Source organism: Canis lupus, chromosome 37 (assembly GCF_003254725.2).
Source record: "Canis lupus dingo isolate Sandy chromosome 37, ASM325472v2, whole genome shotgun sequence".
Classification (NCBI taxonomy): domain Eukaryota; kingdom Metazoa; phylum Chordata; class Mammalia; order Carnivora; family Canidae; genus Canis; species Canis lupus.
Window position 1 is genome coordinate 22,475,032 of NC_064279.1, and position 270,038 is coordinate 22,745,069.

Here is a 270,038-nt window from a genome sequence, read left to right on the forward strand (position 1 = left end):
CTATCTCTTCTTTGGCCAGTTCTTTTAATAAAAAAGTGTCTTTCTGGGAATTTGATTAGTTGGCTGAAACGTGGACCACAAGGTGCCCCATACTGAATGAATTAGAAAAGCTGGACCTGCTTTGATTTAATGTAGAGGGGAAGAATTCAAAGGCTTAAGGAGATAAGAATGTTAAAGTGGATTTGTCACTTAAGACCTCCTCCCCCACACTAGGAGGGGCCAGAGGACATACCTTTCACCGTTACTGCGAGAGGTAAATTTGTAAGAAGAGCCCTGGCATTCTTGAAGAGCTCTGATCACTTTTCTCTGTGGGCCAGACCTTACACTGGGAGCTATAGTCACTGAATTGGGAAAAAAAATGTAACAGCAACAGTCAGATCCTGAGGTGACTTGGACTTCCCAGCCTCCAAACTTATGAGAAACAAATGTCTGCTATTTAAGTTACTCAGTCTATGATACTGTGTTACAGCAGCTGAAGCTGACAATGGCAAGGACTCTAGTGATTGAGATGGTAGCTAGAGCTATAGGAGAGGGCTGTCTGTTAGAAGCTGAGTCTTACATAAGACGAATGCAGGTTTTGCAGGGCTGGAGGTGAGAATTAAGATCCTGAAGTTACTTTTCCTCTACCCAAATCTAACTCGAGGCCAGAAAAGCCTAGTTAATGTAGTCCAGGGCTCAGCAAACTGTGGCTGGCTGGCCAAATCCAGTTCATGACCTGTTTTTTTTTTTTTTTTTTTTTAAGATTTTATTAATTTATTCACGAAAGACACAGAGAGAGGCAGAGACACTGGCAGAGGGAGAAGCAGGCTCCACACAGGGAGCCCGACGTGGGACTCGATCCCTGGACTCTGGGATTACACCCTGAGCCAAAGGCAGACGCTCAACCCCTGAGCCACCTGGGCGTCCCATGACCTGTTTTTGTAAATAAAGATTTATTGCAAACTTGTTCATTCATTTATATATTATTGGTGGATGCTTTAATGCAATAACAGAAGCTGCAACAGAGGCTATATGGCCTCAAAGCCTAAAATATGTATCATCTGCCTCTTTACAAAAAAAAATGTTTGCTGACCACTGGTATAATTCACAAAGTTTGGTCTGTACAGGGCACAGAATAGGGTGAGAAGGATGGAGAATAAATCTGGAGGGACAAACAAAGACTATTCAGCATAATAAATAATTTCATATTTCGTCAGAGTATAATTGAAATAGGTTCCTAGAAGTGGAACTGCTGAGGCAAAGAGTAAAAGCCTACATAATTTTTCTAGATATCACCAAGTTGTCCTTGATAGGGGTTATACTATTTTGCATTGTCTCTGGCAACATGTGAGAGAGCTGGTTTCCCAACAGCCTTATCAACAGACCATAATAAACTTCTGCATTTTTGCCTATCTGGAAGGAAGGAAGCAATCTTATGGCATATACCTTTATTTTGCATCTGTTATTAATAGTAAAATTGAGTATTTTTTTCAAAAATGTTCTAAGGACACTTTAATTTCTTCTTCTCTAAACTACTATTTGTTTATGAAAGGAATAAGATTTTTCTTCCCATTGAAGTGTAGCATATTGTAAAGTGCATCGAATCTATCTATATCTCAATTAAACTTTTAAGCAAAGTAAATATTTTCATGTAATCAACTAGATCAAGTTATAAACATTCTCAGTGTCTCAGAAGCCTTCCTCATCTCCTCTTGGCCACTACATCTCCATAGTCACTATTCTGTCATAGATTAATTTGATTTTTAGCTTTCCACAAACAAAATTATACAGCATATGCGCTTGGTCTGGATTCTTTCATTCATCATTATATCTGCGAGTTTTATTTATATTGTTGGTAAAGCAGTAGTTTGTTTTTATTGCAATATGATAATCTAGTTTAGAAATAGGATTCTGGGGCTTCTGGGTGGCTCAGTCTCTGGACATCTATCTGCCTTTAGCTCAGGCCATGATCTCAGGGTCCTAAGATTGAGCCCCATGTTGGGATCCCTGCTCAGAGGGGAGTCTACTTGTCTCTCTCTGTCTGTACTTCTCCCTACTTGTGCTTGCTCTCTCTCCTCTCTCTCAAAATAAAATAAAATAAAATATTTTTTATTTTATTTTTTTTTAAAGATTTTATTTATTCATGAGAGACACATAGATGGGGGCGGGGCAGAAACATAGGCAGAGGGAGTAGCAGGCTCCATGCAGGGAGCCCGACATGGGACTCGATCCCGGGACTCTAGGACCACGCCCCGGGCTGAAGGCAGGTGCTAAACCGCTGAGCCACCCAGGGATCCCCACAAATAAAATCTTTTAAAAAAGAAATATATGATTCATTTGTTCATTATAAGTACTGTCATTTTTTTTGCAATTAAGAACAATGCTACTATAAACATTCATGTCCATGTACTTTAGTGCAGCTATGTGTACATTTCTGGAAGATACATAACCTAGCAGTGAACTTTGTGGGTCATGAGTATGACTATGTTCAACTTCAGTAAATACTGATGAAAGTGTCTCCAAGATGATTGTATTAATTTCTGCCCCCATCAGTAGTATCTTAGAGTTTTAGTGGCTCCACATTTTTGTCAGAACTTGGTATTATCAGAATTTTAAATTTAGGCCTATAAATCAGATATCCATCTTTGAAAAAAAAATAACTATAGCTTCTAGCTTACATAATTCACCAAAAGTTATTACATATGGATTTTAGGCCTAAGCATGCTTTAACAACCTTTACTGAGAAGAAGCTTATGGTCCACACCAGAATAAGTTATGTGTTCCCTTGCCATTCAGTAAATTATCTATCTATCATCTATCTATCTACATTTACAACCATATCTATATGGTCACTACTTCTGTCTATGTCTGAACATGAACTAGTGTCATTTTATGCTTTTTATTTGCTCCAAATTCCTTGTGATTGCGGGACCGAGGCTTTCAGCGATTAGAGGACACCATCAGTTCTCTGCTATGTGGCCGTGTCTATGGGCAGTTCATATCACAGCAGCTTACTGGGCCAGCAGAAGAGTCCCTTTTTTTAGTCTGCTAAGATGGAATCATATAAGGTAACATAATCATGGGAGTTATATCCCATTACTTTTTCCATAAAGTAAAACCAAATCAAAGGAGTAACATCCACCACGTTTGTAATATTATCTTGATCAGAAGCAAGTCACTCAAGGGGAGGGGATTGCTCAAGGACATGATTTACTGGAGAATGTCTACCACACTGCAGATTTACAGTATGCTTATAGTTGGCCTGAAGGCAGTGGGGGATGAGCAGCCACGGGCATGGCTCAGACTATAAAATTAATATAAATCAAGGATGGATGACCAAGAGACTGAAGACAGCCAACTTAGTAAAAAGTTACAAATTTACATCTATTTTCTGCACCTGAGTCAGTTTCTGACCCTAAACTTATCAACTGAAGAAGGAGGGACCCTGGAGGGGAATGACAGATGATCCCTCAACAGAAATGATAGCCACTTACTCACATAACAAAATTCTGGGGTGAGGGAAATAACAGATACTTTGAGGAATGTTAGGTGTCAGGTCTGAGTTGGTACTGATAACTAGAGACACAGAGCATCATCATTAACCCTACATTAAACTGAAGGCATATGGAGGTCAGATAATTAATGGGATTCTAGCATAGGTCCAGTTCATAGTAGTTGGTTCACCGGGTTCACTGACTCACAAAATGATTGTTTTCTTGGTCCCAGGATATATAATTGGAATGGAGATACTTGGTTGAATCTAATGGTTCATTAGATTTCAGAATAAGAATTATTCTACTGGGAAGGTCAAGTGGAAATTTCCAAAAATCTCCGCACACACACTCACCTGTGAAATATATTAAGTAAAACAAAAACAAAAACAATCCTGGGGGAATAGTGGAAGCTCTAAAAGGTGCAGAGACCATGGTCCCATCATATCTCAATTTAATTCACTATTCTGGCTCCCTGAAAAACCCAGATAGATTCTGGAAGATGAGAGTAGACTTCTACAAACTCAACCAAACAGTAGCACTAACTTGCTTTTCCAAGAGAGGTATGTTTGTTAGAGCAGATTAACATAGCCACAGGTACGTGGCATGTAGTCATTACTTTGACTAATTTAACCTCTTTTTCCTTATCTCTGTCAGAAAGGATCAGAAATAGTTTACACTCATGTGGGTAAACACTTATGATCTTGACCCATTCCTAGGTTAATTTTCATAACCTCTGGAGGCGCCTGGATGTTCAGATATCTATATATCATCAGTTTGGTCCATTATATCGATGACATATTAATTGGACCGGATGAGCAAAAAAGTGGCAAGGCAAGTACGCTGGAAACCTAGGTGAGACACATGCTCCAGAGAGTAGGAGATAAGCACTACAAAGGTTCAAGAACCTGCTACATCAGTTAAATTTTCATATATTCATTGATTTGAGGTATCCTAAGACATCCCCTCCAAAGAAAGGATAAATTATTGTGTCTTCATATTTACCCTCAGTAGAAGAAACACAATGCCTGGTGGCTTTTTGGGGACTCCTAAGTCAGTTTGTTGCACACTTGGGAATATTGCTCTGCTGGCTTTGAGGGGAACCCACAGCAGATAGTCTGTGCAGTAGGTCCAGATGTAGCAGACTTGTGGTATAGGGGTACCCGTGGTAGGGTATCTGTGAAGTTAATGACAATAGGAGAATCACAAACCATAAACTTGGGGTTTCACAAGTCCACAGATATAAAAAAAAACTATACTCCTGGAGCTGCACTTAAGGAATTACATTCAAGAAGACTCACCTACACTTGAACATGAATTAGAGGAGGTGATACTAGAAGTTGATCTGGTGCTACAATAGGTTGAGTTGTATAGGGACCTGAGAAATTGTGAGTACACTTTTCATGTGGGAGGGATGAGAATCAACAGGGGCCCGAGGGAATAGTGGCATTAGCGGTAGGCTGCTTGTAAAATGGCTCCTTGTCCCCCCACCTTCTGGTATTCTATCCCTTGTGTAATCCCTTCCCCTTGAGTATGGATTGGATTTAATTACCCACTTCTATAGGATAGGATGTAGCAAAAATGATGGGATGTCACTTCTGAGTTGAGATTATAAAGATCATGACTTCCATCTTGCTTGCACTTTCTCTTTCTCTCAACCTTCACTTGCTTGCTCTGATAAAGCAAGTTGCCATGTCATGAGATGTCATATACAGAAGCTTATGTGAAAAGGGACCAAAAGCAGCCTTCAACCACTGGCCAGCAAGGATTGAAGCCCATGAAGACTTGAGTAGAGCCAACACTCATGTGAGTGAACTTGACGCAAAACTTTCCCCAGATGATCTTGAGATGACTGCAAAACAGATGATACCTTTATTGTAGCCTGTGAGACATCCTGGAACAGAGGACATCAGTAAGAAGTGCCTAGCTTCCTAATAGTAACTATGAAATAATAATTACTGTCTTAAGCCACTAAATTTTGGAGTATTTTGTTACAAAACAGTAGATAAGTAATACAATAGCATATCATTATATAGCTGGAGAGTCGTCTGTTCAATACCCTCCCTCATTTCACAGCAGAGAAAAATGATCACTGATCACATAAAATATGTTCTTTTAACATATCTTTTTATATTTGTTTGTTTGTTTGTTTTATCTATTCATGAGAGACACAGAGAGAGGCATAGATATAGACAGTGGGAGAAGCAGACTCCTTGCGGGAAGCCTGATGCAGAACTCAATCCCAGGACCCTGGGATCACAACCTCTGAGTGGAAGGCAGACGCTCAACCTCTGAGCTACCCAGGTGCCCCCATATCTTTTTAAAGAAAAAAACGCTTTTGATTACATTGATAATTTGTTTTATTTTTCTTTAAAATAGTGCCAAATCTTTCAAGGTGTTGAAATAAATGAATTATTGAATTTCAGGATCATAAAGCTGGAAGGGAATTTAGAAATCAGCTAGTGGTACCCACTCATTTCACAAAGGGGGAGACTAATAATCTACTTTAGAAAATTCCCTTTCATAATTGCCTTCTACAGTGGTTTATGAGCTATATGAGAAAACTAGGCTCATAACTTTAGCTCACCTTATTTCTGAAACCCCGAACAGTATAATCCAATTTAACCAACTCCTTTATTCACTAGTCTTGACTTTTGGTAATCTCTAAAAAATCAAATCCCTCATCAAAGGATGAAGATCTGCCACTATTGAAGATAGTCAAAGAAATTAGCTTCAGGCTCTGAAAGCAATTTCAAGAGGAGCTCTAAAACTGTTTTAAGTGATGATAGCACCACTGGAATAATTGTATACCCTATCAGGGCAGCCACTTTGAATCAGATATAGTAATTTGGATCTTAATTTCTGCTTTGTTTCTTGAAGAGTAGAAACATATATGAAGAGTGTGAAAAATAGTCACCATCCATCCTGTAACACCAACAACCAAGATTTGAATAAAAGATCTCAAACCGTGCTTCAATCTTTGCTCAACAACCTATACCTATGATCCTGAATGTGACCTCTTTGTGTTTTGCAGTTTTCAGCTATTTGGGTTTATGATAGCCTATCATGAGTTCTGACATTAGCTATTGATTTAACATGTTCCTTCTATATCATATGCAATAGTAGGACTAGATTTATGATGATGTGGATCATCTCTCCCTTCCAATGCTTTCATCCTTATGTTCACCTCATATTTTCTCCATATTCACACATCTTGACTGATACTTAAAATGTAAAATTAGGGGATCCCTGGGTGGCTCAGCGGTCTAGCGCCTGCCTTTGGCCCAGGGCGTGATCCTGGAGTCCCAGGATCGAGTCCCACGTGGGGCTCCCTGCATGGAGCCTGCTTCTCCCTCTGCCTGTGTCTCTGCCTCTCTCTCTGTCTCTCATGAATAAATAAATAAAATATTTTTAAAAAATAAAAATAAATAAAATGTAAAATTAGAGCTTCATGACATAGTTCCTGAATTATATAAATAAGTTTTTGTGTTGCTTGTTCACTTTATTGAGTTCTCTGTGCCTCAGTTACCAATTGGAACATGAGCGTTGAGAAAGATTCTGTGGCTTCCTCTGGTCTCAGTGGGAAAGAATCCCATATTTTATAAGTCTGCCATGATCAAAGGTACAAAGTAGCCCCGTATGTATCGATGACTCTTCTTTAGATTACTGCTTTGATTCTCACTTGCAAAAGAGAATATCTTTAGGGGAGAGAGTGCTTTAATAGATTGTTAGCCAATTATACCATAGAAGGAACAGAAAGTTTCCATTGTATAGAATTAGCGCATACAACCAGGAAGTCTCAGGAATACAGGATGTCACTCTGAGGGAAAATGAAACAGAATTGGTGCAAAGACTGCCAGACTTCACAATTTTACCCTGGTTCAGTTTTAATTGCTTTTAAGTGTTTCTTTAATTTGGTATAATTGCCTCCTTTCACCATTCAGGAATATTGCAGAAACCTGAAATATTCATATTATCACTTATATTTCCAGGACATTGATTTAATCTCAGCTCCATTGTTCTAAGACAGATTGATTTCCCAAGCTATCGTTTGCCTTCAGGGAGGGCAGAATTTATCATGGTCATAGCACATGCTGGAAAAAACCTCGGTGGAAGTATTTCAGGAAGCAATCGTATCATCTTCTATCTGACTTGGATCTGTGGCCAGCACCCACAGTGTTAGACGCCCAGGCAATGCCAGGTGTTGGGTGCCACTATCCTGTCACCTATGTCTGGGATTCAGATTTTGTGAATTTGACAAGTCAAACTCTTTTTTTTTTTTTGCCTGCAGTAATAACTAGGTACAAAAAGGTGAGGAATCCACAGAGTTTGAGATCAGCTCCCACGGGTACACACTGACCCTAAAAACCTGAATCGGTTCACGATCCACAAGTCATACCTGCTATACAACCCCTAGAGCCTCTCCCATCCCATGTTTCTCCTTCTAACCTCCTCTCACTGGTCTCTTTCCCTCCCCAAACCTCCTGTTGATGTTTGTTTTCTTTTTCCTATTTTCTACCTCACTTTGCTGTAGTCATTCAGAACTAAATAGAGTGCCAACCTCTGAACCAATCTATACTACATTGCTGTGACCTGAATCCCATTTTCTCAGTTACCAATAAATTGCAATTCATTCTTCACAGTTTCCTGACATAACCTCTGACTGGTTCACACTAAATCTTTACTATATCGCAGATATCTAACCTGATCTACACTCCAGTTCACTTCTACGGTAACTCAATGTCTTGCGAGGAGGAGAGTTATCCTAGTTAGCATTACCCAGTATTTTCTTAACGTTTGAGACAACATTCACAAATTTGGGAGAAAGTATATTAATTATGGACAGTGCCTTAGAACAAATCTTCAATTTCTAATGCCATTCCAGTTTGAAGAAACACAACACTTTGTTACCCAATAGCTGGACTTTACTTTTTCTTTCATTTTAGTAAGAAAAAAGTTGAAAAACACCGAAGTATGCATATTTTCTCAAGTCAAGACTTTGCTTTGGTAGGTTGGGAACTTTTCTGAACTCTTTCTATTAGACGTAATTGGATGTGTGCATAAGATGAATTACAATTCAAACCAGTCACCACAAGCATACCAATTGGCCTCCCTGAATACGGCAAATTCACTACTGGTAAGTTCTCAAAACTCAGTTTGGCAAAACGAGGTGGGAAGATACACCTGCTCATGCCACGGACTATTCAATATATAAATTAGTTTGTGTAATTGAGTGTTTGTCGGTGACACAACTCAATCATTTATGCCTTCTTGAACAGACTGAAGATCTCATGGAGCGTAAACACCACTCCTCTGCACCCCAGCGACTGCCCTGCCACCGCCCACTAGGCCCAGGCTACCGCCCTATTCCTCCAAAATCCTTTCCAAACAGAGGGCTCACTCTTCGGTTTATATAACAATCTTATCTCCAGGGTCAGATATGGATTCCAGATAGAAGATATGCTGTGAATTATCCGGGTGGAGAATGGGATGAAAAGCACATTGTGAACGGGTTTACTCCCATAGCACTGCAGGAGAATCCTCATCCCCTTATTAGAAGGATGATGCTCGGGTCCGAGAAGCATATTGGTAGCTTGCAAGCCTGGGCTGCCCCCCAGGAGCATCTTCATGAGCTTCCCTGAACTCTTCTTGTTCGCCAGCTATTTATTTCTCCCTTTTCTCAATTAATGTGCATTTTTAAATAATTGTGTGGTCAATTGTAGGAAAAACTTTCAAAAACCTCTCAAAGGGCTTTCTTGTTTGTCTCAAATGTGAATGTCATTGGCCAAAAGTATACTTTAAAGTGAATGACAGGGATCCCTGGGTGGCGCAGTGGTTTGGCACCTGCCTTTGGCCCAGGGAGCGATCCTGGAGACCCGGGATCGAATCCCACATCGGGCTCCCGGTGCATGGAGCCTGCTTCTCCCTCTGCCTGTGTCTCTGCCTCTCTCTCTCTCTCTCTCTCTCTCTCTCTCTGTGTGACTATCATAAATAAATAAAAATTAAAAAAAAATAAAGTGAATGACAACACCCTGATAAGGCACAGAAAACAAAGCCTCCCAGCAAGTGGGCCTGGGACCGCCTGAGAGACCACATTTCCTACAGGCCATGGGAGCATCTCTTCCCATAATATCAAGAATTAGAACTGTTGGAAGAAGAAAACACAAAGGTATAGCCTGAGGGCAGATGTCAGCGTAGAGGCCAAGGACAGCCTGCTCCAAAGCACGGCCACTTTAGTGTACTGATTATTTTAAATAAAAATCACTTAAGAGATAGCCTGTGCATGAAGGACACTCAGACCCTCCTCTGTCCCCCTGAAAACTGGAAATAAATCTCCCATTTGAAAGGTACGCTCCCTGTACCAGGAGGGAAAGAGACATCCAAAACCACCGGAGAGAGGGAATTCAGGCCTAGAGACTTTATAAACAACCCGTGTTACTTTTTTACTACTTTATTCCCCCCAGCCCAAATTATGCTTACGATTCCTTACTAATCGATGCTCCCAAAGTTATGTTTACAACATCCTGTTAATTCCTCACCAATTTATTGCCTCTTTGTCTAAAAAGTACAAACATTGGTGCCTTGGTCATTTGGGGGTGGGGGGGGTGTCTCAATTTTATTTTTTTAATTTTAAAAAAGATTTAATTCATTCATTTATTTGCGAGAGAAGGAGAACGTGCACGTATGTGCAAGAGTGTGGAGAGGGGCCGAGGAGGAGGGAGAGGGCCAAGTGGACTCCCTACTGAGCACAGAGTCTGAGGCAGGGCTCAAAGCCACGACCCTGAGGATCATGACAGGAGCTGAAACCAAGCTTAATCAGCTAAGCCACCCAGGTGCCCCTGGTGCACAATTTAATTATTGGTTCTCCATGTACACATAATAAAACTTTGGGCTTTTTTTCCCCTCCTGTTATTCTGTTCTCTTATCAGTTTAATTCCTAAACCAGCTAGAAGAACCCTGGGGGAAGGGGAGGAAGGAAATTTCTCCCTCTCCGGCCTAGTAATGGGAAGGAAAGTCTCCAGGGAGGATCAGAAACACATGGAGGGTACAGATTACAGGAAAAAATAAAATGAAAATAAGCTTGAGTCAGAGAAGTGAAAGCATGAAGGCAATAAACAGCCTAACAATTTAAAGCAAGGAAGAGCAACTATAAAAGTAAAGCGAACTTGTAAGGATTTTCATTAAAGGTAGCAAAGTTCTAATAAAAATGGTTGTATCCCGGGATGCCTGGGTGGCGCACTTAAGAGTCCAATTCTTGGTTTTGGCTCAGGTCATGATCTCAGGGTTGTGGGATCAAGCCCCACATCGGGCTCTGCGCTCAACTCTGAGTCTGCTTAGGTTTCTCTCTTTCCCTCCGTTGCTCTCCCTATGCCCCTCCCCCACTGCATACACACTCTCTAAAATAAATAAATCTTCAAAAAATGATTATATCTAGACTTTGAGATAGGTAATTCTGTCTTTTCTTTCTTTCTTTTTTTTTTTATGATAGTCACACAGAGAGAGAGAGAGAGAGAGAGGCAGAGACATAGGCAGAGGGAGAAGCAGGCTCCATGCACCAGGAGCCCGACATGGGATTTGATCCCGGGTCTCCAGGATCGCGCCTTGGGCCAAAGGCAGGCACCAAACCGCTGCACCACCCAGGGATCCCTGGTAATTCTGTCTTAATCGCAGTGAGAATACAAATACAGATAGAAATTCTCCTGGAGGGATCCCTGGGTGGCGCAGCGGTTTGGCGCCTGCCTTTGGCCCAGGGCGCGATCCTGGAGACCCGGGATCGAATCCCACGTCAGGCTCCTGGTGCATGGAGCCTGCTTCCCCCTCTGCCTGTGTCTCTGCCTCATTCTCTCTCTCTCTCTCTGTGACTATCACAAATAAATAAAATAAAGTAAAATAAAATAAAATAAAATAAAAAAAAAAAGAAATTCTCCTGGAGACAAAGGACAGCTCATATGGTGGAATAAATTAGGATTTTTGAGAGAAACAAAGAGAAAAGTTGATCTGGAAGACAGAAGAAAAAGACTGAACTGAGATCCTTGTGAAAATCTCCAACTGGAGTCTGAGAATCTTGTCACCAACATATGACACAATTTTTCTTTCTTAAGAGAATAGATAAAACAAACAGATATTCAACTCCTCTCACACTAGGAATCTCCTTTTGAAATACGTATGAATATTTGCCCCAAGGGAGCATGAGTAACACCTAGGACTCTCATTCCTAAAGTGCTTTTTTTAGGGATTCTCTTTGCTTATTATATGCAAGTCTTGCTAGTGAAGAAGAAATGTGTACTTATTTTCCCCAAATAAGACAATAGGGAGTTGCAACTGGATCTTATCAAATTCACTTATCTGTAGGGAGGAAAGTAGTAAAAATGGGCCTCAATCCTTTCTGTGCTGGAATCATCTCAGGAAATTTTATGTAGAGGAGTGGATGGAGCGACTAAGGAGAGGCAGATTCTCTGTGAGAACAACGATGTTCAAGCTTTCTAGATCGGATGTTTTTGCTGTTGTTTTTTTATGTCAATGACGTCAATTAATTTTATCATTGTTCATCCCTTTGTTTCCTAGTCCATAATTTTTAAATGAAATTCTTTTTGGTTCTTTAATATATAAAGTATATAAGTATGACCAAGGCAGTACCATTTATATTGTCCAAGGTAGTGTTAGTAATCATTTGATTCACTGAAAGAAAGGCAGAGACACAAGCCGAGGGAGAAGCAGGCTCCATGCAGGAGCCTTACATGGGACTCGATCCTGGGTCTCCGGGATCAGGCCCTGGGTTGAAGGCAGTGCTAAACCGCTGAGCCACCCGGGCTGCCCTCACTGAAACATTCTTAAAATGATTATAGAATGGGTCTCTGAACAACTGCCTCTCATAATTATTTTTATGTGTGGACTATATTAAGTCCTAATGCAACCAGTCATTACTTCTGGGGGCCCAGCCACCAACAATTCCCTGGCTCCTATTTTCTGCTTGTACCACTTGAGAGAGATTGAGGGATGGTCCTCTTACTTTTGACTTCAAAGAAAATCTCTGATGGGTGCAATGTCTGTTTTTTAAGAGCATTTTGGATATAAGTTTATTTTGGTAATTTTGTGTTCTTTTTTTAAAGCAGGGCTCAAATTGTATATAGGTTTGGGACCACAAAGCCTATTCAACTTCTGACTGGGTCAAAGCTGCCATTGACCACTCATGAAATGGTGCACAGCACTGGATTGGAGAATCAGAGCAGTTCAAATGATTCGAAGGCCTGACTGACATTGCAGTTGATAGGGAACATATTCATGCGTTGTTGTTGACCCACTCTTCCCATAGAGTTGTAATCAAAAGATTTGAAGTGGTGTCTAGACTTAGAATAGGAAATCTTCTCAAATATTGGCAGATCTTAGAACATTATGCCATCCCAGTGTTAGGAAGTGTTGCCAGGATAGTCTGGGGGAGGGAGGTGAGCACAGGGAAGAGATGGTAGAGATTCAATGCAGAATTTATTAATTTATTATAGAACAAAAGTATAGATTTTTATGCTTATTTTAATTCTTCAATTAAATAACATTTCCCAAAAGGATGCTCTGTTATTTTAAATAAGTTATTTTCTGTTCTTTTTAAATAAGTTTTTTGAAAGATTTATCTAAGTAATCTACACCCAACATGAGAGACACAGAGGGAGGGAGGGAGAGAGAGACAGAGAGAGAGGCAGAGACACAGGCCGAGGGAGAAGCAGTGCTAAACCGCTGAGCCACCCGGGCTGCCCTCACTGAAACATTCTTAAAATGATTATAGAATGGGTCTCTGAACAACTGCCTCTCATAATTATTTTTATGTGTGGACTATATTAAGTCCTAATGCAACCAGTCATTACTCACACAACCCTCAGATCAAGAGTTGGACGCTCTTCCAACTGAGCCAGCCAGGTGCCCCTATTTTCTGTTTAAAATCTCAACTTTAACAGCCTTAACCAGGTATTGTTTGTAGTGAAATACCTGGTATAGGGACCAAGGACAACCTGGTTAACATAATATAGCTTAAGAGAAAATGAAAGGAGGTATAGTTTCAGAATTAACCTATCAGTAGTGAAGATCTCCTATGTAGACCTGTAAAATTATTGCAGAGAAAAGAATCGGCAAACATTTCATTCCCTACAATGGAGAGAAATGGCTAAAGTTTAGGAATTAATCATACTTGAGAGTCACTCTGAGAAAAAAATGAGAGTCAATATTAAAGAGTAATGTATTCCTGGGGCACCTGGGTGGTGCAGTCAGTTGAGCTTCCGACTCTCAATTTTGGCTCAGGTCATGATCTCAGGGTCGTGAGTTTGAGCCTCACAGGCTCCATGCTCTTTGAGAGTCCGCTTGAGATTCTCTCTCTGCCTCTGCCCCTTCCCCTCTTTAAAAATAATAAAATCGTTTAAAAATTAGACATTTCACATGTAAATCCAGATCTCTGAAGACAGAAGAGAGGGATGACAACACTATATTCTGGCGGAACAGCAATTATTATGCCCTTTGCAAAGGCATGCAAGTTCATTCTAATTTGCTGTAATCTCCATTTTTTAAAAAAGATTTTATTTTTTAAAGTAATCTCTTCACTCAGTGTGGGGCTCAAAGTCACAACCCTGAGATGAAGAGTCCCACACTCCACCGATTGAGCCAGCCTGGCACTCCTATGTATCTCCATTTTGGCTCATTAATTGCATCAGGTCCACTCTGCTCATTCATATTAACCACTTGAACTCCGAATGTGTCAATCTGTGGTTCTTGGTTTAGAATGCAGCATGTACTGACACAAATATTGGGGGGAAAGGCAACAACAAGGAGGCTCCTGCTTCAGCATTACCAACAAATCAGAGCCATTTCTCCCTGGCCTGTCCTTGAGACTTGGGTACCACCTGCTTCACTGATTATTTTGTGGAACCCTGGGGCTGCTACTGCATTTCCAGCATCCGATGTAAGGTGTTTCTTTTAGGGGAGGAGGGGATGGATTCAGGGAGAGGTGAAGTGTTCTGCAGAGGTGGGTAGGAATTCAGGCAGGTGACTGGCAGCTAGAGTTGTTTGAAGGACAGGATGTTCCCTGGGGCCATGGGAGCTAAATGAGGTGTGGAGAAAGGCGTGAGGGGAACTCTTTTGTAGGATGCAATTCTTAGGTGTCTTCTCTTTGAGTACTGAGTATAATCTTTTGCCACCCATATTGTACTTCTCTTCTGAAATTGCTCTAGTCTTTTAGTGAAGAAATTTGCATTTGGCTAACCATCTGGCGAAGCAGTCTTTATGAGATTAAAGTGATGTGTTAATAAAAGGAAAGGAGGCTTTCTTATTCTATGAATCTCTGGTGCCAGGGAAGAGGGTAGTTCTGATTATCTAGGGCTGCACACAAAGCACCTTCAAAATTTAAGCCATGAAGTTACAACCACATTATTACACTCACAAATCTGCAAATTGGGGCAGGATCTCGGGATCCCTGGGTAGCTCATCAGTTTGGCCTGCCTTCGGCCCAGGGAGTGATCCTGGAGTCCCGGGATCGAGTCCCACGTCGGGCTCCCTGCATGGAGCCTGCTTCTCCCTCTGCCTGTGTCTCTGCCTCTCTCTCTCTCTCTCTTTCTCTCTCTCTGTCTCTCATGAATAAATGCATTTTTAAAAATTGGGGCAGGATCTCTGTGGGGCTGGGCATGGAGGCTGAGGGCTGGAGGAGCCGGCCACATAGGTCCCTCCCCATGGCCTTCACAGTAAGTTTCTCCAGCAAGGTGGCCTCAGGAAGGTCAGAGTTTTTATACACCAGCTGAGCACTCCAACAATGAATGCAACGCTTCTTATAGCCTCACCTTGGAAATTTTTAAATATCACTCCTGCAATATCCCTTGCACCGATAAATCTCTAAGACTAGCACAGATTTAAGAGTTGAGGCAGGAGACTGTTCCCTCAATGAGAGAAGCAGCAAAGAACCTACGAATGTAGCTAGTCTACCACTGTAGCTTAGTAAGCTTACTGGATACAGCCTGACACAGATTTCAGGCAGTCATTAGCATTATGGAAGGGAAACTTCTCTGAGGCAGAGCTGGACGCTAAGGGGGATGGTCCGCAAAAATGCAGGGGAATTCTTCAGGGGGACCAACCCAGGGGAGACAGCAAGATTAAACCCCTGGATTGCTCCCAAGCAAAGAAAGGATGTTGCCATTGCAAAGGGGCATGGAGCAAGGCGGAGTGGTTTCTCTGAGATTGTTGAATAGAAAGTGATCCCTCAGCTGAAATAATGCCAACATCTCATATATTTTGATGACACTTAACACATTATCTCAACATATGATATAATGCTGAAGAAGACAGGAAAGATTTCAGAGCAGCCAAAGTCTAGATGTTAAGGTGTATTTCCTTAGTCACAAGAGGCCAATTCCAGGCTTGACGCAGAGAGCTCACTCTCCGTTACTTCACATACAATTGGAATTGATGCAGTTCGTGCTATTTTAGCTGGTGATACATGCTAAGTGGCTTGGTGGATGGGTGGGGACGGCGACGGGAAATGTTACTAGAGGTAAATTCACTGCCAGCAACAATACCTTCCAAACCCTAACACCTTTCTCCCGTTTTCCGTGCTCTTCCTCCCACCATAGAAAACCCTAGGGCCAGCTGGTCTTTCCCTACAGACTCCTCTTCACTCCCAGTTCCCAAGGTCAGTAGAAACTTAAACTCTTAAAAAAAAAAAAAAAAAAAAAACTTAAACTCTTGAAGAACCACTTTCTGAGTCTCAGCATCGAGTTATCTTGTTGTGGAACTACGCTGAAGTTTTGTCTCTGTTCTCGTAAATGGGAACCCCCTCCTTCCTGAGCCCCACATTTCTCCTAATTCTTCTACCTGGACTTCAGCTAAGGTCCTGGTTTTCAGGGTGTTATGTTGATATGTGATCTCCAAATCCTTCCTGGATTGGGGACTCTGCCCTCCTAGAGCTCCATGCAGTCCATGAATCCCTGTTTAGTCGGTAGGGCTTTCGCCGTGTGAAGACCACTGCCCGTGCCAACTTCCTGTCTGCTGAACTACTAAGCATTCCTGGTGCAAGACCCCAAAGTCAAGTCCTCCTCATGTTAGGATGCCCCGATCCTTCACGGTGAAACTTTGTTGCTGCCTATACAGGCCACAGCTGAAGAATTGAGAGGATAACCAAATCTTGACCTTATTTTGGTCTCTCTCTTGTCAACACTGCCTATTGTCTGAGTGTGCTTATTATCCTCATCTAGGGGCGGGTCCAGTGCTAGATGACATAGATACTATTTTCTCCCTGCCTGCCCCATCATGCTCTAAATGGTTAGCCACTGGCCATGACCTCTTGATACTCTAGATATGACCTCAACATCTCCAACTGTAGGAGCAAAAATAAAATGTCTATAAGACAAATGCAAAATCAAAAGAAAGACTATGAAAAAAAGAAAACAAAACAAAACAAAAGAAAGACTATGGACTTACTTTGTTAACAAACACCTTAAGAATGAGAACACTAATTTACACTTATTGGGTCCTTCCTATGTGTCGGCTATTCTTCTAAGACCTTTATAGGTTCAAACTCATTTCTTCTTCATAACAACTTGGTGAAAGTAGTGTTATTATTATTATTATTATTCACCTTTAGTGGATGAGGACACTAAGGCATTAGTGTGTAAGTAACTACAGATGGTCTCTGACTTATGATGGTTTGACTTAGAATTTTATGACTATGGTACTGTAAAGGCTATATGCATTCAGTAGAACTTGTGCATCATATTTTAAATTTGGATCTTTTTTTGGACTCGCAATAAGCAGTATGATCCTCTCTTGTGATGCTGGGCAGTGGCCTTGAGCTGCAACTCAAGTAAACAACTGATATACTCACACACCTATATGTACCCATGCAGCTATTCTGGTTTTCACTCTCAGCACAGTATTCAATAAATTACATGAGATATTCAGCACTGTATTATCAAACAAGACTTGTGTTAAATAATTTTGCCCAGTTGTAGGCTAACAGTCTTCTGAGCACATTTAAGTTAGGCTAGGCTAAGCTATGATGTTCTGCAGGTTAAGTGTTTTAAATGCACTTTGAATTATAGTATTTTCAATTTACTATGGGTTTATCAAGATGTAACCCCAACAGAAGTCTGTCAAGATCTGTAGACCAGGTTGTATGACTGGGTAAGCAGGAAGGCTAAGTTTCAACCTGGTGATCTTTCTCCAGAATCCTCACTTTTATTCATTTTCATACGGTCTCAAAAGAGGCCAGTGTGTCCTAACCCAATATGATAACCCAAACCCATAAGGATTGTCCCTGAGTTGTCAAAAAGATTCACTTCTACTCTACAGAGTAGAAAACTCTGTAGGATACTTCAAAGAATTATCTCAAAATTGATTAAAAAATGATGGTACCCTATAAGGGGTAAGCGTCTTATCTCTGGAGAATTAACTTATGGAGCACTGTAACAATGAATTGTTACTGTCTTATAGCTATTCCTTATTTTATCAGATTTATTTAATACTTGAGTTATACCTCATCTTTAATTTAGACCTAAAGCTTTATAGGGCATAGGTACATATATAGTAACATATTTCTGGAGTTACACCAGAAATGACTTTTATTTATTGTGTAACATATTTTAATGCTAAGTAATTTCTGGATCATATAGCTCTTTTCAGAGTTAAGATCAACAATAATCAAAAGTGGTGCTTTAGAACCTCATTTGAAAGACAATAGACTCCAAAGTAAAAATCAGTCTTTTCCCCTTATGTAGTACCTGTCAATTCCATTTTTCTAAAACTTTGGCCAGGTGACTAATATTCTTTATTCCCCAGACTATATTTCTTTAAAAATAAATTCTAATTACCTCACAATTAAGGCACAGTTAGTCTGTTACAGGTCATGATTTCATTACATCAATCTAGGTTTACTGCCAAATTATCTTGTTAGCATCCAGAGCCTTGAGGCCACTGAGAGTCTAAACAAAACATGCTGTCATAAATCTTTCCTGAGAAAGGGCAGATAGGGGTATTAAAAACACATAAAAAGAAAAAAGAAAAGAAAAGAAAACCATCTAGACATTTAACTTTTTCTTCTTAAGAAATGCCCAACATTGGTAATGGTTGAAAGGCAAGGCATCATCTCCTGGTATCACATGAGAATTGTAGTGAGACCTTGTAACAAATACTTGGGTTCCACCTGACAATGAGAAAGTCAGGAGCTCAGGAAGTAGGTCCCAGATATTGATGTATTTAAAATACCCCCCCCTTTTTTTTTGAGAGAGAGAGAGAGAGAGAGCGCACCCACACATGTGAGGGAGTGATGGGCAGTGCTGGGCCAGCAGAGGAAGGGGGGGGAGAATCTTTAGCAAGCTCCATACCCAGCTCAGCACCCCACATGGGGCTCGATCTCATGACCCTGAGATCATGACCTGAGCTGTAATCCCAAAATCCAGAGTCAGACACTTAACTGACTGAGCCACCCAGGTGTCTCCTTCCCCAGTTAATTCTAATGTGCAGGAAGCTTGAAAACACAGATCTAGGCCAAGGGCTGGCAAAGCATGGCTGCTGGCCTGTCCAATTTGTAAATAAAGTTTTATTGGAACATAGCTACACCCATTCATATACATATTATCTATGACTGTTTTGGGCTACCAGGGCAGAGATGAGTAGTTGAGATAGACTATATACCCCTAACAGCCTAAAATACCTACTATTTGGCTCTTTCAGAAAAATTTTGCCAACTTGTGCTGTAACACTAATGAAATATCAGGGTATTTGTGGGACCCATTACAAAATGAAAATGTAAAATCCTGATTCAAAAAGCAGAGACACTAAAGGTAATGAAATATAAAAATTTTTCCTGGGATTCCTGGGTGGCGCAGCGGTTTGGCGCCTGCCTTTGGCCCAGGGCGCCATCCTGGAGACCCGGGATCGAATCCCACGTCGGGCTCCCGGTGCACGGAGCCTGCTTCTCCCTCTGCCTGTGTCTCTGCCTCTCTCTCTCTCTCTCTCTGTGTGACTATCATAAATAAATAAAAAAAAAATTAAAAAAAAATTTTTTTCCTTTATTCTGTGCTGTGTCTTTCAACTTGTCAACGTGTTTTTATTTGCTATTTAATGTGGGTTTTTTTTTTTAAGATTTTATTATTAAAAATTTTTTTAAAGATCTTGTTTATTTGACAGAGTAAGAGAACACAAACAGAGGGAGCAGCAGAGGGAGAGGGAGAAACAGACTCCCCACTGAGCAGGGAGCAGGAGCCAGACTCAGGGTTTGATCCTAGGAATCATGACCTGAGCCACCCAGGTGCCCCTAAGGTTTTATTTTTAATAATCTCTACACCCAACATGGGGGTCACAAACCCGAGATCAAGAGTCGCGTGCTGTACTGGCTGAGCTGACCAGGCGCCCCTGCTATTTAGTATTCTAAATAAAGAAAAGCTTAAATCATAAATTATTATAACAAATTTTACAGTTGATGTTTATATACTGTAACGACAGCTTTAAATGTGAAAATAAGAGTGCTGAACTTGAATGCAGAATTACCCAAATTATACAATTTGTAGTTTATTGCTCGTCCCTGTTTATGGAGAAATGCACAAAATCAGCTCAACTGTTTATTTCTTGACTACTTTAACTCTCTCACCTTTGGTCTTGGCAACACGTTCCTCCAACCTGCCACAGAGCACCTTCCCCATGGCACCTGTCACACAATGCTCTGTATGCCAACGTGCTTTGCGACTACACAGTGAGTTCTTTCAAGTCAATGAACCTGTTACTCACCTTGGTTTTACAAGAGCCTAGAAAACAGTAAATATTCAATTCCTGCTCCGTGAGCAAATATTTAAATGACTGAGATTAATGAATGGCAAACTGCATTTCTCAGTTGTAAATTCCCAACTTCGTCAGACAGAATTATCAGTTGTGTGTTTCAAAGATTCTCAAGGATAGAAACTCTACAGCTGTTTTCCATAAATCCATTTCTAGTGCTTTATCAACTTGGTAGTTTTCTCTTACTGTCAAACGGTAAGGTTTTTTAAAATTTATTTATGACTCTTTCATGGGCACTGAGCAAGACTTATTCGGTCGGTGGTGTGGGGCAAAGATTCAGACAGACTTGGGGTCAAGCATATCTCTAGCAGTTACTTTTTTAAGAATTTTCTGGTGAGGTACCTATTTTTGGATGAGCCGCCTTCCTCAGAGCTATGGCAAGGATTATGTCAAACACATAATAATTAGTACAGAGTAGACTTTCAAAAAAAATCGTAGTCCACTCCTCTACTCTCTCCCCATTTAAACATGTTCCACATATTCAGTATAGCAATTGTCTCGTCTCTGAGATAAATAACTTTGTCATTATATTCAACTCAAGAAAAGACCATTAATGGTCCAATTTTATTTGAACTCTAGTTGTTTTTTTCCCCCACTTTGTGTGTGGTGTTGGTTACATGGTTTAATACATTCCCCCACTACACCTAAATTATACACTTAAGTACATTGGATTTTATTGAACATAAATTCTACCCCAATGTTCCTGACAATATAAAATAATAAAGATATTCTAAAGCCAGGCCTTTTTCACTTCTGATATCTCTGTTTCTCTTCAGGGTGAAAGTCCGACACTCCTCCTACCTCCTGGATTGCTTCGCATCAATCTCTGAAATTCATATTCTCTGTATTAGTGTGTTAGGGCTGCCATCCCACAATTCCACAGTCTGGGAGTTTAAACACTAGAAATTTATTTGCTCACAGTTCTGGCAGCTGGAAGTGTAAGATAAAGGGTTGGTTTCCACCAAGGCCTCTCTCCTTGGTTTGCAGATGGCCTCCTTGCTGGTCCTCCGTGGGCTTTTCTCTGGGCATCACTGGTGGCTCTCCTCTCTCAAGAACATCAGTCATATTGGATGAGGGCTGCACCTTCTTGTCCTCCATCTAACTTAATCACTTCTTTGAGCATGCTATCTCCAAGTACAGCCATATGGATGAAGGTCTACCCACATGACCTCACTTAAGCTTATTACCTCTTTAAGGGCTGTATCTCCAAATACCTTCACATTCGGAGATACTGGGGATTGAGACTTCAACAGATGCATCTTGTGGGAAAACACCAGACAGCCCATAATACTCTCCTCCTAACCAACTCCCTTAGTTAAAACCTCCTTGTCTTAACTAGAACCCCACTTCAGCAAAATACTTAGCATATTCTTTTCTTGCAAATGGGAAATATTTTATTATTTTCATTTAGTGAATTCTTATTTATCCTTTAGTCTCAACCCAAATATCCTAAATGTGATTTCCTTAGGGAGGCTACTCCTTTTTTTTTTTTTTTTTTTTTAAATTTATTTATTCATGATAGTCACACGGGGAGAGAGAGAGAGAGAGGCAGAGACACAGGCAGAGGGAGAAGCAGGCTCCAAGCACCGGGAGCCCGATGTGGGACTCGATCCCGAGTCTCCAGGATCACGCCCTGGGCCAAAGGCAGGCGCCAAACCGCTGCGCCACCCAGGGATCCCTGAGGCTACTCCTTAAACTCAGGTTAGGTCCCCTGTTTCATGTTCACAATAGTATCCTGTAATTCATTTACTTATTTATAAAAGATTGTATTTAAGAGAGAGAACATGAGCAAAGGGAGGGGCAGAGGGAGAAGGAGAAGTACACTCCTCACTGAGCTGGGAGCCTGATGTAGGGGCTCCTGGTATCATGACCTGAGCCAAAGGCAGATGCTTAACTGGTTGAGCCACCCAGGTGCTCCCTATTATTCCCTTATTATGTGGGAGTTTTTATGGCAGCTTTACTGATATATAATTTATAAGCAATAAATATCACCAATTTTCAGTGTACAGTTCAACGAGTTTTGACAAACTATACAGTAATATAACCACAATATTAATGAAATAAAATATTTTTATTACCCAAAAAAGGATCCTTAGGGCCATTTGCAATCAACTTTCTCTATCCACAAGCAATGATCTATTTTCTATCGCTGTAAGTTTGCCTTTTCTAGAATTTCATATAAACTGAATCATATGGTAAGTAGTCTTTTATGACTGTTTTCTTTTCATAATGCTTTTGACATTAACATATAGTGTACATATCAGTTTATTTTTTTAAAAATAGATTTTATTTATTCATGAGAGACACAAAGAGAGAGGGGCAGAGACACAGGCAGAGGGAGAAGCAGGCTCCATGCAGGGAACCCGACATGGGACTCGATCCTGGCTCTCCAGGATAACACCCTGGGCTGAAGGCGGCACTAAACTGCTGAGCCACCTGGGCTGCCCCTAGTTCATTCCGTTTTATTGATGAGTAGAATTTTATCATATGGACCTACCACAATTGGTTTAATTCATTCAAGAGTTGATGAGCATTTGGGTTGTTTCCAGGTTTTAGCTGTTATAAACAGCTACTGTGAATGCTCACATAAGAGTCTTGATGTTGTTATGTCTTTATTTCCTTGGGTAATTATAACTGAGACCAAGCTCATTTTTCTTGCCACATAATGAGCTAGTAAGTCGAGAGGCAAGATGTTGGGGTAAAGAAAGGTATTTTATTTGGAAAGCTAGTAAACCAAGGACATGGAGGACTATTGTCCCAAAGAAACATCTCCTGTCAGCGCGAAATTCAAGCTTCTTTGATATTAGCGAAAGGAGGAAGCAGAGGGGTTGGAATCAGGTGACTGCTGTCTATAGACATCCAAAGAAGGTTGTGTAACTCCTTTGGTCAGTTGGCTTTTGTGTACAAGAATGTGGCCATGTCATTCCTGTAAATCTGAAACATAGCATAGTCATTTCTGCACACGCGTCCTTCTCTCCTTCAGTGAGGTAGGTTTCAGGTAAAGAGCAGTTTTTTGCTTTGTTTTGTTTTGTTTACAAATCTTGGCTATAATATGCTACGTGCAGGGCTAAGCAGAAGTTTCTAAGCTACGGGTCACAGCAGCAAGGGCAATAGGAGCAACATGGAGTCAGACATGCTAAGTTTCACTCCCTGTTGCAATTCCCCACTGTCAAAGGTTCATTCTACAATCTTGTGAGATCAGGGACAATGGGACATCATCTATCATCTGACTACTTCCTGCCAGATGGGCTCAACAGGGGCGACTGTGGAATGAAACCATCTGACTTGACTTATGATATATTCCTTAGTGCCTCTTTTTGGCATTGGGGTCTTAGAAGTAACCATAGGCATTTCTACGGAAACAAAAGAAATACAGAGATTAATGGTTGGAGCAAATTACAAACCCAGTGTCTGAGTGCTGAGTGCAGCCAATGAGAGGATTTTTAGATGTCAGGCTCAAAGCATCCACAGATGGAGTGGGGCCCACAGTGACAAGCTGATAGATTTCTCTGGTTTGTAGTTCAAATGTCTCTAGTGATCCTTTGGAGTGGCCCACAGTGCAACAGGCACAGAGGCTATTTCTTATAGGAACTCTCGTGGCAATTTCTCTGAGGTTTACCAAGTTGTCTAGCTTCAGTTTGCAGAGCTTTAAGTAAGAGGGCGGTTGTTCTCAATGATTTCAAGTCAAGAGAATGAGAGAAAATTGGAAACCTTAATTTACAGAGCTATAGCCAGACATTTGAGGAAACCACAAAAATTCAGGATCCAGCCAGTTTTACAGGGAAACAGCAAACACTCAAAGACAATCAGAACTAGAATCTAATACCCACAAGGGTATGTTTTTTTTTAAGGGTGTGTTTTTGAAACATAATTTTTCTCTCTAAAATCACTCTCATTTTTATGAAACATAGCCAAATTAAGACTAACTGTAAAATAAGTCCAGTTTTAACAAACTTGGCCTGATCATTTACATAAGCACAGCAAGAATGGCAATTGACAATACAGGTTCTTTAAATACAGGTTCTGCTGTGCTAGCACTTTTTAAAAATTTTTTTAAATTTTTATTATTTATTTATTTATTTATTTATTTATTTATTTATTTATTTATTTTGCTAGCACTTTTTATAAGGAATTTCAGATTGAACTTTCAATAGCCTCTCAAGGTCAAAAACCAATCAAATACTGGCTGTCAGATTTGTCTGCAATACTTGTGATTTGGGTGAATTCTTCCCTTCTCAAGGTCCCCAAAATATCCTGAGGTTCCTGCACCTGCTGGGAAGTGACATTCTTGACTCACCTGGTAAGACTGCTGGGAATTCTGTAATCAAGTTGTCAGACTAGCATTTCCAAGGGACTCTACTGGCTCCAGAAAGTCAGCTGGTCTGGTCATATCTGAGTCTATGTGCAGATAACTATAACTGTCATGATAGAAAGAATATTCACTGAGAGCATCTGAGTTCTGAAGGGTTCATGTAAACAGAAAAGATAAATGTTTCACATTGTTTACAAAGGAATATTTTATCGAATTTCTAAAAGTCACAGATATAATTTTTTTTAAATAAAATCTTTAAAAAGTGTCTCTGCCTCTCTCTCTCTCTCTGTGACTATCATAAATAAATAAAATAAAATAAAATAAAAAAAAAAAAAAGATTTTATTTATTCATGAGAGACACAGGCAGAGGGAGAAGCAGGCTCCATGCAGGGAGCCCGACGTGGGACTCAATCCCTAGTCTCCAGGATCACACCCTGGGCTGAAGGCGGCACTAAACCACTTAGCCACCCGGGCTGCCCACAGATATCATTTTTTACAAAGATTTTATCTACCTATTTATTAATCTATCTATCTATCTGAAAGAGCATGCACACAAGCAGAGAAAGTGGCAGAAAGCGAGAGACGGAGACGGAGACAGAGACAGAGAGAGAATCCCAAGCAGAGTCTGTGCTGAACCTGATGAGGGGCTCTATCTCACAACCCTGAGATCATGACCTGAGCCAAAAATCAAGAGAGTCCTAGATATCTTAAGGGAGAACATTTCCTTAAGTCTGGAAGAGTAAACATTAGAGAACCAGCCATGTTTCAAAAGAGTCATACAAACTATAATCATCTTTCTCAATTCATTTAGTCCCATGTTACTTATTTTTATCCTGTTCTAATGTAGTTTTTCCATTTGTTCCAGAAATTCCTAGTTTAGTATTATGAATTTAAGGATATCAGAAACCTATAATTATCAAAAGTCCTTTGTATGAACCTCCTTAAAGTGGAAACCGATTCTGACGCAAGAGCATCAGAATAAAACAAGAACTGTAAACAACAAAAGATTCAAAAGTGGCCCTGGTCAAAAATCTGATGAGAGCTCAGTATGAGGCAGTTGTCAAGGAAATTCGGTTATTTTTGCAACACCCCACATCTCAATGATTAGAACTGCATATGAAGACATTCTACTAGGACATATTAAAACTTTTCACAATGTCTGAAACAGTTATAGCATTTACTCATACAATATAACCTAAGAAGGTTTATCATCATTTGTTTGACAATGATTCTATGTAACTTAACATACCAAATATGCAAGCTGAATTCATCAAAGAGACTTCATTTAGAATTTGCATCTTGGAGAAGTTCCTAAAAACCTCAGAAGGTTCTAAAGCATGTACCTAAATAGGATTAATTATTATAAAACTGAATATGTAATTATCTCTTTAACCAAGGTGGCAATGAGAGATCCTACAGAAGGTTATATAGTTGTTAGCAAAGCTCAGCTCCTTTAATATTGAGAAGAGTTAACTGAAGTAATCAAAGACCTGACAAAGACAAAATAGAAACTTCATTTTTCTGGACAGATAAAGAAAAAAAAATCACTTTGTTTACAATTTCTATCAAGAGCAGAACAATAATACAAGATAACTGTCTTTTTAACAAAGAGAAAATCCAAATTCTAGACTTCTACCAGTAATCTTTTAAAACTCATTCATTTCAATCTTGGTCCTGAGCACACATAAAATTCCCCTTCACAAACCTTTTACAACTTTTTCATTCATATTTTGTTTGAGTTTTCCCTCTTTCAATCTAAGTTTTAGAAACCTTAGTCTCAGTGAAAACTAAGTGATCTGTTATACCAGAATTCTTTAGATTGACCAATTTATGAACTATTGCATAATTTTTAGAACCATGATATTTTCATAGTACAACTGTCAATAAAGCATGAACCATGTTTACTAGCAGACCCAAATTTATCTTTAGTTCCTCTGAAATTGGAAGCCAAAGGCAGATAAACCTGTTTAATAATTAATGTTTCAGTATTTTATCTTATTTGGAGAAGACTTAGATATCCAATGAATTCAACCTAATTTATCATTTAACCTAGTAAAACTTTAATTTTAGGTTACCAAAGATTTGCAAGCTATTTATTTATTTATTTTTAAAGATTTTATTTATTTATTCATCGGGGGGGAGGGTGGCAGAGACACAGGCAGAGGGAGAAGCACATTCCATGCAGGGAGCCCGACGCGGGACTCGATCGTGAGACTCAATCCCGGGTCTTCCGGATCTCTCCCTGGGCTGAAGGCGGCACTAAATGCTGAGCCATCCGGGCTCCCCAGATTTGCAAGCTATTTATTTATTTATTTATTTATTTTTTATTTTTTTTTGCAAGCTATCTAATAGTTTACCCAGGGATGCCTGGGTGGCTCACTGGTTGAGCGCCTGCCTTTGGCCCAGGGCGTGATCCTGGAGTCCCAGGATCGAGTCCCACATTGGGTTTCCTGCATAGAGCCTGCTTCTCTCTCTGCCTGTGTCTCTGCCTTTCTCTCTCTATGTCTCTCATGAATAAATAAATAAAATCTTAAAAAAAATAGTTTACCCATAAACCTTTTTATTAAACTACATGCTCTTATTGATTATCCACAATAACTTCATGAGACAAAACTAGCTACCATTTTAAGTCGTCCTTGTGGACAAACTGCAATAGAGATAACATGAGCTTATTGACTTTCAGTAAACCTTGGTAGAATAAAAGTTTTATATGTAATGCTGACAACTTTAAAGATAGGTTTACTTTAATTAAAACAACCTTGAGTTGGCTTTAATATTGAATATTTTTCAGATCATGTTAGTTTGAAAAACATCTAGGTTCGTTTTTCTTTTTCTGAATTTCAGAATGCCCAGTTTTTACAAGAGCTCACTTTTAAACTAATTAAGTAGATGCTCCTTTCCTTTGAGTGCTATTTACAGGCTCAAGGCTTGTTCCAATGGGACTCTACTGTCCAATTGTCCTGGTGAAGAAGTCACTTGAGGATTTAACTTACCAAGGAGATCTTGGCTTAAAAGACAGCTTTTTTTGTATGTGCCAGAATGCCTATCCTATGTTTTAGCATGAGGTCCCCCAAATGACATTCCAAAGGCTGTAGAATGGAATGATTAGTGCTTTTCCAGATACACTGGTAACTGAGATAGGCTGAGAAGTCTTATTTTTTAAACTTTTTTTTTTTTTTTTTTGAGAGAAAAAGAGAGAGAGAGAACACGTGAGCAACGGCAGAGAGAGAGGGAGAAAGAAAATCTTAAGCCGGCTCCATGCTCAGCATGGAGTCCAAAGTGGGGCTCAGTCTCACATCCCTGAGATCATGGCCTAAGTCGAAACAAGAAAGTTTGGTGGAGGCCCTGGGCCCCTTCGTGGTGATTTGGGAGGTGCTCCAGTTTGATCCTCAACAGGAGGTGGCCCAGCAGCTTGGGGTGCTTTTTATTCCTTGACAGTGAGGGTAGGAGCAGCAGAAGCCCATGGCCTTGGAGGTACAGCCAGGAGCAGCCCAGGGGGAGGTGGTGCAGGAGTGCTGCCAGCAAGGCTAGAGGCAGAGTCAAAAATTGGACTAACATTCCTTTCTCTCCTTCTCCAATCTCTCCCTCCTGCAAGACAGACTTTTTCTCTGGTTGCCTTTCATCCTTCCTCACCTTTTATTCAAAATATGTTCTAATGGACTTTCTTTGGGAACAGAAAGAGTATTCCCCATGTGCCTGGGCAACAATTCAGAAAGAACACAGAATAAACAACACTCTAACGAAACGAAGTCCAGAGTACCACCATTAGCGTTCATTCCTCCCCAAAACTCAGAGGTTCACCGACTAAACCAAACAGCTTCCTAGACGAACTCAGAGAACCAAGCCTCAACCCCCTATTTGGAGTCAACCGAGTGGCACGCAGAAAACTGAGTCACCAATATTTGTGGAGCCAACATTAAAGGCCTACTTTCCATATATCTCTTTTTGTTATAAAACAAGTCTAACATGACCGGTTTCATTCAAAGATTAGCTAAAAGCTGCAGCCACAAAGGAACCACTTCACAAACAAACCGGGTAAAAGTCTAACAGGCCTTCCCCTCTCCAACAGGGTGCCACCAACACAGGCAAGCCAGTGGCTTCATCTCTACCCCACGGAGAAGCCTAAATGGAGGGGTGTGGAAGGGAGTTTCCGACTACATGCCGGAGCACCTTACCCTACTTCGGAGTCCATAGGCTAGCAGAAGTTTGTCGACGACTTGTCCTAACAGCCATGGAAGCCTGTGGAACACCGGTCCAGGCAACTCTGGGACCCAGCCGCAGAACCTCAGGGAGGGGGCGAGGCAGCTGGCCATGAGCACTTTCTCCCAAGCTCCTTCTGCTCCTGGAACAACAGGCCAGTGATTCAAGAGGCAAGATGTGGGAGGAAAGAAGGTCACTTTATCTGGAAATCCAGCAAACCGAGGACACGGAGGACTACTGTCCCAAAGAAACATCTTCCCACAGCATGAAATTCAAGCTTCCTTGATGTTAGCAAAAGGGGGGAACCATGAGGGGTGTTGATGTCACAGGTGGCTGACATCTATAGACATCCAAGGGAAGTTGTTTAGCTTCTTCATCCTTAGTCAGTAGGCCTTTGTGTACAGGAAAGTGGTCATGTCATTCCTATAAATCTGAAACAGAGCACAGTCATTTCTGCACACACTTCCTTAACTCCTCAGGTGAGGTAGGCTTTGGGTAAAGAGCAGTTTTTGAAAATCTTAGCTGTAACATGCCCACAGGCAGAGCTAAGCAGAAATTTCTACACTACAGGTCACAGCAGTAAAGACAATAGAAGCAATATGGGGTCAGAAGTCTTAAGTTTTCTTCCTTGTTATGTAATTACCTAGGAATGGAATTCTGGGTCACAAGGTTGGTATGTATTTAACTTTTTAGTCAACTGCCGAATGATGGTTAAGCTGAGTTGGTTAAGTGTTAACATTTGTTCCCTGTTCTCACCAACACTTAGTATTTTCAGTTGTTAACTTTAACCATTCTCATGGGTGTTTGGTGGTATGCATTGTGATTTTAGTTTGTTTTTTTCTTCATGACTATTTGTATTGAGTTTAAGTCTTTCTTAATATATTTAAATACTTACAGAATGTCTATTATCCCTCTCTGCTAGACTGTCAACCCCACGACAACAGAAACAATATAGTTTTTCTTTTTGTATTTTTTTTTCTTTTTGTATTCTTTATTTTGGAAATTTTATGTTCTTTATTCTCTAAAAGGGTTTTCATGGAATATTTCCAAAAATACAGAAAAAATAACAAATTCTTATGGATTCACCACCCACGTATGAGAATCTTCAAGCCAGGCCCCTAGCTTTTTGTTTTTTTTAAATTCATAGAGACAGAGGGGCAGAGACACAGGCGGAGGGAGAAGCAGGCATCATACGGAGAGCCTGACGTGGGACTCGAGCCAGAGTCTCCAGGATCACGCCCTGGGCTGTAGGTGGTGCTAAACCACTGCACCACCAGGGCTGCCCAAGCCAGGCCCCTTGTGTGTCATCTTTTAACAGCTCTTGTATCCCCATGCCTCACAAATGTGGATGTATTTTAAAACGTATCTGAGACTGTACCTTTCTTGTTCACAGATGTATCACTAGTGTTTAGAACAATGCTCAGACATGGAAGGGGCTCACTATTTGAACGGCTAGCTATAATTTTTTATACATGGCTTATTTTATCTCACGATCTTATCTCAATGACCAATCATGACTTCAAGTCAGCTCATTACTGGAGTAGAGGTTTTTTGGTAAATTTAAACAGCAGCATCATAAGCCTCTTTCAAAAGCTACATCTAGGGATCCCTGGGTGGCACAGCGGTTTGGCGCCTGCCTTTGGCTCAGGGCGTGATCCTGGAGACCCAGGATCGAATCCCACATCGGGCTCCCGGTGCATGGAGCCTGCTTCTCCCTCCGCCTGTGTCTCTGCCTCTCTCTCTCTCTCTCTCTCTCTCTCTCTGTGACTATCATAAGTAAATAAAAAATTAAAAACAATTAAAAAAAAACAAAAACAAAAGCTACATCTAGGGCAGCCCAGGTGGCTCAGCGGTTTAGTGCTGTCTTCAGCCCAGGGTGTGATCCTGGAGACCCAGGATCGAGTCCCACGTCAGGCTCCCTGCATGGAGCCTACTTGTGTCTCTGCCCCTCTCTCTCTGTGTTTCTCATGAATAAATAAAATCTTAAAAGAAAACTGCATCTATTCTTTGACTATTGTGAGAGGGATGGTGGAAGCTCAGAAATATTAACATTCTCCTTAAGCTAATCAACATCACTTGCCAAGATTTTTTGGGGGGGGTATGAAGCAGTGTCTCTGGATAAATCAGCCATGAAAATGAGCTGCAACTATGGTAGATTTTGAGCTGTTTACTGAAGTGTGTATTAGGTTGAATACTGAATAGTTCATCATACCAATAACAGGGCCGGGACAGGATTGCTTGACTCTGGTTCAATGCTGCTTCAATACATACATCGTAAAGCTGGCTGTCAGGACGGAATAAACAATCAGAATAGCCTGTAGCAGAAAAACATTCATAGGCTGATGATTGGGCCAGAGTAAAACAGATGTAAGTCAAATTTCTGGAGCCCACTTCTTTCTAAGGCATAATTCACAACATAAAAGTCCTCCAGAAAACCTGGTTAAGAGATAAATAGCACTGCCCGAGAGATAAGACAGGTAAATACATTTCCCATATTCCTCATTGGGTCCTACAATTAATCCTGAACCTAGTAGGTTTTGAGAAAAGCAGATGCCTAAAAGGAAGGACGGACTTTTGAAACAATGAGTTATATGTGATCGCCACAGCTTTGTTTTCCCAGAGAATAGCAATTGGATGACTCAAAAAGCTTAATTAAGAGGTGATATTGCTTCGTGACTTCCAGTTTGTTTCTGTTTTTCCCTCTCTGTGGTGACTCAGCCAAGGTATGGTGTGCGCATTAGTTGAAACAATCCTTTTCCACAGTTGGCTTTTCATGCCGTGGGCTGTGGAATATGTGACACAAAAATATCACATTTTTAAAGCAGCAGTTTAACAATGTCTGTTAATCCTCATGTTGTGGTTAGATGCCAATAGCTCCATGAAGGCTACAGTTGAAAATAGCAATTATTTTAAAGTATGTCTCTTTTGTACACCACTAGTAAATTGGATTATGTTTTCTGAGCCTCCCGGGGGCATTAGCCAAAGCATATCTAAAGCTTTTCCAGTATTATAAATCATCTTTATAGGCTCGCAGATATTTTATAATAAAGGTTGGGATTTCCCTAATCTTTTTAATGTGAAATTCATGTTTCCTTCTCTCCATTAATCCTTATCCCATTTCTGTGACTCCACTCACACATTAAATTTATCTAGGCTATCAGCCAAAGTGGAGTGCTTGTTTACTTTCTTCCTAAAGCCAGTCTTCTCATCCAAATTACCCACGGTAGATTAGAACTCTATTCTGACCTTGCTGCAAGAAATCAGGTAACTCTGCAATTCTGAATTGTGAGTAGGTGATAGGCTTATAAATTACCCACTTGTTTTGTTGGTATTAACTCAAAAGAGGCAGTTTTTCTTTTTAGAAGCATGTTAAACTTTGTGAGAAAAATAGGAGAAGACTTCCTTTTGCGTACTCAGAAGGAAATAAGATGTAACATTATGGCACATTTAAAAAACTGCTTACTGTTGGCAATTTTTAGTTTGCATTTGGAATACGTGTCTACACAATTACAAAATACTTTAATTTTAAAAAATTCCCAGCTGTCTAATTCTGAGCGTTATTTGCCTTTGTCGAGACTCTCCTCCAACCCCATCCTGAAGTAAAAAACAAAACTAGAATCAAACAAACAAAAACCACTCGACAAAGAGCTCCAGCCAAGTTATCGAAAACATACTGAAGGGGTAAATGCCATTAGAATCTGAATCTATTTAAGTGTGATTTTTAGAATAAAACCAGAAAAGGAATCACAATTGGAGAAGTTTGCTTTAGCTTTAGCTTCAGTGAGAGGCTGTAGTAGATATCTCTCAAATCAATGTGATTCAGAATTTTAGGTAGATATTATTTCATAAAGATGTAGCTCTGCACTGCATAATAGAAATAAAATTTCCCATCAGTTAATGTGGTGGGTTTCTGTTTCTGTTTTTTTTTTTTTTAATTCCTTTGCCTTCAAGTAATAGAATTTACATCTTATAATGGCTTAACAAAAACAATTATTTCATCGAAAAAGAACTCCAAAGTCTGGATGCTTTCAGGATTGGTTCAACAGCTTAGTGATATTATGAAGTCAGGTCGTTCTGTATTTCATCTCTCTATTCTCAGAGTTTTGTTTTGGAGCTTACATGTACTTAAACCTCTTGGATTAAGAGTGTAGGTATAGTTTAGGTATCACATACAAAAATGACAACATCTGCCATAAAAAAAAAATGCAGTTTCTTTCCACATATTTTTTTTTGTAAAAGGAAGGAGAATCTTTTTCAGAAGTTCCTAAGCAGACTTTCCTTTGGATCCATCTGCTGGGACTGGGTCTCATGCCCATGACCTAGCTGCAAGGGAATTTAAGAAAACTATGTGTGACATTCGGAGACTGTAGTTGAATGTCATCTGGGCCACTGAAGAGGAAGTGGGGAGAGGGAGGACTCTGCCAATTGGGAAGATATCAGTTGTCCACCAATAATTTATATTACATTTTATCACTGTTTTTTTTAAATATAAAATAAAGTTACTAAGAATTAAGTGTAGTTTTATTTAAAATAAACTGTGTTTTAGCTAAGAAACTTGTATCAATATATTACAGATCTTTTTGGGGCAATTCACAGGTTAATTCTAATTAAACTTCTTGAATTTCTTTCAAATAAATTTTAGAAGTCCCTTTTACACATTCTTAGAAAAGGGAAAGAAATTTCATTATGATATTTCTGTTTCAAGTAATAAAAAACAATAGGATATGATGAGCTAATCCAAATCACGTTCTTTCAATGGAATGGGTAAAGACCAACCGACTAGTAAAATAATCAGGAAACAAAGCCCTCAACATGGACAAAGGCACGAGGAAAATCAATCAGATTAAATAGACATTGATGCTATAATTATATTCCACAGCTGATGTAGAACTGAAAACATCAGGGCTCTTGTTTTGCTCAAACCAAAGCTAGATTTTATAGACAGAGTGTGAGAGGCAGAGGGCAACATTAAATCATCTCTCTTCATTTGACTTGATTCACTGGGGAGACATCTAGATTTTCTAGGGGTGGGACAGTTCCATTGCAGGGGCAGGGGATTGGAAAGAGACAAAAAAAATCAAACAACAAAACAAAGCAACGAAACAAAGATGTTCCCTTCTGAATGCTCCAGAAGAGGAATACTTGGAAGGCATGTTTCTCTTTTCATAGTTTTCTACTTTAATCTAAAATGATTACAGGTCCTCTCCACAAAACAAAAAAAGCTTTAATGCAAAGTATTGCTCAACAATACTGTGTAAGCAGGGATTTATAAATCCTCACTATAACTTCTTTTATTGTTTCCTTCTTTTGGTAGAAAACACCTCTGAGAGTCGCAAAGGGGACTTAAGACGGCTTGTTTAGTAAGTCCCCAAAGAAAGGAGCAGAGCCTAAGGCCTGCTGTATTTCAACCAAAGACAAAGGTGACCTTCCAAGTTTCACTAAGCACCAAAATAAATGCAATTCTGGCTGAATTTAATCGAGGATTAATAGAGAATACAGACATTACAGCACATTATTAAGCAGCTATTCCACCCCCTGAAAGATAAGGTGCTTTCCTGACAAAAACAAACACAGTATATTGAAATTTTCTTAAAAATAAAAAAAAAAACAAAAAACACCCCAAAACTCATCCTAATGAAAATAGAAAAAATCCATTTTATTAATTAATTTTTCAAGAATAAAGGCTTTTTATGTTCTTCATTATCCTAAAAGTCAAAATCTCCATTTCAATAGAGTGTCTTTAAGGAAAGGTGGAGGAAAATTCTAATGAATATTTATGTCTAATTCTAGCTGGATGTGCTTAGTGACAGGACACAGAACCTTTTTACATGCTTTTAAAAATGTGTATGGAACCTAACATGAAAAACAAGATTGGCATCACATTCAAATGCCAGAGCTGGAGGTATTCCAACAGGCCATTTCAAAGGTCTTAAAACAATCATTATTTTTCATAGTAACAAATGGCTTTCCCTCCAAGACACAATACAGCAAAACCAGTAGTCATTTCCTTGAAGCCTAATTGAGCTAAGACATTAGGTTAAGCCTGTGGAGTATTTCAACCAGCAGCAGCCATTAACAACCCCACATCTGATTATTTCTATCAGTCCATTAAGTCAGTAAATACTGAACACTAGTACTCACTCTGATGGATTCTGGGGACATGGCAGTGAACAAATCATGGGTTCTGCCCTCAACTTCAGTCTTCTTTCTCTTTTTTTGTTTTCTTCTTCAGGCTCTAAGGAACAATTCTGAAGGCTGTTTTTCAGAGATTCTCCAGTAATGCTAATGGATCAGAAAAAGACACCCATGTAGATGATATACATACCCTTCAGATTTCAGTTTAAGCATAGCTTTATACAGAGAATTTTTTTCAACTCTCCTGACTCCAAATGACATGCATCTTAATCATTTAGATTGGATTTTTATGAACACTATTATGTCAAAAAAATTTCCTTCCATTTACTTTCATTTAAACCGGAGGAGAGACAATAACTGCAAAATTAATATAGTGGTCCATGGTAAAATCTCTGAATGATCTTAATCGGCATGCTAATTACCATTGGTTTAGTGCCCATTTTTTTACATGCATACCAACACACCCAAGACTCTGTTTGAATTTTTATTTCTTAAAATGACCTCCTTACCTCAGGGCCTTAAGAGAACGTCCATGGGTATTGAGAAATATTTATCTGCTCTATGAGAAACAGCAATGCAGGCATGATGATAAATTTGTTCACATATATGACAAATATTTATTGGTTGGCTACAATATATCAGTGAGTGTTCCAGGCTCCTTGAGGATACTGTGATCTCTGCTAGGTTAGAACTTCAATTCTAGAGTGAAGATGGAGTCACATGGGGCGCCTGGATGGCTCAGTTGCTTAAGCTTCTGTCTTCAGCTCAGGTCATGATCCCAGGACCCGCTTTGCATTCCCTGCTCAGCAGGGAGTCTGCTGCTTCTTCTCCTTCTGCCCCTCCCCCTGGTTTGTACTCTCTCACACTCTCTCAAGTGAATAAATAAAATCTTAAAAAAAAAAAGAGACACAGATAAGAAAATAAGCAAGTGGGCAAGATTACAGCTGACACATGAATGATAGGGGTTTTTTATCTGTGCAGGTCCACTTATATTTATATGAGGATTTTTTCCATAAATACAGTAATGCACTATAAATGTATTTTCTCTTCTCTATGACTTCCTTAGTAACATTTTCTTTAGCTTACTTTTATAAGAGTACAGTATATCTGTATATAACATGCAAAATATGTGTGAATTAGTTACTTATATTATTTAAGGCTTCAGGTCAATAGTTGACTATTATTAGTAGTTAAGTTTTTGGGAAGTCAAAAGTTATGCGCAGATTTTTGACTGCTTGGGGTCAGCACACCTAATCCTCACATTGTTCAGGGATCAACTATTTCTTAGAAAATGATAAGTGTAGTCAACTAAATAAAAGAGAACATGGAAGTAGAGAGTCACCAGGTTTAGTCCTTCATTTAGAATGGTCAGAAAAGGCTTCTAGGAGGTATGGAACACTAGCCTCAAGGTTAGGAGAGACTCCAAGGTGAAGGCAACTGTGACAAACCAGAGAGGTGCAAATCTCATCTGAAACAAACAAGCAGTGCTATTATATTTCTGTAGACTATTTATACTTGGCAATAGGGGCATAGGGCAGCTGGGGAGACCATGGTGCAAGATAAATTTAGATTAAAAAAAATGCTTTTTAAAATGTCGGCAAATAATCAGAATTTTAAATATCTTGCCTATCAATACTATACCATTGGGAACCAAGTATGTAGGAGGGCTGGATCAGAGTAGAGGGTGGCCAGTTCTCTGAATCTCTGCTTTAGGTCTTTCTTCTGTTCTAGATGATCAAGGGCTAATCTAATAAAGTAATCTGACCTAAAATGTTAATGGTAGATGTTGAATTAATGTGTATTTCTTCTAGAGATTATATTTACAGCTTAATGGGACTTGCCAGGAAATGTTCATTATAACACATATTGGAAGGAGGGACTACTTAACCAGAGTGATCTGGTCACTCTCCCTCAAGTCATAGCTATGTTTCCACCCAGTCTGCCCCTACTTATGGGTGTAAAGACAATGAGAAATAAACTGATGGAATTGGCATAATGATTAACATCATTCAGAGATTTTATTAAGGACTACTGTGGGTATATTTCCAACTGTATTAATTTTCCCCTGGTAAATAAAATAAATGGAAGGAAATAAAATGAAAATTGGACACATAGGTTCTTTCATTTAATAATGGAATAGCACGCAGATATTGTCAGTAATGCTTTATAAAATTAAATTAAAACATGCTTTATTGTAAGAAGTGAATGCTATTTCACCATAGCATTTTAAGTTTTGTTCATTTTCAGGTTTTACTTGGAATTATTTTCCATTGCCTCTTTATCTAACTCCTTCATCACATCTCAGCAAAAATGTCAAACCTTGGCTATGATTCTTGGAACAATCATGCCACATAGTGTTAATGCCTCACATTTCTAAGGAGAGCCTTTATTCTTCCCACCTCAAGGCACAGAAAGTATTGTAAGCAGTTCTTTATTAGTTTTTATTTCTGACTTCATCTTTTTAGAGCAGTTTTAGGCTTACAAGATCAAAAGGAACAGAGCTTTCTCATATACTCCTTACCCTGACACATGCAGAGCCTCCCTTTTTATCAACATCGCTCATTACAGTGGTATATTTTTTTTATCCAGGATGAATCTACATTGACAAATCATAATCACCCAACGTCCATACTTAGGGTTCACTGTTGATGTTGTACATTCTATGGGTTTAGACAAAAGTATAATGACATGTGTCCATCACTATAATATCCTACAGAGTATTTTTCCCTGCTCTAAAAATCCTCTGTGCTCTGCATGTTCATCTCTCCTCCTCCAACCTCTAACAACCACTGATCCTTGTACCATCTCCATACTTTTGCCTTTTCCAGAATAACATATAAACTGGAATTATATAGTATGTAACCCTTTCAAATTGGCTTCTTTAACCTAGTACTATGTATGTAAGTTTCCTTTGTGTCTTTTCATGGGTTGATAGCTCATTTCTTTTTAGTGCTAATATTCCATTGTCTGGATATACCGTAGTTTATCCTTTGACCTACAGAAGAACAACTTGATTGCCTACAGAATAAAGTTGATAGAAACATTCATTGGCAGGTTTTTGTGTGGACTTAAGTTTTCGACCCCTTTGGGTAAATACCAAGGAGTATGATCACTGGATCTTATGATAAGGGTAGGTTTAGTTTTATACCTATTAGTTCTATAAAGAAAAGAATATCACAGTCTTCCATCGGTTTATATAATTGAGTGCAGATTTTTTTCATCAGATCTGTTTTACAGTCAGATGATGATTTCTGAGACACTTGACCAAGGTGTTTTTTTTTTTTATTTTGAAACATTTCACATCTGCAAAGATTGATGAAAATTAGACTCTAAAATATATTAAATAATGAAATCTTTCTTTGAAAAGAATTATTAAAGTAATTAAAACCTATACAGAGTTATAGATTGAACTCTTCTGGAAAACAAATTATTTACAATAGAAATATATTTTATTTTATTTTTTAAAAATATTTTATTTATTTATTCAGGAGAGACACACAGAGAGAGGTAGAGACACAGGCAGAGGAAAAAGCAGGCTCCATGCAGGGAGCCCGACGTGGGACTCGATCCCGGGTCTCCAGGATCTCTCCGCGGGCTGGAGGCGGTGCTAAACCACTGCGCCACCGGGGCTGCCCCAGAAATATATTTTAAAATTGAAATAACTACCCTATTTAGATTTTATAGTGAAGAAGAAGATGAAGAAGAAAATTAAATAAAATAATATGATAAACCATCTTTTGAAGCAGTCTTTCTTTACTTTTCACCAAGGACATATGGTATCAAGAAGGGGCAGTGAGATCTTCCATCATACTAATGACAGCGACCATTTTGAGGATAAAGATAAGGATAAAAATCTCCCACATGGTGAGAAAGCTAACACTGAAACGAATTCATTTTGAATAAAAACTAGAACCATTTACTGTGAGACAAACACCATTATGAAAATCACACTTAACTCAAAGGCCCTGATTGTTTTCTAGTTCATTATTTTTTATTTTTCTGTATTTTCATAGTCATTCTTATAGTCCAGGGAGGAGCATGCTGTTTCAGTTAGCAAATTTACACCCTGCATTCAACCGCTTAGAAATTACCTGCAGTATATTTTTCTCTTTTTCTTTTGAAAGTCTTAGTGAATGTTATGTACTTTGAAGAGGATAAAACACATAATATCGATCCAGAGGGAAAATATCCTCTACATAGACTTTCCTTTCCAAGAAAATGAAGAAAACTGTTTGTTCTTAAAGAATGCCATTTGACCTCTCTGTTAGGTTGTCTATTTGGGGATATAATAAGCTACAAGCTGTTCTTTCTGCAAAATGAGCTTGTTTTGAAGTTAGATGGTGGTTCAAAAAAGGATATACATATATATTTTTGAGCCTACATTAATACAGTTTATTAGTGTAATTACACACTACAAATTATAACATACATATAAAGTTGGGTTTTGATACCAATTTCAAATTCTACTTTGCTAAGGAACTGGGGAAGGGGGTGGGGGAACCCTCAGTTAAGGGTAAATATGATAAAAGAACCCATTACACATTTTGCATAACAAGGATGCAATGTCTCAGAGCTCCTGTTGATTCATTTGTGGTTGTTATTCTAATATTAGAAGCAGCATGGAGTCTACCTTCCAATTTCATTCAAATTTCATCACTCATTTGCCATGTAAATTTTTTCTTTACTCATCTTAAAATTTTGCAATATAATAACAGTACTCATTGTTCCTTACAACTGAATAGTACTTGAGAATTTATACTTTTATGTAAAATATCTCACTATACATCATAAAAGGAGGGGTAGATATTTGTTGAAAATTTATCAATAATTACATATATTGAACTGTGAACCAGAAAATACGACCTTAAATGATACTCAAAACGGGATTTTTGTGCAGACTCTTTAGCAAAGCTGGAATCTGGATGGGGTGTTATGAGTGTGGTCTTGGCGTGGGATGGAGTAGCCAGGAAGGTTTGGATCTTATCTCTAGAAGCAGCCCTTTGAGAATCTATTCTCTTCAGTTTGGCTGCTTAGGATGTAGTTTATTAAGTCACTTAAAGAAAGTAAGCAAATAGCTGAGTGAATAGTCTTACTTAGCTCCCAATTCCTATAACTTCTCAGAACTCTCCCTTCAAAAAAAAAAAGAAAGAAAAAAAAGAACTCTCCCTTCAAATCCCCATCTTCAAGCTCCTAATCATCCCAGCAACAAAAAACTACTTATTCCATCTCCAGAATACATTCTTTAGCATAAAATAAAATCTACTCTATAACCACAACTGATGCGAGGCCTTCAATGATTAAAATACCCCATGGAAGGAAATCCTATTTCCTTCTTTACCTCTACATTCTAGTGTTAACAACCTTTTTTTCTAGCAACAAGCTCTCTATTTATTAACCTCAACCCTTCCGCATCATCACTATCAAAGGAAATAAACAATGATGTAATAATGACCACGAAACCAATAGTCATCAGCTACTGGGAAGTATGTAATTTCTTTTTTTTTCTTTTAAAGATTTGTTTATTTATTCATTCAGAGAGAGCAGGAGAGAGGCAGAGACACAGGCAGAGGGAGAAGCAGGCTCCATGCAGGAAGCCCGATGTGGGACTCGATCCTGGGTCTCCAGGATCACACCCCAGGCTGCAGGCCGTGCTAAACCGCTGCGCCACTAGGGCTGCCCAATATGTAATTTCTGAAAGTACTTTATTCCTTCAAAATTAGGATGCATTCAATTAATAGTATTTGACAGAATTAATATCTAAATTATATGATATTTTATTGCCCTCTAAATAGTGTAACCATTTTTTAAATGTTTGATATAATTTATTTAATATGCTATTCAGTCCTCCCAACAAATGGTTGATCATGTAATAACACCTTTGAGCAGGCAAGAGAGTATTAGGAGTATCTAAGCTTGGCCTACAGCTATAAACCAGGACTGCCCTCTGCAAACCAGGGCACATGTTCTCCCTACTTCTAAGCATGTTCTCAAGATAAAGGAGAGCTAAGGTTCCTCATTCAACAGGCAACTTTCTCCCATTTGTATTTAGAGTTCATATTCGCAAACAAACGAAACCACCAATTCTCTTTTCCTGTAAATAGAAAAACCATATCTGTTCAAATGTTCAACATCAATAACTTCTCCAATGCGCATGTAACTCTACACTACACCAGTCCTCCACCAAAACTAGGGGATCATCTAGCAAGAATTTCTTGTTCCACTCTCTCAGCCACTCTTTCCACTATCCGAAAATATATCATTACACATTTGTTTTCCGTCTCATGTCCCTCCCCAATCACCATGTAAGCTCCATAGAAGTAAATATTTTGTCTTGTGTATTGCTGTATCTCCGGTGCCCAGAACATAGTAGGTGTTTAACAAATAAATAAATGTTAAATAAATAAATGAGTGAAGGTTCATGTCCAATGAGCATTATTTGGTTAAAAACAAAAACGAAAACAAGCAGGGGAGGTAAACTTGGCGGGAAGCTCTGTAGGGCCTCTTACAGCAGGTAAGAGAGACTGAACACAGAGACTGAACAAGAGAATGGACTGAACACAGTGGGGGAGAATCCTTAAGTCTACATTGTGGGAGTGGTAGGCATCACGCTCACCAAAACCCGTATCTCTAGCTGATTGCTCTCATGCAAATGAGATGGATTCAAGCCTTTTAATGATCTTAATTTTTTGTTATAAAAAGGGAAAGATAACATATCTACACAGTGATCTGTTGCTAAATGAATAACAATAACATTATGGTTTCACATTTAAGCCTCACCTTCTGCAAATTTGTCAGTGACTCCAGTAAAATGCATTTTTGCATATTTACGTTCATTAACAAGTGTGGCGAGATTGTTTATCTTTGCTCATCATCTAACCAAGAATGATTTTTACTAATTTAAATTTTGAATAGTACTCTCAAACCAACAATTATACAAACAGGGTAAGTCTTAAAAATAAGGAAAAGCTTGTCAAATATTTATAAAAATCTCATTTCACAATAAATCCCAGTGATTCTCAACACTTAACCACATCTTTCTTTCTTAGGAATTGATTCTAGCAGCTTTCAAATGCCTGTGAAGGCAAAAATGCTTGAACATAAATAAAACTCAAAGTGGCTACATTAAAAAGCCCAATGCAAGTAACAAGTGCTGTTGCATCATTTTTACAATCACAGTACCATCATTGTTTATTTAAAACCTGTTGACATGCAGGGATACAAAGTTCAGAGGCCTTGCAGACAGAAATTACACCCACACAAGCTGGAAGGATTCTGAATTGTTTTGGGCTTGGAACCAGGAGTTCTCCAAATTTTCCTCCTATACAGAATCCATTGGTTATCAAAGGATAAATCAGTTTTTGAACTTCTAATTTGAAGCTTTCATATATTTATCATTAAAACTCTGTACTAACCACCTCAATTTTTAGCATTTATATCAACAAAAGATGTTTTCGGGTAGGAGTATTTTATTATAGAGCTTGTTTGGAATTGCTGGAGTTAGGTAAACAAAAAAACCCACAAACCCTTATAGTTGGTTCTATTATTCTTTTTAAATTCTCTACAGACTTCACACCTCAGTTTTGTCTGCACTGGTGTGGACAGGCCCCATGGCCACCCTTGAAAGGTTGTAGGAAAACAGTAGTAAGTAGAGGGAGGAAAAGATATTGATGAGGAAGTGTGTAATATACACGTGACCTTTCTCCACTTTCATGAAGATATTTGCAAATTGTCCTATGTTTAGCCTCTAGGTGTGATTTTCTACAGATGCTCAGGTAACTCATTGCTTCTACTTGAAGAAGAGGGATTCACTGAAGATGCTTAAGTAACTGAGCTATGGCACCCCTCATCTCGTGTGGGGTAACTTTAGCCCCTTTTGCTCCCTAGGGGATGAATGTGGGGCCACACTGCCTGATATTGGACCCAACGCATGGCTCTTATTTCAGCTATATCCAGCCTGTGTATCTTATTTTTTAGTCCAGTTATGGTTTTGTTTTACCTATTACACATTTTATCTACCATTATTTGGTTTTTATAGGAAAGGTGGGTTCAGCAGAGCTTGGACTTATAGAGCCAGCATCTCTATTTTCTATTGGTATGTACATAAGCATCCTCATTTGTAAGTTTATTTAAAATCCTAAAAAGTTCAGGAGTGAAACACACTGGTAGTTATCTCTAGGGAAATAAGGATAGAGCCTAAACTGGGAATGGTGTCAAAAAATCACTTCATCTAGTCTGTAATACTTTAAGTTTTGAGGGAAACTGTAGAAATATATTTATTAAGTAGTTTAAAATTCACATAAACATCTTAATGAAATAAAATAATGAAAACGAGGAATGAAAGTATTTTATAAATGCCAACTGCTTTATTCATTTTAGTTTTTAACTGAGAAGCATAATTCTACCTTTAGTAAATCTTAATCCATCTATCTATGTGATGTTACTTTAATGGAACTTTAAAAATATTAAAAATATATATTAAATTGTTGCACTTCTTGCTTTTATTAAAGGATGCTTACATTTTAAAAATTGAAAAATTATTCATAAGCTATAAAAATATAATTCCCTAAAGTACTGTAATGAATGCTTTACTTTTCCAGTCTAAAATCTGCAGACAGGGATCCCTGGGTGGCGCAGCGGTTTGGCGCCTGCCTTTGGCCCAGGGCGCGATCCTGGAGACCCGGGATCGAATCCCACGTCGGGCTCCCGGTGCATGGAGCCTGCTTCTCCCTCTGCCTGTGTCACTGCCCCCCTCTCTCTCTCTCTGTGACTATCATAAATAAACTTTAAAAAAAAAATTTTTAAAAATAATAAAATCTGCAGACATAGGAGTATACTTCTGTCACCATTTTTTGTGAAAGCAATCAATTTATTAAAAAACTTCAATTTTCTGTGGTAGTTCTTATTCACTGATACATAACATAAATGCCTTAATACCAAATGGATTGTTAGGTAAGATTTAAATGATTCACATATGATGCTGAGACAAAGCCTTCTCTTTAAGAACAGCTCAACATGATTCACATCCTGCATTATATTTTAAGAAAAGGAGAAAGAATAGAGCAACAATTATAAAAACAGATGGGACAAATACTTTAGAAGCTGTTTTGGTACCTATAAGGGTTGTAGAACCACCTGGCTAAAAAAGCAAAAGAATGCTCATCGTAATAATCTTATATAGGATAGTTGTTGGGAAGAGCTTTTTTGGAGGGGAATATAATGACCCCAAAGAGATTCAGTTGTGTCGTTCTTTTGGATATGGCAGTTGGTGCTTATCTATGTTTTAAAAAGCCACATGAGTTTTTAAATATAAGTTTAAGAGAACAAAAGCTGGGGCATAAATTAATCTTCACATTATTTATTTTATTTTTTTCAAGATTTTATTTATTTATGTAGATAAAGTGTACTGTGAGCAGGAGGTGGGCAGAGGGAGAGACAATCTAGTAGACTCCACGCTCAGCACGTGGGACTCTATGAGGGCCCCATCCCACAACCCTGAGATCATGACCTAAACCAAAATCAAGAGTAAGCTGGCTGCTCAATGGACCAAGCCACCCAGGTACCACTTATGACTTTTTTTTTTTTTAAGATTTTATTTATTTATTCATGAAAGACACAGAGAAAGAAAGGCAGAGACGTAGGCAGAGAGAGAAGCAGGCTCTAGGCAAGGAGCCTGATGTGGGACTCGATCCTGAGACTGCGGATCATGCTCTAAGCCAGGGGCAGGTGCTCAACCACTGAGCCACCCAGGCATCCCATAACTTTTGTTTTTAAGTAATCTCTACACGGGGCAGCTCAGGTGGCTCAGCGGTTTAGTGCCGCCTGCAGCCCAGGGCCTGATCTTGGAAACCTGGGATCGAGTCCCACGTTGGGCTTCCTGCATGGAGCCTGCTTCTCCCTCTGCCTGTGTCTCTGCCTCTCTCTTTCTGTCTCTCATAAATAAATAAAATCTTAAAAAAAAAAATGTGATCTCTATACATCAATGTGGGGCTCAAACTTACAACCCCAAGATCAAGAATATAATGTTCTTCTGACTGAGCCAGCCAGGCACCTCCACCTCATTTTAAACCATTATTTGATGTCTCAAAAGGCTCTTCTTTCCAATTCTAATTTTAGTGGCATGACTATAATACAAGTTTTCAAGGGACATTAGTACTTGGGATTTATACTGAGGCAATATAATTTATAATTCTATCTATGGAACCAAAGACTAATATACATTTGATAAGAGTGTAAGGAGTTATATATATTATTTTTGAACTTTTTCAGTGAGATATCAATTAACCATAGAAGATAGAACCATGACCATACGTTAGAAACACTTGGAGACTTTTAAGACTCCCAGTGGCCACACCACAGCCTGCTCAGTTATATCAGATTTTCAGGGAAGGGTGGAACTCTGAAATCAGTGTAACTTGCCCATGTAATTTTGATGGGCAGCTTAAATTGAGCATCACTGAGTTAGAAGTTACCATAATAAAGCATGCCAAAAATAATTTTCTTTTAAAATATTATATTGTGAAGCTGAATCTCAGATTTTGTTGAGAGGAAAGTTAAAATAAGATTTGTAGGACTTATCACATTTATTCTTTCATTTATCCATCCATGCATCCTTTTATTCAACAGGCACTCATTGAGTTCCAATATGTGTGAAATTGAACTCAGTTTATCATCTTAAATTAGGGAAATTATCTTTTTGAAGGCACAAAGATATACTTTTGATCCTTTCTTGAGAAAATTTAACCTGAAAAAATGAAGGAAAGAAATAGTTTTGTAACAACTGCAGTTCAGACGAAGATGGAAATGATTTGTCAACTAGAGTTCTTCTATTGTAACCCTTTTCTGCTTGAAAAGATACTTTAGGGGGAATGGACTTAATGAAATCCAGTTAAGGTGATTCTTGGAATCAACAAGAGGTTGTAATAAAACTGTTAAGTGTAAAGGGTCATCACATCATCCATAGAAAATTTTGCTTTAATGATTTTTTCCTTTATATTCTTTAAAAAATTTTTTTTTAATTTTTATTTATTTATGATAGTCACAAAGAGAGAGAGAGAGAGAGAGGCAGAGACACAGGCAGAGGGAGAAGCAGGCTCCATGCACCGGGAGCCCGACGTGGGATTCGATCCCAGGTCTCCAGGATCGCGCCCTGGGCCAAAGGCAGGCGCTAAACCGCTGCACCACCCAGGTTTCCCTGATTTTTTCCTTTAGAAGACACACTATAGACAAAAATAGCTTTAAATTTGCATTCATTACTGGCCTTCATAAATGGAACCGAGATATTTATGAGAGTTATCATTTATGCAGAACTTACCATAGGGCCTCTTCTAAGCATTTTTGACATCCATGCATTCCTTATAACAATCCTGTGAGGTAAATACTAGCATTATTTCCATTTTTAAAACAAGAAAAATGAGTTACAGAAGGACTAAATGTCCAAGGTCACCAGTTGGGGAAACTGGAAGTGAATCTCAAAACTGGGTGATGAACTGCAAACCAAAGTTTGAACCATAGACAATTGGTTCCAAGGTCAACCTCAAAGTGTGCCTGAGCAGCAGCACGAGTGGTATCCCTGTGATGGAGAATTCTGGGCTTCATACCTGACCTACTCATCAATATCTGCATTTTAATAAGATTCCTGGCCAAGGACATGTATATACTTACGTTTGGGAAGTAATTCTCTAAAACCTTGTTTTATGCTGTCTTTTAGGTCTGATATAGTTTATTTTATGAGCTGCTTGTAAAAGTGTAGATATATGTACATGTTGTCAGTATAGGCTGGCATATTGAGGAGCCCAGTCAAGAACACAGAAATAAGATGCATCAGACAATTTTCTAAAACAATGGTTCCCCAGTTTCTCTGTAGATAAAAATCACATGATTGCTTGTTAATAATACAAATTCTTCCCTAACTACTGACCTACTGATTCAAAATCTCCAGGCCTTCTCCAGGGGGAAGGCCTAAAAAGTCTGTATATAGATAGATAGCTAGAGCTAGAGCTAGACCTAGAGATATATATTTTTTTAAACAAAGGGCCCTAAGTGATTCTAATTATGAGGGAAGTTCGGGTACATTGCTCTGCAGTTAACTTCACGATCAATAAATAATAAAGACACAAAATCAGTACGTTGGAAAAACTATATTTTGATTGAAAGTGCTGTATTATCATATCTAAAGAAATAAGTATTCATCGAAAAGCAAGCTTGTTGGCCATAAAGGATTGAAAAGAGCTTCTCAGAGGCAAAAGATGGCAGGGCTTAGGGCTCACTCAGCTCTGAGGAGGAAAGACATTTTCGAGAACGAAGGATGGGTCTTTTGAAGGTATATCACACTATGGAGATGGATGCCTCAGGCTTGAGGCCTGATGACATTAAATGTTGGAATCACATAATTAACTCAACTCACCCTGAGTCTATTCTCAGCAAGCAAGCTTCTGATGAAAGCTTAACTTCCTATGCAGTGTGCTTGCCGGGAGAGAAAAATGCATCGGCTGGGGGATAGGAATGTTCAGCTCAAGTTCTCATTGTAAATCAATAATCTGGCACTCATGTTTTATCCATCGATGTTCTGGACTTTAATGTGAGTCCACCCATGGGAAATATGTCTCCTTTATGCTGTAAAGGTATGATTCTGAGCCTGCAGAGCTGAGGTGTGGTGAAAGGTAACACAAGCCAGTCTGAGGAAAGATCTGCCTGGATAGACCTGCTGTAGCCCTCCTTTTGGAGCTTTTTCTCATTTGTCTTTCTGATTATCATGCCATTTCCATGTAGCCCAAGGCCCTTATCTGTTGGGACAGTGGGAAGATTGTAGGGTAGGAAATTAGGGGATTGGAAAAGTTCTGGGGAAAAAAAGTGTGGAGGAAAAAGCCAAGGTACTCTTCAGTTTATGACAAACACTATAGACATATGCAGCATGACAGTGACTCTGAAGAACAGGACATTATCTTAAGAATGGATTTACTGGGGATCCCTGGGTGGCTCAGTGGTTTCCCGCCTGCCTTTGGCCCAGGGCGCGATCCTGGAGTCCCAGGATCGAGTCCCGCGTTGGGCTCTCGGCATGGAGACTGCTTCTCCCTCTGCCTGTGTCTCTGCCTCTCTCTCTCTCTCTATCATAAATAAATAAAAATGAATTAAAAAAAATAAAGCCACTAACTTAAAAAAAAAAAAAAAGAATGGATTTACTATATTTCTCTGACTTTCCTCCCTCTGACCCACTTAAATTAAAATCTAGCCTGGAAAACTAGGGAATGAGTTCAATATCACAGGGTTTTCTTATGATGAAAAGAAAATACGTTTTCTGTCTTATGATCTGCTATTTGTGGTAGAAGGAGGATCAGATGTAGAGAAAGCTTGCCTGCTTTCTGTTTTGGGGAATCAAGTGCAGGAAAAGGAAGAAAAAGACGGTAAGAGGAGCGAAGAGTGGACGTAATGATAATTTTATACTCTCTGGGCTTTGACATGGGAGCATGGGTGTCCTTGTGTGTTAAATGTTCACTAAACGAACTTAACGTGGAAGGCGAGCTGCTGTATCACTCTGGGACAGGGCATACCAAAGTGAACTAGACTGTGCAGGAGGGTACAGTAAAGGCGCACTGGGTCTCAGTGTCACCACCTTCAGTTGAACGTGGCATGGTCCTTACCTTGAGAGCAGTGTTCCTATCACGGTGTCCACCCTGCCAGGACCAGGTGACCTCTGAGCAAAGGGTGAACTGCTCCACCCAGTGGGGGGAAGGAGTCAGCCAGGAAGCACCACCAGACTCTGACCAAGCCAAGACCTTATGTCAGCCCAGGCTTTCCTCATCAGTCCTGTGGGGAAAATAGTACCCAAGAAACAAAGGGGCATTGCCCACCCCAAAGACTATCAGAGGTAGAGGGCGCTACCACTGCCAACCTTCCTTGACCCTTTCCTGCCCCAATAAGAACATGTGAAATCCCTCTTCTGGTATAACTGGTAATTTCCCTCCCAATACCACCTATTTCTCTGCTCCCCTCTCCTCTCTTGAAAAACTTACCCTTAGACTGCATGTTTGCTTTCCCTCTTATTTTTTAATGCCTTCATTCCTGAGGCTTTCTTACCTATCTTTCCACAGAAACTTCTCTTGTCAAGGTCACACACGAATAGGTCAAATCATGTAGCCAATTCTCAGTTCTTATTTTAATTTACTTAGCAGCTGCCTTGACAAGGTCAGTCACTCCCTACCTTTTTTTTTTTTTTTTTTTTAAGATTTTATTTATTTTATTTGAGAGAGAGAGAGAGAGAGAGAGCTCAGGGCAGGGGCAGAGAAAGAGATAGAGAGGCGAGGGGGTGAGAATCTCAAGCCAACTCCACACTGAGCCCTGAGCCCAAAGTGGGGCTTGATCTCCAGACTGTGAGATCATGACCTGAGCTGAAAACAAGAGTCAGACACTTAACCAAGGAGCCACCCAGGCGCCCCAGTCACTCCCTACTTTGAAGAAACACTTTCTTAACTTGCATGTTACAAATAATTTCTGGTTGTTCTTCTCTCCCTCAAAAATAGTGTAATGCCCCAGATGCTCTCTTTAGATTGTTTTGTTGCTTTAGGCACACTCACCTCCCTGAATAATCCCAACCAGACTTGCGGCTTGAATTTCCATCCATATACCAATGACTTAAGCCCTTTTGTCCAGTATGGACCTTTCCCTGAGCTGCAGGTATATAGATCTTCAGCTCACTCAACACTTCCTGTAGAATGTCTAATACATACATCAAACTTAATGTACCTTAACCCCAGTTCTTGATTTCCCCTCCTAAACCTGCCTTTGGCTCTCCAGCTTCCCCATTCTCCAACATATGACAATTCCATTTATACAGTTGCCTAGGTCAAAACTATTTATTTATTTGGTCAAAACCCTTGAATTCATCCTTGACCCCCTTCTTTCTAACTACACTCCTCACTAATTTGGCAGCAAGTTCTATATTATAGATTTGTCTCCAATATATGTTCAGAATCTGACCGTCTTACCATCTCTGCAACTACTGCCTTACTTTGCTGCACTAGTTTCCCAGGTTGATCTGACTTCTGCTTTGTCTCCCTAGAGTGTGTCCTCCATAGCTGCCAGAGTAGTCCTTCAGGCTTGGCTGGACTCTGTGGCTAAATAAATGTCAGCAGGACGACTTGGTCCATTATTCCGTTTGTCAGTTCTGCTTGTCTCTGCTTGACTTCATTAAGTATGCAAACTCTATGTTATGTATAAGATGGGAACCGGGAGCTCTAGACTCCTTTTCACCCAGTTGAGCAATCCCAGGAAAAGGAAATATCTCTCCCTCCAAAATTTAAATATTAGTTTTGAAAACGATTGACTCACTTCACTGGGGCCACATGTTAATCTCTAAATCAAAGTGGTCAAGAGAATTCAGGTGCTCTGGCCATCCTGGGTCAGGTGCTGACCCTAATTGCTGGGATGGTATGGATCCACTATCATTGGCAGCCTCATGGAGATCACCTTGAATAGGAACAAGAAAACCGCAGAAATCAGAAAAGAGAGACTGGGAAAGAATTTAAGGCAGACACAAAATATAACTAGCTACTATAATTTAATACATGTGTTTGTTGCTCTGAGTTAATCACTTTGATCCTAGTTCCTCATCTGGGGCAATAACACTTCATGGGGTTGCTGTGAAGTCAGGTGATTTTATACATATAAGGTTGCTTTATTAAAAAATGAAATTATATACCTTGTCATATAACTGTTAGCTATTGAGATTAGTCCATCACTGGTTGATAAAATATAGATAGATCCAAAGGATGACCTTCTATAACGTATAACAATGGCTTAGGTGTGGACAAAAGTCAATCGAAGAATTAATATCTTAAGCAAAGAGACAGGAAGAAAAATCATCCTGAAGACCAGGGCGAAGAGGATCGTTATAGCATGCTTAAGTGACTAATGAGTAATGAGTAACTTCAGGAAGGATTATTTGAAGGAAGAATGCTGTCAACAAGGCCGCAATCACAGTGTTAACCAGGGCTATTTTTCATCTGCGTGCTTAACTGGAGAAGAATCTGTCTCCCAACTCAGGTGATTGTTGCTAGCAGCCTTTGCATCCTCGCAGTCTGTGGGACTGAGGGTCTCAGTTTCTTGCTAGCTGTCAGCTGGATTCTGTCTTCAGTCCCCTGTCTTGTTGCCTGCAGTCCTTGCCAAGTGGGCCTCACTCTGGCCCCTTACTTCATCAAAGCCAGCGAGAGAGAGAGAGAGAGACAGGCTTCTCGCAAGGGAGATGTGATAGCCTGTGTGACATTATCACCTTTGCCATATTCTGTTGGTCAGAAGCAAGTCACAGGTCCTACCCACACCCAGGTAAGAACTGATCGCTCATGAACATGAGAACAGAGGTGAGGATAAATGGGGGCCATCTTAGGAGGCCCGGTATACTACAACAGCCTCTTTTCTCTCCTTAGATTTGCAAAAGACTACTATTGCTAATTAAAAAGTGTTTAATGAGGGCACCTGGGTGGCTCAGTGGCTAAACATCTGTGTTTGGCTCAGGTCAAGATCCCGAGGTCCTGGGATCGAGTCCCGCGTCGGGCACCCCGTAGGGAGCCTACTTCTCCCTCTGCCTGTGTCTCTGCCTCTCTCTCTCTCTGTCTCTCACGAATAAATAAATAAAATCTTTAAAAATATAAGTGTTTAACTCACTGTACTCAATACATAATACACTTTACATACGTAGGTCATATTATAGATTCCCTGTTCATAGAGGAATCTTGAAATGCTAGACAGGTCATAGTTGTTAAGATAGGTTTCAAGCTCTCTTTTTTTTTTTTCTCTTTTTAATAAAGATAAATTGTTTAATAGGATAAGCCATACTTTAGTTTCATTATCAAGGAAAGGTTTGGGGAAGACCTCTGTAAGGGGAGACTACATCTGAAGACTTACCTAAAAAGGGATCAGATAAGTTCTTTTTTTTTTTTAATTTTTATTTATTTACGATAGTCACAGAGAGAGAGAGAGAGAGAGGCAGAGACACAGGCAGAGGGAGAAGCAGGCTCCATGCACCGGAAGCCCGATGTGGGATTTGAGCCCGGGTCTCCAGGATCACGCCCTGGGCCAAAGGCAGGCGCCAAACTGCTGTGCCACCCAGAGATCCCAGATCAGATAAGTTCTTAAAGCTGGTTAGTGAAAAAGGAAAAATTTTAGCTTAGTTAATGTGTTTGTGCCTCTCACTAAAGAGTCTGACAGAATTTTATAGGATTTATATCTGGAGTTACACCTGAGGTTTTCCTTGGGTAGGACTTTCCATTTATTCCATTCTTGAACTACCATGTGCATTGGTTAGGGCATCTTGCTTCCAATTTTTTAGTCTAATAATATTTAATTAACAAACATCTTGATTTACTGGCTGAATTGTCTCAAAGGAGAGGAACACTTCTATGGTAGTACTAAATATTTCTTTTGGGCTGGTTATTGGAGATTTTGTCTTTGAGGATTCTGAGTTGCCAAGAGCAGTAGTTCAAGTGGGAGGCTTTCTTTTTTTTCCTAGAGACTTCTCAATGGGCCCCGGGTAACAAGCACTGAAAATCTGTTTTGCGGTGTCCAAAGAGCCACTTTGGACATAACTTGTTTAGGGCAAGTGCCATTTCATAATGCTGGCTTCCTTACACTGGGAGATCTGTTTCCTTTTGAATGGAATAGTAAAACATAAAAATGAAAAGCAGATATAAGATGGGTGAAATAAATAGCCAAATTATCTGCTATATTGAAAACAACAGCAAAATCCAAGTACCAACGAAAAATTTTATTATTTATTTATTTATTTATTTATTTAATTTATTTTTTAAAGGTATCTTCAATATTTATTTTTATTTATTTATGATAGGCACACAGTGAGAGAGAGAGAGAGAGAGAGAGAGAGGCAGAGACATAGGCAGAGGGAGAAGCAGGCTCCATGCACCAGGAGCCCGACATGGGATTCGATCCCGGGTCTCCAGGATCGCGCCCTGGGCCAAAGGCAGGCGCTAAACCGCTGCGCCACCCAGGGACCCCCCAAGGAAAAATTTTAAAGTTAAAATAAATGTAAATGATTAATAAATATCTGTATGTCTAGCTGACATGGTTGGATTTCTTTGTGAGAAATTTCAGAATAGGCAGAATTGAAGACTGGGGTTTTTCTGGAGGGTTCTTAGGGGAAAGAGGATCATCAGGGACGTCTTCTCATCCTCGCCAGAGATCTGTGTTGCAGTAGGCAAGGGGGCAGTGATTAGGGCCACCATGGCCAGTTCACTTACCAGGTCAACACAGACATAAATATAGCATACCCTTAAATTATTGGTGAACTTATGTATCTAAGCATATTCAATCTTTCTTTTCTTTTTTTTTTTCTTTTCTCTTTTTTCTTTCTATCTGTCTGTATATATGTATGTATTGGTCTGTGTCAGAATATAGTCCCTGGAGTCAAGCTTACTTTGTTGCTGTATGATTCTGAGATAGATAATGACCTTTTCCCAATCTCCGGTGTCCTTGTCAATAGAAAGGGGCTAGTAAGTTGAAAGTATGCCGTCAGAATTAAATAAGCATATAATAAATATGGCACACTTGACCTAGTGTTTCATACATAATAATTTTGATAGCTGCTTTTATTTTAACTATATTAACTTAGCTTTGTTTTTCCATTTTGCAATGTGGGTGATTAAGCATCACGTTATCTAGGTGAAAGGATTTGATTTATTTATTTTTATTTTAAAAAACATTTTATTTATTTATCCATGATAGACACAGAGAGAGAGAGAGAGAGGCAGAGGGAGAAGCAGGCTCCACGCAATGAGCCCGACGCGGGACTCGATCCCAGGTCTCCAAATTCACATCCTGGACTGAAGGCGGTGCCAAATTGCCGAGCCACCGGGGCTGCCCAAAGTATTTGATTTTAAACAGTGTTTTTATTTTAATATCGCCGGGCAAATACTGTATTAGGCAATACTGTTAGTAAAATAATAGTACGTCCAGCGCCTGGCATTTTAATGAGATATGCTGTATGCAGGATCAACATTTTGCTTTTAAAATGCTGGTCATCTGCATATTATCCCCAGGAGTTAACTTTAAATTTTCATGGCTACTCTTCTAAGATTTTTTCAATATATATATTTTAAAGATTTATTTATTTATGATAGAGAGAGAGAGAGGGAGAAGCAGGCTCCATGCCAGGAGCCCGACATGGGACTCGATCCCGGGGCTCCAGGATCACACCCTGGGCCAAAGGCAGGCATTAAACCTCTGAGCCACCCGGGGATCCCCCTACTCTTCTAAGATTAAGAACAAACATCAGTGCAAAAAAAAATTAGAATAAAAATTATGAAAATATTTCTGAGTTGACATGGACTTCTTTGGTATTTCAGAGATTTATTGAGCAACAGTATGTGAATATTGTGCTGGACGTGGGCCATACAAGGATGAAGGAAAGGAGTAGTTCTTAGAGTGTAGTGGGAAGAGGAAGGCAGCACAGGGATTGCTTCCTGCAGAGCCCTGCACAAAATGCTTTTGTAGCAGAGGATAGGACAATTAACTCTGCCTGTGGCTTTCCGGGCAGGTTACCTTAAAAAGAAAACACAAGAGAAGAGTGGTAACTAAGATGAAGAGAAGTTTCTAGATAAAAGCTAAGTGGGGACAGGGAAGAGGTCTTTCAAGAAGAAAGTAGTGTGAGCAAAGTGCCATAGAATTGAAAAAAGGTCTAACATATTAGAAAATAGCAAGAAATGCACTGACATTGGAGCAGATACTACATGGAGAAGAGAAGTGGAAGCACTGGGAGCTGGATGATGGAATACTTTGAGGACTGGTTAAAGCGTCTGCATTTCATTTTACAGATTATGGAAAATTAGTCTGGGTTTATAAGCAACAGGATTGATTTTGTATCAAATGATGTCAAAGGAAATCATTCACTTTTAGCTTGTTATTATATTTAAAAAGTTCATTGAGAAGCTTACAGTAATGAAGCAAGCAGGCTCCCAGGTCCCGAAGGGGTAGGAGAATGCAAACCTTGTCACCCCCACCCTCGCCCAGGAGGGCACCTGCTGTTCAAGTACCGGGATGATCTCCAAGGAGAATGGACCCATCATTCAGGCAGAGAGCATGGTTGGAGAAAGTAGTCGTACATATCATTTTTCTATTCTTCTGATTTTGCACCAAATGTTTTAATAAGAATCAGGTTTTATAGGTGAACTGAAGATTGCCACAATCCTCAGAAGTAATTCACATAACTCATAAAAAAAAAAAAAAAAGCAGATTCTGTTCGTGTCCTCCGAGACAGTCCTCCGAAAACTGGAAATTCTCAAAACATTTTCTCTATTGCAGAGAAATCTGAAGGGATGTGAGTCCTAACAGTTTTTTATGCATGTTCCTTACTTCTATGTAAAAATGTCATGAAACTCCTGTGCAGCACATCCTTTCAGACAAAAGGACAAAGAAGAAATAATAGACGAGATGTATAAAAGCAAAGCATTAGAATTCTGATTTCCAGGAAGATACCAAAATCCTCCCACACTAGTGGATTCACTGTAATATCTAATATGGAATAAAGCATCATATTTCCTTTTTCTTCTCCATGAATAAACTAGCCCTTGGGAAACTTCACTGCATTTCAGAGATTTATACTGAAAAAGGATGCTTGTTTTTCATATCAACCATGCCAGCTCTTTTGTTTCTCCTTCATTTATTTAACCAACAAATATTTGTTGAGTGCCACAAATACTCATTGTATGTGTGTAGGTGGGAAAATTAGGAAGATTAAAATAGATTTTCTGTCTTCACAGAGCTTCATGTCTAGTGAAGGAGAGAAATACTGAATGAACATTTAAATAAAAATGCAATGACTACAGTATAGAGGCCAGCTTGGGCTTCCCTGCCTATGGAAGGGTAGATGAGATTGGCTGGGACCCCCCCAGATCCACTCTGTGGGGTCAAAAGCTCCATTCTGCATATCCAGGCTTCTATTTCAGGGTCTTCTCTGCCTTTAGGCTTCTCTATGGTGAAGCAGTCACTGTTGCACTTTTCTTTTTTTTTTTTTTTTTTTAATTAATTACAATACAGTTAACATGCAGGATTATATTAGTTTCGGGTATACAATACAGCAATTCAACACTTCCATCATCACCGGTGCTCATCACAAGTGCTCTCCTTAATCCCCATCACCTAACCCTCCCCAAACCCTCCCCTCTGGTAACCAGCAGTTTGTTCTCTATAGTTAAGATTCTATTTTTTGGTTTGTTTTGCTCTTCTTTTCTTTGGTCGTTTGTTTCTTAAAATCTATGTATGATTGAAATCATATGGTATTTGTCTTTCTTTGACTTTTTTTTGCTTAGGTTCATACTCCCTAGATCTATCTGTGTTGTTGCAAAAGGCAAGATTTCATTCATTTTATGGCTGAATAATATTCCATTGCACATATATATCACAACTTCTTTATTCATCTATTGATGGTCCCTTGGGCTACTTCCATAATTTAGCTATTTTAAATAATGCTACTATAAACATAGGAGTGCATGTGTCCCTTTGATTTAGTATTTTTGTGGAGTTTTTTTTTTGGTAAATACCCAGTATGTTCATTGGGTTGTATGGTAGTTCTGTTTTTTTAACATTTTGAGGAGCCTCCATACTGTTTTCCACTGTGGCTCCACCAGTTTGCATTGCCACCAACAGTGCAAAAGGGTTCCTTTTTCTCTACATCTCTGTCAACTCTTGTTTCTTAAGCATTTGATTTTAAACATTCCAACCTGTGTGAGGTGTTAGCTCATTGTGGTTCTGATGTGCATTTCCCTGATGATCTGTGAGGTTGAGCATCTTTTCATGTGTCTGTAGGCCATCTGGATGTCTTCTTTGGAGAAATGTCTGTTCATCTCTTCTGTCCATTTTTATTTTTTATTTTTTATTTTTTTAAATTTTTATTTATTTATGATAGTCACACACACACAGAGACGAGAGAGAGAGGCAGAGACATAGGCAGAGGGAGAAGCAGGCTCCATGCACTGGGAGCCCGACGTGGGATTCGATCCCGGGTCTCCAGGATCGTGCCCTGGGCCAAAGGCAGGCGCCAAACCGCTGCGCCACCCAGGGATCCCTTCTGTCCATTTTTAAATTGGATTATTTGTTTTTGGGTGTTCAGTTGTAGAAGTTCTTTATATATTTTGAATACTGACCGTTTATTGGATACATCATTTGCAAATATCTTTGCTCATTTAGTAGGCTGTACTTAATTTTGTTGACTGTTTCCTTTGCTGTGTAGAAGCTTTTTATTTTGATATAGTCCCAATAGTTTACTTTTGCTTTTGTTTCATCTCAGGAGACATATTTAGAAAAATGTTGCTGTGTCCAATGCCAGAGACATTACTGCCTCTGCTCTCTTTTAGGTTTTTATGGTTTCAGGTCTCACATTTAGGTCTTTAATCCATTTTGAGTTTTTTTTTTTGTGTGTGTATGGTGTAACAAAGTGGTCCAGTTTCATTCTTTTGCATGTAGCTGACCAGTTTTTCCAATACCATTTATTTACCAATACTATCCTTTTTCCATTGGATATATCTTCTGTTGAAGATTAACTGATCATGTAACTGTGGGTTTATTTCTGGGTTTTCTATTCTGTTCTATTGATCTATTTTTGTGAAAGACCACATTTTTGTTTGTTTTTGTGACTGTTTTGATCACTACAGCTTTGTAATATAACTTGAAGTCTGAAGTTATGATATCTCCAGCTTCACTTTTCTTTTTCAAAATTGCTTTGGCAAAAAAAAAAAAACAAAAAACAAAAAAAAAAAAAAACAAAATTGCTTTGGCTATTCAGAGTCTTTAGTGGTTCCATTTAAATTTTAGGATTGTTTGTTCTAGTTTTATGAAAAGTGCTGATGGCATTTTGATAGGGATTGCACTGAATATGTAGATTGCTTTAGGTAGCACAGACATTTTAACAATATTTGTTCTAATCCATGAGCATGGAATGTCTTTTCATTTGTTTGTGTCATCTTCATTTTCTTTTATTAGTATTTTATAGTTTTCAGAGTACATGTCTTTAACTCTTTGGTTAGGTTTATTCCTAGGTATCTTACTATTTTTTGTGTAAGTGTAAACGGGATTGTCTTCTTTTTTTTTTTTTTTAATTTTTATTTATTTATGATAGTCACAGAGAGAGAGAGAGAGAGGCGCAGAGACACAGGCAGAGGGAGAAGCAGGCTCCATGCACCGGGAGCCCGACGTGGGATTCGATCCCGGGTCTCCAGGATCGCGCCCTGGGCCAAAGGCAGGCGCCAAACCGCTGTGCCACCCAGGGATCCCGGATTGTCTTCTTTTAATGCTGCTTCATTATTAGTGTATTGAAACGCAACAGATTTCTCTTTTTTAAAAAAAGATTTTATTTATTTATTTATGACAGACACACAGAGAGAGAGAGGCAGAGACACAGAGGGGGAAGCAGGCTCCATGCAGGGAACCTGACATGGGACTTGATCCTGGGTCTCCAGGATCACACCCTGGACTGAAGGTGGCACTAAATCGCTGGGCCACCGGGGCTGCCTGTTTTCTGCATTTTTATTTTGTATCCTATGACTTCACTGGATTCATTTATCAGTTCTGGCAGTTTTTTGGTGGAGTCTTTCAGGTTTTATATCTATAGTATCATGTTGTCTGCAAATAGTGAAAGTTGCCCTTCTTTCTTACCAATTTGGATGCCTTTTATTTCTTTTTGTTGTCTGATTGCTGTGGCAAGGACTTCCAGTATTACGTTGAATAAAAGTGGTGAGAGTGGACATCCTTGACTCGTTCCTGACCTTAGGGGGAACAGTTTTTCTCCACTGAGTATGATGCTCGCTGTTAGTTTTTCATATGTAGCTTTTATTATGTTGAAGTATACTGCCTCTAAACCTACCCTCTTGAGAACTTATATCATGAAGGGATGTTGTACTTTGTCAAATGCTTTTTCTTAGTCTATTGAAATGACATTTGGTTTTTATCCTTTCTCTTATTGATATGATGTATCATGTTGTTGATTTGTGAATATTAAACCAGTCTTGCATCTCAGGAATAAATCCCACTTGATTGTGGTGAATGATTTTTTTTTTTGATATATTGTTATATTCTGTTCTTCACCTCTTTTAAATAAGACATCAACTCACCCCTTCCTTAATTTTTACCACTCATTTGTAAGTGTGGTTGACTTTATTTTTTATTTTTATTTTTATTTTTATTTTTATTTTTTTTAAAGATTTTTATTTATTTATTCATGATAGTCACAGAGAGAGAGAGAGAGAGGCAGAGACACAGGCAGAGGGAGAAGCAGGCTCCATGCACCGGGGGCCCGATGTGGGATTCGATCCCGGGTCTCCAGGATCGCACTCTGGGCCAAAGGCAGGCGCCAAACCGCTGCGCCACCCAGAGATCCCGTGTGGTTGACTTTAATGCAGATTTCTAGAAGTCATGAGGACAGTCCATAGCATGGTTGCACAGTGAATGAATGTGAAAATGTATTTGGAAATCCATGGTTTTCAAAGTCCGCTCAACCACTCCGCCTTCTCCCTGGGCTTTCATCTCTTTAATACTCAGTCTTCCCTGCTTTCTCCTTCTCCACTTCTCTCCTTGCCTTTTGCTTTCATTCCTACCACTACTCAGAAATGAGAAGGCAACCAACCAACCAACCACCATCATCACAATAACAAACACAATGAATGATAAATCCTTTTATTCTTTCATGAAGCCTGACCACCTTTTTTTGTCTTTGGGCTCCCGAAGACATTCATGCTCTCAGAGTTACAACTTCTACTCTGAAAACCTTATCTACATATTATACTCAATACAGGCTTTTTCTATACTAAGAGTTGTTCTGTTGCCATCTGTTAAGATGTGTATTTTTAGTCTGGATAGATTACAAATTAGGATGCATGCTCTGACAGAAAAGTAGACGGTACAATAAAGTATGGTATTAAAACAGAGGGATTGGGCTTAAACTGAGGAGGTAAAAAAGGAAGGCTTCTGTGAGAAAGAGTAACATTTCTGAAGACTGTTAGCATAGTCTCCTGACAAAGAGGAAGGAAGAACATTTCAAGTAGTAGGTCTGGAGATGCGAGGGGTTTGGTGCACTGGGAAAACTGAAAAGAACCAGCATGACTATACCCTAAAGAGGAAGAAGAGAAAGAAAGGGATGAAGGTGGAGAGGTGAGCAGGGACCTGATCACTGGAACCTTGTAGGTCACATGACTCCAGTTTTTAGGTTCCTGAATCTTCTCTGACAAATGAAAAGACTTCATGAATTATTTTTTCTAAACTTTGAGTTTATTGGTTTTTGAAACCAATACAATTGTGCCAAAGCTGGCAAATATGTACACACACACACACACACACACACACAATTACATAAAAGCACCTTCCCCGAGGGCCATATCATTATGAAGTCTATCCTATAGTCATATGCATGATTCTGGGTCAGCAGGGTGATTAGCTGAAATTTATCTCCATATTCATTTTCTCTCCACAGGAATGTTTCCTGCAGAGAGGCCCACAATATGAGGGTTTCTGTAAGAGATTAAAAAAAAAAAAAAAAAAGTTGCCTGCCAGCAGCACATGATTTTTCCATCAGTTTTTAGGATTTCTATCTGTTCAGCTGATACACCCATTTCCTCTGAAGAACAAACAGCTTCTTACTCTGCTCAGTGCCTTACTACGTGTTAAGGCCTGGCAGGAATAAATCTAAATTCTGTTTACCACCAGGGTAAACTGCCCTCTTATTGCATTCTTGTGGAAAGGCACTTTTTTGGCATTCAGTATACCCCACATATTTATAGGTACTGAAAATGACACACCACATATATTGCAGACATCGAGCCCACTGCTTACTGCCATTGCTAATCTATATCCAATGATGATGCTCATTCTGTTGTTTTCTGGAAATAAATTATTTTGTTTTCCCAATTCTATCTACCCCAAACTATCTTACTTTTCTTCTCCACTCTTACTTTTCAGCTACTAATAACTATGCCTTTTAAGTTGTCTTTTTATTAAAAGTAATAAATTAAGACATTTATCTTTAAGTGCATTGTGACCAGCATATACGTTAGCACGCTCGGAGTATTCAGTTTACCAAAATTCATTTCAGTAGCAACAACATTCACCGAGTTTAGAAAAAAAAAACTTTCCACTTATAGTTAGTTAGTTACTTGTTAGTCTCACACAATTGTACCTTCCATACAGTATAATACTTTAAAATTAAGATAGCTTGAGGAAGTGATATCTTCTGTGGCTCTTCCTTAAAAGGAAGCCATTGACCATTTGCTGTGCTTGACTTTGATAGAGATAATACTAAGATTCCATCCGGTCATCCTGTGAATCAACGCTTATGGTGGAACCTTGGCTACTGGTATCAGCAGTTTCATAGGACTTTTGATCTTTGGCAAAGTTGATGAAAACCTATTTTTTAAGGGAAATAAAGCCATTAGTGCTTGGTAAGCCAAAGGAAGAAATAGGGTTAATTCACACACACACACAGTGAAAGAGAAAAAAGAGAAGTAAAGTAGATATTATAGGGACATGACCACACAGAAACATACATTTTCACTAGTATTCCTCTTATATATTCAAATTTAACTGGGGCAGGGGATGCCTGGATGGCTCAGTCAGTTAAGTGTCCCACTTATGATTTCAGCTCGGTTGTCAGGGCTGTAGGATGGAGCCCCATGCTAGGCTCTGCGCTTGGCATAGAGTCAGCTTGCCCCTCTCCTTCGGCCTCTCCCCCTACTCACACTCTTTCTCTCTCAAAATTAAATAAAGTTTTTAAGAAAATTAACAGGTTTGAAAATAAAATCTATATCTAGAACTATAATCATAATATCAATCTAAAGCTATAATTAAATATCTATAACCACATATTTGCATTTATAAGATTTACATTAATATTTCTATCAAGTATAATCCAGGAATCCAAGCCATTATCAAATGTTTATATAATGATGCTGAGACAAATTTCACTAGTTTCAAGAGTTAATGTACTAAAATAAAATTTGTATCAAGAGCCCACATTATGTTCAGTAAGCCAATTATTTAACAGGCAGACCTTTAGGACTTGGTCATAGATTCCTCCAGAAACTGAGATTCTACTTTTGTGTCAGACAGGGGTCCTGGTAGTTGATTTTAAGTCAAAGGCTAACATTTCTGGGTCAGTAAAGCCATAATTGGCTAAAACCCTCATAAAAAATTGTCCATAAAATGCAGCACTTAAGAGGCCCTTGAGGCCTAACATTTAGACTCGTCCTTACGATAGATGCTACTCAATGTTCTATACATCAGGGTTGGTTGAGCTCTACAAAATTAACATAGGGCAAAGAGGATGACAGATGACCTCTAAAGTCTCCAGTTATAGAAGATAAAATAATTAAGACAGATGATGTGAGTGAAACAAAAAAATTCTGCATTTACTAGTTTGGTTGCCTGAACCTAGCAGATCTACAGGTCTGGCACTGAATTCTCTCTAGAAACCCCCATCCTGTGCTAACCCTGGAAGCCAATCGATAATGTTATTTAAGAAATCTACCGGGGGGGGGGGGAAGAAAAATTTATCAAGGAGAAAGGAAAGTGTTAATAACTATTTGTTTTATGGGTGAAACTAACATTTTGTTTCTTTATATATTCCTACAACCTAATGAATATAAATGTCTTATAGAAAGGAAAAATCTTTTCTCCATTAAAAAATGTTTAATGCCTTTCACATTTTTTTTTTGAACATCCTAAAATGCTGTTAGAAATAAATTCAGCTAAATTTTTCAGGTGCGAGCTTAGATATTGTTTCAATTACAAACAAATTGAATGTCATTAAAAAGAAATAACCAGAATGTGTAATAATTAAATGTGGCATTATGCACATGGATCATGGTAACCAGCTTACCTCTTCCAGAGTAGTCTGACTCACTAAGAAATTTGTGATATTTAAAGCAGTCTTGTTGGTTTCCAGCAGATCAAAAATGTTTGCTACTCCTCCTGCCGTGACTGGCACATGATACTCTAGCATGCTGAGGTGCTGATCCTGTGGGAACCAAAGGAAAAAATTTATTCTGCAATGTCAGGTAATATTGAGTTGACTAGACATAACTTGACCAAGAGCTAAAGAAAATACTGAAATTCATTCCGTTGACAATGATGAGACAGTGTAAAGGATGGCTATGTTTTGCAGCTAACAACCTGTAAAGATGAGATGAAAAGTTTTACAAATGTCAAAGAGGAAATAAAATTAAAAATCTAATGAAAATTCCCAAGTATTCTATTTTCCTTATAGTCTTGCCTAGAAAAAAAATATTGTGAAATGGTATTTCAGATGTCAGATTATGCTCAGCTCACATAAGATTTTTTTTTTAATTTTTATTTATTTATGATAGACACACAGAAAGAGAGAGAGAGAGGCAGAGACATAGGCAGAGGGAGAAGCAGGCTCCATGCACCGGGAGCCCGACGTGGGATTCGATCCCGGGTCTCCAGGATCGCGCCCTGGGCCAAAGGCAGGCGCTAAAACGCTGCGCCACCCAGGGATCCCACATAAGATTTTTTTAAAAGAGATCACATTTAGAAAATTTTGTTGTTTTAATGCTAGAACTGTACTAAAAGGCTAAGGATTAACTGTTCAATTTATATTGGCTAAAGAGGCTAGATTTCAGAAGTGCTGTGTAGGAAAACTTTCATTAATATATGCCATATCTGGGGCATCTGGGCGGCTCAGTTGGTTAAGACTGCCTTCAGCTCAGGTCACGATCTCAGAGTCCTGGGATTGAGCCCCAGATGGGGCTCCCTGCTCAGTGGTAGTCTGCTTCTCCCTCTCCCTCTGCCCCTCACTTTCTCCCAATCCCCACTGGTGCCTACTGGTGCCTGCTTTCTCTCTCTCAAATAAATAAAATCTTAAAAAAATATATGCCACATTGTTTCTTAATTTACCCTAAAATGCTTTCCAATTTCTTTATTTAGTCTATGGTATCACCATCTACTTAGTAATCTATTTTTGCTTCCATGGAGCATCTTTAATACCTTAATTTTCTACATATTCAATTAGTTACTATATCCTATTTGTTTTTTCTTCTAAAATGAGTCTCGCATTTAAACCTTCCCTCTCTACTTGCACCATTAACTCCATTCTCACCACTCCATACCTGAGTGACTGCCTCGGCCTCTTCCGTGGCCTAGAACCTGTATATATTCACATATCCTGGCACAAAGCAGCTAGGATAATCTTTCCTGAGAACTATTTTATCAAGATATGTTCTTACTCCAGAATCTATCCCTGCAACCTAAATGGATCAGATGAAGACTGTGTATTTCACCTGGTTTTTATTTTTTTTTAATTTTAATTTTAATTTTTTTTCACCTGGTTTTTAAAACTTCTGTTACTGGATACCCCTCCTCTTATCACACTATCTTTGCTCACTGGCTAACCCCTCTTATCGACCTGGTTATGCATTGCACCTGTCACTACCATCAGGCTATCTTATTTTTATTCCCAAAATGTTGCTCTTGCTATTTCTCTTCTAGGGATCTAGAAACAACTACGTTCTTGTCAAGAATGTTATGTTTAGAAAGGAATGAAACTTTTATGATCACTCTATTTGCTTTGTATAGCCCTGGTCCTACAAGTAACAGACCAGGGTGAATGTAATCTCAACACCCAGTGAATAAACATACATTTCTTTTTTTTTTTTTTTTTTTTTTGCTAAACACAGATTTCACCTCAGAAACTCACCAAAAGAAAAAGCACTATTGTGATTTGTGCAAAACAGAGTCCTTTAATTTTTAAATTTGATTTTAATTTAGGTGGTAGAAAATGGACTTTGATAAGAATCATAAAAGCTATTATTTCCTGGAGAAGCCAAGGTTTGGGAGGTAGAGACAAAGGTATTTTATAGAGATAAAAGAATTGTTTTAAAAAATACATTCTATTTTGCTCTCTATAATCATGTCACATTAATATGGTGCCTTATAGTTTATGAAGTAGCTTTGTAGACATTTTATCATTTGTTTCTCACACCAATCTCATGAAGTAGATGTCATTATTCCTTTTCTACAAAGGAGAAAAATGAAGTTCAGAGACTTTAAATGTCTTGCTGGTAATCACACAGGCAGAGCCCAAGTCTTCCCATTTCCTTCCATCATTCCACACCTAATTTCTTTTATTTTACTTTTATTTTAATTTTTTAAAGAATTTATTTATTTGAGAGAGAAAACACGACTAGTGGGAGGGGCAGAGGGAGAAGCACATTCCCCTTTGAGCAAGAAGCCTGATGCAGGGCTCCATCCCAGGACCCTGAGATCATGACTTGAACAGAATCAGATGCTTCACTAACTGAGCTGTTCAAGTACCCCTACATCTGCTTTCCTTTAAAAACATTCATTTGCTATAATCATCTTGTACAAACTACCTGTACATCAAAGATGTTATGATGATAGCTTTTTCTGTCACATGCATTTATTTTAAGTATGTACTATGTGAGATATATAAATATATATGCCTGCCCATCCTGTGGATATGCATACATAAGATCAAATTAAGTGAACAATGTTTCAACTAGTGTGGGAATTAAGAACTTGATTTCCAAGCAGTTCTGTTTAAACTACTGTGGTCATATCTTTCAAATGAGAGAAGCAAGAAGATAATCTTCTCTAGCTCTGACATTCACAAACTCTATTTTTTTTTTTTTTTTTGTAAGATGAAATGTCTTTGGTCATATAATATTTGTCATCCTTTAATTCCTTAACATATGTAACTAGTAAACTAGTTGGGAATATAACTCAAAAACTAATAGCATGGTCATAAGGTCTTTGTGAGGAAGAAATAAATAAAGCTATATAAAAGGATCACATTTTATTTATGTATATATGTTATGTACGTATGTATTTATTTTAATGTAAGCCCTACCCCCAATGTGGGGCTCAAACTCATGACCCTGAGATGAGGAGTTGCAGGCTCTAAAGATTGAGCCAGCCAGGTGCCCTAGGACTACATTACTTTCAACTAGCTATAAAATGATATAATTAATTTGAAGATTCTATTTGTTCCTACTAAGTGTGTTTCAGAATATCATGTGTAGCTTGAACTAATATATTAATAATAAGGCTATGTTTGACTTGAAAATGGTAAACAACCATATTAGATTATGACTAGCAAAACTAATCAAGATCAAAAGGCAGGACAATTTCCTACTTACTTTTAAGTATGTTTTTGGGAAGTGCAGTTGCATAAACCTTGTGAGGGTATCCATGCTCACTTTGGTATTCTTCAAGTGAACCTTGACAGTAAATCCTCGTCCAAACCTAGAAAGAAAAAGTACAAAGTGTGATAGGAGTTCTATTTTGCTGAAATAGCTCCCCTGGAATTCTAGGTAATGAAACAGGACCCAAGCTGACCATTATTTCCCCTTTTTTAATATAAAGACTGCCATTTTCTCATAAAAGTTCAAGGTATGTTGCAACTGGAAATAGTGCCCTGCCATGATTTTTTATTTAGTTCTACCACTGTACAAAGTCACACTCCTTGGACAAAAGCTGCATTAGAAAGAAAACATAACTTGGCTTTCATTGATATCAATCAATTGGCAATTGATGTCAATATCTGGGGTTAAATACTTTCTAATTTAAAACAAACAAGGTCTTAAAAGGCAAGTCATTGGAGTTTTGGTGTCCAAAGTGAAGATTAAAGTCACTAGGATTTTAAAAATGAATAAGAAATCAATATGCTAGCTGTATGCCCAAGAATAGAGTTTGTAAGCAAGTCACAACAGACTCTCTGAGAACAATGTATAATGTCCCTTTCCTCCTTCTACCTTAATTATCTTGTTTAATACCATTTTACAAGAAAACCAGGTTGTACAGATTAAGGTATAAAGTAATGTCCTCAAGTTTGGAGATTAATATAGATATGTGTAAGTGCATATGCACTCTGGCAAATATAAATATTAATTTAATTTTAATTTGATAATATGATATTTATGTACATTTCCCCAAAGTATTCTTGATTAAAAGGCTTTGAACGCAGTAAAAATGTTAAATAGCTTGCTGAAAGCCTGTGCAAATGGCAAATGAACACGCTAGATAAAAATCTATGCTTTCATGTACTTGTCAAGGTCTAATTTGTTATCGAGTAAATTCTTGAAAACTACTTTCCGAGAGTATTTGTGTTGTAGATTTTCTTTTAAGATCTTTTAGTAAGAAAAAAAAAAAGATCTTTTAGTAAGATAATTTAAGGTAAATCGATTATCAACTTTTTCTTTCCAGTTTTACTTCTCATTATAGGACAATTTGTTGAGTAATCCTCTAAGGTAAGTACGGTACTTTTAGATTGACTTCCCAACATCATATGTTAAACAATACAATTGTTCACCTGTTTTATTTTTTTTAAAGATTTATCTATTTGAGAGAAAGAGAGAGAGAGAGCGAGCATGGTGGGGAGAGGCAGAGGGAGAGGAAGAGAGAATCTCAAGCAGACACCCCGCTGAGTGCAGAGCCCAATGTGGGGCTCATTCTCAACCTTAAGATCACAGCCTGAGCCAAAACCAAGACTCAACTGCTTAGCCAACTATGCGACCCGGGCACCCACCTTACCTGCTTTTTATATGCTGCAAAGATCCAATACATTGGAATCTTCCATTTACCATAATGGCCAACCTGGTACAGAGAGCCTCACATTCTTCCATGCTGAAAGACAGAATCACATCAGCATTCTGAGCACACAAAAGTGCTCATAAGCATAAGCTTAAATGTTTCATTATGGCACCTTAGAAATACTATTTTAGTTCCTTAAAATGTCTTTTCCCTTGAAGGACACAAAAAATATATTTTAAAATATAAATGAAATGTCTTCACATAGGGTTTATTACTCTTTATTCTCCAGCTTGAAGCCCTCTCTCTCACCTGGAATGCCCTCTCATCAAGCACAGTATTTCTTTCAACCTCTTTCAAGCTTAGGCTTAAGACCTACATTCCCTGAGAAATGTTTCCAAAATAATCTTGAGCTTTTTTCATGATGCTTCATACTCCATATTCAGTTGGCTTTTATGCTTTGTTATTTATAAGTAGTTAACCTGTACTTGATTATATAATCTCTCATTTCAAGAACTATGACAACTAGTAGAGATCCTCTCCACTTTGTACAAAAGTGAATGGAAATTAAAGATTGGCTTCAGAACATGTAGTGTGCCAGGCAAAGCTAGGATATGAACAAGTCTCTTAATTATAAATAAATCTAGAATTTTTTCTATTATATGGTAATTGCAGTGAAGGGATGACTTTAATACAGGCTTACCTTGTAAGGAAGGCACAGATAAGATGCTTCAGTAGCCTTTTTACTGAATTGATTGGAAGGGTCTATTCATAGAGGAGGCTTGGAGATTAAAACTTAGATTTTGTGAAAAGACCATTTCAGGTAGAAAGCACAGGCAGAGAGAGGGTGTGGTGATAGGGAAGGGCAGTGAATGTATGTGCAACCACTAGTCATTCAGATGGACTGGTAGGTGGGGTTGTCATGGTAAAAAAAAAAAAAAAGACTGGAAATTTAGATAAGGCCAGACAATAAAAGGCCTTTCATACTAAGGTGGAGGATAATGAATTTTATGCAATAGGCAACAGGGATTCTTAGTTAAATTGAGAAAGTCACAAGTCCCTTTTCATTTAAGAGAAATTTGTTTTTACTTTTTAAAAAAATTTCTTTTTAAAGATTTATTCATTTATTTTAGAGAGAGAGAGAGAGAGCACATGCACGTGCACACACACAAGTGGGAGAGGGGCAAGGGGAGAGAATCCAGTGGTGGACCTCTGCATGGAGCGCAAAGCCCCATGTGCGGCTTGATCTCAAGACCCATGAGATCGTGACCTGAGCCGAAATCAAGAGTTGGACGCTTAACAGGCTTAGCCACCCAGGGGCCCTAAGAGAAATTTGTTTTTAGAAAGATTGCTTAGGCCCTATCCTACCCACCACAGGAGCTGGATTCTCACACGAAACCTGCCTGACTTCCTCCTCTGATGCAAACATAAAATACTTTAATCCAATTGTGGATTCATTATCAATACATAATATGTAGGATTACCTCTTCCCCTCTCTCCTCCTAAAATCCTGTCAATGGCTTTAAAGTTGCCACACGCAGTTTACCTGTGAGATGTGAGGATGACTGAACATTTATTCTGCACTTCTTCTGAAATGATCTTCCAGAGGTGCCGTTTCGACTTAGGATCCATCCCAGAGCTCGGCTCATCCTTAATAGAAAGTTACAAGAAAAATTTATCAAATTAATTAAATTTTTGATGAGGTTCTTTACATGAATCACTGCGTCTCACTTGCCTAGAACAGAAATTACTTTGCAAAGTCCTGTGACGAACTTGTTTTATACTTAATAGGCTTCTTTCTGCTGCTGTCAAAAAGCTCAAAATTAATCATTTAAAATTGTCAATCTGTTTTAAAAAGTGTCTCAGTGAAGTTGACACCCTGTTACTTTACACTGGTCTCATATTTCTTTGGAAAAAAAATCTGCTTCAATTACTGACAAAGTGGAGTTTCTGCATTTAATACTACATTGTCACATATATATCTGAAGCTGCATCAGCAAGATTGCTACCTTGCTCCTGATAGTAGAATTGTGGCTATGAGTGATATGCACATGTGACACGCAGAGAACATAATTTGACTTTTCAGTTAGTATTTGAGGTGTATTTTAAATTCTATGGTATTAATTGAAATGTAATCTTCTTTGGAGAAATAAAAATAAGATTGCCATGTACAAAATATAAATTATATTTTAAAGTAAATGTTTTGAAAAATTATACAGACATAAATTCAAAATGCAAAAATAGATAATCTAAACAAGCAGTAATAGATTCTGAGAGATAATTAAATTAACAAATTAGAGGTCAAGATGAGGAAATAATTAAAGATAATGTATTTGCAGTTGTACATAGGATTATCTGAGGCTTATTATAGTAAGAGATTAAAGAAATGAGTGTTGATTTGGGGAAACAGGAAAAGATATCTTGTTACTGCTCCTATTTTTGAAGGCGATAGCATATATGGCAAATGCATATGGCAGAAAATATGATAGCTTTCTCTCATAGCTTGTATTTCAGTTCATCTCATTACTGCATAACATTTGCATAGCACTTTTAAACATTTTAAGTACTTTACATCGATTGTCTCCTGGGGGTGCCTCATGGTTGTTTTGTTCAAGTTAAGGGACACTTAGACAATAAAATTACACCATAAGCGTCAGTTGGTAGGGATGTAATGCATTATAAGCTTCTGGTATTATAGAAAGATAGGTTGGCATCCCTCTGCTGGGCAGTTTAAATGATTTGGTCCTCTGTATGACTTAATCCCTGGAATAATGTGCTGATTTATAGCTGAATTTGTATGGCATATGATTAAAACCCTTCTGAAGTTTGGAGTTCTTTGAATGAAGGGATCTTCCAAGATAAGGGCAAGTTCATTTCTCAGAAATAAGCCCTTTCACAGTGTTTAACCTGAAGAGCAGGATGCCCTGTCATCTCTATGGGTAATTTGTATTTCCAAATGATTAATTTTCCAGCTCTTAACCAAAATAAAATATGTAGAATGCATTTCTTGCCTCCAAAGAATTCAAATAAAATAGAAAGGCAACATTGTCAATCACACCCCAAACTAGGTAACTCATATTTTTAAGTAACAAGGAAATGAAATTTTAGAACAACACATTGCCCTAAAATATATCTTTCTGTTTTAGTAGAAGTTGGAAAATATGTTGGTTCACCTGATGAGTTACTAACTACAGATTTCTTCAGTAACAGACAATCAAATTCTTCCATATTTCATAATATTACTTATTTGAATACCTGAATTTGTTTTGGCTACTTCCTGTTCACATGACAAGTGTTTCTTCTGAAACGGACTAGCCATAGCTCTTTGCTAATATAAATTCCCTTAATGAGATAGTATATGTAAGATGTTTTGCAAAATAATCAGCATATAGTGAGACTTCAGTAAAGGTTTATGGCAACGATGAAAATAAAATGTTACACACACTATTGGGTATGTGGGTCTAATTATGTGGTCGCCTTTTCCGTAATGATCCTCTTACCAGCAGTAGAATGGAAGGTTTCCCTATCAAGGCCAGTGCTGTGGATAATTTTCTTTTTGTGCCATAACTGCACAGCGAGGTAGCTCTGTCCTTGTAGGGCATCAGGTGAAGTCTCCTAAGGAGTTTATGAACAGTCTGTGGGTGGAAAACAGGAGTTAGGTTGTGATCTTCCCCTGCCAAAATTCTAACAGCATTACATGGAAAAAAGAATTGTGAAAGTTCTATAGTGAAGAAACACATACCTGAAAACAAATCAAACACTATACCCAACATATTTTACTTTTACTTTTAAAGGTCCATCTAAAAATTAATAATCATTTAAAGGGAGAAGAAATTCTGTAGAGACTCATTTTCAGATGGGATTTTCCCCTAAATGTGAGTGTGTGTGTTTACAATTGTGGGCTGCACTTTCTGCAGGATTTCTTTATACAACTTAAAAGAGCTGAAAGAGAATTTGACCCTTCATAAGGCAGGTTTCTCATGGATCGTCCTGTTTCATCTTTCTTCTTATGGAGGGAGCAAATTGTCACAAAGGCTTTATATCTATTTAAAACTGACCCAGTATCAAAATTTCAGCACATTAACTTAGGAATCATGGGTTCTTGAGACTATTTCTGTAAACAGCTCTGGCAAATAGTGGAATCCTAGGAAGATTTCAACAGGTCCTCAGGATTGCACAAATAGAGGAACCTGCCAGAAGGGTTAGCCATTCCATTAAAAAGGCAAATTATTGCAGTGAAGTCCAAAACCACATTAAAAAAACCAAACTGGAAGCTATTTGATTTTATGTGGGCAGTTTGCAGGGAATTCCATGTTTCGAAACTTATCTAAACACTAGAGGATGTACAGACCTCACCAACCAATGCTTAGCCCAGAGCCTAAGGATCTTTTATTGGATAGTTCTTAAAAGGTAACTAAGCAAACACAGGTCCAGGAGCTTCTGCAGCTGAGTTCAGAGGTGTATAGCTGATCTTCACAATTAAGGTAAGACTGCCTCAGTGCTCACTGACAGGAAGGAAATGCCATAGTTTTCCAGATTTCAACTTAGTTGTGAGCATAGGGGGTGGGTGGGCGGTGGCGGTGACAGTAATGGTTTTCAAATGAACTAGTTTTCACACTTCTACTCACTTCTTTAATATCTTTTTCTGGAATTCCATGTATCCTGGCATAGAAATACAGGTGTTCTTCTACGGACACCAGGTCATCTAAGGCATCTTCCTGAGGGCAGTATCCAACCAATGAGCTGTGTGAGTCAACGTGACCCAGAGATCTGAATTGAAAAAAAGCAAAGACACAGATGCATTTCAAAAGGTATGTCCCTTCTAGTCCCCAAATGTTGGGAAAACAGCTCTATTTTGGTCATGGTGATTGGTGATTCTACTAAAAAGAGGTAAAATATCCCAGCATATCCCACATCACACTGAAAGGTTTAAAAATTCACACTTGATCTGGAATAGCTATTTTTTCTCTAAGGATTTAATAATATAACTACAAAATAAAAGAGGCTTCATTTTAATTTTTTTCATGTAATTATGTTGTGCTCGGTAAGTTGAAGCCATGGTTTTTCATACCCAGTTTTTTTTTTTTTCAATTTTTTTTAATTTATTTATGATAGTCACAGAGAGAGAGAGAGAGAGGCAGAGACACAGGCAGAGGGAGAAGCAGGCTCCATGCACCGGGAGCCCGACGTGGGATTCGATCCCGGGTCTCCAGGATCGCGCCCTGGGCCAAAGGCAGGCGCCAAACCGCTGCGCCACCCAGGGATCCCTTCATACCCAGTTTTATTTCTTATCAGAATATTTCCACTTGAAGGAATTATGTCTCCTGTCAGCATCTTGAAGATAGTTGTCTTTCCTGCTCCATTCACCCCAAGAAGGCCAAAGCACTGGTTTGGGAGAGCAAAAAAAAAAAAAAAAAAAAAAAAAAAAGATATAAATCTTAATCCAAACCAAAGACATGTTACTATTATGTCCTATTCCTTTTCTCTCTGGGTGAAATAAATTACAAAGAAAAATAAATCATTGGAATTATTCATAGATACTGTAGTATTCCGTTGATGTTTGATAAAACTTTCTCTTTTAAAACAAATGGTTACTTACATATCTTTTTTTCCTTTAACCATCTGAACATTTGTATGTATACATAGGACTTATTTTACATATTATCTTATATTATCTCTGTGACATGATAAAACATCCCACAAGATATGCTAACTTGACAAAGTAATTATATTTATAGATTTCACATTATTTACACAAAAATCACAACTTTACTGGATAAGCCGCTGAAGGAATAATTTCTTTATGCTGTTGAATAGATTTGATGCGTTTGGTTTGCAGCTCTGCTCCCAAAACTAAGGGAAATGCTGAGCAGCCCGGGTGGCTCAGCGGTTTAGCACCACCTTCAGTCCAGGGCGTGATCCTGGAGACCCAGGATGAAGTACCAGGTCGGGCTCCCTGCATGGAGCCTGCTTCTCCCTCTGCCTCTCTCTCTCTCTCTTTCTGTGTCTCTATGAATAAATAAATCTTAAAAAAAAAAAAAAAACCACAACTAAGGGAAATGCTCACATTCTCTTTCACCTTTCAACGCTGCCTTAATATTTCTTCTTTTTTTGTTTTAAAGATTTATTTATTAGACAGAGTGCTTGAGTGCACACATGAGTGGGGGAAGGGGGAAAGGAAGAGGGAGAAGCTAAAGCAGACTCCACACAGAGCACCGAGTCCAGCTCGGGGCTTGATCCCAAGACCCTGAGATTATGACCTGAGCTGAAATCAAGAGTCAGATGCTTAACTGAGTCACCCAGCTGCCCCAATATTTCTTCCAAAAAAACAACAAGAATAACTACAGGTAGTTCTAGGACCTCACTTCTGACCACTGGTCTCTTTATGCTGTCTTTCACAGATGGCTGAAAACTAAAAGTTGAAGAGAGCACCCTGCACAGGCATCTTGACCAGAAGTCCACCCCAGCGAGGACAACAGCTTGGCAAGGGGCTCAGGACTGGGGGTGTGGTAAGTCCTCTCTGTTGAGAGGGAAGATTTAGAGGGTATATAACACATGGATGTGTATAAATTTTAAATACAGCATACATCAAGATATTAAGGAGTTGACATCCATATTTCTAGAAAAAATATAGGAAAAGATAAAGATTTTTATCACTTAGCATGCCAATATAAAGGACTGTTGACAACGAAGCAGTGCTCCTCACCTCCCCAGCGGGTATCCCGATGCTGATGTTGTTTACAGCGATAATCTTTTTGTGGATCAGCTGATAGGTTTTTGTGAGCCGATGGAGCTGGACCAGGTCAAATTCACCTGCACCATTCTCCACTCTGAGTCTCTCAGCCCTCACATCTTCATCTTCATCTATTGTCTCCATTACAGGCGAAGAATTAAATTTTCTGAAGAAGAGTCTAAAATATGGGCCCAGTGATTTTGCATCAGTAATTATGAATTGGTACCACTCAATTTTCACATGTTTTAATGGGTTCTCAATTCACCAAAAGTGTGCAATCACACACTAGGTTTGTTTTAAATTTGTTATGTATGATGCTACTTAAATAAGTTAAAAATTAGTACGAATGCCCTTCACCATATTCAATATAGTATTTGGAAAACAGCTTCTGCTTTCCATGCCTTAAATGCTTTCAGATCTATTGTAATAATTCAGTTAGTTTGGTTTTGAAAGTTACTTCCTAAAAGAGAGACCAGAGTCATTAGGTTATTAGTAAGCAACACTTAGAAGTCCATGATCAATGAGCATCTTTTAAAAAAAAATCCTTTCCTTTTTATTTCTTCTTTAATCATCAATGACATGAATGTTCCTCTATGTTCTGTTTACTGTGAATGTCTTACCAAGGATCTAGCCAATATATTAAGGTTATCAGTCCTGAGAACTAAGTCTCAAAACTACCTCAGTATCTTGCCTAACATACACTAAAGCGAACCAAACCAAATTTAAAAACCCAACAAATCAATTCAGGTCTTCCTCCCAATGTCCCTGTTTCTTTTAATGATATCCCCAGAGATTCCAACTGTGATATATTCTTTGAATCTTCCCCATTCCAAACTCTGCTCATGTAGTCAGTCTCGTAGCACTGGAAATGCCTTGTAACACCCCAGTCATCAATCATGTTCTGTCTATTTCTATTATCATCAGAGGCTTTCACTCTTTCTCACCTAAATTCTTCAGGAATCTCAAATTGCTCCAGTATCTCTGACTCTTCCATTCTAATCTGTAGGACCTTCACAGAATCACATTCCCTAAAGCACCATTTGATCAGGTTGCTTTCTGGTCAAAACCCTTATTGGACTACTATTTGTTTGTTGAATAAAGTCCAAATCATCTCTTTAACTAAGTATAGAGCCCATAGTCTTCCAGCCATGTGCTGGAGCTCCTACTATTTTATTACATTTATTCTATGTTCTAATCACATTGTATTTATTACTCACTTATCAAATACAATCCAAGTTTTTTTTGCTAGATCTTTGCTTTTGTCATTCTTTTCATTATTTTTAATTTATATTTTATTTTTCCATAGGTGATGCCTGTGTCTTATGTATTAAAAAGGTACTAAAGAATATATAGTGAGAAGTAAGTTTCCTTCAATTCTATACAGTTCTCTTCAGTAGGGCACCCATAATTAGAGACAGTCTATGCATATGGATATATAAATTATAGTTCTTTTAACTCAAATGGTAATATACATTACACAAAGTTCTGAAACTTGCATTTTTAATTTAATAAAAATCAGTAGTAACCCCAAATATTACATATAAAACTGTATGGGTCTAATGACTGCATAGTGTTTCACTTATGAAAAAATCATATAATTTATTGAACCCATCTTTACATGCTAGACATTTTTTTTTTAATTTTTTTATTTATTTATGATAGTCACAGAGAGAGAGAGAGAGGCAGAGACACAGGCAGAGGGAGAAGCAGGCTCCATGCACCGGGAGCCCGATGTGGGAATCGATCCCGGGTCTCCAGGATCGCGCCCTGGGCCAAAGGCAGGTGCCAAACCGCTGCGCCACCCAGGGATCCCACATGCTAGACATTTATGTTGTTTCATTCTTTTGCTATTAAGAATGGTTGCTATGATGGATGACTTTACAGATACATAATTCTGCAAATATGTGAACATACTTATAGGAAAAACTCCTAGAAATGGAATAGCTGGGTAAATGGTATATATATTTCTTTTTATTTATGATTGTTTTCACTCAATCTCCTTCTCCCAAACTCACTGCTAATATTATACTTAGTCTTCTCCCCCATTTCTACTTTCTTTCCATCCTCTTAAACTCAACTCAAACACTACATCTTTTGTTTATGTATTTTCTCTGTACCACTCTGAATTTTAATTTCTTTAAGGCTAACAATTGAGCTTATTTAATTTTATTCTCTCATTCTACAATAATACTTACACTTGGTAAGGTTTGATAACTATTTTCTGAATGAAATGAATAAAAAAATACACTACAATTTTTAAAAGGTTTTTGAGTACAACATTTCCATTTTACTAAAGGAAAGATGACTAGGGACCCCTTCCTAAATATTTTGAATTGGGTTCTCTCATGGATGTCAAATGCTATGCTTTCATTTTATTTACCTGAGTTTCTTTATTAGCCATTCATTGATTAAGAGCCGCAAGAAAAAGAACATGGTGCCCTGAGAAACCAAAGCCACGAACATTGCACCTAGTTTATCCATCTCAAAGGTTTCACTCGGGTACTCCACTCCATATGCTTTTAAGAAGTCTAGGACCGACTGCTGTTGAGAAAGTTCAATCAAACCGTAGCCAAAGCAGAATTGTGGAAAAATCAGGAAAATGCGCTTGAGGGTTTCAGAAATAAGTTCTAAAGTCTGAAATGAGAGAGAAAAAAAACCAAAGTTGTTAGACTTCCAACAAATTGACAAAAAAGTAAAATTAGATGTGGACAAATATTAAAACTTGAGAAATTCATCTAGATTGGCAATTATTTCTCATGTATGTTGAATTTACACATATTTACTATAACCAAACAGTAGAGATTTATGACTAAAATACAAGCAGAAAAGGATTATCTTTTTCTTGAGATAATGTATGATTAGGCCAAATCCTGGCAGCAGAATCACTTCTAGTCCTGCCTGACATCCCAGGAATGCAGAAATAGCCAAGGTGTTGGGATCTGATGCAGGTTATTGGTCATGCCTGAGTAGAGGAGGTAGTTGGTAAGGTCAAGTTTTAGAACCTTAGATAACTCTACTTGAAGAGGGACTAAAATGGTGAAATGAGATGAAAAGAGAGACAACCTATCTCAATGAGGAGCAAATGGCTCATTTTCATGTTATTCACACTTGGGCCAACCACTTGCAACTCATGAATTGTCTTCTTCCTCCTGGAGTATGCTCATGTATTCCTCAGTTCACTTCATTTCCTCTCTATTCTTTCCCATTCAATTGCCTAGTACTGTTAGTGCTTCCCTTCCCACTAATTATAGTTGTTAGCTCTGAATGGAAAGTGATGCTTACAATGAAGTAGACTCCAATACATGATTGAAAGGGAATGAATTAGGTTTGTTCTCTGTGAACATTCAAAAAAGTCTTAACCCACAGTCATAGAACTAAGCCATTTGTCCTTGTTACTATCATACAATAACAATTGGTTAATGAGTAAAAAGTTTAGCCGACCAATTGGTTGCGTGATTTTTATAGTGTCATACTATATATTTGATTTAACCTCCACTACCCCACTTAAACCCTATCAAATGTTGGTAGTTTTGACACTGGGTAAATATAATCATAGGCATTAACCCAGATGGAGCCTAAAAAGAATTTCAAAAGACTGTAGCTTCTCCTCTACTACATTTAATAGAATTAAATGAAATTCCTTTTTTCTATTAGATAATGTGAAATACAGAAAAATCTTTTCACCTTGAACATGTTGAAATGTTTAATACATTTATTGAAGTTTAGCAGACTAATAATGGACCTTACCGGATCATTAGGCTTTTCCTTGGAAAGAAAGTACACCACTGACAAGGAAACAATGGAATTGATGCCAAAAAAAAGGTTGATGCAGACGTAAGTGATGAAAGCCATTCCGGTTTCATGGAAGAGCCCAGCCAGCAAGTACATCCAAGAAAATGTGGCATACCTGCATGTTAATAATACTGAGGATTAAATTTATGCCTTCATTATTATTCTTTCACAAACAAACAAATAAAACCTTTGATAGGGTTTTGAAAATAAACATTAGGGATAATTGCTAGAGCTCTTATAGTTAGATCTCTTTTTTACAACATTTTTTGACAAATCCTTTGGATTTTTTAAAGTGATAGTAAGAAGCCTCTCTTTTACGGAAATTTGAGTAATTCTATATCATCACAACTACAAAGTGATTCCTTCTAGAGATGGTTTCATCCTACCCAGGGAAGTTTTTGTTTGTTTTCTCAGAAATAAGATTTAATCAATATAAATCTTATAATTTAATGCTGAGGAAAAATAATGACATTATTGTAAGCTAGCTAAGCAGACAGGGATTGCTCAGAAGCTGGATGTCCTATGAGCAAACATTAGAGCAACCTTTCTGGTTATGAAGAAGAACTAGAGACAAAATCATCCTTCATCAGCTACATTGTGAAGCCAATGGATACTACCCAAGCATTTAGGCAGACAGAACTGCTATGCTGAGCACTAATTATATCAACCTGTACTACCTGCATTGCCCTCTAATGCAGACATAATACTGTGTGTGTTAGATATCTATAAAAATATAAATAAAGAGGATCTCTGGGTGGCTCAGCAGTTAAGCGCCTGCCTTTGGCCCAGGGCGTGATCCTGGAGTCCTGGGATTGAGTCCCATATTGGGCTCCCTGCATGGGGCCTGTTTCTCCCTCTGTCTGTGTCTCTGCCTCTCTCTTTTTCTCTCTCTCTCTCTGTGTGTCTCTCATCAATGAGTAAATAAAATCTTTAAAAATAAAATAAAATAAAATATACATGGTACACATACCTTATGCTACATATACTCATGATTTGTCAATACATAAATCCTTACATGTACACACATTTTGCTGACCATTCTAAAACATCCATTTTTATGTAAATTAAATTACATATGTAGATTGCTAAGCATGACACTTGATACCTTGTAAGTACTTATTAATGTTATATATTACTATTAATGACAATGGTATTCATTTTCAGAAGTATTGTATTTTACAAACTGTGGACTAGCACGTTTCATGGCTTCTGAAACCCCAAGATAATTGTAAATTAACTAATGAGATTTAGGTTCTGTGCCTAGGAACACTTAATTCTGTTCATTCTTTCACAGCAGCTTACCCAAACAGCAGAAGTAGGAGAGATACAGCACCGAGGTTGTTTCCACTGTAGAAGGCAGGTAACTTGAAAATTGCAATGACACCAATTGAAAATGCCACAGGCACCAAGTAGAAGGCCTGGGGGAGGGGAGCATGTAAAACAAGGCTTAATATATGGCAAATATTTTCCCAAAAACATCAATAGCCCATCTAGTTAAAACTATAATAAGTTGACCTTGACATATGTTAAGGAATGAGTTTTTGTATATGTTCCCATTCCTTGCAATGTTCAGCTCATTTTACACTGATTTCACTCTAGATTTTGTTTCCTGAAATATAAGGTCAAGCCAGGCTCCATCTTTATAAATGTACATGGAGTCCCTGGTGTTCATGCCTCCAGGCTTTGAGACTGGGGATCATTCAGTGACAGAGGTGCAGTAAGAAAGATAAGACAGTCGGGTGTCTTGGTATTAGATTCGGTCCTCAAAGTATTGATTTCATTTTGAATGCTGGAACACTCTCAGGTGGTTGATTTCTAAGGCTTGGTTATCAGTGTGAGCCACTCTGTGTAAAGCAGCAGGGCAGTGGGTTCTGCACATTCTTGGAATCACGGGTATATGAACAAAGAACTCAGTGTTTTATTGACAAACAGAAATATTAAATGCTGTGCAGGTTGCAGCAAGATGCACACTATGAAGGAGATGATAATTTAATTTGGGTGTGTGTGTAGGGGAATCTCTTAAATTGGAAGAAGCACAAGACAGATGACAACAAAATCTAAGTAGTAAGGAGCCCTTCACAGAAATGTGTACTTTAAGCTTTCTTGGCATTAAAGCTCCTATTAGTCCAGAGGAGTCATTACCAATTCTTTTAGATTTGACTTCTTCAACAAATGCATTTCAGACCCCACTGGATACATTAACAAAGTGGATATGCAGTTAATTACTCTCCAGCTCTTCAAGACAATGATCTATACAGCAACTCAGACAATTCTGCCATAATCACCAGGCAAATGCATACCACATCCTGGGCTTTTCGCCAATATGGGTACATTTGGAGTCAACAAAACCATTTGGACTTTGGGACCATTTTATGCAACTGAGAGAGCTGTCAATGAAGTTCATCCTGTATCATCCCAGCTTATTTTCTCTAATATGTCACTCATCAGGGAATGCTACTTCAAAGTTTTTACTATTGGTTGATTAAATTTTTAGAAGCTTGATTATCTGGGACCATTGGACAAGGCTATTTTGCTAACTTCTATTTCTCCAGAGTAGTGGCTCTCAAACTTTAGTATGCATAAAATCACTTAAAGGATTTTGTTAAAAACGTATATCCTGGCTCCACTCCCAAGATATAGAACTAGTAGGTCTGGAGTGGGGCCCAGGAATCTGCATTTCAATAAATGTCCTGGGGAATTTGATATGGATGGTCCTTAGACCATTGATATGAGGAGAGGTGGATCTTTCCTCTAACTATGGAATTGACTGTAACATTGATGCAAATTATTTTTCCTTAATTTACTGATTTGTAATAATCTGAACAAAATAGGGCAAATAAAACTAATGTATTCTTTTTTTTAAGATTTATTTATTTATTTATTTTGAGAGAGAGAGAGAGAGAGAGAGAATATGAGTGAGTGGAGGAGGGAGGGAGAGAGGGAACCTTAAGCAGACTCCTCTCTGAGTGTGGAGCCTGACATGGGACTCCATCTCACAACCCTGAAAATCATGACCTGAGCTGAAACTAAGAGGTGGACACTCAACCAGCTGAGCCACGCAGGTGCCCCTAAAACTGATGTCTTCTCCCCAAATCAATCCTGTGTTTCCTGCAATGATACAAGCTACTCACCATGTCATAAATAAAGTTTGTGACCCAGTAGCATGTCACGCCGATGCCTGAAATGTGCTGCAGCTGCTTGGCTTTGGTCTGATGCTCCCTTACAACATAGGTGACAAAGCTGGCAGTAGTGACAGAGTAGCCCATCAGGATGGAGAGTGCCACTAAAATATCGATTAAGCTGCTCATTCTGTAGTGAGCAACAGGAAGAGGAAAGCATACATAAGTTTTTGGAACTCTTTTCCTTTCAGAAAGATTCATGACCAAAACCATCAACGAAACGGTATAAGACTTGGTTGGCTCTGACACAAATAAGTCTTCCTGCAAGGCAGCCAGATAATATCCTCTACATGACTCGGCTATGACCCTGGATAAATATAGCTCTAGTGCATCTAAATTGACTAGGGATATTTGATATATATATATAAAAGAAACAACAACAAACCTCGGTCTCTATGAGTTACTGAGTGTATGCAAGGCATATACGGTTCTGAGCACAGAAATAGTACTTAAATGCTATGCAAGGAAATTGAAATGATAAAGCACTTATGCACTTGACTTATAAAAGCAGCAGATTCTGATTCTATAGTCAGCAAACTCACTTGGCAACCTCACTGTACAGACTCTCAGAAACTTCTTTTTATCCCAGTCAGTGACTTGTATTAACAGCTCTCCTAGATTGACATTCATTCAGATACAACTGTGATTTCCAATTATAGTACTTTATACAGAGGCTTGACTATGCCAAGGAGTAAGGAGTCATGCCAGATATTTCTACTTACGTGGCTTGTTCTTGGTCTTGCACTCCTGGATAAGGATGGCTATACATGATGATGCCTGAAAGGAGAGACAGCTCTTTTCATTAGTAGATATTCAGAAACACCAATTTTTGGATGGCTAATACATAATACTTTCCTCCTTATGCTATAATTTTACTTTGGGGATACTATTTGAAAGGAAAATTATCCAACCCCCCTCCCCAATCTCATCAATGCCATAAAGTTAGTGTCACTCACATAAAAAGAAAACAAATGTTTTTCACGTTGTGTATGGAATTTTGGAGAAAGAGGCAAGAAATTTCCCCTTCTTATATAGCATTTCCCCTCTATTACATTTTTGTTTTCCGTTTTGTTCTCTCCACCTAATCATGTTTGTAATTTTTTTTTTAAGATTTTATTTATTTATTTGAGAGAGCACACACAGAGGGAGAGGGGAGAAGCAGACTCCATGCTGAGCACAGAACCTGATGTGGGGCTTGATCTCAGGACCCTGAGATCATGACCCGAGCTGAAGGCAGACACCCAACCCAGTTGAGCCACCGAAGTGCCACAACTGGCATTTCAGTAGCACTTACTGTATTAGTATTTAGACCAATTATATGAGAAGCATCTAAAGAACATTAGCCACCCCCATCCCTCTTTATTGTCTTTAGTTGGGAAAATACTGTAGCCCTAGAAGATTCCTCCTTTTTCACTACTTCCAAGATAACAATTGTTCCAGAACTCTATCAGGGTAAGGCTTGGGGGTTTCAGCCATCCCTGAGGGATTTTCATGGAGACATAAATCTCCAAGAGAATTCAGAGAAACTAGTTGTCTCTGAAAAACTAGTCACTTATATCCAATACAATTCTAAGTTATTGGGATGTCCCATAGTCAGTTATAGTTTCTGTATTAGAAGCAAGGTTCTTTCCTCCACTTATCAGAGGATGCTGATAGCTATAGTTAGCAATAGTCAAAATAGGTGGCTGGCAGCAGTTTCCCTAGAGACCACAGTGTGAAAGCAAAGTCTATACAGTCTGAGTAACTTTGGGTAAGAATGGGAGGGGATGACAATGAGGCTTACCCTTAAACATCTGTTTTTTATAGAGTTCTAAGCTGAGCAAGAACTTTCTCACTGCTCATTTAGTATATGTTTATTATGTCAGGATATTAAGACCCTTCACAGCAGCCAAATATAAATTATTCTAAAGTTATATTCTTCCCATTAACTCAAATTTATAATTTTTATTAAGTAGAATGTAATATATTTTGAGGTTGAATTCTGAAATTTTTACATGTTAAAAATATACAATTAGAGCAAAACAAACTAACAACAATCAATGTGGTGTATAACTTTAATCACATCATTGGGGGAATGTACTTTCCCTATCTTTTGTGTAAATTAATGGTCTCTCTCTCTCTCTCTTTTTTTATTTATTTTTTAAATTTTTTTACTGAGATTCAGTTTTCCTTGGGGCCTTACTTAAACCTTATTGCTGAATTATAATATAGGCAGGGGGAAAACATTTCTTTTTTTCTGCTTTGTATTTCAGAATCAAGAACTACTCTATATCACCAGGGGAATCTTTGCAAATGCATTTACTCCACTCTGAAAAATGCTGCTGAACCAATTGTTTTATACATATTTTTAGCAGAAAGATCAAGTAAATGCATTAGGCGTAAGGATGTATATGGAAATCTTCTCTGGGTTCTATAGCATCCAGTATAATGTCTTGAGTACAGTGATCAGTCAATGAATACTTATTAAGTCAAACTGAATCTTAAAATTCTAATGATTTCCCCCCATATGCAATTACATTAAAAGTAATACATTATCTGTTTCTGTTGTCTCTGTAGTTATCAAACTAAAATGAGATGCTTCCCATTGATCACTGGTACTAATGCAATAAAGGGACAGAACGAACATGTCAGTGGAGGGACAACGTGTCAGTATGTTTGGAAAAGAGCCTAGTCGTAGAATATTTGTTAGACCTATATCGCTTGAGAAAAACAGACTTTTCATGTTAAATTAACCACTAAAGGGAACTCCATGGAAATAATAGATATTGACATGGCAAAGGAAAACTAATTAAAAGATATTTACTAGCAATGTTAGAATTCAAAGAAAATCAATTTTACAGCTAAAACAAAATACCAATTCATGCAGAATTCAACAAACATGTCTTTAAAACAGCTAGTGTTGTAGGGGGAGGGAGGTGGCATGAGAGTAATTGAGTTGATTTTTAAAGACCATATTACCATGGCAGACGCCTTACATGGGTTACAAAACTATAAAAGTATTTTAGGGTAACATGATTTCTTCTTTGAAGAAAATCAAACTCCTTCCTGAGAAAGTGAAAAGCTACCACCTTCTTGAGTTTACACAAGAGAAATTAATAAAAATAGCTATATAATTCAAACTAAGCCTTATTTTTAAACCTAAAATACAAATTTCCTTTTAGGATCAATACAAAGTTTATGTTCCAAAATTCTTAATTCTTTAAATTCTGTAACTTAAAAAATATAGTGGTGGAGCCACAATAAGCCTGTTAGAATCCAGTGTGATTCGGATTGCTTCGGTCTTGGCAAAGAATACTAATAATAATTATATGAAACCTGTACACAGGTTTCAAAAGCTGAGTCTTCAAAAGTGGCATTGGTTTCTTGTTCTCATCTACCTCACATTTCTAGCACTCATACTTTCATTATCTGTCACAGAAACAAACATCCTTTGTTCTGATGAAGACATCCTACCAAAAGTCAAGTGTTCAATTGTATTTCAAACCAGGTTATGTTAAACTTGTCTGGGTTCAGTCACTACTGAATTTAATTGGCCTCTTTTGACTATGCTCTTTATTGATGCTCCAGATTTAAGGACCGTTTATTAGTCTTGTTCTTTTCTTCATGGTCCCTCCCGCTAGGAAAATGCCAAAGCAATTGGGAAAAAATACTCTTCTCTCTAAAATGAAGACCGAAAGATTCTCTTGCTAGAATGGAGGATTTGACTCTATAATTACTTCTAGAAATACCGCTTCTACAAGTACCAGAACATCCAGCACACACTATTTTGCATCCCAGTAAGGAAATGAAGGAAAAACAGAGGTTGGCATTTCTGGAAGATATGTTGTGTCTGGTCTCCTATTTAATAGGCTGTTAGTCTGTTTATTAGGCTAGAAACTCAGTCTTGGCCAGGAAATAGCTTACTCATTCTTCTTCATCTTTATTATTATTAATTTTTAGGATCGGTATGAAAAATATTTTGAGCAGGCTTAAGAAGATGAAATGGTTTGATGAACAGTAATCAAATTAGAAAAAAATAAATCAGTCTCTTTCAAATCCCAAACCCTGTTTTGAAAACTAGGTGGATGTCTCCTGGGAAATTCAACTGAAGGAAACCTAGCTGAGTCCAGAGAAATATTAGAAAAATGATGAGACAGGAACCAGACAGACTTGGGTTCAAATCCCACTTTGGAGCCCCAGAAGAATAACAGTAGGGAACAGTAATGTTCATCCCAAAAGGCTGTAAGGATTAGTAATATTTCATATAGAGCACATATTATGGCAATTGTTTCATTAATGGTAACAGTTTGGGTCAGTGTAGAACGTTTTATTATAAAATTTCCAGCTTTATGTTTAGATTTATTAACATTTAATTATTTTAAATTTCTTAGCCTATATACAAGCAAATAGTAATAAAATGTTTTTGTAGGAGTTACAGCTACTAGATGTGAGACCAGAAATAAGGATGAAGTAAGCATTATTATCCTGACTTGATAAATGAGGAAACTAAATTAACTCAAAGTTAAGGAGATTATCCAGAATGTTCCATCTGGTGGTAGTTACTACTTTTAGATTTCTTTTAAAGATCTGTGATTTAGATACCATAAAATACCTGGAAGAAACGGAACCTAACATGCATTTTTATATGGAGAGAGGCAAAAGTTGCAGTATGAGAAGCTTCTGTGTAAGTAACTTTACCGTGTCGGGCAGCATCGTATTTTGACATGTTAACTCGCAGGAGGAAATTATTCAAGCTGTTGAGGTAAGCTGGAAGTGAGTGATAGCCTTCTGGATCATACCATACCTGTTAAATTCCAAAAGAGGGCAAGATCAGTATTGTGTTAAAATAAATTAGGCTGCTTATACATCTGATAGCCCACAGAATTTATATTTAAAATCAGAGCACCAATTTCCCAATAACTTATTTTATCTTGGAAGATGAGAACCATTCCCCAGAGTGTTGACCACAGACCTCTACGTTTCCAATTTAAAGATGGGCAGAGATTGGGAAAATAGTTTTTTTCTTTTCCTGTGTGATAGCACTAAGTTATTAGTTAGTTATTCTGTATCTTCTGCATAGGCAAAGCTTGAAATAAACTGTGGAAATTGTTAATATCTCCATCTCTGTGACTAGTCTACCGGGATTCTGGGGCTAGAGCTAAAACATTCTCAATAATAATATCAAAAACAACAACAAATGGCATCTGGGCCAGTCTGTACAAAGACATTAAATATATACACAAACATTGTGTCCTTAGCAACAAGACTGGTAACCTTGAAATTCCTACACCAACTTTCCATCCCTACTTATAACCCACAAAGAAGTGAGTTACTTTATCTTCTCTGTCAAAAACAGAGGGACTTGGGGATCCCTGGGTGGCGCAGAGGTTTGGCGCCTGCCTTTGGCCCAGGGAGCGATCCTGGAGACCTGGGATCGAATCCCATGTTGGGCTCCTGGTGCATGGAGCCTGCTTCTCCCTCTGCCTATGTCTCTGCCTCTCTCTCTCTCTCTCTGTGACTATCATAAAAAAAAAACAACAAAAAAACAACAACAACAACAAAAAAAACAAAAACAGAGGGACTTAAAATACTGGTGTGCTTCAATTCAGGAAACCCTGTTGATAATTTAAAATTACAAGAGAAAACATATTTGACATTAGAACTCTTTGTTTATGCAAGAATGTTTACTCTGTGTGTGGAGAGAGGAAGAAAAAGAACAAATGGCAGGTCAAGGACATTCAAATCTCCAACACTATTGTCTACTTTTTTTTTTTTTTTAAAGATTTTATTTATTGGGATCCCTGGGTGACGCAGCGGTTTGGCGCCTGCCTTTGGCCCAGGGCGTGATCCTGGAGACCCGGAATCGAATCCCACGTCGGGCTCCCGGTGCATGGAGCCTGCTTCTCCCTCTGCCTTTGTCTCTGCCTCTCTTTCTCTCTCTCTGTGACTATCATAAATAAAAATTAAAAAAAAGATTTTATTTATTTATTCATAGAGACAGAGAGAGAGAGAGAGAGAGGTAGAGACACAGGCAGAGGGAGAAGCAGGCATCATACAGAGAGCCTGACGTGGGACTCGATCCAGGGTCTCCAGGATCACGACCTGGGCTGCAGGCGGCGCTAAACCGCTGCGCCACTGGGGCTGCCTTGCTGTCTACTTTTTTAAAAAAAGATTTTATTTATTTATTTAGGCTGGGGAGGGGCAGAAGGAGAAGCAGACTCCTGGCTGAGCAGGGAGCCCAAAGTGGGGCTCCATCCCAGGACCCTGAGATCATGACCTGAGCTGAAGGCAGACAGTTAATTGACTGAACCACCCAGGTGCCCCTACTGTCTACTTTTTACATGACCCTATAAAAATCGGTTAAAATAGGCCATATGATATCTATCTCATAGGAATGTTGTGAGGATGTAGTCAGGTAGTTTGTATAACAGGTTATCAGTGCTTGGCTTATCACAGACACTAAATAAATATTAATTTCTCCACTTCCCCCAAGTCTATATATGTTTCATCACCAAATGAGAAGTATGTGAAGGATAATTTAAAATTCCTAAGACTACATAGATAATATATGCATGACTCTAGCTTTTTGAAAGCATAGGTATGATATAAAGGTTAAAAAAGAAAGAAAGAAAGAAAGAAAGAAAGAAAGAAAGAAAGAAAGAAAGAAAGAAAGAAAGAAAGAAAGAAAGAAAGAAAGCCTACAGGAATATTTATCTCCATCAAATTCTGTTAAGTATCCAGGTCTGTAAGAAACAAGGATAAACAAATATAAAACATATATAAAGAAAAAAGGATAAAACATTAATGTATAGTTTAACAAAAAATTATAAAAAGAGTATACCCATTGAACTATCACTCGTGTTGAGGAACAAAAATTGCCAGCATCCAGAATGTCTTCTTAGGATTCTCTGTGTCCCTCAAAATTATAATACTGTCTCTAGACAATATGGTTGAGTTTTGCCAACTCTTAAAGTTTACAGTAAATGCAATCATGGTTAAGTGTTTCTTTTTGTTTTTTCTTTTGCTTATTAATAATGTTTGAGATATTTACCTGCTTGCAGGGAACTGAGCTCATTTCATTGTTGAAAGTTCTACTGGAATACACAACAATTCATTTATGCTACTGTATATAGACATTTGGGGTTGTGTTTTTGGCTCATATGAGAAACACTACTATGTAAATTTTTGTATATGTATCTTGGTGCTTTTGTATCTATGTTTCCCTGGGGCAAATACACAGGACTGGAACCCCAGTGCTACAGGAAAAGCATCATGTCAAACAGCTGCTCAGCTTGATTGCACGCATGTTTTGTTTCTACCTCATGAAAATGCTTGAGCATTTCAAGTTCACATTCTCATTTGTATGACATCCCAGAAGAAAGGTTATGATTTACCTTAGCAAGTGTTCTATTGGCAGGAACTTCTGTTATATCAAAACGAAGGTCTTTAGTCAAAGGCAGTCCAAAACTCCAACCTCCATATCTATAAAGAATAACAAAATTTATATTTGTTTTAATGGAGAAAATAGTCATAAATAGATCTAAAAAATTTTTTTGGATCTAAAATGTTTAACTGAGGTTTCAATGTTTTCTTTCCATTAGGAACACGTAAAGTATGAAATACTGCGTGATGAATATTTTCATTTTTATTGATTTCTTTTCTACATTTTAATCTAAAGTGCACATTATTTAAAGTGTACATTATTAGAAGTAAAAAATTCCTTTAAACAATTGCAAATGTAGAGTAATCATTCTGAAAATAAGTGATCTGTAATCTAACCAATTCTTTCAAACTTAACTGGATCATGCATGATCTCAACATTTAGAATACTTTAGCCCTTAAAAAAATCCTTTTTAAAGAAGTGACTTAATACTAAAGGGATATAAGATCAGTTCTCATCTTTTTTCAAATGGCTGTTTTCTTCGATTCTCCAGACTTTTCCCTCTAGCTTGTCCCCTGGTGTTATACTTTCTCTTCCTGGTATTTGAAGGTGAATTGTGCCTATATAATTGCCTGGCACTTGTCAGTTATAGTCTCTTAAAAATAAAAAGTGGATTTAAAAAATCCAAGCAGTAATTTTAAGAATAGATTAAATGTCCCATATTAGATTTGGGTTAAATAAATAATGGCACAGTCATACTAGACTACTTGTGACTATCATCCTAAATGTGATACTATAGAGCTGTATTTTTGACATGCAAAGAACACTACAGTATATTGTCTACTTTTTAAAAAGTAGGTTAAAAATGTTTTTAATAATAAACCTCATTTTGTTGAAAATATTTACATGTATCTGTATCTAGAAAATTTCTGGAAGGATATATAGTCAATAGTGGTTATATCTAGACAGAGATTCCTTTTTCCTTCTCTTATATGTAGTTTCTAATTATTTTAGTGAATATCAGTCATTTATGTACATTGAGAAATAAAAGAGGGAAGAGATGGAGGAAATAGTAGCTATTGCAAAATGACCAACTCCCCCTGCCCCTGCTTTATTTGAGGTATAACTGACAAATAAAAATTGTATGTATTCAGAGCACACAACTTGATATTTTGATACCTGTGTACACTGTGAAATAATCACAATCAAGCTAATTAAAATGTCCATCACCTCACAGTTACCATTTTCAATTTTTTTTGTTTGTTTGTTTGTTTTTTTTTTTTTTTTTTTTTAGTTACCATTTTCTTTTAGTGTGCACATGCATGCATGTATATGTGTGTTTGTGTGTGTGGTGAGAACTCTTAAGATCCATCCTTTTACCAAATTTCAAGTCTACAATACAGTATTGTTAAGTGCAGTCACATTGCTATAGATTAGCTTTCCAGAATCTATTCATCTTGCATAACTGAAACTTTGTGGCCCTTAACCACATTTTCCCATTTTCTGCTACCCCCAGACCATGGCAACCACCATTCTACTTTCTGCTTTGTGAGTCTGACTATTCAAATCCCATATATAAGTGGGATCATGCAGTATCTGCCTTTCTGGTTTATTTCATTTAGTATAGAATCTCCTCCAGGTCCGTTCACGGTATCCCAAATACAAGCCTACCAACCTTACATCCACAGCAAACCTTTAGGTGGCTTAGGTACAAGCCTGTGGCCTTACTACACATGGACACATTTTATTCCAATACAGATATCATAATCTAAATTTGAGATAGGCCAACTGTCACCTAAAGCCATGCCTTAAAACTCTCCAAATTGGTGTAATCTAGCCAATAAACAATTTTGCTTCAAGAAAGAAAAAACGTACAAGTTTAACAATATGTCTTTGTGGCCTAAAGAAACTCCAGTGCTTCTCAATTTCCTAAAATGAGTCTTAATTTGAGAGACTGAAATTTTTTTTTTGAGAGACTGATATTTTTTAAAGAAATTTTAATACATAAGACTCTTGATAAAATAGAGAATTTTTAAAAAAGATTTTATTTATTAACTTATGAGAGACACAGAGAGAGAGAGGCAGAGACACAGGCAGAGGGAGAAGCAGGCTCCATGCAGGGAGCCCGACGTGGGACTCGATCCCGGGTCCCCAGGATCATGTCCTGGACTGAAGGCAGTGCTAAACCACTGAGCCACCCGGGCTGCCCTAAAATAGAGAATTTAACCAAGTAAATAGCCAATAGAAATTTTCATCTATTTTTTTTAAGGATTTGTTTATTTTAAAGAAAGCAAGCAAGCAAGACAGCATGACCGAGGGGAGGGATAGAGGAAGAGGGAGAGAGGCAGACTCCCTGCTGAGTGGGGAGCATGACATGGGGCTTGATCTCAAGACTCTGAGGTCATGACCTGAGCCGAAACCAAGAGTCAGACACAACCAACTGAGCCACCCAGGCACCCCGGAAATTTTCATCTATTGTTTCAAGGTTATATAAGGCGGTTGCCATTAAAAAATTTGAAAGCAAGGTATGCTAAATTAATATGCTATAAGTAGAATATTTTTACCTTTTTTGCATAAATTCATTAGCAGTTGATATAAGATAATTTTCTAAGCGGTGTCCAGTGAGGTTGTAAATTATTTGAGAAGAATAAGTTCTTCTATGCGGTGGAGAGTAGTTAAATTTAGGACACTCCTGAAAAATAAAGTTAAAAATTAAGTTCTGACTGATGCTTTGCAAATCAAACAGACAATGTCAAGGAGCTTCGGTCTCATGATTTGTCTACTGCTGCAACAGGTAGAGTGTTATAGGACTGTCTTCTGACTCTGAAGAGCATTGAAAAGGAAGGCATCTTCCTATTCCAAGAAATTAGAATAATTATTATTTATATAGAGCATATACATATGCTTAGGACTCATTTGAAGCCAAAAAGAATACAAGTTAACCAATGTGCAATTTTCTTTTTACTGTACTAAACAAGTTTGATATGCATGGAGAATAATGTTAGGATGACTCAAAATTCCCTTAATAATTCACAGGAAAGAAAAATTGTTTGCCTGGATTTGTAAAGATAACATTAATGGACATAAAGTTCTCAGGTGACAGCAGTGAAGTTTGTGTTGTATTATTTTTAAGGTACCAAACCTGGGTTTCAGAGCTCATGTTTACGTATATCTAAATAACTTAGTTTTAAATAAATTTAAATCTAATCTTTACACATGCAAATGTAAAGTTATTCCAAAATAAAGTTTATATATATTGTAAAGTTGCTTATATATGTCTATATATGCACACACATATATTGCAAATTTAATACTGAGAGTCTCTGTATACCCTTTACCTAGTTCCCCCATTGTTAGCATCTTACATTACTGCCATTGTACATTTGTCAAAATTAAATGCGTTGGTACATTACTATTAACCAACTTCACAGCTTGGTTTTAACCACTTATTTTTATGCTCATAAGCTTTCTTAAGTTTTCACTGAAGTTACCCATGCTTCTGTGACATAGGGTTTAGTTGGGAGAATCCTAGTATTTTTCCAGTTTCTCCTTCCATCCTTTCACATGATGCCCCAGAGGCTAAGGCTAGCACCACATGTGTGTACTGAGATCATAAAGTTGCTCTAAAAAACGAATGCCGAATTTCCTCTTACATCAAATCAGATGAACAATTAGATCACACTTAAAGAATGCTACTGGTTCTACAATTAGAGACACTCTTATGAATGTAATTATCTGGCTTTAATCTTTTGTTGAATTAAATAAACAGAAGAGCACATATAGGTATGCTGCTTGATACATTTTGACAAACTGAACACACTCATATAACCAGAAACCAGATCAGAAAACATAACAATGCAAGGACTACTCCCAAAGTACCCAGCACAGAATAGTTTAGTCTGTTTCTGTACATTATATAAACAGAATCATATGGTATATACTCCCTTGTATTTGACTTTTTCCACTCATCATTCCTTTTTTTTTTCTACGCATCATTCCTTTGTGAGAATTCTCCATATAATATGTGTAGTTGTAGATCAATCATTCTCATTTTGCTGTATATAGAATTCCAGTGTGAAAATGTATTACATTCGATTTATCCACTCTAATGTTGGTGGGAATCTGAGTGGCTATTACGAACAGTAGTGCTATGAATACCTAGCATATGCCTCTTGATGAACACATTCACGCCTCTGATGGGAATACAATACAAATGGAATTGCTGGCCCTAGGGTATGTATATCTTCAGCATTATTAGGTACTGTCAAATGTTTTATATACATATTTAGTGATTTACTTCTATTTTTTAAAAGTTTTTAATTCCAGTTAGTTAATATACAATGTTATATTTGTTTCAGGCCTACAATATATTCAACACTTCCATATGTCACCCTGTGCTCATCACAGCAAGTGAGCTCCTTAATCCTCATCACCTATTTCATCCATCCCCCCACCCTCTCTCATAAACATCAATTGTTCTATAATTAAAAAGTCTCTTTCTTGCTTTGACTCTCTTATTTTTCCCTTTGATTAATGAAATTTATCTAATTCCAATTTATATAAATATATATGTATATATATACGTACACATATATATATTATTTATTTATTTATTTGACAGAGAGAGAGAACAAGCAGGGGTAACAGGAGAGGGAGAAGTAGGCTCCCCACTGAGCAGGAAGCCCAACTGGGGGAGGGGTGCTCAATCCCAGGACCCTGAGATCATGACCTGAGCTCAAGGCAGATGCTTAACCATTTGACTCTTAGTGTGAACTAAAGAAAATAGATAATGAATTTCAGAAATTAGCTAAATCAGATGAGGGATTAGAACTCTCTGAGTACTAGGTAAGACTGGTATTGAAATTTGCAAGGATTTTCTAAAGATGCTTATGCGATCCCAGCTTTTATTGTTAGTAATTATCTTGCATGAGAACACAAAAATAGGTTGCATTTACAGAAAACATTTTCATTCTAAAAGTTTCAATGATACAATGCTGTTAAGAAAATGTTGCTAGATTCCTCTCCTTTGGGGAAGTAAGTTGACAACAGAGTCCCTCTTAGAAACTAACAGTGACCTCTTCAACAGTCTTTCATTTCCCCAGTGAATTTGGTTTTCTTAAAAGTATGTGGCATTGATAGGTCTAGAAGAGTAAGGTATCTATAAAATACAGATGGCATAAGGGATGGTTGGACAATCTTTTCTGTTTCTATCAGGACATGGATTTTTCTTGCATCCTGGAGGTACACCTTAGAGACAAATGAAGTTCTGTTCTGGACTTGCACATTATTGACTTCATAGCTGACCATCAAATGGACAGTCTCACTCTGTTTTCAAATGTGACACTTATGGTGGCTTTGTTGTCTGAAACATAGAGCTTTCTGGTTAGAACTGAACTGAGACCAAAAATTCATTTTTAGTTGGTTTCCACAAAGATTGTCATAGAATTACCTGCCTTTGGAAATTTGTTCTGAGATGGATTTAAGACAGTGACCTGAAGTTCAAAGGCAATATTTTTGAGCTGCCCCGCTCCACGTCTCTGAGCTACTAGCTTCCATAAAATGAAATTATACTGACTCTTTGGTAACCTGGATGGATCTTTCAAGTTTCAATATTTATTCCTTTCTTTTTCCTACTTCACTGGAATGGAATTCCATCTTACCTGAATATTTTCTGAGCAGGAGCAAACACCAAAATTAGTGACAGGCTCCCCACTGGTGTTCCATTTTTCCAGACTGCCTTTCTTTAAACACCTTCTGCAAATAAAAATGTTATTAAAGTGATGTGTGTGTGTTCTCATGTTTATGTATGAATATATAAGTGAGTATTTGGTATTAAATTCAGGTGTACAGTCTTAGGTACAGTCTACTGGTTTTTCATAACTCAAATATACATTATACTACCATTTTCAAATGATCTGACATTTTACGAGGGATAAGAGAGAGCACTTATTGATCGAACAGTGTTGAACCAAAGCTCACTGAATTGTTTTAATGTGGCCAGATGGGGTTTTTTGATGCCTTTCTTTGCTCTTTCATCCTGTCCTCTGACAGGAAGGTGATACTTTAGCAAACTAGTGCACCAATGTCAGGTTCACATGCACTGTGTACCATATCTTGGAAGTTGAAATAGGCAATACTACATGGAGCAAAGACAGAGATTGGACTCAGAAGACTTGTGCCTTAGTTTTAGCCGATTGACTTACAATCTAGATTTTTTTTTAGACAAGAATCTCAGTCTGTATAAGTTTCAGTTAAAAATAGGGTTAATAATTCACAGGGTTGCTGTGATTGTAAATGGAAATAGGTACATAAGAGAACTCTACAAGTTAGACAGGCCTTCATGTTTATTATTACAGGAGAGCATAGACATGGAATGAGCTAGACGGGAGAGAGAAAATCTGTTCAATTCAGATTTTTCTTAGGGGGGAGAAATCCCAGCCCCCAGCACATACCTATTCATACACACACACACACACACACACACACACACGCCTGTACATGTACACACACAAACTGGAGTGTCAAGAGAAGAAAAAGAAAAAAAAGAAACCCAAGAACCACTTACGGATCACTGATGTTCAAACACATGTTGTCGATGCCAGGGAAGTTCCACATTGCTGAGACCAGGCCTTGTGTGCTTGGGTGAGAATTCCTGTAATGTTAAAGGAAAGGAACACATTCTTGATCTTCCACTAGTCTTCTATATTCAAGTCATGCTCATGAATATTTTGGAAAAATAAAATATGTTGTCTATGGGATAGTCTTCTTAAAAACCTGAGACTCAGTATCAGGAAAAAAAAAAAGTATCGTGGAAAAAAAATCAGCACAACTCCCTCTTTGGCTGCCTTGTTATTCTCCTAATCATCACATGCATTTAGTGATCACCTACTGTATATATGTAATATTATATTATGGAGAATTCTGACCTTACTATCTAATACTTGTGAGGCTGTTAACAAATTCTTTGCTATATATTACAACAGATTGGGAAGCCACCTAACCTGGCTTTCTTGATTAAAGTCTAGTCATTAAAGATAAAAACCTGCTATAACTTTGCTTTTGGACAAACACAAAAACTCTTAAAAAGTTATTTGTTGGCAATAGAAATGTCATATTGCAATAAATCAAACTGTCCATTCCTTTGGTAGAATCAGGAACAGCACCTCACAATTCTTTATCCTCCAGCATTGCAGGCAGTCACGGAGGCGCACTCACTCCTCTGGAGGGAGGCTGGGGAGAGGTTTTAAAGGAAAGAAACTTACGCATAGAAGGCTGTCTGCTCAGAGGTACCGTAGAGAGATGGGGAGATCTGGATCTCTGGATAACTGTTGCTGGAGTTTCTCAGTGTGCCAAGGCCCATGGCAGTGGTGACAAAGACGATGGGGAGGATAACCTGAGCAATGATACCTTTCCAGTTCCTGCGTGTGTGGTGGAACCTCTTAATGAGGATAGCCATGATCTTCTTCAGTAACAGATCAAAACCACCCAACCTCTCTCCTCTTGTCAGGATTTTGTCTGATTAAAAAAAAAGGGGGGGCATAGAGTTGGAGAGAGAGAGAGAGAGAGGGAGAAAGAGAGAGAGAAAGAGAGAGAGAGAGAGACAGAGAGAGAGAGAGATTTGATAATATGGTTCTCGGAAACACTGGTAAATCACCTAACAAAGTAACTTCAAAAACCATGGATAGATAGTATAATGTGATATGGCAGGAATAGCTTGTATTTTGAAGGTTCTGATTTGAGGCTCAGCTCTTTCTTTTTTAACATTGGGCCCAAGCCTCTCCATGTCATAGAGCTGTATGTAAAAGTGCTTTGTGAATTATAAACCACTATACACAAAACATTATTAGTTATATACACAGTCGTTTTACACGTCAGAGTGAGAGATCTATAATTTGGCAAATGAATGTTGTCCCCAAGCTCCAAAGTCTCAATGCCTGGTTGGTATGTATTGCTAATTACTAATATTCAAGAGATAGCTTCCATTGAGAGACTGAATTCAAATAAGATAAACAGAAACCAACACCTGAAACTAATAGGATGTAAACTAATACAACAAATAACTACAGATTAAAAAAAGATAAAAAATAAATAAAATAAAATTTAAAAAACATAAATGGCAACCAAAACATCTGCCTTGTCTAAGAACTTAATCCTCTGTGGGTAACTTAGTGATTATAAGTCTAACTGGCTCTCATTCTAATGGGAGGTCCAGTGAATTCATCTTCCACTTGGGAAAAGGGAAATGGTCTCCTCCAAAGTGTGATTCTAGTTCAAACACTCAATCATTACATTCTCTTCAGAAATTTGGACCGATTTTATATGGCATTTCAAAACTCCATTTTTACCACTATAATCACAAAAGAAACCTCATTGGAAAAAAAATGTCTATGCTACCCCTACCACCCTGAAATGTTCTTCAGGTGCAGAGAAAAATCCCCTGACTTCTGAGCATGAGTAGCTGTGGAGGCCATAAACGGCTGCTTCCTCAATGGTACTCTTACAACTGATAATTCTATAGCCTCCTCTAAAAATATAATATTCTCTCCAAGGGCCTGCTGCCAAGCACTCCTCTAATGTGATAAGATGACCGTCAACTCTGTGGATATTTTTAATTCTCTATCACAAATTATGCAGCACAAAAAATCATGATCTTCATTTAGCTGATAAGGAAAAATACAAAGCTGCTTAATTTAAAATGAATTCCAATTAAACAGAGTGAACAAGTTTAAATGCAAACTCATATCTCTGCAAAGGGGAATTGTAGAAGGAGCTGAATATTTTAAGTTAATTAGTATGCTTTTCTGTTTCTTGAGAAATTACATGTGGATGACTTACAGGTGTATCAAATGGAGCAAATGTGCTTTCTAAAAGATAATGTCAATGAGGGAAACATTTTGACTGAAGAATAGTTTCAAATTATGAGACAAATGCAGAGGCAAATACATAACATTTACATCCTGAGGCAGATGACCACTTTCTAATCAAAGTCCTCAATTCCATGGGCTCAACAATTATATTCCCCAAAAGATGATAAGTGAGGAATATGGCAGAGGACAAATGAGACTCCCAAGTTCCAGAACTATGCAAACATCAGAGATGATCTTTTCTAAGTTTTAGAGCCAGGCAAATGTTTAATTAAAAGTTCTATTCCTAGAGATTTTTTCCAAGTTAAGCAAACTGTTGAAATGACTATTCCATAATTTATACATCATTCTACTATATGCTTCCTTAAGTAAATAGTGTTTCCAAAGGCATAAATTAACTGTCAGAAAGAGAATAAGAGAGGATAAAAGTGAGGTTCAAAGGAGGTCAATTCCTCAAAGTCATATCAAGAAGCACGATTTTTGAAACATATCTTGTCTGAAGAATTGGGGGGAAACTATTATTATAGATTCTTAGCCATGGAGTCCGACTTCATCAAAACTAAGACCATCCCCCAAAAGCATTTTCTCAGAGTCAGAATTTTCTCAGCACCTGAATTGTTCACAGAAGGGAAAGATTAGACATGTTTTCCAATGAGGCCCCATAAAGAGTGATAACTCTTTTCTTATAACTTTTTTTTCGAAGACTTCTTTGCTGAATGTTTAATAAGCAACGAGTCAGCTATCTTGCAAGGTAACTAACTGTCCATTGCTGAACAGCACCAATTACAGGAAAGATTTTAACTTGTTGAACACAAATCTAAAACTGTAGTAAGAAACGTCTTGAAAGTGACTTCTGGTGGGTATCAGGAATATGCATCACGACCCTAACAAGCAAGTTCTTTCACGCTCTTCAATATATTTTTGAAATAGAGAATTTGATTTTGTTTAATAAATACTTGGCATATTAAAAAAAGCTTATTTTTCTTTATTCTTTTTGAATTTAAAAAGAAAATGTGAAGCTGAACTTTGTCCTGTGATTTTCTCATTTATGTCATTTATTGGAATTAAGCAAAATATGCACATTAGATTAATACCATCTCTGTCTGTGAAATTGCTGCTGCTCACAGATAAATCATCAGGAGTTGAGATGCCGTTGGTACTGGGATTTCCAATTTTCTTTTGTGTTAAGTGCTCAAGACTCATACTACTATTTTTTTGTGACTCTTTAGTCAAGTTCAGAAAGACCTAAAAAGAGAAATCAGAACACTTCATTAACACAAAACATGTATGTCCTTTCTAACTTCTAAGCTCAATTTTGATTTTTGAATTTTTATCACATTTACTGAGACAAGTAAGTGTGACTTTAAGTGAATATTTCTGACAGCGAGTTTAAGTGAACATTTTTAACCATACAATGTTATCAAATATTACTGAGTACATTCTCTATGCTGTACCTTTCATCTCTGTGACTTATCTGGAAGTCTGTATCTCTTAAGTCCCTTCCCCTGTTTCACTCATCCCCTACCCCCCTAAGTAAGTGTTTTGGTACGTGAAAGATATGCGTTCTCTAATTGGATAAACATGTTTGTTTAAGAATGGTTTTGAGATAGTTATAAGATTTTCTGGAAATGTTTATTTATTTCTTTTCTCATTTTAAAAGAACTGCATATTTATTCTAAGGGAACAATAAGGTATATCAGCTTCAAGAAAAGAAGAAACACACCTCTTCCACAGTGGTATCTGAAATGCCGTAGCACCCGATGTTGAGGTCACCCATGCCATTGTCCAGCGCCCTCAGGAGTGACAGGTATGCCCCAGAGACTTTGGTGCTAAATGGAGGAAGCACATACACAAGCTCTCCCCCGATGTCCTCCTTGAGGTAGGCTTCAGCGAGATGTGATCGGATCATTGCTGTCACAGCCATCGTGTCGCATGTTGTATTTGCACTTAGATTTGGACTCTAGGGACAAAAACAGAGGTTACCACTCCCTTGTCCCTACACTCTGGTGGCACCCAAGGGCCCTAATCAGGGGATGGAGAGATTTTTTCAAACCACCCAGACCTGAGTCCGATGACACATCCCTCCTCCAATGGCTCCCTGTCCTGCGGGGGTCTCTAGAGCTGTCTAAAAGTTACTATTCTATTGGCTTCATTCTCCCGCCTCCCCTGTCCCTTCTCCAGCCGCACTGCCCACTACTCACGGCCCTCATCTGCCCCAATCCAGCCTCAGCAGCCTCTTAGTGTTATCAATGTGGTGAACTCAGCCACACCCTCCTCGGGCCTTCTCAACTGTGGTCTCTTTGCCCCCAGATAGTGACATGGCTCCTTCTCTCCCAAGCCCCAACTCCTGGCTCAACTGTCATCATCTCAGAGACCCTTTCTCTTCCACCCTACCTAAATCGGCACCACTCAGCATTCCCTATTCCCCCTCCTTTCCTTATTTCTACCCACAGCATTTACCACCTGCTAATACACTTAATAATACACTTATCAATGGTATTATCTGAATTCTCCACTCTCTATTAGAATATAAACTCCACGAGGGTAGAGATTTTAATATCATCAGTTCACTGCTATAATCCCAAGGGCCTAGAATAGTGCCCTGGTCACACACAGAAGCGTAATACATACATAATACACACATTTCTTAATGAATTAATGAATATAATAATAAACTACTTTTTTTAATAATAAACTACTTTTTATTTGGAAGTCACATCAGGATGTTCAGATGTAAAATAAATGGCTGTAGTCAAAGCCTACCTAATGGCATACACATCTGCACAGTATTGATAATCATATGCTATTTTTAGGTGGAACAGGGGTTCTTATTCAGCACTGCCATTCTTCAAAGATTTCAAAGCATCACTGGCCTGAGTTAATCTTCACATTGCCACTTGAGAGGTACTGATCAGAAGGTGAATACACAACTGCATATTTTCTTTATTTGCTTTAATGCAAAAAATCTAATTTTTAGCCTTATAGACTGAAATGCTAGGGAAACTAAAAGGCTGATTCTCTATCAGTAATCTGAGGATATAGATCCTTTTGTTAACAAAGTTAGCAACCCGAAGCATCAGCATCACCTGGGCCCTTGTTAGAAATGTAGTCAATTCTGGAGCTCCACCCCAGACCTACTGAATCAGAGACTCTTGGGGTGAGGCCAGAAATCTAGGTTTAACAGATACCTCCAGGTGTTCTGACGCTCCCTCAAGTTTGAGAAACATGAGACTAACATATTAATGATGATTTTTAGCAATTAATAAAGTTGGAGAGATTCGGCGTCCATTTCACACAAAAATTAATTTATGACCCTATAACTGACTTGCATTTTCTCCCTTACAAACCTTTTTCTTGGTGAGTGTGAGGTGATACCCATCCCCAAATGCTTCCTTGAGGTAAAAAGGTGACCCACAGCAGCGCAGTCCACCCTGTTCCAGGAAGGCGATACGGTCACTCAGCACTTCGGCTTCGTCCAAGTGGTGCGTCGACAGAATGATTGTTCTGGCTTAAAAATACAGAGGAGAACAACAGAGGATGAAAAATGAAGACACAGTTTCTAAGATCTACAGAGTTAGCCCAAGTAAATCCCATGATTTATGAGGAGAAGAGGCATGTTTTATGAGCAAACCGAAAGAATGACTAGAAGGAGCTTTCAAAATAAACAAAGAGAAATTCAGAAGGGATATTACTAAATATCCAGGGCTGTTTTCTTCTACGTTGGCAGCGAATAAGCATTTGTTGTGCTGTAGGGCTAAATGTCCATCCTTTGGAGTGTGTGCATTAGTGACTCCTTCCTTAGTTTGCTCCCTTGTCTTCATTTTCAGTTTTTCTCTCTGTCTCTCCCCCCCACCCTCTCCTCACTATGAAGAAGCAATAATTTTAAAGACTTTTTGAATATTCTTCTCTGATTAATGCACTCCAGTTTGATTGCTTCTTTGCTTCACATCCTGTTAGCACTTGTTTAGTCTGTTTTCAGTTTATTTTCGTTTGTGTATGTTTGGTATCTCTAATTAGATTCTAAGCTGGAGGCAGAATGTGGGACTTCTATCAGATGTGCATGCTCTCAAAAAGGTCAGTGAAGTGATCAGTTCACAGTGCTCAACTACATGGATATTAACTAACGGATCCAGAAATTTAGTGGTGGGAAGAGAAGACCTGGGAAGGGGAAGACCCTGTCTGAGACTCTTAACAGGGCTTCTAAACAGAAAAGTCGTAAATTGGGTTGCATGCATCCCAAAGGGCAAATTATGACTTCTGGGTGCAAACTTATAAGAAAGTACTCATACCAGTTTTGTTCTTGGATATAACATCCCATATACTTCGGCGAGAACATGGATCAACTCCAGTGGATGGTTCATCCAAAATGACCACCCGAGATCCACCAATAAGAGCTATAGATATGGATAACTTCCTCTTCATTCCTCCTGACAATGTTCCAACTCTCTTATGACGATGGCTATATAGTCCAGTATCTTTTAGCGTCCTTCAAAAATAATGTATGGTGGTTATTTTTGACAAAAAATATTTGAATATTGAAAAATACAATAAGCATTTTATGTAATAGGTCTTTATTAAGCAACTATTATGTGCTCAGCAAGGTACAATAAACTGTTGAGGACTCATGATATAGATTTTTTTTTTATTGTTTATCATCTAGTTGGAGGCACAAAATTATTACCCAGAAAACACAGGGGATATATGACTCATTTTTTGTTTATTTGAAAAAAATTTATGGAGGGCCTATTTTGTGCCAGACCATGTTTTAGCTGCTGGAGAAAAGTAGTGAGAAAATAATATTCCTAATAGGAGATTAGGTCCTAGTATATGTATGTATTAGGACAGATGTGGATAAAATTCAGCCAAGAAACATCTTCCCAAGTAAGTTTATAATTTTCCAGGTGGTGACAAGTGCAATAAAAAAATACATAAAGCAGGGTACATGAGATAAGGAGTGGCTTAGGGCATGCTATTTTAAGCATCTATTTTATATATGGTCATCCCCTCAAAGAAGGTGACATTTGATCAGAGACCAGGAAAGTGGAAGAGTGAGTCAAACTGTGTCTGGAGAAGGCTGCTCTACATAGAGGAAACAGTAAGTGAGAAGTCCTTTGGCTGGAGTGTAAGCCAGCATGTGGCTTGGCCAGTGTTCCTAGAGCATAGTGAATTGGGGGAGAGTAGATGGAAATGACATCAGAAGTAAGATGGGGACGGGTTACAGTATAGTAGCCATTAGAAACAGAGGATTTAGGGCAATATGGTAGCCTGAGATGAAGAGAGTTAAACAGTTTCAGTGTAATAGCTGGCTGGTGAAGATAGTGATATATGTATACAGTGCCAGAAAAATAGAGAAACTAAGAATCAGTTGTTTTGTGATCAAACGTTCCTATTGGATTACCGTGGCTTGACCTCATTTTGAGAGGCCTTACCAATGCACTTCCTGGTTGCTCCTATAACTGACCTTTTTACTTCCTCATGCAGCTGCTTTTTAGTCCAGTGAGGAACTTTGATGGAGCCATATAAGAGCAGGTGTTCTTTGGTAGTGAGGTAACTAAACAAGACATCGTGCTGCATGCAGACACCCATGTTCTTCCGTACAGTGTGTAAGTCTGTTTTGAGATCTTTTCCATAAACAAAGATGGTACCTGCTGAGGCCCCAAAAAGCCCAGTCAACATGGAGCTGAAAATGAAGAAATAATAAAAGTCTTAACCAAGCATTTAAAGTTTGATTTTGAGGCTAAATACATCTCAGTCATTAGCAACCAATATTACAGTATATGTCCTCAGGCAAGATCAAGCTATAAAATAAAATGGTATTAAATGAGAACAAACATTAAATTACTTGTAAGCTTTTAATTATTTAGAGGATTACATAAACACTACCCAGTGACAATGATGAGGATGGGTTGGTGGTAGTAATGAAGGGCATGGTTGTGTGCTTCAATTGCAAGAATGCTCTCTCCTAAAAAAAAAAAAAAAAAAAGAAAAAGAAAAAAAAAAAAAGAATGCTCTCTCCTTGAGCAAACTCATGCACTTCTCTGGCATCAGATAGTCTCTAGAGGTCGCGAAGTCTCAAATTTATAACTGTAGCCAAGACCTCATCACTCAGTTCTAGGCTTGCACTATACATCCAGCAGACAGTGTCACTTCTCCCTGAGATGTCTTACAGGATCCTCAACATGTTTAAAACTTAACTTAGAATATATTTGCCCTCAAACGCAGGCCCCCACTGGTGTTCTCTTTCGCCATATGATGAATCTACATACTAGTTGTACAAGCCTGGGATCCAGAAGTTATGTTTGCATCCTCCTCCTAAATCTGTTTTCTACCTGTGCCCTTATGTCCCATTTTCCCAGCCACACTACAGTACAAGCTCACAATACCACCTGCTCTTGACCACCGTAATCTCTTATTAACCTGCCTTTCTAAAAAAAAAAAAAAAAAAAAAAAAAAAAACCTGCCTTTCTATGTGAACATCAGTCACCTTCAGCCCCTATCTCTACACTGATTATTCTCTATCTTATCAGATGATTGCTCATCATCTTTCAGATGGTTAGTAAACTGGGCAATTATTTAATATTCTCCTTCTTCAGTAAAATGTAAGCTCCATGAGGTCTGGCAAAGGACCTATTTTCTCATCACTCTCTCAGTACCTAACTAGTACTTTGTACCTTGTGTATAATAGACCTTAAATGACCACCATGGATTTGATAGGGAATCAATATTATATGCAATTCTTCCCATAAAAACACATTGAACTACGTACACTATACTTCATTCTTTATATTCAGAAGAATAAAATTGAGACTTCCTCAGCTAAAATTACAGCCTTTTCAAAAGCCTTCTCCATCCCTTTTCTTCATTGGTCTATTAGAAATCATGTTGTTAAGCACTGTATGCTCACTAGAAAGCCAGCTTTGAATTTAAACAGGCCATATAAATAAGAGCAGCTACATGTTCACTCATTCCATGACCTTCCTTTGTCCCCTCTTATTTACAAAAGAAAAATTAATTTGAATATATTTTGGCAGTCACTGAGCTTACTTATGATGATATTAAATAGGATATCCAGCAACTGACATATTTTTTCAAATGAGGGCGAGGGTACCAACAGCATCTTAGCGTGGACTTCCAGCTAAGCCACGTGGAGCGCTGGCGGTGAGTCACAAAAAAAAAATTCAAAAGAATGTCTCTTCAACAACATTTGAGTCTCTTCTCCTTTTGGACACAGGAAAATGTTAGTTAAATGAAGAGTGAGAAAGAACAGCACATATACTCCTCCTAGCCCTTTTGATCTATATCTGATGGCTGGCGATTCTTTTCTTTCTTCATGAATCAAGGCAAGGAACAGCTGGGGCTGAGTGTGTTTATAGCAGAGTGTGTAAACTCAAAATTATACACGGGCCAGAATAGAAATGCAAATAAATGAAACAGACTGGGCATATGAGACAGTGCAGAGTTGTGGGGAACAGGAATAAATCAGAAGGCAGATGTCCCCTTTAAGAGAACAGCCACCAGTAAGCCCCCACCAATTTTCCTCGCTTAGGACTATGGACCCAATGTTGCCTGAACTTCCTATAACCCAAGAAACGTCAAGACTATTTTTTTCTTATTAGGAAATTTCTCCATTTTAAAATATTGTCCCTGGATTAAAAATTTTAAGAAGTACTGAGGCCTGACCTGACCTTTAAGCTCACAGGTTGGTACCTATGATTTAGACTCGATTCTACAGTATACAAAGTGAGCTACCTTAATCCATCTGGCAGACGTCATAATGTGATTCTTTATGAAAGAGGCGAGGAAATGCTAAGTAATATGCTGCCGTGACAGTAACTATTAAACAAGTAACATACATTGTAGTAGTTTTCCCGGCGCCGTTGGGACCGAGCAATGAAGTAATATGTCCTTCATAAAAATTCAGATTGAGGTGATCGACAGCAATTTTTGAGCCATAGATCTTTGTGACCCCATGTAGGGCAACCCCAACTGTGAGATCTTTAGGCTCGGGCTCAATGTTGGAGGGAAACATGTACTCAGGACCTGGAGGGAAACCAAGAGAAACATTATAAGCTTACAAAGAAGGAAAATGCAACTAGAGCTAGACCTTTCCTTAGTCAAAAATTGAAGACTATAACAATACAGCCCTCTAAATAAAAATAATTCTGGGAACAAATGATCTGTTATCTTTAGTTTCCTTCCCATTTGGTTAAAGAATAAATGAGAGTGAGAAACCAGGTTCTCCCAGGTTGGTATCACCCTTCTCTGTCAGAATATGTAGTTGTAGAATATGGTATCATAATAATAAATTCTCTTTTATACAACAGATCTCAAATATTCAAAGGATAATCTAAGTCTTATTTCTCTGATCAGAAAAGATAATACCAACTTATGGAAAAATGTCTACAAGGTTGATTCTATAGTGATTTGTGGTTTACAGAATCCAATTCATCTGATTATTATCTACATGTGTTTCAGGCATCACATGTAGACCATGGATATGGGTCATCCTTACTTTATAAAAATGGCACTACTTACCCAAGTCATGACCTTTCAACTGTTTGTGTCCAGTGTTGATGACGAGTTATGATATATTATCTGTACTTGTAACTTGGTTACTTTTTTTTGACTGGTGGCAGATGGCTGGAGTTAGGGGTGTAGACTGTGGCCAAGGAACAAAATTTTTCTCTGTGTGTGTCTAACTGGACCACAAAGGGATCTCCAATCTTGGCCTAATTAGCACCATATGCTAACCAACCAAGCTAATGAGCCCAGAAAAAGCCACTGTTTAATTGTCGTAAGAGTCTAAACACATATGTGTAGACATTCATCCATGATTAAAAGGATGATAATTTTGCCATTTAGAAAAACATAATTAAAATCACTAGTCATGTAAATTTTATATCACTTCTGACATAATAATGCTTGTTGTTGACCTACTTGTCTTACTAGCAGATGGATTGGTGTTCTGCATCATGATATTAGTAAACATAAGGCCATTGCTTTTCTCATGCTTCACATCTGTACATCCCAATCGCTCCTTCCAATAGGAAGGAAGGACTGGAAAATACCACGGAGCTGCCATACCATATGTACCTATAACAAAAATACATTAGGAAGAGTAAATATTAGTTGATTATTAACATGAAGTATCAGAAACTAAACAGAACATTATATATGATTCAGAAAGTATTTTCATTTTTTTGATCCATATCAAACTGAAGGGTAATCTCAGTTTTCAAAGTAAAGCAAAAAAGATAAACTCTCTTTTATTCTTTTTAAAAAACAGCTTCATTGAGGTATAATTATATGTCATAAAATTTACTCATCAGGTGTAGAGATAGATGATTTTTAGTAAATATAAAAAGTTTTGCAACCATCACCACCATCCATGAAATATAGCTTCAAAAAGTATTTTCATGACTATTTACAGATAATCCCTGTTTCTACCCCAAGTTCTAGACAATAGACAATCACTGATTTGCTTTCTATCTCTACATATTTGTATTTTATAGGAATTTTATATAAATGGGACAATATTCTTTTATTCATTTAGAACACTAGGAAAATGTACAAATGGAAAAGCTCCCAAGCATATTAAAAGCGATGACTACTTGAGACCTGGATGGGGAACCCAATGAGTGTTTTCCATTAGAATTTGGTAAATTCTTCTTAGAATTACGAAACCTGGTGTTTGCTTTATCACATCTCAAAAGTGCATTTGGAAAGACTGGATTCCATGCTTCTTAATCCACTCCATCCTTTGTAGGAACATCAGACTATCATCAATAACCAAACTGGAAAGAGTCAAATTGTCCATAGACCAATGAATGGATAAGGAAGATGTGGTATATAAACACAATGGGATATTACTCAGCCATCAAAAATAATAAAATCTTGACATTTGCAATGATGTGGATGGAGCCAGACTATTATATTAAATGAAATAAATCAGAGAAAGACAAAGACCATATGATTTCACTCATATGTGGAATTTAAGAAACAAAACAGTACAACATATGCGAAGGCGGCAAAAAAAAAAAAAAAAAGAGAGGGAAGCAAGACTAAGAGACTCTAAACAATAGAGAAAAAACAGAGTTGATAGAGGGAGGTGGGTGGGGGATGGACTTGATGGATGATGGGTATTTAAGAGGGCAAGTGCTGGGGATGAGCACTGGGTATTATATGTAAATGCTGAATCACTGAATTCTATTCCTGAAATCAATACTGCGCTATATGTTAACTAATTAAAATTTATTTATTATTATTTTTTAAATTTTTATTTATTTATGATAGTCACAGAGAGAGAGAGAGAGAGAGAGGCAGAGACATAGGCAGAGGGAGAAGCAGGCTCCATGCACTGGGAGCCCGACGTGGGATTTGATCCCGGGTCTCTAGGATTGTGCCCTGGGCCAAAGGCAGGCGCTAAACCGCTGTGCCACCCAGGGATCCCAACTAATTAAAATTTAAATAAAAATAATAAAATAAAAATAAAGAAAGAAAGAAAAGAAAAAAGAAAGAAAAGAAAGAAAGAAAAGAAAAGAAAAGAAAAGAAAAGAAAAGAAAAGAAAAGAAAAGAAAGAAAAGAAAAGAAAAGAAAAGAAACTCACCAGTGTATTAGCTCATCCTGGAAAATTATCATTAGTTTTGGGATTTAAGTTGGGTTTTTTGGTACGGTTTTTTTTGAGACTATATATGGCAAATCAAATACTAGGAAATATTTATTAGCTGATTTATAATTATGAAAACTATAGAAAAATATCTCTGTAGGAAGCATGTTCATACCTGGGAACACATTCCTGACGTACCACGCGATAATGAAATAAATGAAAGAGTCAGCTAGGATTAGACAGCACAGCCAGCCAAATGAGGTGGTGTCATCCTGAACTGGGGAACTATACATATTTTCCCACTGAAGACCTAAAAAGTGAACATATATATTTATACTTCTGTGAGACATACTGCAGATGCAAATGCTAAAATCTAGTTTTAAAGGAAGTGGGCCTACCAATGCCTTGCTCTTCATATCTTGCAATATACTGACTTGCATAACTGAATGCTGTTGGCGACAGCAGGCTCTGTGAAGAAAACAAACAGCAATGATAGTTCTTATAGATTTTGTACAAGAGGGATCTAACCATACTTAAAACTTTGGACATTTATATAGGTAAAATTGACACTAACTTCCTAAGCATATTTAAAAATACAGAGGTCTGTTACCAAGAAGAGAAGAATGAATGAATGAAGAGAAGAGGGACAGCAGAAAACAAAAGAAGCAAAATTACAACTTGGAAAAGATTTGTCAAAAATCCAAAATGTATATTCTAAACTTGGTAAATATTGCTTAGCAATTTATCATATAGGTAATTATAGGGTAATGCAATGTTAAGACTAAAATCATATAAACAATTAGGAACCAGAAGATATATATATATATATTTTTTCTATATCTATGAAGTTTTTTAAGATTTTTTATTTTTATTTATTCAGAGAGAGAGAGAGAGGCAGAGTCACAGGCAGAAGGAGAAGCAGGCTCCATGCAGGGAGCCTGACGTAGGACTCAATCCCGGGTCTTCAGGATCACACCCTGGGCTGCAGGCGGCGCTAAACCACTGCACCACTGGGGCTGCCCCAGAAGATATTTTTATTTCATAAATTGATTACAGGTAACAGAAGTATTATGAATGAAAATATACTAAAATATGACTTGATTGAATACTTCTAATGCAACACATTAGAAATCTAATGTCATTTTAACCCAAAGTAGTCAATGTTAAATGAAAGTTATTTAATACTTTCTATTTCCATAAATATCAAAGTTTCAATATGACTCTCAATGAGATTTAGTTTTCTGCCTTTCAAATTCCAAAGTATTCTTAATGATTTCATTATATTTCTTTAATTCAGTATTTTTGAATTGAAACAGGCAAAAAAGGACTCAAAACTGGTAATATACTGTCAGTGCATTTGTATTTATGCCTATAAGTTATATTGTATATTAGGAAAAACATAAAAATTATTCACATGTGAGAATAACTCCAGTTAAATAAGGGCTTTAAGATATTTAAGGAATTCAATCAGAGAAGAAGTCAGAATTTTTGATGATCTTTAAAAATGTAACATATTATAACTATTCTTTCTTCAGAAATTATTTCTTAACAGCATTAAATAAGATTTTTTAAAGCTGTGGGGGAAAGTTTCCTTTTCATTGTATTATACTGCTTGTACAGTATACAACAATGTAGGAAAAACTATCATTAGGACAGTTAAGCTTATTTTGCAATCACAGAACTTTTCAATTAGACAAACGAACTTTCAGTTTAAAGAGTCTAAAAACATAAAAAGAATCAATTCTTATCACCCCCCTGGCCATTTAGTTGTGACAGTTGACTCACCATGAATACTTTTATTACATAGCTCAACTCATCCTCAACTGTAATCAGAACAATAAATGGAAAAAAGGCAATGATGTAGATGAGGCTTCCAATCAGGGCTGCAATATTGGTGTTGTTGAAGAAGACACTGATAAGATAGCTCATAGAAATAACTGAGAAGCTATAGTCCGAAAAATACAGGAACAAAATGAACCCATTTGTCTTAGGAAGAATATTGCCAAACTTGAGTATAATGATGAGGATGATGATGGTCACCAGTAAAAATCCAACACTCTCTATAAGCCAGGCAAAAAAGTGACTGCAGGAGTTCACACCCATCATCTTCATGTACTGTGAAAAGGAAAAAGCATTAGTCACTTTTGAACCGATATTCTCTCAAATAGCAATTATTTCTGCACCATGCCAAAATGCCCATGAGACTCTTCATATATATGGAACTAAGCATCTTAATAATTCTCATAAGTTGAGGATTTGTCCGTATTTGCTATGTAAAATGAATATAACCATTTATATCGGTCCATTTTAAATTATATGCTTTCAGAGTGCCCCAGTATAATGGATAATTTGGATGATGAGCTTCTTTTTTTTTTTTCAATTTCATTTTATAACTGGTATCTAACTGATGTATCCAGATTAAATTAGTTTAGAATAGATTATCAAAATTTATGGTATCTCTTGCAGAATTTTACAACACGAATTTGACATTTGTACAGTCATGAATATTTCAAGCTGGTAGGAAAACATGGTTTATTTCAAATGCTGTAGTGACTGAGATAATAAAACTCCATTAAAAAAAATGAAACATTAATAGACAACACAATCAGTACTCTTGTTCCTGAGAGAAAGAGAATAAACTTGACCCCTAAGAATTAAAACATGGAAAGTTTTAAGGGAGATTTTCTGACTTTTGGTACAGCTTTCCCCCCTTTAAGATAACTGGTAGTTTAGGGCAGGTTTGCCATCTTTGTTTTCCGAAAAGACATTCATGAACCCAAAATGAATTCATGTATCTGAGATCATCTATACTTCTCTCTCAACTTATATTTTTTAATAACTCAGTGATATCTCTAGAGGCCACGGCATTCCACCAAGGTAGGAAAACAGATCAACATGATGTGTTTGAGCATTAACTCAAAGGGATTCTGAAATTTCTAAATTCCCCTGGATCTTGGTTGTCTTGAATTTGGTGACATGTTGCCTTCAGCGGAACCTGGATATCCTGGTTTCTAGTTTTAATAATATATGATTAATGCTAAGCTTATGAACCTAACAGTCCATTTTTAAAAAGAAATACTCCACTAACAGCTTATAATAATCCAGTATTTTGCGTGAAATCAAGGATTTTCAGTGTCCTTCTTTAACACTAACTTGTCTAGAAAAAAAAATTGCCGAATCTTTTGCTCTACACATAAAATAGTGAATTTTACTTTCTGCCTTTGCAAGTTATCACATTTTGATAACTCTGCTGCTCCTCTTGTTGCCATGGAAACTGCTACCTGACTGCCAACAGTCTAAGCTGTGGGCCTTAAGCTAATCACCACTGAGAAAAAGCCTGTGACTTTTCCTCTTAACTTTGCCCTGTTCCTCACCCTCCTCCCTCCTTACCGTTACTCTCCTCCCTGGCCCTCCTGCCCTTTGCAGTAAAGACTCAACTTATGTTTCCATAGGAATGGAAGTGTGGGTCAAAGTAAAAAAAATCAGCATGGAGTGAAGAGGCACTATGGAAGGCTTCCTCCAGTTGCTACACATCTATCATTGAAAATAAAATCACATTTCAATGTGAGAAAATATTTCACAGGTCTTACTTTTGATTTTTTTTCTCTGTTCCCCACCCATTTGAGAAAATTACTGTGTCATGTTTGATGACTGCATTTTAGAGACATTCATCTATTCATATATGGTCATGATATGTTAGCTCTTTTTATTTGCCTTTCCTATTTGTGTTTTGAGATTTAACTGAGTTTATAGTTAACTGTGGAGTTAGGAGACCCATATAACTACTCTAAAGCTTATATTCACAACCTAATTTCATGTGCCTAATACAACAAATATTTTCTCTCCAATAGCAGTATATATTAGTAGGAGACAATGCTAATATATTTCACAAGGTGGCTAAAAAATAGGACAATATCAAGGACATGAAATAAAGCTGACTTGGTGTGTACAAACATGTTTTCCTTCCCCAACACTTGATAGCTATGGTATAAAACACATATATTTAGAAAATTCTCCATTCACAGCCTTATTAAAAGATAATCTGGCAAAGCTGAAGACCAGACTTAAGGTATATATCTCTGTAATTTTGAAATTTTCAAGACTCAAGATCAGATTCCTATTCTTGAGAGTTGGTAAAAGTTCCTGAGAATGATCATTGCTTCTTATTGAAACAGACTAAGTTAGACGCTTCCAAAAGTGTTCACTATTTAACATTCTAGCATGAAACTTCAGTGTTAAACTTCAGGATTTTATGCCACGAGGAGAACAGCTGTTATTCATAAAGAGAAAGAGCAATGAGAGCATGTAAGTCATCCATAAATTATCCAGATTCACTGCCAACTTCGTTATGATAAATAAGACCAAACTTGCTGATGGAAGATGGCCCACAGAGAACGTCTGGCTATGCTTTCCTGGATGTCATTAGTTGCTCCTCAGAGTGACATATGTCAGGTGCCAGCTTTGCAATCAAAGAATCACTTGTCTCAAGCCTCCCAAACCTGCCTGAAGCAATTCATCAATATCGGATAACCTGTTGCTCAAGGAAAACCCCTCTACACAGTGGTCAGAGTTTGCTCCAGTTTATGGCAGAAGATAATAAGAAGAGATTGTGTAAGATTTGGGATAAATGTGTTGCCACATTCAAGAAAAGCTTTTGCATGGGGATTGACATTAATGCTTTTGGGAAAAGAAATCACAAAGATTCATATATTTACTTGGCAACAAAGTCTTCATTAAATTCAACAAGAATGTCAAGTACTAATTTATAAGGAATAATACCATTTTCTAACTCAGTTAAAATTATTTTCTTAACACTAGATATTTCTACTATTATTTTTAAGTAAGATATAAAGGATATTGGGGTCACTACACGAAATGTTCCAAGTTCCCACTAGTATGATGGATAGTGTCTATCAAGAAGACACAAACATTGTCTAAAGTGAAGCACCAAAGGACTAAAAATCCCTTACATAATTCTTGACACCATCTCTCCAGACCAGAGATATTTTAGATTACTTATCTGAACGGAGAAAGAATTCCAAAATTTTTTCTCAAGCTGAATATAAGCACTGAAATCCCCATAAATGACATATTAGAAGCTAACCCATAAATCAAGAAAATAATGTGAAAAAGTATTTTTCTGTGTATTGTAAATCAGTTTTTGCTTACCTTTAATATTTTAATGTTAAAAGCAAGAAACACAAAACAAAATCCAACTGAAAGGTATTTCAAAATAGTTTCTTTTTAAACTACAGGCTTAATTTCATCAACTAACTTATTGGGCATTAATATTTGTGCTAATTCTTTTAACAACTTAAAGGAATTCACTGTAGTCATACTATACCAAGGTCAAAGATTAATGGCTTCATCGACATAGCAACTAATTTAGTTTTCCTGCCCAGATTTAAGAACAATTAGAGAAGAAAAAAGGTATTTTTTTAACCTTTCTAAAAAAAAAAATTTTTTTGGAATGAAAACGATGTAGGAAATTAAAAGCTTTAGAACTTAGTGAATATTAAAATGATGGTATTAAAAAGTGATTTTGAGTCTCTGGTAACCTACAAGATTATCCATCATCATCTTCAAAAGTCTTTAAGGGTCCATGCTATCAAAATAAGATTGTGAGAGGGAAAGTACCTATGATGTGGAAAAGGATTGGTTGAAAGTCAAGACATTGGAGTTCCAGAACAAGATCTACCACTAACTAGCTCTGCAGTTTTCAGCAAGTCACTTCTCACTTACTGGGCTCAGCTTTCTCACTTCTAAAAAGAAAGAGGAAAGATAAGAACCATGGGCAGTACTGGAAGGCTGAGCAGGAGGCATTGAGAATACTCCACTCATTCCACCCCTATTTCCATCAATTTATCTCACAAATAGACTGCATTCCTTTGAATTTAGGATGCTGATTTTAAGACATGCCATTATTTGACATGGCAGCAAGAAAGAAAAATCACTACCAAATAAGTGATGATACCTTATCAAATGCATCCCAATTTCAGAGGCTTTAAGAAGCAAAGAAAAAAAATCTTTGCCTTAGAACTGATAAAAATAGACAACCTTCTTTGTTGTGACAATAGAGCCACATTTTGGAAATGTATTGCTGAATTAAGTCTAGATGGTAACAGCTAGAAAGTTTAATGGATTGAGTCCAAGTGACTATGAACTGGAAGACTCAAAGCCTCATTCTCTGATGCCAAGTTCAGTGATCTTCCACTATCGGACTTTGACCCTCAAGATCAGGTAATTAAATTTTGAAAGTAAATGCATGTAAAACAAAGACACAAAGCTACCAAACAGAAAGTGGTTCATTAAAAATGCATCTTTCATGTCTTCAATTAAGAAAGAACTATTCATTACGCTTTGGTTTTTGTGTGTGTGTGACATCCATAGATATATTTAAAGAGCATCATCTTCAAACACAAAATAATAGTGTGTATCACATATATATATATATATATATACACAATATAATACTTATATTTACTGTGTGTTTCTACCACAAGTACTATTTTTAAGGTAGATATTTATTTTGAAGTAGAAAAGAACTCAGTTTCTATCACAGTTTTCTACTTTAAAGTTTTCCTTTAATCTGTGAAGATTCACTTCTGAGTACAGGAACCTGAAAGAAAAATATAGGTAGGAGCCTGCAACCAAAATTCTGGTTGAGGGCATTGATTCAAGTTTCTAAATTGGAATTAAGAAAGCATTGCACTCCATCTTAAATACAACAGAGCTCAAACCAGTTGATGAGGGGTTTACCTAATTATAACTGAAAAAAAAAAATACAGCTGTGAGGATCAACCAGAATTCAAATAGAAAAAGTAAGAAGTATAGGTTCAAACTCCAGGACACCCCGGGAAGCCTGATGCTGAGCTCACAAAAACATGAAGCAGTAATTTGTACCTTGGAAGGAGAAATAATCAATTGCCTGGAAGCACTGGCAAAGTAAGTTTGAAAAGCACAAGTGGACTAACAGGCTACTCTAACCTCATTATTTCAGATTGTCAGCAAGGCTTTGCAATAATTATTGTCCCCCAGTTTTGAAATGTTTCTGCTTTCTCTTCGCTCCATGAGTGAGTGTAAGAATGGACTCATTACAGGATGAGCAGATAAGATAGTTCTTATTCCAATACAGTCCCCAAATCACACAATGCTTTTTCATAAACTCTAAAAAGAAGTAAGATATTTTGAATTTGGAGATAATGATGAGCATGCTCAAGAAGAGATCGTGCTTTACATCGCAGGTCTTGTCTTTCATCATCATATTATTAACCTAGTCAGTAGCAGAACATGAAATTCTTAGTCTCTATAAATCACCAGTCAATGGAAGATAGGGGAGAAGATAATTGAAGAAGACAAGGCATACTGGAAAGAGAATTTCCTTCTTGAGAGCTGAAACAAGCCATCTGTCTGTCTATGACTGTGTCTGTGTCTGTGTCTACGTCTATATATCTATATCTATTTTCATTTGGACTCATTTAGTTACCATGCCAACAGTTATTACTGTTATTATTTAAACTTCCTGTGTTAGATCCTAAGTCCTATAGGAACTTCTTGGACAAAAATTATTCTTAGGATCATAAATTGTATTCAGATTTTATTCAGAATTATTTATATTTCATTTCTTAGAGGAACTTTTTTTTTTTTTAAAGATTTTATTTATTCATTCATGATAGACAGAGAGGGAGAGAAAGGCAGAGACACAGGCAGAGGGAGAAGCAGGCTCAATGCCGGGAGCCTGATGCGGGATTTGATCCCAGGACTCCAGGGATCGCGCCCTGGGCCAAAGGCAGGCGCTAAACCACTGAGCTACCCAGGGATCCCCTCTTAGAGGGACTTATAAAATGACTGCTATGTAACTTTTTGAGAAAACAAAATATTGCCATATCAGTTGCCTTTTTGATTCATAAAGTAGTTTTCTTTTTAATTCATGTACAGGTCAGGCTTTCTGGGTTTGAAAAGGCATGATGAAAGTCATAGTAATTATTACACAAATAGATCTTATTCCTAAGAGGAGATTCTCGACATACCTCATGAAGCCGGAGATCTTTCTCATAAACAAGCTTTTTTACAAATGCAGCTATAAATACAACCCAGGCAACCATGAGCACAATTGGAAGAGAATAAGAGACACTGGTTAGGAAGCTGTAAAAAAGAACAAAAACAAAAGCAACAAAAAAATTCAGTGACCCAAATGAGTATCATCTGTGCAGACTGTAATATATAAAGAACACATTCTCTTTTACAGTGAAATCATACTCCTGTTTTGAAATTGAGCATAGTTATTAATATTACCCCTTTGTTTTTGAAGTGTGAAGCCGACTTAACAGTAGGGCCATGATTTTCTTGCTGTAATGTTGCAAAAGTAAAAAACAACTCTGGATTGTTAGATAAAATTATCATATTGTTTAGAGTGTGTTTGAGTATGTCCTATCTAGAAAAATAATTATTACATAGATATAATTGCAAAACTCAAAACCCTGTCTAAATTTTTATCTAAAAGGCAGATATAAAATTAGATGATGATTGGTTTATCTAGCTAAAAGCCATATCTTCCCAAATTACTGTATTTATCTACTCTTTAGAAGCTCATACTTATTATTAAACTAAATTTCCCAAAATGAAATAAAATAAAACTCAAAGCATTCAATTTAAAATGCAAACAAAGAAGTTCGATTCCTCAAAATGCTCTACGAGATGTTTCACATGTAGTATAGCAATGTCTTTTCTGATAATGTGCTGAACTAGGCAGTCACTGGAAGGCTTCATCAGGCGGCAAATATACTCCTAAGTGGCCTGCCCATCCCGGAAAGTTCCAATGCAGTGTTTCTCTAAGTTAACCATGAAGGGCTTAGTAAAACACAAATTTCTAAGCCTCACTCATTATATCTAGGGTAAGACAAGGAATTTGCATTTTAGACAACTTCCCAGGTGATGCCGATGTTGCTGGTGCAGGGATCATAATTTGAGAATCATGGTTCTAACACTGGCCACCTTTTTATGGGGTAGGGCAAATTAGTAGTTTTCAAAGAGAGGAACTGTAAGTTGACCTGTTTTCCAAAGTAGGCTCCCCTGACATTTTCATGAGGAGATAGGTACCAAGGCCATTTCCTTTTTAATCTGTAAGGCTAAGGTATTACCTTCAAGTTCCTCATGAAAAATGCAAATATTAATGGAACATGACATCACCATCATTCATTATAACTTTAGCCATCAGAAGTGTATCACCATCAAAGATATAAGGGTTATTTGGGCTTTTTTTTGGATGAGGGACGACTGATATTGGGGCCATATCCAATTTTCTTCATTCCTGGGAAACTGTCTGGCATGAGGTAGGCACTTAAACAATATTTGTTGAATGAATTTTCTCTTGGCTCAGGTCCAGCCTTAATGGTATTTCTGGCCCTAGAATTAGGCAAAGGCCCTCATTCATTAATAACATATCCCCTGTAACGTTTCTTCCAAGTGATTGTGTATTTTAAGATTGGTTTGGTTTAGGTTTGGTTTAATATAAAGAAGAAAATGCTGGTCTCCTAACTGAAGGACCAGTAAGGTACCAGCTGTACAACTTTGGACATGTTATTTAACCCTTTTGGGGGGTTGGATTTAAGTTTTCTTCATCAGGAAAATACAACTAATGATACCTGCTCCTGCTTATCTTGCTGAAGTCACTGTGTAGAACAAAGGAAATAATATATGTGGGAGCACCTTGTATGCAATAAAAAATTTATATGTATGTGGAAGATAATAGGATCATTCTGTTCCATGAAGAAGACAGAACAGAGTCACTTTTCTTCTTAAAAAGAAAACTGGGCACCCACAATCTTAGGCACCAAAATTTGCAAGGAGAAAAGGATGAGCAGGAAAATAGATGAGAATTTTCTTTTAATTGAACCCACAGATCTTTACTATTCATGCAGGCCATTGCAGTTCACACACAGTTCAGGCTGCAAAGGACTGACCGGCTTCCACAATAAGCAGCTGACCTTGACAACCCACTGATGGAATCCTCATTCGTCTCCCTGTATCGCTACTGCACAAGGGTTACATAACTTCATTTCATCTATAGCTCTTTAAGCAGCCAAAGGAGACAGATGCATCAATAGAAGGAAAAATGAAAAAAAAAAAAGTCCAGAACAATCATCTGAATTGCATATAAACTGCAGTAACTGGGCTGGATAACAAGTGCAATGTCTTTAAAGTAATATTCAGCCTCCAGCTTTTACGTAGGAGGATGAGACTAACTGTGGTCAAAGTGGAGGAGCCAGTCAGTGCTACCCACCTGGTAGATTTCTTGGCCATTCAAATTCAGTTGTTTAAATCATGGTCTTTGTATCTTTTGTTCATTTAGCAAACCATTTTAGATAAAGATTCCTAGCAAGCAGACTAGTAGTGCATAACGTAGTTTCAGATAGCATAATATTTATCCTAGAGAGTTGATCAATGATGTGTTTTATTGAAATTTTTCCTTAAGATTGGCCATATGCTCGTAAATTTTAATGAAATTTGAGAGTTAGAAGAGATGCTAAGATTGACTCATTTAATCCCCTCCTTTAACTAGAGAAAGGGAAGACCAGTACAAAGTGGGTAGTGTCAAAATCATGCAGCAACGCATTCAGGTGTGGAGTCTGATTCTCCTGATTTGAGGGCCAAGGTCCTTGGGAAGCTCAGGGTTATGATCAAGAAAACCTGAATCATTTGAGAAGAACTTTGCCATCATTTTGGTAAAAATGAGCAGCTGTTGTAGAGCCATGCCCTGTAGTGTGGACCCTTTCCCGGAAATAAGCATTTGACAAAAATTTGGTGGAAGAGATCTTGATCCATGTGAATGGATAAACAGAAATGAGTTATCAAAAAAAAAAAAAAAAGAAAAAAGGCTATTAAAAAGGGGTACAACCACCCAGACTTACTTGTCTTTCATGTAGCAGGGATATGGAATTGCCTGGACCTGAACCGCTACTTCTTGGGAGTTTCTTCCAGTCTGCAATTCAATGATTGCTCTCTCAATACTATCCTGCAAGTAAACAAAAGCCCTGCCATAGATCTGGTTATGTGATGGAGAATTGTGTGGCCCCGGGGCCCAAATCTTGGTCCTTATGCTTCTTGTGGTCTGTGCAGTCTTGAGACTCATGCGGATGGTATATTTTACGACAGGAGGAAGAGACACATTTTCAGAGTCATAGCGTCTATGTTGGCTTCTGTTAGAAGGAAGCTTAAAAATAACACCTAAAAATAAAATGGCAACAACAGCAGAAAGGTTATTTTATGGTTGACATTATTCACTGTTTGGAGGGTACACTTAGGGGGCAGCCAAACAGGCAATTGAGTTTGTAATGTGACACTAAGTTCAGGCCCCTAATTTACAGAAAAGATGGCTAATTGGAAGTGACAACTTCAGAGATTCAAAGCAGGGGTCTGAGAATATAATTACAAACTAAGTGGCCAGATTAAATATATCACTCCAAGCCACTTACTAAAATTAAAAAAAAAAAACACAATAAAATGAATAATCTTGACTGATTATGGACTTAACTTCACCCTGTAACTATGTAATCCATTTCAGTCTTCGTCTTCATTTTAACCATGCCAACAAAATCACACATATGCAGAAGTCTCGTCAGACGGTACAGTGGGATGACTACATGAAAGGTTTTCATTTCTAAGGACATCAGAGGGCACAGTGACCCCTCCCCCTGCCACTACTTTCCTGAGTTCTGGATGAAAGGGGTGAAGGAAGAATTTGGCCAATTTAGTACAAAGAAAAGCTCAAACTCTAGTAGAATAACACTTACTTCCAAAGAGTTCATTGCTTTTGTAAAGCCTGTTGGCCTCTCTCTCCATTTCATCTACGTTTTCTGCTGCCTGAATACGGTCATATAATACACAGGAGGAAATATTTACTGTCAGGGAGGATAGTGTGTTAAGATGATCAATGAGGTCAATGCTGTTTTCTAATTTCAGCCTTAGAATATCTAAAAAAGCAAAACAAAACAAAACATATATTATAATGTTGTAATGCTGTAGTAGTAATGAGACAAAATACTTTTTGTTCAGTGCCTACCACTTAATAGATAATGAATAATAGGAACTTGTAGAATTTACTCTAAAATATCTGGTAATAAAAATATCAAGTAACACCTGGGAAAATGTGTCCAGGTGTACAGATATTCATTGAAGAGAAAGTTGAGCTAGTTCCAACACAGTAGACCAAAGTTCAGAGAGTGATACCCAACTTAAGCCAACTTAAAAGTATATTATGCTACAATTTAATTAACCAGTGGCTAAAAGTGAATAATTTAAAAAATACATTTACATATAGTCAGGAAGAAAACTAGAGACAAAACTTTCGAGTAAAACAGAAATGCTTTCCTTGTTCAGGGAATGTGAATGTGAATGTAAGAATTTAAACAAAGGGAAATTTATGTAGCGTGTGTAGAAAAAAGAAACTCTACCATTCAATAATTTGTGCTACAGAATCATTTCTTAGGAGACTGTGAGAATCTATGCCACATAGTGAACAACTTTCTAAAAATGTTTGATTTAAAACCTCATATGAGTTATCTCTATTGATATCTGTATTAATCTAGACAAAATGATCAAGATTTTATTTCAGGTAATTACTCTGGAAGAAAGAGGATTTAATTGCTCTTCAATTTCATGATTCCTTATGAGGAAATCAACCGAGACAAAGGGTAAATATGAAATTGCAAGTTAATAAATCACTTGGCCAATTAAATTTTCACTGACTTGATCATCGTGAATACCAAGAATGTTGTGAGTATCATAAATCCCTTCTGAACCCAAACATGACTCTTCCATAGTCCAACGTAAGACTTAATTTCTCACAGAGGGGAACTTATTAAATGCATTTCTCATTAGAATTTAAAGTGAAATGGTTTGTTTGGTATAGACATTGGTGGGGGAGGGGCAAAACTGTGGTTGAACAGTGGCCTCCAGCGGCCACTGCAAATCAACACAACACCAAGGATTCCTTAGAAACGCTGGCAGTTAGGCTCAAAGAGGAGCCATGAGGGTCAGCGCTCCTTTAGTTCCAACTATATAAACTCCTAGATACTGAGTTACATATACAATTACACAAACATCAAGTCTCACTGCTACATTAATTTTAGTCTAATTTTAAATTCTACAACTCCCCTCCCATATGAGGTTAGGAAGATAAAACTTACATAAGAACTTTGTGTTGTATCTCCAATATTTTGATCAAATGGTTTCTTACCCAAATGATACTTTTAGAGAATAAATCCACTAATGTCTTCCTTTAATCAAATTCAGTCAACTATCATAATGTGCACACAACTATATACAACACAAATGTAAGCATAATTCCTCCCTACTGGTTTACAACCTGTGTTACTTCTGTTCCAGTAGTACCAGGGACAAGGAGGGGCACCTGATCCACTGCAGCCAAATTCTGATGCTCTCAATCTCTTCCTCATACTTGTGGTTGCATAGCAACAGTGAATGAGACACAGACTGAATTAGATGTCTTGCATCCCTTAGGTTGAAGGTGGGGATGTGGCAGAGGGAATGCATAAGTTCAGACAGGTTCCTTTGATCCTCTTTGCCTGTTCCTTTTAAATGACCGTGAGAGGAGGATCCAACCTTGAATACTGATTTAAGTTTATTTTCCTCTGAGTCTCTTCATTGCTTTGTTTTGCTTTTGCTAACTCAATAACCTCATCCAGTTACATTCTGGGTTAGTCAAAATGATTCTGAGGCTGGTGGAGATAAAATGTTAAATATATCCAGAAATAAACCATTTCATCTTCCTTTGTCCTTAAGGACTTGCTTTTCATCAAGTTATCAAAAAAAAAAAAAAAAGGGTCCTCTTATTTCTATCAACCTACCAATGATTGTAGGAAACTGCATTTATATGAAGTATATAATGCTGAAACTAACTGCAGATATTGGGCATCCAAATAGTTGTTATTACTTGTAATTATACGATGATTTGGGAAAAAGATATACAGGATTTTACTTTTCTTAGAATAACTAGCTAAAAATCAAAAACAGAAGAAAGCAAAAAGTTTCCATATGCAACCATGTTTCTCATATTTCTGACATGACTCGTGAACAAAGTTTTGTGAATCTGGACTTACCGAGTTCATCTATCTGTTTCAATAGTTCAACAGCATCGAGTCCCACAGAGAACTTCACAAAAACTTGCACAAAGGGGTTCCTTAGAGTATTCTAACAAATAGTAATAGGGAATCAGTGTCAACAGAAGAAGAAAGCATGTCTGTCTAATCACCGTTTCTCTAATAACACCTACAGTGAAATGAAGTAACCACTACTCCACATTATAAATGCATCACCTTGCAGCCCTCACATAAAAATCCTTGAGAAAGAAAGAGAAGGTATATGGCTGCTAATGACTAGAAAGAAAGAATCACTAGACACAAATTGGTCAGCAAGCTAAAGTAGCCAGCTCTGAATCTAATTATCAACATCAGAAAATTATATTCAACGTTAAAAGTCATTTTTACCCATGGCCACTACATTGTTTTTTGATATATGTTGTATACAATTGTAGTGGTTCATAGTTGAATTTTGTTCAACTGAAATAAACTAAAACAACTCCTCAAAATTGTGATAACACAGTTGATTGTACCCCACTTCTCCTACTTCCTAGCTATGGGCTCTCAGCAAGCACTCGGCTTTTTTCCAGCTTCATGTTACTTTTCTGTAAAGAAAGAATGAATGGCTCATCTTATCAGAACAGTCAAATGTAAATTACTATAATATCATTTTATATTGTAAAAAGCACAATTATGTGAACACAGAAAAATGAGCTGATAATAAAACTTTAAATTACTCTATATCCATGGAAAGGCTGAAAATTTTTTAAAAAGCATAAATGCTTTAACATATAAAGACTTTTATAGCTATCTTCCAAATTAGGAGACACAGCTTTTACTACTGTAGAAGTACAACTAGGTAACACTTACTGAGATCTTATTGTGTACTGGACACTGTCTAATACACTTTACCTTAATTTTCTTGCAGTTTTCCCTAACACCTTGAGGTTGCCTACAGACACAAAATTAGTAAGGGCCAAGAGGAAAGTTGAAGGCAGAGAAATCAACTTGATTAAGGAAATGTTTACCTTATGTGTTAATTTATGGCCTACTTTTTATGTGAGCCAGGCTTAAGTTGGTTTTCCCTTTAGAGGACAATTCAGTACCACTTATTATTCTGTCCTTCTTACCAATGTCTTCGGTTTTGTTATCACAGAGGTAAGTGATTAAGAATAATATGTAGTAACAGAGCATATATACAATAGAATTAATTCACTAAATCTATAAGTCTAAGAAAAGTTGGCAGCATGCAAACCAATGGCTATCACACAGCTACATGATGACCCAAGTCCTTTAAATTCTATTTACCAGGAATTAATTTGTGCATCATGAAAAAACTGAATCAGAGCATTACTAATAAATAAAGCACTGTGCTAGTTGCAGTTCAGAGCTGACCCCCTGAGCCATATTGCCATTCTCCCAGTACTCCTTTTTCCAAACAGTCTTATGATATGTAATACTCTTTTTATACACATCCACACATATGATCCTCACAAATCCATGAAGTGGCTATCAAAATGCTCATTTTAGGGATCCCTGGGTGGCTCAGTGGTTGAGCATCTGCCTTTGGCTCAGGGTATGATCCCAGTTCGGGGATCGAGTCCCACATCAGGCTTCCTGCAAGGAGCCTACTTCTCCCTCTCTCTATGTCTCTGCCTCTCTGTCTTTCATGAATAAATAAAATCTCAAAAAAAAAAAAGATTCTAATTTTAGAGATTCATAAACTGTAGATCAAGTGTCTTACATATTTTGCCTTGGGCTTCACATTGGCAAAGCCAGGTGTTGTGCTATAAGTTTTAAATTTCAAATTTGTGTACATGTGTAGAAATAAGTTTTTCCTTAATAGCTTAGAATGATGATTTATTCTGGTCTAGAATAGACCAGAAAGTTACTCTGATGAGATGATGGGCCTTTTATGGACATGGTCACAGAATTTCTCCACAGCAAATTACTGCATTTTGGAACTACTAGGCATAGATCATGTCTTTTGTTAATTCACTACTTTGGCCAACAAAACTTTCCCTAATGAAATCATATGTGTAGGGTTTTTTTCTGCTCCACAGGAAAAAAGTTTTAGGAAAAAAGGAGCAGTCTTCCATTTAGGAAAATACATATGTCAATAGTGTACTACTCAAGTGGTCTTGGTTATATAAGACTCATCAAAAAAAAAAAAGGCCAATTAAAATGAACATATGTAAAATTAGAAAATTAGAACCACACTTAATAGTAAATTGTGGGGAAGATGTTTGATGAAAGTTTACATTCTTCTATTAATAAAATTATTCAGTATCTTTTTCAGAAATGTATTTTATCATTTATCACACTATAGTATAAATTTTATGTATTATTTATAATAAAAGCCAGATTGTAATTGTAACTATGAGCTAATTGTTAGTCAAAACAAAGACTGAGCAAAGCATCATTTGGGTGTAATTTTTCTGACAAAGTTGTGTGACACAAATCCTTTATGTTTAACTTCTTGAGCATGATTATAAGAAGGCCTTTTTGGGGTGGGTGGCAAATATCTTTTAGCTCTCCATCAGTTTTCCATGGGCCTCTCTCAATATTCTGATATGGAAGGCATTCTCTCTTCAAGTTCCTAGGTTGCCATCCTTCCTGCCGTTTTCTCTTCTCTAGTTGGTAACTGGCCTGACTCTGCTGCTCCATCGTTAAGTTGTCGATAGCTCTGTTTGTGATTGGAACATTTCCCTACATGATCTTCATCATCTTCAGAAAGCCTTGAATCTTTTGCAAGAATTGCCAATTACACTTTTGAGCCAGTGTGCATTGTATTTGAGTTGCATTGTCAAATCTTTAACCTAGAGTGTCGTATGTTTCAACCAAAGAATTCCCCAAATTTAACATTCTTCTCCAGAATATTAATATTTTAGGAATTCTGGTTCTGTTAAAATAGCTAAAAATAATCTAATGTGGAGGAACCAATAATATCAGCACGTTTAAAGTACTTTTTACGGCATTTTATTTTTGGAAAACAAGATTTAAGTCACTATTTAAGTCAAGTTCGACCTATAAGATGGCTTCTCTCTGAATTACAGAGAGAGGACCCACCACAGGAGATGAAGAGGACTATGAATGGGAGTGACACAGATCTGTTATCCTGTCTTAGGCTTTTTCTTAGACGCAATTTAATCTACTGAATATTGATTCTGAGTTACTACCTGCCCATTCCCATAATGAAGGTGATTAAAATCTAAAGAATTACAATTCCTATGAAAGAGAAAGACAGAGCCTTGTCTTACTTGGAGCATGGGAATCGTCTGGTTTAACAGGTGGAAGGAATTCATGAAAAGTGGCGAGTTATCCATCCACTCTTGAGATTTTTCTCTTAATTCCGACAGCTGCCTCAGAGTCACATTAGACTAAAAGACAAAGAAACAAAAATAGATCCAGCCCATTACTATTTTTCCTATATTTCAAAAAGGCATTTTTAAGGTTGTCTTGTTACAGAGCTTTAAGAAACAATTCTAAAAGGTGGAGCTAGTAAAAGCATAGTGTCCGAAACCCCACAATGTCAGAGTTTCTAAGTGGTGACTTTTTATAGGGTCAAGATCACTTGTAAAAATTCTGGAAACTGTAAGGTTTGCTTCACTGTCCACAGTTAATTTAGAGTCAAAATGAAGATGTACCTTCTGGAGTTCTCAGAAATTATTTTTTCCAGTGACACATTTAACTTTACTACTACAGAAACACCCTAGTTCAAGGATATGAGAAAGATGCTTTCACATACCACTGGTGGAAATGAATATGTTACAGCCCTGTTTGGAAAGTAATCTGATAACAGTCATGAAATAAAATACGTTATTCCTCAATCCTTCAATTCTGAACAATCATCTCATTAAAATAAAAATACCACCGTATAAATAATATGCACGAGAGCATTTGTTGTCACATTATTTACATTAGCAAAAAAATTAGAAGGAAACACTCGAAACAAAATGAATGCCCTAAAATTGAGGACTGGCTGAGTAAATTCTATGATATGAAAAAGTTTGCAATTTTCAAAAAGAATGAATTAAACTACACCAACTGAGTTGGAAGAATTTCCACAAGGTATTGTTGTGTGAATAAAGCAATGCGTAGGTAGAAAAGCATTATAACGCAACACCATTTTAATAATGCAAACAATGACAAAACCTCTGCATATGAATAGATATGTAGCATAATAACCTATAAAGAATTAGAGAAATGTGCATAAATTACAGGAAAACACATTTTTGAATGCTAAAATTCATTAGTTACATGAAAGAAAGAGTAAGATCAAGAGGAGAGAAAAAGAGAACCAAACAAAAAGGAAAGTCAAAAAAATGACTGCACTTAGGAAATAGGCAGGTGATGACTTCATTTATGCAAAGCTATACAGAGGTATAGCCAATAAAGCAAATAAGATATTAAAATGCAAACAATAAAAACAAAGAACCTTTTAGAAACTAGTGATGAACTCATGTCCATTTTTATATAGACCTAAACTGATGTCATATTCACTTAAACTATGGTCTAATGTCCAAGTAATGGTAAAGCAGAGACTTTTTTTTTCTACTTTCACTCTATCATTTTAAAAATAGCATGTTTATAATTCAAATCATGAAAGCTAACTTTAAAAGTTGGAAAGAAATTAACTATGGTTAAATTAGGTAGATAAGTACAGTTACTATTAATAATGTCTTTCTCGACATCAATCTCTTATATAAACATAACATGTTGAATTGTACAACCTAATATGAAGCCAAAACTTTAAAATTTAGGGATTGTTTTTGCTCAAACTAGCTATATAATGCTTTAATATTATTTTTTTCTAGTGCCATTATTTTTACACACTTTGAAAATTAGACACTACTTGTAGAAAACTTTTCTGCTTTTGGAGACAGGCGGAAAAATCTGAGGTCTTGCTTCAACTAATCTCATTCTCAAGGGTCTACACAGTTCCTGTCTCTTTAAAGAGCTACCAACCAATCAACATTGTTTACACATATAAAGAGCAGACTTTGAGAATTAAGAGTTTCAGAAAGCCAAGGGTAGCAGTAGGTAAGATATAAAGAAAGCGGAGTCAGCTATAGTAAATTTGGAAGTTGATTACTTTAAAAATCATCTTAATATTCAAGATAGAAACTTTGAGTTATGATGGTCAAACCTTTTCCATTATTGCCTTTGTGATGGGGGTATATGGTGCGTACAAAATTTTTCCCAACAACATAGGTTTTAAGAAGGCCCAAATCACAGGTCCAGCAGGCATATTAATGATGTCTTTATAAAGGGAGAAGCAAAATGGTGCTGGAAGGAAAAAGTGAATAAAACCATTTAGTATATGTATCTAAAATCTATTTCCTTATGGTAAATTGACACAGCTTATTGTTATCACACTCAAAGATACAGGTCTTCTACTTCCCTTATTATTAATGGTTATGAGGCCGCTGGTATCAAAGGAAGAAAGTGTAGTAACAATTTTTTTTTAGGTATGTAAGTTTAACCCATTCAACAACCTTATAATAAGTGATGGCATTTTGCTAAAAAGGAGTTAGAGAGGTTGAACATCACATTTCAGAATATCTCCCAACAGATTTACCTCATTAGTGCTTAATTTAAGAACACATACAAAAATCTGCTACTAGAATAGTAGTACCAGATACATAAGAGTTGTTCCCTGAATGTTGAATGAATAAAAAGATGAATAAATAAGTCAATCCAATTGGTATACTCAATATCCATATATTATGTGGAAGAGCTCAGTTGATGGAATTTTGCATTTCAAGCATCATGGGGTTGATGTGCCCCTAAATGTTTATAGTTCTGCTGCATTCAGAACTTTTCTAATTCTGGAAGTTAACAAAAATGTTGACCTAAGCAGATTTAAAGCTTTTTTTAAATTTTTAAAAAATTTTTATTATTATTATTTACTGGCAAGGATGGTGTAGTTGTGACTGGCAAATTCTCAGTGTGGTAATTAAGACCTTGCAGTAGATCGCTGAGTTCAGATCACAGCTATGACACTTTCAGTTTGGGTGACTGTGGCCAGGTATTTTGTCTATTTGTGTCTCAATTCCCCTTGCTAAGATGGAGATGCACACCTCCTAGGTTGTTGTGAAGTGTGAATCAGTTAATACGCAAACATGTTTGATGTGTGGTAAGTGCTGTCAAAGTGTTGGAGAAAATTAATACTTCATTGATTATAAAAGGCTAAGCTATAGTAGACAATGTTATCAGGAGATGATGTTACTGTGCTGATTTTGAAGCGTACTTACTGGTATGTGTGGGAATTCCATATTTGGAAGCAATCTGTTCTTTGCTTAATTTATAAGTCAAAAAATCCTTGGTGTGGTTGCCTTTTCGCCTTTGAGAAGAGGGCAGCATGGCCGTTAAATATTCAGTGGTAATTCCCTGGGAACACAATGCTTGGGAGATGGTGCTAAATGATCCTTGGGGTGTGTTCATCCGGTTGCTTCTGTACATTGCCTATGAGATAAAAATCCAAGATTTATTAACATTATAAAGCTATAAATGTTACTGAGAACAATACAGAAGAAAACCTGGTAGTGCTTAGAGTACCCGTACAGCTTCCATAATTCCCTTAAAGTATGTATCCCAAATATAAATGCAGAATGCTGAACTTCACTAACTTAGTGGCGAAAACTTTTGCCAGAGTAGAAGAGTTTTCCTGCAGGTGCTTTTTCCCAACATACTATATTTGTAGCTGAATGTATTATAACCAATCTCAAGTAAAAGTTAATGTGACAAAAGGAATTTCCCAATAAACGTATTACTGGGTGATTTTCCTACCTGTGATAATGGAACACTTCTGGGCAGATGCATTTGTCTCAGGGATGTCATTTTATCTAGCAGCGGATGTGTGCCGGAAGCCATCTGATTGAGAATCTCTTTCAGCCTCATGAAGAGTTCTATCATCTTTTCTACTGGCTTTTGATCTTCCCTAGGGAAAAACACCTAACAGGAACAGAATAAAAATAAATGATATATGTAGAGACATTGGAACCCGCACACACACAGTTGATAAGAATCTTAAAAGGTACAGTCATTTTGGACAAAATTGTGGAAGATTATTAAATAGTTAAACATAAATTTACCATGGAACCCAGCAATTACATTCTTAAGTATTCATCCAAGTGAAATGAAAATATATCTCCACAACCAAGATTTGTATGTGAAGGTCGTCCATAGTGGTTATCATTCACAATAGCCATAAAAGTGGAAATGATCCAAATGAACGGGCAAACAAAATATATATCCTTAAACTAGAATACTATTTTGCAATAGAAAGATATAAAATGCTGACACATGTTGCTGCAACATGCCCGAAATTAAAAAACATTATACTGAGTAAAACAAGCCAAACACAAAGACCACGTATTATATAATTCAGTATATATAACGTGCCTAAAAAAGGCAAATCTCGAGAGACAGAAAATAGATCAGGGGCCGCCTGGGCTAGAGGTCAGAATGAGAAGTAGCTGCATATAGATACGAGGTTTCTTTCTAGGACATTGTTGGAAATGTTTGAAAATTAGATTGTGGTAAGAGTTGCACAATTCCATACATTTATTAAAAGAATCATTGAATTGGACACTTCAAACAAGTGAATTTTGTGGTATCTAAATTATACCTTAATAAAGTTGCCAAAAATAAATGATCTTAAAAGTCAGAAAGGCAAATGTCAATTATATAACTCTTCATGTATATACTATCACTCAAAAATCATATAATATGATCCTTAAAATCAGAAAAGCTCTGTCAAGAAGCTCATGTGATTCATCAAGATTAATCATAATCCCACAACACTTTTTGCTGCATGAAGATACACTGGAAATATTTTAAAATTTCAAGTTTTTTCATCCTCTCATTCATTTAATTACCAAACATTAATTGAGTGCCTGCTATGTCCCCAGCATGCGTGAGGTGATAGGTATATGTTGGTACACAAATAGATACCATCCCTTCACTCAAGGCCTTGGTCTAATAGAAGGAACAGATCTCAAACAAATCAATAAACAAAAGATTGAGGAGGTAGAGAGAGTTTTGCTAAGAATCAAGAAAGATCTTTGCCACATGGCACCCCAGTGGAAAACAAACCAGAGGGATAATAAGCAGAGGAAAGTTTAAGGCAGGGCAGGAAAGATGTGTGAGGTTCATGAGGAGGGAAAGCTCTTGACATGTCCAGGAAAGTCAACAACCATTAGGAGCACAAGATGCCACTGGAATGATACTGTGAAGATACAAAGCTACCTCACTAGCACAGCTACTAACTTCAGTCATATTTTTTTCTAAATTACAAATCAACATTTCCATTTTTCTTCAGTTCTGCAAAAATTCTGGGCATTCCTACACTGATGTGAAATAAATTGACTAGTGATAAGAAATGTTTATTTTTCTTTGCAATACCTAAAAGAAGCAGGAATGGTTTTCTGCTTGTCAAATGCACATATTTAATTACTAGACTCAACACAAAATATTTGGTTTGATTATCTGCTTTGTGGACATACCATAAAATGAGGATTAACGTTTTATATGAACAAAATTAATAATTTCACTTCATATGCATTTTAGTTTACAGCTGATGTTAAGTAACCCTTTGTCTAGTTAACAGATATTTGCTGAATGCCTCTTTGGGCCTGGCACTGTTTTGGCTTTTGAAATATTGACTGGTTTCGTGTAGCAGTCATGGGCCCAAGGAGTCAATGAGTAGGAAAGAAAATTTTAAAGATGGGAGAGGTTTTGCAGATCATGGGGTTCCTGTAGGATCTGGGGGGTTTACTTGAACAGAATGAGAAACCACTGGAAGGTATTGAGCACAGGGTCGGCACAATGTGACGTAAGTTTTAAAAGGATCACTCTGCCTGCTTTGGGATGGTGGGGCAGGGTGGTGGTGGTGGGAAGTTGCAAGGATGGAGACAGGGAGGCCAGTTAAGAGGCCACTGCAGAAATACAGGTGTGAGAAAATGATGACCCAGAATAGGATTTTTGATAACTAGTCCTAAACCATTTTCACCCTTTTTGTTGTAAAAATGTAAGTCAGCCATGTTGCTTCTGGTTCTTTTTTATTTTAAAGGGAAAACATTTTTTTCAGTGTTTGCAATAACATGTAAATATTTTTGATCTAGTATAGATATGGGTGAAATAGGTGTTTAATTCTTTTGTGCTTACATTTTTCTTTCAGTTTTGTATTACACAAGTACTTATGAAGCACGTACTTATTGTAAGATGAGGTCATTGCTGACTTTCTTTTTTTTGGATTTTATTTATTTATTCATGAAAGACACAGAGGGGAGAGAGAGGCAGAGACACAGGCAGAGGGAGAAGCAGGGAGCCTGATGTGGGACTCGATCCCGGGACTCCAGTTTGACACCCTGGGCTGAAGGCAGGCTCACTGCTGACTTTTAAGCTCTGATAATGACCTGTTGTTTTGTTGTTTTGCCTAAGTAACAGTAGCCTCTTTCTTTCTAACTTGAGGCAAAACACACACACACACACACACATTTTTAACACCAAAAAACCTCCTACTTTTTTTTACAAAAAAAAAAAAAAAAAACTTTGCTCTAATCTTTATTATCCTACCAAATTAATGCTGATTCACTGTAAAATATATATATACACACAGACATACACACACACATAACATCTATATTTCATACTTTAGTATGTATATATTGAATTTAATATGTGGTCTTGGATATACAAACTGAGAGTTAATAAGGCAATAATATTAATTTCCTCATCTACAAAATGTGCAAATTTGCAGTATATGATCACTAAGGTCCTATTTAGCTCTAAAATAAAGCTATAATTCTAAAAGCTATAAATGGATCTCATTCATTACAGTATCAGGGAGCATCCTCATGTAATCAAATATTTTTATACTAAATTGTGAATATAAAATATTTCACTAACAATAACTTGCCTTGTATGTGAAGTTGTAAATGTCCAAGTAGTGCAAAAGGGTGAGTCCGATGAGGTAAGACTGCCGGGATCTTTCTGTAAGAGGCAGGTTGCAGAATTCCTTCATCTCATCTTCCATGTTGGAATAGGTCATATTAGCATCACAAGAATACAACCAGAACACCCGAGAAATAATCTGCAAGTTGGAGAAAGAAAAAGATTTTAGGTGTCAGTCCTTTGACAGGTATCTCTCAAAAGAAAGGTTTATCTTTACCCTTAGATTTCCTTTAATAATATGATAAATTATGCTCCAAGTCAATTTTTTTTTCATTTAAAGCACTAATCACTGGACACCTGGATGGCTCAGTTGGTTAAGTGTCCAACTCCTGGTTTCAGCTCAGGTCATGATCTCAGAGTCATGAGATCAAGTCCCATGTCAGGCTCCATGCTCAGTGTGCAGTCCACTTGAGATTCTCTCTTTCTCTCTCTTTGTCTGCCCCCATTGTGTTCTCTCTCTCTCTTTCTCTCTTCTTGCGCATGCGCTCTAATACTACTGTCATCAATCCTATTTATTGGATCAACCAATCTACTAGGCCTCCCTCTCTCTCAAATAAATAAGTAAGTAAGTAAATAAATAAATAAATAAATCTTTAAAACAATAATAAAGCCCTAATTATTATCAATAAACTATAGAGAGCCCAGAGTTCACTGGAAAACTTAGGAAACAAGAGGGAGAAAAAGAGACAAAGAAATATATGTAATGATCGGAGATTTCTTGTTTGAATGATGGTACCAAGAAAGGATTGATCTGGAATTAAGTTTGGAAAAAATACTCGCTTAAGACTCTTTTTCCCTTGAAATTTTAGTTTATGTAAATTGTATTTCATTTTTAAATAATTTGAAGTTATAATCTTTTTGTTTTGAAGTTATAATCCTATGCAAGATCCTCTAGATATCTCTATCAAGAGATAGGGCAGCCCGGGTGGCTCAGGGGCTTAGTGCTTCCTTCAGCCCATGGCGGGATCCTAGAGACCCGGAATCGAGTCCCATGTTAGGCTCCCTGTGTGGAGCCTGCTTCTCCCTCTGCCTGTGTCTCTGCCTCTCCCTCTGTGTGTGTCTCTCATGAATAAATAAATAAAATCTTAAAAAAAAAGATAAAGGGCAAAGAAGAAAAAGACCAGAATTACATAATAATATGAATTAACCATCCTGGACAGTAATGTGCCATGTGAAAAGTAGAGTGTGCATATGAGAAGAAGAGGTCTCTATTGCCATTGAGTTGAAATCAAGAGAAAAGTTTATGAAATCAAGGTTCTTGAAACTTTTCTCTCTTTCCTTTTTAAAGTAATAAGAATGTACACTCTCCATATATATGCTTTTATTTACTAAAAATGAATCTGTTCACCAGAAGTCAAACACTTGATTGCTGAAATTAGATATTAGGAAAAAATGAGTAAAGGGTGAGATACAGGGGAAAAGGTCAATGATTAGCATTTGCGGGAACAAGAGAAAAAAAACAGAAGGGAAAGCAGTTTTACTTTTTTTGTATGAGGGAACCAATGAACAGGACACAAGTACACCTAAATATTTCCCAAAGGCAGTCTTAAAGGCTTTCAAAAAACTTTATCCGATATTGGAGAATAGCTGTGCTGTGCTTAGAAATGACACACCTTGTCACTCGTAAGTTTTGAAAGGATGAGGTCTTAAGCCCTGCAGTTCTTTTGGAAAATTTCTATGACGTTTCCAGACAATGGATTTGGAAAATGGATAAAAGAAGAGACATTTCAATGGGAAACCCTATTATCAGCCTATGAGGAAATGACATTATTCATTTTCACACCAAAACATATTCCCTGGATCCTATCTATTTTATACACTATATCTTGTCTTCGGACTTTTAAAAAGCAAAACTGAGTAAGTATTCATTTGAACAAATTGTAAATGGTCAGATGTTTTCTTTTCCCCCAATTAGGTTACTGAAATCTGACTCTGATGTCATCATGACAGACTGGCAAATTTATCTCAGAAGTAGAAGGAAAGGAAATGATAGTGATAATCATCTTGCTTCAGGATTTTTCTTCTAACGCCACTAGGAATTCAGCTGCTAATTTTATCATTTGCATGGAAAAGTCACCAGATCTGTGGTATGACTTCTCAGTGTTTTACTGAAAGTGTTCAACAAATACTAAACATGACTTAAACTTTTTTAAAGACCTGGCTGTCAGTACGAATATATGACACCCCACCTCAGCTCTGTTATCAGGGATAGGAGTGGCCAGCAGACTGTCAATACTCCTAGGGGACATGCCTGTTGTTCTCCTCAGTTCTTCTTTCAGCTCTTCAACATTTTTAAACATTTCTATTAAGCGACCTGAAGGTAAAACAAACAAAACTCATGTTGGTTGCAATGTAATTCTTTTTCAGTTGTTGTACTAACATTAGAGAAGCCTTCTAGACTAAAATACACACTCAATACACATGCCTTGTGTCAGGGGCAGAGGTCTCTCCGTTTTGGCAAACTCTGCATCTTTAGGATCTGTCTCTATCTGATTTAGACTTGTTTCTATTATGATATCATTGATCCAAGGTAACAGATTGCTCTGGGTCATAAATTTTCCTTAAATGTCTACAATATGAAGTTGATTTAAAGAAATGGGGTTTCCTCACAGACTCTGATCATATAATGCACTAAATATATATATCCCCCTGTTTGATTTAAAACATCACACAAATTCAAAATGCTTTTCAACTATGGATCATATAGTATTGTCAACTTAGGACAAGGTTTGCTAAGTCTGCACCATAATTCTGCAGAGCATTTTTCCTTAAGTCTGCCCAGCACATTATAGTTTATAAAGGATTTTTAATAGTCATTACCTCACTTTTAAATAGAATGTGTTTAACTTCAAAATTTTTAGGACAGTGATTATAATTACTTCATATCTGGGTCATTTAATGCATAACAAATAATATTTTGATTTTATTTTAGCAGATTATAATCTTCATTCTGCAAAAATCTTTCAATTTCTTTATGAAGTATCCCTTATGCAAATATACTCTCTTTATTTCTGGACTTAGTGCCCTTTGAATTTTGCAGCTGCCTGTTGTCCAAGATTCTGAATGCCTTTCTTTTCAGTATTGAGGTATTATGCAAAGAAGAAACGTATTGCATGGGGCATCATGCTCAGAATATAAATAAGAGGTTCTGAATTGCGATTTCTATAGACAGCAGTGCATCTTTTTTATTTTTTAAATCAGATTATTTTCATGGAAGTAAATAAATTCCATCCTGGCTAATGCGCTTTAATATATCAGTGAAATAAAAGGTGAATGGTCTAACTAGTTAAAATTTTGAAGGTCTTTTTGCTGTGAAATCAAATTTCCCTATTTCATCCTCTCCTGGCTTTCTGTGTGTTTATTTTAGACAAGTAACCATATTTGAAAGCTTCAGGTTTCTCATGTGTAAGGGCAGATACAAAGCAGGTTTGGTTGGGAACTTCAAAAAATCCTTTCTTAAGCTGCAGCATGAGAATCACACACATTCTTATTAAGACAGCACTTAAAATATGGATGGGGAAACACCTGGCTTTTCAGAAGTGTCTGCGCTGTTATTGACATGCAGCATGGCCTCTATGGTTGGCATTAACTGTGTGATATTTTCCAAGTAATTCATTTGCAGTGCCTGTTCTAGAAACCTGGAACAAAACAGAAGAGAAGAAGAAACTGAACTAAGCATATCCATAATTATTTGAGAAGGGATTTTGCCAAGGAAAAAGGCAATGGAGATACTTACCAATCCATATTTAAATTAATTTTGCTTGGATCCCCAGTAAGCAAATCCCTCAGTTTTTTAGATATAATATCGTCATGGTACAGTAAGTTGGCTGCTATTTCGGTGCCAAGCTCGGCAGCTTCGAGGAGCTGCACATGAAATGCACTTTCTTCACATAGGTTCCTAAAGTTCACGTCAGAGAGCTGGCACATTCTCTGTATTGAATCGAAAGTTTCAGATTCGCAAAGAAGTTCGGTCACGTTTCGAAGTTGAGACAGCTTTCCAGAAGGGGGAAGGAGTGGGAAATAGATTAGTTACATTACTATAAATATTTGGTAGTTGATAATAAGCAACCAAAAATTATTTACTTCAAAAAAACCATGTGCATATGTGTTTAGTTAGTTGGCATTTGGCAAGTTTTTAACACAAAGCATTATTTTCTGTCATTTGGGTTAATTGTTTTCTTAAGAATTTTATAAGACTTCTAGACCTATTAGACCTATATTTCCCAACCGGACTTAGATTTTGTAGATTCAAAGGTTAAAAAAGATGTAGTTTTGTTTTCTCTCATTTAAATCACAAGTACATCAACTAATTTATATTTTAGTTTATGTGTTAAATCACGCAGAAAGGCAGAAAGCAAAATGAGTTGGGCATGAAACTTCAAAAAAGTCTTTTTTCCTCATACCCATTAGAACAGCTATAGTAAATAAAAAATAAAAGTAAAAAAAGAAAAAGAAAGAAAGAGAGAGAGAGAAAGAAAGAAAAAGAAAAGAAAAGAAAAGAAAAGAAAGAAAGAGAAAGAAAGAAAGAAAGAAAGAAAGAAAGAAAGAAAGAAAGAAAGAAAGAAAGAAAGAAAAAAGAAAGAGACAAGTGCTGGAAAAGATGGAACCCTTGTGCACTGCTGGTGGGGATGGAAAATGATGCAGCCACTATGGAAAAAGTATGGAGTTTTCTTCAGAAATAAAAACAGAATTACCCTTTGATCCAGCCATCCACTTCTGTGTATATACCCAAAAGTACTGAAAGCTGAGGTTTAAATAAATATTTGTGGGATGCCTGGGTGACTCAGTTGTTGGGCGTCTGCCTTCGGCTCAGGGGTGATCCCCAGACTGGGGATGGAGTCCCACATTGGCTCCCTGCAAGGAGCCTGCTTCTCCCTCTCCCTGTATCTTCCTCTCTCTCTCTGTGTCTCTCATGAATATAAATAAAATATTTTTTAAAAATCTAAAAAATTGAAAAATAAATATTTGTGCCCCCCCAGGCCCATGGCAACATTATTCACAATAACTAAGAGGCAAAAGCAACCCAAGTGTTCACTGACAGATGAATGGGTAAACACAGGGTAGTAATGTATACACACAATGGGATATTATTCTGCCTTAAAAAGGAAAGAAATTCTGACACATGCTACAACACGGATGAATCTGGAGGATCTTGTGCTGTGTGAAATAAGCCAGTGACAAAAAAAATAAATACTGGATGATTTCACTTAAATGAGTTATGTAGACTAGTCAAATTCATAGTGACAGAAAGGAGAATTGGGGGGATCCCTGGGTGGCGCAGTGGTTTAGCACCTGCCTTTGGCCCAGGGCGCCATCCTGAAGACCCGGGATCGAATCCCACATCAGGCTCCCGGTGCATGGAGCCTGCTTCTCCCTCTGCCTATGTCTCTTCCTCTCTCTCTCTCTCTGTGTGACTATCATAAATAAATTAAAAAAAAAAAAAAAAAGGAGAATTGTGGTTGCCAGGGGCTGGGGAAGAGAGGAATGGGAGTTATTGTAATGGGCATAGGGAAGAGGTTTGCAAGATTAAAAGAGTTCTGGAGATTGGTTGCACAACAGTGTGGATATGTTTAACAAGACCGAACCATGCAGTTAAAAATGCTTCAGGTGGTAAATTCTGTTATGTGTATTTTACCACAATTTTAAAAAATGCATTGAAAAGAAAAAAAGCTTTTTATTTTAAAATGCAGCATGTGAATCACATACATTTTAATAAGACTGTATTTAAAATATGGATGGGGAATACACTTGGATTTTCAGAAGTGTCTGCGCTGTTTTGGACATTATCTTCCACCCTCTTATGTACTGAGGGAAACGGGGTGCCTTTGTTCTATGGAAGTGCTTAAAAGTTCTGTTGTGCATGGAAGTTACCCCGGGGGTATTCCTTCTAAGAAATCAAATAATTTGAGATGCCTGGGTGGCTCAGTCACTTAAGCATCTGACTCTTGATTTCAGCACAGGTCATGATCTCAGGGTCATACGATCGAGCCCCACACTGGGCTCCATGCTGAGTGTGTGGAGCCTGCTTAAGATTCTCTCTCCCTCTCCCTCTGCTCCTCCCCCTCCTCTCTGTCTCTAAAAGAAAAAAAAAAAAGAGAAGTCCAATCATTTGTAGTGATATCTAAAGAAGCAAATGTATGTGTCATTCATTGCAACTTCAATTTCAACCAGAAGTTGCATTTTGATAGAAATGAAATATCTTATGATACAAACAAATGTTTAGGGATGTTTCTTTCCATATATCAGATGGGAAAGGCACAATTATGTGTCTTAGATGAGAGATTTATAGTAACTACATGTAGGCAGTAGCAATTAAACACTGATTATCTTAGTAAATATCATTGGTCTGTTTTTTTTACTATATTTAATATTCTAATTGACTTCTGGCTTTGAACTATCTAAAATAGCTTCGTGCATATGAAAATTCTATTCACTAGTCTTACTGTGATGAGAAAATTTCCATTATAGGTCCAATTGTTTTACCAGCTGTAACTATTTGTTTGACACTCTATTTCTTCCTTTGATTTCCCAAATATCACATGATTAAACTTTTATTTTTTATTTTTATTTTTTTATTCAGAGAGAGAGAAGAGAGAGAGGCAGAGACATAGGCAGAGGGAGAAGCAGGCTCCAAGCACCAGGAGCCCGACGTGGGGTTCGATCCCGGGTCTCCAGGATCGCGCCCTGGGCCAAAGGCAGGCGCCAAACCGCTGCGCCACCCAGGGATCCCCACATGATTAAACTTTTAATGAATGGAGCCAAGCCCCCCCTGCCACATCCTCCAGGGACTTTTAGTGGTTTCTTAAATAAAAGGATAAATACTGGTAGCCCAATGAATTTGTTTTCATCAAGCTTTGAGGGTATAGTAAATATGAAACTTTTACTCAATAGAGACCTATATACATGTTTTTTGACCCAAATATATTTTTTAATTGCAAGTTTGACATACATATATGAGAAACCAGTAGAAGCCCATAAAATATAATTTTGGCTTGATTAAAATTATTGAAGGAGAAACTGGAAATCTAGCCATGCTACTGAAGTAGAATTGGTTCTCTGAAATAAAGGTTTAATTCAGGGTCAATAATGTGGAATGCATTGTGGGACACATTCACTGAGGAGCAACTTGATGATCATTTAGTATTTGTCATTATTTTCTATTTTCTTCTAAAAGCAATACAAGCATTAAATTTTTAGAAGTTTCATGGATCATTAATAATCAATCATAAATTCAGAGAACTAAAATTCTCTCTTCAAACTTAGTGTCAAATCCAGATTGTAGGTTTGTCAGAGTCTCATATACAGTCCTCCTCTCCTCTATCATGACCCTGGTCCACATAATGAAAAAGGCAGGCTCAGGTCAAACTTGAACAATAATCCATAAACTAACCCCATGTTCAGCTGTGACTAAATTCCCCAGTGCCCGTGGTCCCTGAATGCATCTGAATCAGAAATTTAAGTTATATTTAAGTAAGAACTCAAAATATCAGGGTCGTTCAGTTGGCTGAGTGTCCAAGTCTTGATTTCGGCTCAGTTCATGATCTCAGGGTCATGGGATCGAACCCTGCATTGGGCTCATGCTGCGTATGAAGCCTGCTTAAGATTCTCTACCTCTCCTTCTGCCCCCACCTGTGTCCCTCCCCAAAATCTCTCAAAATGTCATAAAAGTGATAGAACAGCAATGTTCCTGGGCTCTTGCCAAGTAAATGCAAGGGAAAGGCACCTATTTAAAAATTTAAAGGTATTATAATAAAAACATTGTGTTACCCATATTTCTGCCCAGTATGGGGAATATCCACTTTATGAGTAGTTCCCCAATCAGGAAGCTATCCTTCTCACAACGAAGGGAGGAGAAAACACAAAAACTCAGGAAGAATACAATGTCAGGACTATAAAAGAAGGGTAGAAACAGAAGGAGAAGTCATCTCTGAATGGCAAGCATTTGACATTTTGGAGGGTCTAAACCTTCTTAGAAATACCACAAGGTAAAGTTTTCGAATGCATAGGCCCTAACTGACTGTCACAATTAAGATACTAACTACCAGAGAAGGCAAAGCAAGCAAGTTAAATCATCTCTTGTTGTAAAGCTCTAGGAAATTGTCTTCCTTCTTTCAGTGATATGTATTGAATATTTTCCATAGGTCAGACTATATACTCGGTGCTGAGAATACAACAGTAGAGAGATGGACTTAACAACGTTCCTCACAGAGCTTACAGTCTTGGAATGCAGGGGTTGTGTCAGTTGCAGACAGCAGCCATGCCTGTTGTAAATGACAATGGATTTTCTACCCAAGGGACAAGATTGTAGTGTATTTCCACTTTGTGGCTTCTAGGACTTTTTTCATAATGTAACCCTCAAGTGGAGCAGTATATTTAAAATGTGGATGCTGTTTTAAATTATTCTTACATCTATTTCCCATTCCATTAGTGTAAATGACTGAGGATTATTGTTTCAGTTTCCCTGGTATATATTTTGTGCTGCCCGGTTATTTCACAAGTTGAGAACTACAATGAATAATTGTCCAGGTAGTGCAATTACATCACCAGGGCTCTTTACATCACCAGGTCTTTATTTTAACACCCTCATTTGTTCACATATCCGTGAGTTGTCTTAAGCTCCTACTATGTGCTAGATATGGGCTTTAGGGATACAGAAGGCAAAATGTTATCTGAGTTTATATTCTAGTGTGGGAAACAGACCTCACTCAGACAACAAGTTACGATAATGCTAAGTAACAAGTTCCAAGAGCCAGAAGTCTCATTGGTATCAGACTCCTCTTCTTTATGGCTTCTGTGTTGTATCATCTGACTTCCTATGCCACTCTTGAAATGGTCTCTTCCTTCTTTCTCTGCCATTGACATAATGCAGGGCTCACTTTTGCTTAGTTTACCACAAAAATCACCTACTTGACTTTTCTCCAATCAGTCCTCCATAACTCTCCCAGAGAGATCTCTTTCTAAAATGCAAATTTTACTTTCTTCAAATGCACAACTTTCCAGATCAGATTCAAACTCCTTGACTAAGTAGAAAGAGGACTCTGGGATCTGGGCCCCATCTCTCTGCAGTCCCATTTCCTGCCTCTCCTATAGGGACCTTCTGCTCCAGATGGGCATATGCCCTCCTCAGAAGGGCATCTGTCCTTCGGGATCACACCTCTGTCTTAACAAATGCAGGTCTCCATGTCTGCGATGTAGGACTGTAACCCAATCCTACTCTGTCTGTAAGAGCAAGCATTATCTCCTCCATGAAATTTCTTCTTTCCACCTTCATCCCTCACAATCAGAGTTAAATATTCCACCTCCATACACAGAATCCTGCCCGTCCACATACCACAACACTTATCTCACTGTGTTCTAATTACTGGTCTGCTTTTCCATCTGCTACAGTGGATTGCTATAAGGACTTTGGGGTTAGAGATTATGTCTTTAAACAAATAGATTAGTGTTATGGGACCACAGATGATGGACTGAATGAATGAATGGATAAATATTATGTGCACACAACGCCATTATCCTTGCTGGGAAACAGGGAGAAAGGCAATACTCTAATATTACAGAAGTGACATTTAAGCTCGTCCTTGAAGGATGAGTAGGAATTTTCCAGATGAATGCATAACTTTCTTTTCATTTGCACAAACAAATTAAGATAGTGCTAAGTTAGGTGCATTAGAAATTTTGATTTGTGTAGAAGACCAGGACAAAATGTAGGTAATCTCACTAGCATACCTACTTATAATACACAAGGACATATGTTTTGGATGCCTGCTTAATTGGACCACGTTGACTAGACAGAAAGTCATCTTGCTTGCCCTGAATAAACCAGTTCTAATTTTGCTTTATCCCTGCCTACATAAATTCAATTAAACTGCTGTTCTTACTAGGAAAGCTGCTTTCAAATTTTAATAGGCTTATTTAAGAAATAAAATGAATATCATGATAACCTGTATACTATATGCATGAGCTAAACAAAGAATAAATAAATGTGAATCAATTCAAACTAGAGTTTAAAATTTTTTTCTATTGCTTTCTCTCCTTTTTTAAATATCATATACCTTAAAATTATTTGTTAGTTTCTGCTTCTGATGACAATAAAATAAGGTTAGTCAACTTCTGAGATCTTTGCACACTGTGTGAAGTCTAAACACGAGCTTTTAAAATCAACTTTTAGAGTTTTAAAAACTGAAGACATATTAAATTAGAAATCATATTATGAATACTTTTTTGAAATTATGAAGTTTAATGAGATAACTATATTATTAGCCATTCCTTTATGTATGTGAATGCTGTAATTAGGCTTTTATGGGTCATTTTATATAAAGATATCCACTAATTAAGAACAAAGTGCCATTTTATAGCACAAGAACCCTTTCCCCCCTTTTTCGGGCATTAATCTAGTCAAAATAGGACCAATATTTAGGAAGACACAGATTAAAACTTAAACCAAAATTACATCTTGCCAGAGTATTACAGAAAATGTTAAAGATTTGTTTATTTTTTTCTTTCATGACTTACTTTTGATTTCAGGACTTCAGGAACTGAAGAAAAGTAGTCCTCATAAAAACCATTTTGAAGAAAAGATTTTTTAAATGAAATTATGGACTGTAGGAGTCTTAAATTTTCTGTAAAGGAAGAGAGAAGAGTTACCTTATGTGAACCGCAAGGTCATTTAGGAAATCTATTTGAAAGATACCTTTATCCTAATTTATTGCTAAGTTTTTCCTAAAATAATGGCGTAGTTCAATCTAAATATACGACAAGTAAAAATTTAACCTTTCCTTGAACCATGGAGACTACAGAGTTCATTATTTTTAAAATATTCATAGATATTCTGCTTAGAGACAAAAATATTTCTAGCAAAGGTGCTACGCACTTTTGGCTCTTTGTGAACTGAATCTGCTTTTATTTCTGACTTTTGGATATACTGTTAAGTTGAAGCATTAGGGGGGAAATTGATTATATAATCACTGTGACACAGATACTAGAAGACCTTGTAGTCTGTAGACACAGATACGCCCTTCCAACCTTGATTAATTCATGCCTAGTAAACAGAGACCACGCTTAAATACTTGTGTGCTATTTGCTTGCCATTAAGTCTCAGGAACTCTTTGGTGTGGGGGAAAAAGTGAATGTAGATCTTTCAAAAAAAGTGAGAAAAATTGATGTTTCTCTTTAAAAAGGAAAAGAAATGTTTGATTAAATGCCATCTTCATGGTTGTCCATGCAGGCAAAAAACTGAAAATAAGGTGTATAAGGGTGGGAAGTAAAAATAGTCTACCACACAAAAATCCTTTGTTTATATAATTTACACCTGCTTCGGGAAGTCTACATTATCATTCTTCATTATTTTTTGATAACTAAAATTATTAAGAGTACAGAAAATGTCATGAAGGGTTATATGAACTACTAATAATTCCAGAAACTTGGCAAGTTTGTCTGGGTGGTCATTATCATATTCTCTGTTACATGGCTATCATATATTAAGGTTTGTCTAGGTGGCTAGAGGGTATTAGCAGCAGGAACAGAAGTAATAATGTAATATGATTAGATATTCCCTTCATACATCAAACTACCAAACTGAAACTTGAGCATATGGTAACTAAGATCTTTTAAAAACCTTTTTATTTTTTAAGCAAATGTCTTAAAAAACTTAGAACAGAATTAGAACCCTAAGCAGCATTTTGACTACTAAGAAGAGTATTACCTTGCGATCCTCTGGCCAAACTGTCTGTGACATTTCTCACACAGGCCAGATAAGGAATATAAGGACTATCTGCTGATATATTTAAGAGAGCATCTTCAAAGTTTTCCAGTATTAGGAGCCTATAGAATTAGAAAAGGATATATAAATTAAGTTGTATAAAACGAGAATAAAGCTATGTTGTTGAGATCACTTAAGTCCCCAGGTATTTGGCATTGGTTGACTTGAGCATTGAAACTTTAAGTAGAACATCTTCCATCTGGACTAAGTGCGTACTGGCTCTGCATCCTCTGAGCGCTTACTTCTCTGTGGGCATTATCTTTATATTTACTTATTATCTTTATATTTAGTTATTTTAATATCCAGTCATAAATGATCTTAAGATTATTTCTAGGCACATGAAAGAAAAAAAAATATGGGGCTAGGATTGCCAGATGAAATACAGGACTTCTCAGTTAAATCTGAATTTCAGATAAACAATGCATAATTTTTCTTTTCTTTTTTTTAAACAATGAATTTTTTCCAATGTTAGTGCAACCTACGGGTCTTGGATGTTTTTCTTTTCTATTCTTTTTTTCTCTCCTCTAAATCTGGCAAATGCCCTCTGGGTCTCAGTTTCCTCCCTTGTCAAATGAGATGTAGGGGGCTGATGATCTGCTAATCCCATCCACCTATAACAGTCTTCAAATAAATTTAAATTTATTTAATTGTGATTTTAAAAAATAGTGGAATCTAATTGAACAATATAAGTTCTTTTCTTTTCTTTAAGCAACCAATTCAGTTTTTCAAATTAACCACTTTCAGCTCTCCTTTCAACCTGGCTGGCATATGAGAATATAGCCTAGGGTTTCTGCGGCATCAGTATGAGTGAATATGTGTGTGTCCTGAATGCTCTGTCACTTCAACTATGAGGCTGCATCTCTTCATTTGGTGACATCTTCCCTTAGTGTCTATGATTGAATTTTAGGTACAGAAGAGAGAGAATAAATGTCAATAGCTGATTTGGGGACCATATACTTTGAATCAAACAACACAATGTACAAATTAACTAGTTCTGTCAGATGTTTAACTAGATTTTGTTCAAATACTAAGGGAAGAGACTCATCCTGGCAATAGCTAGTAAAGATGTAGGAAAATGTTTGCATTAACATTAAAGCACTCATAAGGTATTGAGATGTGGGTTAATACCACTGGATACTTGAAGAACTTTAAAAAGAAAAAAAAATCTACATCAAGACAAGTCTCTAATTTGGTAGTCAGAGCACAGGTAATTGGTTAGATAGCTAACTTTCCTTTAAATAATTGATAGAGGTGCCTGGGTGGCTGTCAGTTAAGCGTCTGCCATCCGCTCATCTTGTGATCTCAGGGTCCTGGGATGGAGCTCTGCATCCGGATCCCTGCTCAGCTGGGAAGCTGCTTCTTCCTCTCCCTCTGTCCCTCCCCCCACTAGTGTGTGTGTGTGTATGTGTGGGGGGGGCATGCTCTTTCTCTCACCCTGCTCTCTCTCTAGCAAATAAATAAAAATCTTTAAAAATATAAAGATAAATAACTACAATTGATAGCCTCCATATAAAAAACGGTAACCATTTCCATGTGTTGTAGTTATAGCATAGAGCCATTTGCATCCTGGTACAGTGCTCAATAGCAAAATATTGGTCTAACCTTCTACATGAAATTATATAAGGAATTCTCATGGTGAATTTTCAAGCTTAAAATAGAAGAAGTAGAAGAATGTTGCACTAAAAATGACCTTGAAATTTCTAAGCCATTCTTCTTAGTTTCAGGAAAAACATGTGACTGCCAAGATTTTGACGACTGCGTTTAATGTACTCTGAAAATTAAGATTCCACATCTATATGTCACTTCTTTAGTATAAACATCTGATAATTCTTTTAAACCATTTATGTATCTTTGTATATAATCCTACTTTTTTCCAAAAATGTTTGCAATGAAGGATGAGCTTATGCATGCACACACACACACACACACACACACACACACACACACAGAATAATACAAATAATAACCTTAGGGCAAAAATAATAAAGAGGGAGAAAAGCAATGAGGGAAAAATATTTTTGAGCAGCCTTCTTTAGAAAACTCTGGACTAAAAAAAGCCTTTTATCTTATGCCAAATATTGCCACTCTGTAATTATTTTAAAATGGTAATGGAAAGGAAGTTCAAAGATAAGAAATTCCTTAATTTCATCAATCTTAACAAGAACCATCTTAAAAGTACTGAATTCTTCCTAATACTGTCAGCTAGCTGCAGAATCTGTGGTCTAAAGTGCTAGTATTATCAATGCTATGGATCCTCAAGGCTCTGATAAAGCTACTGGTTTCAACAATAAGCCTGGTCTCAATACAAAGTTGTGTTTTTTTTTTTAATTTTTTGATGGCTATATTAGGAATGTGTTTAAAAGACCTGACTATTTGGACTATGGCATCCTAGCCGGGGTCCAAGGCCACTTGATTGCTCTGGAAAGAGAATCTGCTTCAGCCATCTTAGAGGTGGGAGCAGACATAGGAGGTGGTTGTTTATGGAAAGAATTTACCTAGAATTTACCCAGAGCTGGAGAACTTCTCATTAAATAATAAAAAGATTATAAACAACTGAATAAATCCTATTTCAGAAAAAAAATAATGGCTAAAAATAAATCCTACTATTTGATTTTATTTGTGCAAATTTCCATTAGCACAGGAATATATCCTTTGGGACGAAAGTCAAAAAATTTCAATAGTATAATTTATCAGGCCAAAACAACGTTTACATAACAGTCCATCTAGTCTCTAAATTTGCCTTGAGCTATAGGAATTTACTTCAATCAGCTTCTACAGGCAACTGCATGCATTCCCTACTATGATTATTACAGTTCCTTCAGAGAACTGCTTACATTAATGGTCTTTAGAGGCCAAGACTGCTGTTATCATTTCCATTGCCTATTTCTGGGACAACATATTCACATGCCCCAATAGAGTCCAAAATTAAATTATCTACAAACAGTTTTACCCATGCATATGCTACAGAAGCAAACAGATGTTGTATTACCTTGACTGGTGTAAGGAATATCATGATTTTTAAAAACTAAAATAAGTCATAATGGGATCGCTGGGTGGCTCACGGGTTTACAGCCTGCCTTCAGCCCAGGGCCTGATCCTGGAGACCCAGGATCGAGTCCCACATCGGGCTTCCTGCATGGAGCCTGCTTCTCCCTCTGCCTGTGTCCCTGCCTCTCTCTCTGTATCTCTCATGAATAAATAAAATCTTTAAAAAAATAAAATAATAAAATAAAATAAGTCATAATGTGAAAAATCAGATGCTTATATATCTTTCATAATGAAAGAACTTAAAAAGTTGAAATTGGACCTCCACCTAGATTTTCCTCAGAGACATAAGGTAATCAAACCAGACAGGACACACTGGATCTAGTTATATACAATGACACAACTGAAAAAGAGATGCTCATGTTGCATTCTCCAAAAGTGTCACTGGATAATATGAAAAAATAAGTTTCAACTTTACTACATTTCAGCTATGTCCTTTTCTTAGGTCAGTCAACAGTGGATTTTTCTATTTCAAAGTCTTACAAACTGATACAAGAATTATGTTTACAAATTGTGTCACTTGCTTATTCAGACAAGTTATCTACTAGTTCAGAAATAAACCAACAGACCAACAAAGGAAGACTTACTGTGCAGCCAGGCTGCTTGGGGATAACTGCCCACCTTCCTCATGCCACACATGCGTCACATTATCAGAGCCACCTGCAGAAATGACATTTATATAATTAAGCAGTAAACATATTTGCTTCAAGGATTTATTTTTCATAGCAAAAATGATCACAGGTAAATAAATGGGAAGAAAATGCAGAAAAATCTGCAGAATTCTTCTCCAAAAGATTTTACAAAAGATAGCTATGCTCTTTTTGTTTTCGAAACAGTGAGGATATTTATAAATAATAGATGCCTGCTAATCAGAATAACCCCAATGGTCAAGCACATGCGTTTCTGTAAGAAATTCTTTCTCTGTCAAAACGTTATTTTCTCCTAAGACCTGTATGCATAGATGACTCTTGAATACTATAATGCAGACTGCCTACCACGTGATTTGTTAACCAAATGAGGCCCAGTTTCAGTCTTACAGGTCACTGGATTTTTTTGCCTTCAGTTGTCAAGAATGTAGCCTTAGGAAACATCTGCTATCACTAATCTATATTTTCCATCTTTCAAAAAGCAGCCACTGATTTCAACTGAATGCAGCTGTGAATGCAAATTGGCTCATATTAACAGAACTGTTCTGAGTGGTCTCAAATAATATGAAGGTTCAAAGTGTGGAAAGCTTCGCTAACTAATGGAAACCATATGGGAAGGTCTAATTCAACACTGTGAATTGCCCCTAGAAGTTAAATACGTTGCTGATTCAGCTTGCCACATAACATTGTATCATAAAAAAATAAGTGTGCAACAGTATTCACATGAAAAATTGAACATGAGAGTACTTTTAATGGCTACTGCATAAATAAAAATCATAAATCCGAAGCTTTCATTCAGCCCCTTTAGGGAAATGGAATCAATTCTTGCAGTCTTCTCTTGAGACACTACTTATTCCTTATAATCCAATATCTTTCAGTGCTGATATTTTTAACACTGGTCTAATCTCTTTCAGAAGGATATTTTATTACTGGCATTAATTGTTCTCTCATCGTCCCTAGTTAGTGTGTCTTAAAGGCTTTTATAAAGGTCCTATTGCAAAACTATGCAATCATCCATACTTTTCTGGTGCTGATCAATGAGTTTATTTAAATTAGGATGTGTGTAAAAGTGACTATCACTAAATGAAAGACCTCCTTGTCCACCTCTGTATCAGTGGTGGATGAGTAATATTTGTGCCATTGCTTGGACTTGGCACAGGGGCTTTTTCAGTCTTCCTGTGCAGCAGAGTAGAGGTTTCCTGTGTTCTGCTCAAGGTGTAGCTGAATGTTATTGCTCTAGCGATAGGAATGCATCAGTGAGGTAAAGAACTAAGAATGAAGATACCCAGAATAAATAAGCTTAATTAATAATGGTGATATCTATTATTTGTTGGCATGCATATATAGAAGAATCAAGGATAGAGCTCTGTTGGGACTTATACATTTGCAAAGTAAAAGTATATAAACCATTTTTCCAAGATTGAATCTTGCTCACTTTAAATTCTTATGTAATGCTGAGCAAGTTTATTGGCATTTGTATACCAAATGGTTACAGAATTCTCTTCCTCATTAAACTATTTGGACGAGTAACTAATAGAAATTAGCTTTGTACATATCAATGATAGACTTGACCCTGACATTGAGTAGGGACTCTTCCCTCTGGCCACAATTCCCTCTAGACTATAAAATATCTTGGAAGAAATAATGTACTAAATAGGCTTTAATGAAATACAAACTTTTACAGAGCTTTGAAAAAGTAAGACTTTACTTGTTTTTTACTTGTAGGGCTAGGCATATTTTAAAAATGTACCCATAGATGTAGAAAGAAATCTAGTGCACAAATAATCTCTTTTCATCAGTAAGGATGGCTTTCCATTTAAAGAAGTAATTTCATATAATTTACTACTTTGCAAAAGAGCAAACTTTAATGAGTCACAAAGATATCCCTGTTCTCAAAACTCAGTGTTTATAAATGGAAATGCTAAAGCATATTAACTGTGAGGCAGGGATCTTCACTAGGGCAGAGCTGAGAATTAGATCCCTAAGACAGGAAATGAGGAGACAATCTTCTTCCTGTATATTAGAATCTCCATATTGTCATGGCTCTGTAGTCTCCTAAAGAAACCTTACAGTGTGTTGAAGAACAGATGGACATGGGATGGGAAAGGTTTGTAGGAATCAGAGTGCAGAGAGGAATGGGGGGGATGGTTGTTGAAAAACTTATGTGGGAAGGAATCTGTCATGATAAGTCAAACTCTACAATGGCTAGAAGTGGGAGCCATTTTGAGGTCTGATGATGGCAGGTACTTGCATGACCACATGAAATATCTTGGAATCAAGTGCGTATATATCCCAGAAAGTAAATGTGAGTAAGGCCATTTGGCAAAGAGTTAAAGCAATTGGCTTTGTGGACAGACAGATCGAGGTTATCTAATCTCATTTTGGTCACTTGCAGGGTAGGTAACATAGGCAAATTGCCCAGCCTCCTTATGCCTCAGTTTCTTTGTCTGTAAAATAGAAGAATAATTCTATCTTATAGACTTATTTTCATGAAGAAAGTGATTTACGATAGTAAAGCACTTAGCATTGATACAAAAAGTACTAACTCTTATCTTTCTTCTTTGAAAGAGTGGTACAAAACATTCAAAGCTATCTGAACCGTGTCATCCATTAGAGAGAGCCCAAGCAACTTTGCTGTGAGACAATACCCAACTCCAGCTTAACTGAGTACAAAGCCAAAGGAGAAGTGTGCCGGTTTCACAAATACTCCTAAAAGCCATGAAGACTAAGCACCAGGTGGCCTAGGCAACATAGAGGTGTCTGTACTTGGGGCTAGAGGCCCTTGCACTGTTGAACTAGGGCCACCGGTTCAGCCTTCAATGACAAGTTTTAGTTCTCTGGAGAATTCCCAGGAATAACTAGAAGAATTTTTCAAAGACCACAAAATTTCCACTCAAGCAGGTAGGGATTTGGGGCTAATGTTTTCCAAGAATTGACTTTAAAGACTTTAATTGACTTTTATTAATCTTCAGACCAAAGAAGTTGCAAGTGCAGGAAATTAAAAACACAAACAAATGTAAGCAGCTCTAATTTTATAATAACAACATATTTCTTTGATTGTATTTCCTGGTCAACCTGACCACCCAAAACATGTTTTAATAGATGTAAAATCATTAGCATGTTGATAGACCTGAGATAGGACCATTCTTAAATATTGAAAACTGAGCTGTACTGTTCACCAGGAAAAGTGTTTTGATGCTTCAGTTAATTAGAAGTGGTGCTTACTTCTTTGGCTTCTAAGTAGACCACTGATGAGCTTTTTTGTCCTTTGTAAGATTTTTTTTTTAACTTTATCCCTTAACTTATATAATTACAAGGTGTGAGTCTGAAGATGAAAAGAAAAAGAATGGTAAGAAGAAACTCAAAGTTCTCAAGTCTTCAAAATGCAAATAAAAAAATACAGAGGAAATAATTAGTGTTTGTTAGTGTACAGTCTGGTTTTCTGGCCAGGACTTTTTTTTTTTTTTTTAAAGAGCAAGCATTTTTTCCCAATGTTTGTCAAGACCATTAAATTTAACAACAATCAATCTTGCAAACTAGTCATTAATTCTGTAATTATATATACAAAAAAATGCTCTAGCCTCACAGAAATTGGTTTCCAATGGTATGTTAGATCGTCCAAGGAGAATTCTGCAAAGCCTATCCAAACTTGCTATCCATAGGAAAACTAACAGTTTAATGAGCAATAGTATAATGAACAATCAGCTTGTGACCTGATGCTCTCAGGATACTTAATTTGTAATCCAAAGGTAAAATCTACATATTTGAAAACTAACAAACTCAGCCAACCAAGTACCAAACATTTTACTTGGTACTTGAGAATAGAGATTGATTCCTTACAACCCTAAATCTTTGTTTGTATGTGCCTGTGTGTATGTATCTGTTTATTTCCATGCATGTGGTATATAATGCTATTTTACATATGCAAAGATGACATTATATGACTCACTAGAAACATGTCTTGTCTTACTGGGAATGACAGTCTATTACACTGATGTTCATGGTTAAGGGATATATATATATATATATATATATATATATATATATATAATTTATTTATTCATGAGAGACAGACAGAGAGAGAGAGAGACAGAGAGACAGAGAGGCAGAGACACAGGCAGAGGGAGAAGCAGGCTCCATGCGGGGAGCCCGATGTGGGACTGGATCCTGGGACTCTAGGATCATGCCCTGGGCCGAAGGCAGGCGCTAAACCGCCGAGCCACCCGGATGTCCTGATATATATTTTTACCAATGAAAGATTCATCTCGAATAAAAAGCCAAAATTTGGAAATGAGGGTAAAAATACCACAATTCAGTGTAGGCTTTGATTTGAAAAAGTGGTAGAAATCTATTTGTTGAGGCTTGGTCCTGATATTTATTTTCTCTATCAAGTATAAACATAGCTTTACAAACTAAGAGATAATTTTCACCTAAATATAAAAATTCTCAAAAGTCACAGCCTCTTTTTTGGCCATTTCTCCCTTTCTTTGATTAGCTAGAGATCCAGATTTCATTGAGGCATATTTGGCTACCTAAGAATAATATCATCTATAAATGATTACTTCGGTTGCACTCTGTTTTATATTTCCAACAGGCTTCACGTCACATAACAGAATAGAGTAAGCTGGAACTATAATACCTCGAGCTGGGGAGTCCAGAGTGTACAGCAGATGTTTAACAGATTTATGGAGTGTTTTGAAACCTTCGTTAGTTGTGACATGTGGATAAACCTTCTGCACGACCAGCAGCGCACTAGAGAGTCAAAAAACAATTAAACCAGATCACATTTCAGGGTTTGCAGACAGAAACAAAAGGTTAATTCAAGGAGAAAATGGCTACAGTATAGAAAATTATTTTTATAGCATAAGAGACAAGATGCTGCTTTTGTCGTTTAATTACTTGTCTGTTCATGCACAAAATCCCCCCAAAATGTTCTTGAACCAGACAGAGCACATTACGTTTCCCGGATTCTAAAGACTGGGGAATTCAACAGCCTAAAAGTGAGGGAGTAAAGTTCACATCAAGTGTTTCTGTTAAGACTTACAAATAAGTGGTTAGGAAAAGCAAGGTCCAATGAAAGGATGCCTTTTTTCTCTTTTTAAAGGAAAAATTAAATATTTTTTAATATTTAATTAAAATATTTTCATTAAAATATTTTAATATATTTTTCTATATATATATATAGAATATATATATTCTTCTAATATTTTTTAATATTTTTAATTCCCCACTTCAGGAATAATAATTACTTAAGCATTTGATAAAATTTATCTTTTGCTAAACAAATGGTAATATTTTTGAAAAAGAAATGGAGCTTGCCCTAATTAAAGACTGCATTCTATCCTCTAAGTGTCCCGTAGGCACTGCTCCAAGGGTAGCTCAAAATTAATATCCAGACTAACTGGCACTATCTTCCTAGAATTTTTATGTTACAAATGAGATGGGCAGTCTGCACTGGGGAAGGCCAATCAGCAAATTCACTTACATTTGAGTTCATTCCATACGTTCAAAAAAGCAATTTGTTTCTTAAGAAATGTCCTTTTAATCCCCTTATTGTCATTAGTACATTAAAAAAAGTTGTCATTGTATGTCTGAATTTCCCAAATACTCTGATTTATATCAATAATCAAGGACAGTGTTTTAATTTACATGAGTAGTAACTAGAACAATAGGCTTTGTTAACACTCTGCCATTGTAGGGCTAAATGTACAAATTAGCTAATAGTTTTTCCCTATGTACCTTAGTCAACTAAAGGCTCACTCCAGCAATAGATTTAGTATGTGCACATACTTTCATCGTTTTCTACAGTATTTTTGAAATTTTAATATTTAGATGAAGGTCATTTTAGTTTCAGCTCCTTAGCTATGAATAAAAGCTGTATTTGGAAAAGTAAATTTTGAGCATCTTCTAGATTCTAGTATAGTATGAGGTACACATATAGATATGTGCATATGTGTAGATACACACATATATATAATTTTATTTAGTACTCCAATAATTCTGTAAAGTCCACTTTATTTGCCCTGTTTTACACAATGGGAAAATTAGAGCTTGAAAAGTTACATAACGTAAACAAGGTTGCCCAGTATGTATACATGCAGCTGATATTGTCTAATTTCAAAGTTTACAGTCTTTCCATTCTAAATCTTGCCTCTGACACTGAAATTTTGACCCAACATTGCTGGGCAAGAGGAAGGCAGAGATTTCCTGCACAGAGCCCATGGGCATTGGTAACTTGTTATTGTGCTTGGCCATAGATGCTTAGCTGTATTTTTTCATCTCTGCTCTCTCTATGTAACAGTGGATACCTCAGGCATTTTTATATTTGCCCAAAGAATCTTCCAGTTCTCAGACTTTGGGTTCTTTCTGAATCCTGGTGACCGCAGAGACAAGTTAGATGGTCTCAGCTTACAGATTTCTGCCAGCCTTCTCCCAGCTTGGCCCTCTCTGCCTGACTCACCTACTCTGTTGTCAAACAGTAACACCTTCAGAGACTGAACCATTGGCAATCTCATTAAAGCTGTCAACATTATTGTTATTAACATCGTTAATAAACTATCAGAAGACTTAATTTATCTTTTCCTTCCAAAACGTTTAACTTAAAAATAATGACACCTGGCCTTCATCCTCTCTGAAATCCTTTGAACCATTCATTGATCAAATATTTTTATTCTACTTCACAGACTTTTTCCCCCTGCTCTTTATCACATAAAAACAGAAGTTACCCCCCAAAAGTCATAAGTAAAGATAATTTTACAAGAGTTTTCATGATTTGTATTTCAGCACAGCTCTCTCATAAATGGTGAAAATCACATACATTTTTTCCATATAGACTTCTTGATTTTTGGGGGGTTGCTCATTTTTGCTAATTTCTGCCATAACATTAACATTATATAATTTAGTTTTGGTGATGGGTTAATAATGATGTATACCTCAAAAAATAAAAAAGTTTTTGAAGGAAATGACTAAAGTTTTTGTGGGGTTCATTTATCTCTATTACTTGACCAACAAGAGTAAGATAAACCAATGAAACTAATTTCATATACAGTCAATTATGTGAGGAAAGTATGGCTCTTACCTACACTGTCAGTTTAATAACAGTAATAAAGAAGATTTATCTTTAAAAAATGGTTTCAAAGCATTCTCCAATAGAAATATAATGCAAGTCACATATTTAAATTGTATAGTAGTCACATTAAAAAGTTAAACAGAAGAAATTAATTTTAATAAAATATTCTATTGAATCCAATATATCTAAAATGTTATTACTTCAATAGCTAATCGATATAAAAATTATTAATGAAATATTTTAAATCTCTTACTATTCTAAGTTTTCAAAACTCACAATGAATTTTATATTTTTGGAGCATCTCAACTCATATGCTAAATTTTTATTGAATATTTAAATATTCAGGGGGGTTCAGGGTGACTCAGTTAAATGTCTGCCCCTTGATTTTGGCTCAGGTCATGATCTCAGGGTCCTGGGATTAAGCACCATGTCAGTCTCCATGCTCAATGGGAAGTCTGCTTGGGAAGTCTTCCCCCCTCCCTTTGCCCCTTTCTCACTCATGAGCACAGTCTCTCTCTCTCTCTCTCTCTCTCTCTCTCTCAAAAAAAAAAAAAATAAATAAAACAAAATAAAATAAAATAAAATAAAATAAAATAAAATAAAATAAATAAATAAGAGAGCGAGAGAGAGGAAGAAAGAAATCTTTAAAAAAATATTTAATCTGTATTTAGATTTCATTACAATGACAGATGAAAAAGCAAGTTCATATACCAACATTGTTCCGAACATACTCAAAATATCAGTGTTTACCATTTAAATACAGTTAAAAATTCAGAGTTTTAGCTAAAATCCATATGTGGTTATCATATTAGGTAGCCTGGGGCTATCATACTAGAAAAGAACAAGTGTATAAATTAGTAATAAAAAGCTAAATTAAATATTGACCACTTAAAAAAAGAGTTGTTTAAAGTCAAATGTCATTTGCTTTTTTTTTTTTTTTTTTTTTTTTTTTTAAGGGAGGGAAGGGTGGAGGGAGAGAGAGAATCCCAAGCAGGCTCCAGTGTGTGGCCTGATATGGGGCTCAAGGTCATAATCCTAAGATCATGACTTGAGCCAAAATCAAGAGATGGATGCATAACTGACTGAGTCATTTACTTTCAAATAATTTGAAGCTATTTCTTTTAGCTATTTCTGTCTTCTTTTTCATTATTATGTAGACTGGTTTACAACATTTGTAATTATTAACAGAAAGTATGCTCTATTGCATAAATCTATAATACACACAATTTTATTTAAAATTTTAAGACAGTTAAAATAGCCACAGTGCATGCCCATAATTTACTTCACTAAAATAATGCCTAAAGTATTTTATTTACTTATTTATTTTTAAATCTAAAGTATTTTTTGGATCTCCTATCTTCTATGGAATATTATTTGGTGGGATTTTTGTTTTTTATTTGTTTCTTAGCCAAATTTCATTGAGGTATAATTCACATGCAATAATATGCACTTATTTTAGGTGATAATTCAGTGAGTTTTAACAAATATGTATACTGATACAGCCATTACGCTAATAAGATATAAAAGCATGTCAATAATCCCCAGAAAGTTTTCTCATGTTCCCCCAAGAGATGTCCTAGGACCCACTCATCTAATTTCTAATGCAATAAACTTATTTTAGCAATTTAGAACATCATATAAATGGAATAATATAATACCTATACACCCAGTAGGTGTTCTTTTTTTTGGGGGGGGGGGCTGGATTCTTTTGCCTGCATAATATTCATATTTATTTACATTATTGTGTGATTCAGTAATCTGTTTTTCTTGTTGAGTAGAATTATAAATGAACTATAATTCTTTTATAATTCTATTTATGGATATTTGGCTTTTTCCTCCAATTTTTAGCTATTATGAATAAATCTGCTATAAACATAGCATATAAGTCTTCATGTGGGCATATGCTTTTTATTTTATTGGGTAAATATCCAAGAATAGAAGGCCACATCATATGGGCCTACTGTTAACTTCATTAGAAGCTATCACACTGCATTCCAAAGAGTTCTATTTGTTTTACCTTTTTGCCAACAATTGGGCTTGTCCATCTTTTAAAATTTTATACATTCTAGTGTGAGTGTGTAGTGATGTCTTAATGTGGTCTGATTGTTACTTTGACTCTTTTTATTGCTACACTATGTAATTCAAATGATTCTCTTTCTCTTTTAATTGATTTATCCATTTGCTTGTTAAAACAGAATACAAATAAGAGCAAGGGGATGAAGTGTCAAAATTCTGGGTGAGTGAAAATTACACCAACTGCTAAAATGAGGACAAGTCTAGAGAACCAAACTTCTTAAGATCTTGCTCCTTCTGTAATTTAGTTATGATGTGCTACTGTGGAAGGAGCATAGGACTTGGCTTTGGATTCCTCAGCCCTGAGTCCTATCTTTGCCACTTACTAGTTCTAGAACTTTGGCTAGGTCATTTGAAAAGCTTTATTTCCTCTTCTACAAAATGGAGATATCAGTTGTCTCAATCTTATAGCATTGTTGTGGAATCAAAAGAGATTAATGCACCAAAATAAGGTCTTATTATAAGGTCTTTGGAAGCTCCTGGAGGCTTTCCAAAGAAGATGAGAACACTCTCTTCTGGTACTTCAGACATTAGAGATGGAATACGTTGTGTTCTTAGTGGCATATTAGAGAGGCAGCCTGGATTCTGGAGTTAGAAAACTCAGGATTAAATCTTCCTTGCTGTATAATCATCAAATATTTCATTTTCTTGACCCTTTGTCACATCATTTACAAAATAAATACTAGTTTAGTTGTAGTGTTTAATGTGGTATATATAAAGGACTCAGTAAAGTGTCTGGTATAAAACAGACACACAATAACTGATAGTTGTTGATGTAGTGTTGTTGTTGTCTTCAATGTGCATTTCTAAATCAGCTACACAGGAGTCAAAGTCAAACTAAGTACGATCCCATTAAATTCGAAATGCTAGTCTGAACTCTTTTATAAGGAAAGTAGCCTTAAAGGGGTTTCTTCTGCAAAAATAACTTCAGATCTTTGTGCCAAACAAAGCCAAACTAGTACGCAAGTTTTGAAATCGTTTATTTATAGGTTGGCTGCACGTGTTGGAAGCCAACCCCACTGAGGTGGCTCAATTCAAAACTCCAACCAACAGGTTATTTTACATTGGATGGTATCAACTAAAACCCAGCAGGACAGTTTATTCTTGGGCAGTTTAAATGCTAAATGCACAGAGTTCTGTTTGTCCCTGAATGAGCCTGAGCCAATGTTCTAATTGACTATTGGTCCTTTTATACACCTCTTTCTCAAAAGGTCTGCAATAACAACTGATAATAGATCCTTCTGGGGGTCTTGGGGGGGGGCCTGTGGTTGAGCATCTGCCTTTGGCTCAGGTCATGATCCTGGGGTCCTGAGATCGAGTCCCATATCAGGCTCCCCACAGGGAGCCTGCTTCTCCCTCTGTCTATGTCTCTGCCTCTGTGTCTCTCAAGAATAAATAAATAAAAAGATCTTTAAAAAAAAAGATCCCTCCCTCACTTCCTCACATACTCTTGGATAGCCCTGATGACTCTAGTGTGTGTTTTGCCTTTGCTTAACCAATGCCCTCATCTTCATTGCTAAATTTGCAATAAAGCATGAAGGATTATTTGCCCCATGTTTAAATTACTTACCTAGCAGTGATCCTCACAGGTAACATTAAAAAAAAAAAACAAACTTCTTTGTTCCATTTGATTCTTGTATTTTCTTACCTATTTGCATTTCGAAGAACATCAAGTAGATTGTTTAGTGTTGTGTCATTCTGGAACACATTTGGAAAACTAGAAAGAAGCTGCCACACAGCGGTCTGCTCTTGGACTTGTGAGAAGAAGGACAGCACTTTGACCATTTCCTGGAATACTGTCTTCTGGTTGCTGGGATCACTTGATATCTTATAAAATAACAAACAGGGCAAAATGAGAGTTCAGCATTGTATCATATGACTTACTGTTTTCAAAAGCATTAAAAATTTAGATTTTCACATAATTCTTTCTGATTTCCATATACTTTGAAGTCATTCTTTGCTTGGAAAAATTACAATTTTTAATGTCCTTAAACATAATTGGATTTTTTTCTATACCTCCAGAAATTGGCATATTTCAAATTTGGTTATACTTTTAGCTGTATTTATAAGAAAGATTTTAAATTGCATTTTTGGAAATTAAAATTAATTTCTTAAAATGAAATTAGAGTCTGAGAAATGTTTTTGCTTTTCCCTAGGATCTGGTTTAGGAGTTACAGACATATCTTCTCTGTGTCTATTAGCAGACTTTATCTTAATTATTATTTGGGTTCAGAACCCTTACAACTATATATATTTGCTACCATAATTACACATACACACTTAGTGGAATAAAATATTTCCAAAGTTCTGTTGTCATACAGAAACTTTAGTTATAATAAATGATTTATACTGAGTGAATCTATTTAATAATCACATTTTTATAATATAAGCAAACAAATAACAAAAACTGTGACTTTTGCTCTTGCTCTGGATCATAGGACCCAATGAGTACTTTCAAAGTAAAGTATGTCTTCATTATATTCCCACCCGAAGTAATTTTCTTAATAAACTCATTCATACTGGTAAAGTCAGGCTTTGTGTTCAGTTGTAATTCAAGTTCTTTCATGCTGAGAATGTGATTTTGAACAATGTATTCTTAACCACACATTCTACCCTACATGACTGCTGAATTTGTTTAGAAAGCATTTTAAGTGCTCTATGTTGAATTGGGGTTATTATAACAGTGTCTCTAATCTGGTTCATTTAGAAAACTCAGATTACTAAAGGTAATTCAAGCATTCTGTACTTAACAAAAACTACAATAAAATTCAGAGAATCAAGAGGAAAGTATCAAAAGTGGATATGTTTCATTTATTCCTGTTTATAAAATTTCAAGAAAATTCTGAGTATTTTTGTGATCTTCATTGTATATGGGGTTTCATTAAATGTAGAGTATGGGTACCTTCTTTGCACATCATAATTTAAGAATAGCATATAAAAGTGGTCATTACCACTTTACAATATAAAGTCCTTGACCCCAATATACAATGTTTTGAAGAGAGGGACATATCGTCTCATCAAAAATCAGATTTTTTAAGTAAGTATGATGTTAGTGAGAAAAATTAAAAAGATAACCCATTATTCTAATTTTTTTTAAGATTTTATTTATTTATTCATAGAAACACAGAGAGAGAATGAGAGGCAGAGACACAGGCAGAGGGAGAAACAGGCTCCATGCAGAGAGCCTGACGTGGGACTCGATCCAGGATCTCACCCTGGGCTGCAGGCAGCGCTAAACCGCTGCGCCACCCGGGGCTGAGAGTTATATGGCTCCAATAGTTTAATTACTACACTTATATTACAGCCTGAGTAATCTTCCTTAAATAGCTCAGACAAAACAATCTTCATTCACCATAGAGCAAAACCATCTACAAAGATATGTCTATAATAACCATAGTGCAATATTTTCAGTCCAACATTATAATAATTTCAATCTTGCTTATTTATTTATTTATTTATTTATTTATTTATTTATTTATATATAAATCTTACATCTTTAAATGCAAAGCAGATATGACTTAGATATTGTGTGTCAACCTCTGTGTGAGGAATCCATGCCAAGCATGAGCACATATTCCAGTCAGCATTTCCCAGGCCATGTGGGTTATAGACTTACTCTCTGACTCAAGTGGAATCACCTTGTGGATACAAGAATGGAAACAATACATTTCCTTTCATTGTTTAAGATGTCCTGATAAAATTAAAATATTTACACTCACCTGAGAGAATTGGTTGGTTAGTTCATGGAGAGAAGACTCTAAAAAAGTCATATTGGATAGGCAAAATTTGTTAAAAACGTTTTTCCCTAGAGTGGTCCAAGAGAAGGCGTAACGAGTGATATAGTCTGGATAGCTCTCACACAGTTTTCTTCGTATGTCTTCTGAAGTTGAATTTTGCTCTAACAGCTAAAAATACATGTGAGAAGAGTGAAATAATATGTTAATAAATATAGATATAAAGTTGTCTAGTCTTCAAGGAAACTGACTTACCTTTAGAATAGCTATTTTAAGGCCCCTACATTACAGCTAGTTTTAAAATAACACTAAAATACATTTGGTTTATTTATGAAAAGTTACAAGAGAATGTGTGAATGTGGTAATTCTTGTCATTGTTGTTTTAAATGATTCATATATGATTTGTTTAATTGATTTCCTGTCTCTGACCAGAGAAGCTAAATGCATCAGATCTTTTCTGACAAAAATCTTCAGACTTAAAAATCTGAGTTTTTTCCTAGGCATTTAAGCAGCAAACTCGATTGTCCTAACTCTTTGTGACACTTCAAGGGAAACTGGCTGCGATCTTTGGAAGACTTCCAGAGAGGAGGAGCTTTGGCTTCCAAAACCCACGGTAGTTTTTTTTTTTTAGTGAGTGGACCAACATGGATTATGTTTCATCTGTAAAGCAAATACTTCATTTAGGAATTATACTTATGAAGAGAAAAGGAAAATATATATGAAAACACATAAAAGTATATAATTTACAACAGCAATGATTGGAAAGTGTTTCTGTAATGGAATCGTAAGTCTTTCATATATTTCACAGTACAGACCAGTCATAGACACAGCACTAATTTCAGGTATAATAGTGATGACATTCATTATTTTAAGTTGTTTAGGTATTTACAGAGCCAATTATATTTAGTTATAATGTTGAATGGGTCCTTTCTAACAATTAATTCTTAGAACCCCATGAGTGAGGGCCAATTAACTTTATCTTCCCCTTTAAGATTATGTCACAAAAGCTACACTCTGCCTTCCAGCGACGCAGCTTCTAAGTGAATGGAATAAGACAGGATCCACTAATTCTAGGATATACTATAAGTGCCAAGTCTTCTAGTCATTCATCCATATCTCTTTCTTAACATTACACATAAACTCACTCCAAAATGATTTCTCTACTCATTTTTGCAAAGGTTGCAAAAAAGCAGCAAAGAGAAAGAAAGGAATCAGAGAGATTGAGAGAGATTGCTGACACAGGCATCAATATGTCATCCTAATTTTTACATCCCTTCTCTGCTGCAACTACTCTAAAAATATGTATCTATACATAGAAAATTCATTTTTGACTTATCTCCACTGGATATATGACTCTGTGCTGCCTCACAAGATTCTGAAATTTCATTCCATGTGAGAAAGAGAATGTGGGAGTTTCAATACAATGAAGTGTATCTTTGAGAATAGTGTTGTTATCCTAGATATTAAAGAATTTAACTGATCCAGTGAAGACTGTTTGCTTCTAAAAACTAATATGGAAGAAATGGAATGGAATAAAATAACTTTCTCCCCATTTACATTGCTGGCCTGATTTAGGGAGCCTTTAAATTGGAATTAACTGAGCATACTGGGGGCTTCTTATGCCAAATAGGGAGCTTTAGGTATCTCAAATATTATTCTCGTTGGAACTGGACTTTCAATGTCTAGACTAAACTGAACAGGAAAGTCTTATATTTCAGCCCACACTGACAGAACTGCCTTGATGCTTAAAAATGGCTTTGCTGGAATCCCTATTTGCATTGTCCTTTGGCTTATTTACATAAACCAGTTTATGAAGATGCCTCACACAGAATGTTAATTCAAAGGTAACTAACAGCGACATATTAAGTAGCAGAGGTTATGATCACTGAAGAATGAATAAAAGTCGAAGCTATGTCCTATATCCTATGTTCCATCCAGATGGAAGAAATGTCTACTACACAAAACATGGATTGCATATGTGTGCATGTGTGTATGACTGAGAGAGATAGTGAGCAAGAGAGACAGAGAGAAGTCCATTAGCAACTATTGAAAAAAATGATCTCTTTAATTTCTGAAGAGCACATAGAGCAGGGGCCAGCCAAATAAAAGTAGGAGTCTGGCTGGATGAAACACAGTAAGGAAAAGTCAGGATTGTGGTCAACAGAAGAGTACCCGTTCTGCCTAAAGGCATTCAAATTCAATTACCTAAGATCCCTACACACACACACACACACACACACACACATTTAGCTCACAGGCTGCCAGTTTATGCCTCTGATAGAAATTATTTTTTTGCCAGTTGGAATCTTAAAATAAGAAGGATCCATTGGCAAGCTCTCCAAACTATGCTAAAGAAAAGAATTTTACTACTTTAGGGAGGTATTTTCCATAGCTCCAAATTTTCCAAAGGCATTATCAGTATGGATGAGGCAGCAAATTTCATATTAGAGCTTCATTTGCTGTCATGTACCTTTTTTCCCTTCCCTGTTTCAGAAAACTAGAAGATCATATATAATGTGACTCTATCTCTTACTAAAGGATAATCTTAACTTTGATTAAGGCACTTAACAGGGAAATAAAATGTCCAAGACCTTAAAAAGAATTCAGAATGTCGGAGAATTAAGCTTTTTTTATGGAAAGGCTCCTGAGAAAAGAATCTCCCTGAGACATTACTCCAAATGGGAGGGGGTCCCAAATATCTTCCTATTTGGGAGATCCTTTTATTAAGCTAAGAGGCATTTGTTCAACTGCTATTTATTATCAGTCCATTATAAAACTGAGTGAAATTACCTTTTCCAAACCAAGGATCCGGGCAAGGACTTGACTACTATTGAAAGTATCTGTTCCAGTGCTTTTCAAAACAGAACTTGGACTGGGAAATACTGTGGCTGTAATAGAAGAAAGAACAGATTAACATTCTAGACAAATACACAAAAATGGGCAGATTCGCATAAGAATCCATAAATATCACTTGTGCCCTTACATACCCCACAGCAAAAATGTGCTCAAATATGCATCTTCCATGAAAGTTTTGTACTGGCAAAATGGCAAATTCCATTATTATTTCTTTTCACATAAAATTGTGATGGTTTTGGTCTGCTCTTGGGTTTTTTCCAATCATTTTAGATGTCATTTGCTTTCATTCCAGTTTATGTCATTAAACTTCATCACCAATATTATTGCCTAATAAAGTGAATCATTTCTGTGCAGGCTTAGAGGATTTAAGGTGCCTCTACAAGCTCCACAGATCCATCATATCTAACATCTGTTCAAAGGATCTGCCAATGCACATCTGGTGATAATGGTTTTCTTTTTAATTATTCAATTGGGAGGCTGAAATCTGCTTAGGATCATAAATTCTTTCCTCCCCAAAGTGTTTTCTGAAAGATATTTCAGATCAAATAAATGGGATGAAGCAATTAGTCCAAACTACAATATACTCTAATTAAGTAATTCTCAAAGTAGCCTCATCTAGTACTATGTATGATGTGGTAGGGTATTGTGGTTAGGAGTATTAGCTAGAAGATTATGTTCATACCTATAGCATGGATGTTCATTAAGCCAGTATGTTACCTTTAATAAGTTTTGGACACAGATACTTTGTTATCCTCACAGCAAAGAATCTTAGTATTCAAAGATAGAGTGATCTATTATCATGGCGGCCTAAGTTTTGTTATAATGCCTGTGGGGCTGAAGAATTTACCAACTGATTCCTCTGGATCAAGGTGATACATTTGTGAGATGAGTGGCCAGGGTTAAAACATAATCTGTGGCTACTGAGCAAAGCAGAGCTTACTAGATCACAACACCATGATCTTATTTCTACTGTGCTTTAAGCTAGTCAGCCAAATACCCTCAGATCATTCACAACAGAACATTAACTCCTCAGAACCACTCACTACTATATTCCTACTACATTAACACAGGACCTTTGTCATTTGGTCCATCAACCTGTATTGGAATGTTATTTAATGTCATAGTTTTTTGTTTGTTTTTATTTGCGTATAGTTCACATACAGTGTTACATTCGTTTTAGGGGTACAACATAGTGATTCAACCTCCCTATATGTTATGCTATGCTCACAAGTGCAGCTATCATCTATCACCATATAATACTATTACAACATCATCGACTATATTCCGTATTCCCTATTCTGTGCCCTTTACTGCTGTGACTTATTTATTCTGTAAATGGAATCTTGTATCTCCCATGCCCCTTCACCTATATTGTCTGTCCCTCCTCCACTATTTCCTTCCCTCTGACAACCATCAATTTGTCCTCTGTATTTATAGGCCTGATTCTTCTTGTTTGTTTATTCATTTGCTTTTTAGATTCCATTTATGAATGAACTCATATGGTATTTATCTCTCTCAGTCTGGCTTATTTCATTTCGTATAATACCCTCTAGGTCTGTCCCGTTGTTGCAAATGGCAAGATCTCATCCTTCTTTATGGTGGCATAATATTCCAGTGTGTGTATATCTGTGTGTGTGTGTGTGTGTGTGTACACCACATCAACTTTATCCATTTACCTATCAATGAACACTTTTGCTGCCCTATGTCTTGGGTATTGTAAATAAAGCTGCAGTAAACACAAGGGTGCATATATCTTTTCAAATTAGTATTTCATTTTATTTGAGTAAATACTCAGTAGTGGAATTATTGGATCATGCGGTATTTCTATTTTTCGTTTCTTAAGGAAACTCCATACTGTTTTCCACAGTGGCTGTACCAAGTTACACAATGTTATAGAATCTTATATATTCCATGGAATTTTTAACAGTACTTTTTTTATTTCAGAGCACGAATCACATTCCGAACACACAGGAATCTTCGTTTTGTTCACTAATATATCCCCCAGAGATAGGACTGAGCTTACATGATAGCAGGCACCTAATAAATATTTGTCAAGTGAATGTAAAACAGTCCTGCTTTTGAGTTTATTTCCAATTTACAGCTTCTAATGAGTGTCTCATGACCATCGGTGTCAGAATTACTTGGTGTAAGGCTCATGCAGCTCAGCTGGAAGGTTTTCTGCACTCTCAAGTGTGAGGGTCCCTGGCCTAGCTATAAAGGAAGCACACAGTCCCATTTAAAGACTATGATACTGAGCGCTGAGAGACAGGAGTAAGGATATAGTGGAAAGAGTCCTGGCTTGGCTGTTACTCTAGAACCAGGTCTGCTGGATAAGCATGGACAGGGCACGTAACTTTGTTGGGCCTCGTTTGGACAAATCTCTGAGATTTCTTTTTTTCTTTTTTTAAAGATTTTATTTATTTATTCATGAGAGACATGGAGACAGAGGGAGAGGCAGAGACACAGGCAGAGGGAGAAGCAGGCTCCATGCAGGGAGCCCGACGTGGTACTCGATCCCGGGTCTCCAGATTCACACCCCGGGCTGAAGGCGGTGCTAAACCGCTAAACCACAGGGTTAGCCCAATCTCTGAGATTTCAATCCAATAACTTTTTTTTTCTTTTTTAAACTTGAAGTATGATTAACAGACAGTATTATATGAGTTTCAGTATACAGTATGGTGATTCCACAATCTGTACATTCCTCGTGCTCATCAACATGAGTGATCCTCTTTGTCTATTTCATCCCTCCTGCCCTACTTACCTCCCTTCTGGCAACCACCAGTTTGTTCTCTGGATTTAAGGACCTGTTTTTTAGTTTGTCTTTTTTTTCTGTATTTGTTCATTTGTTGTGTTTCTTAAATTCCACATAGAAGAGAAATCATATGGTATTTGTCTTTCTCTGATTTATTTCACTTAATGTTAAACCCTTTAGGTCCATCCATGTTGTTGCAAATGGTAATTTTTATTTTTTATTTTTTTATTCTTCACAGTTTATTTAAAAAATTTTTTAAATAATAAATTTATTTTTTTATTGGTATTCAATTTGCCAACATACAGAATAACACTCAGTGCTCATCCCGTCAAGCACCCACCTCAGTGCCCGCCACCCAGTCACCCCCGTCCCCTGCCTTCCTCCCCTTCCACCACCCCTAGTTCGTTTACCAGAGTTAGGAGTCTTCCATGTTCTGTCTCCCTTTCTGATATTTCCCACTTATTTTTTCTCCTTTCCCCTTTATTCCTTTTCACTATTATTTATATTCCCCAAATGAGTGAGACCATATAATGTTTGTCCTTCTCCGATTGACTTATTTCACTCAGTATAATACCCTCCAGTTCCATCCATGTCGAAGCAAATGGTGGGTATTTGTCATTTCTAATGGCTGAGTAATATGCAAATAGTAATTTTTTATTACTGGGCTTTCTAAACCATCCCAACATTATCTAATCGCAGACAACTAGAGTCCCTAGCCAATTCTGGAAATTGTGCAATTCTCAACATCATCTTTAGTACCATCTAGGCTTTTGCTCCTAGAAAGTATTTTAGTAAGAACTTAATTTCCAATTATTCTCAGGAACTTTGCATAATTACACCACCGCATTCAGGCAACCTTAAGGAACATTTAGATCTCTTGGGAATATTATAAGCATTCCATCTCTGTTTCAAAAGTTAAAAGTACAACCCTTTTAAAGATTAGACCTTGCTGGCTGTTCCAAGAGGCCTGCTCTAAACTCGACAGAAGAGAATAGCTTACCTGGTGATGTGTGCCTTCTTTCTGGAACTTTGGTGCTCCGGAGTGATAAATTGCTGTCCTTCTCCAGGTTGGATGACTTTCTCTGAATTCCACTAGTGAAGAAAAAGCAAGAACTCTGTAACTTCACCCACATTAATTTCAGTTAGTTACAGTCATGTATTATGTGGCAGATTCCAGGTCTCTCGAAGGACTTGCAAATTTTTAATCTACTTCCTAGGATTGTAATGGAAGAACTCACCTAACCATACACCAATGAATATATAAAATCTCCTACAAGGTAAATTTTTATTCAGAGAAAATGGTAGCTAGATGAGGTTTAAAATAGTTGTTTTTACTTTAATATTATAAAAAGAAAATTATTTTCAAAAGACATTAGAGCTAAATATTAAAAATAATCATGAGGTGTGTATATATATATATATATATATATATATATATATATATTTTTTTTTTTTTTTTTCCTTTTGAAAAGATGATGGATCCCAAATAGATAATAGCCCAATAATGCTTCAGGTCCTAAAACAAACGTATGTTTATTTGTCAACCTCGTTAGGAAAACAAGTTTTATATGTTAAATTATAGCTAGCAAAATCAAATACCTGTAAGACAGATTCAAGGAAGAAAGGAAAAAACATACATTTATTGAGTATCTAGTCTATGCCATGCTCTGTGGCTGTTGTCATTATGAATGGCACCAGGTGTCAAAGGAATGTATAATGATGTGAGTAGATCTTTTATTGTACTGAATATATCAATGTGGTAATAATAGCATTGTGGTGCCAGGAATCTGCATGTCATGATCATGCTGGCTTTTGGAAAAAAAACATTATGAAACCTTTAGTAACCATTTTAAAAATTCACTGCCTGTTTAGTTGATTATCAAAACGGAGATAATCATATTTTCTTGAAAACTTGATATACCTAAAGTGCCTAAAATAAATATACATATTTCAAGGGTGAAATCAGTCCAGATGCCTGGATGTGAATACTTTTTGGAATTCCTAAAAGCTGGTGAATTTTGTGTAGTTGTTTATTAAAAAAAAAAAAAGCTTACTTAAGATATATAAGGATGGATATAAAAATATAATAGTGAAAAAGCAAGAAGTTCTACTCACTTCTGTTGTTCAACTTAACTTCCTTTTCAGAAACAAGATCTGAAACATGGTTCCAGGGTACTTCGTAATTTGTAATTGGGTTTTTTTTTTTTTTAGTGTGTCCTTTTAGTAAAAATGATAAGAAGAGGTGATATTTGTTTTCATTCCCTAGTGTTTTTCCAATATTCTCTATAAAATGCACTGGTTGCTCCAAAAGTTCTGCATTCTTAATGTATATTTGAATTATTCATGACCATGACTGTATTCCCCTAAATCTTTTTATATTCCTTATGCTGACTATTTGGATGGGAAAACTGCTCAGATAAAAATAAGAACTGACCTGTACATTTTCCCTTCTCTCAACAGAAGTTTTAGAAAGTTTGAGAAAGTCAGTTTCACTTTTCTTTTACTCAATATATTTTTTTTTAGTTTAGCCTGAAATACTATAAGGAAGACTACTGAATATCAACACATTTTGAAAATAAAGGGGAAAACTGCCTTTATAAAAATTTTAAGGAATAAGGATAGCACCAAAAACCAAAGGAAGAACAACAAAGATCAACATGAGCAAAGAAGGAGCAAGAGAAAACAGAATAATACATGGGAATGGGAGAGAAAAATAGAAGAGGTGATAGGGAACTAAGAAAATGTGAGTTTAGAGAAGCAAAAGCTGCATCTACTAGACAGAGGACACCTTGCTCATCTTCCCACATTCAGAGAAGCACCCTAAAACTACTCCTTCAAGTATTCTTTAAAGACCAAAGAAAAATAAGCTCATCCCCTTCTGAGCAAGCAGCTGGCTCAGCAGGTCTGCATTTGCTCAACAGTAAAATGGCTGCTTCCAGACAAGGAACTATGGAGGCCTCTCTTCTAATAGCACCTGTCCTTGACCAGAAGGTACCCATGGTCACATGGTCACCCATGCATATATATTACAGGAGTGGGGAGGTGATCTCTCTCCTTGTGTGTGGCCTGGGTGTGCCTTTTTGCTGGGGTGAGAGATCAGGATATCTAGTGGGCTTTGCTGTTCAATGGCCGACAAATTCCCCCCAGTTTCATTTTGCATTTACAAAATGTGGTGTGATGGCATGTGGCCACTGCCACTGTACAACGGAAATTATTGCCTTTAAACTCTTAAAATGGAAACTACAAAATAAATGTACAAGAGAGCACTATGGGTAAAAAGATGAATTAAGGTCATATACTGAAATGCAGTTTACTTCCCCCAAGCAAACGTAATTAATTCTTTTAAGTCCCTATTAAATTACTAATGCAGGGCAGGAAGGTAGCCAGTACTACTGAATTAATGGTTGTCGCTGAACTTTCTCATTAGCATGACCACGCTTATAGACAGAGCACTATATGCTTCTCGGAATGATAGGTAAGAAACGGTATTCTTTCCATCATTTCAGAGAATTGAAGCACCAATTCATACTAATTTTTAGCGCATTGTGTTTATTTGTGTACCTATTCCTACTGCTTCTCCATTTTAGGCAATGACATCTTTGGAAGTAGGCACCATGTGTCATTCCTCTTTTTATTCCAAACACCTAGCACAGTATTAGACCATAAGATCAGATGGCTGATTAAAGAAAAAGAGGCAGTAATGCTGCCGGGGGCGAGGGGGGGTGTCAGAAAGTACTTTGGTGTTAGAAGATACCTTTGGAATCCCCGCTCTGCCATTTCCCTAAAACATTTCAGTCATTCCCTTTCTCATTTAGGAATGATATAACTACCTTGCAAGACTTGTGAGAACTACACAGGATGTGCTTATCGAGTGCCCCTCTGGGCTCTGTCATTACAGGCACTCGCCTATATTAACTGTCAAAGTACTCACAAAAAAAAAAAGATGGCACAGACACAGCCCTCACCATCAGGATGGAGCTGGGGCCCTATCATACATCCAAAGTCTATATATAATCCCTCTGGAATACTAGAAACTTCAAGATCTCTGGACACCAAATGGATGTACCCTTATTTTTTCACAGATCTAGAGCCTGTAACCATTGGCTAGTGGGGTAGGACAAGGCAAAGGATCTCACCCAGGGTTCTGTAATCCCTTCTTCATTTTATTATTTATTTATAAGTTTACTTATAAAAGCAGTGCTTCATTTGTAGTGATGATCAGTTTTTCCCCTTCTTAAACTGTAAAATTCATCAGAAAAGACTACAGCGTACTTCACTGGCAGATGGGAGGATGCCTTCACATGGCGAGCACTGAATACTAGATAATGAGTATCATTTGGAAGAACAGATAGCTAAGGAAGCATATATATATATATATAAATATATATATATATATATTTATATATATATATATTTTTTGATAGCTTAGGCTGCCCTCCATTGTTGCGTACCTGTTTCTGCAAGGTCCTTAAAAGAGAAAGCATCCCGGAATGGTATGGCGGACAACGTTCCTACCATTTTCATTTATAAACTTGCCAACATTTATTCAATTCCCACTACATATAATGGAATAGTCAAATAAGGGGTTGAGATTATAATCCACTAATAATAATAGCTAAGTACAGACATGGGGACAATGGGAACACATGACAGGGGCTACTAAATCAGAGAGCTATCTAATTTGTTCCTTAGAGAGCAAGATTCTAGGATTACAACCTTAATTCAAGCCTCTTGCTATCTTAAAATTTTTCCTTCACCTGTTCACTAGACCAGTGGTTCTTAACTCTGGGCAATCTTGGCCCCCGTCCCAGCAGATGCTTGGCAATGACTAGAGACATATTTTTTGTTTGTCATATCGGGGGCAGGGGGTTGCTACTGTCATCTGGGGGTAAAGGACAGGGATGCTGCTGACCATCCTACAATGCACAGCACAACAAAGAATTACCTGGTCCCAAGTAGCAATAGTGCTGATGTTGAGAAACCCTGCAATACGCTATTACAGATTTATTCTGTGATGACTCATCCCCATTCCCACTCCCGACAATGAACTCAGGAGACTTAATCCTATTCAAGAACTCCAAAAGCTCTGAGGAAGTCTCAGAGGATCTATCTCATACAGAATATCTCTGGAAAGAATATTAAAGCAAATGCAAAACTTAGAAGCCCCCTGAATCCAGCATACAGGCACATGAGCCCGCACAATCCAACCACCTAGGTGGGGCAAGAAAGCCTTGAACTAAATTTCTAAGCGGCCCATGGTATAAGTAAACTACCTTTTATGGGACCCAGACATTTGTACAGTACCAAGGAGATGTCTAAGGGATTCTCCTATGATGGTGAGGAAGCAGATTCTGCCTCAGTGGCATTTATAGGTCTCTGTTTTGGGATGGAATTCAATAAAAGAAATAGCTCAGATTCAAATGTTAAATTTAAGATACTGGAAGGGAAACTAGGCCCAGAGTAGCTCTTACGTCTTCTCAGACATGTCTACCAACAGTAACATTTGTGAAATGTCACATTTATAGATATCATTATAATGGTGGAATTTATGCACTCATACTGGATGTCTATTTCCTGTGAGTGGGAAAGATTACCTGTGTAGGTGGTATCCATGTGTGCCATGGTAAATTTTGTCTATAAAAAGAATTGCTTTTAGGGAAGACACATATGTCAAGTCCTAGAAAGAAAATTCTGACATTCTTCTTTGCCTCTAAGGGTTAGTTAAACTTTTTTATATTTTTCCCCTTTTTTCCCAGAATAATCACACAGGTGTGTAGTGACACATGAAAAGAAGATGTGAGATGTGCTCTGGGCCAGTTCTGATCCCAGCTTCAGACAACATTCATTACTGACTTTTAGCTACAAATAAGACACAGTCTGGCACTGAGGCTTCCTTACTCATTTGATGCAACTGTCCCTCCTGGCTACTCCCAAGCAGATGTCATTCACAGGAAAAATCTTAGTTTTTTTCATTGTTTTCTTCTATATCATCTAATGTTCATTCTTTCAGGGTTATCTGTGCTTCAGATATAATCCCTGCCTCCTCATGTTCAAAATACATATCTTTTCTAGGTGGCCCAGTAACGAATCCAAAAATCTTTATCAGTTAAGATGTTAAATTTAAAAATGTCTTAATATGTTCCTCTGTCCCTGGTTATTTTTAGTATTCATAGGAGGGACTTTGGAGATCTAATATATATATCTAATATATATGAACTAACACCGTTCTAAAAGTTTCTAAAGGTTCTATGATGGACAGATGAGGAAATGTCTTAGGGGGGTAGATGCATATCAAAAACACACAGAATATGGTTGGAGACAACATCACAGTGTCTTTCAGGTGATACTACACAGATTATGTTTTATCTAGTCCTGAAACAGGTTGATTAATCTGGCAACACTACAAAGGAATTTATCATTTTTCTCCACCACTATTTGCCTATTCCTCCAAGCTACACAAGAGCCTTTATTTCTCTCTTTCATTAAATTCTGGGGTTCTATCTCTGTGGCCTATCCCAAATACAGCTTGCTCTAGTCTGGTATCCACCACCCTACCTGTCCTTAATGATCACACCCTTAAAGGCCTCTGGAGAATTCTCCAGACATCACCCCACCCAAACCTCTCTCCATTCCAATAACACGTCCCCCACCCCCCCACCCCCACTTTGTTGTCTCCTGTTCCGAGCATAGTGAGACCTAAACAAATACTCATCACGTTTCCCACATTATATGGTAATTTACCTGCTTATCTGTCTCTCTGTCTCTTTCTCTCACTCGTTTGTAAGTTTGTATAGAGCATAGGACAGGCCTTATTCATCTTCATACCTGCACTGACCTGCATAGTCTCCAGCACATGATACACATTCAATACATCCTCACTCAGTGAATTAACAATTTTGCCTGCATGGCAGTTAAGATATCCTCCCACTTTGCTAGATAAAATTTTAACCCTTGATTTTTACATGACCAAATGATTCTAAAATGGTTGCAAAATGGCTATGGATTACTAACAATATGAGACCTTTCATGTACAACTCACACCACCTTTATAGTCAAATGAGGACACACATCCATTCTATTTCCACTTACTTTACATTCCCAACAGTATCTTTAGGTCAGTTTCTAAACACAACCGTATTTTTCACCACTAAACAAAAGCCTTGGCATTTTAAAATCATCTGGGTAGCTCAGTTGGTTAAGCGTTCAACTCTTGATTCTAGCTCAGGTCATGATCTCAGGGTTGTAAGATCGAGGCCCATATTGGGCTCTACGCTTAGTGCAAAGTCTGGTTGTCCCTCTCTTCCCACTCTTCCTTGCGCTCGCACTCTCTCTCAAATAAATAAATAAATAAATAAATAAATATCTTTAAAAAAAATAAAAATAAATAAAAAATAAAAAATAAAATTATCCCTGAAAAACATATGGTTAACTATATTAAAAGTTGTGGATAAGCCAATAGAAGCAGAGGCATGAGATTGGAAACCACAGGTCATGGATGTGTGCTGGCAAGACAGAGATAGGAAGCAAATGCACAGAGGCAATTCTCCCATAGGATTTTCAGGAATGCTAAATCACTTCTCCAAATAATGACCCTGTGAGCTCTGGAGGATGATCTTCACCGTTCACCAATTGTGTGAACAATGGCACAGCCAAAGGCTCCCACTGCTCTGATGTATTCTTAAAGGCAGTGCAGAGGGAGGAAGGACCACAAGCGTAAATCTTGTGATGTTGGATCATCAGTTGTACAAACGAACGAGAAAACCATAAATGTAATGTTTCTTTTTCCAGACAGCTAGTTAAAGTTGATGCTGAGTATGGTGTTGGATTTTTATTTTAAAGCACCTCATCCTGAAGCACCTCATCCTGAAACTAATGCCTAAAGAGTATGAATTTAATAACAGAAAGATGCTGCTGATGAAAAAACATCAAAACACTTGGCAACTGACCAGCAAGTAGTGGCAGCAGCATGATCACGCCTTTAAGAAGAGCAGTCTATTAAAACAAACATGTTGGGCCTCTTTTGATGAGGCCAAAGATGGCATTTTCTTCCCTTCACTTGTAAACAGAAAAAAAAGACTTTTATTACTTAATGAAGCTACACTGGTGAATCTTCCTTTACCAAAGGGAAGCAATTTAGTGGAACTGCTTACCCAGTAGCCATGCCCCAATTTTGCTGCACGGCTGTATAAACCATAAAAGTTAATAGCATGGTGGGAAATATCATTAATGCAATTTTATTATTGTACATAATTTTCTAAATTAAGTTCCAATTATTTGGTAGTTTAGAGAAAATACTGAAAATACAGCAATATACAGTTTGAGCTAGACAAACTACCTGGGGGTTAGAATAAAACAAAACAAAAAAGCAGACATGGTCATCTGCCTAGAGAATCATCAACAGAAAATAAAATAAAGCTGGAATTTAAGTCTAGTTCCAAAACAAACTCAGTGGCTCATCTCAGGCAACTCTGAGTGTGGTTCTCTATGATATCACACAGAAAAATACTCTTTTTTGGGAAGGTACATTTATAGTCTTAGATAGTGTTAACAATTTCCCTCATTGTAACTTAGTTCTTCATGAAAAAAAAAAAAAAAGATACAAAGATGACAGCCCCAGGTAGAGCTGCAATCCAATTTGTTAATAAAGGACATTAATATTTCCCATGTCTTCTCTAACCCTCTATTCATGAAGTGTCTATCTCAGGAACAATCTCTTCATGAAGATCTACTGGATTATTTTACCTGAAGCTCTCTCTAGGGGCACCTGGGTGGCTCATTCGGTTGAGTCTGCCTTCAGCTCTGGTCACAATCCCAGGGACCTGGGATTGAGCCCCACATGGAGCTCCCTGCTCAGCAGGGAACTGCTTCTCCTTCTCTCTCTGCCTCTCCCTCTGCTTGTGCTTGCACACACACACTCTCTCTCCCCTGCTGTCAAATACATAAATAAAATCTTTAAAAATCCCCAGCTCTCTCTACTTTTAATATGGAAGGTGCCTTCCTTCAGCATCCTTCTGGTACTCTTCATCACACTCTCCCATCATGATGATATATTATATTACATATATTATATTTATTATATTATATTATTATATATATAATATATATTCCCTTTCCTTTTTTAAAAAAATATATTTCCTTTCCTATTAGAATACAGGCACAGATCATGTGCCTAATTCACTACTTACATGGGGACCACAGGCCATCTATGAATTCATTGAACAACCAAGATGTCATGCTCCATCTTAGCTCTATTCTGATTACACGAGAGGGCACAGGCTCTTGTTAGCTCTTGGTCCCATTGCAGAAGTAATGCAACTGGTGCTAGTTGAGGTAATGCTTATATACACTTAGAACATGCTGGTTTCAAACACAATATGCCATATCATCTCCCCACTTAACACTTTCCAATGGCTTCTCATAATAAAATAAAATGCAAATCCCTTCCCTTTCCCTATATGCTTAGTTCTGCATTCCCCACCCCTTGTATCCTTTCTCACTGTTTTAGCAATATTAACCAACTTTCTGTTCCTCTAAATGGTCAGGTTTATCCCCATCTGAGGATTATTTGCTGCTTTGCCTAAAACATTCTCTTCACATGCTGTGGCTGGTCTCTTCCTGTCCTTGTTGGTCTCGACCCAAATGCCACCTGCTAGCAGAAGCCTTCTCCTGCCACCCTATTAACTTCCTACCTTACAACTTCTAGCCCATAACCTGCTTTCCTTTATTGCTAGCACACTAGTAATTATGCTATTTATTTGATTGCTCTTTTTTTTGTTTTGCTTGCTTTTTCATTAGAATGCAAGTAACAAGAGTAGAGGATTTGTCTGATTCACTTCTGAGTCACAGGGCCTAAAATAGTGCCTGGCACATCGAAATTTCTCAGTCATTATTTCCTGAGTAAATTAATAAATGAATGAAGAACCTGAGAATATTTTAAGCTTTAAGATTCATTAACTTATTGAACCAACAAAACCAATATGAATTAGCAACTCGACAATTGTGTTTTCTAAGCCACTGCCCATGATAATTCTTGATATGTTTATATTTTATGCTAAACAGCTTGCAGTTGTTCTCTCTTAAAATATTTGATGAACAAAATAAAATCATGATAATAATGTTAATAGAGAAATAGTGTTAAATGCCAAGGAAGTTAAATTAAAATTTCAGAATAAAATATCTCTGATTAGAGATAAATGTAATATTCCCTTGAGAAACACTTTTAAAAATCTCTAGCCAGAATTATCTCATGGTCGATTCAGATAACAATACTGTTTTCAGTTCTACAGACAGGTGGGTTCCTGGGAGTCTCTTTAGGTTTAGAATCCCAAGACAGAAAATTGAGATCATAATCAGGTTGTAAATGGTCTAGATTTCCTATCATTATTCTTCAGCTGCCTCTCACACCATAAAATAGGACACGTATTAACCTCATTTAAGGGTTGTTATTTATTAAGTATACTTTCAACTTTATTACTTTGATCTCTAGAACTTTATTCATTTGAAAGAGAGAGACAGAGACAGAGAAAGCACGAGTCAGGGGAGGGACAGAGGGGGAGGAGAGGGAGAAGCAGACTCCCCACTGGGTGTGCAGCTAGATGTGGGGCTCGATGCCAGGACCCCGAGATCATGAGCAGGAGTCAGATGCTTAACTGACTGAGCCACCCAGGTGTCCCCAATTTCTAGAACTTTAATTTCCATATTTGCATCTCCTGGTTTCTATTGCATCTGGAAGTACCACGTAGAGTAATATAAATATATCATGCTTCCAAGATATAATGCCCCTAACATTGCCCTGTATCTGAACTGTGATCAAGCTTAGGACAATGTGTCACTGACAATTTGAGATGGAAAAGAGAATCTTTGAAGAAAGTTGAGGAATGCCTTGGCTACCTAGCTTAAAAAGCAAAGTTTGGATATTCATGCCAAGTAAATTATGCTTAATCCCATATAAACATGGTAATTCCAGTGTGTATCCAACCTGTTCATTCATATTTAGATCACCACATTTGCAGATATATAAAGAAAATAAAGTTGTATGTCTAACCCAGAATGGCTTTCTGAATATCTCTTAAGGAAACAAATTCGAATCTTTCAAAGACAACTAAACATAGTTGGGAAGTGCCCCTACCTGCCCTTAAATAGCGCATCATCAATTCCTTTCCTACGAAGCAGATCTTGTGGCCCATACGGTGTGTCTTTGCATTTAGAGTCTGTGTCACAGAGTAGGGTTTGCAGGAACGGGAAGAAGCCAGTACTAGGAAGGTTTCGAGGTGCAAGGTAACCTGAAATTTAAAAACAAAAAAAAACAATAATTACATCACTGTGGCATTTGCCTGGGAAGGGAAGGGAGTGTAGTAACTCTATTTTGTGAAATTACGTCTTGTATTATGACTCTCTGGGTCCACTATATATCAAAAGATATAAAAATGTCTTTTGCCCTACAAATTTCTTTTCCTGGAATTAGCTGCACGAATGTCTGCTAGAGTGTTTTAAAAATAAAGCACAGTTTATCTATATGGTAAAACACAATGCAGCTAATAAAAATGTTGTCAAATAATATAGAAAATGTTTATAATATTTTCCTAATTAAAATGACAAGATCAGAAAACAGCATGACCAGAAAAGTTATAATCTTTAAAAATTATGTAAATATATGTATATTTAAAACCCAGAGGGATTTTCTTGGAGCGATATTTCACATGATTTTTGTTTATTTTCATTTAATTATACAGTAGCTATTTTTTCCCCCACAATGTACATGTCTTCTTTTGTTATCAAAGTCATTATAAATGCAGCCAATCTTCTAGATACTGGGAAATACTTTTGGTCTTCTCAAAATTTAACATAATAGATAGAATAATTATTCTATACACACAATATTTTTTCCTATTTAAAAACCAATAATAATTGATTAAATAAGTCTCCCAAATTAAGATCACAGAAAACAAGAACTGCAAAAGTAAAGGGTTTTGTAACCTTTAACATTTGTTTTATAAAATATGATGATAGCATATATGTGTCAAGAAATAGGCAAACTGCAAAACAATCTTTTTGTAATTAAGTCTAATATTAAAACACTAGGTTCCTCTTTTGGGGAGAATATGAAAACAATGAACCTTCAAAAAAGGCAGGTTTAGAAAAGATAAGAGTAACCTCCAAACTGAGGACTAAAAAGCAAAACCTTAACTTCATGAATCTGTCAAAAAAAGGTGTCAGTACAAGTCTGTTTTCATTGTAAAAAGAAAGAGAAAAGGTTAAAAAAAAAGAAAATAGTATGAGCAACAGGGCAAAGTAAGCATTAATAGATTAGCAGAGGAAGTGGTAGAAATTTGATCTTAGTAATTTAAATACAGCTCTACATACAGAAAATTGGAAATAAAAGTGAAGGGATAATAAGAAAGTTGGCCAGAAGTAAAGAGGGGGAAAAAAGGAGATGGGAAGATGTCGTACTGTTGACTTTGAAGATGCAGGAAGAAGCCAAAAGCCAAGGTAAGCAGGTGACCTGTAGATGTTAGAAAAGGCATGGACACAAATTCTCCTAGAGCCTACAGAAGAAATGTAGCCCTGCTGACACATTCATTTTTAACCTGGTAAAGTGAAATTTTAGACTTTTTATCTCCAGAACTATAAAATAATAAGTTGGTGGGTTCTTTAAATTGAAGTATAATTGACACACAATATTATATCAGATTTGGGTATACAACATAGTATACCCAACACAGTATTTTGACACTTAAATACATTATGAAATGCTCACCACAATAAGTCTAGTTACCATCTGTCACCATAAAAAGTTGTTATAATATTATCGACTATATTCCCTACACTGTACTTTACACATCTCCATAACTTATATATTTTATAACTGGAGGTTTGTACCTCTAATCCCCTTCACCTATTTCGCCCATCTCCCAACTCCACCACTAAATTACTTTTTAAACCACTAAGTCTGTGGTTTGTTAGAGAAGCCACAGGCAACTAATACATGAAATACGACTGGTATGAGTTACAGTTTTGGGAATTCAGAAGAAATTGGAAAAACTTTAAATCCACCAAACTATTCACCACTACCTTCTGAGCTGCATCGCTTCCTGACACCGGAAAGACCAGCGTTTCTCCTAACATTAAACCCAGTGAAAACTTCACTGGGAAGTGGACCTCAACTGGGTTTTTTTGTAGCGCAATTCCCTGGATGAACTAGCGAGTAGCAGTTAGCTCTTCACATCACCCGTCTACCACAATTCTGCCACAGTGGACTGCCTACAGCAAGACCTTCACAATTCTGCAGTGGAATTTCACCATTGATGGTGATCTACCCTACACCACACAGATCCCAATGGCAGCCGCTCTCCCAGAGGGCAGGTCTGCAAATGGTCTAAGTCCTATTTGATCTCAAACACAGGCAGTGGCTCCTTTGAATGGAAAGCAGACAGCAGGGCAACAGAAGCAGATGACTCCTTTGCTGTCCGCCACTTATCAAGGTGATGGTATAGCTGAGCCACACAGTGCTGAGAACACCAGCCCACGAGAAGCCATATCACAACAAGAAGAGAAGGGAAAAAAAAGGGAAAAGACATCACAGGAAGGGGATCTGAAAGGAGGTGGCCTATTACATCCAGTTTTAGTTTCTCTGACATTAATCATAACCTTCAAATTATTAGAGAGGAATCTGGAAGCATTTAAACCCACAAGATTCCTCACACGATTACTACAGATTTGTCTATTTTATAGGAAAATCCATCACAGGGTTTCTTTAAAAACGTTTTAAAAGTCCCTACAATATTCAAAGTACAGACAGCTCACACCTCACACAGATTTTTCTGATAACTGATATTTAATTTTTTAAAAAGAGTTTTAATATTTATTATTTGACAGAGAAAGAGAGAGTACAAGCAGGCAGAGCAGCAGGCAGAGGCAGAGGGAGAAGCAGGCTCCCCACTGAGCAGGGAGCCCATTGTGGGGCTCGATCCCAGGACCACGACTCAAGCCAAAAGCAGACACTTAACTGAGTGAGCCACTCACGTGCCCCTGATAACTGATATTTAACTTGTTAAAATGGGTTCATGCAAATGAGGAATTGGTTTAGGTGTGCACATGTTTTAATAAACAGTGCCACGCACAGCATGGACGGCCTGCATTATTTATTTTACCATGACCTTTTAACTAAGAACCATACACTCATTAAGATAAGGAAGTCTGTTGCAACAATAACTGACTTATTAAGCATCCACTTATTCACCATAATTTGGTAGGAATGTGACATACATTTACGTCACATCCTGCTTTGATATCCATAATATGGTTTCTCATACATGTCAACTTTTCACATAATCTGGAGATCCTCTAAAACTAACAAGTCAGAATTAAATATAATTAAACTTTATTTAGTAGTCTTCTTAGCGGGAAAAAGTGGATTTTTTCCCCCCATCTTCTACCCATCTCGGTTACTTTTGTGTCAGGAAGTAATAACCACTCAGAGCAATGGTGGAGTCAAACCATCACACGTTTTAAAGAGCTGCTAATTCTAAGTTGAACTCATTCTATTCTGAAGGTGTCTCTGGCACTTTCAGGTTCCAAAATTGTGTTTCTCTTTATATCTGTAAATGCTAGGGTGCGGGAAAAAGAGAAACATTTCTCTTTCCCTCACAGGACTTCCGTGCAGCAAGCATGAAACATGTAAAGTTAGGGCTAAAAATTGGTTGCCCATATTCACAGCCAGAGCACAGATTTAAGGACATAAGTAGAGGAAGATCATAACTATGCAAACTACAGTACTACTTGCAGGTTAAAAACAAACAAACAAACAAACAAACAAACAAACCCAGATCTTAGGGGCTTGGGATGGAGTAGTAAAGCAAGATAAATTCCTTGATATCATGATTCCCAAAGGTCTTAAACTTAGGACAACATTCATGACTATCTCCAGGAGAATAACTATTGAAGAACTTGCAATGTCATGGGGAAATTGGGCCAGAAGATGCTAGCATATTCTGAGAGTGAGGTAGGTGAGTAGTAAGCAAGATCCCAATTTACCTATGGGTTGGTTTCTTAGGGCCTCCATGCAGAGGCAGTGAAGTGGTCTGAGCAGCCACCCACTGGTGGGGAGAAGTTAGTCTCATAAAATAGACACCGTCAACATTACCTCCATAATAATAGCATTGCCAGATTCCAACATTATTTCAGGGAGTTGAATCAAACCAAACTATAAAACATTTTAAGGAATAAGCCATTAATTAGCTAAGTTTTTAACTAAATCAGATTAAGTTTTCATTGTTTCAGGAATGAAACTGGCATTATAAAAAGATCTAGTTTTAAGAATTTAAAAAAACAACTCTGTAAAGAATTGTGCTATCAACCTATACATCTGTGTTCACCTATAAAGGGGATCAGGTTTGGTTTTCCTTTCCCTTTCTTCACCAAATTCCGTACTTGGAACAATATTTAAGTGACATAATGTGAGATTAGAGCAGGGGTTCTGAAAGCTCAAATCTTGGACCAAGAGCAACAGCACTGCCTGAGAACTTGCTAGAAATGCAAATTTGAGATCCCATCCCAGATCTACTTACTCAGAAATTCTGGGAAAGGGGTTCAGCACTCTTTATTTTAACATGCCCTCTAGGTAATTCTGATGCACACTAAAGTTTGCCAGCAATAGGATTAGATTATAAACTTTTTTGCAGGAGAGTCAAATAGTGAATATTTTTAGCTGTGAAACTCAACTGTCTTCATCATAGTTATTAAATTCCTTCAATGTAGTATGGAAGCAGACATACACAGTGTACATTAATGGGCCTAACTGCATTCAAATAAAACTTTATTTACAAAAAAAAAAAAAAAAGGCAACAGACTAGGGTTGGCCTACAGGCTCTAGTTTCCTGATCCTTAAGAGGATGACCTTTTACATTTGTCCCCTCCCTCTCCTGCCTTGCTCACTTCTTATTTTCACATCTTCCCCATCCTTCTTTTTCTCTTTTTCCATCTTATCTAATTTACTTAATATTCCTTTTCCTGTATTTCTCAATATTTTATTCTTTCCTTTCCACTGAACATCCCTCTCTTTTGATTTCTTTTTCCTGCTACTCCCTTCACCAACTCTTGTATCTCTTTACTCACTGGTACAGCCAAGAATGCACATTGCTCCCAATATCTTCCCTTACTTTTTTCCCTTTTTCACCTCCACAGAAGGATTTTGCACCCTTCCATAATAAATTCAGGAGCACATTGCTCATTGGCACTATCCACAGAAGTGCTGTTTTCTATTTACTGTATTATTAAAGAAAGAAATGTCACACTCTTTTCAACAATGAAGCTACTTCCATTTGACATCATTAGGCTTAGGAAACATTCTGTAGGCTACCTTGGTGACATTTGTAGATATTATAATAATGGTAGATATTGGAGAATTTCCACTGCATTTCTTTGTGTTTTTCTCAAAGCAGGTCAGAACCCAACCTAGATGATATTTTGTGTTTCCAGGTGAAAAGAATTTGGTCTTTACTCCAGTAAAGAAATGATGTACCTTGGAAGGAAATTCTGACTTTAAAATATGGAGTTATTCATTTTGGGTGTTATATTTTTCTTAACTTTTTAGATACAGGGTCTCATTAGCAGAATACATATCAGGACTTCTGATCAATTAAATGATAAGTCTCCTCATGAAACACCACAAGAATTTCTCATCATGGCAAGAGTACAAAATGAGACAAACATATCTAGAAATGAACATCACCGATAAACAATCAAATAACCAGATAAGAGTAAAGAAAATATGAGAAAGGAAATGAATCTAAGAAGGATATTTGTAATAATTTATTAAAGTAAGTCTTTTTTATTCTTATAATTTTTCAGCAAATTCTGTTCTCAATAACATTTTTAAAGATATAATTAAAATGTATACGACATAACCCTAGCCTTTTAAATTATTTTATGACATTATATCAAGAGCCCATAAGACTGCCCTTGTTCTTCACTTGAACTTTTCATTTAGAGGAGAGAGCTGATCCCTGGGGGGAGGTGTCCTATTCCCCACTTATCACCAGGTAAACTCAAATACACTGACTCTTCCTAATTCTAATCCCTCTGAATGAAGGCTTTGTTTTTGTTTTTTAAAATCTTTGTGGCCCAAAGAGACTTTAGCCTAGGGATTAATACTGATATGACTTTGAATCTTCAGGTAAAGTCACTAGCTCAATAAAATCGCACTCTCTGAGAGACTAGATAAAGAACAAGCTACTTGAAAGAAAAATCTTTACATAGTTCTTAGCACAATGCTCAACGTAGTACAAGCAATTATTAACTATATGAATGAATGAATGAGTGAACAAACCCCTGAAGGTCACAGAAAGACTGTATGATTTAGGACTTTAACATAATATACATCTTTATTATTTATAGGGCAAATTTTCAAATTTTATCCCATATTACAGTAAGTTCAATAGATAATAGATATTGTAAATTCAATTGATAATAAGTACAAAGGATAATATACTATTGCATCATATTCATGTGCCTTATTAAAAATAAAAATGGATAAACTGATATTGATAAAACCAGTAATACTTATTGTTTTAGGCTCCTTAGATTTCAGTTTCTTTGCAAATCTAGTAAGTACACATTGACATCTGTAATATCAACCACTGAAATTTTTATCCACAGAGAGAATCCATTCATAATCTATTCAGAATATTTACCAAACAGACACTGTGTGTCTGCCCCTGAGTAAGGTGCTAAGTAAAGGTCATTCTTCTATTTTTTTAAAATTACAAATATTTCATTTAAACATCTTAAAAATTAATTTCTAGGTTATGTGTGTGTGAGAAAGAGAGAGACAGGGAGAAAGACCATCCATTTTCAAAGCTCATCACACTTTCATTATATAATATGCATACAGAAACCATTGTTTTCCTAACCTGTCAGAAATATAATGTATAGAAATTGCATATGTTTGAGAATAAATAGCAAAACATCGGTAAGAGAGGAACCTTCCTGTTTTTTGGAATAAACAATGATCATTTCATACAACTCCATGGCAGTCCTATAGGATCAGCAGGGCAAGCGTGATGCCCATTTTGCAGATAACCTCAGAGAGACCAAGCAATTTGCTTAAGGTCACCTGAAAAGTTAAGTGCCAGAGTTACATGATATATGACAATAAAGAACACAACCTTCTGTTCAGCTAAGTTTCAGCATATCTTGGAGTGAGCAGATGGAGAATTTGAAAAACCGGTACCACTTCTGGTTTTGATGCTGATTCATTGTATCACCAGGGGGAAGTTAACCTCTCCATGTCTCTATTTCCACATTTACCAAATGGAGGATAATGGGCCTTGCCACCTCACAGGGCACAAGGAAGATTAATCAGATAACTTGTGTAAGGAACTGTGACAACTAGAGAGGGAAGGCCGTGAGGAATCATCACTGTTGCATCATGTGTATAATTTACCAGGCAGTGACCAGGGCTGTGCTGCTCCACCTGGTCTCCCATCTCTGTGTCTTGAACCAATGAATGGTTAGGAGTATTGCATGATTGCTTCTCTCCCTAGTAATTCATAATAGGCACCTATATCACCTGCTACAGTGCTTCAATTACTGCGTGCTCAGTGGGTGTGGCACCATGATACATTCTTCCTAATTCTCCCCAGGCAAGTCTTGCTCCTTCATACAGGTGCTTTTCCAAGTTCAAATCCTTTGGCAAAAAGGTAGACTGTTTCTGGCAATGAGAGTTGCGACAAGATGCTTAATCCTTAAAGCAGAGGGTGAGAGGGTCCTATACTCAAAAGATTGGCATCTTTGGATGCCACAGAGAAGAAGAACAAACCTTGGGTCATTTGACATGGCGTCCTACATGCTGGGATCTTTCCCACATTCCTCAGTGTTGTCTCTAAATACCACAACCAACAGGTTTTGAAATGTAAAAAAAAGTATCCCAGAGAAGATAATTTGGGGACTCTGCTACAAAACTGCAAGTGCTATACAAGGTACGAAAAGATTCTTGCCCTTTTTCTATATTTGGCTTTTTACTATTATTATTTTTTTAAGATAAAGGGTTGAGGGGCTTTAGACTCAGGACATTGCTATCTCTTTGGATATTATCCCTTTGATCCTAAAGTGCACACGTGAACTGATGGTCAACCCAAAGGGCTCCATAACCCATCTTCCTTAGTTTCCAGAGGACAATGTGCCTCCTTTCTTTCTGAAGGTTAAGGAGACCCTGTTGGGTGATGGGTTCCAAATACCATGGCTTGATTTATTTAAATTGTAAACAAAATGATTTGATTCAAGGTGAGGAGACATCATTGTAATACATACATGCTGGATTATAAACTCCCACATGGACTGAATCTGGAGTTTAAAAACACTCACTAATACTATTAAAAATATTTGCACTTGGCAAGGAATAGTGAGTCTTGGCTCTTCCTGGGTGAGTAGGGTCCATCAGACAAGACTAACAGAAGCCAGCTGAAACTTGTCTATCAGCAACAAAGATGCACAATTGCATTTTTAAAATCTTCCTTGCCATGGCCATTTGCAAACAGAATCTGGGCAACTGTTTTATTTCCTTCTAAATCTAAAGTTAAAAGAAAAATGAACGCTAGATCTTTGTTCCATTGTGGAACCTTGTTCCTATAAAACTTGGTCTTCTAATTCTTCTTAGATATGGCCAGCTAGAAAAGTACCTAACAGCTTTTGGGCAGGGCTGATCTGAAGCTGGATCCACACTGGTATGGCTGGGTTGACTGCTAAGGTCAAGAAGACCTGACACCAGTGGGATGAGAGCCACTGTGCTGCACCCCATCAGTCACAGATTTTCTTGAGACATGACCCTCTCCCCTTCCACAAATCCAGTGACATCTGTTAACACCTAGCAAAGGGTGGTGGTACTTCCTCCAGTGCCACCACATTCATTCTGATTTGTCAAGGAAGTGCTGCACTAATTGTTACCCACAGTGATCTCACTCAGGCGTCTAGGTAGTTAAGTCACAAAATCTGCACTGGGGGATAAACTGAAGAACCGATTCTTCTCTCATCATGGTGGTCTCCAACGTGATGTTGGGGTTCGGGGGAGCAGGGGAGGATAAGCATTTCCATAAACCAGGTTCTGGGGCTACATGAGTTTAGGAAACTGAGCTCCATCTCCTGTTCTGGGAAAGCCAGAGTACATAGCATATTAAAGATTCTGAGAAGTTTTTCAGTAAAAAATCTGAATAACTTTGGTTAATTCCACATTTCCACAAATGTGAATACAGAATATTAATTCTGATTTTTTTCTTTCTCTTCCTGTTTTACTTAAGATTCCTGGGAAAGATATTCCATGAGGCACACTTTGGAAAATAGTGCCTTTACCATGATCTCACATATTCCCAACTGAAAAGGAACCTGGAACTAGAAATTATTTATTCTCCCCAGGAGGGAACTTTTACCATAAAGAAGTATTTGGCTTTGAGCCTTGATGTGCTAGAACTTACTTGTATACAGCCACCTTACTAACTTGGCCTAAATACAGTAAGCAATTCAACAAGCCCCTTAGTATTTATTTGTGAAAGTCCGTTACAACTGTCCTCTGACTATTTGTGGAAGTCCTTCAGTGAAACTTGTTTAAGACAATCCTTAGGGAAGGGGAATTTCATTCCAGAAGGATTTGGGAAACCTTATAAAAGTGCACCCTCTAAATGGGAAAAAATAAGGTAATGAAGAAATCAGAATAAGAGCAAACAAACTTAGGAAAGAATTAATCCAGCACAATAATAAGTGCCAAAGGTATGTGTATTCTTAGAGGTTGGCTGCAAATTTGAATCTGAGTGTCCTAAGGAACACAGAAACAATCATTTAGAATGTCCCAAAATAAAATAAAACTAAATAAATGTATAGGGGGAGGTACAGCTTTTCTTATACAGAAAGAAATCATACCCGTCGGGCACCAGGAACTTCAGTGGGTCTTAGTGTTTTTGCCTCCATCCAGAAAAGGAGCACCAGTAAAAGTGACTCATCATCCTAGTGATCCATCCCTAATGGGAAGTGAGTGACCTGTCTCAAAGCTGTTTGTCCTAGGAGGCAGACTGGGGAGAAACCGAGGTGCCATTCTCCCTTTACCACCTAGGAAAGGGGTCCATTGCCAAGTCAGGGCACCGTGATCGTGGGACGGGATGCAGAATATCAAACAAGACAATGACAATAGTGCAAAGTTGTTTGGGAGTTAGCCAGAAAAATGTCCCCTTCAACTTGTCTCCCAAATATTTGCCTCACTGACATCTCGACTAAGTTCTGAGTCATTACCACAGCTACATGTTGGGAGAAATTTTAGGAATTACTCTAGTGAGTAAAGCACCAGGCAGGAGCAAGAGTTAAAAAGCATCCTTCTAATCCTAGCTTTGCAAATGATTTATTATGCAACCACGACCCTCTACCTTGAGTCATTTCCTCACTTATGCAGGAAACATAAATCTGGACTATCCATCCATCACAACTATTACAAGTAGAAGAATCTCCTGTAAAAGGAGATTAGCCATGCTGAAGTATTAAGCACTTAACATAAGATGAAAATTATGTTTGGAAATTAAAATGTGATCTCAGTAACCCATTAAGAGTAATGATATGGAGAAAAGAATTTTAGTAATTACCCCTAGAAAGGTATGTTACTAACAACTATTTTTTTCATTCAGAAATCTGATTCAGTTATCCCAGAGAATTATATGTGTTATAGTGTAAAAATAAAAGCCAGTGAAGTTTTGCTAGGAACATTGTGCAGGAAAAAAAAGAAAGTCCTATAAACACAGAAGCTTAGTAACATCTCTAATTCAACAGATGGTCTATTCACTTGGGAAGAAAAGGGTCTGGTTTCGGATCCTATCACTTCTCAACAGCTTGTGTAATATTTATGTCTTTGGTATTCATATTGCGTCTATTTACAAATGATACGTGTGACAACCTGCCAGTGGAAAATGTATGTCGCAACCTTTTCCTTCAAGCAACGCTGCTGACAGGTAGCAACCTCATCTTCTTGTCAGACTTGACTTTCTCCTAAACCAGAGATTCTCTTACCAAGACCTCTGCCAATCACAAAGAGACAATTTAAGTGACCTGTGGCTTGCTTTGCAACCACAACATATTACTGGTCTTTTCTCTCCTTCTATGTAAAACAACTTTTCATCAAACCACTTTTTTGTCATTAGGAAGAGAAAAGAAAGAAAGTAGAGAAAAATCCCCAGGGGGTATTTTGTAGAAGAAAAAAAAATGCTAACATGGCAATTAGTATTTTCTGTTTTTTTTTTTCCTAAGAAAAAAAGTTTTTTTTTTTCTAAAAAAGGAAATATTTCAGAAAAATACAAATGGAAACTTCAAGATTCCATTTGCCTGTCAGTCAGATTGGCAAAAGTGTAAAAAGCCTGACAACACCAAGTGTTGGAGAGGCTATACAGCAGTGGGAATTCTCATCCCATTGTGGGGAAAAAGTAAAATAAAAAGTAAAAATAAAGCCATCGTAGAATGCATTTGGCCACACTGAACAAAGTTTAAAATACGCATAGCTGTAGGTATATACCCTGGAGACATGTGCACACAGGCACAAAGAGACATATTTAAGACATCCATCACAACACTACTGGAAATAATTGAAAAAATAACTTAGGTGCTCATCAAAAGACCATGGATAGGTTGTGATATAGCTATACATGGAATACATGGTCAAAATGAATTCACTAAAGCTGCATAAATCAATGGAGATAAAAATATGAAATGTCATGCTGAACAATAACATAGTATTCAGTCAAAAAAGCATGGTGCAAAAGGATGCTAAGTTGGGGCACCATTCTATAAAGTTTAAAATCCTATGGTCAAAAAGAACAAACTTTCAGTTATAAAATAAATAAGTCTTGGGCACTTAATATAGATCATGGTGACTATGGTTAACAATATCATATTGTATATTTGTAAGTTGCTAAGTGAGTGGATATTAAAAGTTCTCAACATGAGAAAAAAATTAGTAACCATGTGAAGTAACGAATATTAACTAAACTTACTGCGATCATTTCACAATCTATACACATACCAATTCATTATGTTGTACATCTGAAACTAATATGCTATATGTCAACTATATTTCAATAAAACTGGAAAAAACCTTACAGTTATACTAGGAGACATATGAAATAAAAGAGGAAGAAAAGAAAGAACCACTTTATATACTACATAGCAAAGAAATTATCAAAGACACCCTTTGGCAATGAATCCTAGAATTATCCCTGATTCTCCACAGCACCCATTTCAGAACAAAGCTCTGTTTCCTAGGATCTTCCTCAGTTGTCACCCAAAGTCCAACTCCTATAATAGGTTCCTGCTAGCACTCTCCTACTGAGACACTCCACAGTTCCTCATGGTGCGGACTCTTCCCTAGCTTCCAGGAGGAATAAACACAACTTATTCAACAACAACAACAAAGTTAAATAAAACCAAGAAAAAAGGATGCCTGTATGGCTCAGTGGTTGAGCATCTGCCTTTGGCTTGGGTCATGGTCCCACGGTCCCAGGATCGAGTTCTGCATCAGGCTCCCCACATGGAGCCTGCTTCTCCCTCTGCCTCTCTCTCTCTCTCTGTGTGTGTCTCTCATGAATAAATAAAATCTTTAAAAACAAAAACAAAAAACAAGAAATCACAGAATTTTTAAATAAAATCTGAAAAATTATATAATGTAGTCAGGTATGTAAATATATAGTAAAAAATATAAAACAGGCATGGGAATGTTATACACCAAATAAAATGACAATGACATCCTTCAGGAAGGGAAAGAGGGGTGCAGGCAGGCAGGAGAGAAATTAATCTGAGTAGTTTACAAAGGGGCTTCAATGGTACCTTAATGTTTGATTTCTTTTAAATAAATGATTCTGAAAGAAATATGGCTAAAAATGTTAGGGTTTGATAAAGTTAGATAGTGGATACATGAATGTTTGTGCTGCTTTTATGATTGCCAATATGTTTGAAATGGGACACACTTTTCCTTTTTTTTAATGCATTTTTTAAAAAAAGATTTTATTTATTAATGAGAGAGAGAGACATAGGCAGAGGGAGAAGCAGGCTCCATGCAGGGAGCCTGACGTGGGACTCGATCCCAGGTCTCCAGGATCAGGCCCTGGGCTGAAGGCGGGGCTAAACCGCTGAGCCACCCCGGCTGCCCCACACTTTTCCTTTTAAAGATAAAGCTGTAAATCTTCCTCCACTTATGATGGTTTTATATCCGAGAAACTGATAAGTTGAAAATGAGGTAAGTCAAAAATGCATTTAATACAACTAGTCTACTGAACGTCATAACCTAGTCTAGCCTACCTTAAACATACTCAGAATACTTACATTTAGCCTACAGTTGGGCAAAATCACTGAGCATATAGACTATTTTGTAATAGAGTACTGACTATCTCATTTAATTTATTGAATCTTTTTTTAATTTTTTTAAACATTTTTTAAAATTTTTATTTATTTATGATAGTCACACACAGCGAGAGAGAGAGAGAGAGAGGCAGAGACACAGGCAGAGGGAGAAACAGGCTCCATGCACCGGGAGCCCGACGTGGGATTCGATCCTGGGTCTCCAGGATCGCGCCCTGGGCCAAAGGCAGGTGCCAAACCGCTGCGCCACCCAGGGATCCCTCATTTAATTTATTGAATACTGTGTTGAAAGTGACAAACAGAATGGCTGTATGGATACAGAATGGTTAAGACCATCGGTTCTTTACTCTCACCATGCATGGCTGACTGGGAGCTGTGGGCTGGCTGCTGGTGCCCAGTATCATGATAGAGGGTTCTATGGAATATTGCTAGCTTGGGAAAAAGATCGAGATTTAAAATTCATATGGTATGGTTTCTACCAAATGTATATTGCTTTTACACCATCATAAAGGTGAAAATTGTAAGTTGAACCATTATAAGTTGGGAACTATATATGGGAATTACGCTAAAATTTAGGAAGTTAAAAAAATAAAATAAAATTTAGGAAGTTTTACTTACTGAAATATCAGAGAAAGCTCATTATAATGCAATCTAACCTGTAAGCCGATTCAAGAATAGCTTTATAACAATGCTCTCTGGGTTGATAAATTCCATCCACTTTTTGTAAATGTTGAGTAACTCATTAATCTATTTTTTTAATGCATTGTCTTCATTGCCCTGTTTATTATGATACTAGCTGGGAGTCTCTCTTCCCTGAGAGGCATGGCTAATTCAGAACTCATTAAATGCACGACTCCAAACTGTTCATTATATATTACCTCCATCCTCTCTCCATTGAGCATCATCTGCTATTGTGTTTACCCCATTACTGAGCTTAATTAAGTCCTCCAAGAGTTTCTCATAATCCTCCAAACTTGTTGTTGGCAAATATGTACCATTTATTTGCATTGCTTCCGAATCAATGATAAATATGTTTTAAAATTGTTTCTAGGCTTCTAAAAGTCATCACAATGTTCAAACTGATTGTCATGCTCTACTTTACATATTTCCTTATTTCAACTGGTTTTTGGAACTACCTGGGATCTAATCTTTCATCTATTCATCTATTAACTTGCACCTCAACTTATTTATTTATTATTATTTTTAAAAGATTTTATTTATTTATTCATGAGAGATACAGAGAGAGAGAGAGAGAGAGAGAGGCAGAGACACAGGCAGAGGGAGAAGCAGACTCCATGCAGAAAGCCTGATGTGGGACTCGATCCAGGGCCTCCAGGATCACACCCTGGGCCAAAGGCAGGCGCTAAACCACTGAGCCACCCAGAGATCCCCTACACCTCAACTTATTTAAAGGACCCTTCATTCAGAGCCCTGTGGGAAGATCACAACAAAGTGCCAACCACTGGCTTACCTAACTGCAAATACTCAGTTAATTATCTCAAGGAGTTTCAGCAGGTTAAAAAGACATAACTGAGTTTATGAAAACTACATTGAATGAACTGCCTGGGAAGGTTTTTGTTTTTTGTTTTTTGTTTTTTGTTTTTGTTTTTTTCCTGCTAAAGGAAAAATTTCTCACATCTAATGTGAATTCCCAGGTCTCTCTTCTCACATTAAAAACAAGAAAAAAGCAAAACAGGTTAGCCATTAGCCAGCTGGCAGCTCTTTAAAGATATTCTCACAACTAATGGTAAATGATACAGCTTTTCTAGTGGGTCAGTTTCATTCTGCAGTTTCCTCAGATTTTCAAAAATGATAACCAAGGCAAGCAGTGCTGTTTCATTCCCCTAGATTCCTATGGCTTTCATTGCCAAACTCAGGTCAGTGGTCTGCATCACTGTGTGGATGACAGTAACACAAGATCATGGGGCATCGCATTTAGCCTCTGTCCTGCTTGATTATCTGTTTGAGAGAATCTTGATCTAATAGACTCCTCTGACTTTACCACATATACGCTATCAGAGAATGCTTGTTACTTTTTTGAATTGTAAGCAATATTGCCTTCAGATCTCTTCTTAATTTTAAGTCTTAGTTTATGTAGCCCTGCTGATAAATTTGTCTTTTGTTATCCTTTCTTGGGTAGACATTATTCCAATTATCTATCTGCATTAGCAATGTAGCATCATTACTCATTCAATCAATCCAGGAATGGCCACTGAAAACCTTTTATGGACATAACATGGAAATGCTGTTGATGGACAAGGGAACCAAAGCTATCTTCATTCTTAGACTTATGAAGGACAGGAGAAAACACAGGAGTTACCAGGTTAGTAAAACAAACTATAGCCACCCCTCTCTATTTTGGGGTTATTAATAGCTGAGAATTATATCTAATTGGCACAGTAACCCCCAGGTACCCCCACCCCCTTTTCCTACTTTGTAACTGCCTCCCAGGATTAGACTACTCCGAGCTAACAGTGAAATTAAATCCTTCCCATACATCCAATAATTACAACAAGCTGGGATATGAATCAGCACACGAACTAGGCGAGTAGCTTAGTATATATATTTTTTCTTCCATCCTGTCTCCTTTTATGCATATTTAGTGGACTTTGTAGCAGCCTCTTTTGTATCTGAGGCAAGCAGATGCTTTTACTCTCCTAGCCTTAATGATGTGGAGGAAAACAGAAGGATGCAAAAAAGTCTCCAAGTGCTTCATCTTCAGAGACAATAGATACTGAAATTGCATTCCTCACACCATCCCCTCTTCCCAGTTCAGTATCTGGAAGTGGTGAAAGAAGCTGTGCTGTAACGCACAAGAAAATCCTTCCATAGACACTGGTGGATTTCTTTTTAGAAAAAGGTGAGCAACTACATAAAACTAAAGGATTAGAACTTAGAAGTCATTCTCCAATGGACTCATTTCACTCAGCATTTGATGGGCTGACCACTGGGTGTTATACTATATGTTGGCAAATTGAATTTAAATTTTAAAAATGTAAAAAATAAATAAAAATGAAGCATACAAAAGCTAAAAAGGACTAAAAAAAGAAAGTTAAAGTTATGACAGTTTCTTCCTGGCTGTGAGACAACAAAGTGTAAATGAGGGGGTCTTACTAGCTATTCAAATCAAACTGTCAGGGCCAGTCCTAGAGAATATTGGTAAATAACAGAAATGAAACAGGGAAGATATATGAAAGTTCAAGCCAATCTTCAATTTTCAAATACCAAAATCTATGTAACTTCACTGACTGCTTACTATGCTCAAGGAACAATGGAGTCAGGATAAATTCCGGTAGTCTTCTCCAATTCAATTTTATCTTTTCCTGATCATCGTCCCTCTTGTTTTGTATCATTCAAATCAACAAAATGAGTTACCAGCTTTTGCTTAATTGCTACTAGACATGCACCAATTTCCTCCAAAGCATCAGACTCTTTTTAATTATTCCTTTTGGCAGTACTGAACAGCTCTTGTTCTGTTACTTAATAAAATGTTTAGAAGATAGTTAACAGAAACTTTAAATCCCAGGCCAGTACTTACAATATTTAAAAAGGCTGATGAAATCAGGTACAATATGGACAGTTTGGAAGAAATTAAAGTTAGACATACCAGTAGGATTGATGTCATAATACTAGTTGAGGCTGGATGCCCCAAAGGATAAATGGATGACTATAATTCATTGTATTCCTAATAATTATTCCTCTATGTGACATATATCATTTGTAATTCTTATAACTCTGAAAGGTGATTTTCTTTTCCATTACATATAGTAATTCAGAATAACCTGCCTGTTTTGCATCTTTAGTCCCACATAATTTTTCTTGCTTGTTGATAGGAAAATGAGATCTATTATTAATAACTTCTAGTGTAGTTTCTTAAAATTCCTTAAAAAATATAAAGTGGATACTCTCCCCTTAAGATGCAGCCAAAAGAGTCACAAATTTATGATTTATCATAGAATGAAAGCATTCCTGATTAAGTTTCAAAATGGTTTAAAAATAGATATTTATAAATCTAAGAAACAACTGGCCTAGGAGATTTAAAAAGAGAAAAATTACTTATTTACATTTTATAGATTAAAAACGAAAGGCAGGACAGAAGTGAAAGATACACCAGAGACAGCCCAGTGGCCCTAAGTAACAACCATGCCTTTCCATGTCCCATGGGATTCTCTGTTGGGAAGTCAAGATTGTATCTTAAGTCTCACTCAATGCTCCATCCTACTGCTTCTGCTTACTGCAGTAACTGGGATTTCAGATCGACAATACTAGAAGCACAAGGCAATTCTTCCAAAGAAGTGTAAGTTAAGCCTCTCTCCTTTCCCTTCAGAACTATATTATTTTTAATCTTTTCTTGAGCAACGCTAGGATATTCCCTTATCAGTTGATTGAGAATTAAGAATTTGTTGATCAAAGTTGAGAATCATTTGATTTATCCTTAATTTGGCTTTATAATGCCGATTTCTGGCCAGGAAAAGGAAGATACCAATTGCCCTATTAAACTTGATGTGTGCATATTTGTATTCAAAAGATCCAGTTAAAATTAAACTTGACTGGCTCTCTTTAGTCTATCTACCTTCACTTCCTGACAAAACAAACAAGCAAAAATGAGAGGTTTTCCCCTAAATAATGGTGAATTACTTTTAAACATTGGGATAGTTTGATATACACTACTTACTTTATAATGCATCACAGAGATAACATTTAAAATTGTACATCTAAGTATATTATATATATGTGTTATTGTGTATTATATATATTATATATATTTGTGTACTTATACACACACACACACACACACACACACAAAACATATGTCTTTAGAAGAGCCCAATGGAATGCAAGAGGGGAAATTCAGACAGGGAAAAAAGGAGTATCAAGGAAGAAGAGATTCAGAGTGGAGGTCTGTTACACTATGAAATAAATAGAGGATCTTGCAATTTCTGACACAAAGCCAATCTTAAAAAGGCTCTAGATCTGTTTTGTTTCTAGGCTATTGGGATTGTCCTTACTGAGAGTGTTACACAGTTATGTAGACCTCAGGTGAGAGAACAAGAGTGCTCAGGCAGACGTGGAATGCCACTATAATGTGTTAATGCCCTCTTCTGAGCAGCCTTCCCATCTTCAGGATAAAGTCCAAACCTTAGCCCTGGGTAAGACTCCTCCTGGCCCCCACGCTTGACTCACTTCCAACAACAGGATGTCTTTCCCTCCCATTAAAATGAATCATTTTGTTTATATTTTGCAATACGACTTATAATTGTGCCACAGAGTTCACAGGAGTATAGGCCTGGGGCAGACAATCTTCCTTATTCAAGCACTTGCCTTCTTTCGCCTCAGTGCTTCTAGCCTGATGGTCTTCAGGCTGAGCTGAGGGGCAAGAAGGATCAATGGCCTGTGAAGAGTCGATGAAAAAGCTGATGTCTGTGACCCATCATTCCAAACACAAGCCCCTTGCTGCCAGTGCTCTTGTAGCTCATGGAATACATGTAACTTGGCTGATCTTGAAAAGTTGACTCAAGCAAGTGTCCTTTTCAATTACTATAATAATAACATATATAACTGTATATAACTCTAGTATTTTAATGCTTTTCAGCTTAAAAGTACTTTCTGAAATAACATTACATTTGAGCCTCATTCACATAACCATGGGAGGTAAGCATCATTTCCTCTTTTATGGATTAGGTAATAAAAGCTCAGTGACATTTGTAGGTAAACAAAATTGGAACTTAAAACCAGGAGTTGTGGTTTCAAATCCCATACTCTTTCCTCCATATCAATCTGTTTATATTGTGTGATCTGAAAGCTGATGCAGGTCCAGGAACTCCCCCTGCCTCTAACTATTCTTCCCTAATTTGGTCATATGATAGGTATTTCCATATAGTAACGGCTGTCTGGATATGTGTGCTTTTATTTATTTATTTTTAAAGATTTTACTTTTAAATAATCTCTATACCCAATGTGGGGCTCAAACTCACAACCCTGAGATCAAGAGACATAGTCCACCGACTGAGCCAGCCAGGCACTCCTGATAGCATGCTTTTAACTAGATTAATAGATTATGTTACCTGAATTATGTAAGGCATTGGATATCTGAATTAACCATAGGGATTAGTGTTTATTAGTCATTAACATGTAGAGTCACCTAGGAGAGAACAGGTGTCTGGGGCAATGAATAGTGGAATGTGAAAGTCTGATTGAGGAAGAAGCCTGGAAATTGTCCTGAGCATGGAGCTGACCCTGAGTAGGGCATCAGAATGAGAGATCTAGACATCAGCATTCAGTACAAAAGTATCAGAGAGGGATGGATGCAATATAGAAACCAAAGAAAAAGGCCAGGAATATCCTATAATCTAAAACTACTAATTGACTTTGGTCATTGTAAGAGATTATCTGGAAAAGTCTGTTTACACTGAAAAATCAGAAAGTATTTGCAAGAAGGGAAAAAATTAACCATATTCACTTGTCTTTTGCATAAGCATAATACTGCTTTTGTTTTTCTAGATTATACTAACTAGAAGTCCTATATATACTACAACTGTGGTGCTCTCTTGGGGACAATGAGGTTGAAACCCATAGTTCAAGTGGATGTGCTGAGGCAGAGTAGCTCATGTGGCATGTCAAGTGGCTTATAATGGGTATTCAAGGGTGCCTGAGTGGCTCAGTCGGTTGGGTTTCTGACTCTTGATTTTGGCTTCAGCTATATAGGATCTTGGGGTCCTGGGATCAGGCCTGGGGCCAGGCTCTGCACTCTGGGAGGAGTCTGCTTGTCCCTCTCTCTCTACTCCTTCCCTCACGTGCATGATCTCTCTTTCTCTTAAATAAATAAATAAATAAATAAATAAATAAATAAATAAATAAATACTTTAAAAGAAAATAATGGGCATTCAGTCCAATGGCAAAGGTATGTGGTATGCCATGCGGAATAACTTAGCTTTAACTACTGTGCATCTTTTCCCCTTAAGCCATTATTTCAAAGTGGAAATATTTTTATATTAATGTTATCATTATATTTCTCTTTCCATGTTTTGTCTTATAAAGAATATTTTCAATCTGCACCTACCACATCAGTATATAATTTACATGTGAATCACAACTTATGCTTATAGACAGCATTATGTCAAGGAGCAAAAAACCATTGTGACCTTTTACTTATTAAATGTCAATCAGAGTAGCAATAATTGATTGTCTTATTACTCAAACAAAATGTTTGCTTTTGTCTTTCTGTAGTTCTTTAAAATCTAACCTATAAAGTTGGAGATGGAAATAAATATGGTAAGATCGATAATAGTCTTCTGCTGATCTGAAATGGCTGCAAGATTAATGCTGAAAGATGCAGTGACCAAGGCTGAGTTAAAATCCTTACCCCTCCAAAGAGAGAGTTTGGCCAGAAGCTTCTCATAACTATTATCCCAACTACATAAAGATCAACACGCTCATTTGAACTCAAGAGCCTATTAGTTGCAACTCTCCATGAAGTTCAATTTGACCTACTGGCAACAGTTTATAATGCATATTATGCCATATATAGGTCTGTCAAAATATGGCTGGAGTGGGGGCTCAAAATAATATTATTGAATGAAAGAATGAACCAATCAATTTATGACACTGTCTGGTGTTTATGCAGGAAGCTAATGCTATAGCACCTAAATCTCAATTACAATGAGCTCCCCATACTTCAGAGGTACTAGGCTTTCACTGTTATAAATATTAATTGAAATTAAGTGAACCAGATCAAGATTTCAAAATATTTTTGGCAATGGGTTATAAAGGGAATTTGTAATGGTGTTAGCCTGGGCCTGGACTCAAAGCCTGGCTCCAGCTTCACCACTGTACAACTTTAGCCAATTGATTTCACTTCCTCTTTTCTTTAGGACACAAAGGAGATAATAGCATCTATCTCCAAGTCCTATTATAAAGATCAAATGAGATGTTATATGTAAAAGATTCACCATAGTCCTGGGTACAATAAATGTTAATTCCTCATGCATAAATATTTTTTTATAATGGGATTTCCTTCAACAAGAACTGGGCTAAATTAATTTGCTTCTGTATGCTCAAATTCTATCTCTTTGATTTTAGCATTATGTATACAAGGATAAGTTTCTCCCTTCCATAACTTGGAATGTCACTCATCCATGCTATCAACATTCTAGGACTTTATATGTGCAAGTAAAAGTTCTACACAGAGTTACTGCCACAGGGAACGAAAGTAGAAGGCGAGAAGAAGGGCAGAAATGTTCAACAAAGCATTCATGTGCTTCTACAGGAGTATTAAACATATAGGCACTTGAACAATCAAACAATACTATGTAATTGATAGACCTCAATATGAGTGAAAAGACCTTTATATAATTTCAATATAAAACATAAAAATAAAGCTGGTAGAAGAAGCCAGAACCTCCAGGTTGAAGAAGGACAGTGAGAGAGCAATCACATTTGAAGGTGAACAGAGGAGGGAGTAAGGAATGGGAAATGTTTTAAGCTGTGTGACAGGAAAGTATTTGCTCAGTTAACCAATCATTCCGGCCAAAATTCATTGCTGTCAGTGGAATTTATTGTGCACCATCTTTAGGAGGGGGCTGGCAAAAATCAGTGTGACTGTCTCTAAGATTCAAGAGCTAATTGATGTTATGTAGTTGATACTTGATTTTAAAATACTTTGGGATACAGTGGGTTAAGTGTGTTCCTTAATTTTAACCTAGCAACTATCTACTAATCTTGAAGTTAATTCTAGCTTAAAATCCAGAGGCTGTTATTAATTTTTGAAGTTCCCAAATCAGGGGTACACAGTCCAGGAAGAATTAAATCTAAATGAGAAATTCTAGGAGGACCTGAGCTAGGATGACATTCTGCAAAAGCAATTCTCTTGTTTTTATTTCAGGCAGCCCTGAAATGTGTTAGGTAGCATAAGAGGTGTTAGAAGTAAGTTTTCATGGGTGAAATGAATGGTGTTGAAGTTAATGTGGCTTGGCTAGAAAATATTATAAATGTACCTCCACTTATTCATGAACTAGGTGTGAAGATCAGCAAACCCAGGGTCTCAATACCCTCTGGAGTATACCTGTGGTCTCGGAGTCCCATTCAGCCCTGTGCTCCAGCACTACCTAGGTGATTCTGGGCTAAAGCCCATTGTTGCTAGATATATGGCTGCATGTGTCTCCAATGCACCTTTCTAGGAAGGCCTTTGTTAGAATGCCTGCAAGGACAAAGGATTGGGACTCCATGGAACTTCATGAATAGCTCTGTGTCACTTTTGTTCAAGCTTGCCAATAAATGTTTTTATGGATGGAAAACTGCGAGATTTGTCATTGCAAATATTGCCAAAAATATTGTGAGGGAGGAAACTTATCTCAAGTTATCAATTATTAATATTGTCTACCATGAAGAACCTAATGAGATCATGAATGGCCAAACTGGCTTAGGATATACCTTTTTTTTTTTTTTTTTTGAGGGGAAGGGGGAGGAGCAGAGAGAGGGATAATCTTCCTTCCTTCCTTCCTTCCTTCCTTCCTTCCTTCCTTCCTTCCTCCCTCCCTCCCTCCCTCCCTTCCTCCTTCTTTCTTTCTTTCTTTCTTTCTTTCTTTCTTTCTTTCTTTCTTTCTTTCTTTCTTTCTTTCTTCTTCTTTCTTTCTTTCTTTCTTTCTTTCTTTCTTTCTTTCTTTCTTTCTTTCTTTCAGATTTATTTATTTAGAGAGAGAGAATGCACAAGCAGCAGGAGTAGAGGGAAAGGGAGAAGGGAAGCAAACTCCTCAATTAGTGCATATGCAGGGCTTGATCCCACAACCCGGAGATCATGACCTGAGCTGAAACCAAGAGCCAGATGCTCAACAGACTGAGCCACCCTGACGCTAAGGCTTAAGATATTCTTAGCAGATTGGAAAGCACAAAATAGCAAATTTTTATTCAAATGGTTTACTGCAAATGCAGATCTTTAGCTTCCATTTAGATCATGAATTTATTCTTTCTGCTTGTCACTGGGCTGCATATTAAGAGAAAATATAGATATGAAAAATAAAATTCTTACCCTAAATGGACATTCAAGCTGTGTGTGTGCACATGCATGAGGTGTGTGTGTGTGTGTGTGTGTGTGTGTGTGTGTGTGATGAGGAGCTCAGGAAGATAAAAGAAAAGAGACAAGCGTGTATCTAAATAATTATCATTGACATGATACCTGCTATGATGATAGGGTCATGCACTGTGTTTGCTACTAAAGTATGAAATTTGGACTCCCAACGCAATTTGTGGCAGAAGGTAAAGTGGGCGGGTGGGGGGTAAAGAAGCCGGTACCTGCCATGAGTTTTGAAGGACAAGTTGGAGCGAGCAGAGAGAATGACAAGGAAGGGAGAAAATAATATATGCAAAGGCATAAATGTAAGAAAGCCCTTGAGAAGGCTGAAGTACAATAAAACTCCACGATAATGCAATAACTTGAATTCAGATACAAAGCAATAGGCTCGCCAGGTCATTTCATTATCCTTGCAAAACAGGCTCCTGAATTTTACATGATTGGATGTTCTGGATGCCACTTATAATGTAATGGCAGCATTTCCTGTAGTCTGTTGAAACTGGCTGGAGTGTGAAGTACAGGGCTGTGATTGATAGGAAGAGGATTATGGCCAGAGAAGGTGCTGAAGAGTTAGGCATGAACATGAAAGGTTTTAGGTGCCATGTGGTAGAGTCTAGATTTTATCCCAAAAGTGATGTTGAGTCAGAAGAATATTAGGTATGAAAATGGCATGGAAATTTGTGTTTAGAAAAATAACTGGCATCAGGGTTGCCTGGCTGGCTCAGTTGGTGGAGAATGCAACTCTTGACCTCAGAGTTATAAGTTCAAGTTCTATATTGGCATAGAGATTACTTAAAAATATTTTTTTAATCTTTAAAAAAAGGAAAAAGAAAAAAAAACTGGCATAAGCATAAATGATAGACTGTAGGGAGCTAGGTCAGGGCACAGAAAGCAGATAAAAAGGTGCTGTAGTTCTAGCAAAGGGACAAGAGGAAGATCTAACCTAAGGCAGTGACTGGAGATGGAGACAGAAGAGTTTCATTAGGAAGGAAGAAGTGATTGGACATGGTGGCTGAAGGATTTGAAAGTGAAGGGAAAGGATACCATTTTATTGCTTTGGATGACTCAAAGGATGGGGGATCCATTCCTCACATTATGAAATGGCCAGGTTGGGAAAAAGGGAAGAAAAGAGAGTTAGTAATAGATTTGTTGAACACTTCTAACAAACCCACATTTCCTTAATTATTTTTCTCTAGGTATTGCAATTGGGTTAGTCTACCATAATAAAAAGCCATTAGATTTCAGTAGCTTGAGCTGAGCTGGATTAGAGACATTTATCATGAGTTGACTGGGAGATCTGGAAAGGAAGCTGTCAGAGGCTTAGTTTGGGATTATTTGTCATCAGCCCAAACTAGGATTTTAATAAATGTGAGGAGGTAAAATTTAAGAAAGGGAAATGAGAATGGAGACATTTATTCTTGGACAAAAGCTTGTTAATTCCCAGTTATGATCATGCATTGGTTATTAGTAATGCTGTAGGATGTTGGTGATGTAACACAGCGGCTCTGCAAATGAGGTGTGTGGTTCTTTTTTTTTTTTTAAGATTTTATTTATTTACTTGACACACAGAACAAGCAGAGGGAGCCAGCAGAGGAAGAGGGAGAAACAGACTCCCTGCTGAGTAGGGTGCCTGATGCGGGGCTTGATCCCAGGACCCCAGGATCATGACCTGAGCCAAAGTCAGATGCTTAACCTACTGAGCCACCCAGGTGCCCCTCAGATGAGTGTTAGTAGCAAACAGGGAGTTGGTATTTTGGGGGGAAACTCCTCCGTGATGCATTGATTTAGTCTCTCCAAAAGGCACTCCAATATCCATCCATCTAGTAAATACTTATTAAGCATCTATTAAGGCCCATGCACTCTGAAAGATCTAGGAGAGCTGGAACAAATTCAAAAAGAAAAAATAAAATCTTGGTCAGAACTCATTCAAAGGAGGTTTTGGTACTTCAGTCCTCTACTGTAGAAATAAGGACCCAGAGATATGACAGGAATAACTAAAGTGAATGAATACCTACTCTGGATTGATTGGATTCTTTTTAGCTTTAGCTCAAGTTGTTCTTTTCTTTTTTCCTAAGCCTTACTTATGCTCAAATAAGTTCCTTATAAGTATATAATCTTCTCTTGCTTATTGTTTTGTGATACCCACATTCCTTCTCCTAAGAATGGAACAAGAACATGTCAAAACGAAAAGAGTGATTACTGATACTCTACAACTATTAGGAACCTCCTCATGCAAGGAAATAAAGATAAATATTAGCAAGGATATGAGAGCAAAGCAAGGGCTTTTACAAATGAAAGCCTCTGAATATTTCTGTCTCAAAAACATTTTCTCATCAATTTCCCTTTCCTGTGTGATTGCTGTCTGGGGCCTACTGAAGGGAGTAGGATTCTTTCAAATGTTGGTTCTATTAAAATGTACTTGGCTTCTCAACTATAAACAGTTGATGTAACATCTTTATTGCCTTCAGTTTTAAAGTGCAGCCTCACGAAGAGAAACAAGTTCCATTAATGGTGGTTGTTGCTGAAGATTATAGGACTAATTTAGCATTAAGAGGGTTTTTTTTTTTTCCAGTGTGTCTTCTTGGCAGAATTTCACATATATGATCTAGCATAGAAGCATAGAAACCCTTCCCAATTTACAGCCCTTCCCAAATTTTAGGATAATTTAGATTGGCAGAACTCAGATGAAAATCACAGTTTTATTTTTTTCTTCAAACATGAATGCTTCTTTTTTTTTTCATTTTTATTTATTTATGATAGTCACAGAGAGAGAGAGAGAGGCAGAGACACAGGCAAAGGGAGAAGCAGGCTCCATGCACCGGGAGCCCGATGTGGGATTCGATCCCGGGTCTCCAGGATCGCGCCCTGGGCCAAAGGCAGGCGCCAAACCGCTGCGCCACCCAGGGATCCCACATGAATGCTTCTTAATGCGTGGACTGCAATAAACAAGTGTCCTTTGGCTAGTAAGCAATTAATATTTTCACCATTCTATCCCTATGCCTTATTTTTTTTCCTCTAATAGCAACAGATATGTATAACAAACATGTCAAAGGCCTGGGTTCAAATCACAGGATCTTCTACTTACTAGCTGTTTAATCTCAGGATAAGCCATCTAATCAAAATCTTTTATTGAGCACTTACTACATACATCTGTAGACTACAGGTATCGATATCACAAATTAACTTATTATATGCTCCCTTATTGGATGTGTTATCTTATGTAACTCCTTCCAAAAATGCTATAAGATAGGTAGTGTGATTATCTTCATTTTACAGATGAAGAAACCGAGACTTAGAGAAGTCAAGTCACTTTTCAAGAACACAAAGGTTGAACTGGGAGTTGAACGCTCAGACCAGAGGCCCATGGGTTTGATCAGCAGGCTCAATTAGCCTAAGAATTTTGAGTTTTTAATGTGTAAAATGGAAATCACATTAATGAATCTCTCAAGATTTTTACAATAATTAAAAGACAATTTGCATAAAGGGGTCGTTACTGTTGTTATAGTTTTTGCTATTCCATTTTCTCATTATTTCATATTAAAAACTAGGAGAGCTCTTTTATTTCCAAGTATTCCTTTCTCCCCCAAACCCGATCTCCATCATCCCATACTGACTCTTCCCAATACCATTCATTCTTTCCCATTTGTTTTATCAGTTGTGTTAATGACAGTGTCCATCAACTTTTTGTAATTCCAACAATTGTGTAATTCCTTTTCTTGCTCAAGCCTTATATAACCTTCCCATGCCATCTGATTAATATACACAAAACACAATATTCCTATTACCATGTGTCATTCTTTACTGCTTATCAGGTAAAGACATCCTAATGACATCACCCTGGTACTTGAGATTCTGGGTTTCTTGGTCCTATATGACCATTCAAACTCATTTCTCAGTAGCATCTAATGGAATAGGGAGGAAAAACTTCTTTATTGACTGTCTGTTAGTACGAGGCACTGCTAATACTTGGTAGAAAAGACAAGCTTGGTTAGGCAGGGGCCTCATGAAGTAGAGACCAGAGACATAAATATCAAATAAATACATATATAGTAAATCACAATTATATAAAGGAAAGGTAAGTGGGGGTGAAACTAAACTAGTATAGAGGTTCAGGAAACGTTGCCTGAGGCAAAATAAGACCATTCATCTTATGGAACACCATGAATTTGGTTTGTTCCTTTCCTTCCCTTGAAAAATGTCCCTGTTCTCCATGCAAATCCAATTATCCTATTAGTCTTCCTCAGGATGCAGTTTAAGTCCTACTCACAATATGAAGCTTTGCTAACTTCTCTAGCTTCCAAGGGTTGTATTAAAAAAAATAGTGCATTTGTTGTCCTTTGTTCTTTATTGAAGTAATGTAACAGATTATGGGTTTTAAGGTCAGGTACAGTATGTCCTGCCCTCACAACTTGACTACTGATGTTTTTATCTAAAAGCCTGTGTTCCACACAGTGCTATGATAAATGAGTATTTATTTAATAAATAGCTGAGTGTTCAGTGGGTGTGTGCATCTAGATGTCCAGAAATCTATGCAACACAAGTAGGGATCAGACACATGGCTCTAATACCTTAAGCAACCTTCCTAATGCTTGAGATTAACCTAATCCCACTCTTGTTCATTTGCTTTAGGTTTTATTTGAGCTAAAATTTGACACTCTTTGCATTAACATTGCAGAAAAACTGACTGCTTATTGTTCTGGAGGTTTGGCTACATTACATAATGTTAACACAGGCTTCCTAATAAGCCAAAAACTGAACTCGCCTATGAGATCCACTCATCCCGGTCATTTGCCTTCTGGATTATATATTTAATGCCAAATCTCCACTAAAACTAAAGATAAATCAACAAAATAAAGACCTTAAATCTCAGCTCTTGGCATGCCTTCGAAAGAAATGTGATCCATAACAAAGTTCTGTTGCTTCGTTTTTGTTTTTTCTAGTTTTAAGAGTTCTGCTTAGCATGCAATCTTAAAACAGCTAATTAAAGCTAAGAGGATTCAGTGGAGGTGAGTGAAGTTTTCAAAGCAGACTAAGTTCAATTTTGGTACAAAATTCTGCCAGAAAAAAAAAATCTGCCAAAGTAAACAGTGTTAGTTGTATAGAGAGGTGCGTGAGAGCTTAAGTGTGTCATGCTGTACCTCAAATGCATTTTTTCCTTTTTTCTATGGGTTAAATGTTGGAGCATAATACTACTCAAAAGAGAGGAATTCTAGTGATGCGCAGTTGTTTCTCCTCTATTCCACTCCCACTCTCAAAGAGACTATATTCAAAATAATGATGCAATGATATAAACTTCATTCTCCATAGACTCCTTGTAGGTGGTCATCAGATCACAAGCTACTCTCCGAACACAGCAACTCCGTATTTTCTGTATTTTTAGTATCTCACTTCTACACTTTAAACACAGCATCCTTCCAATGAATATGACAAAATAATAACCTGCACAAGAGGCAAACATTCTGGTCTGTATTTCACTGTTTTCCATTGACTTGTAAGTAAATTTGAACAGATTTCTTCATATCGTTAGCCTTCATATATCATAGTACCAAATTTGTTCATTTGTTCAACAAATATTTGTTGGGTGACTACTAAGTACCAGGCAATATTCCAGAGAGTGGTTCTGTTAGCTATGCCAACAGCAAGGTGAGTGTTTCTAACAGAGATGAATGATTCTGCTTGACGGAGAGCGTGGGGAGTAGAAAGAGGATTTGAGTATTAGGACCAAATTAGATCTTGGCCTCAACACTTACTTAGTGAGATCTGTTGCTAAAAGCTCTGAAAATAAATATCTTCATCTATAAAATAGTAACAGTTAAAAAAAATTTAATGATGCCTCCATGTGCAGGCACTATGCTCCGTGATAGGAAGGCAGTATGGCCCCAAGCAAATATGGATTCTGCTGTGGTGGGGCAAAATATTCCGAGCATGTTCAGCACACACTATTATTGCACCTGACTCTTGTTAGTCTCTGTGGTGGCTTTAAAATGTGCCCACAGAATCTCTGACACTTTTTCCTTCAAAAGGTAGAACCTAATTCTCTTGCCCTTGCATATGGGTGCAGGTTTAACAATTTGCTTGGAGGCTTCCGAGGCGAGGTCATAAAAAGGCAAGTGTCTGCCCGACTGTCTGTTGGATTGTTTGGTCTGGGGAAGCTTACTGCCATGTCATGAAAACACTAAAACAGCCTGTGGAGAGAAGCCACCAACTTGGTCCCTACAAGTGGTACCAACTTGCTAACCATGTGAGCAATCCACCTTTAAAACAGATGGCCAACCCTAATCAAGCTATCATGGGGGGCCAATTCCAGCCAAAATTCCACTGCAATCTCATGAGAGACCTTAAGAAAAAACTGCACAGTTAAGCCACTTCCAAATTCTGGACCCATGGGAACTGGAGGATAGTAAATGTTTACTGCTGTCACTGCTAAGTTTGGGGAGGCAATTTCTCATAGGCCAGTAGATAACTAATTGAGCCTGTGATATAACCATCTGGATGAAGATAAAAAATTACGGTAGAAGACCTTTTCCAGTTTCTCTTAGTTTATCTCCCATGTTGGAAAAAAGAAAAATTAAATAGTTCTTTGCAGTCTTCTAGTGTTTCTTTTCCTATAGGGGAAAATCCAAACTCCTACGTCTAGTGTTGAAAGCCTCACATGATCAGACACAGCTTGGTCTCTCCTATTCTCCAGCATTGTCACTCTCTGGGGCTGAACCAGTCTACCTATCCTCAGCCAGGTTTTGAATGACCTTCCTCACTCTTAAAGGGCATATCTCTTCTTGTTGCATATTCATTTGTTTTCCTTTCAAGCTTAATTTAAATCCTAGGGTAATTCTTGATGACACTAATGCACAGCAACCTATTCCTTTTTAAAAACTTGTGGTGGGATGCCTGGGAGGCTCTGGTTGAGCATCTGCCTTTGGCTCAGGTCATGATCCTGGGGTCCTGGGATTGAGTCCTGTATCAGGCTCCCTGAAGGGAGCCTGCTTCTCCCTCTATGTCTCTGCCTCTCTGGGTCTCTCATGAGTAAATAAATAAAATCTTAAAAAAAAAAAAAAAGAATTAAATCCCTTCCCTGGTTGGCTTTCACAGTAGTGAGCTGGTAAAGAAATGCAACTGATTTACAAGATAACTGAGAAGATAACTGAAAAGAAAGGAAAAGGTAGCTCTCAAATTTGAAGCTGCATCAGAACCACCTGGGGGATTCTGTAGGCTATCTGGTCCTCATGGCTCCACTCCACAGCACCTCATCCATTCACCATCCAGCGTATCATCTGTAACATCCCCTCTACCACCACCACCACCACCAAATGCCCATTTAGAAAGCCCAGGGTAATCCATATGTGTCAACAGGTGTATTTATATGATTTGGATTTAAGTAAAGTGGCTAAGTATATATCTGTTTATAAATCACTAAGATAGAGACAAGATAAGCAAAAACACCAATAATATTATGTAATTCTCATATTACTGTCTCTGTAGTTAACTGCATTCTACTCCCCAAATTTGTCTTAAGTTGTGTTAATTTCATTTGGACGACATGAAATTAGAGGGTTATAGTTAGTTGTATTTTGAAAGCCTCCTTATTACAAAGAGTAATTCTCTATTCGTTAAAGAAATCTGGATCTTAAAATCTGGAAATAAAGTGAGTGATTGAAAGAGAGAATGTTAAAAGAATTGAGGAGGACACAGCCAGCTGTGACACAGAAGTCTATCGACATTGTAGCCACATAGCATTTCCAGGGCAATCAAGAGATCATGAAAGGAAAACTGAAGTGGGAGTCTTAAAACCAGAACTCTGTGCCCAATCCAATCACCACCTTCTATGAAACCATCTCCATGCTGCTGCAAGAGCTCCTTCTAAAATATTATCTGATCCCAATGGTCACATTTTGGTTGTGTGTTGAGTGTGTGTGTGTGCATGTGTGAGAGTATGTGTGTGTTTGATATGCACATGGAAAACAGCCTGAGAAAATGTACACGGAAATGCTAACAGCAGTTATCTTTAGAAGGCCAGATTAAGTAAGACTTCTGCTTTTTACAGTATGCATACTTACATTATCTTTAAATAATAAGCATGTATGTATGACCAGAAAAAATATAAATATGTTGAAACAAAGCTAGTTTACTAAAAACTTCCAATGGTTTTTCATCCTCTCCAAAATAAAGTTCAAGGATCTTAGTATTGACAAAATAGCTTCAGCTCCCCACTTGCACCAAAAAAATCCTCCTTTTCCAGACAAAACAAACTCCAAATTCCTAGCACACCTAATTCTGTCATGTCCTGTGTCCTCACTCATGTCGGTCGCTGTCTGTGAGGAATGTAAAGACGCTCGTTGTCTAGCTGACAAAATCCTTCTCATTAAAACTAGTGTGAAGATGTAGGACTTCCCTGTGAAGCCTTTCCTGATATCCTAGGCAGTGCTACTAGAGCCAAAATGGAGCCCAAGGCAAAAATAATACTGAGACTGTCTAAAATTTTAACATTTTCTTCATCATAGAATTTTTAAATTAATTTTTATATTTTAGAATACTGTATTGAAATATGATTGGTCTTGATTACCGAGATTTTGCTAACCCCTCAAAGTTTGTATAGCACTAGCATCCCCACTGTCCCATCCCTGATCCCAGGTAAGGTTGCCTGGACTCCTCCTCCTCTGCTGATTCGCTTTTGAACCTACCTCCACTGTGGAATTTATCACATTGCATAGTTATTTATTACAGATTCTGACATATTTATTAACCTCTTACAGACTTGATTGTTCTAAGGGCTCATGGCTTTCTTGATCAGTGCAGACATAACAGGTACCCTTTAAATATGTGATAGAGGCAAGAATAAATGTGAAATTTTAATCAAGTCTTAAATTTTCTGAGCTTCAGTTTTCTCATCTGTCAAATAATATACTAGATAAGCTTAATGATACTCAATGACTGATGTTATACCCTATATCTAAACAATAGTATAAATATATAATATAAAACATAATAATCAGGGGCACCTGGGTGGCTCAGTGGTTGAGTATCTGCCTTTTGGCTCAGGTCATGATCCAGGGATCTTGGGATCAAGTCTTGCATCAGGCTCCCTACAGGCCTGCTTCTCCCTCTGCCTATGTCTCTGCCTCTCTCTGTGTGTCTTTCATGAAGAAATAAATAAAATCTTAAAAAAAAAAAAAACTAACACTAATATAGCTCTTATTGCATGCCAGACATTTATCTAAGTATTTAACAAGTATTAACTCATTCAATTTTCACAATAACTCCGTGAGGTGGTTGCTGTTATTAGCTTCCATATACAGATGTGAAAACTGAGGCTTGGTAGCATCCAGGAGACTTATTCAAGGCTTGTGTTTGAATCTAGGTAGTTTGAACCTGGAATCTATGTGCTAAGCCCTTATACTGCTTCTCACAATAATAATTTTTACATATAAATATAAATATGTAAGTATATAATCAAAACCCAAAGATTTTATTTTTCTTAATGAGAAATATCATAAGTCATTCTAATTTTAATGCACAATGAAATTCTAATTGACTCAAGACCAGAAAATATTGTATGCTGGGGCATTTCTTCGATGACGCTTGCTCTGTTCTAAAAATACACCCTTGTTCATTTATCAAAGCAAAAGACACAATGTGACCTAATCAAAGAGAATGAGAAAAGTTGAATAGTGAGAGCAACATAAAATGACCAAGGTTTGCTAGGCCAGGTTTCCTGGGTGATACTTAGAAGAATGTTTAACAGTCACTCTGGAAAATATACCATCATCCAACCACACAGCCAGATCCTCACCTGTGAGCCCGTGTCTGGGCATAAGTGAAGGAGAACAGGTTAAGCTTAACTTTGTTAAATCTGGCTCTTAGTTTCAGGGGTATATCGGAGACATCCATTGATACTGGGGACCTCATCAAGTGATATTACTATACTTGTGAAAATTTTATAAATAATTATTTATCTTTATTTGTCATATAGACTTGAGTATTAGAAGTCTCTACCTGAAAGTAACAGGAGCCCCCTCTGCTCTTTTTGAAGGGAAGGAGAGAGGCAAGGAATGAAAAAGAGAAGACACATGGCCCCAGAGACGATGTCAGGGGAGTAGTCACCTTTGTCACCTCTGGGAAGCCAGTAAGGTAAATCATCAGAAGTAGGGATGATATAGAATAGACAGGGGAATAAAACCCAAAAGACAAGAGATCTTCCAGTGTGCAATCAATAATTTCTCTAGTCTTTATTTTCTACTTGTTCTTTTTAAAAACATTTATTTATTTGAGAGAGAAAAAATGTGGAGTGGCGGTGGGTAAAGGGAGAGGGAGAGAGAATCTCAAGCAGACTCTTGGCTGAACACACATCTCAATGTGGGGATCAAACCCCCATCCTGAGATCACGACCTGAGCCGAAACCAAGAGCCCCACACTTAACTGACTGAGCCACCAAGGTGCCCCTATTCTTCTACTTGGTTAAATTAAATTTTATCATACTTAAAGATATTTCCGGCTCTCTGATGCAACTCTGTGTACTAAGCCCCAGAGGGCATTAGTTGAGAAATCCTTTTGTCGTGTTTATCTGGCATCAGGGTGTGCCTGCTGACATTGCATGAGAGCTAGGAAGGATTTCTAACTAGGAGTAGGGGGAGATGGGCAGCTACCAGCAGGAGCTTCAGCCGCCCCTCTGTAGGAGTGTGCCCAGGCCACGTTCACCTTGCCCCTTACCTGCTGCTTCCTACAGCTCGGTGAAAACACTGTCACAGACTGTAGGGGACACTGTCACAGTCTCTGTCTCTGAGTTTCACAGAGTTTATCTCGATGGTGCCATCTAAAGGGTCAGTAACGTTTCCCCAAAAATGTGTTAACTACTGATTTGCAGATGAAAAAAGTAAACAATGGGGCTTTGGCTGGGAAATTCAAAAGTTGCTCCAACATTTTCTGGAACTTAAGCAAGAAGTAGACTATAACTCTCTCCCACACAAAAATCTTCTGTACACATTCACACGAACTCTTAGGTATTTGTGAGGGAAATTCCCAGGTGGATCTACTTGGGGAGGAGTGAGAGAGCTTTATACCCCTTTTCTTGTCCCAATATTAGCCTTATAGATATTTTTTGATATCACAGTCCGATTTACCTGGATCTGAGAAGTAAAAACCAAGCCCAAAGCAAGCTAACTTCTTGTCCTTTACCTGTCTCAGACTCACATTGAGCTTTATTACTATGCATCTCTGGGTGAATTTTATAATCCAATCATCCATATCTTTCAAACTGCACTAAATTCTGAATGATGTATTACATTCTATTTTGTTCCCTCTGGTAGGAATCATGCTGTATCTGATATTAGTATGATGCTGTGACATGATTTCTGCTACTAATGTACTATCTGTCTAATGAGTGAGTCAAGATTAAAGCATAAAGCATTCAAAAAAAACCATTGGCCCATACAGTCACAAGAGATTTAATATAAAGGACAAATAATTGGAGTTTTGAGTGATCAGGGAAGGCAAAAGTATAAGCCCTAAGTGTGAGCTTGTCTTCTGATAGATGAGGAGGAGGAGGCAAGAGCATGTGTGTCCAAGCGGGAATGAACATGAGATGTGTGGAAGACATTTGGACACTGCTTCTTTAGGCAAAGGCCACATACCACAGAACACAGTGAACAGAAAGCTGGATGAATTCTGATTATGAAGGTCTTTAAAGCAGGATAAAGAGGAGTTAAAACTTAATAGATACAAAGAATATTTTAAGGGACTATCTGATGATACACTCTGGAAAGAGGTAGAGGTTGAGCTCCCAGAGTGCCCTTCACCACTCCCAAAATAAAAAGCTGTTGAAGAAATAAAGGCATAAGACAATGAGACCTTGAACCAAGGGACTGCAGGAAGGATGGAGAAGGGGTAATTCCAGGATACATTTCACAAGATAGATTCTGTCTTGAAGGCTTGTGGTTATGGGAGGTAAAGGAAAGGGAGCAGTCAGGGATGACTCAGATGTTTCTAACCTGGGAGACTGCCTGGTGCTGCTGGCACACGTGAGAATGGAGAAATTAGATGGGGAAATAGCTGGCAGGCGATGAATGATGAGTTCTGAGCTCCCCAAAACAAAACCTACATTAATTTTGAGCCAATCAAAATAGAATAGGAAATTATTTACTATGGGTGCTCCAAATATTACTATGAAATCATGAGCATGCTGGAAAGCATGCTGTACCCCAGGACAGAATCCTGTCCTCATGCACTTGCCATCCCTTCCACGAAAACATGCCACACAAGAGGTCAGAGGGGAGAGCAGGGCCAGAAAAAGCCTGGCTCCTCTGACTTTCACAAGCATCACGAGTAAGATGCCTCATCGGCTCTTTCAACATAAAACCACACAAGAGCTTCCTCTTAACAATTCAGGGACTGTAGGTATAGCAACACGCATGGATCCCACAAACCACCTATTAATCAATATTTTCAATCTTCCTTCTCATATTTTTTCCTAGAGCTGCTGACAAGTAGAAAAGCCAATTGAGTTCACTTTTATAGCCATGTTCGATCTATGATTGTGCTAACAGGTGGCATGAGGAAGAAAAAGGAGGCACTGTAAACTGAAATGAGCTGGACCTTAGTATTGCCTTTGTTGGCGGTCACGACCTGAATACAACTACTGTATCTACAGGTAAAACTGTATTTAAAATCCAGGCTCAGGCACATAGTACCCATGAGAATATGGGTAAATTACTTATCTCTTTGCCTCAGTTTTGTCATCTTTAATATCGGGACAATCATATAGTTTGATGTATTCACTAAGGAAATACATGTGAAGTACTCAGCACAGTGTCTGACACATAGTAAAGTGTTCAATAAATTTTCACCCCTATTATTACTTTTATTGCATCCCTGAAGACAAAAGGTAGGCTCTGGAGGTCAAAAGACATGCTGGTAATGGCGATCTTGCATTTACCAAAGCTAATGGAGTCACATCCAGATAGGTGGATGTGACCATAGTCACAGTATAACCAATATAGCCCTGTGCTAGCACAAATTTGTATATAATTCAATTAGCAGTTGGCTCCCCCTTCCACCAGCTCATCTGCAGATGTGAGATGGACCCAATTTCTTCTTTTATGAGGAGCTGAGGTATTAGGAAGTGATGGCCTTGAGATAGTTGGGAGTTTAATCCAGGCTACAGTCATATTTACGCAGTATCATTTCTATTGTGCTGTTAGTGATATTTTCAACCACTTGAAAAATATTGTTTTTCATTAACTTCATAAAAATGTGACTCCTTATTTGGCAGGAGTGCAATTTTTGGAGTCCACTTATCTCATTATGGCAGGATTTTTTCCATTCTTGAAAAGTAGTGAGCTCCGCAGTAATTAGGAACTGCTTGCCTGCACTTCATGGGTATGTGTGTGTAAATGAGACAAGGATAACTCACTGCACATTATAACTGGGCTTAGTCTAAATGTGTTTTGGAGGGTCTGTTTTGTTTTGTTTTGCTTGTCTTTGCTCCCTAAGCATGATGTTTCGGCTTTAAAGTTTGCCTCCTGACAAGTCACTGCATGTACAGATTATAAGAGGTTGGAACTATTTCAGATGTGGTGCCGTAGCCCATTTCTTCACTATGTGAACAAGAAGTATCCTGGCCTGTCTGCCAGGCTTGGGAAGCTTTTCTTACCTGGAACTTATTATTTTCAGAAGCTAGTTACCTAAGCTGTTTGTGATGACACAGAAGGGCGTTAAGTGAAGGCAGACGATGCCAAAAGTTTAGTATTTTGCTCAGGACGGGTGCTCACCATGGCAGAGACTTCAGCAGCTTCCTTACTCACCAAAAATTCAGACTTCTCTGGACACCCATCAGTCAAGAAAACTATGGAGGGAGCCCTTTGAGTCACTAATTACATTGGTTCTGAATGATTTATCAGTCCTACACACCTGCCCAGCTATTCTAGGAGCAGAACGTGCCCACAGGATGACAACTCCTGTTCTCACCATAGCTGGGTTTCAGCTGGGGTGTAGCCTGGAGTTTCTTTTTCATTTCTCTGTTGCCCAACTGGCACTGAAGCAGTCACTGTAGCGCAGAAAGGATTTTTAACTCTGTTAAACGGGACCTGATTTCCACGATACAACTACAATGATTCACACAGAATTAGTCGGAGAGAGGCAGCATTCTCCACTGAATACTAATATTTAGGATAACTCTGATTCATACATCAGCATGCACCTTTCCCTCATATTTCTTGATTTCATGGTAGAGACAGAGATGGGGTGTTTATATTCCTAATTTCTAACTTTTAGTCTACTTTTGTGAAACCCAAATAATGCAGCATAAGAAATCAGTACTGACTCCTAGATGTTAAGAAATGTGAGTCCATGTGCTTAAAACTAGAGTCTGGAGCTAGACTGCCTGGGTTCAAATCCTGATACTACCACTTATTAACTGTGCAATCTTGGGCAAGTTACTTAATCTCTCTGCGCATTTGTTTTCTCCCTGTCAACTGAATAACACTGCCATTACCTCCCTAAGTGTCTGGCACATGTGGGATCAAGAAATATTTATTTTTATCATTTGTTATTATGAACTCACTTTAATCTTTCACTGTAAATAGATAAGAAAAACAAAGAAACACAAAAATGATTTTAAAAAAGAATAAAAATTCCTGAATCCAAATTTTCATTTTGGAGTTATTCCCTCTCTACCATAAGGGTGAAAAAAGTAACTGTGTTTACACTAGTTTTAGATTATTTAATTTGCTGTACAGATAGCACCTTCAATTATAAAATCACATTTTATACTCTATTGATTATAGGGGGAGTTGACATTTTGGACACAATTTGTATTTTGGCTTTTTGTGTAAGTGGGTAAAATATAAGACAAATCTCAAAAACAACGTAAAGGTAGCTTCCAAAATCTTTTGCTCCTATCCCACATGATTGAATTTTAGCAAAATACAATCTCCCTGGGTCCCAATGTTCTCCTCTGTGAGGTGACAGGGAACCTTCCCTCTAATAGTTCTCAAAAAGTTCTAATAAAAACAATAAAGTATTTTTTAACTGAGTCTTATAAGGCCTGAGAGACTAGCAAAAATATTTCCAATGTTTGAGCTTCCCTATAATTTTGTTCTCTCCTACCCACAAACATAAAGACAACTACCTGATAACTAATTATTATTAGCATATGATCATAAGTCCATAGTAAGAAGTAGTTATTCATTTCCTTCTGGATGTTATATTTTTGAAGAACCTTTTAAAGATTAGGTCTCTGACGCACTCATCACATGGTTTTTCCAATTTTTTTCTTCATAATTTAGTGGAACTCTAAGAGCTTTTCATTTTTTTCTCTATGAATCTCTAAATCCCATCAGGTAGCACCAATTAAGACTATTCACTCACACACCTTATATTTCTGTCTTACAAGTTTTGTAAGAGAAACTTATAACATCAATAACGTCCTTATAAACAAGAAATTTATAGAAATAAATTGTTGAAAGAAGCTAATAAACTCCTTTTGTCACTATCATTAGTAAATTGATAATTAACATCTTAAACCAGAGTTATTCAAAGAGTGTTTGTCCTTATATGCTAAATGCATTATTTCTAAAGTCCATGCTACTTAAGATAGGCAAGAATACATACATTTCAACAATATAGAATGGACTTAATCTGTTATAAAGAACTAATATACATACAATATGAAGAGAACAAAATTATGCTGCTTTTATCAACAGCCTAATAAAATCTCATCAACAACTCTGCATAATAACTTGAGCAAAAGTCCTTTAGAAATGGCAAAATGCTTTTCAAATGTAAGGAATTATTTATTCTAGTACCAAGAGTTTAAATACACTAATTGAAATGATGTTCTCTCCAAATTATTCTATTGTGTATGAATCAAGATTCCACCATTGCTGTCATCTTACTTCTTGGGACTGGGTGATTGAAAAAACACTTATTTTTAAAGACACTAGCTCATTCTTCTCTTTACAAATAATTCAGCATAGTTTTCTTTTACAAAGAAAATTACCATAAGTTATCTGAAATACAATTTGATTTTCAGAAATTTGGTGTACAAGCAGATTTTTAGGAGATGGCTGCTTTGTGAAACATCAAGTATCTCACCCAATCTTCACTCTTCTACCAAGAAAAGTACCCCCAAAGTTTAAGAACAAAAGCAAAAACAACACTGGTCAGATCATTGGGGTTAAAAAGCTCATCTCTCTCAGTTTTGAGGACTTTTCTGAGTCTTTCCTGCATCTCCATTCTGGATCCAAAAGAAAATAAAGGCCTGAGGTGGCCTTCTGCCCATTTTTCAACTTGGTGATGACTAAATAATGTGGCTAAAATAGCAATAACTGGAAAACAATGTTCTTTCAAATTAAATATGTTGATACATTTGCACCACTCATACAAGTCTGGAAGAGAGATCTGTATGGTACTCTGCATTTCATTTGTTCAGTTGATTAAATACCAGTCTATGGTTTCTGCTACAATATAAAAGTAATGGATGACCTAACTTGAGATTGCTACTTGTTTGTGTTGTACATAGCATGATGAGCTTTATGAGGTGAATAATAAATGAGTCAAAATTTTGTAAAAATTAAAATATATTCTCCTACATGCTTCATAGTTTTTTAGATAAATATTACAGGCTCCCCTTTCTAAGCAATTCAAAAAATGGAGAAAAAAACAGGCTATTTATACAGACTTCCAGGTGGAAACATTATTAAAAAGTTTACAATAAAACACTAAGGTGGTATTAAAATAAATTTTAACTAGATTCCCAAATTAGGGGCCCTGGTTGGCACGGTTGGTTTAACATCCAACTCTTGGTTTTTGGCTAAGATTATGATCTCAGGGTCATGAGATTGAGCCCCATCTGGGACTTGTGCTCAGCAAGGAGTTTGCTCCAGATTCTCTCTCCCTCTGCCCCTCCCCACTGGGCACACGAGTGCACGCATTCTGTATCTCTCTTATAGTTTTTTTTTTTTTTTAAAGAATTACACAATTAGGGAAACAAATAAATCTCATTTACTTACAAGTTGGTTTTGCTCTTGGAGGAAATTTGGTCCGGGTAATAGCCAAAATTATGAAAATAATGACTGGCCATAAAATCAAGACAAGTGTCCAAAGCTGCAAAATAATGATAGGAAAAAACGTTAATTGTATTGTTGAACCAAAAATTTGACAAGAAGTACAACATCTTATAAAATTCAAACACAAATCAGATATTTGCTTATAAATACTATTAATTATAAAGGAATGAGAGATTTTTAAAACTATAAGAGACCAAAAAAAAACAAAAAACTATAAGAGACCTTGAGGTGAACACAAGAATGCTTTTTCCTTAAAATGAGCTTCTGAAGCCCCCTTTTATAGTCACCTCTCATGACTGTCCCAAGAGTGATGATCTTAAAATTCAAATCTCATCGGTAATTTCCATACTTAAAAAATCTCTTAGTTGCTTGTTGGATAAGGTTCAACATTCTAAACAGGGCATACAAAACCCAAAATAACTTCAACCTAGACTTATCTTACCACTTCCCATTGTCAGCATTCTGCAGTCAGCCATAAAGATAGTTTGTGACATTGGATAATGGCTCAATAAACATTAGTAAACAAATGAATAAGTCAATGAGTAAACGGGAACTTAAAGTTATGTGTAACCCCTCATGCTACTATAAATAGTATCTTGTATCTGCTTTTATCATAGAACTTATATTCTTATTATCTATCTATATCTATCTACCTATCTACAATAGGTAGATTTTTTTTATTTTTTTATTTTATTTTTTTAATTTATTTTATTTTTTTTTGCTTGGGTTACAACAAATTGGCAACTCTTTTATGGCAGGAACAGTGTCTTCTTCATTTCTGAATTTCCACTGGTACAAAACAGACGTTCAATAAACCAAACACTGCATCAAAATTTCTATTAGAGGATTTCACTATAAGACACTTCAGTTGGTAGACATGATTCAGTTTGTAAAATGTGACTTAATATTTTGCGTATGTATAAAACTGGTTTCAGAGCAGTAAAAAACACATATTTGCAAAAATATCAACTGTGACATGCAAATAGTTATAGTTCTCAAGCCAAACCCTAAAGAATAAACCCTACCAATGAGTAAGGGACAAGTGGGGTTAGGCAGGGAGGGATAGGTAGGGGACTATGGGACTAGGCTCACCAAAAATTCCAAAAACGTTGAGGCTCAATGAAACCAGAGATAAGGGAACAAACCAGACCACCTTGCCCTGTTCATCAGAGGTGGTGTCTTTTTATGGCAGTCACATTGGTACCACAAAGAATGACCAGACCCCAAAGAAGTCATTAAAGATGTTATCCCTGGTCCTCACTAAAACTAAGATGTCACAAGAATATTAAGGCCACAAGCTCCCTGGTAAGTTCTAAATAAAAACTATTGGTGGAGTCCCACGTTGGCAACCTGGTCAGGACCCTTCTCAACTCCTGAGAGCTTTTCCTGTATCCTTGCTTAATAAAATTCCATCGTTTTGCTCATTCTCCTTTGTCCTCAAGATTCTTCGACTCCACGAGGCAAGAACCTCCCTTTCCTGCTTCCCTCTCCTGCTTCACCTATACTTAATAGAGTTCAACTTGGAACTATGTTTCTGTCTGGTTATGCAGACTTGTTACCACTCCTCCCCCACTCTCCACCACTTCAGAGACAATTTGCTTCTGACAAATCTCAAACTACTGCCTGGGGCTCTTTGAATCTCCAAAACAATCTAGACCTATTCAATTATTGATCCTTAGGTAACTGAAAATCTCCACTGTGTGTATACAGCTGAAAGGCCTATCACCAGCTTCCTGGACTGCAGGTTTAAGGGCAAGTTTTTAGCAAATGGAAGAAGTTAACTGTAGATCTAAGAAATCCTAGGGTACTTGGTTTGATCATAGCTGAAAAATTCCCAGACAGGCTGAACAGCTTAATCTGTAGGAGTGCTTCTCAAGTATTAATATGCACAACAAATCACCTACGGATCTTGTAAACATGTAGACTCAGATTCAGAAGATCTGAGGTGGGGTAGAGATTCTGCATTCCTACAAGCTGCAGGTGGATGATGCTGTGGCTGCTGTCCATGAACCACACTTGTAGTAGGGCAGTTCTAAATGTATGCCGCCTTACCTAACTAGCAGGATTGTTTATAAAGTCCTAGAATATTTTTACTGGGAATTTCCTTTAACATTATCTAAAGCCTATCCAAGGCTTTTGTAAACTTTGATAAGAAAAAGAAAATTAGATTTTTATTCCCTCTACCTTTTGATTGAAATTAACCATTTCCATTAATGATAAATATAGGCAACAAATCACATTATTAGAAGTACTTGTGACTTTGCAAATCACATTAATGTTGCAGATACCTCAAAGTTTTGTTTCTACTCATGGTGACAATTAAAAATTATAGTAGTTATAGAATTATCATATTTATTTAGTTATTTATTTAGTGCTATAATAAAGAAACACATACTACCATATCATAAATTTGCTTTTTAATACCTTAAGAACTGAATTTCAATATAATTGGTTTTATTTGTAATTCTATTTATTTTATTGATTTAAAAACACTATTCTTAGAAGGGCCATAGGCCTCAGCAGGATGTGAAAGACATCCATGGCACAGAAGAAGCTAAGAAGCCTTGATCTGATCCAACTTTCTTTTTTGTTCTCTGGGGTGCAGAGTTTGTCACAGCTTTGTCCATGAACTTACCCAAAGTCACATACCCAGTTGGGAGGCAGAGCAGAGGATGAGGATCTGAATATTAAGATACGTAGGCTAAATTTTTTAAAATTTCATCCTACTTTGAGGAAAAATAATGCTTTATAGAAAGTAGAAAGTATATCAGAAATAATGTGTTTATAATAATAAACACAAAGCCCTCCACACTGTGATCTAGGGAATGTTAAGGTTGACAAGTTAATCACAAAAGCAAGAAATAAACAAAATTTAAATTTTCATAGCAGCAGGATTGCTCCCAACACCATTCGAAACATTATCATAAACAACCTAGAAGCAAATGCAGTGTCAAGTATCCAAGCAGTAAACCAATGAGCCATGGCTCATTTTGTTTCTTTGGAGAAAGGGCTGATATATTGATTTTTATACATATAGATATTGGACTACTTGAAAACTAAAGGAAAAGCAGTTTTTAAAAGTTTCATATTTATGCTAATATTTTAATGATCTCATATTTGCCTCTATACATCATTTACATTCCACCCTCTACCCCACATTCTTGACATCTAAAAGCATATGCACACTAATTTAAAATTCCTTAGTGGATTATGGCATTTGTCTCCTTTTATTTCTCCAGGGTTTATTTTCCATTGAGATGCCCCATTCTGTTCTCTTCCTCTTCCCTTTCTTTTCTGGAACAATTCAGTGGCTGAAAAGCCTTTCAGTGAGGCCCAGGAGGGCTAGTCCACACTAGGACCAAGGGCACAACAGTAACAGAGGGAAGAAGGTGGGTCCCTAGCAAGGTGAAGAAGAAATGCATAGTGCAACAGTCAGACCTGGGTGGGCAAAACCCAGGCTGGGTAAGGAGGGGGTCTTCAATGTGAGAAGCAGACGATTAGTTTCATGTAGGAAGGTACACCAAAAAGTAAACACATTATCCAGAAGAGGAGCCAGGTTTCTTACTATCCATCCAGGGCATTATTAATATGAAAAACAGGAAAATGAGAATGGTATAGCGTTGGGTTGGAACTAAAGACATGGGTATGAACTCCTGGTTTCCAAAATGCATAAAGACACCAGCCTATCACAAACTCAAGCATCAAATTTGACTCACTGGTCAAATTTAAACATTAAAAATATTATGACAATAAAAATTACATCTAACTGAATAAACTAGGAATCTGGGAATTTATTTGGCATAAACACATAAGCAAACAAATATATAAATTAAAAGTTTAATGAGGAATGGGAATATGTACGTAGTGCCAAAATAGTTTCCCCCCAAAATGGGACAAATTGACATTGTGCACCTCCTGATGCAAAGCAATGGTGTAAGAACACAGCACCATCTTTGCAGCATTCTTGCCAAAGATAAATAACCAGAGTCTAAAAGTAAGGAAACAACAGATACTCTACAAAACAACTAGTCTTAAATGCTCAAAATGTGTGAGGGTCACGAAAGTCAAGGAAAGACTAACAAACTGTTGGAAAGGCAAGACCAGAGACATGAAAACTGGATGCAGAACGTGATTCTGAACTAGAATCTTTTGTTATAAAAGACATGGTTGGGACAACTGATGAAGCTTGAATTGCATCTAAAGAACTGATGGTGAAATTGGGTTATATAGGTGAATGTCCTTGTTTGTAAAATAGTCACACTAAAATATCCAATCGCAACTGGCTCTAGAAATAAAGTTATTTGCACTGTTCTTGCAACTTTTCTTTAAATTTGAAATTGTTTCAAAATGTAAAATTTAGAAATTATTCTTTTTAAATTCTTTTTAAAAATCCAGAGCCAATTTTTAAAAGATAGCAAAAGAGAAAAGATGAAGAGCCAAGAAGAGAGACAAAAAACAAACATGTTTCATATCTGGGAATTCTATCTTATTGCACACATGGGACAAGTTTTGGGAAATTAATGGTGATGGCAGGATACATTTCAATGACATTAAAGTCAGCAAAGCCATTCACTCAAAATCTCAAGTTTAAACCTTAAGAAATACCTTGAATGAACCAAATATAAATTCACTCCAAAATTTTCATTTAGAGCTCATCTGTATTACCTATTAACTAACTGAATTTCATAGTAACATTTGCCTCTGCATTTGCTAAGAACTATTGTTTTGAATCTTTGAAAACCTCTCAAATGTAATTTTCTGAAAAATCTGAAATTATGAGCACGGCACATAATTTCAGCTTTAGGTAATTCATACACCATTACTTTGTCAGAACCTTTTATTCTAATTACTGCTGGTCCATCTGATTCTATTTGTGTCCACCATTTTTATTAGTCTTAAAAATCATTTTCACTGGAAGTAAATAAGAAAATAAGATACAGGTGAACTTTAAATGAATGTGTTACCATATATTTAAAACTTGAGGAAACTACTACTATTTGAATGCTTTTAAATAAGGCATCCATGCTCCAGTCTTCATCATAAATGTCACCATTCCCTACTGTCTTATGCTTGGCCCACTTCACACAGTGATATTACTTTCTTTCCTGTATAGATATTTGTGTTTGTGTCTCTTGCACTAGGGTGGTTTGAAGTTGGTTGTGTCTAAAATGAATGATACTGAATATCAGTACAATTTCCAAATTGCAATGGGAATTCTTTTGCCTAACTCTGAAAATCAAAAATAAAATGCTTGAGATGAAGATTCTCTATTCCTTTCCATGGAATCATAGTCTTAGAGAGTCTTACATTCATAATACAATAGAAAAATTTATGCACCAGTGGGTACCAGGCACTGAGGATAGAGCAATGAAAAAAATAGGTCTTTTAAGGAAGGAAAACATTAAAAAATTTATAACCAAATGTAACAGATGATGCTAAGATAAAGGAAGTAGAGTGCAAAAGGAAGATAAAGCAAGGGGAGCTGAGACTAAAACCTAAAAGATGAAAAAGGGTCAAGCAGAAGAAAAGATATGTATGTTGGATGAAATGTGAGAAAGAAGTGGGAGTCTTTCAAGCAGAGGAAACATATGGGTGAAGACCCACAGATGGGAAAGAGGGTGGAATATTCTGGGAAAAGAAATAAGTCCAGAATGACTGGTATATCAAAAGTTAGGGTAAACATCTTTGCCATATGGTTATTCAGCCTCTACCTGAATGCTTCTAGTGACTAAAAGTTCACTCTTTCAAGAGACTTCGTTATTGGACAATGCATATTGTCTGATTTTTTTTCTCATGTCAAGATGATATCTTTCTTCCTGAAACTACCACTCATTCATCTTAGTTTGGCCCCTTTTTCTACATGAGAAATCAGCAAGTATTTGTAGACAGAGTCCCCTCTCCTCTTGGAGAGGAGATGTCAGTTCTCTGACATGACCAATGTCAGTTCCTTCCACAACTTTCTGTTAAATATGATTTCAAAATATCTTCCTCAGGATGAATTCTTGTCAAGTGGTTTTACAATTAGTATCAATTCAGTATAATACTCCAAATGATAATAGCTAATATTTATTGACTGCTTAGAATGTAAAAGATGCTATGTTAAATACTTACATGCATTATCTCATTTAATATAATCCCCTCATTTCCTCCTGCAGATGGGAAATCAGAATCTTAAAGAGATAACTAAGCCTTCATTCCATAAACCACTAAATGGTAGAGCTGGTATTTGAACCCAAGAAGCCTGGCTTCAGGACCTGCATAGTTAATCACTAAACTGTGTAGTCAAACCACTATAGGATATACTACTAGCTCTCTTTGATCACAATGCCATACTTCTATTAGTTCAATGTATATGAGCACTGCAAATCATTTAAAGGTTATCATGTAACATAGAACTATAACTTTAAAAAATGGATTTATTTCTTTTAGAGAGAGAGAGAATGAGATAATACAAGTGGAAGAGGCAGGGGGTGGAGAGAAAGAGAGAGAGAGAGAATCTCAAGCAGACTTCCCCACAGCACCTGAGCTAGGGCTCATCCCAGGACCCTAAGACCAAGATCTGAGCCAAAACCAAGAGCCAGATGCTCAACTGACTGTACCACCCAGGCACCCCTAGAATCATAACTTTTTATTACACACTTCAAAGTAAAAATTGCTCAAATTTCCATGTATAAAGTATATGGTTTCTTCCTTCTTTTTTTTTAAATTTTTTTAAATTTTTTTAAAATTTTTATTTATTTATGATAGTCACACAGAGAGAGAGAGAGGCACAGAGACACAGGCAGAGGGAGAAGCAGGCTCCATGCACTGGGAGCCCGATGTGGGATTCGATCCCGGGTCTCCAGGATGGCGCCCTGGGCCAAAGGCAGGCGCCAAACCGCTGCACCACCCAGGCATCCCTGGTTTCTTCCTTCTTTTGTTCTTTTCCTTTTGGATTGTCCCATATATCAAGGATGACTGATACTTGGTGGTTACAAGAGTATTCCAGGGTTCACATTCGAAGTAAGAGGCTGGTTTTTTTAGAACTGGAATAAACCTTAGTTCTATCCCCAAAACAAGGAAATAAAAGTGACAGAGCTCTCAGTTAATTGGGCTTTCTGCTACTGAACACTGCCATCCATAGAAATGACTCATCTAAAAACTGGGATCAAGGACATTTTCTGAAATCTATACTTACAGATTATAATACATTTTGGAAATTGGTAAATTTTCAATGATGCATATTAAAACAAAACTTTTTATTGGACTTCAAGCTAATTTATTTCTTGATTGCTCTCATTTCTAAAACATCTTCATCTCATTTTTTTGTTTCTTTGAGAGAGAGACAGAGTATGTGAGTTAGGAATGGGGGACAGAGGGAGAAGGAGAAAGAGAATCTTAAGCAGGCTCAGTGCAGAGCCCCACTGGGGTGGGAGCGCAGTCTCACAACTGTGAGATCATGACCTGAGCCAAAATCAAGAGTTGGATGCTTAATCAACGAGCCACACAGGCTCCCCTCATTTGGTTTTTATTGTTTGACTAAACTAACAAAATGTGCATGTCTGCTATGTGCCAGGTCCCAACATCAACAGGTAGATCTAAATTTTTTTTTGTGAACAATTAAAAGGGGTTAAGGGAATAAACGGTATAGATGTGGAAGAGGTAAATGGGCCTGGGACATTTGATCCAGTAGTTGCCTGAATTGTTCAGGACCTAGTTTATTTTAATCCAATTTAGAATTAAATTTGAGGTTACAGCTTAATCCTAAATTGCTTTAATCAAAAACATTATTTTAATACATAAATCAACCTTCTCCAAAATTTTGAAGCTAGGACTTCCTCTTTTTCTCGACACTGTGGGAGGATGTTACATGAGCAAGGTGGGGGTTGGGTAGGAAGTGTCAAACTCTATCCAAAGGGTTAGAAATCAGGGGCGCCTGGGCAACTCAGCATGGATTCTGTTTCTCTCTCTCTCTCCCTCTCCTTCCGCCCCTCTCCCCACTCATGTGAACACTTGCACTCACTCTCTCAAATACATAAATAAAATCTTTAAAAAAATTAAACAAAAAACAAAGTATTAGAAATCAGTCAAGTTGTGGGAATGTCTGTGATAGAAAAACTGGTACTATTACCAACTGAGCTAAAGTGTGTTCCACTAGCCAAACAGTGAGATTAACATAAACAGCTCAAGGTAATTTTCCTTCTTCTGTTGTGAGTCTGGAATTAGATTCCACTTCTATAGAGATTTAAAGTCATTCTTTGATATGCCTATTTAGAATTCATCCTCTTAATGAAAGATAAACTCTGATCTTGCACTATCTAGTCTTTCATCCTGCAGAATCTGCTGTGCCAGGACTCAGTTTCCTATCATTAACTAGCCTCTCATTAGGTAAGCCTCCCTGTTGCTAACCATCTCCAGTGGAATTTTTCTTCATTTTTGCATTATTTCTAGAGTTAAATTACAAGCCCAGCAGGGTAGCCACTGCATCTAATTGATTTTCTGTATTACCTACCATTTCTGTTGGTGCTTAATGTATTTTTTTAACACTCCTGCAGCATTCTTTTTTTTCTATATGATTGAGAATTGATGTAGCCACTAAATACTAAAAATCAGCAATATCTAAGGCCTCCTTAGTAAACATGATCTCTTCACTGGTGAGCTGAACTCTGAGTAGGGATCCGAGAATGTTGGAAAAGGAAACTCAACTCAGTGGCCTCAGTGGCTATAGGGAAACAGCAAGAGGTAGTGAAAATAATAAAATCATTTGGGGGGAAAATCTGATTTTGTGTTCTTAAACTCATTGTGTGACCTTGGACAATTCCCTTACGCTCTCTGGGGCCCAATAAAATTAAGGCAGTTAGATAATACCAAATATTTCATAAATCTGATATTCGGTTTTATAAAAAAGGAGAGAAAGAGAAATATTTACTCTCAGAACAATTTTGAGGGAGGTCACCTCCAAAATTAAAGATCCTGCCTTACTTTTTTTGTAGCCAAATTCAACATTTAGCTTATTGCAATGTCTCAATTTCTTATATGGGTGTTTGAGATTCTTTTCTCACTTCGTATTCTAGTATATATTTTTATAATGTATTTCCTCAGTAATTCCCACTCTAATTATTTTACTATATATTTGTTTTTCATGTTTTTCTTTTCTTATATGTCATTTGTTTCTCAACTAGTAGATTTCTAACTTCTTCCTTTAGAGACTATCCTTCCCATCATTTTGCTTTGTGACAGAATCTCTTGAAAACACATGGAGGAGGATGTCTTGGTAGTGATTATTCTTTTTTTTTTTTTTAAGATTATTTATTTGCTCATGAAAGACACACACACAGAGAGAGAGAGAGAGAGGAAGAGACACAGGCAGAAGAGAAGCAGACTCCATGCAGGGAGCCCGATGCGGGACTCGATCCCGGGTCTCCAGGATCACACCCTGTGCCCCAAGGCAGGCGCCAAACCACTGAGCCACCCAGGGATTCCAGGTAGTGATTATTCTTTAACATTCACTAAAGACTGTATATTTCCAGTGTCACACAACTTCATTTCTACATTCCTAGGTAAAAAACTACATTTTTAAAGTATCATATTGAGAAAGTTTACAAGAGAAATAAAAATACTTGCATTTTAAATAATAATTTAAATACTTTAAATAATTGCTTGATGGATGACAGAGTCCAGTCCCTACATACAGACTATGTTCTCTTCTCAATATATATCCCTTTTCTTTTAGCATTCTCTTTTAATTTGTTTATATTTTCTCTTTTCACAATTTCTTTTTTCATTTCACCTCCTTTTACTGTCTTTAATCCTAACTTTCCAACCTCTTGATTGTCTCATCCTTCCCTGTTAACACTATCACATGTACATCCTTTCCACATGTGTTCTCAAGTCTTCTTTCCAAGAGCAGGAAATAGGGCTGACCTGAACCAACTTTGCCCTCTTGCCCTCCACCTAGAAGTGTCCTTCCTTCTCCTTTGGGCACCACCATTTTCTAAAGATCTCTTATGTCCCTCTAGTTGGTCATAATGGATTCAAGTGACCCTTCTATATTTCCCCAAATTCAAAACTATTTCTGATTTCATTTCCTGCAATCAATACTTAACCTGTCCTGGGACTCAAGGTAGCCTTAAGATCGGAGTCCTCTGAAGTCCTCAAATGAACTAACAGATCATGTATTCTCTTTCCTTGGGCAAAAATATAATGAGCAGGGGCTTTTTAGGGATTTTGACTACATAGGAATAAGACAAGGTATCACGGTGAAAATGTTTTAGCATGCCTAAATTCCATCTCCTTAAATATGCCATATCTAGCAGAAATTGACTAAAATGAAGAAAAACTCTAAAGCAGAAAATTGATATACTAGCTACTTTACAGATAAGGAAAGAATTTATTAAAGTTTCTAAAGATAAAATTTCTCAATGGGAAAAAATATATTCACCTGAGGGTTTTTAATTTTTTTTTAATTTTTAGGTAAAATGAAGTTGTAAGGAAAAATACATCACGCCAGTATTCAAGTTTATCGTCAATAACAGACGTTAAGTTTTCAGTTCCTCCATGCTTTTATTTTTAACTAGTGAGTTTTCATCACTTAAGACTGTGCTGTATATAAATTTCTTCCTCTCTCCCACAATCCCTTCTCCTGGATTTCTTTTCACTGGTACTTTGAATAAAATATGACACACACACACACATTACTCCAAGTCCCCCTATAATCTGCCAAGTGTCTCACCATTTGTAAAGCACTCTGAAATACCTTGGCACATCTGGTTCTTACCACAGTATGAGATAGATATGGTAAAACCTGGGCCCATTTTGCAAATAGGGAAACCAGTGCTCACAGAAACTGGTACGCTATTCAAGTCATGCAGTCGCAAGAAGCAGAACCAAGAATCCAACTCTCCTCTTCTGACCACATCCACCTACCCAGACTCTTTTCCTGTTGAATTCTACATAGAACCTACCACAGAATAATTATGGGAGGTTTTCTTTTGTGTTGCTTCCAAATTAAAAGGAACACTAATGATTTAAATAAAAAACATTAATGATTTAAAATTTTATGTCCAAACCCCACACTCACAAAGGTGAGTGAGCACTACTTCCCTTTCTTAATATATATATCAGAATACTTAAGTAAGGTGTCAAGGCACTTCCAGGAAACCCAGAGTGAGATAAGGTACACAGATAAAATGTTGGTTTCTATGACACACATTATCTGCATAAAATATATATTATTCATTTGAGGCTGGGAATTACCACTCTAAAATGAAGTATATGGAGTGCCTTTCTGAATTTCTCTGGTTTTCAAACATTCTTCTGAGTATGTGACAACTCATAGAAGCCAATTCCTATCTCAATCTCCCTACACCCCCATCTGATGAGGATCTAATAGCTAGATTTGTAATTTAAAAAGCAAACATGAATGTAAGAGCACAAAAAAGATGTTGTAATAAATTGATTAGACAGACTGTAACCGTGAAGTTAAAGTGACTCAATAATATTCTTGAGGCATGGCACATATATGGACTCTTGTTTGACATTCCCAGTAAGTAGTTTTTAGGCACTGAAGTTTCTTAGAAGCTCTTCTATATCAACAACCATCAAACTATTTCTGTTCTATATCTTACTTTTTGAACAGGCCTTCCATCACTTTGGGTTTTCAAACGCATTTTCCCCCATTTACTATTCCTTTCATCTGATATTTTTCTTCATCTCATTTTTAACTAAATTCATTAAGAAAATTTCTGAAAACATTTTGGCCTGAAACCTAGAATTCAACACTAGTTCCAACACTAGTTTAACACTAGTTCCAGTAACAAAGTGCATCCTTTTCTTCGCCCAGGGCATGTCCTGCTTTACCCTTTTAATTTACTGAAATCAAAAGGCAGCTTTGGGGGCCTGTTTAGACTTGCCCCATTAGCTATAAGACAGATACAGGGATGTTTTCTAAATATCTTAATCCTGCTTTAGAAAATGGCTTAAAACTCTTCTCTCTTTACCTCTCATTAACATCACATTTAAGGATTGCCTGGAGTATTGGCCCTGGACCCCCCTCCTTCCCTTTTTCTACTTACCGGCTGCCTTTTGACACCTAGCCAATTTTTCCAGACCAGAACCCGAAGCTGATGAAACTGGGAAGCCATCCTCCAAACACCACAAACAAGAGAATTCTTCTCTTTTCTTCCACCTCACAGAAGAATTGGTACCCTGTCCAACTTGCTGTGTCAATGGGCCAAAGCCTTTTCACGGCATAGCTTTCCTGAGGGCTGGGGTAAGAAACCCACAGTTCTTCTACTGCTGGATTTTTTTCCTTTAGGTTAATCTTTGACCAAGGAACACTTCTCAGCCAACTCTTCCTCTGAAACAAGAACCCAGACCAGATCTGTCAGCGGCTTTGCTTATTTTAAAACAACATCCAGGTTACTGCTTATTGCATGAAGTCCAGCCTCAAGAGAGAATGAATATCATTCAGATAATGCCCTACTGTGAAAAAAAAAAAAAAAAAAAAAAAAAAAAGCTAAACCCACACCTCCTACTCTCCATGAAATTAACTACCTATCCACACCTTCCAGAGGTGTCACCTGCATTGGACACGTCATGAGGAATTAGGTGGGACTCTTGCCAAGCCAGTAGGACTTGTCTTACATTCTCTCGCCTTCTTTTCTACATAGTGCCTGCTGTAGCAGAGGCAGGACACATGGCATTTTCCAGACTCTGGACCCATTGACTCATAATATTTAAACTGTCAGTAAGATGTTTTAACTCAGTATGGCCAGAGCTCAGCTGAAACACTCTGAATCTCAACCCATGGAGAAAGTCTCAGTCTTTAGCCCTCTTTTCTTTTGGACTAGGCCTGCCCATCCAGGTTCGTGATGCAGGATTGTCTTTTAAGGATGACATGCCAAAGTCAGATGTCAACAAAGAGTACTACACACTGAATATGGAGCGAGAAGTATGCTGCCACTTTCTTGATGTAATTTTATTTTTGGTAGAATCCTAGTGGATTGACACAGTCTACATAATTTACCTTTTGAACTTGTCATCTCTCTATAGATTTCTTTTTTTTTTTTTTTCTCTATAGATTTCTAACTCTGATGGAACGCGACCAGTTGGCATGTTGGGGAAAGCTACATCATCAGTGACATGCTGTTCAAGTTGGCCCGGACCACACCCTACTACAAGAGGAATCGACCCCACATTTGCTCCTTCTGGGTAAAAGGAGAATGTAAAAGAGGAGAGGAGTATCCATACAGGCAAGAGTTGAATTGCATTTTCAATATTAGCCTTCAGATAATTAGTCATCTAAGAAATGGAAGCTAGCTTAAACTATTTCTGCTTCAAAATCTACAAGTTTATACAACTTGTTAAGTTGAATGCTTTAATTTGAAGAGAAGTTAACTATGCCGAGGTCTCGCCTTCTGCTACAATTTATTAGGTTAAACAAATTGCAGAAAATAAAAGGTAGGCTGTAGTGGCATAAATAACATACAGTAGATTCCTTTCTTTGGGGGATCAGGGTTCATGAGTCCATTACAGGAAAGCTATGTTATTTAGACTTTTTTTTTTTAAGATTTTATTTATTTATTCATGAGAGACAGAGAAGGAAAGTCAGAGATACAGGCAGAGGGAGAAGCAGGCTCCCTGCGGGGAGCCTGATGTGGGACTCGATCCCAGGACCCTGGGACCATGACCTGAGTCAAAGGCAGATGCTCAACACTGAGCCATCCAATGTCCCCTGTTTTAGGCTTTTATAATTAAAGAAGACATAGGCTGACCCAGGACATTACTGGACTTATGATATAGTAGGAGTCTAATGCACTTGAATATCCAAATCAGCAAAAGATATCTACTGTAAATTAGGAGAAAAGGGAAAAGGCTCTTCAGGATACATGTGAAGAAGTCTGGCATAAAGGTTTCCAGGAGTAACCTTGCTTAAACACCTTAACGACAACCTATTCCCTGTGATACCAGTGCCTCCACAATCTGGCTCCAGCCAATTTTTCAACAATCTACTACAAATGTTTGACTGCTTGCCAAACCTATATGTATTACAATGTGCAAACATACCTCTGCTTTCTGGTCCTTGACTTGCTCATGCCATCTCTACTACCGGGGATAAACTTATCTCTCTCTAAGCTCCCACCTCTCAATATCATCCTCAGGTTGACATCTTCCATGATGTCTTTTGAGAAATACCCTTAGGGTATCCTCTCTCCTGCCTTTGAATCCAGCAGAGTTCTTTGTTTATATTTCCCTCTAGGATCTTGCATTTTTTATTTTTTCCACTAGATTGTCAGTTCTTTAAGGTCATAAACTATTTTATATCAAAATACTTTCAAATGATCAATGTTCAATAACTGCTGCTGAATTTAACTGAATATTGAAGAGGCTATTTGAGCCAATGCTAGTCTAACTCTCCTTTGGTCCTCACACCTTTCTGTGATTGATCCAGGATCTATTTGTAAAATCAATAAAAGCAACATGTGAGTTATCCCTTCAGTGCTTAAGTTCAAATGCTGGTTCAGTTTCCTGGTCCCCATACCGACACTGCAGTGTTGATGGCAGCCAGCCTGGGGTTGACTGGAGCCATGCTGGCACATGCCCATTACTTCAACTTTGGCTCTGTCTCTGCTGTGATGAATTTTTCCAAGCCTAATCCCCATTAGGCAGCCAATCCCGAATATCTAGAATTTGGCTCTTTAATTTTTTTTTTTTTTTTCTGAACAAGGTTAAAAAGACAAGATCCTCTTCAGACACTAGGTGCCTCTGGAGATAACACTCTCCTTTGCCACTCCTGGGATTCAGTGTCCAAGATTCTTCTGGCTTTCTCAAACTTTGCAGATGACTTGAGCTCCTACTCCCTGCCTCCTTTTCCTGCCATCTGCCACCGTCTACAACTCACAAATGGTTTCGTTCACAAATAAATATTACTCACTTGTGAAGTCAAGATGGTTTTTGGGGATGTGATTCTACATGCTAAGGGACATTACAGGTGTACAAATTTATTCAGTCAGGTTACTTCAGCTTAAAAAGTACCTACTCACCACGTGACTGACGTAGGTGAGAGGTCAGCTCAAAAAAGTATCAAATGGTTTCTCCTAGTAGCTTCTTGTCATCTTTCCATTGTAATCATGGAGTTGTTCTGTTGCTGTTTGTTTAACTTTGGTTAAGGAGTCTCTCTCTCAGGGTGTTCTCTTGCCTGGACACCTTCATCACTACCTCTAATTATCTGATGATGATATTGTATTTTATTACAACCCATGACTTCCCAGGAGATTTATCTCCTCAAAGTAATTTCAAAACTATGCATTAAGTGTTTAATATATGTAAGAAATCCCTTTATACTGGAAGGCACACAATGTCATAACTCCAAATGTCACACATACTTACTCAGGGTCTGGGGTATTCTTTCACAAAACTTAACTCAAAGTAGTTTAAGGTGAGGTACATACACAATGAGACCTCCAAATTTTGCCCCACTCTGAATATCTATATTCTGGCATCTATGTTGGCCATATCAGCTTCTACTATCTTCTTTAAGGTTGTCAAACTTCTCTTAAAATTTACTTTTGAAAGCATCTTTTATAATTTCATTGCAGAAAAGGCCTTCCTTACCTAACATCAACCTTGGAAGCTACAGCTTATGTAAATCACTAAACATAATCTCTGATCAGAATAAAACTGAAAGCGATTATTAGACCAACCAAAAGGAAATGGAAGAGCATGTGGAAGGAGATTAAAGACAGTGAATTCCTTTTTATTTTGTTTTGCACAGAGAAAAATATAGCTTTGTGCCCCATTCCTGACTACAGACTGAGGTGCTTTGGCAGATATTTTAGGAGTTCCCCTTGTGGGAAGAAAGAACAATTTAGCAATGGAAATAAGCTGTATCCAGGACATACAGCCACTAAAAAAAAAAAAAAAGTTTTATAAAAAGCTAAATTGCGAAAAAAAAAAAGCAAATAAACAGAAGCAAAATAGAATAATACAAAATCCATGAATGAATACATTTACCAGTAAACTGTCAACAGATTTTATTCCTATGGTCATACTAAGAAGTTAAATTATTCTACATGGCTGAACCATGGTGACCTGCCATACTACTCAGTGTTCCAGTGCTTCTGCCAGAGGCCAGCAAACCTGGCTTGTCTTTAGTATGAGAGCCAAGTCTTGGACCATAATATCTGCCTCCACTCCCTTTCTTTGATGGTGGTGATTCTACTTCTTGGTGACCAACAGGTGCATCCCTTTACCAAACAAGGAGTTAACACAATCTACCAGAGCTTAGGTAGTGTTTGCTCTTGTGTGCTCACTTTGCCAACAGTAAAAACAAAAAATATATATATAGCTTTACCATGGAATAGTTCACACAAAAATTAGTTAATCCTAGGATTCCAGTGTTCTGCTTTCCTGAGCTCCAGTAATGGCAAGTTTTGGAGAACAGTTCAAACAGCCCAAATTTGATTGAGCCATGCATAGAATTAGTTTTGAGCATGCATGGTTATCCTAAGGTTGGTCTTATCTAGGACCACCTCTAGAGTCACTTCACCTACTGAACCTACTTAGAAGGGTGGCTTGGCCAAGCCTGCACAAACATGTAACTGACAGGCACCATAAGCATTGGAGTGGCAGCTCCTGGCAGTCAATCATCGTGTAGTGCTACTCTCCAGGACCAAAGAAAGAGGGAATGGGTCCAACCATGAATAGGATATTGATGTTATTGAAACACATTAATTTGTTTTAATAGTATTAACTAAAGATCTACATTAATTATAATAATAATGCTAGATTATAAAGCCTATGTTTGTTTAACTCATCATTGTATAATAGGAATTTAACATAGATTTTGCCTTATAGTAGGTGGTCAATTAATGCTTATTGAATAACTGAGTAGCAAACAATTGTTAAGCACTTACTGAATCATCATAGCAGGGCTATTGTATAGAAAGTAGAGTGGCATTATCCCCATTTTCAGAGGAAGACAGTGACATTCATAGAGGATATAACTTGCCTAAGTTCACCCAGTTAGAAGTGGAGACGGTGGGAATAATTCCCACATCAATATTTTTCATCTCTGTGTCATGCTGCCTCCAATCCCGTGTACTTTACTGTGTGGGAAGAGCTGAGAAGGAAAGAAAAGAACTTCAGGGTTTTCCCTGGTTTTCTAGGGGCCCATAAATCTTTTGTAGAGATTTATTAAAATGAAAAATCATTGCCAAAATAAGTGCACAGGAATTATTGCACCAGTAAGCCAGGAAAAGGAAGGCTGCTCTTTTTAGGCTTCTTGGTAGAACAGAAAAGTTCCCAGTGTGGCCCTTGCCAGCTCCATTAGGTGTGTCTCTCCACTCTCAATCATCCCTGCTGCCATCTGCTGCAATGCCTTGGATGAAGACTATTCACTTTCAGGCTTCGTCATGCTGCTCCCTCAGCCCAAAACGAATTCGTGCTCATTCTTAAGCAACTGACTCAAGTGTTACTTCCTCTCTGAAGCCTTTCCCAGCCCTTCCACCCACCACGCCCCCACTCCAGGATGGATTAATCACCCCTTCATCTGTTTCATTATAGACCTCTGTTCATAAAGATACTCAACTCCTTATAAGCCTCTGTCATAGTCAGGCTTTCTCCTCATCTACACTCTGAGCCCCTTGAGGACACAAACACTGAGTTGGGATTAAGTTTATATCCTTGGAGAATGGTGAGAACTCTGACCTGACTAGACTTAAGAAACTGGTTTGAAGTGGTAGCAGATAAAACTTGAAGAGGGAGGGACTTTAATGCTAAAGAACTCAGGATGCCATTGTAAGGATTCAGAATGGGAAGATCCTAACTCTTCTAAAGAGAAAGAGGGAGATAAAACTGATGCTGTGGGAAGATGAAAATGTTAATGGTTGGGGAGCACCTGCTGGTTCAGTCAGTTAAGTGTCTAACTCATGATTTTAGTTCAGGTCATGATCACAGGGTCTTGAGATTGAGCCCCATGTGGGGCTTTACACTCAGCGGGAAATCTACTGGAGATTCTCTCTCTCCTTCCCCCCTCGGCACTCCCCCAATTCTCTCTCTCTCAAATAAATAAATCAATCTTAAAAAAAAAAAAAAGAAAAAAAGAAAATGTTAGTGGTTTAGACCTGAAACCTCTATCCTGAATGGGAAACAAATGTGGGATTGAGTCAATGATGAAGTGAAAGGGCTTAGAAATTTAATGGCGGGCAGCTGGGGTGGCTCAGTGGTTTAGTGCCACCTTCAGCCCAAGGTCTGTTCCTGGGGACCCGGGATCAAGTCCTACGTTGGGCTCCCAGTATGGAGCCTGCTTCTCCCTCTGCCTGTGTCTCTGCCTCTCTCTCTCTCTGTGTCTCTCATGAATAAATAAATAAAATTTAAAAAAAATTTAATGGCAACCAGATCCATTATTTTACTCCTTCACTTCCACCCTGGTTTTTGTCCATAGCATTGGAGACAACTTACTTTTTTTCCGCCCCCCATTAATTGACTTTTACATTAAGATGCTATGGGATGGAGGTGCCTGGCTGGCTCAGGTGGTAGAGCATGTGACTCTTAATCTTGGGGTCATGAGTTCAAGCCCCACGTTGGGCACAAAGCTTACTTAAAAAAAAAAAAAAAAGATGCTATGGGATTCTCATCACATACAGAATCTAATCTTTATAATAAACCTGTAAGGACAATTTTAGAATCCCTGCACTATAGATGAGGAAACATAGGGTGAATAGCTTTCCTAGGTCACACAGCTAATGAGTGTCAGAACAGTGACTTGAACCCAGGCCTCTGTGTCTGCAAAGCCTGTTCTCCAAACAGCCTCATAAAGCAATCATGAATAAGAAAACATGGCAAGTGTGTGCATTTGACCCAGGTGGAAATGTGCAATAAGTTGAGAAATTGAAGCTAACTCCTGGCAAAAATAACAGCATCCTTCTTTTATAAGGAGGGTGGGGCTCCATCAGAGGCTTAAGATAATGAGGCACCAATTGCTAATACCTCATTACCTAAGCTCCACCTTACCTGCGATGTAAGGTGGTGATAGCCAGTGCTATGAAGAAGGTAGGTGTCAGGAAGGTGTTAGATTCAGGATTTTCAGGTGCTTTATCAGCACTGAGGCACTCCAATGATGATGTGGATAGAACTACATCAAGAAGCAACTGGTAAAGATCTGATCCACAAAATCAAGAAGTAAGGCACATTTAAAAGGGGCTTAAAACAAGACTCTCTCCAAGCTAAGTTATAAGGCAGCTTCTCTCTCCAAGATGGTACAATGATACAGAATGTCCCATCACAAATAGCATGGTCTTGTCAGTAAAGCCAGTCTGATAAACTAACTGATTATCTTGCTTACCATTGAGCCATGTGACTCTGGGAATTTCAGGGTGATTTACAGTCTTGCGAAGAATTACTCACCTACTCACCTTGGATGAGTAATAATTTACTTGGTTAGACTGGTAAAGTGTGTTGAATTAATTAATTTTACTACATGTGTTGCTATAGTCTTATAGGGATACGAAATAAGAAATAATTGGCACTTTTTGGGTCAAGCTATTAAAACTTAAGGAAAAATCTGAGGTAGAGTATTAAGAAAGATCAGTCCTGAGGCATCTGGGTGGCTCAGTCGGTTAAGCGGTTAAGTGTCTGCCTTCAGTTTAGGTCATGATCTCAGGGTCTTGGGATCGAGCCCTATGTTGGGCTCCTTGCTTAGTGGGGTGTCTGCTTCTTCCTCTCCTTCGACCCTCTCCCTACCCCTTATGTGCACTCTGTCTCACTCTCTCAAATTAATAAATAAAAATCTTTTTTTTTTTTTTAAAGGAGAAAGATCAGTCCTAGTTTTGCAGTGGAAGTTTTAGACAGTTCTCCACTGAGGAAAACTGGAGGAAAAACTGAAAATGAAAAATACTATTGTTTTCTTCTTTGGATCTTATGTCTTTCTCCCTCCATAAAACCTAAAGCAGCTTATAAGACAAATATATGTATTTATCTAGTATCACTTACTCTTTTATCACAAAAAAATACAAGAAACCAATTTCAGCATGTGTTTTAGTCTTTGGTGACTTGCCTGTTCCCAGAGAAATTTAAAGGAGAATATCACAAATATTAAAGGTTTCTATATTCATGTAGCAGCCTGCATTCTCTTGAATACAACAGAAACTATTTCAGAAAATAGATTTTTCTTGAATTAGCTGGAAAACTTTCATTCCTAGAATTTAAAAATTCCAAACCTTCAGTATAGGAAAAATGTCACCAAGTTATCTGTTCAACCTTGAGCCACACACAATTTTCCTACATATTTCCTCCATGTGTCATTACTAAACTCATTTAAAAGAATAAAGGACTGGGGGACATGGAACTGGTCAATGACTTCTAATTCAAATCAATAATAAAATATTTTAGGTAAAAAGTCTGATGATTCAAAAACTAATTGTCCAGAGTACAAAGAATTAAGATCTTTGTTTTCTGCCCCTCTACATGCCTTCTTTTAACAGCACTTTCCTTTCATCAGACTCTCACAAGCAATATTTTGGAACAAAGGAGGAGGAAAAATAGCAGGAAGAAATGGAAAGGAGTAACCACTTGTCATATATATATATATATATATATATATATATATATATATATATATTGGCATCTGTGGCTTGATTTTTGAACAAAAGAATGTATTTTTAAAATAGGGTGGAGTAAATTCAAAATTCCATACTCAATACTCATTTTTGCATGTGTTTATAAGGCATGAATATATGCTTCTTTATGAACATGTAGCTAGAGATACAAAGCATATGCATAGGTATGTAAAGAACCATTCACAAAAATTTAGCCTTAAATAAGCATACATGGATTGTAAATGTGAAGAAAATGGTATATAATAAAAATGAAACATCTGGCCCTCCAGATATGCATTTTAATGAATGCCTTAATGAGAGCATATGACAAATGGAGCATATGGCCATGATATCAGTAAAGTCTTGCTACAGAGTACTGGACAGATCTTTTGAACCAAACTTTGTAGTATATAGATACAACTACAGTATTTTTCTAAACATATTTAAAACCATTTTAAATTAAATAACTGTACATTCATTAATTGTTTTACTAAGTTCACACACTAATCTTCTTCCTAGGAGGAAACACTCACATGAAACACAAAACAAATGCATCTTAATCTAAAATAACAATTTGAATGACTGCAATGAAGCTAATCTTGACCATTCTGTACTTATTTGGGCTTTCTCTCTGGATCATGGAATTGTTTTGAAAGCTAGTTGTGATCTAGATATAGGCTACAATAAAGAAGAAACTCGTTCAAAACTCTCCAAGAGGCTTGCACAAACTTTCCCCCCACTGAAGCTCTTATGGGAAACATAATCCCATTCTCACCTACAGCTTGACCCTCAAATCTTCAACCTTCTTTCAATAAAGAAAGTTCATTGCTTAAACAACAAGCATTTTGTGTAGCACAAGGAGCCTATGAAATGGAGTTCTGTTGATGTACTGGTTCTGCAGACTCAGGAGGTCACTGGTAAGATGCCATTTTGACATAGCACCTTCATTCCCTAAAGTAGAGACCCCGTGAGAAATGTCAAATCACGCTGAAAGAGAAGGCACTGACTTCTGGGTGGAGGAGAACACTACAAGGGCTTATTTAAAGAAGACTTGTCTTGACTAACAAAGAAGCAGAATGTTTTGCTGGAAAGAGCAGAGGAAATCTAGTGATGAGATGCATGTAGAGGCCACTCTGTCACTTCCCAGTGAGATCAATTTCTCAGGCTCAAATGCTCTACTTAGAAAGTGGGGTAATAGTCCACAGATTTGCTGGGGAATTAAATGAAAGGATTAGACCTAGATGTTAACTAAGGCCTCTATGCTCCTCAATTCCTATGTCTATGCATGTGGCTTAAGGTAACATCCTATACAGCCCAGAGGGGAACTTACCCCATGGATGGTATATACAGGAAAACAAAAAACAAAAATGCACACAAAGTATTTGGTGATCTTGGTGCCCTCACTGCTGCCCTTAGTGGAGCCACAAGTTGTAGAGTGTGTGAACACTCAGTGTTACCAACTTTCCCTCTTCTCTCTCCCCTTCCCATTTCCTTCTTCTCTTCATTGTTTCCTTCTTCCATTCTGGGACCATTACATTTCTTTCCTTTTCTCTTCCTGAGTAATTCTTTCTCCTTCTTTAAAGCCTGGGTACCTCCTGATTTCCAGAGGGATGCATTTACACCAAAGCTTATATATAAGTCACTAGAATAAGGGCTGTACTCTTTCCATAAGAAACTCTGGTAGCAGCTGCTAAAGGACTAAAATTTCACCAACTCCTTACAGTTAATTACTATTATTACTGGCTAAAATAAAGCTTGATCACTTGGAACCTCCAGAACAATGACAATCAGGGAAGATAATGAGATTAATTTCATGGCAATTATTTCACACTCAAAGCAATATTCAATTACATATCAGGGCCTATGAAATATTGTCACTTTCTATTTTTCCTATACCCAAGGCAGTCTGAGTAGAAGTACAGACCCCTCTGTGATCTGTGACATTCTCTCAGGGACCTGGGCATTCTTTCTAAAGATTTAACATTTGGGGTTTCACATTTATGATACTCTGAAAAATTAAAGTAAGTCTCTTCCACTTCATCTGGATGAACGCCTATGAACAATTGTCAAGTGATCATCTGTGGTAGAAATGTTCAACCTTTTAGTGAACTGATAAACTTATCTATGTCCCCTCCTAATATTAAAATGAAAATAGTTGTTACATATCTGCTATTAGAACTCAAGCTCAGAAGTACTGTTAAATTTCTTTACTAATAGCAATTCTCTGTAGCAATGATTTTTCATAGCTGAAATTCTAATTTTTATGTATATTAAGGCTTTGATCTGACATCATTAACATAATATAGTGAAGCAAAGTAAATACTGTAATTCTAGTGGGTCATTGGGAAAAAAAGAGGTAGACTTAATACAGAAATTATACATTCACAGTAGTATCAAACAAATGCATACACACACTTTATTTTTTTTAATTTTTTTTTATACACATGCTTTAGAAAAACTTACAGTTTCAGCAGAAGAAGGAAATCAGTGGTAAGTGACTTGTTCATGGCACTTAAACTATTTGAGCATAAATCAAGATTTCTTGGTTATACTTGAATTTAAAGAGTGATTGATCTTTGAAAGATTCTGGGTAGATATAGAGTCTGAACTAGTAAAGATTTAAAGTCATTAATGCCATTATGTATGAGTTATATGAACACACATTTCCCACACTTAGAATATACTGACTATAGTGATTCTTCTTTGTAGTTTAGACTCAATCCATTTAAATATGCAAAAATAGGGCAGCCCAGGTGGCTCAGCAGTTTAGCGCCACCTTCAGCCCAGGGCCTGAACCTGGAGACCCGGCATCAAGTCCCAAGTCAGGCTCCCTGCAGGAGCCTGCTTCTCCCTCTGCCTGTGTCTCTGCCCTCTCTCTCTCTCTCTCTCTCTCTCTCTCTCTGTGTGTGTGTGTGTGTGTGTGTCTCATGAATAAATAAATAAAATCTTTTTTAAAAAACCAAAAATATCAAGTAACCATGCATACTGCACCCCTATGATTAAAGGGATGAAGGATAAAAATTAGATCATGAACAACATTGAGAAATTCTGGGAACAAACCCTTTGGGTCCTGAGACAGTCTAGATGTGTTACTTGGCTAGGCTAAGTCCCTAGTTATTCAACCAAAAATTAATCTAGCTGTTTCATGAAGGTATTTCCTAAATGTCATTAAAGTCCATAATCAGTTCACTTTAAATTAAGAGAGATTACCCTAGATAATCTGGATGAGCCTCATTCAATGGTTGAAAGGCTTTAAGAGTGAGTGGTACTGAGGCTTCCCTGATTTTAGAAGAGATTCAGCCTGTAGATAGCACTTCAGCCCAGAGCTCCAGCCTGCCTTTCCTGACATCCTGAGCCACAGATTTCAGACTTGCCTGACCACCCCCTCACAATTGCATAAACCAACTCCTTGTAGTAAATCTCTTAATATACATCTCCTGATGATTCTGCTTCTCTGGTGGAACCAAATGAAAACAGAACCCTAATAACATGAAGGCATGCAGATGTTCAGCAATTACAAGGAACTGATATCAAACACAATTTTTTTTTTCAAACACAAATTTAAATGCAGCAGAACTTTGTAGGTATTTGAAAACTAACCTCTCAAAAATTTTAACTCTATTTTTAAAAAATTTCTGAAACTGTTACATCTATATACAAATACTTGAAGGGGAAAAAAAGCATTTGCTTTCAGTAATTTCTTTAATGTTCTCTATTTCTTATGAAGGAACATTATGGATTATAAAAATGGGAAAGTTTCAAACAATTTCTACAAACACCATTGAATGAATATCAAAGATATTGCAGTGTAGGGAAATTCCAATACTAGACAAATAGTCTTGGCAAATGGCCACTGGTGGTAGGAACCAGCATGATGCTCTAAACCATCATAGAGAACTATCTCAGGGGTAACAAATGCAGAGAACAAACAAGATCTGCATCTCTAGTAGAGACCAGTGAGGATCCAGAATGAATGTGGATTTGTGAGCCTCCCATTTCACAAATCTCATTGTCAACTTGGCTCCTGATACTTCCAGATCATTCAACCAGCCCTTAATAAACCCCTCCACCATCCTGAAGAGGATCACAAAGTGTGAGAAGAAATACAAAAGACCGAGGCTTTATACCAAACACACTGAGTTACCATAAACAGGTTATGCAGACTGGAAAAGACTCTGTATTACCAAACTTGTAGAATTGTTTTTAACCTCATGGTTATACACAAAAGTGTTCTAGGCTCTTTTTTGAAAGAACTGAAATCAAAGTACTAGTGGTATCAAATGGTTCACCAAAACCTGCTCCCCAGCTAGTACCCAGGAATATACCTAGAGGTGTTTTTTGTTTGTTTGTTTTATAACTATGAGAAGTGGGAGGAATTTTATTTAAGACTGAGTTAGAATAGAAAGATAATGAAATAAACCCATAATATCTATTCCTTTTCAAATAATCCAGGCTAAATTTTAATCACTGAGTTGTTTAGGGTTGAGAGCCAAAAACTGATGGAAACGTTCACAAAAGATCTTGTGAAACGGAGTACAAGCAGAATTTCTTTGGAACCAAAGTGATACAATGTAGCATAAAATTAAAAAAACTGAGATTGGTCTTCCTGCTAAAGGTTAAGAACCATTTATCATCAGGAATTAAGGCCCTGAATTTCCTTCTGACCTCAAACCTTCTGGCATAGAGCAAACCTAGAGGGAAAAAAAAAAAGCAAAGGGGATCCCAACCAATCCAGACTGATCCTCTAAGACAACTTGTAGTCCTATAAGAGTTAGCACTAGCTCCTTAGTGAGGAGGAAACGGAGCTTCATATGAGAATTCTCAAGGCCTTTTGTAGTGGAACTATCCTGAAGTTTGGCTTTAGCCTCAGTATTTGACCAAAATCTGTCCTATGGTCTCAGCCATTGGAAGATGAAGAGTCAAATACTTAGTGTTTGCCATTTCAGACATCCTTGATCCTATCTGTGGCTGAGAATTGTGTCATCATGTATGCTGCCATTATACCCAGTCAAAATTTCAGAGTCATTAATATAAGATATGTTTGGGTTCATTGTTATCTTAATTGTCCTTCTTAAAAACTGGTAAAATATCTGGATATAATTTGGAATTAAAATTTGTTTACATATTTTCATATTGAAATTCTTATTTTTAAAAAATTTTAATTCATTTACTCATGAGAGACACAGAGAGAGAGGCAGAGACATGGGGAGAGGGAGAAGCAGGCTCCATGCAAGGACCCCGATGCGGGACTCAATCCCAGGTCCCCATGGTCACGACCTGAGCCAAAGGCAGATGCTCAGTGCCCCATCATATTGAAATTCTATGTCAACTGACATATAAGTGTATATTTATTAATAGCAAGATTAAAACATTGCTATAATGGTGTGCTTTCAAAGCTGTTAATTCAATGTACAAAAAACTATTAAGAGCGCTGAAACTGTTAAGTAATTAGGAAAATACATTGACCACTAATATGAATGCTAAGAGAGAACACACAAGCTTGCTACTTTACAGAGACTAATGTAGTAACAAGTCTCCAAGGTGGTACCCAGGGATCCTCACCTCCTCACATCTTGGTATTCACATTCTTTTGTAGTACCCCCTACTGAATAAAAATGACCTCTGTAAATAATAATCACATAGTGTGATTTCTAGGGCTATGTCAAAATAGACATTGAGGCTGCTACCTTGCTCTCTCAAGTCACTTGTGTGTGAGCCAACTTGGAAGCAGGTCCTCCAGCCCCACCTGAGGTTTCAAATGACTGCATCCCTGACCAACATCTGGACTACAACCTCAAGACCCTAACTCTGAATGTCCAAGATAGATACTTGAAGTCTCTCACCCACAGAAACTGAGGATAGTAAATGCTTATTGTTTTAAAGCACTAGGTTTTGGGGTAACTTCTGACACAGCAATATACAACTATTCCAAATATAATACTTCTTAGCCTGATAATTATTTTTTAAAATATTTTATTTATTTGGCAGAGAGAGAAAGAGCAAGAGAGCGCGCGCACACACAAGCAAGGGGAGAGGGAAAAGCAGACCACTTGCTGAGCTGAGACCCCGATGGGGGGCTTCATCCCAGGACCCCAGGATCATGACCCAAGCCGAAGGCAGATGCTTAACCAACTAAGCCATCCAGGTGCCCCCTAATAATTATTTTTAATTAATAACAAAATAAAAAAACAGCAATAGAGATTAGATTATACCATATTTCTAATCTTTGGAGAATTGTTTAATGTACTAGTATTTACCACCAGTAATATAGCTTTTAAGGATAATGCTTTTCTATTAGTTACTTAATTACATTTAAGCCTCAAATATTTCAAGAAAAGGACGTAGTTGGAATCTTCACGTTCTGAGAGGGAACCACAAACAAAAGGCAACTTTGCATCTTCAGAATTTCTCCAGAAGAAAAACCTCCAAAATTGTGTATAAAAACATGCATGCTAAATTATCTTTGATCCAGTCATAACGAAAACCATGAGGAAAAAAGTACGTTAAGGAAAAATCAAGTACCCCAGACACATTTTGTTCTTGTTAATCACATCGGTCATACTGCACAACACAAGGCTTCACTAAGATTTAAACAATTTTCTTATAGTTCTGAGTCAAAAAAGGTTACAAATGCAAACAAAAAGCTTATCAACTGCCAAGATTTTTCATGGTTGAAAATAAAGAATTTTTGAGATTTGACAAGGTATGAATCCTAGGTCCAAAGTTCCTTTTAAGAAACATGTTGTTGAACATCTTTCTCCTGAATTATATATCATGTCATAGCATATCATATCGTATCATATTCATTATGCTATGTTATAATTATGTTAATTTTATGAATACTTTATGAATTAAATTAATGGTTTATTACTGAATATGCTATATGTATATGTATGTATACTATAAAAAATACATAGAACCAATATGTTATCATGGAACAGAATAGTACAGCAAAATTACTAGCCATAAAGATAAAAACAAAGGCCCCTCTCAACATTCTTCTACCACAAATACTCTATATAACATATAAGAAATTTGAGAACTGCTTTATCCATTTTTTTATATAAGATATTCTAGCAAGGGGATGCCTGGGTGGCTCAGTGGTTTAGTGCCTGCCTTTGGCTCAGGGCGTGATCTTGGAGTCCCAGGATCAAGTCCCATTCAGGCTCCCTGCAGGGGGGCCTGCTTCTCCCTCTGCCTGTGTCTCTGCCTCTCTCTGTGTGTGTTTCTCATGAATAAATAAATAAAATCTTTAAAAAAAAAGATATTCTAGCAAAAAGAACAGTGCTATTAGGTATTACATATTATGAGTCAGCTCAAACAACAAAAGCCTTAATATTGTACTTTGCAAATAATAATACCCACCTAACAAGACTTACTAACAACCAGTAGTTGTTTACAAAGAAAGTACTTTGAAGACACCAGAACATACTGAAGTAAGCACCCAGGTGGATCTTGAAACTACAAGTATTTCTCACATAATCCCTGCTCTAAAGATACTCTCATCATTTCTGTCCAGAGAAAATGCTGAAATTTGTTTGTATGAAAGGAAAACTGAGATATAGATGGAAATCAAGAGAATATTTTGTTATATTTAAAAGCTTAAAGTTACTATTTTGGAAGAGATACCATAAGACTATACAAATATTCTGTTCCTCCTTAAACTTGCACCCACAAATTGTAGCACTCATTGGTGGATCCTGCCTATAGCAATTAATACTGTGGTGTTATAATAGTGATTTTCTATTTCCCATCTTCTTTCAGCACTTATTAAATGAAATTCTTCTATAAAGTAGTGTTGTCCTTTGTATACTATTTAGATAGTTGTTCAAGTATTTATATCAATATGAACTCATTAATATTTATTTCATTCTTTGGGTTAACTTCAATGAACCCAATTAGCTTTTATAAAGTTCAGAGTTAAAGGCACCTGGACTGGGAAGACCTAACATGATTGCTTATGTCAAAATTCTGAACTCAGTGTAGGCCCAACCATGTAATAGAATTCATTACAGAATTCTGTCTTAATGCGTATGTTTCTTTGTGTGTGTTCTATAGTAGATCTGCTGTAGATGCCCAATAAATATCAAATAAATTGGTAGTTGCTTAAAACTGAATACTTATTAAACCCTAAAGGTATAGATAACTATGTTGAATAAAGATTATGTCCCTGCCTTATAAACATTATGGAGTTTACATTTTCACAGGCTTTTATTCCATCATGGTATTAAGATCAAAGAACATGGAGTTGCTTTCCAGAGCACAGTTTTAATTTAATACCATGATTGTATTGTACATCAAAATATTAATGTTAAACCCTTGGTTAAAACAGAATCTGCTAAGTTTCTGAACTGTGAAGTTATTAACTAAATTGGGAGAGATGCTTTAAGACATGCTACTATCCTGTTCCTCCTTAAACACTTACTAATTTTACCCACTAAGTTCACTCATCCAGACTGATACTTAGCTCATTATGGGATCTAAAGAATTCAAAATACTTTGACTAAATAATGGTAAAATTAGAAATCTCTTCAGGAAAATAGGAAAACGTACTAGCCTGACATGGTATAGAAGTTTAGGTAAAAAAAAAAAAAAAAAAAAAAAATCTCAAAAACCCTAAGGCTTTTCTCTGTTACTTGGGTGTTTTAGTTAAAAACAAATAAGTGGTTTTAAATAATTCAGGAAATACAGTTGAATGACCCCAATATAACATTATATGCCTTGCCCACATTTCAAAGGTGAATTTCAGTATGATATGAATACTTCCTTCTCTGATAATGCTGTACTATGATGAATACTCAAACTATTTAAACTCCTTTCTCTAATGCAAAGAGCTTATGAAAAGTCCTGAGTTCAGATTCTAAACAAGAATTATGTCTGAATTGGGAGGAGAGAGATAGAACGAACATGTTCCCATTGATGTTCTCCAATAATTGTTTTATAACATAAAATAGATTTAGAGCTTCTTGGAAATGCTAGAACATGGGGAGACAATATTACAAATCTAGGTCAAACAAGAGATACTAATTAAAACCAAACCTTATGAAAAGATATTAGTTACAAAGTCATGTTTAAAATAATTTATAGGGGATCCCTGGGTGGCTCAGAGGTTTGGCACCTGCCTTTGGCTCAGGGCGTGATCCTGGAGTCCCGGGATCGAGTCCCACGTCAGGCTCCCAGCATGGAGCCTGTTTCTCCCTCCTCCTGTGTCTCTGCCTCTCTCTCTCTCTCTATGTCTATAATAAATAAATAAATAAATAAATAAATAAATAAATAAATAAATAAATAAATCTTTAATAAAATAATTTATAGATTTCATATTTTATCATCAAAGGAAAAAAATGGATAAAGTTTGCATTAGAAGGCCAAAGTTCGTGTACATCATTTTCTGTTAACTAACACACATAAACACTTCGAAAACTTTACTACTTGTATTGCATTGGACACACAGCTTTTATTGGGTCCATGTGGAGAAGGGGAGAACTTAACAAAAGGTGTGAGAGTTCATAAGACTATTGTTTATAAACCTGCTTTTAAGAGTTAAAAGGAACCAAGAGAGATTGGTGAGATTAAGTGTAAAAAATGCACATAATGTGTATGTGAAAAGTAAAAATTGAGTAGCCTCATGCTTAGACTACTTTCAGGGAGAAGCCCCGAAAGTGTAAACATTATACCTGACATGCGTCCAAGTTTAAGCACTCTGGGAAATTTCTGGCAAAGGCAAAATCACCTGGGCAACTCAGAGAACCAGAAGGTAGCGAAGAAAGTCATCAATTAGCACTGCTACTAAATTTTTTTCATGACCCAAAATATGACACTATTCACTGCGTCTAAATTCTTAAACTCCACATTGGTAAAACTGAAATTACGATATCAAGTTGCTTTTCTTTCTTTCTTCTTTTTTTTTTTTTAAAGATTTTATTTATTTATTCATGAGAGACAGAGAGAGAAAGAGGCAGAGACACAGGCAGAGGGAGAAGCAGGCTCCATGCAGGGAGCCCGATGCGGGACTCGATCCCGGGACTCCAGGATCACGCCCTGGGCTGAAGGTGGCGCTAAACCGCTGAGCCACCCAGGGATCCCTCAAGTTGCTTTTCAATGTTATTGTGAAGGTTATCCAATAAGACGCATACCATTTTAAAACACTGAAATGAGCTCCCCAGCGATAAAGTCAAATGTCAGTATCTGTTCCCAAGAGATATGGTGGATTTTTCTCTTCGAGGAGACTTTATGAAGTCATTTGTCCTGAAAGTTTGCAACATCTGCTGGTCTGAAAGGAGAACGTCGGATTAAATTTCTTAACATCCTTTTCTGCTTTATTCTCTTATAAATTACATGTTGCTTTCATGTAACAGTTCTCAATAAGGTTTGATCAGTGATACATGCTCTGTCATCTACTCCTGTCTCTCCAAATCACTTTTCAGATTGCAGCCGCAATGATCTTTTCAAAACACAGGTGTAAAGATAGCATACACACCCCTTTTAGAGCCCCTGACTGCCTTTCCTTTGTGTTTAGGACAAAGACAGAACACCTTAATGATCCACAAAACCTATTACAGTGAAAAGCTACTATGGTCTGATGCCTATGTTCATACTACCCTCTTCCCAAATTCTCTCCAATGCCTCTCACTGCCTTCCCTCCTACCCAGGGCCAAGGCCTAACACACACTTCCCCTCCCTCTCTTCTCCAAGTTCATACCTACTCACTCTTTTTGACTTGCCACTTCCTTAAAAATGTCTAGTCTAATATCCATAGCACTGTGCTTATCTACTTCATAGCACTTATTACTGTTGCAATTTAGATTTTTGTGTATGCTTGTTTCATCACTGGCTATCTCATCTACTAGATTGTACACCTATCAAAATCCATGATATACTGGAATCACATTGTGTCCCAGGGCTTACACGGTGCCTCACACACAAAAAAAGTCTTTCAGTAAATTTTTTTAAATAAATAATAGTTGCCTAAATAATTTATTTCTATATTCTCTTGTAACTGAAGGCAGTCAAGGGCCTGCATGGGGAAGGAGCTCCCTTTTTGCATGACCTCTGTACTCACGACAAATAAGCAAAGCAATATATTGGTAATGATGCCAATAGCTATTCAAGATCTTTCTTTCAAAAAGCTAGTTTTTACAAAATCAACTTCTTTTTGAACCTGGCATCTTTATTGAGAACATAAGCCTCCCTTGATCTCAATAAGGAATAGAAATGTAAGGCTGATCAGCAGCCACTGTGGAAACGCATTAGTAGGTCTCAGAGTTGCCCCTCAAAACACAACAGTCCAGCCTGCTAAAAGGACTAACCTAGTTTCCCATCATTTTATTATGTGCTAATGCTTTCCTCTACCCTATTTAATCCTCTTGTGGGATAATGCTATTCATTTTAGCTTCCTATTGCTAAAGTCCTCTGGGCACCTTGTTTCTTTAAGGGTAACAGAAAACAGCTAAAATTCTTATCAAAAGTATTCTGAGTGGTGTATAAAACCCGTCCTTAAATGTTAGCACATCTTTAGAAATATAATCTATCAAGGATGAAATAAACATCCAAGTGAGCCACCTCTCAGAGGAAATATTTGGACTACATGAATTAAAGGACCTCAGAGCACCTTTCAAAAGTAGAATAAAAACCAAAGCAAATGTGTATTGGTGGAATCCCCAGACATCTGGAAGGAAGGAGTCCTTGATTCTCTCTTGAGTGGAGACAGGATTCATTCTACCTTTGAGCAAGGTGACTTCTTTGGGTCTCTGTTATTCTCTTAAGTAACATAGATATTCATTCTCTCATTCTCTGTTTTTCATCCTGTGGGTGTTATCCCCAATTATTTATATTTTTCCCCAGCTTTATTGAGATATTATTACGTAATATATGTTAATTTAAGTTTAAGGTGTACAATTCAATGACTTAATAAACAAGTATATTGTGAAATGATTAACACAATAAAGTTAGTTAACGCCTCCATTCCCTTACATAACTACCATTTTTGCATATGTGGTGAGGATATTTAAGGTCTATTCTCTTATCAGCTTTCAAATATATAACACAATATTGCTAATTATAGTCATCATGCTGCACATTAAATTCCCAAACGTTATTTATCTTATAGTTAGAAGTTTATATCCTGTGATAAACAGCTCCCCATACCTCCCCTCTCCCAACCCTTGGCAACCACTATTCCACTATTTCTTGAGTTGAACTTTTTTATATCCTACATGTAAATTAGAACATACAGTATTTGTCTTTCTCTCTCTGACTTATGTCACTTAGCATCATGCCCTCAAGGTCCATTCAAGTTATCACATTTGGCAGGATTTCCTTCCTTTTACGGTAGAAGAATATTCCATTGTATTTCTCTCTCCATATATTTGTTGATGGGATAACAACTTAGTTGTTCCTAGGTCATGGCTATCATAAATAATGCTGCAGCGAACTAGGGATGCACATCTCTCTTAGAGGTAGTGGTTCCATTTTCTTCAGATATATAACCAGAAGTAGGATTGCTGGATAATATAGTAGTTCTATTTTTAATTTTTTTGGGAAACTCCATACTGTTTTTCCACGGTGGCTATATCAATTTACATTCCTAGCAATAGTGCTAAGAGTTCTCTCTTCTCCATATCCTTGTCAACACTTGTTATATCTTGCCTTCTTGATAACAGCCATTCTAACAGGTATGAGGTGATGCCTCATTGTGGTTTTGATTTTCATTTCCCTAATGAATAGTGATGTTGAACATCTTTTCATGTATCCATTGGACATTTGTATCTCTTCTTTGGAAAAATGTCTATTTAGTTCCTCTGTCCATATTTTAATTGGATTGTTTTTTTGCTATTAGTTATATAAGCTTTTTATATATTTTGGACATTAACCCCTTATCAGATAAATGGTTTCCAAATATTTTCTTCCATTCCATAGGTTGCCTTTTTATTTTAATGATTGTTTCTTTTAAGATTTTAGTTTGATACAGTCCCACTTTTTTTTGTTTTTACTTTTGCTTTTGTTGCTTACACATTTGATGTTATATCCAAAAAAATTGTTGCCAAAGCCAACATCCAGATGCTTTTTCCCCATGTTTTCTTCTGATTTTACAGTTTGGGGTCATGCAGTTAAGCCTTTAATCCATTTTAAGTTAGTTTTTGTGACTGGTATAAGATATGAATCCAATTTCATTCATTCATTCATTCATTCATTCATTTGTTTACTTATTTTAAAAGGGAGGTGAGGGAGGGACAGAGGAAAAGAGAGAGAAAGAGTCTTAAGCAGGCTCTATGTCCAGCACAGAGTGCCATACAGGGCTTGATCTAACAATCCTGAGATCATGACCTGAGCTGAAATCAAGAGTAGGATGCTTAACTGACTGAGACACCCAAGCACCCTCAACTTCATTTTTCTCCATGCAGTTACCCAGTTTTCTCTGAAGAGAAATTTATTGAAGAGAATATCCTTTCTCTATTGAGTCTTCTTGAGCCGCTTCTCAAATATCAGTTGACTCTACATGTGTGTGTTTATTTCTCGGCTCTCAGCTTTGCTTTATTGTTTTTTGTGTCTATTTCTATGCTGGTACCATCCTGTTTTGATCACTATAGCTTTATAACAAAGTTTCAAAACTGGAAGTGTGATGCCTCTAGCTTTGTTCTTCTTTCTCAAGATTACTTTGGCTCTTTGATGTCTTTTGTGATTCTATATGAATTTTAGGATTTTTTTTTTCCTATTTGTTACTGATGTCATTGGAAATGATAGGGATTGCATTGAATCTACAGACTGCTTAGGGCAGTATAAACATTTTAACAATATTATTTCTTCTGATCTATGAACATGGGATAACTTCCCATTTATTTATATATCCTATTTCTTTCACCAATGTCTTATAATTTTTAGTATACAGCTCTTTTACCTCCTTGGTTAAGTTTATTCCTAAGTATTCTGTTATTTTTAACACTACTGTAAATCTAATTATTTAATTTATAAATTTTCATATGTCTCTCCTAGAATGTAAGACATTTGAGGGAAGAGTATTATTTACATATGTAAGGCTAAAAAGGCATTTATTTAATTAGTAAATTGATTTAAAATCATTGATAGTTATGAATCTAATAATAGTTCTTTACCCGAAACAATTTTAAGTACTTTATACATGTTAACTCTGTTATCTCCTAATTTGTAGCTGGGTACTCAGGTATTCATCATGACTAAAGAGCAGGCTTTCTCAATTGGTGAAGGCCATCCATCCTCTTTCAGTTTTTAAAGAAATGCACATGCATATTAAAGCATATACTCAAATCAAGGCCAACAAGTAATAGTGTGACAAATATTCCAGCCAAACTGTCCGTGCACCCCCATATCACAATATGTAAAGGATCTAGCTCAATGCCACAAAGAATACTAAAATGAGTAAGGTTTGGCTTGTTCTTCAAAAAGCTCTTAACTTTTAGAGGCTGATAAAAATCTGTTGCTCCACCCTTCTCTATCCCTTCACTGGCATCTTTTTCCTGCGAGACTCCTAAAATGCTTTCAATTTTATATAATTGGAGGCTTTCTTTCAGGGGAAACTAATCTACCCAAAAGAAAAGACTGACTCAGGTCATGATCTCAGGGTCCTAGGATTGCCCAGCAACTGCTCAGTGGGAAGCCTGCTTCTCCCTCTCCCGCTGCCCCTCCCTGCTACTTGTGCTCTGTCTTTCTCTTGCTGTCTCAATCTCTCTCTCTCTGTCTCAAATAAATAAAATCTTAAATAAATTAATTAAATCATAGTTCCAGAAATTTAGAGAAAACCGAAGATAGCAGATTACTTAAGGATAAAACAAGAATATTTTCCAGAACTGGAAGACATGTATTTCTAGATTTAAGGGACCCACAGATAAATCCTACGTCAAACCACATCATATAAAATTCATGAATAATAGGTATAAAGGATAAATCTTAAACATCCTCAGAAATTAAAAAAAGAAATCCTGATTTTTTAAATAAAGGATCCAGAATCAGTTTAAAATGATCATTCAATAAAGCTGTTAATAATAATAATGAAAAGATAATCAGTTATAGCATCAGCAGAAGCTTCATCAGCAGAAGCTGAAAGTAACAGAACAATGCATTCAAAATATGAAAAAAAAAAAAAAAAAGGGATTTCTACCCTAGTACTTGAACCCAGTCAAACTAGCAAGTGTGATAACAGGACAAACTATTTTAGGTCATAAAAAAAGTAAACAGAAGTATCTACCATGAATCTTTTCCCAGGAATCTACCAAAGCATGTGCTGCCTCAAACAAAGGAGTAAGTCAGGAAAGATAAAGACATGCACTGCAGAAAACAGAGCCTCCAGGAGAAGAGAGGTAGACTGCCTTCTCTGTGGTGGGGAGGGAGAAGGAATTCCTAGCAGGACAGCTGTGCCACCAGCCTTGGACCAGCCAGTCCTCATTACAGCAGGACCGAAGCCTCAGGAGACCTATCTCCCAAAAGGAATAAACAGGACAACATCCTAATATGTTTGAAATTAGTCAGAGGAGTTTAAGAAAAACATAACAAAACCAGAACAGATGTAACTGTTGAGGAAATAAAGACCCAAATTCAGAATTTAGAAATAAATCTTGTCATTAAGAAGAACAGCAGGCAAGAAGAGAAAAGAAATGCTCATCAGCCAGAGGCTGAAACCATCCCGTCCCAGATTCTCAGCACAGCAGAGATTTTTTTTTTTTTTAATGTACTTGAATAAAACCTAAGGTTTCTTCCAGGATCTGCCTTGGAGTCAGCAGGATCTCCAGGTTGAGAGGAGACTTCAGAGCATAGGGCTTGAAGGTATAAGTAAACAAACTTCAAAATGGGCATTTGAAGGGAGTGTGGACAACAAATACTTTAAAAGGACCCCAGAGTCTGTTCCAGCAGAATATTTAGAGTATGTCATCTGCTGAGATTGGAGCACTTTAACTAGGTATACAGTATGATCTTATAGAGTGGCTCCTTCCTCAATGTTAATTAGAAAAAAGCAAAAGTTAATGCAGGAAAATATGTACAATTATAATGCTCAAATGAACAATGTCTCAGTTATGAATAATGTTTACATAACCATTAAAATGATTCAACTGTTCTAAACAAAAATTATAAGCATATGGAGGGTCTGTGTGTGTGTGTGTGTGCGTGTGCTCACGCATTAGCATCAGGGATACGGGTTAGTTGGAGTATAGGGTAGCAAATTCCTCTTCTTCCTTAGTATGAAATAAACAGAAAATGTCTAAAACTTTAAAAACCAAGAAACTGATAAAAGAAGCATGCAATTTAGAAATACGAAGGCAAACACCAGAAGAAACAGCTTAAAGAGTTGAATGTGGTTGCCTCTGAGCAGCAGGAGTTAGGAGTTTTTTATTATAAGCCAAGTATTACTTTTTATTTTTAAAATTACATTCAGTCATTACTTCAATAATGATTAAATTTAAATTTTAATGGGAATGTAAAGTAAAGTAGTCAGTAAGGAAGTTCACCCATTCTATCCAGAAGGTCTCATTGGTTTACTTTCCTTACCATGCTAAATGTATAACCTACAGTTTCCAGTCCTCAACTTTGTAGGCTCGAAAATTTAATTTCATCTGCACCTAAAAATATGGGTACATCTCTGACAGAAGCAGTGAAAGTCAATCACATTCATGAGATAAAGTATAATAAGTTAGGATGAGGCCCCACTATTCTGGTATCCAGCATGTCTATGTCTGTAAAAATGGTGCCTTCTTTTTCTATGGTAAAACAACATGGTTAGGTAACCAAGAGTCACTGGTTTCCATTGAGAAATGACTGAGAAGGTCCAGAAGCCCATATGCTTGCCTTAAAATCTCTCTCTAGTGAGTGATACCTAGGAAATTACATGGGTAGAAGGTTGCCTGGAACCAAAACGAAACAAATGCAATGAATTGAATATTTAATGGCTTCATCCTTTATGATTTTGCAAGGCAGTGTTATTATCCACTGCCTTGAATATTCAGATTATTTTTTTATTCTAAGAATAAGGAACCAATCCTCAGAAAATTAAGTAGTTTACCTAAGGTCACACAGCTAGGTGGAATTTGAGTCTGGATTTGTCTGATTAATAATATTTCTATTGTACTACATTTCTTTCCCAAAATAAACAATGAAATGGATGATCCAAGGACTAACTCTTACGTTTTTTTCCCCCTCCTTTTTGCTATCAATAGGACTTTAACAAACCCATCTTCTAAATACAGAGGGTTAAAAATGAAAGAAAACAGGGATATTAATATTTAATGAATGCCATTATGCAAGTCTCTATGCCAGCAATTTTTCAATTCTTATCTACCTATTTTTAAAATACTGTTTTTATTAAGTGCATTTATGAGTCTTTACCTATTTCTACATACTTTATTTATTACATGTAAACAGCAGTTATTTTGTGTTATTAAACCAGACTTGGAAATTTGCGTTGCCATATTTCGGAAATTTTGTTGGCATTTTTACTTCCGTGAAGTTAATTGCATAAAAACATGTCCAAAAGGTCTAATGTATCTCCAATGAGTAATGCCACAGTCGTTTCAGAAAATGAAAATGGAAGTAATAACACATCATATTCTGTTACCACCATTGCTCTAAAGCCAGATTTTAATGAGCCTAACTCTACAATCTGCCTGAGCATTTAGAGACCTCAGGAGGAGAACTCTACAGCTTCAGGCACAAAGCAGCATCAGAGAATGTCTCTCACTAGTGCAAGGATGGTGCTGGGTATGGCTGCTCTGGGGGCAAGCTCATCAAATATGCCACTTGCAGGGGGCACTGCCTGGGGCAGGAGTAGGGCTGGCTAAGTCTGCTGTTAGTTATCAAGAGGTATGTAAAACCTATCAACTTTTTCCCATTTCATTGTGAAGAAAAGGAAAAGAATATAGTGTTCAGCTATGACACTGCCAGTACAGAAAAGTAGGATTACAAACATTTATAACATTTATTTCTTGTGGCAATCCAGCCATATACCTTGGAAAGGTAGGCAGAGGGTACCAGGAAAGACAGAAAGAAAATAAGATGGTGCCAGAAAAATCCACCTACCATCTCTCAATATGCTGAAACTATGCCCAAGATGAGTAAAAGTAGGAGACATGAATCTGTTCTCTCAGTTTATCTCAGTTCCTCTGAGCTTTTCATAGTGTGAGAATCAGATGCACTAAATAAATTCTGGTACTCAGACATGGAAGATAGTTTTCTTACAACATGGCCCTTAAACAGAAGCCAACTCCTTCATCTGGTGCTTAACGGAAGAAAAACTACCTTGTTCCAAAGCTGGAGGAAAAACTGGCTGAGTTGAGTTCAGCTGTGAGATGTTGCGGTGGCCTCCAAATTGGCATCATCCTAAAGGAATTCTGGTAGTAACCGGAACTATAGGCAGTTTTTTCCTTTCTCACTGACTTGAGAACCTAACTCCAATTTAAGATATAATCCAGCTCTACCAGATTCTAAGCAGTCTCAAGACAGGGGGAAGCCATGAGCACCAAGCTAATCTAGTAAATGAGGAAGTCGATAAGATTTTGGGATGCTATCAGGACAAAAGTCATGGTAAGGATATCGGCTACTCTAATGTATACCTGCAACACCATAAATCTGAGACTTCCTCACTTCAAAGACTAGGAGTTCTATGCAGTCAGCAAATAGCAGGAGAGAAGTAAATTCCAAGAAAGGATTCAGATGTAATTCCAATTAAAAATATGACTAAAGGTGTCTTGTGTCTGATCTTAAACACAGCAGTCCCAAATTTTAACTTGTGCAATAAAGCAAATGTCTCTTTCTTATTATTTTAAATATTCCCTAGTTGTGTAGAAGTGTGATCCGATGAGTCTTTAGTTGTTTCTGAACACTTCACAGGGCGCTAGAGGGACAAGAGAGCTAGTCTAAAACTATGCATTTGCTTCCTATTTAGCTCGGAATGTGTAGTTCATCATTGTAGGAGCCTGTCTTTGCTTGAAGATGCATCTCTTTTATATATTTTATACATTGATTAGCCAGATGTAAGTCAAATGCCTACTCAGGGTCCCTGGGATTTTCCAGATACTGGTTATACAAGTGCAAATACATTAAACTGGAATGAGAAGTATTTTGTTTTACAATGTATTTTTTTAAATTTTATTTATTTATTCATCATAGTCACAGACTGAGAGAGAGAGAGGCAGAGACACAGGCAGAGGGAGAAGCAGGCTCCATGCAGGGAGCCTGACATGGGATTCGATCCCGGGTCTCCAGGATGGTGCCCTGGGCCAAAGGCAGGCACCAAACCGCTGCGCCACCAGGGATCCCTTGTTTTACAATGTAAAAGACATTCTTGTGGTTTAAAAAAAAAAAAGACACGTTTCAGTATTCACCTATAAAACCAAAACCCTGGCTATACCAAGTATTGTTAGAGGAGTTTCTGCAACTCTCATACATTGCTGGTGGGCAAGTGAAAATGGTATAACCATTCTGTAAAACAGTTTGGCAGTTTCTAATAAAATTAAACATATACTTAGCATATAACTCAACAATTCCAGTAGATATGTGCCCAAGAGAAGTTAAAACTCACATTTACACAGGAATTTGTACATGAATTTAGAGAAGCATTATTTGTAATGGCCAAAAACTCAAACAACTTAAAATGTCCTTTCAGCGGATTAATAAACCATGGTACATCCGTTTGATAGAATACTACTCAGCAATCAGAAGGAATGAACTACACCAGTACTTGCACCAACAGAAATAAATCTCAAAGACATTAAGCTAAGTGCAAGAAATCAGACTCAAAAGATTACTACTGTGTAATTCCAATTAGATGATATTCTGGAAAATGTGAAACTTCAGGGTCAGGAAACAAATCAGTAATTGACAAGGGTCAGGGCAGGGGAAGGGTTTGACTACACAGGGGCAGCTCAACAAAATTTTGGTGTAGGGTATTTTTCTAGATCTTAATTGTGATGCTGGTTCTATGACTATGCATTGGTCAGAACTTGCATAATTATACAGCCCCCAGAAGCGAATTAAAATTAAACACACACACACACACACACACACACACACACACACACACACAAAGCTCCTAAGGACTTGTTTAAAATGAAGAGACTGGCAGATTCATCCAGCAGGTCAGCAGTCTGAATTTAGGTGAAAAGGTGGAAGTGGAAGAGTACTAGCAGACTTAAGAAATATGGTGACAGGTGGGGCCCAAGGAAAGGATTGTCAGAAGGGAATTGTCTGTGACACAATCTAGGCAGGAGTACAATTATGAAAACTGGAAGCATTTCTTTACTTGAGTCAGCTCCAGTTTATTAAAAAAAAAAATCACATCAGAATTCTGCATTGATTTCTGTCTCCGGAATAGAGGCATGGAAAGAGTTTCCCATGTAATAAATGTGTGGAGACAGTGAGCAAAAACAAAATGTGCTTGAAACGGATTTTAAGTGAACTTTTCACTTTCCACAGCATTTCCATACGGTTGTTCCATATGAAAATAATTTTTAATAAAAATATTATACAAACACAATATATTCACAGAAAGAGGCTAATAATTGATTTTAAAGAATCTGTTTTCCCCTTCCCTCACCCTAAGAGTAGTTCTACGAGTCACTGGAGAACAACTGGCATAGCTAATAAGAGGGGACAAGAAGGAAGTGGATTTCAGATGGCAACAGAATCTGGGAGTCCAGTCTGACTACTGTTGGCTGATTTTTCAAAGTAGGTGAATAATTAAGCTTGAAAGGCAGCTTAGAGATCATCTAAGGATCCCTATTGTTTTATAGATGAAAAAGACTGGCCCAGAAATATGAAGTGACTTGCCAGAAGTCTCAGAATTCTCAAATTGTATAATCTAGTCTTCTGCCTCCAAATCTAGTATTTTTTTATTTTTTTTATTTTTTCTACAAAACTACAATTTGCTGTTCTTTCCAAAGACAGGAGAATATACACCTAAATGTACAATTTAAACATTCTATGGCACAGTAGGGGAAAATATGTATATTTGGAAATTTTGTTAAAGTGGCAAAATACAATCCTTTCTATGTCCTTTTACTAATAACTATAATTTTGTAATTTTCAGAACTCAGCCAAATGAAAAAAAATCTATCATTTTAGTTCCCAGACAGCCTGTCTCTCTCTCTCTCTCCCACGTCCTGTAGGTGGAAAGTTATATCAGCAGAGAAACCAGGCCAGAGGGGTGGGCTCTGTGTCACATTTGCATATAAAAATATATAGCAGGTTGTTCATTTAAATGGGTTACTCCTTGGTTTGTTCCTAAGAAGGTTGCCCTCTGGCCTTAATCTCTCCTATTACCTATGCAACCAAATCTCAATTCTCTGTATGCAGTGATATATTAATTTACCAAAAAGAAAAAAAAAAAAGTGTATTGTCCCTGAAAAAAAGGCAGACAAGGTTCCAACAAATGGAGCAAGGGATTAAAGCCCTCTGAGATGGCCCTGGCCTGTGGATGCTGGCCCCCTGCCTTCAATTTGTGGTTCTTGAGAGACTGCTGAGCTACTGACGGAGAGAGAGAGAAACAGAGAGACAAAGAAAGAGAGAGAGAGGGACAGAGAGACTCAGTCCAACTAAAAGATAATGGCTTTTTTCGCTTGGTTGAGAACCGAAAACTACAGTTATTAGTTATTGGACATCGTTCAGAGCAGTTTGCAATACATAATTTTGGTTCATTGACCAAATGAATGCATTGCTGGTCAATACAATTTTTCGTGTTGTTTATGGGCTTTTATAAATGTTCCTCATAGTCCTCAGAAATCTTCAAGAAACAAGAATATCATGAAAGGACCAGTCATGTAACAGTAAAATAACAGCATTATCTTTCCAGAATTATCCATTAACCATCCTTGAGCGAACATAGAAAAGTCAACTTGTTAGGTACTTACAAAAGATTGACATCAGAAAAAATTACATTCTTTTTTTCCTCTCCATCCTCCTAGCTCCATATATATGCATGTTACAAAATTACTGCTGAAACTCTATGAAATAACCAGTAATAATTTAAAGTGATGGATGATGTTGTTTTATGAAATTAATCATCAATGGTAGATTTAATGGTGGAAGGGGAAGAACTGGAGATCAAGTTCTGAGATGTTCTTACACATTTCTTTAATTTATACTGTCTGTCTTACCACAGTAGGATTTAAACTCTACACAAACAGCATCCTTGACTGTCTTGTTCACTGCCATTTTTCTCTAGGATCTAACGATAACCGAACTTTATTTACAGAAGGGACAAATTAATCAATTAATAAGGCAGAAATCTTTGATCAAGGGAAATTTCAGGTATTTAGTAGGTCTGCATAAAAGATAATAAAAATAAAAAAATAGTTGGAAAGATTAACTACATACTAAATGAAAAATAATTTTACTATTGTCATGTCAGGGTAAGCATATTTGCTTTGGGATACATTGCACCCCATTTGCTTTAAGATACTAGCAACAGCTGTCTAGGCCAATAATTTTAATACACATTACATCACTCCAAGTATTAGTAATTCTAAATATGAAATCTCATGACATTTTGACAGAAGGCCACCTACAAATGTGTCTGAATTATACATGCAAACAAACCTGAATTAATATCAAAGGCAAAGAAGATCTTTTTCTCAGAGGGCAAGAAGAGAATTCATACCAGTTTATCATTTAATACTTTGGCAAAGGTTTTTGCTGGAAGATTTTTAATGTTCTTTTCAGTATTCAATCAAACAACTGTCTGAAGAGGATGTTGTGATTTGGGTAATAATTTTCTCAAACACATTTACATCCTTAATTTCTTTTTGAACCGAGTCAATCAACATGCCATTTGGGATGCACCTGGAGGCAACTTGTTTGAGGTGGGTTTTTTTTTTTTTTTTTCCGTCTTCTGGAAAGTGAAAACTGCGCAACATCCATTTGCACTTGAACTGCCTGTAAATACCTCCCCAAGTCCCTTAGCTGTATGCAGGAGAATAAAGGAAACAGCCACTTTCAGTCAGTGCTTTGTGAGTTCTGTATTTCACCGCCTGTAGAAGAGAATAGAGGATGCACTCCGCTATCTTTGGGGTCACTCTGGAATGGAGAGGAAGAGGTGGTTTTTTACACTTGCCAATGCCTTTCCTTTCTGTCTGTGGCACCTCCACTGACAGCCCTGCCTGCACCCAGAAGGAAGGGGAGGGGAGGGGAGGGGAAATGGTTGCCTGAACAGAGTTTCTCCTGGTTTTCCACTTAAGTGGTGAGTGAAAGGTGTGGTATGTATCACACTCTTTACGACTTATTAAGTGTTTACCCACCAAGTCCTTCTTTTCAACTGTATTACCTCCCTCCCCCTTTACAGCGAGCATTCCTGGACCTTCAGCCAGGGTCTGCTAGCAACAGGCTGCATTCAAAGACTTTGAGCTCCAGTGGGGCGTTTTTGTTTTGTTTTGTGATGTGGCCATAGTTTATTTTTTTATTTACCTTTTTAAAATTTAAATTCAATTTTCCAACATATAGTATAACACCAGTGCTCATCTCATCAAGTGCCCTCCTCAAGGCCCATCACCCAGTCACCCCATTCCCCTACTCGCCCCTCTGCAACCCTTTGTTTCCCAGAGTCAGTAGTTTCTCATGGTTTGTCTCCCTCTCTAATTTTCCCCACTCAGTTCCCCTCCTTTCTTTCCCTTATTATCCCTTTCACTATTTCTTATATTCCCTGTATGAATGTAAGGTGTCAGGATGGCTCAGGCAGGGTGTTCTTCGAGGAGAGAGGGAGGTGAGGGGGCAGGGAGAGGTGGGAATGAGAACAGACACAGTGCCTCAGCTACTGTGTTCATACAGGGGCACCTCGCTGAATGGGGAAAGGACAGGGCTTTGGCTAGGGAAAGAGGAGGGTATTTCAGGTCTACAGAGAACTAAACAGGTCTACCGAGAACAAAAACAAAGATCAGGAAGAGAAATCCGACCACTGGCCCCAAACACTAGGGTTGAAATGTGGGATGGTAGTTACATTGTGACCACAGGAAACAGAAAATGACCACAAAGAAAAATGACCAGGCCACAACGGAGAAGTTAAGCATTAAAGATGTTAAATCCTTGCTCAACAGAACAGGTCATGGAGTTCCAGGGCAGCAAGTTTCCTGGCCAGTTTTAAATAAAAGAGTGCCAATAAAAGCCCTCAGTGGCAACACATTTGGGACTCCTCTCACTCTAGAGAGCTTTTGGTTTCTCTGTTCTCACCTTCACTTAATAAATTATCACTTCACCCTTCTGTGTCTGCAAGATTCATTCTTTGACTCCATGAGACAAGAACCGTGTAATGTTATCACTCATCATTTCATTCAAGAAGCTTTGCTATATGCACCATGCCCACCTTTCCATGCCCATCTCCCTCAGCCCACGGGTACTATTTTCAAGTTCAGCCAGCTCAGAACAATCTCTCTCTCAGGAGGATGCTCTGCATTTATCTCATGCCTGTGCCTTTTTTCACACTTGTTCCCCCCACCACCACCACCCAGTCACACCCAATCTATCTCAGCCTCCTCCAATCCTATTCATTCTGCAAAAGTCATTGCAAATCTACCCAAACCCTTTATTTCCGATCCCCTATCCAGATATAACAAGATGTCAACTGGATTATTTTTTACAGCTATGTGAGAAAATGCTTGGCTAAACTTCTTGAGACATGGGGCACAATCCCAAGAAACAAAATGATGGTTATCCTGTTCTTTCAAAGAAAGGAAAGAGAAAGATTTCTAGAAGGAGAGGAGATAAAGGCCTTGCAGGAAAGCTGCCAGTGGAGACATCAGGTGGCTGCATAGCCACAGATATTTTAAGAATGGAGAAAACCAACTGAAGATTAAAGTTGCTTACATGGTGTGAGAGTTTGTTTTTATGGCAACTTGACTAAGTTCTGGTACCCCCGCTATTAACCAAACACTAGTCTAGGTGTTGCTGTGAAGGTATCTTGTAAATGTGGATAACATCTATAATCAGCTGACTTTAAATAAAGGAGATTACTTTTATTAGTGTGGTTGGGCTTTATCCAATCAGTTGAAGGCTTTAAGAACAAAAACAGGTTTCCTGGAAAAGAAATCCTGTCTCAAGATTGCAAAATTAACTCCTGCCTGGGCTCCAGCCTGTGTGTGCGTGTGTGTGTGTGTGTATAACATAATATATGTTATATATATATATATAAAATATATATATTATATATATAAATATATTACATATACATAATACATATACTATATATATATACACACACACACACACACACACACATATACATACACACACACACACACATATATATATAACATAGGGAACCTGAAAGAACTCTAGTTTAGAAAGTCTCCATCTCTTCTGGTTTTCTGTTAGGCCTCATTTATTCATGTTCTATATTTTGCTTCTGAATAAACCAAAGAAGCTATGCTCCCACTTCAAGGAGAGAAAAAAGGAAGTTAATCATTCTCTGAGTTTTGTCATAGGCCCTGATACCCAGTAACATCTAAGAAGAGATGGATCCCAAACACATTCCAGGACATTAGCTTTGAACAAACCCTAGCTGACACTAGCATCAATATCCCCTACCTACAGTGATTTATGGGATGACACCTATTGTTCACCTGACACTCACCTTCAATCAGACTCTATACTGGATTCCTGAAGGAACACATACCCTGGGCCCCTTTCTAATATAAATCCCTAACTCAACACAATGATGATATATATTCTCCTTTCGTATCCAAGTCTCCCAGACTCTCCATCTGCTATTCTTTACCTGTCACCCATGCTATTCAATAAACTCTGCTTTCACCTTCTCTGGCCCATGTTTGATTTCTAACCTGCATGAAGTCAAGGATCCTCTTGGTTAGTCCTATGGGACGCTCTTCCACATCCTGGGACCCAGCGTACCTCCATCATATATAATGTATGTATATTTACTATGTATAATTGCACACATACGTATGTAGCATTTATACACATGTAAATATAATATGTACAACACAAGTGTATATACTTATATACTTATATATGACATATATACATATGCAATCAACCCTTATTGTTGGTGATTTTGTGTTAACTAATTTGCCTACTCACTAAAATTATTAGTAACCCCCAAACCAATACTCAAGATGGTTTTGCAATCACTCACAGATGTCGTGCACAGAATAATGAAAAGTCTAAGTTGTCCAATGTGCACATTTTCATCTGAGGTCAAACAGGCAAATCTCTGCCTTCTTTTAGCTCTCACAACTGTAAATAAATATCCCTTTTAATGGTAGAGTTAGTATCATATTTTTGTGCTTTTTGTTGATTTTCCTGTTTAAAATGCCCCCCCCCACCCCCCAGCAGAGTAATAAATGCTGTCTTATGTTTCCAAGTTCAGGGAGGCTATATATGCCTTGTGGAGAAAAAACATGTGTTAGGCATGAGTTGAGTTCAGGGTTAATGATTCTGATGTTATTGAATAAGGTGTCTTTAGAATAGAAACACACATGAAACAAGGTTATGTGTTGATCATTGAGGAAAATGTTGCCAGGAGTGGCTCCAGGAACCCAATCTTGTATTTCCTCTAGGACCAACGGTTCAGTACTTGCTAATTCAGTGTTTGCAGGAACTAACAGAACATAACCACTGTGATTTGTGAATAACAAGAGTCCACTCTAAGTACATATGCATAAATATATGTGTAGATCTATATAACTATCTTTTATTGGTTCTACTCTGAAGAACTCTGGTTGATACACATGGCTACCACCACCAATTGTCCTCAGTGTTCCCAGGAAAAACTGGTAGAGGATGGAGGAAGCAAGAGAGAGAATGGGAAGCCAGGCACAGAAGCAATTTCAGAAGTCCCCTCCCTCTGTCACAGGCTGTAGTCTCTCCATAGTACATAAATGCCCATGTACTTTTCACCCTGATGGAATGCAGGGGCAAGCCTGCTGGAGTGAAGTAGCTTCAAGCTAGAGGATATAGAAGGAAGTGACCAATAGCTCTCAAGATGACACCAGAAAGAAGGAAATCACCCTCTGTCTTTGTAAACCTCACCCCTAGCACCTTGACAAGTGCCTGGTATAAATGCTAAATAAATGCTGAACACAAAAATGATCCATCCTGCTGCATCTCACTCAGATTCGCATGTACAAACAAGGCACAAAATTCACCATTCTCAGGACTACTTTTTCATGTTTCTCTAGATCACAGCTGTTGAAAATATTCGTGACAGGGTAAAGTTTTGAAAATACCTTCATGGCTACTTGACAGATAATTTCTTTTATAGAAGTATATGATAAAATTAAAGTTGTTAGTCTTTTGCCAGAAAATTTTGACAGCTTATCCTAACAAGACAGGGAAGAAGCCATACATGATCAATACAACTTAGAGAAATACAAAATGTACACTGCCAAATCAGAAAACCCTTCCAATCTCTCTCTCACTCTCTTGGTCTTTCTCCTCCTTTTGCACGTGTGCAGACGAGCACACACACACACACGAAAAGTTACTATTTTTTATAAAAAATTTTCTACACTCACCATGAAATTCAAATGTAAGTAGGTAAATAAATAAATATCAAGAATCAGGCCAATCTGATATTAAGTGCTATTAAGTGTAGTTTTCTATAAGATGTCTACAAAGTAGAGAAAGAGATTTGTGTGTAAAATACGATATCTATAGAGATAGCATCTAGAGTGATACCTGCCTTTTGGAAGAGTCACACTGATATTATGTAACTTCCAGAGCACAGAAGTCGTGCTGCTTCTTCAAATGCTGTGGATACATTTTGGGGCAGGCAAGAAGAGCTAGGTTACTCCATCAGGCAGTGGAGCTGCTCAACTCTCAGGGATAAGTCCCTATCACCAATAGAATCTGATCCTAACTCCTTAGCATAGCAGGTAAGATCTTTCACCAGTGGTCCCCAACCTGTCTCTCCAGGTATGTTTCCTGTCCCTCTCCCACTCAATAGAGCTCACAATGGGGCCACCCAAATTATTCATGCTTCCTCCAGGGGAATGTGCCATGCTCTGGCATGCCTGTGTATCTTTCTCCTTCTTGTTTCTTCTGCCAGGCATATCCTTGCCCTTATGGCAAACTCTTACTCATTCTTCAGAAACCACCTCAAATAAGCTGTGAAGCAACCCCTGATCCTCTTACTTCCAAGTAAGTAAGTCAAGCTTACCTCTGTGCTCCCACAGTTCCTTGCATATCCCACCTGGTGGAACTTCTATCATATTGCATTTTAACTATATGGTGTCTGAGCTCTCTAAGGACTATATCTTATTTATCTTTGTTTCTTTTTGCACTGCACAGGACAAGTTTTCAACAAATTAATCATGGATAACTACTATTTTAGTAACAGTGATGATATGAAATCTTTGGACAACTGTAGATAATAGGTGAATTATTTGTTATTTTAAGGATACTTAAGAGCACAATTGGGCAAATAAATAAAAATCAATAGCAATCAATCAATCAAAAAAGTCTCGTCTAGGAGGAAATTAGCACTAACGGGTAAACTCCAAAAAGAGTGGAGAATGAGGGTGCCTGGGTGGCTCAGTCACTTAAGTGTCTGCCTTTGGCTCAGGTCATGATCCTGGAATCCCGGGATTAAGCCCCACATTAAGCCCCACATCGAGCCCCACATTGGGCTCCCTGCTCAGTGAGGAGTATGCTTCTCATTCTGCCCCTCACCCTGCTCATGCACTCTCTCTCTCAAAAAAAAAAAAAAAAAATCTTAAAAAAAAGAGTGGAGAATGATATAATAAAAATATTGATGTAGGTACTTAAATATATTAAAAGTTTTGTCAAAATGGAAATTTGGATTGAAGGTATAACCTGAAACTTGGACAAGAAATTATTTCCCAGAATTGAGCAGATGCTAGAGGGTGAGGCCAGTACCCAGAAATGGAAAGAAGCATAACCTGACCTAGATCCTATCTGGAGAAAACTGTGTGAGGATAGGAGAGGATTCTAGTCAAACGGTCAACGGAACTTCAACATGAGATTAAGGGTAGGTGTTCCAGTAGACAGAAGCCTGGAAATGGGTAGTGTAGAGCAGGCAATACTCAGAAGTTAGCCAGGCAAGTGGCTGATAGACATCAGGAATCTCTAGAAACAGGGCCCCAGGCCTGAGTCTACAAGGCAAGAGGAGGACTCTAGGTCCTTATAAAGGCTGACAATGCAGGCCTAGTGAGGCGGGAGTACCAAGCATGCTATCAAAACAGAAACTGTGGCAAAAAGTAAGGAGACAAGAATATAAACTCTGGAATTAGGATACATGATGGAAGTTTTGTCGAAGCACAAGCCTCAATATGTTTACCTCCTCAGGGCACATTGCCAATTTAGAAATGGCAGCCATGTTAGTGAGATGCTTAATTATTGGAGCTCCTCACCAGGGGCTTCTACTAGGGTTCCCCCAACCAAAAATAAGATTGGTCCCAGCCACAGCTGGACTAAACATGCTTTGGAGAATCGGGAATTTAGGTGAAGGAAAAGAGAAGAGGCAGGGAGCCAAAAAGGTCAGCATAGATTTCAAAGGAAGGTGATAAGGGCACTTGCAGGGAAGGCGGTTGATTTCTTCATCATGCTAATGAATATTTAAAATATGCAAATATCAGCAAATATGATGTGTGATGAAAGGAAGGAAGGAGGTCGAATCTGCCAGATGAAGTCAAGAGCTTGAAGAGCAAAGAGGCTTTGAGTTGTTGAAAAATGGGAAGGAGAAAGAAGCGCTTCAAAGAAAAGATGAGTTGATTCATAGTTAAGCAGCTCTGAAATGATACATCAAGGACTCTAGAAAAGAGAAGAGGAGGTGAGAAAAAAATCAAGGGCAGAATTTACAGAAAAGGACCCCAGGACAAACCAGAACAGCTTATTTTGACACCACTTTATGCCCCAGTAGATAATTTGATCCCATATAAGTTACGTTAAACAGGATTATATAAATATAATCAATTTTCATCACGAAAATATTTTCTGGAGCTTATGCCATTAAGCCAAGTTGATTCTTTCATAAATTTTCTATACAGGGCAGTTAATTTTTTTTTCATTTTTATCTTTAATGTAACTGAAATTACTTTCATTGAAATTGATTTTTTTCCAACTTAAATATTATTCTCAAGCTATGATTATTCTACCGGATTTCTTGAAAACATATTTTCCTAATTATAGCTTCTGCTATTATGATTTTTATTTAGAAGCTCTTCTAACAAACTCAATTTCCCCAGGTCAAATTTGACATGTCTAAATTTTGTTAAGATTCTGATATCAGATTTTATTCTGGTATCAGATTTTAGTGATTCATAAACATTATTACATGAAGTTTTAGCTCTTTGAGTTTTATTTTATGATGACTATTTATACTAACTCTAATTTTGTGTAATCTTTCCCAATATGCTTCTTCCAATAATTTTAATCTTTTAACCATTTTTATAATGAATAGCTTTTATCATTTTAAGTCTTATTTTGGGATATTTTGGCCAAAAATATTTATTACAATATTTACAAAACGGAGTACTCTGTAGAAACTAACAAAAAGAACAAGGTCTCTACAAACTGCTACTATTGTGAAAGAGCAAAAAAAAAAAAAAAAAAATATATATATATATATGCATATATGCTTTTGCATAAGAAAAAAGAAATACTCATTATATACATAAACATACACATATTTATACTAATTTTGGAAAAAGAAACACAGGGTCAATAAACCAGAAACTAATGGCAAAGACTATTTATATGAATGGGTAAACAGGAGTGAGACTTCTCTGAGTATGCATTTTTATATACTTTTCAGTTTTGAAACATATCTATGTATTGCCTATTCAAAACCTAAAATAAAAAGAGACTGAAAAAAAATCAATGCCCATAATAAATCTAAACAGTAACAAATAAATCTAACACATAATCACTCGCAAAAATATTCATTAGTTTGTATTTAATTACAAGATTATTAGAAAATTAGGAGTCATTTTTTTTTTCAGATGGTCTACTAATATTTGGTGAATTCAGTTCTCTTGCATGCATCTGTTCACTTTGTGGGGCTAGATGCTAAGTATTCATTGCTATTGGTAGAAAAGCAGAAGGGAGAGTGTAAAATGTAAAAGTCCTTTAGCAACAGATAGTTGGCCTCAGCAAATGTCTCCAAAAAGCATCTATGTTCTCATAAGGAGGAGAACGACCAGCCCAAGATTTCCCCCGAAGGGAATAAGTAAAATGGCAGGATGGTGGGGTTGGTGATCACTTGGTACCCAACCGGGAAAAATCTCTGAGGTTTGAAGGATATATCAGCTTTGATCTTAGGCATAGCCAATGAAATTTATTAGCAACAAAAAGGAGCAATGTTATGAAACTATAATAAAGACAAAAAAAGTAAAGTCATTTTTAGTTTCAAGAATAAGATGGAGAAAAAAGACAACACTCTGATCTCAATAGCAAAGACCTATGGCAGCCTGGGTGGCTCAGTGGTTTAGTGTGTCTTCAGCCCAGAGCATGATCCTAGAGAACCAGGATTGAGTCCCACGTGGGGCTCCCTGCATGGAGCCTGCTTCTCCCTCTGCCTGTATCTCTGCCAATCTCTCTCTCTCTATCTCATGAATAAATAAAATCTTTAAAAATAAATAGCAAAGACCTTATGAAAGGGTCTCCTGAGGACTCGGGGGAAGGAGTCACAGTGGCTAGAAGAGACTTCCTGGGGTTTTGTGTCTAGTCCAGGCTGTACAATCTTCTTATGAAAGAAGACAAGTACACTTGGTCTCATAAAACCTCAAATGACTTGGTATGGAGGAAAATCACAGTGAAGGAACAAGGTGGGACTGCTCATCTCTGGATGGTCTCTGAGAGAGAAATGCCCTGTTTCTCACCAAGCGCTATCTGTGAAAGATTAACCCTGCCAAGAGGGGCCAGGCCCGTTGGCTAAATGGAGCTACCAGGTGAGAATTAGGTAAGAAGAAAGGTAGATTCTCTTACAAGAAGATCCCCAAATTTTGTGCAAGATCTCGGTTTCAAGGATCCTCTACACAGCCCCATTTCT

The 270,038-nt window shown here is 37.2% G+C and overlaps 1 protein-coding gene across 2 annotated transcripts; it reads right to left on the minus strand.

Annotated features, from left to right (window-relative positions):
- Positions 1 to 60,152: 60,152 nt before the first annotated feature.
- Positions 60,153 to 229,912, minus strand: ABCA12 (ATP binding cassette subfamily A member 12). 2 transcript variants are annotated; one of them, XM_025441906.3, is made up of 53 exons: positions 229,544 to 229,912; positions 217,434 to 217,527; positions 177,121 to 177,274; positions 166,993 to 167,084; positions 163,175 to 163,272; positions 160,370 to 160,555; positions 158,299 to 158,477; positions 152,148 to 152,260; positions 147,449 to 147,521; positions 143,760 to 143,878; positions 142,571 to 142,677; positions 135,795 to 136,051; positions 135,584 to 135,696; positions 134,248 to 134,372; positions 132,024 to 132,197; positions 128,891 to 129,055; positions 128,356 to 128,566; positions 127,248 to 127,387; positions 125,359 to 125,478; positions 122,120 to 122,210; positions 119,792 to 119,971; positions 118,910 to 119,225; positions 116,030 to 116,144; positions 109,785 to 110,114; positions 108,398 to 108,467; positions 108,175 to 108,309; positions 106,330 to 106,485; positions 105,246 to 105,432; positions 102,854 to 103,072; positions 101,682 to 101,878; positions 100,740 to 100,900; positions 99,116 to 99,352; positions 98,487 to 98,637; positions 95,791 to 96,043; positions 95,094 to 95,180; positions 94,189 to 94,282; positions 91,093 to 91,220; positions 88,542 to 88,629; positions 85,846 to 85,951; positions 81,891 to 81,945; positions 81,121 to 81,298; positions 79,292 to 79,407; positions 77,945 to 78,104; positions 76,578 to 76,831; positions 74,171 to 74,375; positions 72,740 to 72,849; positions 72,093 to 72,234; positions 70,965 to 71,099; positions 69,011 to 69,114; positions 67,468 to 67,560; positions 66,075 to 66,180; positions 62,777 to 62,914; positions 60,153 to 61,305 (listed from the first exon to the last, which is right to left on the minus strand). In XM_025441906.3, exons 1-53 carry the CDS (start codon positions 229,610 to 229,612, stop codon positions 61,198 to 61,200), a joined length of 7,794 nt encoding a protein of 2,597 aa, XP_025297691.1. In that variant the 5' UTR covers positions 229,613 to 229,912; the 3' UTR covers positions 60,153 to 61,197. The 2 variants fall into 2 exon arrangements, 1 of the variants encoding a protein (XP_025297691.1); XR_004812608.2 differs by lacking the exons at positions 60,153 to 61,305; positions 62,777 to 62,914; positions 66,075 to 66,180; ... (1 more) ...; positions 69,011 to 69,114; positions 72,740 to 72,849.
- Between the last annotated feature and the right edge of the window lie 40,126 nt (positions 229,913 to 270,038).

Excerpts from the sequence above, each read along its gene's own strand:
- ABCA12 (XM_025441906.3), bottom strand. The coding sequence starts at position 229,612 with ATGGCTTCCCAGTTTCATCAGCTTCGGGTTCTGGTCTGGAAAAATTGG. Across the intron at positions 122,211-125,358 it reads AGACGATTCCCATGCTCCAA|AATACTCTAAGGAACCCCTT; the intron begins GTAAGACAAGGC and ends ACTATTTGTTAG. Across the intron at positions 108,468-109,784 it reads ATGTAATAAAAGTATTCATG|AGCCTGCTGTCGCCAACAGC; the intron begins GTGAGTCAACTG and ends TTTTCTTCACAG.